This window comes from Odocoileus virginianus, chromosome 8, assembly GCF_023699985.2.
Source record: "Odocoileus virginianus isolate 20LAN1187 ecotype Illinois chromosome 8, Ovbor_1.2, whole genome shotgun sequence".
NCBI classification, from domain to species: domain Eukaryota; kingdom Metazoa; phylum Chordata; class Mammalia; order Artiodactyla; family Cervidae; genus Odocoileus; species Odocoileus virginianus.
Window position 1 is genome coordinate 15,438,564 of NC_069681.1, and position 280,155 is coordinate 15,718,718.

At 41.3% G+C, this 280,155-nt stretch overlaps 2 protein-coding genes across 9 annotated transcripts; one reads left to right on the forward strand and one right to left on the reverse strand.

The window, feature by feature from the left end:
* The first annotated feature begins 10,825 nt into the window (after positions 1-10,825).
* Positions 10,826-223,328, forward strand: LRCH1 (leucine rich repeats and calponin homology domain containing 1). 4 transcript variants are annotated; one of them, XM_070471233.1, is made up of 20 exons: positions 10,826-11,812; positions 117,292-117,436; positions 141,593-141,719; positions 153,141-153,246; positions 158,563-158,699; positions 159,502-159,629; positions 161,144-161,207; positions 164,419-164,521; positions 167,024-167,151; positions 171,443-171,510; positions 173,086-173,172; positions 178,396-178,485; positions 178,585-178,621; positions 182,867-182,920; positions 183,688-183,760; positions 186,602-186,706; positions 195,275-195,384; positions 199,634-199,771; positions 202,552-202,629; positions 213,737-214,811. In XM_070471233.1, exons 1-20 carry the CDS (start codon positions 11,521-11,523, stop codon positions 213,941-213,943), a joined length of 2,277 nt encoding a protein of 758 aa, XP_070327334.1. In that variant the 5' UTR covers positions 10,826-11,520; the 3' UTR covers positions 213,944-214,811. The 4 variants fall into 4 exon arrangements, with proteins under 4 accessions (XP_070327334.1, XP_070327336.1, XP_070327335.1 ...); XM_070471234.1 differs by lacking the exon at positions 213,737-214,811 and adding an exon at positions 222,285-223,328 and having other exon boundaries at positions 10,831-11,812; XM_070471235.1 differs by lacking the exon at positions 186,602-186,706 and having other exon boundaries at positions 10,830-11,812; positions 213,737-214,809.
* An 18,156-nt stretch (positions 223,329-241,484) lies between these two features.
* Positions 241,485-262,155, reverse strand: ESD (esterase D). Of its 5 annotated transcripts, XM_070471241.1 has the most exons (11): positions 261,468-261,581; positions 258,256-258,304; positions 256,309-256,409; positions 256,045-256,119; positions 255,368-255,456; positions 251,791-251,889; positions 250,251-250,375; positions 248,828-248,947; positions 248,029-248,127; positions 245,934-246,101; positions 241,485-241,715 (listed from the first exon to the last, which is right to left on the reverse strand). In XM_070471241.1, exons 4-11 carry the CDS (start codon positions 256,110-256,112, stop codon positions 241,635-241,637), a joined length of 849 nt encoding a protein of 282 aa, XP_070327342.1. In that variant the 5' UTR covers positions 256,113-256,119; positions 256,309-256,409; positions 258,256-258,304; positions 261,468-261,581; the 3' UTR covers positions 241,485-241,634. The 5 variants fall into 5 exon arrangements, with proteins under 5 accessions (XP_070327342.1, XP_070327341.1, XP_070327338.1 ...); XM_070471240.1 differs by lacking the exons at positions 256,309-256,409; positions 261,468-261,581 and adding an exon at positions 262,092-262,155; XM_070471237.1 differs by lacking the exon at positions 256,309-256,409.
* Between the last annotated feature and the right edge of the window lie 18,000 nt (positions 262,156-280,155).

Sequence of the window (280,155 nt, forward strand, 5' to 3'; positions counted from 1 at the left end):
TTCCCCACGGGCTTTCCATTGTCTTCCCAGGTCTTCTCAGATCTTCCTTATCTTAAACATTAAACCAATTTCTCTGTTCTATTTGTCTTTTTGTACATGCATGCGTATTTATTGCACCTCAGTTGTGTCTGACTGTTGTGACCCCATGGATCAAAGCCTACCAGGCTCCTCAGTCCATGGGATTCTCCAGGCAAGAAAACTGGACTAGATTGCCATGCCCTCCCCTAAGGGATCTTCCTGACCCAGGGATTGAACCTGCCTCTCAAGCATTATAGGCAGATTCTTTACCACTGGGGAAGCCTACTTGTCTTTTTAGCCACTTTTCAAACTTTTTCCTTCTCCCAACCCTCAATCCTTCGAGTTAATAGCTGTGTGCCTGAGTGCTCAGTTGCTTCAACTCTTTGCGACTCCATGGACCCGCCAGGCTCCTCTGTCCACTGGCTTCTCCAGGCAAGAATGCTGGAATGAGCTGCCATATCCTCCTCCAGGGGATCTTCCTGACCCAGGAATCAAACCTGCTTCTCTTATGTCTTGTCTTCTGCATTGGCAGATGGGTTCTTTACCATTATCACCACTTGGGAAGCCCAGTAAATAGCTTTTATCTCCTGTTTCTGCTTCCCTTGTCTTCTTCCAGTGTCTGCAGTCTGGATGTTCGTAAGCTGCTCTGTATCTGCTGTCTCCAAGCAGGGCTTTCTACGTCTCCTCTTTGCCTCTGGCATCTGATATAAATGCAGGGTATAGATAGCATGTCCCTCCATCCACGTCCAGTGCCTAGCATCGACCTGACTTAGCAGTGGCTCAGCAAACCTTGGCTGAAAACTGAGGCTCTGTTGCCTCTTTCAGGTAATTCCCATCCTGTGTCTCCTTGCAATCCAAGCCCTTCTCATCTCACCCCCATCATGGCAGCAATATTCTGACTCACTTCTTCACTTTTGATTTATCCCATAGGGCACTCATCCTCAGGACTCACCAACAGTTCCCCAGGGACTGTTGACCCAAGCTCCATCTTCTCAATGGGTATTTTATTTTTATTTATTTATTTTTTTTGAGGTTGTTAGCCATTTAATTATAGATTTGCAGAAATATAATATATACACATGTGTGTATATACATCCCCTGCCAAGATATATGTATATATATATATACACATACTCTGGATATAAGACGTTTGTCAGATATATGTATTTTGAAGATTTCTCCCAATCTTGGCTTACCTATTCATTTTTTTTTTCTTTTTTTTTTTTTTTAATTTGAGGCTAATTACTTTACATCATTACAGTAGTTTTTGTTATACATTGAAATGAATTAGCCATGGATTTACGTGTATTCCCCATCCCAGTCCCCCCTCCCACCTCCCTCTCCACCCGATCCCTCTGGGTCTTCCCAGTGCACCAGGCCCGAGCACTTGTCTCATGTACCCAACCTGAGTTGGTTATCTGTTTCACCCTCAATAATATACATGTTTCAATGCTGTTCTTTTGAAACATCCCACCCTTGCCTTCTCCCAGAGTCCACAAGTCTGTTTTATACATCTGAGTCTCTTTTTCTGTTTTACATATAGGGTTATCGTTATCATCTTTCTAAAGTCCATATATATGTGTTAGTATACTGTAATGGTCTTTATCTTTCTGGCTTACTTCGCTCTGTATAATGGGCTCCAGTTTCATCCATCTCATTAGAACTGATTCAAATGAATTCTTTTTAATGGCTGAGTAATATTCCATGGTGTATATGTACCACAGCTTCCTCATCCATTCGTCTGCTGATGGGCATCTGGGTTACTTCCATCTCCTGGCTATTATAAACAGTGCTGCGATGAACATTGAGGTGCACGTGTCTCTTTCAGATCTGGTTTCCTTGGTGTGTATGCCCAGAAGTGGGATTGCTGGGTCATATGGCAGTTCTATTTCCAGCTTTTTAAGAAATCTCCACACTGTTTTCCATAGTGGCTGTACTAATTTGCATTCCCACCAACAGTGTAAGAGGGTTCCCTTTTCTCCACACCCTCTCCAGCATTTATTGCTTGTAGACTTTTGGATAGCAGCCATCCTGACTGGCGTATAATGGTACCTCATTGTGGTTTTGATTTGCATTTCTCTGATAATGAGTGATGTTGAGCATCTTTTCATGTGTTTGTTAGCCATCTGTATGTCTTCCTTGGAGAAATGTCTGTTGAGTTCTTTGGCCCAATGGGTATTTTAAAAAATGTAACTAATTGCTTGAAAAAAAAAAAGAGTTCTAGAGTGGGTTGCCATTTCCAAGGGATCTTCCCTACCCAAGAATTGAATCCGAGTTTCCTGTGGCTCCTGCATTAGCAGGCACCTTCTTTACTGTCTGAGCCACCACGGAAGCCCATGGATGTACAAGTGAAACATTTAAACTGAACAAAAGGCACCAGAGAAAGATAAAATCCCTCTGTTCTATCCTTCTCCAAGTTTTCCTTTCAGGAGCAATCACTGTTAGCAGTTTCTTATACATCCTTGCCCATCTTTGCAGAGCTATTTCATGGATGCAGTGCTTCCTGATTGGCCTGCAGTTCACCATCGGGCCTGGGGCTCCATCTTCCAACCACTTGGGTTGGGGAGCCCGATTGCCTCCTGGACACTACTCCCAGAGCTGGGCTCTACCAGACACACTCCAGGCAGCTTGCTTCAAGCTGCAGACCTGAAACTGTCCTTGTTCTCCCTCGATTGTCGGGGCTGCCGGTGTCTGGGAGGGACCCTCAGACCACGCGCCCACTGTGGCTCCTGTTAGGGATTCCAGCACTGCTCACCGTCCCTGGGGCAAAGCTCCTTTCTGGTCAGTGGTCCAGTCTGAATCCCCCTAATCCTGGCTTGGCCGGTTTTGCACCAACGAGAAACTGACGAAGGTTCTAAATGGTTTTGCTTCTAAACGCATGGTAGGTCGTGCTCCCTGTTGAACTGGTTGCCGGGAGATGAGCCTGGGATGACACCGTTCCTGTTTTGCATTATCACTTCATCAGGAGGCCTTATTCCCGGGTCCAAGTCTGACCCCTCTTCAAATGATGAACTGGAATGATCCGAGACAGCTCGGAATGTCCTCAGAGTCAGAGTGCATTTCCTACTAAATTGGGGACATTCTCCTCTGTACCAGAGCAGTCACTCTGGGGCCCCCCACCCCCCCACCCCACAGTTCTGCATCTGACAAGGCAGTAATGATAGTCTTGGCTTCGGAAAATAGCCCTGTAATGACATCAAGAGTCTTAAAGCTGTCTCGAGGGAACATACAAATTACTGTTTTAGTTAGATTCGAAGTACCTTAAGTATAAATAGGAAGACTTTTCAGTTATTTTAAAATCCACCTAATGAACAATAGGCCTGGAATAGTATTTACTGGAGGTGCTGCATCAGTGACACTTGGCCTATTTAAAATACTGATTTGGAGGTAAATTCTCATCTGTTATATACATAGTTATGCTATATACATGTATTATTTATTATGTATGCTGCTGCTGCTGCTGTGTGTGTTCTAGTCATGTCTGATTCTTTGTGACCCCATGGACTGTAGCCCCCCAGGTTCCTCTGTCCATGGAATTTTCCAGGCAAGAATAATATTGGAGTGGGTTGCCATTTCCTAATCCAGGAGATCTTCCCAAACCAGGGATCAAACTCATGTCTCTTGCATCTCCTGCATTGGCAGATGGATTCTTTACCACTAGCACCACCTTGGAAGCCTCATTATGTTACACAAAGCATATGTTACACATATGCTAACATATATAACTAAGCACATGTTATACATGTTAATGTTATATATATATTGACATTCATATATTTCCTTTCTAGGGGATCTTCTTGACCCAGGGATCAAACTCCTGCATTGCTGGCACCCCAGAGATGTACACCCTCTCTCCCTCTTGCATATTCACAATGCATGTTAGCATATCAAAGGCTCTGAGAGGTCCTAAAGTAAAATAACTTCTAAACGTTTTGAACTCAAACTTATTTGGCAATGAACCCCTTTATGCACAATTTCTGAGTGTTAGTTGCTCAGTCGTGTCCAAATTGTGTCTGACTCTTTGTGACCCCATGGACTGTAACCAACCAGGCTCCTCTGTCCATGGGATTCTCCAGGCAATAATACTGGAGTGGGTTGCCATGCTCACCTCCAGGGGATCTTCAGAGGTACATATAAAGGATAGTGTTGCTTCAGTTTCTGCATGCAAGTTAAGCAATTTATTTGTAAACAAACAGCTAGTTCCCTTAAATATTTCATATATCCATTACACTAAAAACCAATAACATAATATATATTATGTATACACCAATAAGCTAATATAACGAATAGGTGAATTTTTAGAAAAATAAATCACAGTAAAGCTATTATCTATTTCTACCTATGATCTAACATTTATAGTCACATCTTTAAAAAGTCAGTTACCTAAAATACATTTCTTTATAAATCGAAGTCCAGCTAGCTGGGCCCCTTCTGTCCTTACTGTCCGGTGACTTTTTCCCTAGTAGCCACTTAACAAATTTCCGGCAGGAACCAGAGGGTCAGCTGTTGGTCACTGATATTTTTTTCCTTAAGAAGATATCAACCTCATTAAGCCAAAGAGAGTCTTCTTATTACAATTAGTTTCTCACCTGAGTGGTCCAAACTATATTTTCCTCATAGCTTCTTTCCAAATGCTATATGTCTCATAAGCACTAGGTCAGAATGCTGTCTTTCTGTTACACAATTGGCTATAATATCATATATACATGTACTTTAAAAAATATTATTTAAAAATAATAAAAGTCACGCATAATTGGCATTCTCTCCTAAAACCACTCATTCAAAGATGGCTCCTCTCTGGTCATTCAGAGAGCCTCTTAGAGACTGCTATCTCGATGGCCCCGATTTTGTGGTTTTTCTATTTAATAGAAGTTGCCGTGGAAAGGAGGCCGTAAATAAAGCCTCCCTGGTCAAGGAGGTAGACCTCTACTTTGTCTTGGAGAGAACTGGAAGAAATAGCTGAGCAGCTGGCCACTGCAGTCGCTTCTAAGACTTTCTTGGTGAGAAGTGAAAATAAGCCTCCGTGAGGGGACTGAGGATTTTTATTGGCAGGTTGGAGTAGAAAGGAAGTTTTGGTCTGAACAATAGTCAGCTGCGAAATATTTTTAAAATCCAATGGCAGACAATATTTTCTTTTGAGACTTAATGATAAACCCTGGAATGAGAATGCCTAGAAAATACATTATAGTTGGTGTGAGCAAACTAAGAAAAGCTTAAAAGCAGGTAGCTGGCATCTGGTATGACTAACTCTCTTTTAAGAAAACCAAGAATCTATTTAAAATGGAATACCAGCAAGGTCCTGCTGTATAGCATAAGGAACTCTGCTCAAAGTTATGTGGCAGTCTGGATGGGAGGGGAGTTTGGGGAGAATGGATACATGTATATGGATGGCTGAGTCCTTTGGCTGTTCACCCGAAACTATCACAACACTGTTAACTGGCTATACTCCAATACAAAATTAAAAGTTTATTTAAAAAAAAAAGAAAACCAAGAATCTAAGCAAGTGGTTTATAGATTTTTTGATTTCAAGGATAAGGAAAAAAATTCAATTAAAAAAATTGAATTTGAAAGCTGACTCTAGTAGCCCATTTTTCTATTTTTTTTTCCAAATAAGGATAGACTAATTTGGCAAGAATTTATTATTGTTTTATTTTTTCCACTAGGAAAAAAAATAGGAAAGCATGATGTCATATTTACATACACAGTTCAACATTTATATACAATTCTTAAAACTGAATGCATTTGATTTTAATGAAAGACTATGGACATTGTTCTAATTTTTCTCATGCAAGTTTGCTTTGTTAGATTAGTGTTTTGAAATGCAAAATAGAATAAAATAAAATCTCCTAAACATGCCAAGAAAATATTGATTATCTTCAGAGAAACTCACATTGGTATTACTAGTTGCCTTATAATATAAAAATATCTCAGATGACATTATTTATTGCATTTCCTAGGAAAAAAAGAACTGAGCTCTGCATTTGATGTACTTAAAAGTTAATGAATGTACTTGAAAGTTAATGAATACAACCTACATACCCTGATCATTTACAGATAAATATTTACTGATGAATATTTACAGATACAGTACAAAGAGAAAACTTTAGTACTGAGAGCCTGTGGAGGGAGTAAAAAGGGTGGAATTAATCAGGAAATATTCTTGGTTCCTTTTTAAGAAGGAGGGAGAAAATTGAAGCTGCGAGGTTAAAGAATAATATGAAGCAAGATAAAAGAGCTTCCCTGGTGGCTCAGATGGTAAAGGATCTGCCTGCAGTGCAGGAGACCTGGGTTTGATCCCTGGGTCGGGAAGATCCCCTGGAGGAGGGCATGGCAACCCACTCCAGTATTCTTGCCTGGAGAATCCCCATGGACAGAGGAGACTGGCAAGCTACAGTCCATGGGGTCACAAAGAGTCGGACACGACTAAAGCAACTTAGCACACACAGCACAGTCCTGATGTGCTGCCTTTGGAGTCAAATGCTTTTTGTTATTTGCCTATAGTTTTGGAGTGTTTTTCCTTCGCTTTTCAGGAGAGTTTGCTGGATGCACTTATCTACCTGTGGTTGCAGGGGACAGTCAGGACTATGACAGACACACTTGCCTGGGCATATATCCAGAGAAAATTCTAATTTGAAAAGACACCCACATCTCAAAGTTCATAGCAGAATTATTTATTAATACAATAGCAAGACATGGCAGCAACCTAACTATTCCTTGACAAATGAATGGATGAAGATGATTACATATATATATATATAATGGAATACTACTCAGTCATAAAAAAGAATGAAATATGCTATTTGCAGCAACATGGATAGACATAGAGATAATCATACTAAGTGAAGTAAGTCAGACAGAAAGACAAATATCATATATCACTTATATGTGGAATCTTAAACAAAATGATGTAAATGAACTTATTTACAAAACCAGACCACCTTATCTACCTCCTGAGAAATCTGTATGCAGGTCAAGAGGCAACAGTTAGAACCGGATATGGAACAACAGACTGGTTCCAAATCGGCAAAGGAGTACGTCAAAGCTGTATATTGTCACCCTGCTTATTTAATTTATGTGCAGAGTACATTACATGGAATGTCAGGCTAGATGAGCACACGTTGGAATCAAGAGTGCCAGGAGAAATATCAGTAACCTCAGATACACAGATGACACCACCCTCATGGCAGAAATCGAAGAACTAAAGAGCCTCTTGATGAAAGTGAAAGAGGAGAGTGAAAAAGTTGGCTTAAAACTCAACATTCAGAAAATTAACATCATGGCATCTGGTCCCATCACTTCATGGCAAATAGATGGGGAAACAAGGGAAACAGTGGCAGACTTCATTTTGGGGGGCTCCAAAATCACTGCAGATGGTGACTGCAGCCATGAAATTAAAAGACGCTTGCTTCTTGGAAGAAAAGCTATGATCTACCTAGACAGCATACTAAAAAGCAGAGACATTACTTTGCTGACCAAGGTCCGTCTAGTCAAAGCTATGGTTTTTCCAGTAGTCACGTACATATGTGAGAGTTGGACTATAAAGAAAGTTGAGCGCTGAAGAATTGATGCTTTTGAACTGTGGTGTTGGAGAAGACTCTTGAGAGACTCTTGGACTGCAAGGAGATCAAGCCACTCAATCCTAAAGGAAATCAGTCATGAATATTCATTGGAAAGACTGATGCTGAAGCTGAAACTCCAATACTTTGGCCACCTGATGCGAAGAACTGACTCATTGGAAAAGACCCTGATGCTGGGAAAGATTGAAGGCAGGAGGAGAAGGGGACGACAGAGGATGAGCTGGTTGGATGGCATCACTGACTCAATGGACATGAGTTTGAGCAAGCTCCGGGAGCTGGTGATGGACAGGGAGGCCTGGCGTGCTGCAACCCATGGGGTGGCAAAGAGTCAGACATGACTGAGCAACTGAACTGAACTGATTTACAAAACAGAAACAGACTCACAGACATAAAAAACAAATTTATGGTTACCAATGGGGAAAGTTGGGGGGGGCGTAAATTAGAAGTTTGGGATTAATACATACACACTACTATATATAAAACAGATAACAAAGACCTGTATAGCAGAGGAAACTATATTCAGTATCTTGTAATAATCTATAATGGAAAGGAATCTGAAAAAGAATATATAAATCTCTGTATATCTATATAGCTGAATCATTTTGTTGGATACCTGAAACTAACACAATATTGTAAATCAACTATAATTCAATTAAATAAATAAAAATAAATTAAAGAAATATAGAATACTACACTTTCAAAAAAATAAACACCCCTAGATGGCCATGCTGTTGGCCATTCTCAACAAGCTGGATTTTTACAACTTGTCCGCAACTCCATTTTCAGGGGGGAGTAAAAGAGCTGGGTCTTACACATGGAAGACTCTGTATGCTGTGGTATGTTTACTGAGGAAAAAAATTAAAAAAATAGGTTCTAATTTTTTTTGATTTGTTGATGAAACTGATCAATTTCCTTCTAATAGTCGTATTATTTTAGCAGGGGGGCATTTCTATTTCCCCCATTTTCTTAAGCATTTGAATTCTATGAACTTTGGAAAGTACTAAAGACAAAACATGGTAAAAGGTTAGCTGCCATCATCCAAATAGTTGGTACAAGATTATTTGTGGACCATCCCAAAATGAGGCTATATTAGAAAAAGAGGGGGAATAAAGACTAAGATAAAAGACTAAATACTCAGAACCTTTGGTTGCATTGACAGAAAAACCAAATAAAACTGACATAAACAAACAGCACAATGTATTATCAACACTCCATCGGCTATCTCATAGAAACTAAAGATGTGACTTAGGAGCAGTCAGAATCTAGGGTTTGAACAGTCAGGATCCTCTGATTCTCTGGATGTTCCGTCATTTGGTCAGAAGTCCCCTTCTGGAATAACCAAGATGGTTAACTGGGTTGATGTGATAACACAGCAGTTATCAGAAGACTATGTGCATGGTATGGGGAGAGTAGAACAGGAAGAAAATTCGGTTTTCAGAAGAGATTTGTATCAAATAAATCAGAGATGTCCACCTTATTGAAAAAATAGTGAAGAAGCTAGACAGCAAGAAAAAATGGCTTGTCAAGTTTCTTGACTGTTTATAAATAACCAAGATCAGTTTCAAGGGTAAAGTAACTCCCGCCCATTTAAAGGAAAATTTTCTTCATTTAACGACATCCTTTGAAAGATGTACCAACAAATAGCAACCTGTAAGGCACTTGGCCTACTGTGCAATGCTTAACTACCGATCTTCACTGTGCACTCATCATATGCAAAGAACTTCTCTGGATTCTGAGCTATGGGAAAGAAGTTGCAAACATGACTAGGTACCTCCTTCAAGGAGTTTATATTTTAGAAATCTGGAGAAGGAAACGTTTAAAGCAAGCTATCATAACTAGGTCAACCTAACATAAGGACAGATTGCTATATCCCATATTTTCCTCTAAAATAAAAAAAAAAAGAATTTGTGGTCTTAAAACATTACATGATGCACCACGATTCACAGCCTGAACTACATTTGAAGTCGGTCAGAAGGTGTCCTCAATCATACCCTGCAGACTGATCACACACACTACCACCTGGATTTAGCTGACGATTTTCAAATGAAATCTTTTTCTGTGTCTCCGTTTCTCGCTGGCTTTTTGGAAAAAGACCAGAGAGGAAAGGAAACCGTAGGTTAGTTTTATAAGTATGCTTGCACATTCACCATCATCATTATCATCCACAAGCCTGGCTTTTAAAAGCCTGGGACTTCCCCGCTGGTCCAATGGCTAAGACTCCGAGCTCCCAATGCAGGGGTCCTAGGTTCAATCCCTGGTCAGGGAACTAGATCCCACATGGCCGCAACTAAGACCTGGCACAACCAAATAAATAAACATTAGGAAAAAAAAAAAAAAAAGTCTGGGAGGCAGAAGGGCGAAAAAGGAGCTGGTGAGAGGAGGTTTTGGCGGAGGATACCAGCAGGTGGCGCTTGTCCCCTCCTCCGAGATTAGAACTTTGAACTCACGCTAGAATCCTGTAGGAATCAAGGGCTACTTAGCCAGCACGGTCAGTGCAAGTTACATCGATCATGCGGTACTTTAGATCCATCACCTTTCCGCATCACCACTTAAAACATAATCTCCCCCTCCATCAGGGGTTGAATTACTTTCTTATTTGACCCGCATCCTCTTCCCTTAGCTAAGTCCCTCACAAGGTCGCTGCTCAAGCCTTGGGTATAAAGCCTTAGAGAGTTGGAGCCGAAACTTCAGAAAGGAGGGGGACTTCATTAACCTTCCAACTGTTCTACTCTTATGCTGTCAGGAGTTCTGATGCCCCTGGTGTTGGTTTGGGCAGAAGGTGATTTCAACTGCAGACGGGGACGTCAGCTCCCAGGCCCCACAGGGGCTAGAAGCAGCTCACAAGGTCACCTTGACGAATACCTGTGCGCAGGCTCCAACCGAGACCGAGTTATTTTATAGTTGGGGTCACTGCCTTTCAGAGCCCTCCAGCTCCACCGAATTCCGGGCTCAGCCAGCCACAGCCAGCCCCTCTTCCTCACACGACAATGGGTTCTGTCCACCATAGGAACGACTTGCATCTTGAAAACTCCTTCCTTTCTATGCCTGTAGTTTTCTGCCATTGCTCAGAAAACCCTCTGCTCCACTCCTAAGCTGTTCGCAGCGGCGTCCGGCCCCGGCGCTTACAGAAGGAGCGCAACCCTAGAGTCCGAAGGCTCTCCTTTTAAACCCAGCTCCGCCTCTGACTGGCTGGGTGACCTCAGACGGGTTTCTTCACTTCCTCTGTGGGCTGAGGGAAACAGTTTTTCCGCTCACGGGGTCCCCTGGATTCCTGAGATCACGAATGCCGACTATGGAGACCAGCGTCTGGCCCACTGGAGGTGCCCAAATGCTAGGGGCGGGGGTCGTCTGTTAGCCTGATCCTACCGTGAAACACTGCCTCTGGGGGTTGGGAGGGGACTCGAAGTCCAATAATCCGAATAACTCGCAGAATTGAGATAGGCTCTCGCCTCCCCCGTGATCTCCCTGCGTCCAGCCCCAAGCGAGTACCCGGACAGCCCGGCGCGGGCGCGCGGCAGCAGCCGGGGCCCGCTCCCGGGGCGGCGGAGGCAGGCTCGGGGCTGGACTGACGGCTCCGCGGGAAGGCGGAGCAGAGAGCGGGCTGCGGAGGAGGGGAGAGCCGCCGGGAGGAGGGCGCAGGGGCGGGAGGAGATACATGCGCGCTGCCCGCCGCCGCCGCCGCCGCCGCCGCCGCAGTCCTTAGCTTCCCGGGGACAGGAAACCTTCGAGACCGCGCTGCCACGGCCGCCTCCGCCTCTCGGCTCCCGGTTCCGCGCGCCTGCCACACCCTCCGCCCCTCCTCCGGCATCTCTCGGCGGAGCGCCGCGGGGATTCGGCCCCGGGCTGTTGTCTCCCGTTCCGGGGGGGAAAGGTGTGACCTCCCCCTGCAGGAGCGGCTTGGCGGGGCGGGGGGGCCCGGGAGAAGATGGCGACGCCGGGAAGCGAACCCCAACCTTTCGTGCCTGCCCTGTCGGTGGCTGCGCTGCACCCGCATCATCATCCCCACCACCACCACCACCACGGAGGAACCGGAGCCAGCGGCGGGGCCGCGGGAGGCGGCGGCGGCGGCGGCTTCAACCTGCCCTTGAACCGGGGGCTGGAGCGCGCGCTGGAGGAAGCAGCCAACTCCGGGGGCTTGAACCTCAGTGCCAGGAAACTGAAGGAATTTCCCAGGACCGCGGCCCCCGCGCACGACCTCTCGGACACGGTGCAGGCAGGTGAGAGAGGGCCGAGGGCGGGCGGTGGGTGTGGGTGTCTGGCGAGCTGTCGCGCCTTCCCCGACGCGGTGGGCAGTCTGAGATCTGGCCTGACCGGGGGGTCCAGCGGCCCGTGCTGTCCCGACGCAGGGACCCGCGTGGGCGGTCCGACCGGAGGAGAGCGGGGCTGCTCCGGGCCGCCGAGCCCGCGGGCGCGTGGGTCCCCCCCGCCGCGGCTGCGCCGGGGAAGTGGCCGCGGGGCTGGGACTTGCGGGCGCGCCGCGTGCGCGCAGTGGAAGTGGGAGGTTTCGGGCGGCTGCGGCCGCTTCCTGGGCCCGGCGCAGGGGCTGGGGACCCGGGCGCCGCGTCTGCGCCTCCGACCCGGGCAAAGCCCTCTTCGCGCCGAGGCGCCGCCCGTCCGGTTGGGAAGCCTCTAGACAAAGGTGGCGCGCCCTCCGCCGACCCGAGGGCACCGGCGCGGTGCCGCCAGGCCCCCCTCGGCGACAGCACCGAGCGATCGGGCAACTTGTGTCCGCAGCTTCCTCTTCCTGCGTCTGTGCGAGGGGGGAGCGGCGGCTCTGGTCGCGAAACCGAATCGCAGCCGCTTCGCCGGGCTGTCGACCCGCTGGTTGTTTGCCTTCAGCTCACCACCGCCCACGCGGTTTGGTTCTGCCACCGAGGCTACCTCGTACTCAGTAATCCGATCTTTGCGGGGGCTCTGGAAGAGACGGCAGGGTATATTTAAAAAAAAAAAAAAAGTAATTAAAGTGAGCCGGTTTCCATCCGTGAGCCCGACAAGTTGTAACTCGCGCCAATGAGCATACAGCGTTTTCAAGTTATGTCATGTGTTGACATATTTCTGAGAGGTCGGCTTTCCCTTTGGTAGTTGGAGTTACTGGAGCAGGATCTATAAACAGGAAGGAGGCTGGTGGAATGCCATACGGGCCTTGGGGTCCTGATAGAACTGCCTGGGTTGCCCACCGTCTGGTTTCAGTTCCTTGGAGGAGGGTTTGTATCTTGGCGCGCGCCCAGCACTTCCCAGAGCAGTGGGTACCCCATTTGGGAACCGCCGACCAGACCTCCTGGGTGTCCTTGCTTGACGGGCCCGAGTGTCAGACACCCGGGGGATCCTGGATCGCTTGACTGTCAGCTCCAGATCTCAGTTTCCTCTCCTGCGGGAAGATGGGAGTCGGGAGAGGGGGCAGACAGTGGCCTTTTGGAGCTAGATTCCAGCGCTCCCCTCTTTAATTCAGTGCACATTTATTAAGAGTCCTGATGAATATTTAGACGAGTTCTGAGTTAACTAGAGGCAGAAAGCACTCTTTGGGGCCATTAAACTTTGTAATTTGGATCTAGGGATAGTCAGGAATGGGCAAAAAGGAGGGAATTTCCAGAGTTGAGTTGTCAACAGCTGGGGAGGTTCTTGATCGGACCACTTAGATGCAGTTTCTCAAGTAGAAGTTATTTCAAGAATTGCCTGGATCATTAACTTAGAAAAAAAATCCGTTGTTAAGTTGGACTTCCCTTTTGCCACAGATTGTAAGGTGAGCTATGGCAGGATTGGATACGACTGCCGAAAATGTAGCTGGCAGGATATTCATTTCATTGGATATGAAAATGGAGCTGGCAGGACCAATAAAATTCTGTGTCTGTCTGTTCAGAAGGAGGCACTGAATAGTGTTCCTCTACTTCTGACGTTTGTTTCAAAGTTGGGTGAACTTGATGTGTCTGCCCTACTGGTGTTTTTTTGGAGAAGACCAGTGCTTTTAAAAGCAGAGACCACCTCTTTCAGTTCAGACCTAACCGTGTGAAGCATGGTGGCGTTTAAAACAAGATTTCCGTTTTCCTCTGTTTGCTTGTTTGTGGTGAGCTGTGGTTGTGAGTTCTGCAAGTTTTTAATTCGAAACCTCACTTGCACATGTTCCATGTGCAGAAAATTCTGACTAGTTAAATCTTGGAGGCTTAATCTTAGTGACAGTGAACTGAAAATGTTAGTTCCTCAGTCGTGTCTGACTCTTCGAGACCCCATGGACTGGGCCCACCAGGCTCCTCTGTCCATGGAGTTCTCCAGGCAAGAATACTGGAGTGGATAGCCATTCTCTTGTCCGGGGAATTTTCCCAACCCAGGGATCGAACCTGGGTCTCCTGCATTGCAGCCAATCTTTATCCTCTGAGCCATCACGGTTAACTCCCTGTGGACAAAGGCAATGTTAATTATGGGAGGAGGAATGTCACTGGAGTTTGTAGAAAGTTAGGAAAACTTAGGAGGTAAAGAGTATTCAATATAGACAGCTCGTTTATGTGAAATTTCATTACCCAAATGTGTTAAAGAGTTGCTTTTGCAAAAACGTTTTTGCCTCAGGTCAAAGCTGGGTGTAAACCAATTGTGTTCTGCCCTTTGCTCTGTTTACCCGGAGCACTGTTCCTTATTTGGAAGGGCAAAACGCGAAATAAAGCAAGAGTTAAAATTACCTCCAGCGTGCACAGTGCTGACAGTTCCTGCATATAAAGAGTTCTAGAAGAGTGGAGTGTCTGAGTAGTAACATATACAATGAAGACAGTGGATTCTCTGGGGTTCATACTTAGTTTACAGGGCATCTCTTAAAATCAGAAGGACACACAAAATCCTTAAAGACCTGAGATGTAAAGTGGACTTTTTCATAAATTTTGTAAAACAGGGAGTGACAGAGAAAGCTTTATCTCCCCGTTCAGTTGTATAATTCAGGCCATTTGGTTTATGCCTTGTAAAAGTAACTCTTCTGGCAGCCACCCTAAGCAGAACTGCCCTCTTGGGCAATGTAGCTTATCTGGCCAGGAGTTGAAAACCCAGATGTAAACATAGAAATATAGAAGCCCAGGGCTGCTCAGTAGATGTTTAAGCTCTGTTAATCAAGTGCATACATCCCTTTCATAGGAAAAACAAAAACAAAAAAACAACACTCTCAGGCCTTCCCCCTTTCTTTGAGCCAATCAGTTTACTCATATTTGAGTGCAGATAGTTTGGTTGTCAGGATCTAGACTTCTGGCCGGTGAGCTGGAGAAAGAAGGGCTGTGTGCTGGCATAGGTGACCCTGGCTGAATGGGAGAAGAGCCACGATGAGCTCTTGGACTGGGCTGTGCATCACCCTGCCGGGTCCTTGTGAGATGCCAGTTCAGATCCTCTTGCACAGCTGGGGAGAGTTGAGTTCATACATGCTCAAGGTCATCACTCTACTTAGATGCTAAACCAGGGATGGAACCCTGATGATTTCACTCTAGCGTGTGTGTTCTTGACCGTGGTGCTACTGGTAAAGAGTCTGCCTGCCAGTTCAGGAGACATAAGAGATGTGAGTTCAGTCTCTGGAGGAGGAAACAGCAGCCCACTCCAGTATTCTTGACTGGGAAATCCCATGGACAGAGGAGCCTGGGGAGGGCTACAGTCCATAGGGTTGCAAAGAGTTGCACACGACTGGAGCGACTTGGCACATACACACACAGGGAAGGGGTGGGGAGGAGTAGAATCCAGGAGGGCACCTGGAGATTCATTCTGCAAGTACCCACCAAGCACCGCTCAGCGCCAGGCACTGTTCTAGGCACCAAGGATACAGCAGGGACCAACAGAGACTCCCTTGACCCCTTTGATGGAGTTTTCATTCTCCTTGTGGATGAGGGAGGAGATCATTGAAGAAATAGATTTTGAAGGATGAACTGGGAAGACATACAGGAGATGTACGCTATCTTCGTTTAGAAAGATACATGCTGCCTGTATTAAAGGTGACTTACAGTAGCTTGTGACAATAGCACAAATGGTAGTAATAAATATGAACTGAAGCAGAAAGTCAGGTCTGAGAAAAAAGTACACAAATATGTGCGTTGGGAAAGCAAACTTGTTGTTGTTGTTGTTCTGGTGCTGATTTATTAAATAGTGTCATTTGGGGATAAGGAGGTTCCAGAGGGTGTTTGTATGACTGAAATGAAGTGAACTGAAAAGAGGAGTAAGAAAAGAGTCTGTCTCAGGCTGATTGCTGGAGTCCTGGAAAATGACAAGGAAAATCTTGGATCCGAGGTACAGAACAGTTGTTGAAAGTTGGTCACATTAAGGAGAGAGTGGGGTGTGTTATTGCTGGTGTCTTTTTTAGGGGTGGCTGGAAGCAGGAAAGGTGATAGGGGAAATGCAGGGCTTGCCCAGGGAGGAGTTCAGATGAGAAAAGTACTCAGTGAGGTCCTGTATGTGCCAGTGGTGGTGCTGGAGAAGATGCAAGGAGTAAGACATGACAGGAGCACACGTGAGATGCAAAGTGGTCTTTTTTTTTTTTTTAAATAAAACCCCTGCATCTTCTTTTTTTTTTTTTTAAATATGTAATTTTTAATTTATGTGTTTATTTACTTTGGCTGTGCTGGGTCTTCGCTGCTTCACGGGCTTTTCTCTAGTTGCAGCAAGCGGGGGCTCCTCTCCAGTTGCCGGTCGGGGGCGTCTCGTTGGCGGTGGCCTCTCTCGTGGCAGAGCACAGGCTCGAGGTCAGGCGGGCTCAGTCGTTTCGGTTCCCCGGCTCTAGAGCGCAGGCTCAACAGTTGTGACCCATCGGCTCAGTTGTTCCAAGGCATGTGGGATCGTCCCAGATCAGGGATCGAACCTGTGTCTCCTTCATTGGCAGGTGGATTTTTTTTTTTTTAACCACTGAGCCACCAGGGATGCCCCCTTTATTTTGCATCCTTTAATTTCAAAACAAAATACGAAAAACATGATACGCAGCCTTCAATCCCCTCTGTCAAATGTGGGAAGGAATAGGGCTTGAGGCCCTGGACTCCTGCCTTCGACAGAAGGACGGAAATAAAACCACTGGACTTCAGCAGAGGGGAGCAGGTGGGCCACGCCGCCGGGGCTGCTGCTGGGACAGCCACGGGAACCGGGAAGCCATGGGGACCTCAAGGTGCGACGCTGGTGGGACAGATAGACATTGTCTGCAAAATTCAGAAAAAAGGTCATTTTAGCTAAACTGGCTAGGAGAGACTCTCCTAGCCTGAGATGGGGTTTGCGTCAGGTTTTGTAGGCTGGTTAGGTTTTGGATGGAAGTCCGCGTGCACATTCTGTGGTTGGAAAGATGGTGTGAACGTGGGACGTGAGAACATGACATTCTGAGATCTACTGTGAATACAAGTGAGACGGGTGTTCAGGCCGGGACCTCTGGTCACGTCCTCTCACCCCGCCGTCCCCGTGCAATGGGGTGACGCGGCACAGGGCTCTTAGGACCCTCTAGGACACTGGGGATGGCTGGGGCCTGGGATATGTCAGCCTGTGGGACTAAGGCTGTCTGTCTGCGATACCGCTCTCAAATATCTACAGAGGCAAAGAATCTTCCCTGAGATTTGTGGCTTCTCTGCTGAAGCCTGAATCTCCCTGCCCCACTCCCATTCTGTCTCAACTGAATCCTTGGGATATTAGCTTCCTTTAGTCACTGGGATGCACCTAGGACTTGATGAAATCTATTTGGTCTGAAAAATTATTCCATAATTTTGGCCATAAAGATTTTTCATTATGAATGTAATGAAACTTGAAATCACATGTGCTTTTGTAGAACATTATGTTCTTTTGTAGTTATGCCTTGTTTCAAATTATGTTTCTGCTATTGAATTGAATTGACTAGTCACTGTGCTATAACGATCATTTATAGTGGTAGTCACTGTCATTTAAATGGCTATATTTATCACATTTATTCTGACTATTAATACTTCAAACACAAGGAGTCACAGCCTTTCCTCCCTATTATTATTGTTGTTGATCAGTTTCACTGTTGTTGTTTGATCACTAAGTTGTATCTGACTCTTTGCATCCCCATGGCCTGTAGCCCGTCAGGCTCTTCTGTCCACGGGATTCTCCAGGCAAGAATACTGGAGTGGGTTGCTATTTCCTTCTCCTGGTCCTTCCAGGACCAGGGACTGAACCCGTGTCTCCTGCATTGTCTCTAGCGGATTCTTTACCGCTGAGCCACCAGGGACACCCTGGTTTCACTGTGGTTTAGTTGCTCAATCATGTCCAACTCTTTGTGACCTAATGGACTGTAGATGCCAGGCTTCTCTGTCCGTGGGATTTCCCAGGCAAGAATGCTGGAGTGGGCTGCCATTTAGAGGACTTCTAGTAGTAAAAGCTGTTAGCCCTGCGACATCTCCGTGCATGTGGTGGCTCTGCACCGTATCCACATGTGCTTTTCCACGTTTCTGTGTGTGGCAGAAACAGTCTCCACAAACACACCCGTATTCTCATTGCTTGCATTGTGGGCCGTTCCTTATTGAAAAGGCAGGAACACGATACTCATGTTTCCAGAATAACAGCATACAACCATAGGCCATAAAACCTCTGGGAATTTTTGAGCTGTGCCAGTTTATAAAGGTCAGCCCAGGGTTTGACCTTCATCACTGAAAGTATTCCACCGGCTAATTTGCTAGTCACTGCGACATCTTATTTGTTTTTTGATGAGTGTCAGTTAGCAGGCAAAAATCTGGCACAACCCCACTATTTTAAAATTTTAACTTCAGTTGTTGACTAAGAATTTTTTTTTTTTTTTAGTTCTATTGCAACTTAAATTTTTCATGCTGTGGTTCAGCAGTTCTTTGGTTTTAAGCATTTAAAGGGTGGGTACCTTTTGAAATCCATGTTACTGTTGATTGGTGCAGAGGTTAATTTCCTTTGCTCTTGTGGCCCTGCTGGTGTGAACAAAGGCTTAGAAGTTGCTGCTCAACTTCGTCATTACTTATCAATATTTAAACACAAGCTGCTTCCTTCTTTTGTGTGTACTTTTCTATTTTTCCCCTTTTTCATATGTACCTATCTGTATCTATCGACCTATATCCATAGATACAACTATTTAGCTATACCTATAGGCGTATATGGGCTTCCCTGGTAGCTCAGAGGTTAAAGCGTCTGCCTGCAGTGCAGGAGACCGGGGTTCCATCCCTGAGTCAGGAAGATCCCTTGGAGAAGGAAATAGCAGCCACTCCAATAGTCTTGCCTGGAGAATCCCATGGAGGGAGGAGCCTGGTGGGCTACAGTTCATGGGGTCGCAAAGAGTTGGACACAACTGAGCGGCTTCACTTTCTATAGGCATATTTATATACCTGTATTAATCAGTATATATCTATATACTTGGACTTCCCTGGTGCTCAGACGGTAAAGAATCTGCATGCAGTGTGGAAGACTTGGGTTCGATCCCTGGGTTGAGAAGATCCCCTGGAGAAAGGAATGGCAACCCACTCCAATATTCTTGACTGGGAAATCCCATGGACAGAGGAGGCTAGTGGGCCACAGTCCATGGGGTCGCAAAGAGTCAGACACGACTGAGCAACTCACACACAACACACACACACACACACACACACACACATCTATGTACTTATATCTGTATACGTTTATATGTGTGTGGCTTGCTGAGCCAAAAAAGAAAGCCCAAGTATATTTACATATCCAATGCCTTTATTTATGTACAGTTTATAAGTAGTGTGGGGGCATTTACTATTGCTACAAATTTCTTATTGTATGAAAGTTTTTTTGGCACCAAATTTTTCATTTGCTATATAAATTTCTTTGGCTAGAGATAAAAGGTATAAAGACTTTTTATATTTATGCTCAGCAGCATTTACTTTCTCTTAATATCTTCCCAAAGTCATCTCCTCCTGGCGCTGTGTTGAGTCTGCTTTTCCAGAGACTTGGCGATTTAAATGGCAGAAATGCAATGAACTCTGTTTAAGGTGCTTATGGGGGTTGTCGGTTGGGTCACATGGCTTGAATTTTTGTCTCTGCCTCATAGAATTCTCTTTGTGATGCTCCTTGCTAGATTCGGCTTAGCTTTTTGGAAAATTAGACTTCTGCCTTAGAAAGGCATTGGGGAAAACTGGCCTGGGCTTAGGTCTGGTACTGCTCACCACGATCACCGTTTGTGAGCTCTTTCAGTGATGATGTCACTTGTTGGAATTCAGATGATTTGGAGTTAACTGTGATGTTTATTTCAAATATAAAATTATGTGTATGCTCAGTCATGTCTGACTCTTTGCAGCCCCATGACTGTAGCCCGCCAGGCTCCTCTGTCCATGGGAGGATTTTCCAGGCAAGAATACTGGAGTGGGTTGCCATGTCCTTCTCCAGGGGATCTTCCCGAACTAGGGGTTGAACCTGCATCTCTTGCACTCTGTCAGATTCTTTACCAATAGCACCCCCTGGGAAGTCCCTATCATAAAAGGCTTAAGGATGTAAGACCCAAAACCCAACTATATTTACATAGCTGATGTATAATTTATAGGAAGTCAAGAGGCTTCTGTTTTATTGCTACTATTTTTCATGCATGGTCTGGAAGTTTTTTGCAGCAGAATTTTCAGTCGCTATGATATTTCAGATAAGTTTTTGTGTGTATGTGGTGTGAATTGCTTAACCAAAAAAAGAAAAAAGGCAAGAAAGAAAAGAAAGAAAAAAAAGAATGGTCAGGATTCCATGTAAGCCTTAGGCCTGCCAACAGAGACGCAAGCCTGAAGCACGTCTGTGTTCTCTTCATCTTAATTTCAGAGTTCAGTCGTATTGCTTCCATATACTGTAGTAAGAAGTCGTACATTTGGAAACCATCTGTTCCCACAAAGTAATTCAAAAATCGAGTGAGATTGTTACATGGACAGAAAGTCGAAGAACTGTGAGAATTTGGCTTCTCTTGCAAGCAAGTAGAAGTGAGATGCCTTTCTCAAAGTCAGATTTCTGGGTGTGCTCCTACTTTTTCCTATCTGGGTCCTCCACTGGTCATAAAGGAGGGATACTGGGGCAAAAAAAAAAAAAAAAATTGGAGACAGGCAGTGTTTGGTTTGCATCATAGAAACGTTTTAATTTGGGGTTGCTGAGAAATTATTGCTCCTGTATTCATAGGAGGTTGATACTGAGCCAGGTTAATTTATGGTACCTGGAACCCTTCCAGGCTGTTCCAGGGTCAGGCTTTATAATTTTGGAAATCTTCTTTGATACTTGCTTTCTTCCTTCTGCTGTGCTTCCTCAGTCTCTCTGCTGGAGGGGCCCTAAGACCTTATGACTCGAAGCAGAGTCGGTATCTCTCTGGCCCAGTGAACCTTGAGGTTCCCCTTCACTGTTCTCCCCAGAGGGGCACAGGGAAGCCCCATCTTGCTTTTCTTAATCCTCTGGCTTCTCCTGTGGTCTTGCTTTTGACAGCTGACCTCTGCAGTTCTGCCCGTGGAGTTTTGCTACCCAAGGTATTCCTCTGATGTTCTTTTTTTTTTAAATTCCATGCATTCATTTCATTGGCGCATAACTGCTTTACCGTGCGGTGCCGCTTCCTGCTGTACGCAGTGTGAATCAGGTCTGCGTACACACATGTTCCCTGCCCCTCAAGCCTCCTTCCCACCCCCGTCCCTCCCCTCGAGGTCGCCGCAGAGCCTTGAGCGGAGGCCCCCGTGTGACACAGAGGCTTCCCCCTCGCTGTCCGGTGTGCATGTCAGCGCTGCTGCCCCAGCCGTCCGCGCCCCTCGCCTCCTGTGCCCACACGTCCGTTTTCTACATCCTCTGACGCTCTTCCCTGTTTTTTGATGTTGATGCTGCACAGACTTACAAGTAGCATCAATACATCTGACCTGGTTTCATCAGCCTGGCTCTGATGTGCCGCATTTTCTCTCTGCAGGCAAACGCGATGAGCTCCAAGATAGCACCTCCCCTTGCAGACTGCCTGACTTGGCCTTCCTTTCCATTGCCTACATTTCCCTTTTCCAGGTCATTTCCCTCGCTTCCCCCCGCCTCCTCCCCACCTTCTGCCCTGGAAAAGTGTGAAAGTGAAGTTGCTCAGTCGTGTCCGACTCTTTGCAACTCCACGGACTGTAGCCCACCAGGCTCCTCCGTCCACGGGATCCTCCAGGCAAGAATACTAGTGTGGGTTGCCATTTCCTTCTCCAGGGCATCTTCCCGACCCAGGGATCGAACCCAGGTCTCCCACATTGCAGGCAGACACTTTACTGCATGAGCCGTCAGGGAAGCCCTTCTGCCCTAGATGAGTCTACTTAACCCCGCTCCCATTCTGGCCAGTCCCCAGCCTCCTCAGGACGGGCCTCCCTGGCAGCCCTTCCATGCAGATCTGAGCACAGAATCAAGTGCAGCTTTAAGTCACTTGGCATTATTTCCTTGTGGTGCTTTTTTGTTAATTATTGCCTTCCTCTCTGGTGCTTTCCTCATGCTTAAACTCTTTCCTCCTTTGCCGGCCTGTGAGGTCTGGCTCAGCAGGGATTTTCCCTTGGTTTCGTGTGTGCCCTCCATATGAGGGACAGAAAGTGCTAGATTGATATCAGTGCACTGTTCCTCTCCTCTTTCCTACTCACAGCCGTCTCTTAGTCCCTGCACTTTCAGTCATCTTGGATCTGCCACGATGCATGGTTTGCTGATCTGATGCTGTTTTTTTGGCCTTCTTTTTTTTTTTTCCACACGGCGTCTTTTTGCTTCTCAGCCATCGCCCACTCTACTCATTGGCTCAGGCTGCTGTAACAAAATACCACAGACTGGGTGTCTTAACAGAAATTTATTTCCTCGCTGTTCTAGAGGCTGAAAGTCCAAAGTCGCGGTGTCGGCGGGGCTGCTTTATCCCGAGGCATCGCTCCCTGGCTTGTTGATGGCCGCCCCGCCCCTGTGTTTGTGTGGCCCTGCCTCTGTCCTTGAGCATTCATGCTGTTTCCTTGTGGGTCCGTATTTCCTCCTCTTATGAAGACACTGGTCACACTGAATTAGGGCCCGCCCATAACCCACTCATAAAACCTTATGAGTGGGTATACGACTTGAGAGGCCTGATCTCCAAATAGATCATGTTCTGAGGATTTGGGGCTTCGATGAATGAATCTAGGGGAACACGATTCAGCCCAGCACACACTCCTCCTGGCCTGGATAAAGTGACTGTGCTGTGTAAGCCTGCCTTCCCAGTAGGCCTGGGCCAGGCCAGTCTTATTCCCCACAGTAAATGTTTCTGAGTACCTGATGTGCTGTAAAAGGAAGGGGCCACGTACACACTTAAAAATGGGTGACTCTGACCAAAGTCTGGGTCCCCCTCCTCCCCACCACCTCTCCCAAATTTAGAATCTTCTTTTGGGTGGTTGGTGGGTCCCTAGAGTTATTCTTTCTCAACAGCTAAGATTACTTTCTTCAAAGTTTGCCAAGTGTTTGATAAGCCAGATTACATCCAGAGGTCGAGTTGTCATGACTTCTGAGAGGGACAGGTGGGAGTTTTATTGTATCAAATGTTGCTTGAAGTTAACAATTGAACTGAAAGTAAACAGGTCTTGAGCACCTAGCATGGGTAGCAGCTGTGGATGATTAAAAAAAATAGAGACATAGTTGTTGGTATGGATTTTGCAGAATTGGATGAGGATTAAAGTAACATATTTGAAAGCACTGTTGTTTTGTTGTTGAGTCGTGTCTGATTCTTTTGCGACCCAGTGGACTGCAGCCCACCAGGCTCCTCTGTCCACGGGACTTTCCAGGCAAGAATACTGGAGTGTCTTGGCATTTCTTTCTCCAGCGGGTCTTCCTGGCTCAGGGATCCAGCTCAAGTCTTCTGAATTGCAGGTGGTTTCTTTACCCCTGAGCCATCTGGGAAGCCCCGAAAGTACTGTATTCTCAGTAACTGTCATTTTCTGAAAAAGCCTCTCAGTCCGTAGCCTAAGGGACTGTCTTCGCCTTTGTGTAGCTTAGAGGTTGAAAATCAACTCTCTTGAGCCTCAAGGACCAGGGTCCAAATCTTGGTATTGTCGATTATTAACTGGGTCACTCTGACCAGATAACTTAAACTCCGAGTATCAGTTTCCTGTGAACTGATGTCTTACCTATAAAATGGGAACAATGGGTCCTGAGTCCTGTTGTGAGGACAATGGTTATAACAACAATAGCAACACTATTGAGTGCTTTTCTGTGTCAGGCATAGTTCTATGTGCTTTATATGTAAATATATATATTAAATATATGTAATATATACATTTCCTCATTTAATTCTTGCTGAGCGTTCTGTTTTAACTGCAGTAGGAGCTCAATACCTCCTAACCTTCCCAACTGCCAGCTGGATTTCACCCAACTTCTGATATCCAGTTGAAATCCACCTGCCTCTGAAATGCCTTTCTCGACCACTCTAGACGGAGGAGGGAGTTTCTAGATATCTAGAAATCACCCCTTCACATCTCTCCCTCATTTAATAGCTGAGGACACTGAGGCTCAGAGAGCTTAAGCCACTTGCCCAAGGTCACACAGCAGGGCGGTGGGCACCACTCAGCCATGAAGCTCCCTCCCTCCTTAGACTTCTCAGGTCAGCCCCACCTAGACGAGCCAGGAGGAAGGACCCTAGAAGAAAAAAAAATACTGTGAAACCTTTAATAACACGTGGTCCAAAGCTGGGGAGAGTTAAGATAGGAAACGAAGCGCGGTTACAGATTAACCGTGTTAGTTCAGGATTTTACGGCATGTGGTTTGGAGGACATGCTTGGGCTCCATGTAAATTGGATCCCAAAGTACTGACAGACGCGTGGGGCAGTCCCACCCAGACTCAGGCCTGGAGGTCCACAGCCGCCTGTCAGAGCAAGACTTTTCTCAGCACTGGAATCCATTTTCCTGTGGAAATAAAGTAATAAGTGGTGGTTTGGTTCTCTCGCCAACCCTCCCTTTAACCCTGGCAGACCTGGGCCTTTGTGTTGACCATGTTTCTTTGGAAAAATGCAGACTCCCTTCTGACATGGAATTCTGCATCAGGATGTGAAACTCTGGCCTCTTGGCGATCGCTGTCTTCCCTGAGGCCGTTCTCACCCAATGTCAGGAAGCCCACCTCCCTCCCAGGCCCCTTGGTCAGTGGGCCCAGCAGACTGGGCGTCCCTTCCACCCTGTGTGGGGAGCCAGTTGTTGTGTTGTGCGTGCGTACTCGGTCGTGTCCCACTCTTTGCGACCCCGTGGATCATAGCCCCCCAGCCTCCTCTGTCCATGGAATTTCCCGGGCAACAGTACTGGAGCGGGTTGTCATTTCCTTCTCCAGGGGAATCTTCCTGACCCAGGGATCGAACCCGCATCTCATGGGTCTCCTGCACTGGTAGATGGATTCTTTACCCCTGAGCAACCCGGGAACCTCAGGTGGGCACAAGTCAGGGGTCAGCTCTGGGGGTCAGCTCTGGGGCTCAGCGAGGCGTCCAGACCTGAGAGGAGCTGGTCTGGGAAATTCCTCCTGCAGCAGACGGCAGGGATGGAAATGCTTCTCTGCCTAGTTGGTACATTTTTTACATATTATTCCCCCAAATTGTTTATTTTAGAATTTGAAGCAAATTACTGAGTCTTGCTGAACTTCAGGTGGGTAATTTGTTTTGTTTTGATATTTATTTATTTGGATGTGTAGGGTCTGAGTTGTGCCATGCAGGATCTTTAGTTGTGGCATGTGGGATCTAGTTCCCCAACTGGGAATCGAACCCGGGCCCCCGGCACTGGGAGTGTGGAGTCTTAGCCACTGGACCACCAGGCAAGTCCCCAGGTTTGTAATTTGTTGATGGTGAAAATACTCTTTTCCAGATGCTCAATGTCACTCATTATCAGAGAAATGCAAATCAAAACCACAATGAGGTACCATCTCACGCGGGTCAGAATGGCTGCTATCAAAAAGTCTGCAAACAATAAATGCTGGAGAGGGTGCGGAGAAAAGGGAACTCTCTTACACTGTTGGTGGGAATGCAAACTAGTATAGCCACTATGGAGAAGAGTGTGGAGATTCCTTAAAAACCTGGAAATAGAACTGCCATACGACCCTGCAATCCCACTGCTGGGCATACACACGGAGGAAACCAGATCTGAAAGAGACACGTGTACCCCAGTGTTCATCGCAACACTGTTTACAATAGCCAGGACGTGGAAGCAACCTAGATGTCCATCGACAGATGAATGGATGAGAAAGTTGTGGTACATATACACAATGGAATATTACTCAGCTATTAAAAAGGACACATTTGAATCAGTTCTAATGAGGTGGATGAAACTGGAGCCTATTATACAGAGTGAAGTAAGTCAGAAAGAAAAACACCAATACAGTATATTAACACATATATATGGAATTTAGAAAGATGGTAACGATGACCATACATACGAGGCAGCAAAAGAGACACAGATGTAAAGAACAGACTGTTGGAGTCTGGGAGAAGGCGAGGGTGGGATGATTTGAGATAACAGCATTGAAACATGTATATTATCATATGCGAACTAGATCACCAGTCCAGGTTGGATGCATGAGACAGGGCGCTCAGGGCTGGTGCACTGGGACGACCCAGAGGGGTGGGGTGGGGAGGGAGGTGAGAGGGGGGGTTCAGGATGGGGGTCACATGTACACCCATGGCTGATTCATGTCAGTGTATGGCAGAAACCACCACAATATTGTAAAGTAATTAGCCTCCAGTTAAAATAAATTAATTAATTTAAAAAAATACTCTTTTCCCCTCAGGGCTGTTGTGAGGAGGTGAGATACAGTCCCCAGAGCAGAATTTGGGTTTGGCTTAAGTGAGTGATCAGTAGATGTCACTTGCTTTTCTAGATTCCCAAGGGTTGACGTGTCATGTTTTTTCTTCTGTAAGATAAATAACTGGTTGTCATCAGCCTGTCATTGGCATAGTGGCTAAGAGTACACATGGGTGGCTCTCAGTCCTGGTTTCACAAGAACATGGGTAGTACTTAACTCCCCTGAGCCTCAGTTTCCTTGTCTTGCAATGAGGGATCATAATCATAGGATTATTGTGCAGAGGAAATGAATGAATATATGTGTAAAGTGCTCAGATCGATGCTTGGCACTGACATTCGCCATTATTATTATCATAGTCCGTTATCTTTAGAAAAGAGATTCAGTCTTCTAAAGGCCCAGAAAGACTAAATTCCTCGAAATATTGTGACATTAATAAAATGATTGTGATATCCAGAAAGCTTCAGTATACCTGGTTGCACTGCGTGTAAACATTATTTATATTCTTTTGACAGTCTTTGGGAGATGGTAGAGTAGGTACTGGCTCAGACGGTAAAGTATCTGCCTGCAGTGCAGGAGACCTGGGTTTAATTCTTGGGTTGGGAAGATCCCCTGGGGAAGGGAATGGCTACTCACTCCAGCATTCCTGCCTGGGAAATCCCCTGCAGGGCCACGGCCCATGGGGCCTCAAGAGCGACTTAGCATACAGAGAGTTGGTATTATTTATTCTTCCAGAGCTAAATATTCAGATCTTAGGTGTAAGGAAACCCGGGTAGATGGTGAGATGGTTTTCCTTGGGTTTTGTTACTAATAAGTGGTTGAGCCAAGACTATATCTTCTCAGTTTTTTATCTGCTTTCCATTCATTCCTCAAATACTTCTCCAAGGAGTGAGAACATGTCTGTGAGGATGCAGAGATTAAAGAATAAATATGTAGATTTCAACATGTCATTGCTTTTCTTACTTTCCTGGTGTCCAGCATTTGTTTTGAACTTTAATCAGAAGTCATTACATCGAAGGCCTGCTGATAGGTTCAGTATCACCCTGAAGTTCCTGATAAGGGAACCAAAAGGGGAGATGGCCTGGGTCCAGGGTCCTTCAGGCTATTTCCTCTTTCAGTCCTCCCGACGGCCTTGCAAGGCAGGTAGTCTCCTTGCAGCCCAGAAGGAAACATCAGTTATGCAAATCTGAGTATGTTTGCAGAGCCGGTAGGGCCAAAGCTGAAGTTGGAATCAGAACTCAGGTTGAAGTGCCGGAGTCTCTTGCCATTAATAGGAGCAGAATCTGCCACCCCCAAAATAGGCCACTTTGGCGTATTGAGTATTTTGAACTTTGTTGTTGTTGTTCAGTTGCTAAGTCATGTCCGACTCTTTGTGACCCCATGGACTGGTAGCCCACCAGGCTCCTCGGTCCATGGGGTTCTCCAGGCTAGAATACTGGAGCCATTCCCTTCTCCAAGGGATCTTCCTGATTCAGAGATTGAACCCACGTCTCCTACATTGCAGGCAGATTCTTTACTTTCTGAGCCACCGTTTGCTCAAATTCATGTGCATGGAGTCAGTGACACTATCTGACTGTCTCATCCTCTGCTGCCCACTTATCCATTTGCCTTTTGTCTTTCCCAGCATCAGGATCTTTCCAATGAATTGGCTCTTCGCATCAGGTGGTCAAAGTATTAGAGCTTCAGCTTCAGCATCAGTTCTTCCCATGAATATTTAGAGTTGATTTCCTTTAGGATTGACTGGTTTGATCTCCTTGCAGTCCAAGGAACTCTCAAGAGTTTTCTCCAGCACCACAGTTTTTAACTAAAGTTACTTTAAAAACATTCTGGCCTCCTTTGTCTCCCTGAAAACTGGAACTAAATACCTTGTGTGAAAGAGATACCAAAAGAGACACAGAGATACCCTCCATACCAAAGAAGGAACAGCAGAATTCAGGGTGGAGATGGCTGTGTAAATAAACTTTACTTCTTCACTCGTTCCTACGCCAAGTCCAAACTCATTTGTCTTGTCAATTTTTAACAGGTTTACTTTTTTTTTTTTTTTTTGGTCTAAAATATATATAAAAGCTGTCTGTTTTGGTTACTTCTTTCAGTATCTTATATTTATGAGCTCCTGTATGTAGGAAATTAGTTTTCTTCCCATTGTTGGATAGCAATTTAGTTATTAGGCCAACCAAGAACCTAGAAGGGAAGAAGGAATTAAGTTTCCTTCTCCTGTACTGTGCTTTCTTGTAGTGTCACTGCATATTTAGAGCTGGAAGTATGGATCTGTAGATGAGAGTTTGCAATGAGAATCAAGCCTAGAGCATTTTGATAGGTAGTCCCTGGGGTAACTCAGAGACTGATGAGTCAGATTCCACTCCAGACTCATGTCTCCCGTTAAAAGGAGTGGATACAGAGGATCCAGGGCATGCCTGGGGAGTTCTAGTCCTGATTCTCACTGGTTTCCAGTGGCCAGTTATCAGCTCCATTTCTAAGAACTGCTTTCCAGCAAGCACCAATACTCATTAAAAAAAATCCTCGAACATTTCTATTATTTAAAAATTTAAGTACACCTTCAGGTTTTTGGTTTTGTTATGAAATTTTGTTAAGACTTTATAGTCTGTAACTTAATTGAACAGCCTATTTAAAATTTACTTGATTTTATTCCCTCCAGTGAGAAATGAATGAATAGCCATTGGGTGAGTCATCAAGTAATATACTTTCTAGAGCATTTCCTCTGCAGTAGGAGTACTTACATTCTCAGAGTTGAGTTGATTTCTAAACGTGCATTTTATTTTGTCATGAAGATCCTTCAGTGCATTAATTAGTTGCTTTTATAATCTTATAAATGAAATAACACAGCAGCCCATTTTGACTAAAATGGCAGCACAGCTTATGGCTAAATAACCAAAATTTTTTGTGTTAATGCAAATCCAATTCAAAGAAATCTGAATGTGGAATTGAAGGCAAACAGATCTTTCTTTGTTCAGTTCCCTTAGAGGTGAGGATGATAATCTCTGCATGCAATTTAAGGCAATTATGTGTAGTTTTCAGTCTTTAGAAAGCCTGGATAAATCAAAGTTAATTTTAGTTGTACCAGTCCTTCCAGTGGCTATTGTCTTGTAATAAACTTTCCGCCGTGGTTTGTTCAGATATTTGCAATGAATGCTTTCTTGCGTCTGTGCAGTACTTTGAAGGGCACCATGCTGTAACTTTATGAGTGTTAATGTGCCAAAGTCCGATCTATGTTATGAAATTCACTTGGCAGCTATGAAGACTCGCTGTTGCTCCCCCTTGCCCCCCTAACCCCTAAATCCTTAGAATCAGTATGTTAATGAAGACTGGCTATCTCAACATGAAATCTGCACAGTGGGAGTCCCAAGGTAATGCGCCTTGGCAATGCCCTTAGTGACTGTGTGTTTAGAGAGAGAATGACAGGCAGGCTAGCCCAGCGCAGCGCTCCACCATCGGGCTGCCAGGTCTTTCTAACGGTGGTTCGTGCTTTCAGCGACTCAGAGGCCTCACAGGTTCTCTTTGAACCTTCCTCTTCTCTATCAGCCAGGTCTCCTTGTTTGTGATCTCTTAACACAATCAGGTTGGATAAGCCCCATCACCTTTTTTTTTTTTTAACTGAATGAAGGATTCTTTAAATTCTCTAGTGCTTTACACTTTTCAAGTTTCATACCCATGACTTCATGTGATTCCGTATTAACCCTTTTCTTCCCTACCCTTATATTCCCTCTCCCCAGTGGGACTCTGCTTCTTTTTTGTTTTATTCACTGGTTTGTTGTATTTTTTAGATTGTCCATGTGATATCATGTAGTGTTTGTCTTTCTCTGACTTATTTCACTTAGCATCATGCCCTTCAAGTCTATCCGTGTTGCTGCAAATGGCAAAATTCCATTCTTTTTTATGGTTGAGTAGTCTGTTGCTGACTTGCCTGCTGACTCAGTGGTAAAGAATCCTCCTGCCAATGCTGGAGGCTTGAGTTTGATTCCTGGCTTGGGAAGATCCCCGGAGAAGGAAATGGCAACCCACTCCAGTATTCTTGACTTGGAAATCCCATGGACAGAGGAGCCTGGTGGGCTACAGTCCATGGATCACAGAGTCAGACACGACTTAGCCACTAAACAACAGTATTCTATTGTGTATATATATATATATACACACCACATCTTCTTTATCCTTTCATCTATTGATGGACACTTAGGTTGCTTCCATACTTTGGCAGTTGTAAATAAGGCCACTGTAAACATTGGGAACCCAGTCGCCTTTGGACAGAAGACTTCAGCTTTCAAACATATCACTTTGTATAGTTCTGTGCAACACTCATTTATCAAGAGAGCATTAAGTCACTGTGGACATCACAAGAGATGCTCTTATGGAATGCTCCTAAGTATCCTATAATCCAGGTTTTCTGGGGTCAGTCTGGTTGAGACCATTTGCCCTGGCTTGTTGTATAATTAGCGCTAAGTCGCTTTAGTCATGTCGGACTCTGCAACCCTATGGAGAGCCCGCCAGGCTCCTCTGTCCATGGGTTTCTCCAGGCAAGAATACTGGAGTGGGTTGCCGTACCCTCCTCCGGGGGATCTTCCCGACCCAGGGATTGAAACCCACGTCTCGTACATCTCCTTCATTGGCAGGTGGGCTCTTCACCACTAGCACCACCTGGGAAGCCGATTAATGTATAATACCACCTCCTTCTAATGCATAGTAGCACCTCCTTTTAATGCATCCTGATTTGGATGATAAATTATGTGATCACGTTACTCATGGAACCATAGACACTGTGTTTTAAGATAAACTGAAATGGAGATGAGGTAAGTGACTTGCCCAGGCCCTCTGGTCACTGAGTTCAGATCAGGTTTAAGGTCTGAGTGGTTTATTCTTGTCATCTCCATCACCTTCTCAGACTGCTGCCCTTCGACGGAATGACAGTGCTTGGCTGGTTTCTCCTCTTTTTTTTAAGTTTTTTTTTTTTTTTTTTTGATGTGGGCCATTAAAAAAAAAAAGTCTTTATTGAATTTGTCACATAGTTGCCTTCGCTTTTTATGTTTTTGGTTTTTTGACCATGAGGCAATGAGATCCCAGCTCCCTGAACAGGGATCAAACCCTCACCCTCCTATTGCAATGCCAAGGCCCAACCACTGGACCGCCGGGGAAGTCCTTGGTTTCTCTTTTTAACTTTCACACCGGGAACCCTCACAGGAAGGTCTATGGCATTTGTTGTTAACTTTAGTGGGCAAAATACACCACTCATTTTAAAATCATGAAATATAGCATACGTAGGGAAGAGTCTATACAGAATGTAAGCATGGCTTCACTAATGATAGTCACATTGTCTTAGGGACCGAGCAGGTAGGAACCTGGGACTGGGGTGGGGACGTGATGACCTGGGGAGGTACACGGGCTGATGCAAACAGTTTCTGTCTTGAGTTAGCAGTAAATACACAGGTAAGCATGCATTTGTCAGAACTCATCACACTCTGCACGTAAAAAGGTTGATTTTGTTATATACAAATTGTACCTCAATAAGGTGGACTAAAAATGCTTCTGTGTGCTCTTATCCAACTTGAGAAGCAGAACATCCAGTTCCTCTTTAGCTCTCTGCTTGCTGCACTGTCTCTGAATAACAATCTGTTTTTTTTTTCAACTTTTTAAAAAATGTGGAACATTTTAAAAGTCTTTAATGGGCTTCCCTTGTAGCTCAGCTGGTAAAGAATCCGCCCGCAGTGTGGGAGTCCCGGGTTCGATCCCTGGGTTGGGATGATCCCCTGGAGAAGGGAAGGGCTACCTGCTCCAGTATTCTGGCCTGGAGAATTTCATAGACTGTATAGTCCATGGGGTTGCAAAGAGTCAGACATGATTGATTGACTATCACTCACTCCCTCCCTTTCCTCTCTGCATGTGCCAAACAAAACACAACAGAAAAGAGAACAATCAAAAAATCAGACTCGGGATTTCCAGTCCCTGTCAGTCACCCCACAGTCTTAACACCTGCGTCTTCTGTGTTGTCCCCAGCCACCGCCTCCCTCTCCCTATTCACCCCTGGCTTTTATGTACTTTAGGCTTTTGGTGTAAGTGATTGAATTGATCCTTAATTGTTCTTTAACTTCATGTCCTTTCTATCCAGTTATTGATAACAACAAGAAGAATGATAATAGCTTTTTTTTTTTTGTTTTTTTTGAGTCAGGTATTGTATTAAGTATTTCTCTGATTTAATCCCTTAAGAAATCTTAGGATGTAAGTACGTGTATTCTCCCTGTTTCACAGATTAGAAAATCGAGGCTCAGAAAAAATAGCCGCCTATAGCTACTAAGTGGAGAGAAGTGAAAAAAAGGGTTAGTTGCTCCGTCGTGTCTGACTCCTTGTGACCCCATGGACTGTAGTCCACCAGGCTCCTCTCTCCATGGAATTTCCCAGAATACTAGTGTGGGTAGCCTTTTCCTTCTCCAAGGGGATCTGCCAGAGCCAGGGATAGAACACAGGTCTCCTGAATTACAAGCTGATTCTTTACCATCTGAGCCACTAGGGAATCCCAGAACCTGGGGCAAGTTTGACTTGTGTGGTCCCATCTTACCCTTTAGTAACCCCTCGAAAACTGCTTGACGAGCATAGAAAAGAAGGAAAATGGAGGACTTTTACTGTGCCTCTAGTATGGCATGTCCTAGAGGTGGCTTACTGTATTATTCTCATGCTAAAAATTAGATATCGTGGTCTCCAAAAACTGAGGCTCAGTTTAAATAATTTCCTCAAGGTCAAATGAGGTCTAATGAGTGAGATGTCAAAATTAAAGCAGGTCTTTGGTCCCCTAGAAATACCACCTCTGTGCATGATGAACTCCTCCTGTACGTCCGGTTGTTTATTCTCCGCAGGACCTAGCCTAGTGCTGGATGTTAGTGAAATTTTTTGATTAGATTGATTGACCGAAAGCAGCGTTTCCTTTTATTCTGTTAGAAGGGAGCATGTGAGAGAGAGTCCACTGGGGAAGATAGAACCTGCAAGGAATGTTCGTTTTCGAGAAGGGACAGTGTGATAACAAAGGTGAGGCAGAATAGCTTCTCAAATGGCATGGTGCAGCGGTAGAATTTTGTTTATCCTCGGGAGACTGATTTTAAACCTTCCTGAATTTTACCCTAGCGGAGCAGGGTGATCTGAAATTAAAGGACGGGAGAGAATGATATCATATTTCTCTTCTGATTTTTTTTTCTTTTTTAAAAATAGGTTTATTTGAGATGTAACTCACATTACATACAATTCCACTCATTTAAAGAGTGTAATCAGTGGTATTTGGCATATTCAGAGTTGTGAAGCCATGAGCACAATTTTCGAATAGCTTCATCACCCCCGAAGAAACCCTGTATCCATTCATAGTCACTCCCCATTCCTCCCAAGTCCGTCCCCACCAGCCTGAGGCAACCCACCACGTCTGTGATAGTGAATTTTGCCTCTTCTGGACATTTCATAAAATGAAATCATACAGTACGTGTTGTTTTGGGACTGACTTCTTGCACTGAGCGTCACGTTTTCAAGGTCATCCATGCTGTCGCAGTTAGCAGTACCTCATTCCTTTTTATTGTGGAATAATATTCTGTTATGCGCATACACCACATGGATAACATTCTTCAACTGATGGATACTTCACGTTTCCCACTTCTTTGCTGTTGTGAGTAACACTGCTGTGAAGACTTGTGCACAAGGTTTTGTTCGGAAGATCCTGTGTTGTTCGCTGTCTCTAATTAGCTGACTTCCTCCCCTTCTCAAGTACAGAATTAAACGCTAGTGGCCAACTACCCTGGTTTCTTTCACTGGTAGATTCAGAGACTATTGAAATTCTCACTAGAGCTCACCTTTCAAATTAATTAACAATTAAAAAACTAAACAAGAAAGGGTCCATTTATGTTCTAAAAATATGTTACAATATGTTAGAATTTTGTTGATCAAAACACGCATCCTCTGACTACCCAGTACATCTTGTACATCTTGTGGTTAGTTCTTGTTTGTTTGGGGCTTCCCTGGTGGCTCAGATGGCAAAGAATCTGCCTGCAATGTGGGAGACCTGGGTTCGATCCCTGGGTCGGGAAGATCCCCTGCAGAGGGGAATGGCTAACGCTCTTCAGTTCTTGGTGTTAGTATAACTAACCCAGCGTGCAGAGGACAGGTCTGCAGCAGATGTAGCTCCTGGGGCTTGGAGTTTGTCCTCCACGTTTGTTTTTGTCAGCAGTGTTTCTGCTTTCTGCTGACTGTGCTGCATGCCAAGGGCACAGTTGGTGGTGGTATTTGCAGAGATGTGTGTTAGTGTGAGGGACAGAGGAGACCCAAGTGTGGACTCTTGAGCGATGGGCACCCGATCTGCCCTCCACACATGGCCGTTTGTGCTCTCGGTAACGGAGAAATGCTGGCTGTGTCGCTGGGTTTTCTCCAAGCATGCTAGGGGTGGCATCTCCCAGGGCTGGATGTGAGCTGCTTAGAATTGTATGTGGTGGCACGCTTTTCCGTAATGAACCGCCAAGGGCTCACATAACCATGTCTTTGTCACTGGCTTCCATCTCTTGCTTGCTGTGACCATGCATGAGGTTTAAAACGATTATGGCTGTTTAGGCAAAGATCCAGGTCAAATCCCTGCTCTGTCAGTTACTAGTTGGGTGACTTGGGGCCAGTGCTGAGCTCTGATTTCTCATCTGTCAAGGGAAAATACTAAAACTTATCTCCTGGGGTTGCTGTGATGATTCAAAGAACAAATTCTCAACACATGGTACTTGGCGTGTGTGTGTGTGACATTAGTAGTAGCTGTGTTTTGAGCTGTGTTGGCCCCACCGGAGGAGCTATTTTTAGACAAGAGTGATCTGCTCACTGCCTCCAGCCCCCATCCGAGCTGGGGACCCGCATCTGTCTCTGTCACTAGTCTGGGAACATACCTCTTGGCTGATACAACCTCTCTTCTGCCAGTCCTCTGAGTCCCCTTTGCACCCGCAACCCAGGCAGTGCCTCGGGGCTCCCTGCAGTACGCAGGGTGTCGGGGTACCCCCAGCCTGCTGCTGGCTGCTTGTTGATGGAAGGACTTGGACTGTCTCGCACTTGGCTGCCTGGGCAGCTGCAGCTCCTCTGAGGCTGTGGTCCCCTGACCACATACGTTTATCATCTCATATGAGCCATCTGGGGACTCGGGCAGTACTCCTGTAAGCTCTGTGACTTTAATTTGAGAACCAGCGTGTGATGTGGCCTGGTGTCTTAGCTCTTGGTAAAGATAAAATGGGAGGGAAAGAGAAAGGGAGAGATTGAGTGAGAGAGAGAGAGGGGGTGATGTAAAGGCCAATTCTGCTTAGAAATATGAGCATCTTAGGGTGAAGATGCTTGATCTGCAGGGATATAGTTTGGAAAATATATTTATGAGCATTATTTTCATTACATCGACTGAAGGAAAAGAGTGAAATCTTTCCAACCTTTGGGGCAATGCAGGAGGCCGAAAGAGAAGGCGATGTTCCGGGACACTGAGTGTCCCAGTGAACTGAGGGTGAACCGAGGCAGGAAAACTTCGCAAGGACTTTAAAAGGCTTTTTAAGTTTTTTTTTGGTTTGTTTTGTGTTTTGCCGGGCCAAACAGCGTTATGAGATCTTAGTTCCGGGACCAGGGAATGAACCTGTATCCCCCGCACTGGATGCCTGGAGTCTTAACCTTTGTAAAGTAAGAAATGCTGTGCTCTTTTCTTCATTCATTCATCCAGCAAGTGTTTATTGCCCAGCATATGTGGGCTGGAGAGGGCATGTGGGCTGGAGGGGCTGGCCCCTTCCTCTTGCTTGTGTCCCTGTGTGATGAGAACAGTGTCCCGCACCATGCCTCCACCCTCAGGGCCACGTTGAGGTTCCTGCTCTTCCACCTCCTGGTCTGGTGACCTCGGGCAAGTTCCATAATCCCTCTCTGCCCCAGTTTCCTCATCTGTAACTAGAAATGATAATAACACCTATTTCAGAGGGAGTAGAACATGTAAGTACGTAGACAGTGCCTGGCATGAGGAACAATCACTGTTAGCTATTATTTGATTCTTATTTATTTGTTCTCTTCTTTCTTATCATTCCCTCACAGTCATCAAATGCAGGGAGAGACTGTGTTTTTCTTTTTCTGTTGTAACTAGTGTCGCTAGTTCCCAGGATCCCTGAAGTGAAATGGAAGTGTTAGTCACTCAGTCGTGTCCGACTCTCTGCGACCCCGGGACTGTTGCCCGCCAGCCTCCTCTGTCCATGGGATTCTCAGGCAAGAATACTGGAGTGGGTTGCCATTTCCTTCTCTAGGGGATCTTCCCGACCCAGGGATTAAACCCTGGGTCTCCTGCATTGTGGGCAGATTCTTTTCCAGCTGAGACACCAGGGAAGCCCCATATAACTATATATTGCAACCAATTGGAATTTATTGTGGCTACAGGTCCACGGGATTCCCCAGGCAAAAACACTGGAGTGGGTTGCCCATGGTAGGAGCTTAGGAAATATTCGAGCTCAAGAAATGAGTGAATGGATGAGTGAATGAACACTGGGCTGGGCTGGATGTTCCATCTACACTGGTGAACCACATGTGGTGCTGGCCTTCATGGAGCATGGAGCTGGGGGTTAGTATAGTGAAGGGGAAACTGGAGATGTATAATAACAGATGGCACAGGGGGCATGCAGGCTGAGGCCCAGGTGGACTATTTTGGATTATGTGGTCAGGGAGGAAGTAGCATCTTCAAACTATGTTGCATGTGGCACAGTGGTAAAGAATTCGCCTGCGATGCAGGAGACCCAGGTTCAATCTCTGGGTCTGGAATATCCCCTGGAGGAGGGCATGGCAACCCACTCCAGTATTCTTGTCTGGAAAATCCCATGGACAGAGGATCTGGTGTGCTTCAGTTCATGGGGTCACAAAAAGTCAGACACGGCTTAGGAACTGAGCACGCACGCACGGACGCACGCATGGTTGACTAATAAATGGGACCTCTTTTTCCCTTCATCCATTTGGAGACCTAAAATAATCATTTGTGGGTTCCTTTCCTGACTTTTAAAGCATTTGTACTCAACTATTCCCTCTCTTCAAACAGATAAACTATTATCTGCATGTTCTAAAGTTCTTAAAAGGAAGGCAAACAAACTTTTATGATTTAAAAGATTTTAAAAAGTGAACCCATGTAGCTGAAAACTGATTATGAAACACTCAATCACTTGTTTACTTTTGGATGCTTGGAATTAGTATTTTTTTTTTTTCCCTTCTATTTTGGTATACGGGATATTTGTTGGTTTTCCTTCATCTTTCCCTTATCTGTTTGGATAAATTCAGCTAGCAGAATTCTTTCTGGGTGCAGTAATAGTAAAGATTTTGCTTAGTCTTAGGGTGAAGTTTACATTAGATATTTACAAGTACATTCTTTTTTTTTTAGAATTTAAAAATTTTTATTTATTTTTGGCTGCGTTGGGTCTTCGCCGCTGTTCTACCTTTTTCTCTAGCTGTGGTGTGTGGGGGCCACTCTCTAGTTGCAGTGAGTGGGCTTCTCATTGTGGTGGCTTCTTTTGTTGTGGAGCTCAGGCTTCAGGCTTGCGGGCTTCGGTCATTGCGGTGCATGGATGTAGTTGCCCCGCAGCATGAGGAATCTTCCCAGACCAGGGATCAAACCCACGTGCCCTGCATTGGCAGGCGGATTCTTAGCCACTGGACCACTAGGAAAGCCCACAAGTACATTCTTGAATGTTAGTATTAAAGGTTCTTTTGGCCAGTGGATAGTGAGACAGCTGAAAAACATTAAACCAAAATATGGCTGATGGGCAGGAACCATCTTCTTTTATTAGATGGGAGTCCTCATTAGGGTGGACTCTTCCATTCCTGTCCTGCGTTGGGAATGACTGACTGTGGGCAGCAGAGAATTGGTAGAAGTGCTGGCTCCGTGCTGCGTCTCCATCACCGCCAGCAAGAAGGATGGAATTCTCTGCTGTAGCCAGTACGTTTATAGGTATGGAAACTAGCTTCAGCTCTGCACTCCCAACTTTGGTGAAGACTGACCATTGTATGGCTTAGCTTCTTGCAAGCAGGAGAGGTGCGTGCGGTTAGTTAAAGAAAGAACCATGCTGAGGAGGGCTTTTCATTCATCTGCTCTGCACACAGAAGTTTCTCTCTCCAAGCTGAAGGAGACATTGCTCTGTAGCATAGACCTGCAAAACAGAAAGCTGTGCGTGTGTGTGTTTGGGAGGCGGGTACAGACCTGTCTCAGTCCCGCGTGTAAAAATCATCAGGCAGGGATTTTCAAGTTTTGCCCAGGGCTGGTGGTTTTCACCTTCTTGTGTTGACTATCAGCAAAGTTTCTTGAACCCTGCCCAGTGCCTTGGAAGAGTTGCAGATCAGTTTGTGCTCAGGGAGTTCAGTTAAACTGAATTGAAAGAGTGAATCCATTTAAATGGAAAGATACAGAAACCATTGTCTGGTCTATATTTAGGTAAATTTATATTTAGGTATTTATATTTTCTCTCTATTTACATTTTTCTTGAAATGCCTGCAGGAACCCCTTCTGGCTGAAATTAGAGAATGAAGCTGGCTACTGAGCCCTTGAGCTCATGCCTCTGGTGAGATAGCAGGAAATCTGCTGGGGAGTTCAGAGGGCGTGAGGATAATTAGCAGAAGTTGAGGGAGGAAAACCCCTGTGATACAGAACAGTATGACATCCGAAAGTAACAAATATTTGACTTGGGAATGCACTTTTATTTTTGGCAATGGATTTACCTCCCATGTTCAGCCTGGACAAACACTGGAATTAGTCCACATTCCTGAAGCACATGCCGATTGCGTGCTCAGTCGTTCAGTTGTGTCCAACTGTTTGCAACCCTATGGACAATAGTCTGCCAGGCTCCTCTGTCCATGGGATTCTCCAGGCAAGAATACTAGAGTGGGCTGCCATGCCCTCCTCCAGGGGGTCTTCCCGACCCAGGGATCAAATCCCCCGTCTCCTGCGTCGCAGGCAGATTCTTCACCACTGCCCACATGGAAGCCCACACGCTGATTTTGGCTGAAGTCTGAGGCATGCCAGTGACCAGAGGAAGGCCATCTGGGTTTTAGACATTTACCATGGACCTTGTGTTCATGTAACTTCTCCCTAAGCCGGAGAAATGAGAACTGAAAGGCATTTTCAGCGAGGTTCTCATACACAGCAGCCTGTTTTAATAATAGTGCTTCCTTAGTGTCGGCTTTAAATGAGAACATTGTTTTTCTTCTTCTGTAGGATTCAGGTTGTCAGTGTAAAACTTGTTAGAATTCCCCAGTGATCAGTCAGTTCAGTCCCTCAGTTGTGTCCGACTTTTTGCAATGCTATGAACCATAGCACGCCAGGCCTCCCTGTCCATCACCAACTCCGGAGTCCCCCCAAACCCATGTCCATTGAGTTGGTGATGCCATCCAACCATCTCATCCTCTGTCGCCCCCTTCTCCTCCTGCCCTCAATCTTTCCCAGCATCAGGGTCTTTTAAATGAATCAGCTCTTCACATCAGGTGGCCAGAGTATTGGAGTTTCAGCTTCAACATCAGTCCTTCCAATGAACACCCAGGACTGATCTCCTTTAGGATGGACTGGTTGGATCTCCTTGCATTCCAAGGGACTCTCAAGAGTCTTCTCCAACACCACAGTTCAAAAGCATCAATTCTTCGGTGCTCAGCTTTCTTTATAGTCCAACTCTCACATCCATACATGACCACTGGAAAAACCACAGGCTTGACTAGATGGACATTTGTTGGCAAAGTAATGTCTCTGCTTTTTAATATGCTGTCTAGGTTGGTCATCACTTTCCTTCCAAGGAGTAAGTCTCTTTTAATTTCATGGCTGCAGTCACCATCTGCAGTGATTTTGGAGCCCAGAAAAATAAAGTCAGCCACTGTTTCCACTGTTTCCCCATCTATTTGCCATGAAGTGGTGAGACCGGATGCCATGATCTTGGTATCTGTTTTCTGAATGTTGAGCTCCCCAGTGATAGATTACTTTAAATGCCCTTCTGATAACCTGGAAGTTGTGGTTGGTGTTGAACTCAACAGGAATCATTGCATTCTTTTATGCTTATTCTTTATATTTCGAGACCCAAGAGGGTTTTCACTACAAGGTCACAAGGCTGTGGTCGGTTAGTGCTCTGAGTTTTAAAAGGTTGTCAGGCTTCCCAGGTCACTCAGATGGTAAAGAATCTGCCTGCAATGTAGGAGACCTGGGTTTGATCCCTGGGTCGGGGAGATCCCCTGGGGGAGGGCATGGCAACCCACTCCAGTGTTCTTGCCTGGAGAATGCCATGACAGATGAACCTGGGGACTAACACTTTACTTTCAAGTTTGGAAAAGTTGGGGAGCAGCCTGCTTGTTCTCTACTTTCCCACAGCAGAATGAGAGGCTCCTTCACTGGTCCCATTGAATTCTGTACTTACCCTTGATCATGTGTATAAACATACATACTTCCCTTTGTTCCCCTTCTCTGTTTCTTTGTTCCAACACCCCAGCCGAGTGCCAGGCCCACATGGGCATTTGTGTCGGTTTTCTATTGCTTCATAAGAAGTTGCCACAAAAGTGTAGTGGCTGAAAACAGCATGGCTTTATTATCTCACAGCCTCCCTGAGTCAGGAGCTAGGGCATGCTTTGCGAGGTCCTCTGCTCAGGGTCCGACAAGACTGTAATCAAGGCATTGGCTGAGGCTGCTCTCATCTGAGTCTCCAACTCATCTTCCAGGTTTGTGAGGTTATTGGCAGAATTCCGTTCCTTGAGGTTGCAGAGCTCTGGAACTCATGGTGGCTTTTTTGTTTTTTTTTTTAAAGAGAGGCACTTCTTGGGTGGTCCAGTGACTAATACTCCATGCTCCCAATATTGGGGGTCCCTGTTTGTTCCCTAGTTGCGGAACTAGATTACACATGCTGCAACTAAGAATTTGCATGCCATAACTAAAACAGATCCTGTGTGCAGCAATGAAGATTGAAGATCCTACATGCTGCAACTAGGAACTGGCCCAGCTTAAGAAATAAATACAAATAAATAAATAAATATTAGGGGATGAAAGGGCCTAAGTGTCTGTTTTACAGACATCACCTGATTAGGGCTAAATAGAAATAAATACATAAATAAATATTAGGGGGAAAAAAAGGGTCCAAGTCCTGTTTTAAAGGCATCACCTGTTTAGGAAGAGGCCACTCCGGATTACCTTTCAGTCGATGAATTCAAAGTCGACTGTTGGGATCCTTAATTACTTTTTTGCAAAATCCCTTTGCTCAATAAATTAACATAATCCTGGGAGTGATATCCATCTTTTTCATGGGTCCTACCCACATTTGAAAGGAGAGGCTTATACAGGGTATATACATTCCAGGGCGGGCGGGGCAGATACCTTGGGGGCCACAGGTGGCATTAATGATAAAGAACCTGCCTGCCAGTGCAGGAGACATGAGAGATGCGAGTTCGATTCCTGGGTTGGGAAAATTCCCTGGTGGAGGACATGGCAAGCTGCTCTAGTATTCTTGCCTAGAGAATCTCTTGGACAGAGGAACCTGGCTGGCTACGGTCCATAGGGTTGCAAAGAGTCAGGCACGACTGAACCGACTTAACACGCACACATCTTAAAGTTCTACCTGCCTGAATGCTCAAAAATGTTGAAAGAATAAATGAATAAATTCTGATTGGTAGCAGCACAGCAAAGAGCTTATGATGGAGTGAATGAGAAGGCACTGAATTCCATACTGCAAAATGCAGTGGCAAGAAGTTTCGTTATTACTAGTGTGAGCTGTTTCCTGGGACTATATAAAGTCAGAAGCAGAAGAGAGGAAACAGCCAGAAAGGAAGGAAGGAAAAGGAGAGGAAGAAGGAAGCCACATCTTGGGCTGATTTCAGAGGGCAGTTTCAGGAGCTCTGTCCACCCTCCCGGCTGCTGACAATGGTAGTGAGTCAGAGACCAAGGGCTGTGGGTCTCCCCTCGCTTCTGCTCCACGGTACCATCCCTGTGGACGGAGAAGTGTGAAAGCACACTCAGTAATTTCCAGAGATCAAGTCTCTGCCTTTTGCTGAAATGAAAACCTAGTGTGAGTCTTCCAGGGCTTCCCAGGTGCCAAAGAACCCACCTACAACACTGCGGGAGACAGAAGAGATAGGAGTTTGATCCCTGGGTCAGGAAGATCCTCTGGAGGAGGGCGTGGCAACCCATTCTAGTATTCTTGCCTAGAGAATCTAGGACGTGACTCAAGCGACTTCACGTCCGCATGTGAGCCTTTCTCTGATCCCCTCTAACTTCATGCACATGCTCTTCTTGTTGTTGTTTAGTTGCTAAGTTGTGTCCAACTCTTTTGCAACCCATGGATTGTAGCCTGCCAGGCTCTTCCATTCATGGAATTTTCTAGACAAGAATACTGGAGTGGGTTGCCATTTCCTCCTCCAGGGAATCTTCCCAAGCCAGGGATCCAACCTGCATCTCCTGCATTGACAGGCCGATTCTTTATCATCTGAGCGACGGGGGAAGGCCATGCACATTCTGTATCCCCATGGAATCCCCGGGCTGTGAGATGCATTAGGTGTGGAAAGAAAGCCTTCCCTTCAGATCTCCGGGCTTCATTTCAGATCAGTTGGCTGTAAGAAATCACACTGAACTGTCGTTGTCTGTGTTTAATTTGGAAGAGCACGAAGGATGTGTGTTGTGTGGTGCCCACATGGTGTAAGAGTCTCCATGACCTAATACTGCTCTGCCCAGCCCTAGAAGCTTCCCTGCAGACAATGGCCTTGCTTCCCTGACAGTTCCCAGGCGTGGGTGCCACCTTGTGTAAACACGGCTGCTTTTAGTGTCTGCAGAAGCTAAAGGATGACACATTAATAACAGCTGGAGGATCTTATTCAAATTCAGAGGAAAATATATGAAGGCTAGAGTCTGGTAATGCCCAAACAGTCAGAGAGTCTTAGTCTCATCTGATTAACAATCGGATACATTTTGAGTGCTTTTCTGCATGGTAAGAACCAGCATTTCTGCTGGAAGGACCACATCATTCTTCTTCATGATAACCTACCCCTGTTTCTCAGCTCTTCTTTCCCTTCTAACATTAATATGTCAGTCCTTTGGACTCCCTTGAGAACTGAAGTAGGTTGGTGGCTGGTCCCCACAAACTGGTGCAGAATTAGCAGTCACTCAGTTGGCTTTGGGAACGTCCGGAGTATGCAGTCAGATGCTAACATCCTGGGAGCTGGAAGCAAAGGGCTTGGCTCTCCTGCCAGAAAGGAATCACATCCCGGGGAGCTCCCCAGGGAGAAGGGGTTGGCACTTTCACTTTTATTAGTGATTTTAATGGAGGGAGCCACACCGCACCCTCCCAACTCTGCAGCGACAAAACCCGGCGAAAATGCCCTTGTTCATGAGCATGCTGAGACATTTTCCCTAGGATGAAGGTGGGGGACTTGCCCTGTGCAGAAGAAGGATGCGTTTTCAAGAATTTGTATGTAGAACTTAGAATAAAAAACAAAATACACCAAAGGGCTGTTCTTTTGAAACCCTGGTCCGGTTGGCTCAGATGAGCCGGGATGTCGCTGTATGCTTGCCTGCAGCATCTGATTATGGGCTGGGTTTGCAGCCCGAACGGTCACCTGATGTGAGCTTGCAGAGCACGACGTATCTGCCAGCCCTCATCAGTGTTCATCTCTTTAGCGCGTCAGAGAAGTATTTATCATGATGGAAAGTGACTATACATGTAGCCTCCTAGGACTCCATGGAGCAAGATGTCAGTCTCAGATGGATTGATATGCCCTATGTCTTTTTGCCTATGGTTATTTTCTTCTTTCTTGGTAACAGTTTTTTCACATATGGCAGCTTTTAGGTAGTGGGAAAGAAAATTATTTTCCCTTTCTGGCCAACTTGATTAGAGGGTAGGGTCGGCTCCTTTTCTGGGATTTATCATTATGGATCTGATGATGTGATCAGTAAGGAGGTAATAATACCTCCATTGGCTAACAAAGTAGATAATTTGTATTTTCTTCCCTAAATTACCTTTTCAACACCTTCATATATTTCACAGTTAATTTTTCTGTAGGTTCCTCCAAAGGCAGTTGCCTGCTAGTTTGTCCCTTTCGTACTGAAGCAATGTGAATATTGAAATAATTGTCAGTTAAAGAAGATCCAGTTTCAGAAACAGCTGTCCAGTTGTTCATCATCTGGCAACTTAAAATGCAAAAGTATGAGGTACTTGATCTTAACATGCTTAGCATTAGAGGAGAGAATGTGGAGGAAGGGGAATCCTTTTGTATTATTGGTAATAGTACTATTTTTGTACTATTGGGAATGTAAATTGATACATTCACTGTGGAGAACAGAATGGAAGTTCCTTAAAAAACTAAACATAGCACTACCACATGACCCAGCAAACCCACAGAAAATCGCCATGCCAAAGGACACGTGCAACCCCGTGTTCATTGTAGCACTATTTACAACAGCCAGGATGTGTCAACCTAAATGCCTATCAGTAGAGGCCTGGAGAAAGAAGATGTGGTACGTAGACGCAATGGAGTATTCAGTTCAGTTCAGTTCAGTCGCTCAGTCGTGTCCGACTCTCTGCGACCCCATGAATCACAGCACGCCAGGCCTCCCTGTCCATCACAAACTCCCGGAGTTTACTCAAACTCATGCCCATCGAGTTGGTGATGCCATCCAGCCATCTCATCCTGTCGTCCCCTTCTCCTCCTGCCCCCCCAACCCCAATCCCTCCCAGCATCAGGGTCTTTTCCAACGAGTCAACTCTTCACGTGAGGTGACCAAAGTATTGGAGTTTCAGCTTCAGCATCAGTCCTTCCAATGAACATCCAGGACTGATCTCCTTTAGGATGGACTGCTTGGATCTCCTTGCAGTCCAAGGTCTCAAGAGTCTTCTCCAGCACCACAGTTCAAAAGCATCAATTTTTCAGTGCTCAGCTTTCTTCACAGTCCAACTCTCACATCCATACATGACCACTGGAAAAACCATAGCCTTGACCAGATGGACCTTTGTTGGCAAAGTAATGTCTCTGCTTTTTAATATGCTATCTAGGTTGGTCATCACTTTCCTTCCAAGGAGTAAGTGTCTTTTAATTTCATGGCTGCAGTCACCATCTGCAGTGATTACTGAACCATAAAACAGAGTGAAATTGGGTCATTTGTAGAGATGTGGCTGGACCTAGAGACCATCATATAGAGTGAAGTAAGTCAGAAAGAGGAAAACAAGTTAACAAGTATGTTAATGCATGCATGTGGAATCTGGAAGAATGGTATGGATGATCTTATTTGCAAAGCAGAAATAGAGACACAGACACAGAGCACAAACAAATATGGATACCAGGTGGGAAGGAGGGCAGAGGGATGACCTGGGATGTTGGGACTGACGTGTATACATACATATACACACTACTGATGCTGTGTATAAAACAGATGAGGAATGAGAACCTAGTGTATAGCAAGGGAACTCAGTGCTCTGTGGACCTGGATGGGAAGGAAATCCAAGAAGAGGGGACACACGTGTACATGTAGCTGGTTCACTTTGCTCTACCGCAGAAGCTGACATAACATTGGGAAACGACTGTATGCCAATAAAGCTTAATAATAAAGAGTGTGGTAACATTGTTAATCTTGTGGGGCTTCAGGGTAATTTGAGAAGACTCACAGTCTATACCTGGGCAAGGCAGGTCTAGAAAGAGGCTTCACCAAGGAGTGAAACCTCTCAGGCAGGCGGGGTGGGCCAGCGAAGCTCCCGGAGCATTTTGGCATGGACATCTGTTTGCGTTTCTAACTCAAGGCCTTTTTATAGCATTTGTTCCTCTGCCAGGCCCTCCTCCAACTGCCTCCAATTTAAAAAAAAATCAAGTCCCATCTAACTGCCATTCTTGTTTGATTGTGAATTAGCACTGGAAAAGCGTTATAGAACTATTTTCAACAAAGGAGTTTTAAAACTCATTCTATCACTTGTCATCAAATTATAAGCTGACTCTAGACAGTATCTAAAGTTCTTAAATCATTGAAAGGGCTTCAGTTATTTCACTCTTTCTTATAGGGCTCTTCTCTTCTTACCTCTTTCCCAGAATTGTGTTTTTAGAGTAAAGAGATGAAATTATCCGAAGTGTAATTTGCAGTTTGCATCCTACGCGACAGTTGAAACAACACTAGCTAAACTGCTAAGAAAAAAAGCAACCCATGTCTTCTTGTAACGCCAGTGTTTACTGTTAGCATACCCTGCTTTCTGTTTCAGGGGGTACTAACATTGGAATTGGGGACTTTTTGGCCTGGTGCAAATCTGTAAAATTGGTAAATCACCTGTTACTTCTCATTTTGAAGTGGGGCTTGTTACATGAGCTTGTTTGTGAGACCAGAAAAAAAGTCCCTTCGTGTTTTGCTATTTTTGATTCTATAACGTGAGTTAATCAGTGCTGACATGGTGATAAAAGCTACTGTCGCCTGTCCAGCCTTCCTGATGTGCAGAGCGGATTGAGATGGAAAAGCTTAAATCTGTGGGAATGAGAGCAGAAGTGACATCTTTGGGGACAAAGTTCTTTTTACCAAAAAAGAGCAGAGTGCAAAGAGAGTTGGTAAGAATTTTGTAGTTTTTAGCACTGGGTCAGTTCTGATGAAGCTCTAGGAAAGGGAATTTTTGTACAGGGCTGATTCTAGGCCTCTTTATTATTATTATTAATAGCAGTAGTAATATTTTCATGACACTTGGGGTCCTGAGGTATGTAGCTGGAATCCATCCTCGTGTTAATAGGTGCATTACTGGTAAGCATCTAATAAGCATGGGCTTTGCTTAATGAAGTAAAGGAAAACATAGCACCCGTGGCACTCTTGTACCAGAAAGTGGGTTCATGTGTCAGCTCCCTGCTGACGTTTGGAATCCTGCCGGTGGGGCTGTGTTTGCTTCTTTGGTCTTCTGATTCTCTCATTGTCTCAGTGAACCCCACTGCAGCTCGAGACCTTTTACTTCCTTCCCTGCAGTCCCCATCCCAGCCCCCCAATCTTCTGGGGGCTGAATGGAATACAGTATTTTTTTTTGGGTGTGTGTGTGTGTGTGCGCGCGTGTGTTTTAGCTGTGCCATGCAGCATGCAAGATCTTAGTTCCCCAACCAGGGATCGAACCTGTGCTTCCTGCGGTGGAAGCATGGAGTCTTCACCACTGGACCACCAGGGAAGTCCTTGGAATACAGTGTTAACTGTGCCTCTGAAGCATCTGCAAAGCAGGAGAGGCAGGTTCGATCCCTGGGTCGGGAAGATCCCCTGGAGAAGGAAATGGCAACCCACACTAGTATTCTTGCCTGGAGGATCCCGTGGACAGACGAGCCTGGTGGGCTACAGTCCGTGGGCTCACAAAGAGTCAGACACGACTGAGTGACTAACACTTTTGACCTTAATTATTGACTTGTATTTTTGTTCATGTTCCAACTAAGGTTTCTTGTTGTTTTAGTCACCTAGATTTTAAATTCCATGAAGTTGGGAAACTTGTTTTTCACATAATATGTTTTCCCTTTGTGGAAAAGGAAGACTAATTTCTAGGTATTCTGCAGAGATGATGTGGGTAATGGCTAAGGATGTGACCTGTGAAGTTTCCTTATTTTATGCAGATCTTGGCCTGGCTACTTGCTAGCTTGTGTGGCCTTGGGCAGGTTCCTTAATAGCTCTGGGCCCTATTTTTCTGTTCTGCAAAATGAAGGTAACAAAGGGATGCTGGGAGACTTAAGTGAGATAATCCACCCAAAGTGCCTGACTGTCGACCTTCAACATATTGGAACTCATATTACTGTTTCTATTAGTGTTTTTTTTTTTATTAATATTTTTTTAATAGTAAAACTGACACATGTAGAACAGCACAACGATTTTCTGGATAGAGCAACTGAAATAGTGAAATAAATCAAAACCTTATTATTCAAAGAATAGTTGAAGAAAACATATGTTAAGCCTAGAAAAAAGAAATACAGAAACTATGATAACTGTTTTCCAGTATCTTGGGGGAACACACTCCTTCCATTATAAATTTATTTTAACTATCAGATCGCATAAGGTTGGAAATGCATTACATTTGTTAGTAAAATTTAATCTATTCCTTTTTCTGAAGTATTTATGATTCTGAAATTTTAGGCAATGGAACTTGTACTCAAAGACATGAGAATAATAAAGATGCTTAAATTGTCGTCTGTTCAATTCATCACTGGTGGAGTTCACATTTTAGTTATAGAGTGCCTTTCTTCCAGGGAACCTAAATTTCTTTACACTTGTAGCCTCAGCTCTTCCCATAGTGTCCTGCTATGTTAATCCTGGTTTTTTTTTTTTTTTTTAACATTTAAGATCTTACTCCCCAGTGTATATTCCCTGGACCAGCCCCATTGGCATCACCTGGGAGCTCCCAGAGACATGCAGACTCAGGCCCCACCCCGGACCTCTGGACTCAGAGTCTGTTTTTTGTTTTGTTTTGTCTTGGCCATGTGGCATGTGGAATCTTAGTTCCCCGACTGGGGATCGAACCCGTGCTCCCTGCAGTGGAAGCATGGAGTCCTAACCCCAGGACCACCGGGGAATTCCGAGACTGTGTTTTTAACAAGAGCCCCTTATTATTCGAGTGCTTGTTAAAATCTGAAAAGCATCTCTCAAGACACCAAAGTTAACTGTTTGGAATCACATGGCAAGCAGATTTCCTGCCTAGTCAGGGTTTCGTAGCTTGTGCTGTTGAGAGAGCTGAGATACCCGGTCTTTCTCACAATGCCCTCTGCCACCTTGGGGCTTCTGCGGGTTCCTGTAGCTCATGCTTCTCTTGTTAGGCTTTGTAGCTATGCCCCTGTGTGTTTTTGCCCTTTAATATTTTGTCCCTTTGATTTCTTCATGTGCTTTTGAACTTTTAAGCTTTTTATTTCTTACTTTTAATACAGTATTTCAGCCGGGTGACAATTTTATGGTCAGAGCCCACATGGTACATATTTAATAATGTCTTATAAAGCACCGCTTGTTATGAAAAAAAGCGGATGTTCTTGAGATGAGGCTATAGGTAAAATATGGATGGAATTTGTGCCTCATTTGGGAACTGATGGAGAAGTATATTTTGGTCTGCCATAAAAGCTCCTTCCTCGAACTTCCTCCGTACAACTAAGCCATGAAAAGCACAGAGAATTCGCAATTTGCTTCACTACTGAAAAGTAAAAGGAAATTTATGGGGTAATAGTGACATTGAGAAGAAGTAGTTCTTTAAGAGAACTGCATTTTTCATAGGTAACTGGAAACATTTCCAGCTTTTAAAACGAACAGATGTCTTTTTCTCTCATGATTAGTAAGGTTTTGGAAATGAGTAGGAACAACTTGGTAGCGTTCCTGACATATATTTCAAAACATTTTGGATCTACTTGTTAAGTACGGTGTTTTAAAAGGCGCTGGCACTTGTATTTTTGCTACTCATAAAAATACATTCAGCATTTCTTTTTTTTTTTTCCCAGCATTTCTGTAATTTGCAACAGTTTTGTAGAAATGAGTGTTATCTGAAATGATTGTTCTCGAATATGCTTTACCCACATAAGTAATTTTCGTTCTTTAGATTACATCTCTCTCTTTCTGGTTGTAACTGGATTTACTGGGGATAAGAATGAACATTGTCATTTTTCCCCCTAGGAATGATAAACGTAATTACAGTACTAAAAAAATCCTTTCCAGCTGAAGGAACAAACCATGAAGACGTGGTTTAAGTCTTTGTAATGTATTTTTCCCCCTTTTAAATCTAAACCATACATTTAGACTTGGTTGTGCTGTGCAGGTGTCTGATTTTAGGGTTTCCTTGACTTTGTGTTCTCCCAGTTCTCAGCCATGAATTAGTCCAGTCCTGGGGGGAAAACCGCACTTTCAAATTTATTTTGACTTTTCAGTTTGAGTTTTAAAACCTTAAAAGCATTGTGCATTCTTCTCACCAGGATGACATGTTTATCGCCAGTCTGGCATCTAGAAATAGCTTGACTTAGAGGAGCTAAAAGTCAGTGGTCGCAAAAATAAAGAGATGGGAAGACAGAATGACAGACAGGGGGGAAGATCAGTGGGTATGACCACAGAGATGACACATTTTGCTAAACTCAACGTTGTAATTGTTGCCCAGGAAGGTCTGAGGAAGGGCCACACACAGGGTCCAAGGTCGCCGGTCGCATGTGGTCAGCAGCCAAGGACAGCTCCAGCAAAGGCCGAGGAGAACTCTGTTCATCTGTTTCTTCATTTGGCCAGCTTTGATTGAGTCCCTCCCTGGGCTCAGGAATTACATTACAACTCTAAGAGTAAGTGCTGGGGGTCAGGATAGTTCTTGCCATATTGTATTGTTTTGAGCAGGTTTTCTTAACGTCCAATCTTCCCAAGAAGAAACCTTGGATCTCTCTTGGATGTTGTGTATAATGTGGTTTGTCTCAGCTTCAGCAGAGGGACTGTGGCTCTCACTGGGTCTTAATTTCTTTATCAGGAAGATGAGGAGTTGGCTATTAAACGACGTCAGTAGTGGCTTTCAGCTCAGATCCTTGGGATGTGATGTGGCTTGTTGAGGATAAAACAGCTCATGACAGATCCTGGAAGAGGCTTGCAATTGTAGGCCTTTCTTTACCCATCCAAGTTTCTGAAGTCATAAATTTCTAACAACAGCAACCTGAGGAAGCTGCTTGCTGAAGGTGGAGCTTCAGATCTCCATTTGCCCTGATTGTAGGCAGGAGTGACCAATCCACACGGTGTATTAAAAAGCAGAGACACCACTTTGCCTCATGCTGGGGAGGATTGGGGGCAGGAGGAGCAGTGGGCGACAGAGGATGAGGTGGTTGGATGGCATCACCGACTCAATGGACTTGAGTTTGAGCAAACTCCAGGAGATAGTGAAGGACAGGGAGGCCTGCTGTCCTGCAGTCCATGAGATTGCAAAGAGTTGGACATAACTTATCGACTGAACGATGAGAGAGAAGTAGAAGTTTGGCCTCCAGCACCATCTTAGCCCTTGGCTCTGTGTCCCACACTTCCTTTGGTCAATGGAATGGTAATTCCTTGAAATGAAACACCATCCTCAAGTCTGCCCTGTGCCTTCACAAGAGCCAGATAGGTTGCACTGCCCATAGAATGTGCAGGTTGTAATGCTGATTAAGTGAAAACGTGTTGAGGCTAGCCAGGGATTTCTGGCATTGATGAATTAAAGCAGATTAGACAACCTTTCAGGACACTTTTTATAAATTTACAGTATGTTAAAGACATTTAAGAAGAAGGATTGGAAGAAATTAAGGGAGTTGGAGCACATTATGGGTGCCTGAGAGAAAGTACTTTCACTGAAGCTAAATTTTCGGTTGTCCTCAATTTGTGAATGGACCTCTTAGCATATGCATGCTTTGGTAGTTTTGACTAGTTGGGAATTAGAGACAAGTTTTGGGCTTCCCTGGTGGCTCAGATGGTAAAGAGTCTGCTTGCAATGCTGGAGACCTGGGTTTGATCCCTGGGTCGGGAAGATCCCCTGGAGAAGGGCATGGCAACCTCCTCCAGTATTCTGGCCTGGAGAATCCTCATGGACAGAGGAGCCTGGTGGGCTATAGTCCATGGGGGCGTAAAGAGTTGGACATGACTGAGTGACTCAGCACAGCGCAGAGACGCATTTTAGAGGAGTGCATCGTTACTGTCATTGTTTTATAGCAGTCTTTTGGTGGTAAGTTTCAATAAATTACACTGGTTTTGTTGGTTAAAAGTTCAAACAAATCTGCCTTATTTTTAACGTCTGTGATGATAAAGACTCAAAACTAGAACCTTAGCACAGATCAGAGAGCTGTGAGAAACAGTAAAAAATATATATATATCACTTTCATTATTAGGCATTGTGTGTGAAATTAATAATCTCTCTCCTTCCATATATGGGCTTCCCTGATTGCTCAGTTGGTAAAGAATCTGCCTGCAATGCAGGAGTCCCCGGTTCGATTCCTGGGTTGGGAAAATCTGCTGGAGAAGGGATAGGCTACCCACTCCAGTATTCTTGGGTGTCCCTGGTACCTCAGCTGTTAAAGAATCCGCCTGCAGTGTGGGAGACCTGGGTTTGATCCCTGGGTTGGGAAGATCCCCTGGAGAAGGGAACGGTTACCCACTCTAGTATTCTGGCCTAGAGAATTTCATGGACTGTATAGTCCATGGGGTTGCAAAGAGTCAGATGTGACTGACAACTTTCACTTCACTTCACTCACCTCCTTCCCTATGTCAATTGCTGAAATTAATCTTAGCATTTCTGTTTCATTTGTAGTACCACTGAGTAGTTAAGAAATGGTGGGGCTGTAACTATTAGTGCTATGGGGATATTTAAGTATAATTTGATATGAGGAAATTAAAGGTATGTGCAAACTTGAGGCTGTGTTTTTCTCTTTGGGGTAAATCTAGTCATATATCTCTGTTAGAATTGTAAATGCCGAGTTATTTGATCTTTCCTGGCTGACTTGTCTTGGAATAATTCACATTTACAACATGCTATGTATGAAAGCGTGAAAACCAGAACCATACAGTTTCACTACCATCTGCAGTTATGAAATATTTTTTATGTACATAGTAAATCTGGGATTGATTATAGTAGATGAAAGTGGTAGATACGGAAAGCAGTAGCAACTTTCAGAGATAAATAAGTTACCTATTAGTCTGATTAAATGTTTTTGCTAGTTACATGATAAGTAATATATGTTTCCTTGTTATTTCTTCTGAGTTTCCTCAGAGATAGATTAACTTTCTTTTCACATATTTAAGGTCTTAGCAGCATTTTCCCCACTCCTGCTCCCCTAGATTTTTATTACAAAATATGTCAAACATAGAGAAATAGAAAAAACAGTATGTTGAACATACACTGAACTTGCCTAGGTTCCTTAATTGTTAACCATTATGCTGTATTTGCTTTATCTGTGTGTGTGTGTGTGTGTGTGTGTGTGTGTGTGTGTGTGAATGTATACATACATGCATATTTTTTGCTTAACAATTTGAGGCAAGCGGGTAGGCGAACGTTATGATACTCACCCCCTATGTTCTTAAGTATCTATCTTCTAAAAATAAGGACATTCTCCTACATAACCACGGTAATATATCAAAATCTGAAAATTAACCATAATTGTCTCATGATTCTCGATAGCCAATCCATATTCACACCCCTCTCCCCCAGCTGTTTCCAGAATATCCTCTATGATTGTTTATTTTTTCCCTGAACTAAGATCCAGTCACTGTTCTTGCATTGCAGTGTTATGGCCCTAAGGGCTTATTTTTTCTAGTCTAGAAAAGCTCTCGTATTTTTTTCCTATGACACTGCCTTTTTTTTAAAGAGACCAGGCCACTTGCTGTGGAGAATGTTCCACACGGAGGATGTGTCTGATGGATTGTTTCACTGCAGGCCATTCAGTTTTCTCTCGCTCTCCTATTTCCTGCAAACTGGGAAAAGGTTGAAGGTTATTATTTCTTTTAATCTTTTTTGGGGGTAGGGAAGTGATTAGGGGCTTCCCAGGTGGCACTAGTGGTAAAGAACCCTCCCGCCAATGCAGGAGATGTAAGAGACTTGGGTTCAGTCCCTGGGTCAGGAAGATCCCCTGGAGGAGGGAATGGCAACCCGCTCCAGCTTTCTTGCCTGGAGAATCCCATGGACAGGAGCCTGGCGGGCTACAGTCCATAGTGTCGCTCAGAGTCGGAAACGACTGAAGCGACTTAGCATGCATGCATGGAGGAGATTAAGAAAACGTGAAGGTTGTCTGTTCAGAGGAAGTTTGCTTCACACCCAGGCCTCTGTGCTGTTGAGTAAAATGGAGAGTAATGGCTTCATTGAAAGGTAATATATATGTTTCTAGTTTTCAGCTGCTCGCACGTGAAGTGATAAGTAGATGTGTTCATCAGTGGGTGTCCTCGCTTCCAGGAGTTGATGTGTGTCTTCTCTGAACAGAGTTTTCTGTTGCCTGTGGCATTTTATTTTGTCAGTGCTCTGCCAACTGTAGCTGTGGAAACATGTGGACTTAACTTTCACTTGCCCTGGTCAGATGAAGTTCCTTTCTGCATGGACATTCCGATTGGCTCTATGGCCTTAAAATGTCAAGTAAGCATCCTTTTCTGTGTGCCCTGAAACTCAGCCTAAGCTTTGCTATAAATGGCAAAGCTACTGAGGTGCTGTGGCTACAGGCCAAAGGCTGGAAATAATTTTAGGATTTAAAAACACAGTTTTCATATGAAAATGTTTATTTTACGGGCCGTTGATAAGCATGCATGTGTGCTATTCATTTTCATAATGAATTAGTTCCTTTTTTTTCAGTTGTAAGAATAAACCTTTGTTACTATCTAATTTGTCGAAATGGAAGTGATTCCAGTAGGGTTATGATGATTTCATTGTGACCTCCCTTCTGGAGAGGCATAATGAAATGGATACTTCAATCAAATTCGAAGGAAGATGCATCTGAATGTGCACTTGATCAATAGGAAAAGTGGCTTTCGGTTTTCACTTTTAAATATTGTTCTCCCAGTGAGGGCTCCAGTCTAGGCCCCAGGTTCCAGAAGGCAGTTAAGAAGGGAGTCAGGATATTACTGAGTTCTTAGTCTCCCAAACCTAATTAAATTTGAGTCCTTAGAAGCACACAACCATTTGGATTCATTTGGATGCGTGTTCCTAAGAGGGAATGTACAGAAAATTTAGAATATATTTATCATAAGTGAAATTCAGAATTGAGATTAGTAGTTTCATTCTTTATGCTGATGTGTGTTAATCAATGGACAGCTAAGCAAAACTCATTTTACAAGTTTTTATTTGGAATTTTTGCTTCAATGTCTGTTTCTTAAGTATGAAGTCACAAAGCCATTTCATTTCCTTCTTATAAATTAGCAAGTGTATTTTATATATATGTATATAAAATTGAGTTCTTAGAGCTGAACGGGGTCAGAGAAAACGAGCAGTGCAAGACTTTTTGGGCCAGAGAAAACGAGCAGTGCAAGACCCTTTCTCTTAGGCAAGTAATATATTAATTCCTGTTCCCAGGTAGGAATTTGAAAGCAAATGTTCTTTGAAAAAAATGAAGGAACACATGGGACTGCAGCCTGGGCTGTCTTCTTTTATTGCACTTTTTCTTCTCTTAGAATACTTTTATTTTCCATTCAGTCATAAGGCTAACATCAAGGAAAGTAATATTGACAATTTGAGAGACTAGAGGAGTTCAGTCATCTGTTTGCAGCGTAAGTCTTCGCTGTGGAGTCCTTCTTGAACTTTGGATGGAATTGGGTGAAAAATGTCCCTGGTTTTCAAGGCTTCCCCAGCATCTCGTGGTATCTGAATCAAAAATAGAATCTTGTTTGAAAAACTGTCAGAATAGGCACAGTTCCCACCCATCTGGGCTGTCCACGGCTCAGTCCTTGTTTTGAATGCAGCAGTGCAATGATGAGGCCCCTCAAAACTTTCGCCTGGTGTGTACCCACTGGATGGGCTTTTCTTTTGGTATTTAAAAAATTTTTAAAAAAATTTTTTGTTGGATAAATTTTTAAAAAGTATCATTGATTTCATCAAAGCCTCACATAAATGGAGAATGAAGGTCTCCTGATTTGGGATTGCTAATTTATATTATAAACAGGAGTGTTTCTGTTTCAGAGTGAGCCACAGCTCAGAGGCAGCAGTTTTAGGGAGATTGTATCCTCAGTTAATCACTTGGTGATGGTGGTTTAGTCACTAAGTCATGTCTGACTCTTTGCGACCCCATGGACTGTAGCCCGCCAGGTTCCTCTGTCCATGGGATTTTCCAGGCAAGAATACTTTCCTCTGGGGGATCTTCCTGACCCAGGGATCGAACCTGGGTCTCCTGCATCACGGGCGGATTCTTTAGTGACTGAGCCACCAGTTAATCACTTAGGGAGTAGAAAATGTGATGCCTGCGATGTGTCCCGGTGGTCCATGGCACTGCTTCCTTCTGTCTCTTTCATTCCTAGATTTACCCTTCCAATTCAGAACAGGCAGGACACGGGAGGGAAGAACTCTGTTACTTGCTCTGGACCTAGCGGGACATGAGGGTTCCCTGTGACAGTCATTGCAGGACTCTGGAGTCACTGTGATCTGGATATTTTAATCCTCAAAGTCTCATTTTCTTATCTATAAAATGAGATTAAATGGTTAGAGTACATCAAGCTTTGAGCAAGTATGCTACAAATGGTACTTAACATTACTCCGTATTGACACTTGTCAGTTTTGTTACTCAAAACCACTCATTCGATCGCATCCTTCCTCTTCCCAATCCCTGGTCTTAGAGCTGAAGAACCTTTGGTGATTCCCTCCTGCATGTGGGCTAAAGTCTAAACTCCCACCTAAAGTTCCCTCATCACCCGAGTTCTCATGCCCTCAGCCCCTGCCCCACCATCCTCAGGCTAACTCTAACCCCTGATCCCTTCCCTTAACCCGCCATCCTGTCCCTCTTCAGTTGCCATCTGATCAAATTCCCTAGTCCTTTTTGAGACTTGCGCCCCCAAATAGCCTTTCTTGTTTCCTTCCAAATTGGAAATACTGCCATCCTTCTAACTCTCTATTTATAGTTCTCTTAAAACCCTCGGAAAGTTTATTTAGAATTCAAGTCATTAGAAAAATTAAACAATGTTCTGGACTTCCATTTATGTAATATGAAAGTTTATCAATGTATTTTCAAACACTTTTTTCAATGAGAATTGAAACAGCAATGTTTTTTTTCCTTTAAGGCTTTACTTTACTTTAAGGGTTTGCTTTATTTACTTATTTTTTTCATCCTCTTAAGACCTGAATTTGATGAGACAGGTATAGTTAAGTGGAAGATGCCATTCTTCAAACATTGCTGGGAATCTCAGTACTTGGTAGCTGACTAGGTCATGCTCAAAATAGAAAGGCAGAAATGAAAAATCTACCCAGAGACTTGCTGGATCTTACAGCCAGGAGAAACCAGAGCGACTTTCATGAATCATTATTGTGGTCTGAATCAAGCATAACCTCAGATAGGTGAGGCCGTGTTCTGAAGAAATTGATTCTGCTGGTTGATCCAAATGGCTAGTTTTTCTGGTGCTGCCTTGTGAACCAGTGGGCACACCTCTGCTTTTGCAGGGGGCCCCTGAGTCCTGCTGCCCTGCCAGGAACATGACCCTGGTGGGGACCGTTCTGTAGCTGGTGAGGCCCTGAGGTCAGGCTGGTGCTACCGGTGTATCAAGTCAGGGAGCATGGGATTTCCTTGCTGTGATTAGTTGCTCAGTCATGTCTGACTCTTTGTGACCCCATGGACTGTAGCCTGCCAAGCTCCTCTGTCCATGGGATTCTCCAGGCAAGAATACTGGAGTGGGTTGCCATGCCCTCCTCCAGGGGATCTTCCCAACCCAGGGATCAGACCCAGGTCTCCTGCATTGCAGGCGGATTCTTTACCATCTGAACCACCAGGGAAGCATGGGATTTCCTTGGAAAACCATGTAATTCCCTACCCCTATCAGCTTCTACTCCTGTTCTACTCACCTTGCTCTGATTTTGTACTTGTTTCTTGTTGTAGTTTTGGTTCAGTTGGCTCACCATAATGATTAGGTATTTTTGTCATCTATTATTGCACATACCTCATGTTATTGCTTTTGATTTATTTACAAATTGAAGGTTTATGGCAACTGTGCTTCGAGAAAAATCTATGAGCCCCATTTTTAGCATTTGTTCCTTCGTGTTTTTGTGTCACATTTTGGTAATTCTCACTGTATTTGAAACTTTTCATTATTATGTTTTTTTTTATTTTTTATTTTTTATTTTTTTTTATTTTTTTATTTTTTTTCCATTTATTTTTATTAGTTGGAGGCTAATTACTTTACATCATTACAGTAGTTTTTGTCATACACTGAAATGAATTAGCCATGGATTTACATGTATTCCCCATCCCGGTCCCCCCTCCCACCTCCCTCTCCACCCGATCCCTCTGGGTCTTCCCAGTGCACCAGGCCCGAGCACTTGTCTCATGTACCCAACCTGGGCTGGTGATCTGTTTCACCCTAGATAATATACATGTTTCAATGCTGTTCTCTTGAAACATCCCACCCTCGCCTTCTCCCAGAGTCCACAAGTCTGTTCTATACATCTGAGTCTCTTTTTCTGTTTTGCATATAGGGTTATCATTACCATCTTTCTAAAGTCCATATATATGTGTTAGTATACTGTAATGGTCTTTATCTTTCTGGCTTACTTCACTCTGTATAATGGGCTCCAGTTTTTTTTTTTTTTAAATAAAAAGTTTTATTGGAGAAAAATAGAACCACCACGTACACAGGGAAAAGAGCACAAAAATTCAACTGATACAGAACTGAAAGTCACAACTACCCAATGTTGTTTGCGATTAGTTTTCAATTTCTTAAATGGCTTCCATCAATTTTTTAAATAGCCTCGCCAATTTTCAGCTGAAATAGAATCAAGTTTTCAAAAAATTAAGAGCCTCAGCGAAGGGACCAGCTTTTAAGATAACAAAGGTGACACCAAGAGTCTCCTAATAGGACCAATTCTACTGAAAATTCCTGAAGCACATAACTACCAAGTCTGGTAGAACAGTAGCTCAGAGACCATCAGGGGTTAGTTAGAACACTGACTCAGACGGTCCAGTATGCAGAGAGGGCAAAGAAAAAAGCTGCATTTCCCTGTCAGATGAGTTCACATAAGAAAACCAAGGAGGTGCTAAGAAAATACAGGCAATGGCTGTTCAAAATAATTAAGAAGGCATTCTAAATACCACATATTATTAGACAACAGTGTGTAAAGTGATGCAATTAGAAAACAGGCAACTTAAAAAAAAATATGGTCACAGGTCTTTGAGAACTCAAGAAAATAATCAATAGCAAACACAAGAGCTGAAAGTCTTCTCAGCTGAGGGCTGAAAGTGAAAGTGAAGTCGCTCAGTCATATCCGACTCTTTGCGACCCCGTGGACTGTAGCCCACCAGGCTCCTCCGTCCATGGGATTCTCCAGGCAAGAATACTGGAGTGGGTTGCCATTTCCTTCTCCACATTATTATGTTAGTTATGGTGATCGGTGATCTTTGATGTTACTATTGCAGAAAGATTTTTACTCACTGAAGTCTCAGATAATGGTTATCATTTTTTAGCAGTAAATTATTTTTAATTAAGTTATGCACATTTTTAAGACAATGCTATTTCACACTTAATAGACTACCGGATAGTATAAACATAATTTTTGTGTGCACCAGGAAGACAAAAAACTTGTGACTTTTGTGGTATTTGCTTTATTTTAGTTGTCTGGAATTGAACCCCACATGTTTCCTAGAGATATGCCTGTATAAAGCTAATTTTAATTTGACGTGGTAAAATATAAAGATATTATGAATTAAGTAGTATAACTTCAAATGATACAGAATTTGGAATGCTAAGGTCATCATCATTATCTAACCCGCTTATAGTATTTACTATATGACAGGAACAGTTTTAAATGTTTTACATATTTAGTTTACCAGTTTAATTCTCACACTAATCCCATGAGGTCGTGGCTATTAGTATCTTCACGGAAGCACAGAGAGTTTACTTAACCTGACCAAGATCACGCAGCCAGTAAGTGGCGGCGTTGTCATTTAAACCTAGGCAGTCTGACTCCAGGAAGCAAGTCAAGACATTGATCGTCTTTCCTTTCTTACTGTAGTATAGTCTTACTGTTTGGCACTGGACCCCTCCTTCATTTTAGGGAAAAAAGTGGAAAATCTATATTTAACAGTTAAGCAAAATAAGCACAGGATGTAGTAAATTTCCAAGCTAATAGAAGTATATTTGCGGTTCTTAAGAAAGTTTTTAAGAAAGTCATAGGATGAGAATGGGACCCTTGTTATCTGATGCATGCTACTTACCCAGAGAAAAATTTAGTGAAGGGATCCTTACGGAATAGCAAGTGATTGAAAAAAAATCTCACCAGAGAAGTAAAGACCCTTTGATTTAAAACCACTGTCGTGCTCTCTCCTTGAGGCTGAGAATGCTTAGGGCCATGGGACAGGTAGACGGAGAGCTGACTTCCAGCAGAGTTTACAGGAATATTGAATATTTCAAGTTTCTCAAGTTGACTGAATTAGTCCATAGGACTTCATAAGTGACGCTTCCCTTAGCTTTGATGAATAATAAAGTCGCCAAATCATGCGGCTGCACATTCTAAAAAAGACATTCCTACTTTCAAGTTGGCACCTTTTAGAGATGAAACATATCTCGCCTGAAACGTGAAGAGTGCAATAAGATCAAATAACAAGGGTGTAATTTCGGAAAACCTGTTTGCCTCCAGATTCTGTGGCTACCCAGTCCACAGTGGGCAAGAAAGTCTCATGAACAGATTTTATCTGAGTCCCATTCATACTGTTTCCAGTACTGCTGCATTAACTTCCTCTAGCTTTACAGTTTCTGAGTTTTCTCCCAAGCTTATTCTAAACTTGCAGTCTTCATTTAATTACAGTCTTCCTGATGATTATTTTTAGGTTTGCTCCCCCCATCCACCCCCAGTTCACTGTAGGTTTAACTTTATACCATCTCTGATCATTCCTAGTTGTGTTCACTCATCTCCCCCAGCCTCTGTAAGAACCATATAACCATATTCCCTTGTGGCAGATGGGAGTGAACAGAACAGTGGATTATACGTTTTCTCTCTCTGGGGAGTGAAGAGGATGACTAGGCCTGGTACCAGCTGTTAGGAGGAGCCGTAGTTTTCCCCGTGATTGTGCTGCCTATAAAACTGCCTCCAGTTGTGTAACACGCTCACTCCCTGTCAGAAGACCTGCTTCGTGTCTCCATCCTATTTCTGGATTCTGGTCCAGGTTGTGTCTGTCTGCACGTTGCACACTCGGATTAGGTAGGAAGCAACTGGGATCCGCTTTGAGATTCGAGTCAGCATTTTCACCTAGGACACGGGATGGCTATAAACCAACCCTTGTTGCTCTCTGAGATTTATTACTGACATCCGTCCTGCCTGAACCATCCCCAGCTGGTGCCGAAGCCACATGTGCACTTAAAACGTCCACCTACCTTTTTGCTTTAGATGTAATTTTAGATTTTGTTTGTTTTTAATGGTGAACTCAGGAGAGAAAGCGGGGTTCCTGCTATGACCCAAGGTGAATTCCTATGTCCAAATTCTATATTTCTGGAGTGTGTTCACCTGACAGGAATTGACTCAAGGAAACAAAAAGAACAGGAAAGGCCCTAGTCTCATATTGGTTGACCCAGACATGGAATTTTGCTGGTGACTGGCAAAGTCGGCCATGTGAAAGCTAAACTGTGGCTCAACATTTTTTTCTTTGAATATTTTACGTAGGAAAGGGGATGTTCAAGGTGGGAAAATAACTAAGAATAAGCACGTCTTTAAAATAGTAAGTCATAACTTTAATGCTGAAATGCTTTTTAAAAGTGGATAGCCAACGGGGACCAACTATGCATTACAGGGAACTCTGCTCAGTGTTATGTGGCGGCCTGGATGGGAGGCTTGGGGGAGAATGGAAACGTGTGTGTGTGGCTGAGTCCTTTTGCCGTCCACCTGAAACTGTCAGAACATTGTCTGCTATATTGCTATGCTCCAGTATAAAAGAAAAAGTTTAAAAAGGATTTTCTAGTTGTGATGTGAAAAAGTCTTTAAACAACTTTAGAAAAGACTCTAAAAACCAGCCTAACTTCTCCTGTGAGGTTTGTCAAATTGTTGACTATTAGAAACAGGATGTCATTTTCTCCTTCTAGGCTTTTTGAGAGACTTCATCTTCTCCTGACCAATGATTTATTAGATTCCACACGAATAGAATGAAGGTGAATTTTGTTTGAAGAAAAGACTTAAAGAAGTAACAGGTTTTGAGATTTTTTAAAAAGCAGAAGTTTTGGAGACCCATGCTTCCTTTTTTAGTGTGACTGGCAGGAGGCGGAGCTGAGAACTGAATGGTGGTGATGGGGGTGGGGGTGTTGAAGTGAAAGTGAAAGTTGCTCACTTGTTTCCAACTCTTGGTGACCCATTCTCCAGGCCAGAATACTGGAGTGGGTAGCCTTTCCCTTCTCCAGGGGATCTTCCCAACCCAGGGATCGAACCAGGTCTCCCGCATTGTGGGCGGATTCTTTACCAGATGAGTCACAAAGGAAGCCCAGGAATACTGGAGTGGGTAGCCCATCCCTTCTCCAGGGGGATCTTCCCAACCCAGGAATTGAACCGGGGTCTACCTGTATTGCAGGCAGATTCTTTACCAGCTAAGCCACAAAGGAAGCTCAAGAGTACTGAAGTGGGTAGCCCATCCCTTCTCCAGGGGGATCTTCCCGACCCAGGAGTCGAACCAGGTCTCCCACATTGCAGGGCAGATTCTTTACCAGCTGAGCTCTCAGGGAAGCCCAGGGGTATTGAGACAGAAGCATGGGTTTCTTTCCTGAAGAAAATCTTGAGTTCTGACATTTATTGGGCTGGTGAATTTTATACTTTCCCTGTGGCTTTGAAGAAATACTGTGACCCTCATGAATTCCTAGTGCACCCGGAATGTGTCTTATGCCCCCTGAAAATTTTCAGCCTCAGAGGCAGCACTGTTTGGTGTGGTCTGGTACGACGATGATCAGTTTAGAGTCATTACTTCTTCGGAGAGGTAAAAAATCGTGTTATTTTGCAAGGAGCCTGTATTAGTTCTGTTTGTTGTAGGTTTCCTTTTTTTTTTTTTTTTTTTTTGATGGAAGACATGTGGTGTGGCTGTGAAGAGTAAATAGGAAAAAACTGGGCATCTTTTAATCTTGAGTTTTATCTTAAGCATATGTATGGAAATGAAATATCCCAAACGACAGAGATATCTTTGTTGGACTGTGAAAGAACGCCAGCGAATTCTAACTGGGAGTTATTTTCAGAGGAAACTTTGAAGCATGAATAGACAAAGGGAGTGATTTTGAGGGTGTGCCTGCTGGAGACAGTGGGAAATCCCGTTGTGGGCAGACAGGCGGCTGGTGATTGGATCAGAGTCCCTCAGACGTGGTGGCGGTAAATGCTGGTGGGCAGACTATTAGGTCCAGTGATCGGTGCTTTGCTTGGCCTGCTGAACTTGCGGGAACCAGGGGAGCATTGTCACTGCCTCTGGTAGGCAGTCACGTGTGTGAAGTATATGCAGCTCAGAACACCTGAATTTTCAGATGACTTTCAAATAAATTTATTTATCTACTTGGCTGTGCTGGGTCTTATTTACAGTATGCGGGTTCTCTAGTTTCTGCATGCCAACTCTTAGTCGTGACATGCAGGACCTTGTTCCCAGACCAGGGATTGAATCCCAGGCCCCCTGCATTGGGAGTCCAGAGTCTTGGCCATTGAACCACAAGGGAAGTCCTTCAAATGACTTTTAAAAGGGCCACCGTTAATATGTTGAAAGAGTTTGTATTTATCACTATAAGTCTAGGAACGTTCCTAAGTTGGCTGATACAATTGTTATTGTTGTTTAGTTGCTTAGCCGTGTCTGACTCTTTTTGCAACCCCGTGGACTGTAGCCCGCCAGGCTTCTCTGTCCATGGGATTCTCCAGGCGGGAACACTGAAGTGGGTTGCTGTTTTCTGCTCCAGGGGATCTTCCCGACCCAGGGATCAAATCCTCATCTCCTGTCCTGGCAGGTGGATTCTTTACCGGTGAGCCACCAGGGAAGCCTGGCTAATATAGTGGATGCTCCTTATTCAAGGATTCTGTCTTTGTGAATTCTCCTGCTTGCTGAGATTTATTTATTGTCCCCAAATCTGTACTCCAAAATAGTGCTGTTGGCTGTGAGTTCAGTGGTAAGGAATCAGCATCATATATCAGATAAGATGTTTTTAAACCGAATCACATATAAAACAAGATCAGTTGACTAAAATGGGAGGGCCAAAGATGTGGTATTCAAGGAGCCTAGTCCTTCTAAGTCCTCCAGTAATACCAGTTCCGTGTTTGGTAATTCAGTGTTCAAGGTGGTTTTTCTAGAACAGAACTGCCACACATCCTGAGGGTTAGGTATCTGTAGGAGCTCCTCTCCTTCCCCTGCTGCCCTCTTTCTTCTAAATTTTATATGAATGAAATCAGATCTTAAGCCATATGACCTCATCAACAGCACCCAAAGTTCTGGGAACCTCGAGGAGGTTCTTTTTTTAAGTTTTTTTTTTTTTTTTTTTTTTGATGTGGACCATTTAGCAAAGCTTATATATTTGTTTGGCTTTGTCAGATGTCAGTTGCATCATGCGGGAGCTTTCACTGTCACACACAGAGTCTCTAGTTGAGGTTCTCGGGCTCAGTAGTTGCGGCACAGGGCTTAGTTGCTCTGAGGCCTGTAGGAGTTTAGTTCCCCAACCAGCGAGCTAACCTGTGTCCCTGGCATTGCAAGGTGATTCTTAACCACTGGACCACCAGGGAAGTCCCTCTGCAAGGCTCTTGATACCATTTTATGTTGGTCTGTCACTGTAAGTGTGGATATATGTTGGTGTGCTGGTTCAGAACCACAGGGATGGTAAAGTTACAACAGAATTCCAACTTCACAGTTTTTGAGGCAGTTTCAAAGTCAGTGTCTAGTGCCTTCTTTCCTCCCCAGTTTCCAGAAACACTACTATTTCTTTATGTGTAAAATGGCCTCTTTTGAGCATCTCTGGGGTGGTTTCCTGTGGTCTCGTCATGTAGCCGTGGTTCCCCAGTTCAGTGTATACAATCAGAGTAAAAATAGGCAAAACAGAAACTTCCCTGTCTAGGGGAGGGAGATGGTTGCATATGTTTGGAAGTTTTTGCATCTGAATGGATGATATGCTACCAGCTCTTAAACCGATTTCAGAAAATTCAAGGGAAAAAGTTGTTTGCCTTTTTAGCTTCCCTAGGACTTTTTCTTTCATAGTCTCACACCCCATTCCCATCCCCGAAATAAAAAAAAAGACCCAAAACAACCCTTTTTTGTGTTTTGAGGAAATGGTTTTGTGAGGCTGTTTGGTTAGACAATGAATTAAAGACTCAGAACTTCCTGGATGGGCTTTTGGGAAGGGAAGTGTGTGCAGCTGGGAAGCCTGAGGTTCGGCCTGCCTCAGGACGCTTGAAAAGTTATTCTCTGCACCCAGAATCAAGGATAATACCGTGGTGCACAAAGCCCCCAGAGATTTTATATTTATTTATTTATTTAAACTTTGTAAAATACATTTAAAAATTACCATCTTAACCATTTTAAGTGTACAGCTCAGCAGTGCTAAGTATATTCATGTTGTCATGCCACCAGTCTCCAAAATTCTTTTCATCTTGCAAAACTGAACCTCTGTACCCATTAAATGCTAACTCTCCATTCTCCTTGGCTTCCCAGGTGGCTCAGTGGTAAAGAATCCACCTGCCAATGCAGGAGACACAAGAGACATGGGTTCCATCCCTGGGTCGGGAAGGTTCCCCCGGAGTAGGAAGTGGCAACCCACTTCAGTATTCTTGACTGGAAAATTCCATGGACGGAGAAGCCTGGCAGGCTCTAATCCATGGGGTTGGAAAGAGTCAGACATGACTGAGCACCTAAGCTCATACACACGCTCCCTTCTCCCCACCCCTCTGACCTAAGAAATTACCGTCTACTTTCTGTCTGTGTGAACCTGACTTCTCTACAGATACCTCATGCAAGTGAAATCATATAGTATTTTCTCGTGCCTGGCTTATTTCACATAGCACAATGTCTTCAAGATTCATCCAAGTTGGAGCATGTGTCAGAATCTCCTTCATTTTTAAGACTGGGTAGTATTCTTGCCTGGAGAATCCCATGGATGGAGGTGCCTGGTGGGCTACAGTTCACGGGGTCTCAAAGAGTCGGACACGGACTCAGTCGCATGACTGAGCGACTTTAACTAACTAACTAATATTCCCTTAGCTGGGTGCACTACATTTTGTTTATCTTTCATCTGTTGAAGGATACTTGAGTTGCTTCTACCTTTTGGGTCTTGTGAATCATGCTGCTCTGCATACGAGCGTACAAATATCTGTTTGAATCTCTGCTTTCGGTTCTTTGGATATATCCAGAAATAGAATTGCTGGGTCATAGAACAGTTCTGTTTTTAGCTTTCTGTGGAACTAGCATACTGTTTTCCATAGTGGCTGCACCCACCAGCGGTGCTCAGTTCTTCTAGTTTCTCAGCATCTCTGCCAGCATGGCTTACTTTCTGGGTTTGATCTGCATTTCCCTACTAGTTAGTGATGTTGAGCATGTTTTCATGTGTGTGTTTGGCCACTTCTCTATCTTCTTTGGAGAAATGTCCATTTGCCCATTTCTTAATCGGTTTGTTGTGTTTGTTGTTGAGTTGTAGTTTCTTTTTTTAAATATATTCTGAATATTAACCTTTTACAGATAAATGAATTTGGCATATCTTCTATCATCTCCTGGGTTGCCTTTTCAATCTGTTAATAGTATACTTTGAGGTAAGAAAGTTTTTGGTTTTGATGAAGTACAATTTACCTGTTTTTTTTCTCCTTTGGTTTCCAGTGATTTTGGTGTCATGTTGAAGAAATTATTGCCAAATCCAATGTCATGAGGATTTTCTCCTATGTAGGGTAAAAATGAGCCTGATAGAACCAGGTTACCTTATGTTATCGTAGAACTGTGACTGATACCTAGTAGATGTTCAGTGAACTTCTATAAAACAAATGTCAGTGACCATGAAGTCAGTTGAGCTGTGTTGTCATGGACATACATATTGAAGTTGGAAAAGATTTAGGATACTTTTTTTTTTTTAACTCCTTGGCTATCTCAAAAACAAAAATGTTCACTTTAATTATTCAAAGGCAAACATTTAATAGATTTAAAAGAGAATTTTAGTAAACAGATCCCAGCGTTTCCCAAGGCTTTCCTGTGGCTCAGATGGTAAAGAATCTGCCTGCAATGCAGGAGACCTGGGTTGGATCCCTTGGACATGAAGATCCCCTGGAGAAGGGAATGGCTACCCACTCCAGTGTTCTTGCCTAGAGAATCCCATGGACAGAGGAGCCTGGTGGGCCACATTGCATGGGGTGGCACAGAGTCAGACATGACTGAGCGAATGACACAGTTATAAATGTAACCCAACGTTAAATGTGTTAGTTATGTTAAATATAAATATGTTGGTGCTTTAAAAAATTACTCCATCCTGCTTCCCCACACTAGGACATTGCCCATGTGATGTTTATCTCTGTGGCATTCCCAGGGGGCCACCTTCATGCTTTTCAGCATGCATTGTCTGCTCCACCAGGCTCTTAAATGTAGAAACATAAACTTTTTTTTTTTTCTAGTAATATCTTTATGGTTTGGGAGTGTGGCTTCCTGTCTTTTAAAACTTGATGTGACCCTTTGTGTGTGCTTTCTAAACACCTACATTTGAAATCTTCCAGGTGTTTTGCAGTAGTTTTCTCAGATGGTTGGATTCCATCGAGCTAAGAATAATAGACAGTCCAGACTGTGAACGGTACGGTCAGCCCTTCTAAGGAAGTATTTAATTCATTTTTGTTTGCTATTTCTTGGGTCCCTTTTGCTGCTCTTACCCCAAGTTGAATTTTCCAAGCTGTCATTTTATGTCCTGACCAGTTTCAGACACAAGTGAACGTAAAGTATTTGTTGTAGTACATACAGGTCTTCCTAAGGATATACGTTTTCATTTTCTTTACGTAAAATGCCAGTCACTGAATTGATTTATCTCGTCATACAATTTGACAAACACAGAGCGCTGGCACCGTAGACCTTTGCTCTTCTTATTCTACAGCAGTAGCCAGTCTTTCTGCGGGTGACCGACAGCCTGTCACTGTGGGATGCTGTCAGCCTTTTAAAGCAGCTTGGTTGTCGACATCATGCTGGCTCTGGCTGTACATTCCGTTTTACCTATGCAGGTGCTGCTCCACAGGAGATGGGACTCTCAGAGCAGATTGGGCTTTCCATAGAAACAGCTTTATACTTGGGGGCAAGGGCAGTGTTCCCCGAGGAAGACTCAGCAGGAAGGAGATCACATGTCAGCCCACTCTGGCCCTCCAAAGCATAGTTCCTGGCCACTAGGAATAGCATGCATCACCTGCAGTCATCTGTAATCACCTACGACCATTTACTTCGCGGATGCTCTGAGCAGAGGTGCTGGGTCTGGTTTCTCAGTTATCAACAGTCCTTAGCACGGTGACTTGGGTGGAGAAAATGCATCAGCCTAACAATAGAGTCTCTTCATTCTCCATCTTCTTTTTCTCCAGTGCTTTTTCTTCCTCCCTGCAGAAAACAGAATTATGTACGGGGGGGGGGGGGGGGGCGCGACTTGTTTGGGAGATGGAGACTGCTCGTATGTGAAAGCTTATGTTTGAGGCATACTGGGGCAAAAGACCCTTATAAATTAAGAAAAAGTAAGATTAGAAACATTTTAAAATGCAGTCATGAATACAGTCGGAGAGGCAGTGGCACCCCACTCCAGTACTCTTGCCTGGAAAATCCCATGGATGGAGGAGCCTGGTAGGCTGCAGTCCATGGGGTCGCTAAGAGTCGGACACGACTGAGCGACTTCACTTTCACTTCTCACTTTCACACATTGGAGAAGGAAATGGCAACCCACTCCAGTGTTCTTGCCTGGAGAATCCCAGGGATGGGGGAGCCCGGTGGGCTGCTGTCTGTGGGATCACACAGAGTCGGACACAACTGAAATGACTTAGCAGCAGCAGCAGCAGTGAATACAGGAGAATGGTTAATAGTTATCTCATCGATTGTAGGTAAATAGAGGCTTTTAAAAAGCTAAATGACTTGTCCCTTAAGGTTGATTCAGTGTCCTGTTGCAATCTGAATTTTCTTATACAATCCTTTTAAATCTAGGTGGGGCTTGGCTCCATATGAAGTGTCACAAAACCGTAAATGAATTAAATAAGTCTTAGGTTAATAAGGTTAATTGGATTTCCATAGCAGTGTTCAGGTGGCTCACCATTGGTACCTGTCAAGCCCAGCCCTGTGCTTCACAGGGCTTCCAGTAGGACTGTCCTGCTGTTTGGGGCTGGGCCATGGAGTAGCAGGTTCCCAGCAAGGTCACCAGGGCCTGGGACGTTAGGGCCATGAACTAGGCTTGCATCTTGGTGTCAGCATTGCTCCAACTCTTGAAATCCAGCTATGAGTCGGAGTTTTCATCTCCTCTCTTTTTTACTGGGAGGAAAGAGTCTGTTAGATAAACCTGGGAATTGATAGCTGGTGTGTTGTAGTTGGATTTGTAGGCTGGATGTTTTCTGTTGACCAATTTGCACCATTGTCGTGTAAATTAGAGATGATGGATCCAGCTGTGGTTTAATGGTGACTGCTCCTGAATGTGGATTCAAAAGACCAGAATTTGTGTCTCCTTTCTTTCTGTTCTAGCTGTGTAGCCTCGAGGAAGGGTTAACCTCTTCACTCCTTAAAGGTGTCAGGAAGATGAAATGTGACTAGTACTGCTGAACCTATACTAGTTAATTTGCATCAAATGAATTTGGGGGTCAAATTGAGTAGAGCCTGGATTCTGGATGTGAGAAGTCTTTGAAGATGAAGTAGTTTCATTGTGTAACTGAGAGTCAGAGAAATTTAAGTGTGTTTCCTGTTTACTCTGTCAGTGGTAGTGTCGTGATTACCACCCAGAACACATTTACTCTGGGACGGGGTGTCCACTCAGGATTAAGAGTCTGGGTCTTGGATTGGTCTACCGATGATCTGAATTATTCCCTCAGTTTACTGTGTCTGGAACCTTAGACAAGCTACTTACTTCTTGCACTTAGTCTTCCTGTGAGGTTAAATAGAAGTAAGAATACTTTTTTTTAAAAAGAAAATTCATATGCATGTGATAAAGATTGAATGAGATAAGTTTATGCAAAGCTCTCAGCACTATGACAGCACCCGGAAGGCATTCGGCATCATTATTGTTTCTTTTTTTTTTATTTATTTATTTTTATTAGTTGGAGGCTAATTACTTTACAGTATTGTAGTGGTTTTTGCCATACATTGACATGAATCAGCCATGGATTTACATGTGTTCCCCATCCTGAACCCCCCTCCCACCTCCCTCCCCATCCCATCCCTCTGGGTCATCCCAGTGCACCAGCCCCAAGCACTTGTCTCATGCATCCAACCTGGACTGGCGATCTGTTTCACACTTGATAATATACATGTTTCGATGCTGTTCTCTCAGATCATCCCACCCTTGCCTTCTCCCACAGAGTCCAAAAGTCTGTTCTATACATCTGTGTCTCTTTTTCTGTCTTGCATAAGGGTTATTGTTACCATCTTTCTAAATTCCATATATATGAGTTAGTATACTGTATTGGTGTTTATCTTTCTGGCTTACTTCACTCTGTATAATGGGCTCTAGTTTCATCCATCTTATTAGAACTGATTCAAATTTATTCTTTTTAACAGCTGAGTAATATTCCATTGTGTATATTACCACAGCTTTCTTATCCATTCGTCTGCTGATGGGCATCTAGGTTGCTTCCTTGTCCTGGCTATTATAAACAGTGCTGTGATGAACATTGGGGTGCACGTGTCTCTTTCAGTTCTGGTTTCCTCGGTGTGTATCATTATTGTTTCTTAATTAAAGGACATTACTGTTGATCCCTCAGCGTGCTTCTCTGGATATTAGGCTGAAATTCTGCGTTATGAGAAGAAGGTTGGTTATTGATAGGCATTGCTCAGTACTTTAATAATAAGTAAGTAAATTTAAATAAATTTAAATAGAGTCTTACCTTGATGAATAAATGGCTGTTTTTGTTGTTTTGTTTTTTGACTGTCATTGGGGTGCACAGGCTTTTCTCTAGCTGTGGATAGGCTTAGTTGCCCTGAGGAGTATGGGACCTTATTAATAGTTTCCCAACCAGGGATTGACCCCATGTCCTCTGCGTTGCAAGGTGGATTCTTAACCTCTGGACCACAGGGAAGTCCCTAAATGGCTGTCTTTTTATAACAGAATGTCTGCATTCTGCAGCTGCGTCTTTTAAATGATTTTATACCTCTTGCACTTTCCATGGTCCAGGAGGCAGGAGGCTCTTTCTTTTTCATTATAGGCATCAAACAGAGATGCGGGCAGTCTCCTGATTCCTCCTCTTTTGACGTGGCTTTGTGTTTTGAGCTTGGCTGTGTCTGATCACTCAAGGAGGAACAAAGCCGCGCTGCGGAGATCTGAGGTGTTGGGAACCCATCCAGTTTCCTCCTCCTGACCCTGACTCAGGTCTTCCCTGAAATCTTGTGTCAATCCCATTCTCTATCAGCCGCCCTCCTTACATAACCCATATGGGTTTCTAAGGCCGAGGTCCACAGAGGTGTTTTGTGTCTAGCAGGAGAATTTGGGGTGGAGGTGGGGGCCCATATGTGTCACCAAAGTGAGCAATTGGAGTGGAAAGTGCTGGATGCTAACACTGAGTGGAAGCGTGAACGTGTTAGCTGCTCAGCTGTGTCCAGCTCTCTGCGACCCCATGGACCACAGCCCGCCAGGCTCCTCTATCCTTGGAATTCTCCAGGCAAGAATACTGGAGTGAGCAGCCATTCCCTTCTCCAGGTTATCTTCCTGACCCAGGGATTGAACCCGGGTCTTCCTCACTGCAGGCAGATTCTTCACCATCTGAGACTCCAGGGAAGCCCAACGCTGAGTGCCATCAACAAATCTGAAAATTCAATCTGCTGTAGACAACCTAGTTAATTGCCTTGGAAAACTTTTTAAGTATTGGTGAATTTTAAGCATTTGAAACACTTTCTAATCTATTTTCAGCTTTTTAATCAGATGATTTGATATTCGAAGAGGTTATGTTCTGCAGACCCCAGTGCCTTGTTTGTTTTAAATAATTATTGGAAGCCCTTTAATTTCCATGAGATTGAGATTTTGGAGGCTAGGAGGGTACAGTGATTATGTCTAAAATTGTTTGACCTTGCTACTGTTGAAATTTTATTTATTTACTTATTTTTCTAACCAGCTCATTGGTCTTCCCTCCCCGTTTGTTTCATTGGCAGTAACTAATTTTTATTCTTGTATTGCAGACTACCATGAGAAGTAGTGAAAGGATTGGGGAAGGGGTTGCCAAATTTGGCAAAAAAAAAGAATTCAGGACACCTCATCCCATTTGAATCTCATACAAACAACGAATTTTTCTGGTATAACTATGTCCCATGCCAGAGTTAAATTTGAATTTTAGTGAAACAAGGAAACGTGTTTAGTTTAAGTATGTCCCATGCAATATTTGGGATATACGTAAATACTGAAAAATTTATCGCATCTAAACAAGAAATCGACCCATTTGTTTCTTAGTTAGGAAAGGCAGTTCGATAAGCCTCTGCACCCAGAAATGTCTGGAAGTCGTAATCCCAACCTACCCTTTTCAAGTCTTAAGTCTTCTGAGTCTAAAGCACTTCTTTTTTTTGCTTAGAAAAGTTGGATTGACATAAAAACACACGTGTCTGGAATTATCTCTGAGTCCTTTATAAACAAATGGCCAAGACTTGGAAGGGCACACCTTAGGTTACAAAATGTTTTCCTGGGCTGGGCTCCAAAGCTTCCTGACTCTGGAACAAGAATGGATTCTTCCCATGCTACTTTATGTATTTATTTTATGGCATTCTTCTGCCTTTTATCCCTTCATAGCCACTTGGAAAACATATTTGGGTCCTGCAGGAGCAGACGTACAGAAATTGTGGAGTGTTTTATGTTCAGAGGCTCCATGTGCTGAGGATGAGGGACCCCCTCCCCCCTTCTTCCCCCTCCTCCCTTCTCCCGTCCTCCTTCCTTTCCTGTCTCCCCTTCCTCCCTCCCCTCAGCCTTCTTTCTTTTTCTTTTTTAAAAATAATCATAAGAAAAAAATAATCATAAGGATATTATTCCTCATTATGTGCTTGTAAAATTTTTATTGGAAATTTTTGACTGATTTCTAAACATCCTGATGGGGAAGTAGGGTATTTCTTCATGCGATAAATTCCTTAAGGAGAGATTTGAAGAGTTTTGACCTCTGAGTTTTCTTTTTTCTTTTAGTTTCCTTCCCGTCTAGAAAATCTTAAATTTCTGGTTAGGAGGGAAAAACAAAGCTATCACTGATGATAATGACTAAAACGTGATTGGAATTCACATTTTAAGTTCAGTGAAGTGAGAGTCATTCAGTTGTGTTTGACTCTTTGTGACCTCATGGACTATACAGTTCTTGGAATTCTCCAGGCCAGAATACTGGAGTGGGTAGCCTCTCCCTTCTCCAGGGGATCTTCCCAACCCAGGGATCCAGTTGGGGTCTTCTGCATTGCAAATAGTCAAAGCTATAGTTTTTCCAGTAGTCATGTATGGTTGTGAGTTGGACTCTAAAGAAAGCTGAGTGCTGAAGAATTGATGCTTTTGAACTGTGGTGTTGGAGAAGACTCTTGAGAGTCCCTTGGACTGCAAGGAGATCAAACCAGTCAATCCTAAAGGACATCAGTCCTGAATATTCATTGGAAGGGCTGATGCTGAAGCTGAAACTCCAATATTTTGGCCACCTGATGTGATGAACTGACTCCTTGCAGAAGACCCTAATGCTGGGAGAGATTGAAGGCAGGAGGAGAAGGGTACGACAGAGGATGAGATGGTTAGATGGCATCACCGACTCGATGGACATGAGTTTGAGCAAGCTCCGGGAGTTGGTGATGGACATGGAAGCCTGGCGTGCTGCAGTCCATGGGGTTGCAAAGAGTTGGACACAACTGAGCGACTGAACTGAACTCCTGCATTGCAGGAGGATTCTTTACCAACTGAGCTATCAGGGAAGCCCTATTTTAATAGTGACAATTCATTCATAAAATGTAAGATGTCAGAACTAGGAGGAATCTTACATTTGATCTAGTCTTAACACTTTCCTTATTAGAGGAAATAGAGACTCAGAGATGTGAAGTGACTTTCTGAAAGTCACACAGCAAAGTTAGTGGCAAAGTTTGAGAGCAGGTACCTGGTTGCCTAACACGGCAGAGCTTTCTCCCAGCTGTTGAAGAAAAAGTTCAGCATTAAAATTAAAATACTCAAATGCCCAAACTTTGATTTTAACAGTTTTTTTTAGACATCTTTCTGAAAATACTTTATCTTCTGAAGTTGAAATGGACGGTGTAGCATGCACTTTAATCTTTTCTCAGTTACACTGTTACCAGCATTGTCTTTTGAACATCAGTTATTGTTTGTGTTTAACACCTAGATGCCCTTTGCTTCTGTGAATAAAGTCATTCCCCATAGCTGAGGTTTTCTTTTCATTAGTTTCAGTTACATGCAGTCGACTGGGATCCAAAAATATTAAATGGAAAACTCCATAAATTAATAATTCTATCTTATTATTGTTATTATCATCATTATTGTTTTATTATTAGTTATTGTTATTATTAGTTATTGTCCCTGCCTCGCAAGGTGGATTCTTAACCTCTGGACCACCGGGGAAGCCTTTGCACTTCTAATATGATATTTGCTACTTCGGCTTTTTCCCATGTGCATCTTTTCTCTGTGAGGTGTGGGCCTCTGTTATCTTACGTCTTCCCCTTGGTGTCTGGTGCTGAGTTGTGGTGCTCAGTCTGTGCCCAGAGGTAAGTATTTGTCGAGTGACATCTATAGTGGCTTGTCATTAGCCATTATTACTTACCTGCTGGATGTCAGAGTTGTCTTGATAATTGACGTTGTCTTCTGAGTGACTCCTGGGATGTAAGAAACTATGTGATACCCGTTAATTGGTCTAAATGTATAAAATGTTATCAGGCATTAGATAGGCCTTACTCACCATTTCTGGGTCTAATGGGGGTGCTTCTGCATTTTAGAGGTGGAGTAACTGAGGCAAAGACAGGGAGTTTGAAGTGACCAAGGACGTATAATGAAAAACATTGAATCAAAAAGACATCAACCTAATCTTATCCATGAGTAGGCAGAAATGATATTTTTCTGCAAATGAAAATCCCCAATGCCAAAGCCTTCATGAATAACACTGAAATGTAACTCATTAGTGTGGTAGGTCAAATAATAACATTCTCCTGCCCCCTGCTATCAACCCCCCCATAGATGTGCAGGTCCTGATTCCAAAACTTGTGAATACTTTACCTTACGTGGCAAAAAGGACTTTGCAGATGTGATTAAGTTAAGAAGGTTGAGTTATAGAGATTATGTTGGATTTTCCCAGTGAGCCCAGCATAATTACCAAGGTCTTTATAAAGGGAGGTTGGTGGGGGGTCAGTCAGAGGAGATGAGATGACGGGACAGAGGCAGAGGTTTGGGTAATGCAGGGACATGAGCAACTTCTAGAAGCTGGAAAAGACAAGGAATGAGCCAGGAATCCAGCTCTGCCAGTTCCTTCATTTGCAGGCCAGTAAAACCCATTTCAGATTTCTGACCTCCAGAACTGGGAACCGATACATGTGTGTTGTTTTAAGCTGCTGAGTTTGTGGTAGTTTGTTATAGCAGCAGCCAGAAACGAATACAGTCGGCTTCGGAAGAAATTTATAATTTCCCAATTCCTGTTGGGCTATGAGTGCCCCCAGATGCTTGGACTGAATGAAAAGAAGAGAATCTCACATGGTCCCAAGTTTGAAAACTTTTGATTTCTACATATTCTCAAAAGATCAAAGGAAGAGCTCTCACACAAACTCCCCCACATGCTCCGCAGCAACACACTCTTTCTTTCTTTCTTTCTCTCTGTCTCTCTCACACACACACACATGCATACACGCACTTTAGAGGAAATGACTGAGAGAAGGAACGTATGTTTCAGTTGATGTTAATGGCTGAATGCCTCCATTGTGCAGATGCTGCCCAGATTCTGAAAGATGCTCTGGTAAAGGAGAGACCCAAACCCCAAACCTTTCATGCCCACTGTCAGCATTAGACATTTTCTGTCAGAAGTAACCCAACCCTTCCCTTTTAAAATGTCTGCTCTCCACACAAACATTTAAATGATGTTTGGCATGTTAAACACTTTTATCGTATCATTTAAAGTAGGTTATGAAATGTCCTCAGAGGCCTTAGGAAAATGATTGTTATTTCTTGTCTGCTAATCAGGTGAGCAATTTCTGTGTAAGTCAGGGGTGGGGTGAACAGGCTCAAAGGCCTGGGGTTCCCAGAGAGGTGGGGTTCCCTTTCTAATGAAGAACTTTGGCTGTGGGAGAAGCCTACTGATTATTTGTTTTTTTTTTTTAAATATGCTTATTTATTTTTCAGCTTGTGCAGTCTAGTTCCCTGACCAGGGATTGAACGCGGGCTCCCTGGACCACCAGGGAAGTCCAGCTACTAGTTTTGAAGCAGAGCTGAAGGCAGGGCCTCTTCTGTGCTTCTGGGGCAGTCAAGAGATGAGGTACTAGTTTTATAGTCAAGAGTGGAAGGTGATGAGTTACTTTCTGGGGGTTGCTGGTGGATATACTCTGACCATGTAGGGCACTGAAGAAGTCAGGGATTTGTGAAGAGGGGAGTCAAAGACCACAGATGCTTTTCCAATGTTGCCAGAACGTGGGACCCAGTGGACATTTCATTCTTACTCTGAGTTCAAGTTTGTTTCCTGATCCTTTATTAAATTTGTTACAGTAGTCCATCTGTTTTATGTTTTTTGGGTGTTTTTGGCCCTGAGGTATGTGGGATCTGAGCTCTCCAGATTGAACCCAGGGACTGAACCTGCACTTCCTGCATTGGAAGGGGAAGTCTTAACCACTGGACCTCCAGGGAATTCCCCATATGCAGTGGATTTTTAAGGGCAGATTAGTTTCCCCCGTAATCTATCACAGTTGGTAATTCATGAAGGTATGGTCTAGTGATTTAAGTTCTTCGAGAAGTTACTACACATAGTATGTTGTTCAGCCGCCAAGTCCTATCTGACTCTCTGCGACCCCGAGGACTGCCGCACGCCAGGCTTCTCTGTCCTTCACTCGCTCCTGCAGTTTGCTCAGATTCATGTCCAGGGAGTCAGTGATGCCATCCAACCATCTCCTCCTCTGTCGTCCCCTTCTCCTGCCTTCAGTCTTTCCCAACATCAGAGTCTTTTCCGGTGAGTCAGCTCTTTGCATCAGGTGGCCCAAGTATTGGAGCTTCAGCTTCAGCATCAGTCCTTCCAATGAATATTTAGGGTTGATTTCCTTTAGGATGGACTGGCTTGATCTCCTTGTTGTCTAAGGGACTCTCAAGAGCCTTCTCCAGCACCCCAGTTGGAATGCATGCGTCTTTTGAGCAAGATGGACAGAATGCAGTGTCCTTCTCTCTTTTGAACTTGCTGTCCCTTCACTCACTCACCCCACGAAAAGGAATGGCGTAGCGTGTAATTGTGTGATCCCAGCCACGTAACCCTCAAGTGAACCTGGGAGAAGCAGCCTCTTCCCTCTGGTTTCTTAGTGTCCCCCGAGCCACAGTGACTTCAGGTTAGTTGTTGATGACCTTTACCTTGTCACCATCATTTAAAACAGGTCGATGACTTCTCCTGAGAGGGCGCTGAGCCCCACCTTGTCTGCTGAGGTTGGCCATTTGGTTACATGCCCCACACTTGGGCATGTGCATAATATGTGAAGTCTATGTGCCTTTCCTCATTTTTTTATCTTCTTTTTTAAAAAAGATTTATTGTTTTTAAATTTCTGGCTGTGCTGGGTCTCTGTTGATTCATGCAGGCCTTTTCTGTTGCAATGAGCGGGGGCTATGCGCTAGTTGCAGTGTGAGGGCTTCTCCCTGCGGTGGCATCTCTGGTTGTGGCTCCCAGACTCTAGAGCACAGGCTCAATAGTTGTGACACGTGGGCTTAGTTTCTCTGCGGCATATGGGAACTTCCCGGACCAGGGATCGAACCCGTGTCCTCTGCATTGGCGGGTGGGTTCTTAGCCACTGAGCCACCAAGGAAGCCCTCCCCATATCTTGATGTTGTTCTGGACTGGAGGTCTAGGTCTGTTGCCTTAAACAAGACAACTACACTCTTCATCCTTAGAGAGGGACAGTTTTCCCGACAAGACCTGGACATCACTTTCCCCCAAGTTTTCATACTCCTTGTGTCCCCTTGCTATTCAAAAGTAATCTTTAAGATTAAAAACTGCACCTTGAGAAAGCTGCAACAAGAGTAACAAGGGGAAAAAGTCATGTATTTTTATAAAAACTCAGCTGCTGATCTTTTCTCTTTTATTCGAAGGTGAAAGCATTATGTAAGGAAGGTCTCATAGAGAGTTTTAGAATTTCAGAATGAAAAGAGGTCTTAGATGAACTCACCAAATAGCCAATTAATTCATTCAACCAGAAAGACTTAGTGGACACCCACTGGGTGGATTCTGTGCTGGGAACTGTGCTTATTACATGTTGAACACCGCAGCGGTGGTCTCTGTCTCACGGAGCTCATACTTTAGGGGCTGATGGACAACATTCAAGTAATTGGGGAAGAAAAATCTCTAATCAGAAGCTTAAACAAACTCAGGCAGTCCACTGCAGGAGAGGTTAGGGAACTCTAAGAGTGTATGCGGGGAAGGGACAAGATCCAGTCTGGGGGGAGGGGGCGGTGGAGGTTTGAACAGATTAAGAGGATGATCGGGGATTAATTGGAAGAAGGAGGAGGGAAGTGGGGTCTACCCAAAGGTTTGGCAGCCTGGGAGAGGGATCCTCTTGAAGTCTTAAACCAGAGTCCTTATAGAAGGAAGTCGAGTGAAGAAAGGAGAAGAGGTGATATTTTGTGAGCTGTGGTTGTCAGAATGTCCAGCAGTCAATTTAACAAGATGTCCATTTCTTTTCCCCTCTCGTTTACGGCTGCCAGTTAGACCTTTGTACTGTTCACTGGCTCCACAGTCACATCAAACAAAATAAGAAAGAGGAGGAAGTGACATGCTCACTTCTTAGGCTTTACTTTAAATCCTGGTATGGATTTATTTGGGAGGGAGTTTGAAATGGTAATCCAAAATGATCCCCTCCTTGGGACATCCATAAAATTTAATTATTTAAACATTGTTTTTAACACTTTGCTGTATTCACTTTTTTTCCCCATTGTTTTATGTTCAAAAGCATGCTTTCTAGGGTGTAATTGATTTATTCTGCCTCTTTCAGACTGTATCATTGTGTTATTATTTTTCAGTTTGTGAAAAGATATGGTCACAATATTTATATTTTTCTATAAAATCTTTGACATTTTATTAATCTACCAAATCTCCATCCTGAGAAATAACACAATATCTTTCCTGATATGGGTTTATCTGACATGCTCTACACCGTTCACCACAGGCATTTAGGTATGCAGTGTTCACAGAATTGACTGGAAATGGCTTAGGAAAATGACATGGAATATAATTTACCTCGTAAATCACTGATTCTATTAACATACATGTTCAAGATATGACTCTAAAACGTTATTTGGGAGGCAGTTTCTTAAAAAAAAATTTATTTTGTATGGGCGAATAGCTGGTTAGCAATGTTGTGATAGTTTCAGGTGACCAACGAAGGGACTCAGCCCTAGATATACACTATAGACACCCACTTCCCCCCAAACTCTCCACCCATCCAGGCTTCCATGTAACATGGAGCAGAGTTCCCTGTGCTATACAGTAGGTCCTCGCTGGTTATCCCTTTTAAACAGAGCAGTGTGTACCTGACCATCCCAAACTCCCTAACTATCCCTTCCCTTATCCTTCCCCCCGGGACGCAGTTTTACAGCCAAAGCTAGAACCCGCTCTAGAGATGCTGGGTCCAGGAGCCTTCGTTTTGGTCTCAGTTAACCACCTCATGCTTTAGGAAGTTTTAGGATAAGACTCTGGACGCACGGTCGTCTGCTGGCTTTGCCTCTCAGGGCCAGCTTTACAGCTGTCCCCTAACGAGGCAGACCTCCAGCCTCCGAACGCGCGTGGAGGTCCTCCAAGGGCCTTCCTGTAGAGACCCATTTAGACTAATGTGCTCAGGTGCTCAGTCGCGGGCGACTTTTTGCCACCCCACGGACTGTAGCCTGCTGGGCTCCTCTGTCCATGGAATTTTCCAGGGAAGAATACTAGAGTGGGTTGCCATTTCCGCCTTTCGCAGCCTGCCCACATTGGTTTATCCTATTTGCTTTATCAAGCTACCTAGCTCCCTTCTTCAGCCTCCTTTGGCTGTTAGAGAATGAAATAAAATAAGTCTTTTAAGAAATAGCTTTTATGTTCCCTGCTTTTTAAAGTGAATGCCTTCATTAAAAATGTGTATTTTTCTAGAGCCTATTATGCAGAGTGAAGTAAGTCAGAAAGAGAAAGATAAATATTGTATACTAACACATATATATGGAATCTGGAAAGATGGTACTGAAGAACTTATTTGCAGGGCAGCAGTGGAGAAACGGACATAGAGAACATACTTATGGACATGGGGAGAGGGGAGGAGACGGTGAGATGTGTGGAAAGAGTAACATAGAAACTTACATTATCATATATAAAATAGATAGCCAATGGAATCTGCTGTATGGCTCAGGAAACTCAAACAGGGGCTCTGTATCAACCTGGAGGGGTGGGATGGAGAGGGAGGTGGGGGAGAGGTTCAAGAGGCAGGGACTATACGTATACGTATGGCTGATTCATGTTGAGGTTTGACAGAAAGCAACAACATTCTTTAAAGCAATTATCCTTCAATGAAAAAATAAATTTTAAAAAATGTATGTGTTTATATACATGTTTATAAAGGTATGAGCAAGGCTTCCCTGGTAGTTCAGCTGGTAAAGAGTCTGCCTACAATGCAGGAGACATTGGTTCTATTCCTGGGTGGGGAAGATCCCCTGGAGGAGGCTAGGCTACCCTCTCCAGCATTCTTAGACTTCTCTGGTGGCTCAGCTGGTAAAGAATCCGCCTGCATTGCGGGAGACCTGGGTTCAATCCCTGGGTTGGGAAGATCCCCTAGAGGAGGGCATGGCAACCCACTCCAGTGTTCTTGCCTGGAGAATCCCATGGACAGAGGAGCCTGGTGGGCTACAGTCCGTGAGGTTGCAAAGAGTCGGATACAACTGAGCGACTAAGCACAGCATAAAGGTATGAACACATTAATGCATCAAATAATTATGAACAGTTGTTTCTATCTTGTAGGGTTTTATTTTCACTTCTTAAAATATTTTATTTTTTAATTAAAAATGTCAAGAGAGAGCCTTTTATTTAATAAAGCACAGCTTCATCAGTTTATGACTTGCTCTTCTTTTTAAAAACATTTTATTTCTGTTGAGGTATAATTGACATACAACAACACCGTATTTCTATTCTGGAGCTTTAAGTTGTATAAGAAAGAAGTCACTTGGCACACCATAATGCTTTGGAATTGGATCTGTTACAAAATTGGGCTCTGTGTGTAAGTTCATAAAAAGAGCCCACAGTTTTGTTGAAGCTCTCACCACTTAAGAGAGAGATGGGTCTGTATGTGTTGATTTTGAAGCACCAACTCTGCCAGAGACCAGGAAGATCTCTCCAAGAACCACTCTGTTTTTAACCTTTGAGTTTTTTGGGAGAAAATGAATAGGCTAGCATGTTGGAACTGTTTGTTTTAAGTAGGTTTAGTTTTGTGTTTTCAAAGCAAGATCAGAGAAAAAGGAAAATTTCTTACTCCTTATGCATGGCTTCCTAGATAAGCAGATGATTTCTAAGAAACACTGTAATATTGTTTTGAAGAATAATGCTATTTCCTTATTCATCTTTAAGGCTGTGTATTTTTTGTTTGTTTATTTGGTCAATTAAGAACAGCAATTTAAGGAAGAAAAAAGTTCATTTTTACCTATCATAGATTTCAACGGCTAAGTAATTTGAAGGTGTCTGGTTAAGAGTATATATATGTTGGTGGATCATACAAGTTGGTGAAAACCAGCATTTCCTACTCATTTCCAAGGCAGTGTAATTTGCTACTTATGCACTTGTTCACTTATGAAGAATCATAATATAAGGAAGCCACTTTCATTTTGACCTATTGAAATCATACAATATAATGCTTAAGTAATCTTAAGTTTTTCTGCTTAAGTGTATATACATGTATGTACATTGATGGATAAGGTAATTATTAAAAGTCATTGAAAAGCTGCAGAAACCAGTTATTTGTGCATTATATTTCAGATCGGCATAATACATGTTGTCAGGTTTTCTGTATCCTTGGCGGGGGGGGAAGACACATGAACCTTTACACTTTTTTATTAGTTATGTATTTTCTCTAGTTGTGGAAAGGGGGGCTACTCTTCAGTTGTGTGATGTGTGGGCTTCTCATTGTGGTGGCTTCTTTTATTGGGGCGCACAGGCTCTAGGGTGTGTAGCCTTCGGTGGTTTTGGCACGTGGGCTTACTAGCAATGGCCGTCGGGCTCTAGAATACAGGCTCAGTAGTCGTGGCGCATGGGCTTCATTGCTCCGCGGCATATGGGATCTTCCCGGATCAGGGATCGAACCCATGTCTCCTGCATTGGCAGGTAGATTCTTTACCACTGAGCCACCAGGGAAGCCCCCTAAATTTTTACTTACCACTCTCTGCTCCTTCCCTCTCAGCCGTCTCTTCCCCCACCCCATCATTTCTTCCTTGATAATAAAATGCCAACTTTGTTCAGACCTCTGCCCTCTATGCTCTTTAAGTAGGTGGTGTGATACCTGAGGGCTGAAACATGACTGGCCAGGGCTTTCATTGCTCAACTCCGTTCATTAGAATCACTCTGGGACCTTTAAATACAGATGCCTGGGCTCTGCCCAAGGAGATTCTGATTTGCTGGTCTGGGGTAGGACATGGCTTAAGCCCTTTAAATGGGTTCTTTGTAACTTGTAGCTGAAAGCGTTAGAATTGACAGCATAAGTAAGGTGACCACAGAATTCATCATTCAACTCTGAAATGTTCCTCAGTGTCCTCTGAATTCCTGCCTCCCACTCTTAGGCTTTTGAAGTGGTTTGGGCCTAGCACACTTTTATTCCGGCGTGAAAACATTAGTGGGTTGTTTTGCTTCATCAGCACTTTCTCAGGTAAATCAGGTTGTGTGTGTTTTAAGCTCTCGACACTGACTTCATTAATGACACCTTTGAGGTAACACAGTGTGATGGTTGTCGGTCACTGAATTCTGGGAAGCTGTTTCTGGTTCCAGAGAGATGAAGTTGATAAAGACTAGAGGGCAGAATATGAAAAGAGCTTAAAGATGATCTGTGAACAAATCATAAAACTAAAGTCATAAACACCTGCCAAACAAATCCACATAAGGAAAATGTGTTTTTAAAAAAGCAGTGCTGAATTCATAAAAGGCCAAATAACCAAAATGTTCTTAGAAGGAAAAACATACACAATGAAGAAAACATTTAAAAAAGAAAGTCTTGATAAAATCTGATCTCTGGTGGTAAATGCTATTTCTCAATCACATCTAAAATTTTACTCTGAATTATGTGTTCTGGTTGACAGCTTTGTTCATTTTTTTCCCTTGAAAATGAATAGTCAGTGCATGCTAAGTTGCTTCAGTCATGTCTGCCTCTTTGCAACTCTATGGACTGTAGCCTGCCAGGCTTCTCTGTCCATGGGATTCTCCAGGCAAGAATACTGGAGTGGGTTGCCATGCCCTCCTCCAGGGGATCTTGTGGATTTTCCTTATTTCAACTCCCTTATGTGTTATTGTGTTAACTTTCCCTGCCACACTCAGATGAAAGGTATTATGACATTCAAGATGAGTAATGATGTAAGGAGAACTTCCTCTATTGTTTATCAGTGCAATTTCAAAACATTCTGTCCCAGGAAGAGATGACAGTGACTCAGAAAATCCTGTTGGATTTGAATGATATTGTAAGAAACCATTTGGAAATCACCGTCTGACATTTGGGCACCTGGGGCTCTGACCTCATTCCATTGCCCCACTTCCTTATACATTTAATTTTGAGGGTGCCATTCTTTTTAGGGCTACGACTGGTTTCTTGTCCACACTGATGAATTCATTGCATAGCAATGAACCCGAGTTATCACTACTGATGGTTTGGTTCTTGCTCTTAGAAATGTTTCTTCCTTGGCTAAGTGGGCTCGAATGCACCTCTAGCAATTTTTGCTTTTTTAAAATCCAGCTTTCAATTTTCATCTAGTCCTTCATCCAGACCTTCCTTGTGGGTATGTATGGAGACTGGCTTTTGTCTTACTGTTTTCCAAGAATGAAAGGGGCTTTAGGCACAAGAGTTTTAGGAACGTTTTGGTCCCCAAGGCTGAATACAATTTTCAGTTGTATCTTCTACAAGTATTTCTGATGGGTACAGACATGCCCAACTATGGTAGTCTGTGTGGACTGTCTTAAAAATGAATTGTTATTATTAAGGGTTTGATGGAAAAACTTCCCAGGAAGCCTTCTGCTTTGAATGCTGGTGGGAAGAACCCGTTAGATGAAGCACACCAAACACCGGTCCCTTTCCTGCCTTCCCTCTCTCTTGCACCTCCTGTGAGGAAGCCCTGGTCCTAACGGTTTGTGAACAATTTGAGTAGCTCCCTCATATTTCTCTCCTGGAGTAATTAAACATCATTTCTTGGAAATGTAAACAAGAGACTTAGAATTCAGTTGCGGTAATGCATTTGGCAGAGGAATTGCGTGTTGGGAAAAGAAAAATATCCTGGAGTGAGTTTCAGTTTTGCAGATAAGGAAACTGGCTTTATTTAGCCAACTGGAACAATACTGGACCTTGTACCCTGATGACAGACTTTCTCTTCCCAGAGTCTACCTGGGCTCAAGACCAACTTCCAAATAAAACTTGAAAGTAAATGGCACCAGACAGAAACTGAGCCCTAAAAACTAAGTTTTTATGCTACGGTTCCATAAAAATAATTTATTTGCCTTCAGAATGAGCTTATAACAGAACCATGGCCTGAGAGACAGCTTTGCCTCTGCCCTTAAGATGACAGTATCCTTCCACCTCCTGTCCTTGGTTGTAAGCCTGGCCTGTAAAAAAATAACAGGGAGAACGTGGTGCAGGTGCATGTTGGGAGGGGACTGATGTTTATCTATTATTTAGTGAGCTTCTAAAAATGAAAGTTAAGTGTAACTTCTTAAGTCACTTCCAGGTTCCTCCCAGAGAACTTTAAATGGTACTGTATTGAAAAACAGAAGTGAACTATCATTTTTTAATTTATTTTTTAACTGGAGGAAAATCGCTTTACAATGTTGCGTTGGTTTCTGCTGAACAACAATGTGAAACAACCATAATTATACATATATCTCCTCCCTCTTTAGCCTGCCTCCCTTCCCCCCCCATCCCACCCTTCGGGGTCATCACAGAGCTGGAGCTGAGCTCGCTGTGCTAGAGAGCACCTTCCCACCAGCTATCTGTTTTATCCACAATAATGTATATAAGTCAGTGCTGCTTTCTCCATTCGTCTCAACCATAAAAAGGAACAAATTTGAGTCAGTGGTAGTGAGGTAGATGTACCTGAAGCATATCATACAGGGTCAAATAAGTCAGGAAGAGAAAAAGAAATATCATATGTTAAAGCTTATATGGAATCTAGAAAAATGGTACTGATAAACCTACTTGCAGGGAAGGAATCGAGATGCAGATGTAGAGACTTATGGTCATTTTTTTTTTTTAATACCTCAGAATAAATCTTGTTTTCTGTTGTGAGAGTAAGTGATCTGAAATTTCTTGTTTTATACATGTTTTTCAGAGGTGGTGTCACGAAATGGTCAGACGGTCTGTTTCAGGTGAATAGCTTTCCAGGCGGGCTCCTGGGTGAGGGCAGATGTCTTTGGGGTTGTTTGTATTAATACCTGAATGCTTTGGAAGGGAGGTCGAGGGGTCATCCTCTCAGGCAGAGGACTGCGGAGAATTTAGACACAACTTTGGACCCAGGGCCAGGAGAACTTGGCTCTCATCCCGGGACCAGTGACCTGCTAGCTGCGTGGGCAAGTCGGTGCGTTTGTCCGAGCCTGCCTGCTCCCTTCTGTGAAGCCAGGGTGTCGGCTCCTCTGTGTGGTCGCCTCCAGCACTGTTTTTGTGAGCTGGAGCTCACATCTGAAGCAGGAAGTCGCAGAGGGTCGTCTGAGCTGCCCTCCTGCGCGGCTGGGGAGGCTGAGAGGGGCCGCCGTGTGGCAGGGGCAGGGTCTTCGCAGGCCAGTCTGGACTTCAGGTTCCCCAAAGGCGCCAGTCTTAGATGTGCCTGACCCTCCTCTTTAAAAGGCAGACTTCAAGCCTGCTCTCTGTTGCAGTTAGGTGGTCTTACTGTCTTAGACTTATTTACTTAGATTCTCCTTAGAAATTGATCATTTTAAGAAAGTACCTTAAAGAAGATAAAAGCTCTCCTCCGAGATGGGCCCCAGAGATTTTTTTTTTCCAACCTGACAAATTGTCATTTTCTTCAGGGCAGCAATGGAGAAACAGACATAGAGAACAGATTTACAGACATGGGGAGAGGGGAGGAGAGGGTGAGATGTAGGAAAGAGTGACGTGGAAACTTACGATGCCATATGTAAACTAGGTAGCCAATGGGAATCTGCCTTAGGGCTCTGGGAACCCACACGGGGACTCTGTGACAATCTAGAAGGGTGGGATGGGGCCGGAGATGGGAGGGAGGTTCGGGATGGAGGGGACATGGGTGTACCTGTGGTGATTCTTGTTGATGCGTGACAGAAAACCACAAAATTCTGTAAAGCACTTAACCTTCAACTAAACAAATGAATAAAGTGGCAAAAAGATGTCATTTCCTCATATCATATTGGTCTATTCACTTATTCTTTCATTTTTTAGATAAAAAAATTTGAAGTATAGTCAATTTACAGTGTTATGTTAGCTTCAAATATACAGCAAAGTGATTCAGTTTTGTACGCACACCCACCCAAACACACATTTTTTTTAATATTCTTTTCCATTATACAAGATATTGAATGTAGTTCCCTGTGCCATACAGTAGGATTTTGTTGTTTATCTGTTTTTTATATAGCAGTGTATGTTAATCTCAGGGCTTCACAGGTGGCACTAGTGGTAAAGAACACGCCTGCCAGTAAAGGAGACATAAGAGATGTGGGTTCAATCCCTGGGTGGGGAAGATGCCCTGGAGGAGGGCATGGCAATCTGCTCTGGTATTCTTGTCTGGAGAATCCCATGGACAGAGGGGCCTGGTGAGCTATAGTCCACAGGATTGCAAAGAGTCGGAAAGGACTGAAGCGACTTAGCACGCGCGAATGTTATCTCAAACTCCTAATTTACCTCTTCCCCCTTTGATTACCATAATTTTGTTTTCTGTGAGTCTGTTTCTGTTTTGTAAATAAGTTCATTTGTATCTTATTTTTTAGATTCCACATAGAAGTGATATCATGATATTTTAAAGATATTTACTTAATAATAAATAATTATTATTTAATAATAGATAAATATCTGGCTGTGGTGGGTCTTAGTTGCAGCATGTGGGATCTAGGTCCCTGGCCAGGGATCTAACCTTGGCTCCCTGCACTGGAAGCATGGAGTCTTAGCTACTGGATCCACAGGGAAATCCCCTTTGTTTGATATTCATTAAGTATTTTTGAGAGTCTATGGAGCTAGTTGGGCATGAAGATAAATCAGACATAGCCCCTGTCTTCTGGAAGCTTTATACCCTGCTAGTGACACCTCAGTGTATCCTATAGGCCATGTATATGAGTGTTGCTCTACTAAAATAGTGTGCGTGCCAAGTCACTTCAGTCGTGTCCTACTCTTTGTGACCTCGTGGACTGTAGCCCACCAGACTCCACTCTCATGGGATTCTCCAGGCAGGAATACTGGAGCGGGTTGCCATGCCCTCCTCCAGGGGATCATCCTGACCCAGGGGTCAAATCTGCATCATCTGAGACCCCTGAACTGCAGGTGGATTATTTACCATTGAGCTACGAGGAGGCCCAAATTATAGCTCCTTCGAATTTTAGCAGAGCCTGGTGTGTAGGAAAATTATTCTCTGGTGTTGGCTGCACTGAATTTTGCTTTGCTATTTTTCCCTAAACTTAAAGAATAAAGACAAGCTGCTGCCTGAATCATAAGTATAGCGGTGTCTTCTGCATTTGTGGTGGGGATGATGTTGAGGACATGGGACAGGAGACTACAGCAGCCTTTCAGGAATGTCTCACTGGGCATTTCTTCAAAGCCTACATTTAATAAAAAACAAAACAACGACAACAACAAAACTTAGTGTACCCTGAATACTTTATAGGGTTTTCCCCCTGTAACTCTTCATTTCCTATTTCATCAGTCATGCTTGTTTTTGTTTAATTTTAGTTTTGGCCATGAGGAGGTGCAGAGTTGAATTCTTCTAGTATACATGCAGAAACTCACTGCCTCTGTGGATCTTCCTCTATCATATTTTCCCTGTGTGGGTTTTATTAATTTTATTGCATTGTTACTAGGTGAAATAATAACTGTTATATGTATGGTGTTTCACAGTTTACAGAGATGTTTAGGAAAATCTTAGCGGATTCTTGGGATTTTTAGCTTCATATCCTAAATATCCATTTAAAATATTTTCTTCTGACTGCTTTTAGTTTAAGAAGTTGGGTTTGAAGCAGTGACCAAGTGTTTCCAGAGAATTAATTAAGGAATGAATTATTCAGCCAAACAGGCTTAAAATGAGGGTCCTGGTTTGAAAGACAGAGGCAAGGAGATGGTAACGTTATAGAAAAGATATGTCAGTATGGAAACCATCCTTGGGGTAATTTTTTTTCTTAAGAAAAAGATGACACACAAACAGCTTGGTGTTTGAAGTCAGAAGAAAGGAAAGCGAACATTAGGCTGTTGGATTGGCATGCATTTTACTACTATTTTTCCTTTGGAAGCTGGAGCAAATTGTGTGCCTTGTGGATTTCATGTGTTGAGAATTTTATTTTATTTTATTTTTTTCCATTTATTTTTATTAGTTGGAGGCTAATTACTTTACATCATTGCAGTGGTTTTTGTCATACATTGAAATGAATTAGCCATGGATTTACATGTATTCCCCATCCCGGTCCCCCCTCCCACCTCCCTCTCACCCGATCCCTCTGGGTCTTCCCAGTGCACCAGGCCTGAGCACTTATCTCATGCACCCAACCTGGGCTGGTGATCTGTTTCACCCTGTGTTGAGAATTTTATATAAAATAGATCCTTATGTTGAAACATTTCCTAAATCCTATACCCACATACTCAGGCCTGGTATTACTACTGGAAACACATTTTCCAGAATGCTAGAATTGCATTTTATTTCTTTTACTAGTAAATGAAATATATTTTTAAGAGAAAGAGTATGTTTAGTTTCCTTTTGATTCAATAACAATTTAAATTATGAATGGAGATCATGTAATTTTGGTGTCTCTGTTGGGCTGGTAAATTATTTGGTCTCAGTGATTCATTTTCGCATTTTCAGATTTGACTGATACAAAGAGATATGGAGTGCACACTCCTCACCAGATCTGTCTCCAGCCACTCAGTTCACCTCCTTGCAGGCAACCAGGTTACCACATTCTCGTATATCCTTACTTAGGCACAAACAAATAGGAAAGGTTATTATCATTTTTTTCCTATTTTTACACTAATGATGACATGCTGTGTTCATTCTTTTATGGTGTATGCATTTATGTTCAGTTAACTCCTACAGGAAAAAATGGTAAGTATAGAATACATTGCAAGCCTGTAGTATTCTCCAGTAGGAACAGGTGTGGGACCCCAAGGACAGGGTTGTAATCATTACTGGAGCCTTGCTCAGGTAACTCATCAGGTGTGGAGTGTGTTGCAGGGAAGTGGTCTGTGGATAATCTGCCGGATTTTTCTAGAACAATGATGGGTTGTGCTGCTGCAGGGACTTGTTGCTGTTGGTCAGTCGCTCAGTCGTGCACATCTCTGCGACCGCACGCACCGCACACCTGGCTTCCCTGTCCTTCACCGCCTCCCGCAGTTTGCTCAAACTCACGTCCATCGAGTCTGCGGTGCCTTCCAACCATCTCATCCTCTGCCGTCCCCTTCTCCTCCTGCCTCAGTCGTTCCCAGCATCAGGGTCTTTTCCAGTTAGTCAGCTCTTGCCACCAGGTGGCCCCAGGTTCCTGCATGGCAGGTAGATTCTTTCCACGTGAGCCACCAAGGGAAGGCCACGGAAGCTTACTTTTTGCCTAATTTTTGCCTTTGGAATTGGACATTTCTTTTCTCTTTCACACTGTAAACTTTTTATTTTGTGTTGGGATATGGCCCATTAACAATGTTGTGATAGTTTCAGGTGAACATGGAAGGGACTCAGTCATACGTATACGTGAATCCATTCTCCCCCAAATCCCGCTCCCATCTAGGCTGGCACACAACAGCAAGTAGGGTTTCATGTGCCATACCATAGGTCCTTGTTGGTTATCCATTTTGAATATAGCAGTGTTGGACTTGGACATTTCCATGCCTCCTATTTAACTTTTATTTATGACTTTACGCAATTTGCAGGGATATTGAGTAAATCATTAGCTGGTGATAACTTTTATTTATTTTGACTGCTGGGTCTTCATTGCCGTGCGGGCTTTTCTGTGGTTGTGGCGAGCAGGGGCTGCTCTCTAGTTGGTGTGCGCAGGCTTCTCATCGTGGTGGTTTCTCTTGTTGCACAGCACCGTCTCCAGGGTGCTGGGGCTCAGTAGCTGTGGTTTCTGGGCTCTCGATCACCGGCTTAGTAGTTGTGGTACACCGGCTTAGTTGCTCCCTAGCACGTAGGATCTTTGTGGATCAGGGATTGAGCTTGTGTCTCCTGCATGGGCAGGCACATTCCTTAGCACAGAGCCATCAGAGAAGCCCCTTACTTTATATCACATGCTGAAATGTTGTGGGGAAACTTCCTGTCTTTCCGGGCTTTTGTAAGAAATGTATGATTCATTGGGTTCTGACTGCATTTAAGGGGAACTGGTTCTGGCATCGTGGGCTCTGAGAACAGCTTCCGTGTCCTGATCAGCCATGCCCACACATGCTCCTTCTCCCTGAGACCTTCCTCTTCATGCTCTGCACCTCAGAACCCGAGAGATTTGGGGGGTCGTTAGAGTAGAGCTACTTGTGAGCACATTTTCTTGGACCTAGCAGCCTTTTCACCCCGCTTCCTCAGCCCAGACAGAAGGTCTTCCAGGGTAAGTGCAGTCAATCGGATATTTCTCCACCTGCAAAATGGCCTTTGCCAGCCTGTGGGAGGCGCACCACAGGTGCGGTGTGGCCTTTGCACCCGTCCTTTTCCCACTTAGCCCCGAGTGGCTTCAGGGCCAGAGCTGCGCTCACCCCCAGGTTCCACCATGCACGCTGAGTGAATGGCGGCCAAGCTGACTCTCCAGAGGTCAGCTCTGAGTGCAGGCGGGTGAATGCCATACAGACAAGTTCAGACAAAAATTCTGTCTTCGGTTTGGAAGCCAGAGTAGGAAACCATAAAAGGTTATTGAGCAGGAGAGTGACAGGCTTCCATGTGCCACCTCGTTAATTAATTCTCTTGGCTTTAGATGAGGGGAGAGGTTGGGATGAGACTTTTGACAAAGTCTTGGTGAGCAGTGATAGAGCTCTGCAGTACTTACTTCCCATTGCTCTAACTAAATTTCTCAGGAAACAATAAATCTTATATTAGATGTATACAATAAGCTTGATGTTATAATACCCTTCATAATATGAAGTTATAGAAAGCCTAGTATAGTAAGGGAATATACTAGTAAGGGAGTTAGTTACCACTTTATAATCAAAAAGGATAATATTTTAAAAATTAATTTATTCATTTTAATTGGAGACTAATTACTTGACAATATTGTAGTGGTTTTGCCATTGACATGAATTAGCCATGGGTGTACATGTGTCCCCCATCCTGAACCCCCCTCCTACCTTCCTCCCCATCCCATCCCTCAGGGTCGCAAAAAGGATATTATTTTTTACAGTGTCTTCTGATGGTAAAATAGGAAACTCACTAAGTGGATGGGAGTGTTGCTTTGAGAAGTTTGCATTCATGAATCCTGCAGAACTTCATCTAATCCCTTCTATATACCTGGAGAAGGAAATGGCAGCCCACTGCAGTATTCTTGCCGGGAAAATCCCATGGACAGAGGAGCATGGTGGACAATAGTCCATGGGGTCACCAAAAAGTCGGACACAACTTGAGCAACTTTCATTTCACTTCACATCTTTATGCTCTTAGAAGCTGGAAGGGTTTAGAAGGTGGATAAGATGCAGGCTTATTTTACTTGTGTTCCAAACATTGGACTTGAAACATAAAGCAAATGTTGCATTATTCTTCCCTAGGTAATCGAAATTTCCACGAAGTGTTATGTATTGATCAGTCCTGAGTAAATTGAATTAAATGGAATGTGCTAACAGAAGTTGCTATTTAAAGAAGCCCTGTGATGGGAACTTCCCTGGCGATACAGTGGTTAAGACTGTGTGTGCCTGATGCAGGGGCACGGGTTTGATCCTTGGTTGGGGAACTGAGATCCTGCATGGTGTGCAGCCAAAATAAAAATAAACACTCTACAAAAAAATTAAGTAAAACAAAGAGGTGACACTTTTGTGAAATAAAGAACTTTAAAACACTGAAGTCTAAATAAGCACACTTTCATTTCTATGATTCTTCCCAAGGCAGGGTATCCTGTATCTTCAGTGTTGATTGAATTCTCATTGGCCAACCATTTGCTTGGTTAAGAGAGTGTTTGTGTATTAGTCGCTCAGTTGTGTCCGACTCTTTGTGACTCCATGGACTGTAGCCCACTAGGAGCCTCTGGCCATGGGACTGTACAGGCAAGAATACTGGAGTGGGTTGCCATTGCCTTCCCCAGAAGAGAGTGTATCATTAACCAACTCCGTGACATTGGAACCCTCCAAAGGATGTAAATCTTCCAACGCTTTACAATCTCAACCATTAAATAGATTTACATTCTCTTCAGCTTGGGTGGGTGTGATTTGCATCTTTCTTAACAGACAAGCATCTGCAAGTATTTTGCCTGCAGAAGCTCATTAAAAGTCAGTGCAAATCCTGCCAGTGTCTCTAGCAGCAGGCACCAACTTGCAGAACCCTTGTAAGTGGATCGTGTTCCCAGGATCAGTGAAGATTCCACGCTTGTTTCATGCTGCCATGAAAGTTTCATCCTGGAAGACATCCTGTGAGCACACCACTCAGGCAATGCTGATTTTTCATAAACCCCAGGGGAACTGTCAAAGAACCAGACAGCTTGTCACTTGAAAGGGAAATAAAAATTCTCAGGTTGTTAATTTGTTGAAATTAATTTATGCTACGAATTAAGCTAAGAAAATGTACTTCCGAATTTGAACAACCAGACAGCCTGCAGAAATTTCCAGCCATGTTCAGGAGCGCCATGGTAAAGCTGGCATTTCTGTCAAGGTCCTTTACCACTCTCTTTCATTTTTGTTTAAAAAAAAAAAGTTTGCAATTAGTAATTTCAGTGAAGCTGCTTTCTTGTGTCATATTGCTCATTGAGCCGAAGCCTTTTGGGAAAACAGAATATGGAGAGAGACCCAGGGTGTCATAGCTGATCCCCCTGGCACGTGTCCCAGAGAAAGCAGGGCTGGAAGCTCTCAGTGTAGTTAAAAGATGCTGGTCTGTCATTTGCATCCACTGAAACTGAGCACAAGATTTTAGAGGGGGCTTTATATTCTACTTTCGCCGAGAGCAGCTGGTGAAGGGCTGCGGATTCTGTGTGAGCTGGGGACCTGTCATCTGGTGTGTTTCGTGCAATCCTGCCTCATCTTGGGAGCAATTTCTGGGACCTAATAATGATAGTAATGCATCCTCTTGGGGAAGGGTAATGCTTGCGGTTGTTTAGAATGTCCAGACTAGGTAGGGGCTTTGGCATAAAGGTGGTTAGTGGTGAGAGAAAGCAGATATTTAATAAAAGGATAGTGATGAGGAGAAGGCAGATCTTCTGGATAAGGAAAGCCACAAATACATGATTAAGAGCCTTTCAAAATGTTTATAAAGTGATAGCTTTTCAGTACCAGAAAGGCAAAGTGTCCAATCTCTAGCTTCCTTTATAAAAACCTACTTCATCCTTGGAGGGTGACTCCTTTTGTTGTTCAAAGTCAGCCTTTTTCTCCAGGGATATGTTTAATTAATCCCATCATCTTCCATTAGTGATTGTGCCAATTTGATCATTTTTTTTCTCTTCTGCTGCCCCACCCCCTCTCCTTGACTCCAAGAATAATTAATGCAACCGTGACTCTTTTTACCTTGCAATACATTTTCTGCAGGCTGAGTTTATGTAAGATTATAAAATAATCTGTGTGGGCGAAATAGAGCACACCATTGTAAGAGCTGCTTTCATTCGTTTTCGTTCTCTGATGTTGGGTTTGACTGCTGTGGAGTTTGAGGATGGATATGTTCTACATCTTATTAAAGAAAGCACTTTGAGAAGCCGCCAGGATCCACCAAACTGAGTTTCAGAATGACCTCCCCTTAGCAGTCCCTCAGTTTCTCCCCATTCCTAGCCCATCCCTGCTCCCTAAGACATGGGCTGTTGCAGCTGATACATTTCCATTTTCAATGGAATTTTTCATTTTTTCCTTGGTAAGAGGGCACAACTGCCTCTTAAAATGGTTTGGATATCAGGAGATCCACAGAGTTGAAAAATCTTGCAGGGAATCGGTGGAGCCTGAAGGGATTCTGCTGTAAGTAGTCCCAAACAGGTGCAGGACTGGGAGGGTGGCAGGGGGAATTCCTTGCAAAGTTAGAATTCTGCTGCTTATCTTGGGGCACAATTTGTTTCAGCCAGCATGAAAGAAAAAAGAATGGAAAACACTGCTAACGCCTTTGGAGTGACCTAGGGATATTATTGATGGGAAAAATCTCAATGTTGTGAGCTTAATACAGCCACTCCAAATCTGTGAATTACTTTTTCAAGGAACAGTTTAACCTTTGTTGCAACAGCATTTACTTGTAGAGTGGAATATTATACTAGAAGATTTATTACAATCGGTGGTCTTCCTCCCACTGAAACTCTTCCTGTTACTTTCTTTCTAGATTTATTTTTTTCATTTTGGCTGCTCTGGGTCTTTATTGTGGCACACGGGCTTAGTTGCCCCTTGGCACGTGGGATCTTAGTTTGCCGACCAGGGATTCAACCCATGTCCTCTGCATTGGAAAGTGGATTTTAAACCATGGGACCACTATGGAAGTCCTCCTATTACTTCCTTACCTCAAAGCATTCAGTAGTGGACTTCTCTGGCAGTCTAGTGGTTAAGATTCTACACTTCCTATGCAGGGAACATGGACCAGGGATTGAACCCAAGATCCCACTTGCCTTGTAGCCAGAAAAACAAAAACCAAGAAACCTTCAGTATCTTCAACAGCCTCTAGGTCATCTTGACAGTCTATTCACCCTCACGCTCGCCATTACCCCTGTTTTGCCCGGGTTCTGGTCGTACCTGCCGGCTTTACCTGTCTGGATGCGCAGCCTTCTCCCTGCCCGCATACACTCAGGGATACCGTTGGCACGTGGGGCTTAAGCTTAGGTGTCTCCCCGTCCTTGTCTCCCTCAGTCCCTGTTAGGACTGCCTGCGTTCAAATGCCTCTCACATCTGCTGCTGTCCCTGTGATCCAGCTCTCCACCGCTCTGAACAGATCTCCCTATAACAGCAGCTTAGATCAACAGCCATCATTTACTTTGCCCATCAACCTAGAGTGTTGGCTGGGCACAGCTGGGGGTTAGTGACGAGTCTGACGTGGTCACAGTCAGAGCATGCTGGCTGCTCACCAAAGAGGCTCTTTTGCTTGCAGGGCTGGTGCAGGGGCGGGGAAGGTCCCACCCATGGGGGCTGGAACTTCTGGGGCATCTAGGGCCTCTCTTTCTCAGTATCTTCCTCCACATGGCAGCCTCGGACAGTTAGATTTCTGCAGTTTCCCGGAGTCAGTGTCCCAAGAGAGGCTGGCAGGACCTGGCTGGCCTGAAAGGCTCGCAGAGTGACGTCTGCCACATTGAGTTCATCAAGGGGGTCACACGGGGGGCCGGGGTGCGTAGACCCCATGTCTTAGTGGGAGGAGTATCTTAGAATGAGGGAACATGTGTTTATTTTTAATTGTGAGAAAATATACATAGAATTTACTACCTCAACCATTTTTAAACATACACAGTTCAGTGATGTTCGGCACATTCACCTTGTTGAGCAGCCACATCCACCCACAGGGCTTCTATCTCAAAATATGAAACTCTGTACCCGTTAAACTACCCAGCTACCCACTTTCCGATCCCCCAGACCCTGGAAGCCACCATTCTGCTTTATGTTGCTATGAACTTGATGACTCTGAGTACGTCTCATGAGCAGAATCACATAGTAGTTGTCTTTCTGAGTCAGGCTGTTGTTACTTAGCACAGTGTCCTTAAGGTTCATTCAAGTTGCAACGTGTGTTGGAATTTCCTTTCTAAGGCTGGATGGTATTCCATTGTATGCATATACGGTGTATCGTTTATCCTCTGTTGATGGACACTTGGGCTGCCTCCACCTGTTGGCTCTTGTGAACAATGCTGTTATGAATATGGCTGTGCAATGCAGGACGTGTTTTAAACTCACCAAGCTGTTTTGGTTCATTCTGTCTTTTGAGGTCATTTTCTTTGGACTGGAAATACCTGAGAGCAGGAACAGTGAGTGTCCGTCTTTAAATCCCTAGGGCACAGCATAGGCAACAGAAGTATTTGTTGGATGAGTAATGTATGGGTGGATAAATGAGTGGAAGGATTGGTGATAGCTACTCTAAATGGAAGGTGGAAGGTTTTAATTTCCTAAGCCTGACAAGGGCCATATTGGGTCATACTGAAGATGGGGCCATCCCATAATGTGCCAAGTCCTATTCTGTTGTTTTGATAGACCTACTGGTAGAGTCTGGCACAGAGTCAGCTTTTATTAAATACAGATTGAGTTGAGTTAAATTGCAATTGGGAAATGGGTGATGAACTCAAAAGGCTACGTTTTAATAATTTTTCATCATTATAGTCTTCCACTGTGCTTAATACACGGTCTTGTACTGAGAAATTTCCTGGGTAATTCAAGGAGTTGTAAAGTAGTCGTTTCCTTTGTTTGTTGGTTAGTTTTTACTTAATTTCGTTTTAAGCCTGGCAACCTTGATAATGACTGCCAAACTGTGTGATGTTAGACTTAATTTTTATTAGTTAAGTTTTAGCCCTTTTTAATGTGCTGACATGGATGGAAAAGAGCATATGTATTACATACAAAATCAATAGCGATTCACTTTTCTTTGTTTTCTTTCATTATTCGAATGCCCCTGTAAGTGGGTTTATGCAAAAAAAGAAAAGAAGAAAAGAAATCCCCCAAAACAAAAGTGAAAGTGATGGTAATATCCTGACTGTCTGTTTTATTGTAAATGAGATAACGCAAGGCTTATCGTGATGGAGCGGGGCTCGCGCAGCCCTCAGCATGCAGCCATTGCTATGCATCCTTGTTCGGCCGCTCAGTCGTGTCTGACTCTCTGCGACCCCGTGGCCTGCAGCACGCCAGGTTTCCCTGTCCTTCACCGCCTCCCGGAGTTTTTTCAGATCACCACCAGACACATCCACAGCTGAGTGTCGCTTCCGCTTTGGCTCAGCCGCTTCATTCTTTCTGGAGCTATTAGCAGTTGCCTTCTGCTCTTCCCAAGCAGCATATTGGACACCTTCTGACCTGGACGGCTCATCTTCCTGTGTCGTTTCTTTTTGCCTCATCATACTGTTCATGCGTTCTCACAGCCAGAATACCGGGGGGTTCGCCATTCCCTCCTCCAGTGGACCTCATTGCTCCGCACCATTACGGGGTAGTGGGTCCAGCCGGGACCCACTGGTGGTCCCCGCCCGCTGGTAGCCAGCTGTCAGCGATCCACCGTCAGTGGTCCTGTACCATAGTGGGTCCCGACCGCTAACAACCAGCGGTGGAGAAACCACAGTGAGGGGGGATCAGACTGTAGCCGAGTGGTGGTCGTGAGCTGGAGAGGGAGGTGAGGGCGGACCCTGCGTTCTCCCTGAGGCCCTCCAGCTCACCCGACTTCCCGATGTTTTAGGGCTGTTTGGCCCCACCGTGTGTTGGGTGCAGGGACTTGTGTTTTGGTAGCAGTACTTCCTTTAATTTCTTCATATGTGTTCTTCAGATTAATGTTTGAGGAATTGGTTGGGAGTTTTCATCTACCTCACACGTCTTTTATATGGACATGTGGTAAAAGGAAATAAGCCTTGGATTTGGAGTCAGATGGACTTAGGTTTGGGTTTTGATTCTGTCATTTACTTGTAAATATACTATTTGGAGTGCTTCCCAGGTGCTGCTAGTGGTAAAGAACATGCCTGCCAATTCAGAAGTTGTAAGAGATGCAGGTTCCATCCCTGGGTCAGGAAGATCCTCTGGAGGAGGGAATGGCAACCCATTCCAGTGTTCTTGCCTGGAGAACCCCATGGACAGAGGAGCCGGGGCGGGGGGCGGAGGGTGGGCTGCGGAGGGTGGGCTATGGTCCAAAAGATTACAAAGAATCAGACACGATTGATGTGAGTTTGTACAAATACTATTTGGAAAAAGGGGGAAAGTAGAAATAATAATAGTTTCTCTTGGCCAATTGCAAAGATTCAGTTCAACTCAACTGGCCCGTATCTGAAAGTATATGTGTATATGTGAAATTTGGAAAGTAACGTTTTGGATTTCAGCGTGCTTCTGCCTATACTGGTGTTTGTAAATGTAATGACAGGTCCATCTTTCTGGAAAGTAAGGTAGTGAGAAGGGATGCTTCTATTTCTGACTCTGCTTTTATCATGGAGCTTTAGATAAGGCTGGATTTTTATTTGACAGATGGGGAGATTGAGGCCCAGAGGACTGAATGAACCTTGCAAGTCCTGTAACATGTGAGAGGCAGAGCTGGGGAGCAGAGGAGTGAGAGGCAGAGTTTGTCCAGTGTTCTGTTGTGTAGCTAGATTGCTGCCTGTCATACTGTTTTCCCAGTCTTCCCCTCCCCTTCTTCCTCCTTCTCAACCTGATCCACCTTCCGTTAGTGTAGGCACATGTGTATACACACACAGACACACACAGACACACAGACACACACACACACAGACACACACACACACAGAACACACACACAGACACACACAGAGACATACACAAAGACACACACACTGACACACACACACACACACACACACACACACAAGGCAAAGGTCTAGAAGGATGCAGCGTCCATTCTCCTTTCCAGTGGGAACTGCCAATACCATTCCTGGCTACCCATGGCCTATGGTTGTTGGTCACTTCTGCAGTAGCTCATTTTGAAGGGCTAATTCTATTAATAATTCTTTTTTTCTGGGTTTTCCTTTTCATTTGTAGTTTTGAGACCCATGTGATATCTTTGAAGTACCTGCATTATTTTCTCTTTCTCTCAGTGTCCATGGACCAAATGACCATGCCAGGATCTCAGTAAAAGCTTGATATACACATACCTGAAAACCTCCCATTCCACAAAATCACACATCAGAAAGAATATGGTTTACAGGAAATAGAGGGTCAGGGCACATCTAAGACGTGGGTCTCCACATGCTCAGGCTGTGGGGACATCTGGCATGGTGGGCCATGTGCTGCATGGAGCTTCAGCTTCGTGATACACTGTGTCCAGCAGCTGTCACCTCCAGGTGCAATGCCGTGATGGGGCAGACCTGCATGAACAGCGTGACTCTTGTTTTATGCTACAGCCAGCCCCCTATTGGCTGTCCAGCCCATGTGACCGAAAATGTCGGGTAGTGACAGAAATACCTAGTGTTACTGATGCCACTGAACATCACTGAACATACCCACTGGATTACTCATAGAGTAATGAAGACTCTTGAGAGCCCCTTGCACTATAAGATCAAACCAGTTAATCCTGAAGGAAATCAAGCCTGAATATTCATTGGAAGGACTGATGCTGAAGTTGAGTTCCAACACTTTGGCCACCTGATGCGAAGAGCCGACTCATTGGAAAAGACTCTGATGCTGGAAAGATTAAAGGCAAAAGGAGAAGCAGACGGCAGAGAAAGAGATGGTTAGATAGGATCACTGACTCAATGGACATGAACTCGAGCAACCTGCGCGAGATAGTGGAGGACAGAGGAGCCTGTTGTGCTACAGTCCATGGGGTCACAATGAGTTGGACATGACTTAGCAACTGAACAACAATGTTTACAAAACGCTTTGAATGTTTATTCATTTTGGACATGTCAGTGGCCTCCATTAAATATCCCCGAACACCAGAAAATAAATATATCTCATTGGGTTTTCTTAAGAAATTTAATGCAATGTTCCTGGTAAACTATGGAAACAAAAAAATGGCCAAAGGCTACAGTGGAGAGCTTCCTGTGGCTTTTGAACTTGTGGTAAAATCAATGAGCTGAACTGCAAACTGGGAGACCAGGATAGGATCCTTTATAGGAACAAAAAGACATCTTTCCCCACTTAATGAAACAGTGTGATGACAACTGTCTTCTCAGGACCTGTAGCCCATGTCTGTCTTTTACTTTTCGTAGCTCACTTGCTATTTTTATTAATCCTGTGGACATGTATTTTGTGTTATCTTGCACTCCAGTCATCATAAGATGACCCGTTTGTCTAATACTGCCTCTCTGGAGCCCCACCGTTTGATGAGAGCTCCACCCAGAAGTCTGTTCTATTTTCTCGTTCATTTGTCTGCTTGGCTTCTGTGTACACTGAGGAGTTGGGAGTGGGAAAGGACCACATTGTCAAATGGAAAGTACACTCAGCACCGAGGCTTTGAATGAATGGGGAGAGGAGCGTTTTGACTTTCCTTCCTTTGTCAAGTGCTGTTGAACTGATACTCAGAACAATGATGAGAAAGTTCTAATTAACTCAGTATTTGAAACATGGTAAAATAAACGAGATGGGCAGTTCTTTACAGAAGACTTCTATGAACTTCACTCTGAAACTGCAAGCTTTGGGGAGTTCTGGTTTTCACCGGTTTTCTGTGGCTGGCTTTCAGTTCTGCTCCCTAGGTGTGGGAATCTTTCTGTCCAAAGGCCACTGGGAGACCTCAGCACCGGGATCTGTTCCCTTCCTTCCTCTCTCTGAACTCTATTTTAGATCTGCAGTCAAGTTTTGAGGCTTTTTGCAAGCTTTCAACTCTGAGGTATTTTGGAAAACTGTAATTGTGTTTGTTCTCCGCTGTATGCGTGTGGTTTCTTAAAACAAGAGTGTGATTATTTTCTGCATCCTTTCCATAGCAAACACTTCCCCCTAAACTACAGGTTTCAAAAGTGGGTTCTCCCTTGCAGTGCTCTCACTGAGAAACTGTCTCCATGACCAACAACTTGATACGATTTTGAGGCTTTATAAAAGGTGGCTTCCAACCTTGTGTTGGGGTTTGCTCCTCAACAGGAGATAGACCTGCCCAAAGCATTGATTTTCCAGCAAGCCATGTGGTGCTATTGAGTGATTGTGAAACTTAATTTGATGATGATCAGGGTGGTCTTTAAAATAGCACTTTGGGTAGTTTTTATCTGTAAAATAGCAATTTGTGGAAGACCATTAGCATGGAGCCTGGAATCTGAATCCCAGTTCTGCAACTTTTTTTTTCCCCTAGTACTTTTATTGTTTCTTTTTCTTGCTAAAATTTCAATATACCTGGAGTTTATTTTGGTATGAGGAGTCAAGTTTGGCTATTTATTCTTTTTTAAATAATATTTGGTGTTGGGGGTAAAACATTACATAATACAGAGTTGACCATTTTAACCACTGTTTGATATACCATTCAGTGGCGTGAAGTACATTCACAGCTTTGTAGCCGTGTGTTACAGGTCAAGTTATCTTACTTCTTTTTGCCTCAGTGTCTTTATCTGCTAGTAGGTATCCCTGTCTCTAACCCCTATGTACTGTCCCTACATCCCCATTAAACATTTCCCTTAAATTACATTTTTTGGAGGATACTTGGTTTGCGGTTGTTGTTAGTTTAACGAATCAACCACACGCACACATCCCCTCCCTTTAGATTTCACTCTCATCAGATCACCGCTGTGCGTCAGGTGCGGTTCCCCGCGCTCTGTAATACGTTCTCGTTAGTCATCTGCTGTGTACGTAGCGGCAGCAGTGTGTCTGCAGCCGTCCTCTGCCCCGTGGTATCCACATTTTGGTTCTCTGGGTCTGTGTCTGTTTCTGCTTCGCACATAAGATCATCGACACCATTTTTCTAGATTCCACATGTGTGTGTTGTTGTTCTCTTTCTGTCTTACTTCACTCTGTACGACAGTCTCTAGATCCATCCACATCCCTACAGATGACCCAGTTTTGTCCCTTTTTGTGGCTGAGTGATCTTCCGTTATATATGCACCACATCTTCTTTCCATTCCCCTGTGGATGGACATTTAGGTTGCTTCCATGTCCTGGTTACTGTCAATAGTTCTGGCATGAACACTGAGGTGCATGCATCTTTTTGAATTAGGTTTTTTTCTGTGAGGTTTTTATGAGATGATAAGTTCATAGAAAACACTTGATGTGCCTGGGAGACAGCGAGTGCTGAGTAATGATTAGTGGTCATGGTGAGTTGTGGTACTGGCAGGGTCTGAGTGTGCTGGTCGGAACTAGTGCCATATGTGTGGTGGACTTATACAAATGTTTAAATGAGGCAGTTTTTGCTCACTGACTCAGTGTGAAGACTAGAGCCTTCTCATTGCAAACGCTGGATAATTTTACATCATTGTAGTGTCCACTGTAGCATGGGGCTAACGGATAGTTTGAACTTCAGGAGGTCAAAAAGATTTTCTCAGATCTGGATTTCAAATTGTTTGCAAAGCCATTAATAGTGAAAAGATAAGATCTATTTTGTTGTCAGGTTTAAGGCATAATTCAAGAGAGTTAGAGAGGGTAGACTTCTGAATCTATTCCATGCACACTAGCTCTTTTCAGAACCTTTGATAAAAACTCTTGCTTTAAAAATTAGATGTGCGCAACAATTGTTTGTCATGCCTGAACTCTAGATGAAGTAAGTCATGTGACCAAAATGAGAGGAGAAAGAGAAGTCCCAAGAAAATAAGCGTGTTGTTTACATTAAGTCTTTCAGAAACCATATATTGGAAAATAATATACCAGTTTAACATATTTAACATACTTTCTTAAATAATGTAAACTGTATTTCTATTATAGTTGCTAATAAGTGATCATGTGAATCAGTTTCTGTTTTATTATCAACAATCTTATTACTTTTTAGTTCAGCAAGAAGCTTCCAGCTAGATCTGTAAAAAAGGATACAGAAACCATCTGAAATAAGCTATTTCTAGACTTAAAAACTCCATGTTCTTACAATGGAATATACTATATTCAGACACCGTCACAAAAATGCCTTTCTTACCAGTGCTGCCCTAGCTAAATGTGAACTTTAAAAATTGGAAATCAGGCACTTTGTAGACAGTTCATGCTTTGTTTTATATTTTAGCATTAAGAAAAAAAATTTGCCCAAGGAAGTGTTTCTGGAAGGAGTCAAACTTCTCAATTCCCTTGGTGTGTAGCCTACAGTATTTTTGTTGTTTCAGGAATTGATCGTGACTCTAAGTATAACTGAAAGGATACTCATTTTTAAAGCATGGATCCTGATTACGTCCTAAAAAGTGAGTGATAATATAGCAATTAGATGCTGTCATCATATTACATATGCTTGGTCAAGTTGTCAGTACAAAACCATCATTATCACTGAACTGTGTAATAACACGTAGTGGAAATAACACTGGATTTTGGTTCGGTAAGTCTGAGTTCCAGAATTCATCATGGCCCCTGGGCCATGGGACCAAGCCTTTAGGTTTCAAGAAGCTGTGATGGGAAAGAGCAAGGCATTGGCTTGATGGAGGCAGCTGCTAGAAAGTCCTTTCCTAGCTCATTTTCTTTCCTCAGTTTTCATGTTTTTCCTAGGGTGATGTCATATATGAACACCCCTTATTTACATGCTGATGTCTTCCAATCTACATTTTAACCAAGACCTATATCATGGGCTCCAGACCCAAAATCTCATGGCCAACAGGCCATTCTACTTGCTTGCTCCATAGGTAACATTAAATCAGTGTATTGAAAACTAAACTCACCAATGGCTCTCCTCTCCCACCATTGCCCACAAATCTAGTTTTTCCTCCCTGCATTCCTTTTCAAGTAGCATGCTTCCGGGCATTTCCCCAAGCCAGAGACCTCAAGATGCCCTCAGCTTTTCTCTCTACTTTTTATATTTAACAGGTCACTAAGCTCTGCCAATTCTACCTGTTAAATTCCCCCTGATCTATTCCCTCATGATGATGATGACGATGGTGATGTTCATTCTTCCATTGCAGATGACTTCACCTTACTCCGGGCCCTTGTCATTTCTCACCTGGATTTTTGTGTCCACTCTCTCTAACTGCTGTTTCCATGCATGCCTGCTGAGCATCAACCCCATGTACCAAAGCCGTGATGCCAGTGACAGTTCCTCAGCGAGCTACCCCATCCCTCCTTTCTTCACCTGGGCAGCACCTGTTAGTCTGGCGTGAATTATCCGTTCTGCCCCCAGTGGTCTCCTAGACACCATCCAGAGACTCAGCTTACAGGTCAATGCCTCTCTGAAGCCTTTCTCAGCCTATCAGATAAGTTGGTATTTAACCATACTGATAAATACAGATCTTGTGTGTGTATTGTACATTTTCATTGTACGTTTTTCTTTGATTTCTCTTCTTCCCCTGTTGGACTCTATACTTGAGGTTATGAATTGAGTCCTAAATTCATGTTGCTTTATACACTAGCTGTATAATGTACCCAGCTTATAGAGACCTCCTACGAATGACAGACTGAGTGTGGATGGTCTTTCTTGCAGCGGGAAGGCTTAGGGAAGATGCCATTTAGCCTTGGGACTGCCCCCTACCTCCTCGCCCACCCCTGGCTCACTTGTATTATGGGATCAGAGCTACAAATGATAAGTCAATACTGTTTTTTCGTTTCTAGACGAGTTTTTTGATAGGCAAAGGTACTAAGGTTGGACACGGCCAGAGGGACTCAGGCAGTATGCACCTTCTCTCAGGCATCTGCTCGCACCGTGGCCATCCCAGCCACCCCACTCTCAGCTCATGGCCAGCCTTCAAATCGCCCAGCACTCACTCTGCGTTTGTCTGGTTTGGCCACTTTCCCTCTCTCCTGTTGACTGCTTCATACTTCATCTCTCCTAAAACCTTGAACATCTGCTCCTTCCTTCCCAGCTGGGGTTGGCGGCAGTCGTTACGGGACTTCAGTGGCTGCCCACCACCCCGTCCACTCAGATCTCTGCATCTGTGCCTCAGTCGGCTGCCTTCTCTCCTCTCCTGGAGAGGAGCTGTCCACGTCCCCGTGGAAGGCTGCCGGCTCTGCCTTCTGAAGATCATCACCCTCGTGGGCCCCGCTGGGTTCCCTGCTGGCCCTGCCGTATGCCTCCTTCTCCTGCCTTAGCTCTCTTCTGTTCCTGTCCATCCTGGAAAAGGTGCCTCCCCCAGATGTTCCTTCAGCTGTCCGCTCAGTCACTTTATCTGTGAATTCTTCCTGATCATCCTGTTCAAATTTGCAGTCCCCTGCCTCATACTTCCTTTTTCCTCATTCTACTTTATTGTTCTCTTTAGCACGAACCACCATCTAACGTGCTATATATTATCCCTGTTACTTTTGTTTAGATCACCCCTCTAGAATGTAAGCTCTGGAGGGCAGGAATTTTGCCAGTGTTCACTGCTCTTTGCCCACCATGCAGAACTATTCCTGGCACAGGTGCTCAAAAGTATTTTTTGAGTGGTTCTGTCAAGAAGAAGCTTTCTCAAACAGAAAAGCACAATAAATTGTCTGTTTCCCTCTCTTAAAACTATAGGCTTCATCTGAAACTTCAAGTTTTTATTTTATCCAAAAGATAACAAAGCTGAATTTAAAATTCCCCCAAACACTGTGTCTGTTTTTAAAGAAGGACATGAAAATAGCTTCTCTGAACATTTTTGTACACATAAAATGTCATTAAAATGATTAAAAAAAAAAACAGTATTTCTATTATGTATAAGGAGGTTATATGGATTTTCAAATGGACTGATACATAAGATTGGCTTTCTTATAGAATATTGCATTTAAATATTATAGTAACTTTAGATTATCTGAATCATATCTACTTAAAAACATCACTGGTGATATTTTTAAGGTTTTTTTTTTTTGTCAAAAATAAAGTTTGTGGCAATGATTCCTTCTTTGACCTTGTAAGCAATATGGTGAAACTGGCTCACAACTTGTGGATAGCTTTTAAAATTTTGCTGCATTTGAGATTAATCACCATTGATATAATTGACACCATATGATACAAACTTTGAAATCTGTATGATTTCTGTTTTAAAGTGATGGCTATTACCCACACTCTACTTGATGTTTAACACAAGTATTTGGGGAACTTGAATAATGGATTATCTGGCTAGTGGACCTGTACTTTAGAATTAATAAAAGGAAAAATTCATTTCTTTATCTTAGAACTCTTTAAAAATGTACTAAATGGTGGGTTTTTTTTTTCTTTTTATTGCCATTTAGAAAGTCTCTTGGAAGGTCAATAATTTTATCTTTGATAAAGATCTTACATGGTCTCATGCCTGAGATTATTTATAGCACTGTAAAAAATGATATTTGATTTGCCTCTAAAAGGGTTCCTTTTAATGAGAGACCAAATCAATAATATATGTGAAAGGGCTGGTTAACTATAAAAACATTCCATCCTCTCTACTTTTGGTGGGGGTAATGTTAACTTTCTTAATGTTTTTTGCTATTTTTAAAATTTATAGTAAAATAATCTGGGACTTCCCTGGCAGTCCAGTGGTTAAGACTGTGCGCTTCCAATGCAGGGGGCACAGGTTTGATCCCTGGTCGAGGAACTAAGATCCCAGAAGCTGTGTTGCATGGCCAAGAAAATACTAAATAATAATATCATCATCATCTAATTATTGGTGATTATGGTCATCTGACATTCACGACTGAGCACACACACACACACAGACTGTTTTACAGTATATTTGATTTCTAAAGCTAACAAATGTAAAAATTCTGGAAAATTATGATGAGGTCATTTTTATTATAAAGGGCTTTCTTTCCACCAAGTAACACTTCTTTTACGGTTGAAAGTTTTAATATTTATGTAATCAAGTCACAACAGTGCATTGTTTCGTTGTTGGTAGTGGACCTGGAATGGCTGTGAGTTCCGGCCAGGCTGAGGCCGTGGAGTTCACGGGGGGCTGCTCCGTGTTCCTCCCTGCTCCCTGCTTGTCCTTTCCTTTAACTGCATTATAATCATGTGAGTTTAATCCATGAGGGCCCTTGGGACTCACCTTCTTTGCATTCCCCATATTACTCATCTTGCAGCACTTGTCAGATCCCTTAATCACTAGTAACTAGTTTTCCTGCAGTTACCGTGTGACAGAGACTGACTGGTGAGTGATTGTCATCAGCTGCTCAGCTTTAGTCCAGCAGCAATCATGTCCTTTACCGAAGGGCCCCTTGAGCTCCAGAACCTCCCAGGGAAGGTTTCAGAGATTCTGTTCTCCCTCTTGCCATTCCAGAGAACCCAAGGTCTCCTCACAGCACCTGAGCAACTGCCCTGAGTCTGACCTGCCAGGGGCCTGGCCCACACTATCTCCTGCTCCCCAGAGCCCCTTGCTATGTCTCCCTTGGGCTCCTCTGCACCCTGGGGGACCCCATTCCTGGGAAAGTCTGTGACTGTGTCTCTTCTCCTCATGTCTGCCTAGAGTTTAACCATCAGGCTCTGTGTCTGTCTTCCTTTCTGCTCTGCGAGATTGTTAAAGCCGAAGCCATGCCCTAATTTCTTTCTTTTCTCAGCTGTCATCTGTTGTTGAGGTCCAGGCACTGCAGTTCACTCTTCTTTGCAGCATTTGTGAGGTCCAAGTGTATCCAGCAGTGCAGTGGCTGGCACTGTGATGAGTGAGGGTATCTGTCTATGTAGACCAATGGATAGAGCTAGAGAACACTGCTAGGTAAGGTGACTGCTGAGTTAGCGGTACCTGCTCATCAGTCCCTGGGTTGGGAAGTTCCCCTGGAGGAGGACTTGGCAACCACTCCAGTATTCTTGTCTGGAGTCCCATGGCCAGAGAAGACTAGCAGACTGTCCCTGGGGTCCCAGAGTCGGACACGACTGAGCTCCCACGTGCTAATAGCATTTATAGTGTAGATGTGCTGTCTGTCCCTGTGAGAGGCCCCAGAGCTGTCCCTTTTACTCATGCTCCCACCTGGTAGGGTTAGTAATTTCTGTTATTCTGGGAAATTTCAGGTTTCAGGATAATGTTTGTATTTTGCGATCATTTTTAAAAGCATTCATTTTTTTAAATTGTAATAACAACATGTCACATGAAATTTGCCCTGTTAACTGTGTTTAATTGTCCACTTCAGTGGCAGTAAGTACATCCATGATGGTGTTTACCATCACCATCATCCATCCACAGAGCTCTTTTTACCTTGTGAGACTGAAACTCTCTCCCTATCACACAATTCTGCCTTTCCCCAGCTTTTGGCAACCATCATTCTACTTTCTGTCTGAGTTTGACACCTTTAGGAACCTTGTCTAAATGGAGTCATACAGTGTTTGTCTTTTGGTGACTGGCTTATTTCACTTAGCATAATCTCAAGGATTACCCATGTGGTAGCATGTGGCAAACTTTCCTCCCTTTTAAAAGTTGGATACTGTTCCATTGTATGTATAGCCACACTTTGCTTTTCCATTCATCCCTTGGTGAAGATTTGAATTAATTCTACCTTTTGACTATTGCAATAATGCTACTTAAAGCATTCATGTTTCATAAGAAAATTAGTGTTTTCCCTTTAAATTGGTATTTCTCATTTTAAAGATGAGCTGTTTTTATTATGTCTCAGAGCCAAAATTCTCTTAAAGGAAGTGGGAAATGATTCATTAGCTAAACAGAATCACTGGGGAATGGGTCATTTCACAGAAGCTGTAACCATTTAACATGTTTTGTTTTGAGTAATTTTACATGAAAATATTAAAAAAAATAGACACTGCCCTGCTCTCTTGAACATTTTAAAGTTAGTTTAATTTTCAAGTGTGTTAACTAGTCCCAGATTATTCAACATTGAGAGTATAATTTTGGTGCTAAAACTACATTGTGCTATAATATTTAGAAGGGTTTTGACCATTACATTTGGAACTTTTAAATTTAAAATACTTAAATTTTAAAATGTGTATGTATATTTTACTGTTAATTTTTTTTTGTTGTTAGAAGCACACTTTCTTATGACTGCTTTTCTTTGTAGAATCTATTTGTTGCTTCTAAAATGCAGTGGTGCTAAAGAGGCAATAATATCATTTGTTAGAATTATGTTGAAGAGTAAACAGCCTCTGAGTGAGCCTTTTAGAGATAAAGTAAAATGATTATACTTTGGGACAGGAACCCTTCCCCCCACCAATTCTGTCTATGGTGGTCTTTTACAATTTTATTTCATAATTTTTTTTGGCAATGCTTTGGATAGGAGAAGTACCATAAAGAAATCAATTTTTACTATCAACATTTCAACAATGCATTTGTTCTATAAAAGGCCGTGCATGTGTGCTGAGTCACTTCAATCGTGTCTGACTCTTTGTGACCCCATGGACTGTAGCCCACCAGGCTCCTCTGTCCATGGGGATTCTCCAGGCAAAAATACTGGAGTGGGTTGCCATGCCCTCCTCCAGGGGATCTTCCCCAACCAGGGATCAAACCTGCATCTCTTATGTCTTCTGCATTGGCAGGTGGGTTCTTTACCACTAGCACTGCTTGGGAAACCCTCATACGTAATTACCTCTTCAGTATTCTGTGGGCTTAAATAGGTATCCACTGTTAATAAATTCACCAGACCAAGAGTCTGGATCTGTCATATTTTTTTTGGCATTTACCAAAACTAGCTTCTATTTCTTATTTCCTTCTTCTACTTGGGAAGGGTAATGTTCAAACTAACTTACAAATTTTTCACTCATAATGCACCATTGTTTTTGTCTATTGTTTCATCTCTGATTTATTGTTATGAAGCGTTTGTACATATGGGGTACTTCTTGTGCTTGTCGGCTAGATTTTAAACTCCTTTCCAGCCCAGGCCACTTTTTCTTGCTAGAAATTCTGTATTCGGAACCCAGCATTAGCTAACATAATGACAGAGACTATTCTTAGAGTCCCTCCCTCTGTGTGCACGCTGCTGTCAGGATTTGTGTGTATCATCTCATTTAATCCTTCCAGTAACTCAGCGCAGCCAAAACTAGTACTATCCTCATGTTACAGGCGAAGAAACTGAGGCATAGAGAAATTAAGTAATGATTTCTAAGTGCACACAGTAAGTGGTGGAATCAGGGTTTGAGCTCAAACTGTCTGACCTAAGAATCTCCTTTCCTACTACCTTCATTCATGAATATTTATTAAACTCTTACTGTATACCAGTGAACAATGCAAAGATCCCAGCCTTCATAGAACTTACATTCTGGTTGAGAAAGAGAGAAAGTGAGCAACCAAAATACATGAATAAGTGGTATGCTATGTTAGAAGGCTATCCAAGCGCTAAGACAGAAAGGAAAATGTGGAACCGAGGAAGGGGAGGTAAGACAGACAGGCTGACATTTTAAGTAGATAATCAGGGAAGACTTCATGGTTCATACGGAGGAATTGTTTAACAATTCTCTAGTGTTTTGACAAGATTTTTTTTTTTTTTATTGATCTCTTAGAGATGTAGCCTGAGACCTTGACTGACTCACTCAAAACTCTCATGAATCCGTTCACTAGCTCTGCCTGTTTAACCCTGGAGGTGACATGTGGTCTCACCTCCAGAGTCAAAGATGAGGCAGCCCATGGGCTCTGCTTCACTGCCTGCAGCAGGTCTTACTCCAGGGCACTCCCAAGTGTGCAGGAGTCTGGGGAGTGGGCTGTGGGTGCTGAATTGTGGGGCCGGGTGGGGTGTCTGTGCTGGAGTGGGGAGGGAGGCGTGATTAGACCCCTGGGACACTGTGCACTGGTTCTTTAGAGAAGGCTATAGCTGAGATTCTTCTAGAGAGACCCCTGCCTGCCTAGGGGACAATGGATACAGATTGTCCAGACAGGGCAAGTGGCCCCAGACTATCCTTCCATCCAAGGATTGTCTCTGAACTGTGGACCCAGCGAGGGGCTGAGCAAGAGGGCGAAGATGGCCTAGCCCAGAGGGTCCCTTAAGTATTAGGAAGACAGTGGGTCCCGCATGCTTGTCTGTGGGTCAGGGAGTTAGATTTATGTGTGAAGGACACACATTTCACCCAGTTGTTGAGGCATCATGATAGGTGCTAATATGCCAAAATTAAACTTCCGTTACTGTTCTTTGTGTTCAGTTTGTTAGTCGTGCCCGACTCTTTGCAACCCCCATGGACTGTAACCCTCCAGGCTCCTCTGCCTATGGCATTTTCCAGGCAAGAATTCTGAAGTGGGTTGCCCATTCCCTTCTCCAGGGGATCTTCCCAACCCAGGGATCAAACTCGTGTCTCTTGAGTCTCCTGCATTGGCAGGCAGATTCTTTACCACTAGCGCCACCTGGGAAGCCGTGCTCACATATTTACTCTTCAGCTTAAAAGATGGATCGTTTGGTTTTTCTGGAACTGGGCATGATTGGACTCCAACAGGCCTTTCCTTCAGACCAGAAAGCACAGACGTTGCAAATGAGGTTCCCAGCTGTCCTGGTCTGTCAGCCTTCTGCTCGTGGCTGTGGTGGCTGATAACTCAGGATGTTGTTGTTGGAGGGGTGCGGCCGGTGTGTGTGGGGGGGTCATCCAGCCCCTCCCAAGGCACCACTTTCCTTTTTTTATACAAAAACAACACCGTGCCTCCGAGGGTGCTGACTGCACACCAGATTCCATTGACTGTTTTCCTACGCTCCTCTGCTTATTTTTATTCATTTGGCCACTTTATTTTAGGGTTTCGCAGAGCTTGTTTTGGCCGGGGCGAAACTTATTGTTTTATTTCTGGCTGCCCTGCTCTCATGTGAACGCTTCAATTAAGAAGCGGACGCGGGGAGGACGTGGTTCTGGGGTTCCGGTTTGCTGCCCCGGCTGTTTGCCCAGAGCTGCAGTCGACCCCGCTCCCCAGGGCAAGGCGAGGCCCTTGGGCCGGTTTCCAGCAAGGATTGGCTGAATCCGGCTCGGGATGGGCAACCAGGCCCTAATGACACAGGCTTATCTCACTGGAGAAGATATTAGGACCTGGTCAAAGACCATTTACTGCTAGTCCAGAGCTTTGACATCACTTCATGCCTCCTCACCAGGTATCAGAAATGGATTTTTTTTTTTAAAGAAAAAAATGGATCTGTTTTTATGATTATTTTTAAAATTAGAGATTCCCCACAAGAACAACTGACCTTCCCTAACTGCAGTCCTGCGAGGCTGAAGCAGCGATGTTTGAGAACCCGCCTTTGGTGTCCTGCCTGCTGGTTTAGTTCTTGCCTCTGCTCCTTACTAGCTCTGTGTCCTGAGGCAGATTACAGAACCTCAGTATCCGCACACACTGGGGAGTGATCACGGCACTTGCTTTCCTAGGTTATGGTGAAGATTCAACAAGGGAAGAAACCTAATTTTCTATGATCATAGCCAACTGATGATATGTAAAACTCCATTGCAGATCGGATTTTTGTTGCTCCAATCGTATCCAGAACTAGTTGAGCTGGAATCAAGCTGAATTGGTGCGGTTTTCTTTCCCAAGACTCTTGTCTAAATCAGACTCTTCCAGACCCAACTGCTTGCCCCTAGGAGAGCGCCACCTGTTGGTGGGTCTTGGTTTAGATAGGAAGCTGAGAGGGTGGAGCACCTGCGTTTCCCTCGGGATTGTTGTTCAGTCCTTCAGTTGTGTCTGACTCTTTGTGACCCCATGGACTGCAGCACGCCAGGCTTCCCTGTCCTTCACCATCTCCCGGAGCTTGCTCAAACTCATGTCCATCGAGTCAGTGATGCCATCCAACCATCTCATCCTCTGTCGTCCCGCCTCTGCCTTCAATCTTTCCAAGAAAGTGAAAGTGGAAAATGAAGTCAGTCATGTCGACTCTTTGCAACCCCATGGACTGTAGCCTACCGTGTTCCTCCAGCCACGGGATTTTCCAGGCAAGAGTGCTGGAGTAGGTTGCCATTTCCTTCTCTAGAGGAACCTCCCAACACAGGGATCAAACCTGGGTCTCCCACATTGTAGTCAGATGCTCTCCCATCTGAGCCACCTGGGAAGTCTTTCCCAGAGTCAGGGTCTTTTCTAATGAGTTGGCTGTTTGCATCAGGTCGCCAGAGTATTGGAGCTTCAGCTTCAGCATCAGTCCTTCCAATGAATAGTCAGAGCTGATTTCCTTTAGGATTGACTGATCTCCTTGCAGTCCAAGGGACTCTCAAGAGTCTTCTCCAACTCCACAGTTCAAAAGCATCAGTTCTTTGGTGCTCAGCTTTCTTTATGGTCCAGCTCTCACATCCATACATGACTACTGGAAAAACCATAGCTTTGACTACACGGACCTTTGTTCGAAAAGTAATATCTCTGCTTTTTATTACGCTGTCTAGGTTTTTTATAGCTTGTCTTCCAAGGAGCAAGCGTCTTTTAATTTCATGGCTGCAATCACCATCTACAGTGATTTTGGAACCCAAGAAAATAAAGTCTGAAAATAAAGGGATAGTGGGGATCAACTAGCCATCCAGGATGCCCGAATCACACCCTGATACTTCTGGCCATGGACCCCAGGCTTCAGGATTTTTAAAAGCCTTCTAAGTGATCCCAGTATACTAACGCGGTTGAGAAATACTAGGAAGATACTCTATTTAGGAAAATATTTCATAAGTGGCTTCATTCATAGCTCCATGTATTTATAACAGACTTAGAGCAGCACACAAGAAAAATAAACACAGATTCTTCATCCCTGTTTATCTCGAGTTTAAGAACTGACATGTTTCTATCATTCAGAACTTACTGGACTTCTCACAGCGCCTGATTCATTTGCCCAAGCTGGTTTGGGTTGTATTTCAAAATAAAGATACAAATTGCATTCTTAACACTTGCCTGTTATCTGTGAAGTCTTATTCTTCCCGTCTGTCTGTAATTGTTACTACAACTGCCCGACTCCTGGTTGGTTTCTCTCTGCCTCCGGCAAGGGTCTGCCCTGTAAGAGTCCCAGTTAGAGACACGCACGTCTGTGTGGGCACCCTGAACTGTCTGCCCACGAGTTTAATTACAGCTAAATCCTAGATTTCTTTCTCTTCTTCCTTCTTGTGTGTTTTGTTTTTGTGTGTTTGTTTTTGGTTCTTTGTTTTTAAAGAAGGATCAGACCATGTTTTATTTCTTTGCTTTCAGCTGACAGGAAATTTTCTAACAAATTTGTATGACATTTTCCCCCATTGGTTATAATCGGATTACCCACTCTGGATTATCAAAGTCAAAATGTCTTAATCCAGACTGACTTTCCCAGCCTTTCTGGGCATCTTTCCCATGGTGAGTTAGTGGGTGCCCAAGGGTACAAAATAATGTCTTCAGGAGCCTCAGTAAATCCTAGGAAAGCAAACCTGTTTCTTTTTTGTTGTTCCTCTTTCTTCCAATAAGAAAGTTAGTTGAGAATTAGATGATATTCAGACCCAAGTAGGAAAAAGTGATGTATTTGAAAACTCATTCTAAACTCTTCAGTGAAGAGAGTATTTATGTAAGATTAGGATAAGTGACAATTTAAGCCAGTTTCTACTTACCGAGTTTCCTTTAACTACTTCCGGAATTTAGTCCATCAGGTGACGTTCTTTTCAGTGCTTTCTTTTTTGAACGTAATGTTTCTAACTTTCTTGTCCTCTGGGTTTTTACACAGAACATGTTGACTTGATTTTTAATGTATTTTGGACAAATAAAAATGCAGTGAGGATTTAATAGCCATATCTTCCTAATAATCTAGCTGTGGGATACATGATCTGGCCATTACTCCAAGGAGAAAGGGTGGGCCCTTGTGGGGAACTCGGTCAGCCTTGGAGTTAGACATACTTAGGTGTGAATATGGTTACTGATATGGTTACTGATTCCCATGTCTTTGGGCAAGTCACAGAAGCTTTCTGAGCCTAGTTTCCTTATCTGTAGGTTGGTGGTGCTCTTTGCATTGGTTTAAATGAGTTATTAGATGCAAAGCTCCAGATATGGTGTCTGGCTCAGTGGGAGTGTTCAAGGGGTGATAACAAATACCAGCCTGGATTTTACTTCTTTATATCCTCTTCTTTTTTTTTTTTTTTTTAAGCACAATTAGAACCTTTTACCTTATGGTTGAGGGCTTGCCTCCTTTTATCTATCAAATTAAAAACTTTAAAGAAAGTAGTCCTCTGTGTTTTTCTTTTCTGCAGAAATCATGTACTTAGTAAATGTTGATGAATCCATCAATAATTTATCATCTGGATAGTGAATCTAAACAAATAGGAAAGGAAAACTTGTGGTTTTTCTGTATTTCAGTTTTGTTTTAATTTAAACAAAATTTCTGTAGGGATTGAAAGAGTCTAAGCTCCATGGAGGTTTTGTTATTTCTCCCCTATTAACGCAGAAACTGGAACCCAAACCCAGGATGATAAGGGCATGTTACATAGGTAAATTCTCACTAACTCAGTGGACATGGAGGTCTGTTCATTGTAGGCTGGGCATTCATGTGCCCACTGTCAACACCTTATAACTTTATTTATAATCAGTAATACTCTCAAAAGAAAGAATTGGAAAAATCCAAAATAGCTCAGTTAAAGGATTAGGGTGACCCTGTAGGCCAGATCCTGAACAGCTAATAGTTTTGCATGTGACTTTCCTATTGAAACTCTCAGAGACCTTAAAAGATGTTTATTGTAATGTGAATCATAGGAGAAGGGAAAGAAAGAAGTTAAGAGGAGATATGATCATATACTATTTCATGTTTCACTCTTTATTTGATGACATGCTTAATTTAGAAAATACTTATATTTCTAGAATGAATCCCACTTGATCCTAGTATGTTACTCTTTTTAGGTAAGTGTTTAATTCTGTCGACTCATTTTAAATTTAGATTCACACATGTATTTAGAAAGGAGATTCATATGTGGTTTCCTTGTTGTGTACTTTTTTGTTAGATGATGATATCAATATCATCTGTTACTATTTAAATAAGAATTTGAAAACTTTCCTTCCTATCACATGATTTGAAATGGTTTAAATACGATCAGAGTTGTCCCTTAGAATTTTCCCAGATTTCTTCCTCTGAAGGTATCTAGCCTGCTTTTGTTTATTTATGTTTGTCTACTGGAAGGTCAGTTGGGGAGGTAGATTTTTGATTTGTGTTTCATGAGTACACACAACTGTAGTGTGATTCCTTCAGTAAATCTGAAATATTATTTACTGAACATCTTCGGTGCATACTGATTAAGTCCTGCCTAACTAAGGGCGAGGTGATTTGTTTTTGCTGAGTTACTGTTTTCAAGAGTGGCAGCTCTTTTTTGTATTCCGTGCTCTATGGTGTTTTACAGTCGTGTACACTGCTCCTAGATTTGGACGTTAAGGACGATTCCGTATTTTTATTGTTGAGATGGTGATACTGTCAATTGTATGTTTATATTACTGTGTAGACCATTATTACTCTTTATTTAAAATTTTTATTTATTTATTCATTTATTTATTTGGCTTCATGGAGTCTTAGTTCAGCATGTGAACTCTTAGTTGGGGCATGTGGGATCTCGTTCGCTGACCAGGGCTGGAACCCGGGCCCCCTGCATTGGGAGCGCGGAGTCTCAGCTCGGGGACCAGCAGAGAAGTCCCCGTTGTCACCGTCTTTGGCCAAGGGAGCCAGTTTTACTGCAGATCATGCAGCAGACACAGTATCCATCCTTAACAGACAACTGAGTTATCTTTCTAGTACACTGTAGGTACTCAGTAATTCTAGTGAATGAAATACTTGTTTAGTATCTACTGTGTGTTTGTTTGGAAAAGGTATAAAAGACATGTTCTGAGAGACAATATGTTATGAATGCAAAATTGAATTAAATAGTTTAAATATTAAGGCAAAGGCGTGTATTCAGATATATTAAAGGATTTGATTTACATACTCATCTGGGGGAGAAACCATTTGCAGATGGAGAAAAAAGTAAATATTGATTCAGTTACGCTATACCTGGCCTGAATTTACAAACTGATGTAGAGAGCTAAAACTGTTTCAGTAGTATTTTTGTTTTTCCATATGAATTGGGCTATAATGCTAGGAAATGGGAATCACAACTTTGTAGTAACAATGGTACAAAAAATAATGTTGATTTAAATTTAGATTATAATATTTATTTTAAAATGTGTTAAAGAAAAGGTATTGATAGTTGAAAAGATTGTGTTGGATTATGTTGAAGATTTATTGACAAAATATTCTTTCCTTTTCTCTTAGATTTATCTAAAAACAGACTGGTTGAAGTTCCAATGGAATTGTGCCATTTTGTATCACTGGAAATTCTTAATCTGTATCATAATTGTATCAGAGTCATTCCAGAGGCCATCATTAATCTGCAGATGCTGACTTACTTAAACTTAAGGTAGGTTGATACCTTTAGGTAATCAAATTTAATTAAAAAAAAAGATCGCTTGCATTTCTGTCAGTTTTTTTCTCTGATCTTTTCTGATCACATTTTGAAATAAATCACATGAAGATTATTGAAGAAATCTCTTTTATAATACGTTTGCAGTGCCGTTAATATTGTTTTTGGTGCTCGGCTTCTCAGTGTCAATAGGGCAAGATGTTTTGGCTTCTTAAGATAATTGATGCAGCGTCATCTATACTTTTTGTCTATTTGATACTTGGAAGGTTGTTGGTCTATTTTCTTCAGATATTGACATAGATTTTGGAGGAGGAGGGCTGAAGGAAGTGAGAAAGGATTGATGGTTGAGGCAAGTTAGGGCCTTCCTGGTTTTGGAGGTTATTGGAACCACGGGGATTTGCCACCCATAATTGACTGAACCTGTTCACCGTAGGTCACTGGAGAAAGTTGAGGAGCAACACTGAGCCACTCTAGCAAGATATGACTTTGCTGTCTTTAGCCCATTAAATTAGGTCAGTGTTTGCTGAGTCTGGGTCAGTGGTCTGTATTGACTCTGATTAAGCCCAACACAGTGTAACCTATTAATGTACTGAGTAGCCCTGAAGTTAAGAAAACTAAGAGTTTTAAGGCCTGGCTTTTAGACTTTCGCTGCTGCGACTGTCAGCTTTTCTGGCCTGATTTTGACTCCTTGATACTTAAATCCTGACTCAACATCTGGGATGTCAGGAGAGAGGGGGAGCTGTTTTATCAAATCTGTCTCTACTATTAAAACAAAGTTGCAGAGTTCAAGCCTGAATAGACGTCACTCTTGTCAGTTGCATTATCTTGTTGTGCAAAGGATAGCACCTGACCAGCAGGGTTTGTGTTGTGTAACAAATATGCCAACCTGCAAAGTACAGGATTCCCAGTAAACCAGGTATAGTATTAATTTATGTAGCAAAAAATGTCATTTATATTTTAGGGCTTTTATTTGTTTGTTTGGTTTGGTTTACCACTGATAGTTAGAAGTCTTCTGCAGCTTTCTTTGTTGTCAAAAATGGGTTTCCTTTGCATTTCATTAGGACTGTATATCTTTTCCCTTGGGAGTAAAAAATAAATCTTAGTCATGTTTTTAAGTGGCCTTTATTTCATTTTTGGTAAATAAGACGTAGGCTATTATTATTATTACTACTAGAGGCTGAACAGAGACAACTTTCATTTTTTCCAGGTTTCTAGTTCATTTGAGTTTTCTTGTGTAACAACCATTCATGCCGTTTCTGCTGCAGCAGAATATTAATTACCTGGAATTGCCTGATGGAGCCAGCATAGTGATGTCTATAGATATGGCTTATCTCCCTAAAACATCTGTCTTCTAGTCCCAGCCCACATAGGGGATATAACCCAAGAGCTTATGTAGTTGGTTTGTTTATGTTACTTACCTACTCCTGATACTTTCACCTCCAGCAACCTGCTTGCAACAAGTAAATAGATTTAACTTTGCACTGTTGTACAGTATTAAATATATATACACTGAGAAACCTTGGGGTATAGATGATGTATTTCTTCTGGCATGATCTAAACTATAAAATTCTGTAAATACTAGGGAATCTAATCTCGGTGTTTATATTTTGCTCTAAAAGCAGTAATAAAATTATTTTTGATAGGATGGTTTTTATGTTGAGGCTAGTTGAAGGTAGAATAATGTTACTGTTCTCAGATGGTAGAAAGACTATGTTGGAATATGAATCTCAGGAGTCTTTCAATTAAGAACAGAGAGAATTTATTGGAACTGTTAATGGTTGAAGTTGTGTTTGGCATATTGTAAACAGAGTTTTGTGATGTATTTCTAGGTAAAAGAAAGGAATGAAATAAAGGGGTCTTTAAGCACCCAACTTTTTAAACTTTGTTTTCTTCTTGTAATGGTTTCATTTCTCATTTGATTTAATTTCTCTATTTGTGGTCCCATTTATATGGTGGTGGTTTAGTCACTAAGTCATGTCCGACTCTTGCAACCCCATAGACTGCAGCCTGCCAGGCTCCTCTGTCCATGGGATTCTCCAGGTGAGAATACTGAAGTGGGTTGCCATTTCCTTCTCCAGGATATCTTTCCAACCCAGGAATCATTTATATAGGTCATTTTTATTTTGTTTTGGTTTTCTTTGCTCACATTTCCTACTTTAATATTACCATCTTTTAAGACATATTCTCTAGTGTTGAATCATAACTCTTCAAAGGAATTGATAAATAAATGGAGGAAATTAAGAAAAAAGATATCTCTTACTTTTCAGAGATAACTCTTAATATGTCAAGGTATATGAAAAATGTATGTGTTTCCTCTAAAATCTTTGAAAGTCTGGTGCTATATATACATATGTGATTATCTTTAGTGACTTCTGTCACATTTACTTTAAGAATGTAACCTAAAATAGCAACCTAGGGCAACTTTTAATGTGAGCAGGAGATGGTCATCTTTTCTATTTATTTATAAGGCCTTTAACTCTTGTTTGATTATTAGATTTTTGAAATGCAAATTCTAGGAATAAGACCCTTGGAGCTGAGTTTTTTCTTTGTGGGAGTGATTTGAGGTAGAATGTTAAATTTGCCTGAATGGTTTATTTGTAGCTTGTGAAATCATGGGTGGCTGTCACATCTGTTTATCTATAAATGTGTAATACAGTAATATTTAGAAAATGCCAATGGCATCTAGTAAATTGTAAGTCTTCTAAGAGATGTTGAGTAATAACATCCCATGATAGTAGTGTTGTCTGTGTGAGCTCTTCCTGTCTTCAAGCTACCATCTCCACTCCCAGCCCCCACCACCCTGACTCTGAAGGCAGCTGGTAACCAGAAGGAATTTAGAATGTTGTGCTTGTCTGTGATCATGACAGATGTCCCCTTCACAACAACCAGGGTTGGGCACTGTGGCCTTTTCGTGTCTTTCTCATGAAAACTTAAGTCAACAAAATAAAATGGATGGGTGTGGTGAAGAGGCAAGGTAGAATTCTATTGACTCCTGGCCTTCAGAGAGAAGCTGCCAATCCACTTACTAGGAAAAGAGGCAAGGTGCTCAGGACGCTGCAAAAAGTACTGCTTTGTAGGAGAGCTGCTAATTCCCTTTGAATCCAGGTTTTTGTGTGTGTGTGTGATAATTACAAATTGAATATTATGCCAGTGAAAAAAGCTCTTTTTTAATAGTCCATCAAATTGAGTGATTATTTTTTAGTTGAAGTATAGTTGATGTACAGTATTAGATGTTACATGTGTACAACATAGTGAGACACAATTTTTAAAGGTTATGCTCCATTTATAGTTATAAAATATTGGCTATATTTCCTGTGTGGTACAATATATCCTCATAGCTTTTTTATTTTATTTTTAAAAATTTATTTATTTGGCTGTGCTGGGTCTTAGTTGCAGCTACGGGATCTTTGTTGCCATGGGGTTCTTAGGCATGTGAGGTATAGTTTCTTGATTAGGGATTGAACCCACGCCCCCTGCATTGGGAGCTTGGAGTCTCAACCACTGGACCACTAGGGAATTCATGCTTATTTATTTTATACATAATATTGGGTTGGCCAAGAAGTTCGTTTGGATTTCCCCGTAAGATGGTGCAGAAGAGCCTGAATGAACTTTTTGGCCAACCCAATAGTTGGTACCTCTGAATCTTCTATTCCTGTATTCCCCTCCCCATTCCCTCTCCCACTGGTAACCACTCGTTTGTTTTCCATATCTGTCAATCTGTTTCTTCTTCATTAGTTCACTACTTTTAGATTCCACATATAAGTGGTATCATACAGCATCTGAAAAGATATATTCTGGATGGAAGCATTTAATCAAATCAAGCATTTACTCTAAACTGTAACTAATTTAGATGTGTTGGGGAAGTCAGTATACATTTCAGAAAATTAAGAAAATACTGTAAATTACTTTTGAGTGCATAATGTATACTGGGTCAGATATAGCATGGTCTGAAATAGCTTTAACGGATAGGCAAGTTCAGCAGACTATATCGATAAATAACCCCAGACACTTTCTTTTCCATAGTACACTTAGGATTTTTCCTCTTATTTTTATTAACTAGAAAGAAAGAGCTGCTCCAGAAAATAGTGCAGAGAAGCTGCTTTTCAAATTCCACAGATTTCATGTTTCTATGATTAACATTAAATATGGTCTCACTGTATTTTTAATTGTTTTCTTTTTTAAAATAAATCACATGGAAAAATTGCTGATTTTGTGTGTTCCAAAACAAGAGACATGTCCTGTGAAGCCACTTTGAATGTATGGGAACCATTCAAAATTGATGACACCCTCTGGGATGCATTGCATATTCCAGCCGAGTAAACAGTCATAAATATTTGATGGCATTGGTGATGATGACAATAGAGGTGATGGTGATGGTGTGCCAGTGCGTCTGTAGCTTCTTGGCTGGTAGGGTCTCTCAGTGACATTATCTTTAAATGTCAAATGGCTGTTTGGTGCCGGCAACCCAATTCCCGTCTTAGACTAGAGATGGGTTTAATTAGTACATGGAAAGAAAACCTGTATTGTAAAACACAGTTAAAAACACTTCAGTGTTTCCTATTTTTGCTCTCGCCATAGAAATGTCCTGTTTGTGGGAAACATTAATTTATTGCTGTTTATGTAGTGTGTATTTGAAGAAACTGGGCTTTTAATCTTTCCTTCTTGGTGTTTACAGCAAAAGGTTATGTTGATTTAATATATGTGCCGCTGTGTCTTTTCCTGTTAAAAAGTGTCTTAATCCAATAAATGTGGCCAAGAACAATATAAGTGATTAAGCAAGACTTGTTCCTATATCAGAACAAACACTTTGAACCTGGGTTTCATGGGAAGACCTCACAAAGTGTAAAATCTATTTTAAGCAGTTGAAGAGTTTGTTGTTGATGAGACTCATGAAGAAAATGTACCTTAGAAATTTTTTAGAAAAACACAGAGCAGAGAGGCTTTTGGCAAGTGTCTGGGTGTTGTGAATGAAACTAGGAAGAGGGAGCTTAGCCTCAAAGTTTCATCTCAGAGATTTGGGGGAACAGAAGCTGCCCCCAAAGGCACGTTCTTCACAGCATTTGATCATAGTGTTTCTAGAGCTCTTGGTGAGTGGTTTTACTTTTCTGGGGTGAAACACACAGAGCCAAGAGCTGGTTTATTCATTAGAAGCCCCTTTCTCTGCCAGCATCTTAGGCATTGCCTGTAAAGAAGGGGGCCGTCTCTTGAGCAGAATGTTATCACACCATACAAGGAATCTTTTTTGGCTGCTTTTTCTGAAGCCTGGCATCCTTTTTGGCTGCTAAACAATGTGCAAAAAGAGCCAACTTCCTGATGGCTGTATATAACCTGTATCCCCACATTCCTTTGGGGGCTCATTTGGAGAATAATCTTTAATCCTCAGACTGTAGCTCTCTATTTGAAGGACTTGGGGGAAGCAGCCTGCATGCTAGGTTTGCCTTAGAAAGCATAGATTTTATAATTTTTGTTATGAACAAAAACTAATTTCATTGTTTCTAAGAATCTTAATTTTATCCCTGAGAAATAACAGCTTCTCCTTGCATTGACTTTCCTGAAGAAACTCTCAATTATAGGATAGTATTTTTGTTTTTCTAGAAACAGAGAAAATGGGTGATGTCTTCTTAAACTGGAAAAAGGAGAGGAGTTTTGCTCATTCAAGCTTGTATCACTCTTTCTTTTATGAAGATCATAGGAGTTTTTCTCATTCAGACTTTTTCTTTTATGAAAATCATATCTGGTTCAAAGGGGAAAGGAGAATATTTAGTGTGTGTGTGTGTGTATTTGGAACTGGCCTTTGGTAACTAGGTTGTGCTTTGTGAAATGACTGATCAGCAGGACAACACCAAAATAAAATGAACCATGTTGGAATTTGGAAGTATCATCTTAAAATTTGAAAATATTTTCCATAGACTGCAGGAGTAGAAATTGGTCATCAGAGTCACCCATTGCAGGAACAGCAACTTGGGGTTTAAGCCTTGCCTTTTCTAATGTGCTTACTGGGCATTTGTTTTTAAGGTGGAACCTTTAGGCAACAGCCCTTAAAAATTTTAGTTCATATTTATAAATTATTGTGCCAGGAAAGTTATTAGCATTGGTAGTTAAAGGGCTTTGTTAAATGTGAATATGTTCATAATAGGTATTTCTTATCAGACTCCATTCCTTTTAGTATAGCCTAAGCTTGGCAAGACTTCCAAAAGGGATTTTTCCGTTCTTCATATCACCTGATCACAGACGTGGTTTTAGATCAGTGTTTATATTAAAAAAAAAAAAGAACAGAGGAACACAAAGGGGGCATTATGGCTTATGATAGCTAGACTGCTGTCAGAATTTGTTGGGTTTGTTTTCAGTACTGCTTCTGATCTTAATAAAATCTTTAAGATCTTTGTGCTGCAGATTTGCTTTCTGAAAATAGGATGAACACTCACTCCCAACGCACTGTATAAATTTTCTTGTTTATGTTCATTCTCAACGTTTTTTTTCTGCAAGCCCCAAATGAACATGCTGCAAATTACATTTCTATTTCTCATCAGATGGACGAAAGCTCTTTGAAACATTGCCATTTCATCAACAAGCTTATAGTTCCTCCAAGAACATTACAGTTTACCAAGTCTTATAACAAGTGTCATAGATGAAGAGAGGAAAAGGAAGAAAAACAGAACGTAAACACGTGAAAGGAGGTGTGGAAGTCTGGAAAAACTTTCAGCATTGTCATCATCATCACTTCCACCCCATCACTTCTTAATAGCTAAATATGATTGAGCTGTTACACTGTCATATTTGAGCCCTTCAACAACTCTTTACTTGAGATAGAAAATAGGAAAGTGATGTATCCCTAAAACACATTATTTCGTAAATAAGAATAGCGGGAATTGGGGAAGCTTATTTCCAAAGTTAAATAGTGGCCTTTACTATTTGCTCAGCACTTGCCCCGCTGTCATCTTGTTTGACACTGTGCTCCGCTGCATTCCATGCCCTTTGGACCATTTCAGAATCGTAAACATAGTTTATAAATTAAAACATAGTTAGAGAATTTTCCAGTAGGCCAACCTAAATATTTAAATAAGGGAATTAAAAATATTCATGCTACTATATCCATGCTTTAAAAAATTTTAATGTCTATAAATGTGTGCCTTTCTTTTTCCCTTTTTTTTTTTTTCAGAAGTTTCTTTTTTGTGTATGTTTTAAGATTTCAGTGACCAACTCTATTGATATTTTCTTTTCCATGAATTTCTGATACTGTCATATTTTCTTTGGTATACTTTCTAATAGCCTTAGTCTTTTTTTAATTTATGGAGTTTCTAGTTATTGTTCTTTTCTCCTAGGAGCATTTAAGGCCATGGGTTTCTCTGTTTTTAGTGTTTTAGCATTAAAGTTTAGGTGATTCCTAGAAGTTTTGACATATAGTATTTTAAAAAATCACTCCTGAATCATTTCTGATTTCCCGTGTTTCATTTTTGACCCATGAGTTTTCTATAGAATAGATTTTAATAGCTGTCTTTTAAAATTGATTTTTAATTGTATTACATTTGGAGGATTTTTTTTTGACATTGTTTCTTTAGGTTGGTTGATATTTGCTCTGTAGCCCATGCATAGCCCATTTAATTTTGTAAATATTTCTCATGAACTTGGAAAGAATGTATGCTAAGTGTTGTGGACTGGATTCTAGTAAATCCACTAAGTGTAACTTACTGCTGCTTTTGCATCTCACTTATTTTAGGGGTTTACTCTTTTATAACATGCATTCTTCAGTAGTGCGTTCAATGAGAGTAAGTGCAGTGTTTCTTGAAGTGACTTTCTTTATTCATTTTTAAGATTCAACTATTTGTATAAAATTTTCATTTGTACTAATATAAAGTTATAAGTTGACAGCTCTTTTCTGTTTCGAAGATATTAGATTTTCTGGCCTCTGTTTGACTATGTTTTAAGTTTGTAGAAAATCTTCTATATTTTTGCATTTGATTTCTTCTCATATCTTTGTCTTTGGTGTTTCTGCACTTTATGCTATGATATGTACAGGGATATATTATTTTGATTTATCTGACTGCACACTCAATTTTGCTTCCTAAGTCTAAAGATTCATGTCTTCCATCAATTCTAAAAAAAAAAGAAAAAAGTTATTACCTTTTTTAATACTGCACCTTCCTCTATTTCTTCTATCTTTTTAATGTACTCCCTATCATTTATATGTTAGACCCCTCATTCTCTCTTTCACACTTTTAGTCTACTTTATTAGTTCTCATTTCTTTATATTTGGGTAATATTTTTAAAGCATGAATATGCCTTTAACATTGAGAGCGGAAGTGCAGTAACACTGTGAAAGCAGGGAAAATGGTAGTACCATGAGATTCCTTAGTGGGAAAGAGCCTTAGTGATGAGATGCATGGCATAAGAGCTGTGCATTTGACTCATTAGCGAACTCTTATTGTATTGGTTGCCTAAAAGCAAATTGATAGAGTAAGTTCCCTACATGCAAAACTTCAAGTTACGAACTTTCCGGTATACAGACTTGTGTTCACATGCTCAGCCACAGAAGTCGGATTGTGTGTCTGGTGTCCACTGTCCTGTGTGCGCATCCTCTGCGGATGGCTGTGGTTTGTGCATAGTACTCCACCGTCTCCCCCCTCCCCCCTCCTCTAGCCCTAACTCTTCTCTCCTGTTTACTCGATGCCGGCCCCTGTATGCCAGCTACTGTACTCTACTACTGTACTTTTCAAGGTACTGTACTGTAAGGTGAAAAATGTTTTCTTTTGTGCGTTTGTTTCTTATGTATTATTTATGTGAAAGGTATTGCAAGCCTATTACAATGCAGTACCACATAGCCAATTGTATTAGTTGGGTACCCAGGCTAACTTTATTGGTCTTATGAACAAATTGGACTTAGGAGCGCACTTTTGGAATGCAACTCGTTCATTTGTGGAGGACTCTGTGGTACTGGATTTCTTTGAGGTTTTTTTTTTTTATTATAAAACTTGATGAGAACTAGTTTTATTCCTTTTGGCTTTAAATTGAAGTTTGTGACCGTTTGACTTCCTAATCTTCAATCTTGTCTTTGTTGAACTCTGCCCCCTCTCCCTGCACCCCCCTTTTTTTTATCTTGTCAGCATCCTGCACACCTTCTTCCCTGAAATTAGGGCTTTAAGGAAGTAGGTCTTGACTGCAGTCTGGAGGTCTAGTGGCCAACCCAGGGTTTCACTTCGGTTCTCTTTGCGTTCTTACTTGCTTGTAGTAACAATTACAGTAACTGGACAAATAAAGTTTTTGTAAGAGTTGTTTTTGAGAAAAAGAGACACAGTATTGGTTTCCTCGGCTTCTCAATCCAGATCTAAATTCATCATTTTTTGTTCAAAAGTAATAAAACGTATGCTATAGTGGCTAGAACATTGCAGAATACGATGTTAAAAATATTACCCTATTTCTGAAAGGAATGCTTGTGCTCTGAGAACTTAGGAAGAAGAAATGTTGAGAAAATAACGTAGCCAAGAGTTTCAGTGTATGTAATAGTCTCAAATGACATTTTTTTCAGAGATGAGAAATAAAGTCAAGAATAAATATGTATTCTGTAGTTCTTTATCTAGAAAGAGTTGAGGGATTGGGTGCTTAGGGTTCAGGAGGACTCATTATGAAGAGAGCAGTTTATTCTGTAAGGCTTTGTATTTCGTCTTCTGTCATTTCTTGGAATACCTTTATGCTCTGGAGCAGGTGGATTGTCAGAACAGATGCTATGAGATGATCTCTCTGAATGGTGAGATCCAAATAGCTAGAAGATTTGGGTCATTTTGAGAGTTGGATCATGTGGAATTGTGTTATCTTTTAATCTCAGCTTATCTACCTTATCCTCCTGAAATCAGGCAGTGTTTTTCTGAAACTCCATTTGGCAACTGGCAAACCTTCACAGAAAGGGATGGGAAAATGATATAAGAAAATCGATCCATTCTACTGAGTAGTCCTTCTGTTCATAAAAAGAGAATAAGAGAACCAGAGAAAATCTGCCTGCCAGATTCCCTAGGAGAAAAGAAGTTACTTATTTCCAACCACACTGAATGCCATTAGCTCCATGAGGGTATAAGTAGAAGGTTGTTGTTGTTGTTTAGTTCCTGAGTCCTGTCAGGCTCGTTGCGACCCGGTGGACTGAAGTTGGCCACTCTTTTCTCTCCATGGGAGTTTCTAGGCAAGAAAACTGGAGTGGGCTGCAATTTCCTACTCCAGGAGATCTTTCAGACCCAGGGATTGAATCCGCGTCTCTTGCATTGGCAGGTAGATTCGTTAGCGCTGAGCCGCCACCATTTCCTAAAAGTGTATTCTATGGAAAAGCTTCTGTTGGATGATAATAGGTACGCCTACTTAAAAAAAGTCCGTGTATTGTGCTGTCAGAACTCTTCTCCCTTCTTTGGTGAAAATGAAAGTGTTAGTCACTCAGTTGTGCCCGACTCTTTGCAGCCCCATGGACTGCAGCCCACCAGGCTCCTCTGTCCATGGGATTTCCCAGGCAAGGATACTGGAGTGGTTTGCCATTTCCTTCTTCAAGGGGTCGAACCCAGGTCTCCTGCACTGCAGGCAGATTCTTTACCAACTGAGCTAGAGGGAAGCCCCCTTCTTTGGAGAGGTTTGTGTATGAGCATCTCCTAGAAAGTGCTTTTCAGAACATCTGTTTCTAAACACTGATTTAGCAGAATGCTGTGTCACCTAGAGAACCCTTTAGGAACTGACCTCATGCCTAAAAAAGGATGAGGTTAGAAAGCGTGTGCCTTCATGATGTCTTGTTCAGAGGCCAAGAAATCTGTATGGACTGGATGTGTTGAAAGGTAAGATGAAATGTGAGCAGAGAAGAGAAAGGCCCTGGGAAACACTGAAGCATACAGTGTGTTCACAGAGGTGCCACCCAGGCCGGTTTATTCTTCATTTTGCACATTTTAAATATGTATGTATTTATTATTAATGATTAATTAAAATCGGCAATTCATTTTGAGAAACAAATACTTAAAAGTGCGCCACTCACTAGTAGTCAGGTTTAAGATTGCTTCCTTCTCAGCTCCTTACTAAGACTGAAGTTTATCTGGAGTGGGGTGGGGGGATATTTCAGTTTCTGAGAGCTCTGTATTACATAATGAGGAAAAGAATCACCTTGACCAAAAGTCTGTAGCAGCTGTGTCTTTAAATTGAATTGTCTGTACTGAGATTTTATTAGTGAAACACCACCAGAGTTCCTCTCGTTAAAACTAATCACCTGTTAAAGATAATTCTTTTTAAAAAGATAAAATCATAACTCTCATACAAATGTAAAATGTACATCTGTGAAAGATTCTGTTTAACCCAGTAATTGATGGAGAACTGATCGAATGTTATATTTTGTTTGAAAGAAAATTCAGTGCTCTCTCTCTCTCTCTCTCTCTCTCTCTCTCTCTCTCTCTCTCTCTCTCGTGGACTTGCTGAAATGAATTGACAAATAGTTGCAAAGCTGGTCAGTATCCAGAGGGCAGAAGTCAGTTGCAGCTCCTCTGCACTCGTCATGATTCATCTATATTTCTATGAACAGAAATGATTTGCACTATGATCATTTCTACAAACACAGAGTTGTAAAATAACTTGAAGACAGTGAAAGAGAGAGATCATCTGGAAGGATGTGCTAGACAAGACCCCCCACGTAGTTTATGTCTGTATCAAAATCACTTGCAGTTTTTTCTGACATGCCAAGTAATTTATATTACCACGTGCAAGAACTGTGTCACCCTGAACTATTTGAACAGGACTGTAGGTAGAAGAAGGGCGTTCCTGGCGGCTCAGCGGTAAAGAATCTGCCTGCCATGCAGGAGACACAGGAGATGCCGGTTCAATCCCTGGATCAGGAAGATCACCTGGAGGAGGAAATAACAACCCACTCCAGTATTCTTTTTTATTTATTAATTTATTTATTTTAATTGGAGGCTAATTACTTTACAATATTGTGGTGGTTTTTGAAAGATGGTAATGACGACCCTATATGCAAGACAGCAAAAGAGACACAGATGTAAAGAACAGACTTTTGGACTCTGTAGGAGAAGGTGAGGGTGGGATGATTTGGGAGAATAGCATTGAAACATGTATTACCACTCCGGTATTCTTGCCTGGAGAATCCCATGGACAAAGGAGCCTGGCGGGCTATGCAGTCCAGAAGGTTGCAAAGAGTAGGACACAACTGAAGCGAATGAGCACGCATGCACTCATAGGTAGAAGAAAAAAATAAAGAGGTGTTCAGTAGGGATTGGGAAACGTCTTTCACATCCTGTATTCTAGACTGTGAGAGGCCATTTGCATGTAGTAGGTGGGGAAGACGGAAGAGATTGTGAGAATGTTTTGAAGGCAGCACATTGCTTTCACTTTTGTTTGGTCAGTCATGTAAATGGGTGATCTGCAGGGAGTTTGAGAAAACTGCTACCTCTGGTGCATTAGTCTCAGTAAGAGACCCCGTGACCTCAGTATCAGGAGAGAACAGCCTAGGGGCCTTGGCAGAGGCAGCCTTTGAGCATCTGACAGCGGTGCCCAAATCTGCAGACATTTGTTTCAAGAGTTATTGCCACCAGTCTGGAATCCTTCCTTCCACCTCGCAGGATAAGATCCATACATGATGTCTCGCTTTCTTTATTCCTTGTGCTCGTTGCTCAGTCACTTCAGTCATGTCCAGCTCTTTGCAACCCCATGACCGTAACCCACCAGGCTCCTCTGGCCATGGGGATTCTCCAGGCCAGAATACTGGAGTGGGTTGCCATATCCTCCTCCAGGGGATCTTCCCAACTCAGGGATCAAACCCAGGTCTCCCCCATTGCAGGCGGATTCTTTACTGTCTGAGCTGCAAGAGTCACTAATTTTTTTTTTTATTAGTGCACACATGGAGGCCTGGCGTGCTGCGATTTTTGGGGTCGCAAAGGGTCGGGCATGACTCAATGACTGAACTGGACTGAACTGAACTGATGTGTGGAATCAAGAAAACTGGTGTAGATAATCTCATTTACAAAGCAGAGAGACAAGAGACATAGAGAACAAATGTATGGATGGCAAGGGGGGAAGAGGAGTGGTAGGAGGAATTGGGAAATTGGGATGACACATTAGACACTCTGAGCACGACAGTTCCTAGGTGGGTTGATAAGAAGTCTGGGATCCCGAGGAGGGGGAAAGGGTCTGCGGTTCTCAAGGAAGAGGAAAGGACGAACTTTTTTTCTCTACATTCCTTAGTGTTAGTCCCATAAAACGATTTTTTTCTTCAAGTCTGAAACTGATGATTACACAACAAACAACTCAGTTTAAACTCTGTGCTAGGGATTATACAACAGCAATGTATCCTTCTAGAGGACAGTTTCTGCTTTCCGAAAACCTGCTGGCTAATCCTGATGTTTTAGAATGCATATTATAGGAGTGGGTCTAGTAGGATCTTTCTGTTGCTAAGTTCTAATCCTGTTATCCTAAAATGTAAATTGTGGGAGTGGGTCTGATAAAATTTCACAAACTTGAGACATTCTTTTGATTTATTGTAAATAACTCCCTTGCTGACACTAGCGAGGGGGCAATTCTCCGTCCCCCTTCTGATGTCTATATCAGAAGCTTTCTGTGTTCCTTTTTCAGTTTAATAAAACTCTGCTACACAAAAGCTCTTGAGTGATCAAGCCTGGTGCCTGGTCCCGAAGCTCAATCTTCTTCGGGAGATCACAAATCCCACATCATTCACCGTGAGCTGTCTCTGTTGATACTATGTATAAAAGAGATAACTAATGAGAACGTGTGTGAAACCCAGGGAGCTAGTCAATGCTCTGTGGTAACCTAAATAGGGAGGAAATCCAACAAGAAGGGATGCATGTCTGTGCTGTGCTGTCCTCAGTCACTTGTTGTGACCCCATGGACTGTAGCCCGCCAGGCTCATCTGTCTGTGGGATTCTCCAGGCAAGAACACTGGAGTGGGTTGCCATGCCCTCCTCCAGGGGGCCTTCCTGACCCAGGGATTGAACCCATGTCCTCTGCACTGTCGGGCGGATTCTTTACCCACGGAGCCCCCTGGGAAGCCTGGATATATGTATACATATCGCTGACTCACTTTGCTCTAGGCGGGAACTGACGCAACATTGTAAAGCAGTAAAATTTTTGTTAAGAGTCACTAAATTTTTACCTTAAATTTTTTTTTTTTTTAAACACAAACTCAAGATAAATTTAATGGAAGAAAACGTTACAGAAATTAACAATGTTTACCAGTCTTTAAACACCATACACATTATTAATATATATTGTATATTTCCAATCAACTCCATTCTTAGGCTCAATTTAAGAAACACAATTGTAACAGGTTTTATACAAAAAATACTTCACTTCTAAGAAAGTAGACAAACTGCACAAAAACAGTACATGTATAATGTGCATAGCAAGATAGCTTGAAGCATCTATGTATGGCTTTCTTTAAAATAAAACTATTGGGGGAAAAGGTCCATTTGGGACCTAATTTTACAGTTGACGTATGTAAACTGTTTCACATCTTTTAGGCACTTGCTAACGATAGTGTTCAATCCCTGAAAACTGAATTTATATAAAAAAAATTATACATCTGAAATAAAACCCCCCAAAATAACATGGGTAAAGTCTTATATACTCCTTTTAAATTAAACAATGAGTTTTATTAGTGCATGCACAGAAATAAATTGAAAGAAAATAAACTTTTTACTCAGTGACAATGCATAAAACTTCAGGACAGATACTGAAGGACATGCCCAACAGGTAGAATTTTAAAAAGGAATGTTTTCATGACAACAGAATCATTGATTTAAACTTCTCACTTTGTAAGTTGGGGTCAATTTTTGTTGGATCATTGGATAATGGGGTTCTTGTATTAAAAAATTATATAATTTTTGTTACATTGTTACTACAAGTGTTATGATGTTTTTCATTGACTGAATGATAACTTCAGGGCTTCTCTTCTGTATATAACAGAGAATTTAAACCTGTACATATTTTTGTACCTTTCAGTTATGTAAATTTTGCACAGAAAGTTTTTGAGATAAAAATTTTTACCTTAAATTTGAGAAACCCAGTAAGAGATATTTGTCGCTCCAACACTTAAAATAACCTGATCCACGTTGAAGTCGGAGGTAGGGGATTGCAGCTCAGAAGGATGTGCCCTGTCTTGGTAGAAGTTAAGCTTTAGGATTCATGTGCATTTCCGGTTTTATCGGTGCACTCTGGCAGCACAGCACACAGTAGGTGTGCTGGATTCCTTTCAACATTTGACACCATGGCTGCTTCTTTCCTTGGTTTGGTCACGTGCTTTCCTGGCCGCCCTTCTCCTTTCTGTCTCTCCTCTATTCCTGTGTCTGGATCTTCTTTCTCCTCCTGCACCTTAATGCTAGTGTTCCCCAAAACTCCACTTTTGGTCCCTAAATCTTGTCTCTCAGACCTCATGCCTTATGTGCGTGTCCAGTACATTCTCTGTCACTCTGACTTATTTTAACACTAGTGCTCATTTTCCCAGTTGACTAAAATCCAGTTTTTCTTAGATGCCTTTCGACTCCTCAGAATTCAACATGTGCTAAACTGAGCCTGTTCTTTTCTTCCCCAAATCGGTGTATTTGGATCGTTGTTCCTGGCCATGCCCCTACAGCTTTTCTCCAGCCCCCACCCCCAGCTTGGAATCTCAGAGGTGATCGTTGACCCTTTGCTCCATTGCTTTTTATATAAACCAGTTATTGACTCCCCAGCCTAGCACCTCACTCCATCTGGCTTGGAATTCAGAGGGCTTCTCCTACTGCTTTCTTGGTTTGCCTTTATTATTTTTTTAATTAATTTTAATTGGAGACTAATTACTTTACAGTATTGTAGTGGTTTTGCCATACATTGACATGAATCAGCCACGGGTGTACATGTGACCCCCATCCTGAGCCTCCCTCCCACCTCCCTCCCCACCCCATCTCTCTGGGTCGTCCCAGTGCACCAGCCCTGAGCACCCTGTCTCAGGCATCCAACCTGGACTGGCGATCTGTTTCACATATGGTAATATACATGTTTCAATGCTATTCTCTCAAATCATCCCACCCTCGCCTTCTCCCACAGAGGCCAAAAGTCTGTTCTTTACATCTGTGTCTCTTTGCTGTGGTTTGCCTTTATTTTTTATTCCAAAGTAAAATGAGCAGAGGCTATATTGTGTTGAGGGAAGACCACAGACTTTGACCTGCAGCCCAACCCGCCTGATTTTATATCTTAGCACAGAGTGACTCATTAGACAACTTGAAGCAAGTGATTTAAATCCTCTGAATAACCCCAGTTTTGTGTCTGAAAAGTGTGTGCGTGTGTGCTCAGTTGCCCAATCGTGTGTGGCTCTTTGCGACCCCATACGCTGTAGTCTGCCAGGCTCTGTCTGTTGGATTCTCCATGCAAGAATACTGGAGTGGGTTGCGATTTTCTCTTTCAGGGGATTTTCCTGACACAGGGATCAGACCCGTGTCTCCTGTATCTCCTGCATTGGCAGGCGGATTCTTTACCACTGAGCCACAGGGGAAGCCCCCTGTCTGAAGAGTAAGGGGATTTTATACTTTTATTATAGGATTATTGTGAATATAGATAAGATGATAGTTGTCCTGCCTAGCACAGTGCCTTATCCATAAGAACCACCCAAGAAAAGTCCATTGAATTGTTGAATGAAGTTTGTAGCATGCTTGTCTAATGGGTTCAAATGTGGGTTACGAAAAATAGTAGTAAGAGGTCTGGTATTTGAGTAAAGTAAGTGGATTTTATAGTATTTTTAGTAATGAGGCTATGCTGCTGATTTATTGAGTATTAGAGCAGTTAAGTGGAACTGTATTATTATTGGCTGTCATGAGGGAAGCTTTCTGAAGGCTCAGTTCCTTGGAAGGATACATGGGAAGAAAAGGGTGTACAGAGACTTATATTCCTACATGTCTGCCTGTATCACACACTCAGAAATGCCTGAAAATAGATAGAGAGGCACACGTCTTCAAATGATAAACAGAGATGTTCAAGCACTTAAAATTTTATTACGAATATGTTTTATTAACTCGGTGTCCCTGGGTAAAAGTTGATCTGAGCAGCCAGTTCTCATTTGAATCAGTGTCAATAGCCTTTTCTTTTTTAATAGGGAAAAATGTTAAAGTAAAAAATATGTATTTCCTTGGTTTTGGTGTGGAGAGGCACAGAGGAGAAGGCAGGTAAATGAGGCACACCTTCTTGGGAACAGAAAGGAAGGTGGTGTCCATTCTGCATGGGAGATGGTTCTCAAAAGTGGGAGAATTTTCTTCAGTGCCGATACATCTTTCCCAGCCACTTAGGGATCATTTTCCTGTTTGCCAGCGACAGTGTTTTACAGAAGGCTATGGCCTTTACAGTCTTAATAGTTAAAACATCGAATCTACACTGTTGCCTCTGGAGGTGTTTGGCCAATTAATATTCTTGCTAGTGTTAGGTTGTGGAATTCTCTTTGAAATTCAGAGCTTCCTTGGCTTTGAACATTTAGCTTCATTTCAGAATGAAGGACGGACATGATCAATATTATAGAGGAAACTTTGAGGAATGGTTTTAAGCTTTGTCATTTTAGAATTGAAGAACTTTTAGAAAAAAAGGAGAGGAAATAACGAGAAAGGGACAAGTTATCAATAACTGTACTCTGAAATCTAAATTACAGACATTGGTCTGGTAGTGGTTGCTAACCATTAGGGGTGTCAGAAACCAGAATATTTTAAGCAAGCGTTTATTTATATTCAAGAGGAGACTGATAGGCTGTTGTTGTGGGAAGCCAGTTCAGTTGCAGAAGCCAAATATGGTTCAGGTATGCACAGCAAAAATGCACAGCGAAATGCTTGGTGCAGCAATTTGCCTGAATTTTGGTCTGTGTTAGTTGCTCGTTTTTTGTTTCTTCCTTTTCTTAGTTTTCTAAAGTTCACTTTTACCTTCTCAAAGCATGGCCCTTATTGTGGAGGGTATGAAATGGATTGGTGTAGTGTTCAAGAGCTGGTTTAAGATGCACTTGAAATGATGACTCTGTTTCTCGTTTTGCAGCATTTTAAGTTTTCAGATGATTGTCATCCTCACGTAGTAGTGGAACTCCTTTCAAAGTTAGATGTAAATACAGACTCCCAGATTTTATGCACATACAGAGTTTCACATTTCTATCTAAAAATACCATATAAAATACTATTAAAATTAAATTGTATTGGTAGAATTTATATTTTTAAAATTCAAATTGACCAAGATATCTCCAGGCAACTTAAAGCCAGGATCTGGTTGTTGTTGGTCATTGTCTGAGGCATATGAGGATGGTGGGAATGAAGGGGGCGGGCTGGCCAAGAGGGGAAGTGTTAAGTCACTTGGGGAAGTGAGGGTGAGAAATTTTGCTGTGGTGGGTTTTCAGAATGAACCAAGCAGGAAAAAGGAAATCGTTCTCTATGGGTATTGTTCACTGTTGTGTGGACAAGAAGACAATTAGCAGTCAAGTGTCATATGCACAACAGAAAAAAAAGTTACTCTGCCTTTCATGAAAGGGGAACAGGGTATGCAGAAAGAACAAAAAATTAAGAGAGGTATTCTGTGCAAGAGGAAGCTTACTTGGCTTAAGTGAAATAGCTGCTCTTTACTGCAGTTCAGGCACAGACAATGCATTCAGGAAAGCAGTTATACAGTGATTCCTGCGTCCTTGTTTATTCCTTTCCTTCACTGAGACTCAGGTAGGGTGAGCCTGGGGCATTATCACCATGAAACCGACCCTGCTTTCTTTGTGCCCTTTAGATGCAGACTGTGACATTTTCTTCATAGGTTTGTGATGGTTGGTGATTTCACATCATCATTTCTGTTCCTTTTTGGAATGTGCGTGTGTTCAGGCTCAGTGGTGCCCGACTCTTTGTGACCCCATGGATTGCAGCCCGCCAAGCTCCTCTGTCCGTGGAATTTTTTAGGCAAGAACACTGGAGTGGGTTGCCATTTCCTTCTCCAGGGGATCTTCCCGACCCAGGAATCGAAAGCATGGCTCTTGCGTCTCCTGCATTAGCAGGTGGATTCTTTACCACTAGTTCTTCCTGGGAAGCCCTGGAAACCAAGTGGTAATTAGATATGATGATTCCTGGGTATTCATGTTTTTTCCAGAGAAATGACAGGATCTTAGAGAAGATGGGAGAGAAAAGGTCAGTTGTGTGATGACATGTTCTAGTCCTGGTTCTCCAGACTGAAACAAGTTAACTTGGGTTTTTTTGGCATGAAATTATATAGCTCAGCCTGGTTCTCCACAGCATGCCTTTGAATGGTCATCTTTAATTGGCTTACATTTTTAAAAAATAGAACAAGAAGCCATATTTTACCAGTGGCTGAGATTTTAGCAATCAAGGAATAAAATACATGGCTAAAACCTAATTAAGTTCTTTTTGGTCCCTCCCATTGCTTTATCACATTAGTGGTGCTGGGTATCGTTTAACCTTTATGTACAGATTTAGTGTTGGGCCAAGCACTTTTATATCCATAAACTAATACCTCATTATTAGGTAAGTATTATTATCTATGTTTTATGGATTACAAAGCCAGAGAGGTTAAAGTTACAGAGACGATTATAGTAGAGATGAGACTTGAACCCAGGTTTTCTCCACAGTTAGTGACCTCTTTACCAGTTGAATAGGTGAATCTGTTATACAAATCTTTCTATAAATTATTTTCTGTTAAGTGAAAATTCCATGTTTCATTTTTAAGTGAACCCGTCAACTTACAAAAAAAATATATTCCAGTAGAATAAAAAATGTATATGCTGCCTGATAATAAAATCACATGTGTATAGCCATGTTTTTTCATCACATACATTAAGGAAAATAACTGATAAACCAATAACAAATAATGTCAAATACCAAAATTAAATCTGAACGTATTGATATTAATAAGGAAGGCCATAGTCAAAATGTGATTAAAATAAGACTCTATAAGAAACCATACAGAAGTGACTTGGTTTGTGAATTCTTTAATTTAGGAATTAAATGAAGGGAGTGATGCTTGAAGCGAAATTTAGCCTGCAGACTTAGGCTATCAAAAATATGCAGATTATGGTGAGCTGCCTTTTTTCATCCTGAAACGGGGAAACAGATCATTAAGTCTGGGAAGAAGTCATCGGCTGAGGAAGATGAAGATGAAGCCCGAGTCACTGACTCGCAGGGCCCACCGCCTTCCTGCTCCCCTCCGTCCCTCCTCAAGCCATCGCCCGCCTTCATGGTCTCCATCTCGGACCCCAGGTCCACCGGCCCGGACAGGGAGGGAGAGAGGAGGCGCTGGGCGGCCCTGGCTGTGCAGTGGCAGCAAGGCCCAGGCCACCAGGGCCGGGTCTGTAATTTCTGCTTCTGAATGAGCGGCCCTCTTTCCCCCCCACTAATTTACTCTTTTGTAATGAGTGAGTTTAAAAAAATCTTTTTTTTTTTTTTTTTAATATTGCTTTCAGATGTGTCTCCAGGCTGGGTTTGAAAATAAATGTTGGCCATTACCTTATCAGATGCTGTTATGGCCTTATTTTTAAACCTCCTTTCCTCCGAGGGCCTGTTCAGAGTGCAGAGGGCTGCCGCAGACAAGTGGGGGCCGGGAGGGTGGGTTGTTGGCCTGAGGCACCTATTTGCTTGAGAAAAATTGCTGCCAGATGAGTGGTTTTTAGAAAGCTCCGGCTGCTGATGTGGTCTTTAGTAGGGAGGGGATTAAAGGGAGTGCAGTCTTTATAAATATTTGCTGGAGAGCTAATGGGTTTTTGTGTGCCTGTGTTTCCTTTTTCTATTGGGGAAATTACCAGTAATACAGGAACATCCTGTGATAAAATATACGCAGTACAGGCTGAGAGAATGGATGGATGAAATAGAGGATGCAATAGAGGAAATGTGCCCCAGGCCTGCGGCATGCCCTAGTAGGACTAGTCCTGGCATCTTGACTTGCTTACAGGTGATTAACGACAGTATAAATAGAGGAATGTGTAGGGCATAAATAAATAGGCTCTTCCATCAGCTGCTTTTAGCAGAAAAAGCATTCATCCCCATCAAAGAAACCACAAATGCTCTCCCAAGCCTCAATTTTATTTTCAATTAGTTACCCACCCTGGAAGAATGCCAGTGGGAATAATCCCATGTAACTCCAAATGCTCCCGTGTCTGAAGGAATAGAGCCTTCATCACACTGCTTAAATGGTATATAGATGCTCTCCCAGAGTAATACGTGCTAATCTGATTAGACGCCTGCATTGAGGCAGTGAGACGGGGAATACTGTAAATCTGAGTTTCCAGGCAGACAAACACAGGAAAGATTTCCAATTGTAATTGCTGATTCTGTGGAAAATAGAAGTGTAGAAACTTCTAAAAATACTTACCTTTGTTCTCCTTATCCTGTCTTCAAAGGAGAGTTCAAATATGGCTCCAAAATGCAAGGATTAGCTTACTGTGTTTTAGTTTATCAGTCCTCACTATGTGAAATTATTTATTAATAAATATTTTAAACCACAAATTGCATTCCAAAATATTTACTTGTTGCCTTTTAAGAAGGGACTTCCGGATGGCTTGGTGGTACAAGATTCTGCCTGCAATGCAGTAGATGCAGGAGATGTAGGTTCGATCCTTGAGTCAGGAAGATCCCTGGAGAAGGAAATGGCAACCCACCCCAGGATTCTTGCCCAGGAAAATGCCATGGACGGGAGCCTGGCAGGCTACAATCCGTAGGATCACAAAGAGCCGGACACGACTAAGCAACTGCGTCTGTGGACGTATGCCTTGTAATAAACGGGAGTTCTTTCCAGAAGGAGTGTGAAGAAAGCTTGAAGAAAGCTCTCACAGCAGGGCACGTGGAAGGCCCCCTCCTCCATCCAAAGGAGCCCTGCTGGGTTCCTGCAGGTGTGTGAGGGCAGTAGGAGGGCTCTGAGGGCAAGAATCACAGGCTGGCAGCCCTGGTCTCTTTGTCAGCTGCCCCCAGACAGCAGGAGAGAGTGTCGTGGCGAGCCCACCGACCCTCGTCCAGCCTGTTATCCTAGCTGGGGGAGCTAAGAGCTCTCTGGTCCTTCTGGTGCCAGGATACAAGCCCGCAGGCTCTCACTCTCCTCCCCTCTTTGCTGGACCCTCCTAGAGAAAGCCATGCCCCTCTCTGGAAACAGCTTTCTTTGCAGACCTGGGCAGTGGAGAGAAGATAGAGCTGTATGTTTTCTTGCTAAACCCTGGTTACCTGGCATCGGGCACCTGGTCAGGGTGGTCGCTGGCGGGCACCCAGATTGGAGAGGTTATTTTGACAGCACAACTTTGGCTTTTTCTGAGCGCATAGGTTAGAGACACCCTTTGACTAACCAGCTACCCACCCCCTCATACGGTAGGGTGAGGCAGTAAAAGATTCAGTTGAAATATGACGTATGGAAAACTGCACAAATTGTAAGTGTACATCTTAATGAATTTTCATAAGTGGAAACACCCATGTAACCAGTATCCTAGTGAAGTTTCCTTTTATAATGATTTCTTCCTTAATTATATGAAACAATTTGTAGGAATTTTTGAAAAATACAGCAAAGTATAATAAAGAAAATACAACCCATGCATTGTACCTACTCCCCCTAAAATGATCACTGATTAACATTTTGGTGTGTTTCCAGCCTGTCTTTTCCTCTCTTACACACACAAAGATATATATTCTTGTCCATAAACACACACATGGTCCTGCAACCTCTGAAGCTTCATACACATCTGTGTGAATAAATACAGAAGCTCCAAATAATTGCAATAACATGCATAACCTCTGAAGCTTCGTACATGTGTGTGGGAATACACACAGAAGTTCCAAATAATTGCAATAACATGACCTACAGATTTGTAGACACTTAACTATCTGGTGCTTGGCTTCCTCAGCAGAGTAGCCAGGATATAAGGGAAACAAAAAACCATCTGTCTCCTTACTCGATAGCAGGAGAAGAGCTGCTTATGAAGGAGGGGGTAAATAGATGGCTGACATATACTTATGGGTGATTCATAGGTTTCATTTATTCAGTATTTTCCTTCTCTCTCCTAGCATTGACGATAGGAAGTGTAAAGCCTTCTTAATGCAGAGCATTGAGTAAGAGACCTTTTCATGCAGAGCAGGGGTGAGACCTGGACACACATTTTTCCGGCTCCTCCGTGAAACTGAAGCCCTTTTGGCTCCAGCTTCACTTTTACCAAAAGGCCAACTTTCCTTTTTCTTTTTTTAATTAGCTTTCTCACAGATAGCCAAGCAGAATTTAACCACAGAGCTCTTGCTTTAACAAAAGGAAGCGGAATCAAAATGTTGGAAATGGGCCCGGTGGTTTTGTGAGTTGCAGCAAAATGATCTTCCCCATCATGACTAAGATGGATGCAATGGTGCTTCACTGCACTGGGCTGGGGGCTTTGGTGATCTCTGAGTCTCCCGCTAATGCTGTCGGGAAGGGAACTGTTGGCACCAGCTTCCCATTGCTGTTGGTGGCACAGCCTGTACTGTCCATCTGCTTTTGGGCTGGCCAAGTCTGCAGGGGACTTGATAGGGTCCCTTGTGCTGAGAAAAGCTGCTTCCATCAGAACTGCCTGCCCTTCTCTTTTTTACATATTTATTTAAAAATTTTTTGTTTTATTTTTGTTTTGGCTGCAATATGCAGAACGTGAGATCTTAGTTCACCAACCAGGGATCTAACCTGTGCCCCCTGTATTGGGAATGCAGAGTCTTAACCCCTGGACCACCAAGGAAGTTCCTGCCTATCGTCTTTTAATATCTTTTATATCCTTATGCACTGGGGATTTGAATTTTTACACATATAGAAAGTTTATTGGATTTTTTATATTTGCAAAATGTTTTCTTAGATCACAGCTTTCTCCTTGCTTGTTAAAAAGCATGTTCACAGGGGCATCCATGGTGGTCCAGTGGTTAACATTTCACCCTCTAGTGAGGGAGTGTGGGTTCGATCCCTAGTTGGGGAGCTTAGATCCCACAGGCTCCCCCCAAAAAAACAAAAAACAAAAGCAAAAAACCCCCATAAAATAGAAGCAATCAATAGTGTAACAAATTCAGTAAAAGCTGAATAGTCCATATCAAGGGAAAAAAAATCTTAAAAAAGACAGTACGAGTTGAAAGACGTTAAAAACAAATATATTCACAAACAGTATGAAGTAGCCTGCATGTTTACCAAAGTTCTTATGTTTCTTTGCAGTCGGAATCAGCTGTCTGCCCTGCCGGCCTGCCTGTGTGGTCTCCCTCTCAAAGTCTTAATCGCAAGTAACAACAAACTTGGATCGCTGCCTGAAGAGATAGGTCAGCTCAAACAGTTAATGGAGTTGGTATGTTACTGATTTTTCAGATGCCCTTCTTGTTTGTTTGCTAATCATAGCCCATCAAGGTAATCAGAAAGACTTTTTCCTACAGTGGGTCAAGGAGAAGATCATGTTGTTGGAGGTATATGATAAAGACATTAAGTGGGGAAGGGAATAATCATGGCTTTGCTGTGACAAGGAGTCCCTGAAATTTACAGGTTTCCTGTAGTTTATACTGCCTGAAGTTTGCAGGATTTACAGTTCCTCAGGTTCACAAATTATCCTATGGTAGTTAGATCACTTTTTTTTTTTTCAGATTGGATAAGTAAGTTTGTAATAAAATATGGATACACTGGCAAAATAATCTGCAAATAAATTAGTAGGCCACACTTTGTGAAGGTACATAATTAAATCAGTAAGAACAGAGTGCTCTGATTCTGTAAGAATTTTAGTAACCACTGCCCCAAATTGATGTAACTTTAGAATGTGACCATAACCCCAGGGATAAGAAAGAAGAGCAAATTATAAATAGGCAGGGATGGGTTGTAAGTATGTACCTGAGGCCAAGAGTTCAGCTCTTTCACCACTAATTGAGTTACTGACCTTGTTTCTCAAAGGGGAAAAGAGTGAGTTCTTCCTGGACTTCCACTGAGCTAAGGTATCTTGGGTTAATGAAGAGGCAAGAATAAGCAACTGGGCTCAACCATAATCATCACAATTTATCCTCCAGCAAGCATCCTTGCATGCTGTCCCTGTTGTTGCTTAGTCACTCAGTCATGTCTGACTCTGTCTCTGTTAAGCACAAAGCAGGATGTTCTGATTACAACCATGAGTAGGACACAGTACCTTCCTTGAAGTAGACTCCAATCTAGGACACTGATGGCCAATAACTTTTCTCTTACATGCCAGTTCCAGTTAATGTCTTTAAGGCCACCTGGCACATTGGGATGATGGCGCATGGGGCCCAGATAGAGCATGCTGGGACTCCACGGTCAGGTGTGCGTCTGGGATTGGCTCAGAAAGGGACAGCACCCATGTCACATATGTATCCACTTTGATTTTAGGAAAGAAGTGAGTAATTGCGATATAAAGGCAACAGAGCTGTACAAAGAGTGCCTTTTTCTGTGACAGCAGTATCTGATGCTCATGCCCACAAGCTCACATCAAGAGCTGGGATGAGTCGTAAGGATACAGGGGTCGTCACATCACCAGTACCATGACATCTGGTCAGGGATTATGAGTGACCAGCATAAGACACTGAAAGGTGTTGACAAGCATAGCAGCCATTGGTTTTCTTACTCAGCTTTCTATACTTCTCTGTGTGGTGGAGAGGTTGCCTTTCCCACAGATCCCAAGGTTGAATGTCCTTCAGCTAAAGCATTTAGCAGGACCTGCTAGCATGTTTCAGCCCTGGTTTCTGAGTGAGAGAGATGAGATCTGGGTCCGGTGTCCTCTCCTGACTGGGTCAGCGATGCCCAGGGCCTTCGGCCACACTGCTTGGACGTGGCTGCTTGACTGCCACCTAGAGGGATGATTCCCAAAGAAGACAGATATTAATTTAGGTGGATACACTCCTCCTACAAAGTTGCTATTACAAGAAGTAAGTGCTTGGCCTAGGCCTGATTGATTCAGTCCTGGGTTGAGAATGGTTTAGACGGGAAGAGACCTTTGAGAGTCTGCTTACATAAGTCCATGTAAGGGACAGACTTGTGAGCATTTTTGAGCACATCACTCTTTCTGCAAGGACTGTTTCTTCCTTCTCTTCTTCACTTGGTCAATTTTTAAGCCAAATTAGATTTCACTTCCTCCAAAAATCCTTCCCAGATTCTTCAAGCCAGAGTAGGATCCTCCTAAGGCCAGCACTCTCTACATGGCACTGAATTTTCGTGGAACCGCATTTGTCTTCTCACTTGGCATTCTCTAGGTCAGTACTCACTAAACCCGGAAAGCTGCTTCAGCACCGGAACAGCGTGTTACTTGTTCTGTCTCAGTGCTTGACACGAGATGTTGTGTTTAGTTGCCAGGTTGTGTCCGACTCTCTGACCCCATGGATTGTAGCCTTCCGGCTCCTCTTCATGCAATTTTCCGGGTGAAAATACTGGAGCGGGTTGCCATTTTCTTCTCCAGGGGATCTTCCTGACCCAGGGATCAAAGCAACATCTCCCGCGTTGGCAGGATTCTTTACCACTGAGCCACGGGGAAGCCCCTGACACAAGATTGACATCCCCAAAACATGATTGCTAAGGGTTACTATTAGGTCGGGGAGAGTGGGCCACGAAGGTGGCTTGGGATAGATTGGGAAGACTCCCACATGTCGTGCCAGTGAGGGGTGACTCTGTCTTTCAGTCCAATTTAATTCAGAAGTGTCCATATTAACTGATTCCAGAAAACAAAAAGTATACCAAATAACACTTTGGATGGAACGGAGAGTTATATGCCTTAAAAAAAAAAATGCTTCTTTTAGGAGTCTGAAACACCCAAATCTAAGTTTACTAGAATTTGGATTAGGTCTTGCCGATCCAGTCTGAATAAGGAGTTGGGTTTTTTGCACTGCTCAGGCTCCCATGGATGGATGGGTGGCACGTCGATGAGGTCAGTCTTTGGCAGCCAGCCTGTGTTTCGGTCCCACTGCTCCCGGGCTTAGGCCGACAGCGTGCCCGCCCTCAGCTGTGCGCTACCGGCCTGCTCATCCACTAAGAGGGGCCGCACGTGTTGAGCCCTGGAGCCAGCCCCACACGGAGCAGGGCTTTCCTTGGATGCTGGTCAGCTGCCGGGCTGGCCTGCGGCAGAGGTGGAAGGGCACTGCCTGCAGCCTCAGGGCACGTGAGCTGCTGGCTGGCTGTAAGGGGTGCTCTGGGCTTGTCTTTGCTCCCTGACCGGAGCCCAGCTCCAGAGAAGGCCACTCTGCTTCCTGGATCCAGCACTGTCATCAGCCCCCTCCTTGTGTCTTTTCTCCACTAGCAATAAACTGTTGAGCCCCTGAGCCCTGGAATGGTAGAGCCATCGGGGTTTTTTAAAAGACATCTAGTCCAAACTTTCAGCGTCTTGCAAAAGAAGAAATCCAAGGCAGAGAGATGGTGAGCGACGCCTGGAAGCTCACCCTGGCGAACTGACTTACAACCCAAGCAGAAATGCCCTCACCCAGCGCGGTCCCGTGAAAAGACTATGCAGGGAGCAAATGTCATTTTATTTTTTGTTTTTGCCTTTTAAAAAAAATGTATTGGGATATAGTTGATTTACTACTTCTTGCTGTATGGCAGAGTGAATCAGCTATACCTATATCCACTCTTTTTAAGGTTCTTTTCCTATATAGGTCGTTACAGAGTACTGAGTGGAGTTTCCTGTGCCCTACAGTAGGTCCTTATTAGTTACCTATTTTTGTATATAGTAATGTGTACCTATTAGTCCCAGTCCCAGTCTTCCAGTTTATCCATCCTCCCCTTTCCCCCTTGGTAATCATAAGACTGTTCTTTACATGTGTGACTCTATTTCTGTTTTTATAAATAAGTTCACTTGTACCATTTTTTTTTAAAGATTCCACATATAAGTGATATCACACGATATTTGTTCTTCTGCAAATGTCATTTTAAATGTACTAGTAGCCACATTAAAAGAACAGAAGCAAGTGAAAGTCATCTTTACAACATATTTTAGTTAACCCTCGATAGCCAAAATATTGTTTCAACATCTCTACAATATAAAATGGATGAGATATTTTACAGTCTTTCTTTCATCCTAAGTTTTTAAGGTCAACTGTGTATTTTCCACCAGCATATCATAGGCTGGACTGGTCACACTTCTCTTGCCCAGTAGCCACACGTGGCTCATAGTCACCCTTCATGGGCAACCCTGTATTCTGTGTTCTTTCTGCTCTATGAGCAAGCATAATCTTTGCAAAAAGCATTTATTTGCAAAGTTGATGAATATTTAATAAGTTGCCATTATTTAACCACAAAGGGTGACTGGCCTTGCTTAAGGTCACAGACTAAAAATGACTGGTTTCCGTCTGTTCTTATTTATCTTTCATATCTTTTTGCTTAAAATAGTTCTGATACTACAGGTAACGACGTCAGAGGATTTTTAGCTATCAGTTGGAAAAAAAATTCCCTGGGGAGCCTGAAATAACTCTGGAATTGTATAGGAGTCTCCTGTTTTGGAGTTACATAATAATGAACTTAAAGAAAAAAAATTGGGGAGCTCCCCAAGCATTCAGGCTGCATGAAGCCACCTAAGTGCTGATAAAATCTCACAGTTTATTATCAGGCTCTAAACATTGTTTAACTATTTTGGAAGAAATATTTTGAAAATGTTCATGTTAGACTCAAAGAGTATGCTAAACTGAGTTGTAAACTCTTCTCTTCAAAAGTCATCATTGGCTTAAAAGACAGAAATGATAGCCATCTGTAAGAAAGCAGGTGCCCTCTCTGATATTTGAGGAGTTGGAGTTGGAAAACAGTATCTTACTTTCCTGAATATATCAGTTACCTAAGAATCTTAAAACATAAAGCATTGACATTTAGTGATTGTACAGAGATATGGATAAGCAATTTTTCCTCCTTCCCTGAAGACTTTCATTAAGAAGTACGTCTGAGATTTTTTTTTTTTCCCCCTTAAATCCACAGGAGAGGCCAGGATGGATTAACGCATCGTTTCAGGTGCTGGAAAACTTAGGGATCCTGAGCCTAAACTCTATTGAGTTTGTGCCTCAAAGCATCATTTCTGATGGGAATGATGTAGGACGTTTTGACCTCCTTGGACACTGCATTACGTCTGTACTTCTTGTCTCCTTAGAGCTGTAGCTGTCTGTGTTCCTCTGTCAAGTCTTTATATCTGCATGTTCTTTCTATCAGGGACAGAGATACACAGCACTGGCATTTACTGAGCACTTACATCACATGCCACACACTTCGCTGGGTATATGACATGTGTTCCATCATTCGATCTTGACAGTCGCCCAGCAAGGTGGATGTCCTGTCTGCCTTTCACAGACAAGTTTGGGTTTCAGAATTACTTACCCAAAGGCATGGGGCTGCGATGTGGTGAAGCTGGAGTGAAAACTGAAACCTTTCCACGGCACAGCGGTGGCTGAGCTCACCAGGCCTTCATCTGGATTGCAAACCTCTCATGGAGAGAAGCTGTGGTTTCTTTCTGTGGAGCTTCCCTGTTTCAACTTGCAGTGGTTTTCCCATTAAAGTTGTGGCAGGCCATGAACAGCAGGGAGAATGTTACAAAAACAGGGTGTGGTGCAAATGGACAGTGTCTGTGAGTTTCCTCCTTGAAGAACCACAAGCCAGGCCCAAGGGTCAGTAGACTTCTCTTGAGTTGACTAAACATCATGTTATTCTTAAAGATCCTGCAAACTTGTCTTTTGTTGTGTTTTTGTTTTTTTTGTTTTACTTGTCAAATCGTGCCTGAAGGATAAGGTGTGTTAAATATTTGGTGAGAAATCCTGTATGAAGCCATGTTATTAACAGATGGCTCGGGAAGACAGCACACTAAGAACACAGTCGTTTGAGAACCTTTTATGGGGCATTTGTCAAAGGTCACCATCTCCCTTGGGGGCTCAGACGGTAAAGCATCTGCCTACAGTGTGGGAGACCCGGGTTCAATCCCTGGGTCGGGAAGATCTCCTGGAGAAGGAAATGGCAACCCACTCCAGTACCCTTGCTTGGAAAATCCCATGGACGGAGGAGCCTGGTAAGCTACAGTCCATGAGGTCTCAAAGATTTGGACACGACTGAGTGACTTCACTTTGACTTTCACTTTAGGTTTCACTGGTTCTCTGATTGTGCTGACTCACTGGGGTCCACAGACGGTCCATCTCTCATTTGGTTTTTCTCAATCCTGTCTCCTCTCAACTCATGCTATGGGTGAAAATTGTGTCTTCCAGTGCTTAGCTTCACATAAGAGAACATAATATCACTGTTTTAGAAGCCTGCTTTTTCAACTCAAAAACTCACAGGGTCTGACTCAGGTAATAACTGACTAGAAGATGCATTTTCTGGCCTTGAGCAGACACACTATTGTTTTTTTTTCCCTCCTCTTTTTTTTGTGTGAAATATCTGGCTGTGTGGAGAGTTGGAATTCAAGGATAGAGTAGACACAGGATGTATTGAGCAGCTTATAAGGAAAATCTCTTCTTCATTATTTTTAAGTGTAGCATTCTGGTCTCTGAGGTAGATGTAATGGAGGCAGGAATTCATGTCTACTCAAATCATAGGTCCTTTCATAGTCTCTGCAGATGCCTCCTGACCCCTCTGGTTTCTGTGAGAGAGTTGGAGAACCAAGGCCTGTTCAGGGTCCCTTCTGTTCCTTCTACCTCTGCATTTCTTGTGAAGAGCCAGGGGGTGAGGTATGTGTTTGTGGGTATCTGGAAGGGTGTGAACTAGAGTTTTATACTAGAAAGAGACTCTCAGTAAGTGTTGAGAGATAATAATTTATCATACCAGAGGTTGCTTGAAAAATGTTTGAATTTAAATGAACTTACCAATTTGTTTTGAAAAGTTCTTACTACAGGCTTTTAGATTTTTGATTGCTGAAAAATCAAAATTAACATTACTCCTAAGTCAGTTAAGTATCTGTCTTTCAACAAATTTCTTCATTATTTCTAATGTGGTAGGAGGATTTTCCTGACGTTGTAAGGAAATTAAAGCGATCTATAATCTCATCTCTTCTTTTTACATAGGAACAGAGAGGTTAAGATATTGACCTCAAGTTGCACAGTGGAAGTCACACAAAGACATTTCCACGAAAGGATATGGTCACATGATGGGAGGCCACTAGTATTAATAGCTTGTATTTCCTGTTAGAATGTTCCCATTTTCTTCTGTTAAATAAAGAGCTAGATTTTAAAATATGACTTAAGCCATAGTATAACAGCACTAAGATTTTGAAAACCCAAGAGTCAGGGGAAGATAGCTCATGAGAATACCACATGCAGTTCTGCAGCGTAGCCTGGTCTCCCTGGAAACCTTCTCTAACCAAAAATCATCTTGACACACTTTATTATGTTGGCTTTCATTAGAAGTTACAACTTGAAAAAACAGGTCTAGTCTTTCTAAAAATGTTATATTCTGAAAATGAACCTTTCCTGCTTTAATAATCTTGAACCTACGCTAATGTTTTAAATCCTTGTCATTTTTGCATTCTGAAGGTAAGTTTGCGACTAGCAGTCAGTCAGCTAAAATGTATTAATCTGGAACATGCATTTAACCTTTCTAGAGACTTTTTTGGTAATTGCCCAGAAGGGTTGTGATGAATGAGAATCTTAACTTCTAAAGTCTTTCTTTGGGTTGTTTCAGAGCATTTTGATTAAACCAGCCAAAAATACGTGTATTTTAAGTCATTGCTGAAGTTCTTTGTTTTTTTAATCTAAATGAGAAAATTGGCTGGCCCATAAAACGTAAGTTTGAGTGTTTATGTGATTATGTAATGCATAATGATTAGATTCATTTCTGTTCCAAAACGAATAGAATTAGTAAATATTTATGATACACTTAAGATTTTTGCTTTTGGGCCTTTCTATAATTTACAATATTATAGTGCTAAATGTATGGTAATTTGGTTTCACTCTAGCTTGCAATAATTATTCTGCAGGATATAGCTTAGGGCTAATAGACAATTCAGAAGGGATTCATTTGATTATCTGAAGAAGCTACTGGTTCTAGAACTTATAACTTGATAAATTATCACTATTGCAGCCATATGGGGCATTAATGTTGTTTATTTTATAAATTTATTTATTAAATCATATCTTTTAAAAATGAACTCTCCCCGCTAAAAAAACAAAAACAAAAAACATACTTTCTTTTAGACCAAATGGGGAAAGACATGTTCTAAAGAACCAAGCTATTCTAGGAATGTTGCTTTTTTTTCTAACCTGAAGTATCCTATCTAAAAACATCTAGACTATTTTCCTCTTTGTCCTCCTCCTCATTCCCCAACTAATTAAGACATAATTACCTATGTGGTTTTATTTTTGTGGCAAAATTCATAACCTCTTTAAAACTTGGCAGGGTTTAGTAGCTGAGAAAGAAGAGGTTAGCACAGTTTTTGCAGTATTGGTCATACAAGAGTGAAAAGTCTTTATCTCGCTTTCCCCTCATTATTTTGGCAGAACAGGAAGTAACTGATGGCAGTGCAGAGTATTATTAAAATAATTTGACCTTCATCATATACCCTTCAAAATGTGAATGGACAATTGGACTTTGTGTTTCTAATGGTCTACAGATGTTCTGTCTCGTAAGTTAGAAGGAAAAGCTTGTTGTTAACATTATGTGAAGTTCTTTAAAAAAATAAATTAAGAAAGCATTTTCCCTCCTGGTAAGTAAGTATTTAAATATAGCTGACGGGAGTCTACTTTCTTTGATAAAGCCACTTAGAAATATATGTTGGAAAAATTATCTATATTTAGGGAAACTTAGGGAAATAGCAGACTCTAATTTCATGACTTAACCAGCAGTAATCAACAGCGTGCAAAGTGAATATAGTGTACAGGAAAAAAATAGAATAAAAATGCATTTTATCTCAGAGTATTTCATAATGCTGCCTAAATATATCTGTTTTCTCTTGGCTTGCCCCTCCCAACTCTCTTGTTTTAAGAGAAAGATTTAAAAAAAAATTATGTGTTTGAAACTTCTCAAAATCATCAGTTTCACATTGAAAAATCTGCAGTTCCCTTCTTCTGCAAAAGTGTCTTTCTCATGCTATCACTCATAGACTTATAAAAAAATTTCAGATGTCAACATAAATTCTCCTTAGAGGTAGGAAAATAATCTCACTGATTCTTCCTTCATGACCATCAACAATCTGTGCCTGATCCTGAGTCCAATAAAATAATTTAATTTCATATATTTCTAGGACTCACCTGTGTACCATTTGTGTGAGGGCTGTTAGATTTTAAAATGGTACTTTGTGCGAATTTGTAACTTGGTTGAAGCAAAGAAGGATAAAACTTCCACTGCATGGGTCTGGTTATTGACTTCTATGGCTGATGAGATGCTGTTGTAATTGGGAGAAGATGGCATTTCACTTTTCACTTCTCACACATGGACGTATATTCAGAAAGGCAGAATAATTTACTGACTCAGTGAGGGTGTAAGAGTGACTGAGCCAATCTCTGGACCTCCTAATTATGTAATTACTTCCTTAGACTTTTATGTCTCTGCAGATGTGCTTGTGGGTTTTTTGTTTTTTTAACATTAGGGAAGCCTTTCATAAAATTTGGTGTGACTTTTCTGGGCCAGAAGCAATGCAGCAACAGCTCGCTCGGGGGTGATGCCATCGAACATCTAATGTTCTTAACCTGTCACGTGCCAGCCCCCCACCTCAACCCCAAGTCAGAACGCGGAGTGCAGGACAGCGTGGCGGGCTGATTCCAGCGTGTGTGCCCAGACTTCATAGATCACAGCTTAAATGCCTTCAGTACGAGTGATGTTATTCCTTTTCATCAAGTAATATCCATGTAACACCTTCATGACCATGACAGATTGGCAGGTCACCTGAGGATATTGAGAAGAGATGGGACCAGAGGACAGTGATCCACTGTGTTCTCTGCAGCCCTGCTCTTACACAGAGCCTGGAGCTTTCAGGGAATTGGTCAATGAGTTCCTCTCATATAAATGATTATGAAATGAGGCTTTGTTCCTTCTAAAAGGAGGAGCAAAAGGGGATTATTTTTGTAGATTCAGCAGTGGTGTGGGATGTTTATGGACTTGATCTCGTTGGGATCATTTGTAGTCCAAATATACCTATGGTTCTGTGACATCAAGTAGGACCTGCAAGAAATTTGGTGTGTATATTGGGGCCTCCTGGGCTCCCAGCCAGAGACAGAATAAACTGCAGCATCATGGAGCATCAACATAAAGCAGCTTAAGACATTTTATCCAATATTTATTGATCTTGTACTTTCTACCTGGCATTCTGCTTGGCACCAGGAGATCAAAGTGGCTAAGAAATAGTCTCTTCCATCTAGGAGCTTGCGGGCTTACAGGAGGAGGCAAACAATTGAGTGGTTTTGAGTTTGGTACTTTATCCTAGAGTTTCTAAGGAGCTGCTGCAGATGTTTGAGCTGGTGGATGACACAGTGAAGCTCACACTCTAAATCTTCACTGTGTGAAAGATGAATCCAAGGAGGAGCTTGATGCTTGCAGACAACCAGGAGACCATTGTAGTGTCTGGCTGAGAGATACTGCTGGTCTGGACTAAGGGGGTAGCTGGGGTGAGGGAGGTGGAAAGCAGGGCAGAGCTACCAGGAACAAGAGGAAGAGTGGGATTAGGGATAATACGATAGAAGATTAAAGATGTCATGGCCACCATTTTGCATGTGTCGAGGTTATTCTCATCAATGATTCAATTTAGTTTAGTTGCTCAGTTGTATCTGACTCTTTGCCACCCCGTGGACTGCAGCACACCAGGCTTCCCTGTCCATCACCAACTCCTGGAGCTTACTCAAACTCATGTCCATCACGATGGTGATGCCATCCAACCATCTCATCCTATGTCCCCTTCTCCTCCCGCCTTCAATCTTTCCCAGCGTCAGGGTCTTTTCCAGTGAGTCAGTTCTTCGCATCAGGTGGCCAAAGAATTGGAGTTTCAGCTTAAGCACCAATGCTTCTAATGAATATTCACGACTGATTTCCTTTAGGATTGACTGGTTGGATCTCCTTGCAGTCCAAGGGACTCTCAAGAGTCTTCTCCAACACCACAGTTCAAAAGCGTCAATTCTTCTGCACTCAGCTTTCTTAATAGTCCAATTCTCACATCCATACACGACTATTGGAAAAACCATAGCTTTGACTAGGTGGACCTTTGTTGATTACCAGTGGAGTATTATTTTTTCCAAGGCAGAGAAGACTCAGTCTCCATCCTCCACAGTCTTGCTTGTAAATGTTTATAAACATGTTCCAGTCCAAAGTTTTCAACCTTCTGATAAGAATTAAATTTAAAATAAATAATGTATCTAAACAATGCATTAATATACATAGTTATATGCTGTAAATTGTGAGTGTCTGGTGAGGTAGGGTAGTGGCTGAACAGTGGGTTGGGAATTGGTTCTGAGTGTTTACTCTGCAAGTCTTGGACAATTGACAGAACTTTCCTGGGCCTCATTTTTCTCATCTGTGCATATTAGGCCAGTAATACTGTCCCGTGGATTTGTTGTGAGAATTAAGTAAGACTGAAGCACGTGAATGCAGCAGCCTGAGAGTAGCTACAAAAGGCTACTAACGCCTCTTTTTACCTTTTCTTTCCCCAGAGGATGTATTTAAAACATTGTACTTTCTTCTTTTTCTCTGTGCTTAGCCTCACTTGGCCTCAGACCTGGAGACCAATATAAAAATGTACCTGTATAGTTATCCTAATATTTAAATTCCTTAACGAGATTTCCCCTGAAATGCTTGATTTCCCAGCGAAAGGCCTTTATTGTTTCTCTTTTTGTTTGCGATGCAGGACGTCAGCTGCAACGAGATCACAGCTCTGCCTCAGCAGATAGGGCAATTGAAATCCCTACGAGAACTGAATGTCAGAAGAAATTACCTTAAGGTTTTACCACAAGGTAAAAAAAAAAATAGAGGGAAAAATGAATCCAACAGAAGACTTTTATTATTTTTTAATAATCTTTGTGAAGGTAAATCCAGTCATGTTTGTGTGTACCTATTAATATTAATTATGATTTGAATTTCATGTGTAGATAACAGAGAAGTTATATTCATGTTGTAATTTTAGTCAAGGGTTTCAGTGACAAAATCATTCCCCTGTATAAAGCTATATGTGTGTGTGTGTGTGTGTGTGTGTCTGTGGTGTTTGCCATAACAAAGTACCAAAGACGTAGTGACTTAAACAATGGAGATATATCTTCCTGCAGTTTGGAAGCTGTAAGTTTGAGATCATAGTGTTGGTCAGTTTTTTTTCTTTAGAGGCCTCTCTCCTCGACTCCCTGCATTTTCATGCCGACTTCCCACTGTGTGTGTCCTAACCTCCTCTTCTTGTGAGGACACCCATCATATTGGGTTAGGACCCTCCTTCCCTAATAACCCCATCAACTCACCTACCCTTTAAAGGCCCTGCCTGCCTCCAAATACAGTTACATTCTGAGGAACTGGGCGGCAGGGGGAGGGTCACGGTTCCGACATAGGAGTTTGGGGGTCACACAGTCCAGCTCCTATCAGGAGGCAACATGAGTTGCTGTTGGTGTGGACCTGTGATGTCCTCAACTGTCCGGCCAACACTTAGTTGCGGTGCTAGGTCCTGCAGATCCAGGGAGCACCTTGTGTCTCAGATCCACACTGCAGGAGAGGGTGTGCCCCCACTGAAGTGAAATTTGGACCCCTAGCTCTGGTTGTTTTGATGAATTTCTTGAAGCCTGGAGCAAGGATGGAGACTCAGGTCCCCAGAGACACAGCACGAACTCGGAGCCCTGCAGATAGCTAGACTCAGGCAAACGTTTCTCTGCATCTCTGGGCTTCCATATTGTGCCCTCTGATATGATGTTGTGTTGAAGTTCAAGTGAAAAGATACCCAGTAGGAAAAAAAATTGTCAGTCAACTGTACTTCAATAAATAAAAATAAATAAAAAATTAAAGAGATATATTTATTCAGAAGTGTTAGGCCATTAAGAACTTTAATAAGCAGCCTTGTAGGTGGTGCTGGATCTGAATTTCACATTTTGGGATCCTCATTTGGCCGTAAATCAGGGGTGAGTTGATGAACAATGTAACATTGAATGCTTTCTCCAGAACATATTCTGGTTTCCAAGATGACACTGGTTTCTGTCATTTTCATTTGAGCACACGAGGCATGCCCAATTTCAAATTTACGTTTGCAAATATACCTCAAAGCTAAAGTGTATATTTGGAAACAGTCAGCATTTGGTTAATCTGACCCTCACACAGCTATTTTAGAACTGCCTGATTTTTATTATTCTGTTCCTGCTTCATGATCTTTGGCTTGAAATGCTTCGTTATTCAAAGCAAGAAAATGGAGCTCATGAAATGGAAAGAACTTTATAAAATGTCATCTGCTTGAAGTGTATCTTCCATCTTCACCTTTCTCATCATGACTAGTATTTTAAAGAAAGAAAATTAGAAACTTAGCATAAAGATTTATCACTTTATTACTTGAGATGACTTGGCATAAAAACAGTGATTTTTCATCTTGTCATTATGCAGTTCTGCTTTTCAGTGGATGAAATTGTTTTCTTGTTTTGAGCAAGTACGAAGGAAAAACTCTTTATTATATAGACAGTAAATCTGTAAGCATATAACCTTTCATAGCATTAAGGAAAACTTTCATTTAAACTTAAGTTGTTATGTTAATTATTGAGAAATCATTACAAATTATTGAACTTTTTAAAAAAAATTTAATCATTTAACAGTTTTCTGTAATAGAAACATGAGGGAAGAAAGTGCATCTGTAAAATCAAGAGATTTGTTTCTGAAACTGTTCCTTGTGCTCTTAACTTAAAAGCATTCCTTCTAAAAAGATCGGTTACAAATTCCTATGCTTTCCATATTTCTGTTTTCTCAGATTCCATATTTTAATAAACACTAAGAGCTAAAACTTTAGTTTACTGGAAAATCTTTAAAAAAAAAATAATTTCCTGAATATCAAGTTTCTTTTTGCTTCACTCCGGAGAACTCTCTGTTAACAAAAGAGCATTGATAATGCTCTGAGGCAGTGAATTTAAAGACTTTTAGTATTTACTCATTTACTTTTCCTCTTTAGTATACTTCCTCGTATACTTTCAATCTGAGGAGGAGGGGAAAGGTTTGTGGCCTTATTGCCCAGGTCCGTTTTATGGTGTTTTTCCTCATGCAACCGGGAGACTCTTTCTTCGTACTTTCTGGGACCAGAACAGAGTATTAAGGCAGTCATTCATTGCTCCTCTTTGCAATGGAGAGAGGAGTGGGATTCACTGTTGTTCTTTGTTACCCCCCCTCACCTTTCCTATTCTTTTGACCTTTTCTGAGCAGAGTTACTATTTTCTCTTCCATTTCCTTGTTGTGAAACTATCGGGTTCTAGCGTTCCTAAACTAAGATGGTAATTGTGTCCCCAACGGGCACTAAAAGGAATAGTCATTATAAAAACCATCTTTTCTTAAGTCACCTTCTTTCCCCTTCTGCTATGTCTTCATAGTGTGTCTTCATAGTATCTCATAATACTATGAGATTAGCTCTCTAGTCTTGCTTTAAAGTCTTCATTTTAAGTGGCAGTTTGTTGAAGAGCAGAGTCCGGTTAAACTATCCTGATTTGCCAGGCTAACTTGGCGAGAGTCGAGTCAATCATTGGAGAGATGGATTCATGCTACTGGAAGTTACAGCAAAGAGATATTCTATTTATACGTAGTCCCCCTAATTGTCAGCTCTGATTTTAGAAACAAACTGTGAGGTGGATAGAGCTCTTCCTTTAAGTTTCTTGATTCCATGCTGTCCCAGAGCTCACCTCCTGTCTGCCTCCCACTGCTGTCCAAGCACTTCATCAAGGCAACCGGGACAAGTGAGGCCTGAGGAAAATCACTTATTCTGCTATTGGTTGGAGAGATGGGTCTGAGCAGAGAATTCCTTGGGGGCAATTTAAAAAAATACACATCCAGCTTGAATTAGAATTCAAAAATTCTGATTAGCAAAAATGCATGCACCCTAATGTGCATAGCAGCTGCTGCTAAATTACTTCAGTCGTGTCCCACTCTGTGCGGCCTCATAGACGGCAGCCGCCCAGGCTCCCCCGTCCCCGGGATTCTCCAGGCAAGAGCACTGGAGTGGGTGCACACAGCAGCACTATTTACTATAGCCAAGACATGGAAGCAATCTAACTGTCCATCAACAGAGGGATGAATAAAGAAGATGTGGTGCATTTATACAATGGAATATTACTCAGCCGTGAATAAGAATGAAATAATGTCATTTGCAGTACCATGGTTGAACCTAGAGATTAGTGAAGTCAGACAGGGAAATACAAATATCTTATGATATCACTTATATGTGGAATCTAAAAAAAGATACAAATGAATTTATTTACAGAACAGAAATAAACTCACAGACATGAAAAAGAAACTTAGGGTTACCAGAGGGGACGGGGGAGGGATTAATTAGGAGTTTGGGACTAGCAGATACACACTATTATATCTGTGTGTGTATGCCCCGCTATATAGCACTAGGAACTATATTCAATATCTTGTAATAAACTATAAGGGAAAAGAGTCTGAAAAAATATATACACATAGTAGTTGTTGAGTCACTAAGTCGTGTCTGACTCTTGGCGACCCCGTGGACTGCAGCACGTCAGGCTCCTCTGCCCTCCACCATCTCCCAGAGTTTGCTCAAGTTCATGTCCGTCGTGTCAGCGATGCTATCTAGCCAGTCTCATCTTCTGCTGCCCCCTTCTCCTTTTGCCTCCAATCTTTCCCAGCATCAGGGTCTTATACATACATACATATGTATGTATAACCGAATCACTTTGCTGTACCCCTGAAACTAATACAAGCATTGTAAATCAACTGTATTCCAATAAAAAAAAACACACATCCTGGGTTTCTCTTACACAACTGCCTGCCTGTCATGGATCTGAGTTTGGGAGCTGCTGAGTAACGATCTTGTTCCACTGTCCTTGCATTTCAGTCTCATGACTCTACTTTAATACAGAGCAATTCACTAAGGTATGCAAGAGGGAATGTCCCAGAGTAAGTTGACCACACCCAGAGTATGTTGACCTTAGAAAAGGGATTGGTTGCTAAGTGAGCCTTTGTTGGTGGAACTTGAAGAAGTCTAGCTGAGTAATGTGAAAACCCTCCGGCACTACAGGGGGAGTGGAGGGATAGTGTTATTAGGAATGCTTTCTCAAGGTCTCTGCCTTTGGTTCCTCTTCTTCCTATAGTCCCTGGCCTTCATCTGCTTGAGTATTTGAAAGCACCGCGTATCACCCCTTACCAGATTTCATAACAAACGTGGTGAGGCCCGTTCTGAAATGAACCCTCTGTCGCCTCTCATACAGAGATCTTAGTGATTTGCCCTGTGTCACCCTACATGTCTGGCATTGCTCAGCCTCTTTGCTCTATGGAATACATTTGAGTTCGTTTCTTGCAGCTGCCAATGTCGGTTGGAATGCTTGAAATTACTGAGTGTTTGCTATGCCGCTGGGTGGGGATTTTATGCTAAATATAATGTTGCGTCTTGTTTGTGGAGCTACAGAAGACTTCTTTTAAAGCAGTAGAATAAAGCCTGATCAAATCAGAATTACAGGGTCTGTTGCAAAATTCCAAATTTGATAGCATTTATTTTTTAGAGTGGTGTTAAACAATCATGAACATATTTCTAGTAACTCGTTCTGAGATTCTGCCAACCCACATACACAGAATACATAAGGATATGTTGTAATTAGCATGTTATTCATAAGCTAGCAAGCTGTTTGAAAACAGTTGGAAGTTAAAACATAAGCAAATCTTGGTGTGGTGTGGCTTATGTGATTGTTTTGCTGGGAAAAAAGCCTTTTTAAACAATAGATGTACATGTATAGCATTTGCAGCTCTTATCAGAACTAACAATAGATTAAAACTTTTGGGCCCCCAGTGAAAGCCTTCCTCTCTTCTTTCGTAAAATGTTATATTGAGCTGGCCAAAAAGTTTGTTTGATTACTGAGTGTGTTGTTCAATAAAGTTCTTGATGAAAATGAAAATCATGTCTTTTAGTTTTGCTTAAACCGAAACGGATTTTTTGGTCAATGCAATATAAACATAATGTATATTCTTCATGCACAACTTGATTTTAATTATGCTAAATGATATATCTCCTGATAAGCAGAAAAGTTTTGAATGTTTAGCCACTTAATCTGTTGCTTTCTGAGTTTTTTTTTTTCTTTTTTTTCCTGTTCTTTTAGAACTAGTAGATCTTCCCTTGGTAAAGTTTGACTTTTCCTGCAATAAAGTGCTCGTGATTCCCATTTGTTTTAGAGAGATGAAACAGCTGCAAGTATTACTGCTTGAGAATAACCCTCTGCAGTCTCCTCCAGCACAGGTGAGGGGTCTCACAGCAAAGTTGCTGCTGGGGGTCGGGGGGTATGCTATCAATAGCACCTAAGCAACTCTCAGCAGAACATTTTTTTTTTTTTTTAATATTCTGCAGAGTTAATGTATGAGACATGATCATAAACAGTCACAGTTTTTTAAAAACTGAAGCCTCGGGTACATCTGACTACAATGTGTCATCTTCTGTGACATCAGGCTGTTTACCAGCATTTGCCTCGCTGTTCTGGTCACTGCAACTCCAGAATTATGATATTTGATTATCTCACTTAACTCAGTTGCATTGATGATTTGTGCGTGCATTTGAAACTTTTTCTGGAGTGTATGGTTTACAAAAGGAGTAATAGAATCTTTTAAAGTTAGCTGAAAAATGGAGTTTGACCATTTTAAAATATGATTGTCAGTCATTTAGAAACAAGATTCAAGCTCAAATATTAAACTATGTGAGAACAAAATTAAATGTATATGCTTTCAGAATTGGAACATTTCTAGGTCAGTCATATGGCATACATACTTTTTACACTCTTTGTACATACATATATTTCTGTTAAGATTTTGCAGTTTAGTGCAAAGAAACTAGAAATTTCTTGAGCAGTCTCCTATTCAGGTAGAATTTGGAGGCGGTGGTTGCCTGTAAATCTTACCTGTTTTGGAGACATCAATTTTGGTGATTGTTGTTGACATATTACTTAAAGTGAAAATGCAAAAGCTAAGACATACGGAATGAGATGTCTGATGTTTGCATTTTGTTTTGTCTTTAAAAAAGGAGCTACTTATTATTATTTTCCCCTTAGATTTGCACCAAGGGCAAAGTGCACATATTCAAGTATCTGAGCATCCAAGCATGCCAGATTAAGACAACAGACTCCCTTTATCTCCACACCATGGAAAGGCCACATTTACACCAGCATGTGGAAGACGGGTGAGTATGATCACCCTCGACTGGAAGCCCTGTTTATAATTTGCTTAGCCCAACACACTCCCAGTAAATAACCCCCCAAATCCTTTTGTTTCACTCAGCCGGTACAGTTTTATACATCAGAGTCTCAGCCACTTTTGGAATAAGAAAGGGAAAATTGATAATGTTGATAAATTTTGTCATCTTTCAATCTCATCTACCCTCTCCTAATCAATAATCAGTCCTTCTTGAGTGCTGCCTGTGTGTGTGCGCACATGTATATACACATCTGTTTATGTATAGCCTTATAAATAAGATCTATAATATAAATGTATATATATTTTACTTATCAGTTCAAACAGATGTATCAAACTGAGACATGGTTTTCTAAGTTAATTTTTACTGTGCTTCTGGAACATTGTTAAGAAATAGTGCAGGCTTTATGTTTTTAATTGTCTTTTAAAAATGCACTGTGCATAGTTTTTGCCATTTTCTATTTAGAATGGAAACTTTAGAATCATTTCGTGTGTCCTTGACCATTTTGTGGCATAAATTGGGCCTTGAATTTTCAGAGAACAGAATTCTCACACTGAACACACTTGTAGACATGCAGGTTGTTTTTGAGATGTATTCATGGCAGGAATATTTCCTGAACTATTTACTAAAAAGTAAATACAGTGACTTAAGATCTCAGCCTACCTTAATGGTACCTTTATATAATGCTTAAAAGAAGTATAAACATACTATCAAATTTATTTAGTCACTGGATAAAAGTTTACAGAATTATTGAAAGTTAGGACATTTCATAACATGAGATGTAAGAGCAACTGACAGATTTTGCTTTTTTATACTCTAGAATTAATAAAATAAGAAAATTGTTACCTGATTTAAAAAACGGGCCACTCAGGTAGAATGTAAATCCAGACACAAGGAATTTTATTTTACATTAGATTTAGACAGGGGGCTTCCCTTGTGGCCCAGTGGTAAGGCTCTGCTCTTCCAATGCAGGAGTTGCTGGTTCAATCCCCATTCAGGGAACTAAGATCTCATGTGTTGGTGGTGAGGCCAAAAATAAATTAACTAATTAATTAAATTAAAAAATTGTCCAACAGACCATTCAAGTATCTGATTTTCATTAGGGCCTTGTCTTGGTGGTGGTGGTTTAGTCACTAAGTCGTGTCTGACTCTTGCAACCCCATGGACTGCAGCCTGCCAGGCTCCTCTGTCCATGAGATTTTCCAGGCAAGAATACTGGAGTGGGTTGCCGTTTCCTTCTCCAGGGGATCTTCCCGACCCAGGCATCGAACCCAGCTCTCCTGCATTGCAGGCAGATTCTTCACCAACTGAGCTATGAGGGAAGCCCAAGTTGGGCCTTGTCTTAATATCCTATAATATTCAACTGGTTTGTTGCTTTTGGATAATAATAAAAATTTATATAGCAAAGTCATTATTTTGATATAAGTTGATGTATGTTGTTCTGAACTTTGTCATCTTGATTCTTTTCTAAATGAATTCAATATCGATGGCATATAACCCAGCAAGAAGGATTCTGATTCGGGCGTTGGGAGTGATAACGGAGACAAACGATTATCTGCCACAGAGGTAAAGTTCGGGATCAGATTCTTTTCCTTCTGTGCTTCTAGGTATATCTGCCTGCATTCACTGGACTCTTGGATAAAGGGAATTGCCTGAGAACGTGTGATAATGTTTGTGAAAGTTATTTGAAATTTTCTAAGTGTTCTATAAATATTAACTGTTTTTAGCTCTTTCTGCATCTTTAATATTTTGTAAATGTCTCAAGAATAGAGTTCCTGTCTCCTTTCCCTCCTCCCACCGCGCCTCACATTGTCTAGAATATTCTCGCATGCTTAATAAATATTATAAAATGACTAAGTGGTGTGCAAGTACCCAGGAAGTATTTTTATAAATATCAGTGTTTGCTTTTAAATGACAGAGTAACTTAGGAAAAGGCTGTTAATACGCCTGCATAAATGTTAAGCAATCAGATGTACATTGCATTCTACCCACAGGAAATGCATTTTTAAGTAGCCATAATTTTTACAGCAGTATTTGTTTTTCGGAAATTCTTAGATTGTGTTCTTTTCAGATAATACTGGATAAAAGTTTGGTGATTTGTGAGCTAAGGGGCCTCCCACACTAGAGCTTTGTAAAGTGGTTATAAATAACTCATTTAGAACATTTGTTATATATAGTTTGTTAGGTTCCCAAACTCTTTCACTAATAAATCATCACATGAGGTTTCTTGACCAGCAGAGCTAAGAGGGACAGCTGGCGTAGGGGTGGCGGTATCACGATGCCTTCGCACACACACACATACACATACACACGATGCCTTCCCTTTTTGAGGGAACTCACTGAGCTGGACTGAGCCACACACACATATGCGCTCACACACTGAGTTTGTGTGGTTTTTGAATTCTGAAACATTGCAATACTCTTTTAAGGGCTCTCCTGGTGGCTCAGTGATGAAGAATTGCCTGCCAAGGCAGGAGATTCGGGTTTGATTCCTGGGTGGGGAAGATCCCCTGGAGAAGGAAATGGCAACCCACTCTAGTATTCTTGCCTGGAGAATTCCATGGACAGAGGAGCCTGGTGGGCTAGAGTCCATGAGGTCGCAAAAGAATCAAACACGACTTAGCGACTGATAGTACTCTTTTAAGATGTGATTAGTAGCTCAATTACTCTAAGAAATCTGAATTTTTACTCTTTGTATATATAAATCCAGGAAAATTGCCTTTTCCCTGTTCTCTTTAGGCATTTGAGATTTAATACATAGCTAAGATATTTAAATTTATTTCCCACAAAATATTTCATAAGGCAGTATATTAAAAATTTTTATACCTTAATATTTTTCTAATATAGAATATTTCAAAAGGAAGAAGAGTTTATAGGCAGAAAAAGAAAGCCAATATCAATAAAATGAAATTACCCTCATGAACCTACATGAGTAGGTTACTGTGATTCCCTGGGGGAAAAAATACTCAACACATTGCTTTATAAGTTTTATTTAATTCAGCTCCCTTAGCTGTATTAAAACTCATAAGTCCCCTGAAATAGTCCATTGTTTCAGAAATTACTCACCCGAGCTTATTTTCTATTAAATTAAAACAGACTCTGCTTTATCCTTTATCTGTCTTCTAAGGATAATTAAGTTCATTAATAAAACATTAAACAAAGAACTTCATTATCCTTTTGTTCCCACTTAGTATAAGTAGGATGCTAATATTCTAAAAGGAGGCCAAGGGTTTATTTTCTCCTTTTTAACTAGATGCAGATCTTGGAATTTTGCTAAGTTTTTAAAGATGGGAGGAGGGTAGAAGGAAGGACTGCAGAAAGGATTATGTTCAATAGAATAAAGTGTGCACATTTTCCCTTTGTCTTTTTGTCTTCCTATTTATTGCACATTATAGTCTCATTACCTGAGAACACCTCCAAGAAAGGTGTGTTTTACACAGATAAAGGTTCTGAATTATTCTATGTAACTTTTTATTTTCACTTTATTTGGCAAATATTTTATCATCTGCGATCAGTCAATCTTGTTCCCTGCTTAATATCTCCTTGTGGGGTTCAGAATTCACACCTCATTCCCCTCTTTCGCTGTTGCCATTGTCTGATTGATTTCACATTTGTCACTCAGATTGATTTAGCATTTATCACTCAGATAAGCAAACAGAAAACAAATGTGAAGCCCAGTAAAGAGCTGGGTAATGAATGAAATGCACGTTTGTTTTCTGCCAGTTTCTGGACAGTCTGTGCATGTGTCCAAAAGTAAGACGAACACTATATGGTACAAGTCACAGCCTCGGGAGTTTAGGAGCAAGCCACAGTCACCTGAAACCTGCTCTGTGGGGTTCCTGATCCCTGTGATTGGGAAAGATTTTCTTGAAATAGTGAAGCTAAAGTGGAGACATAGGAAAATACATGAGGCTTCATATTTCACATGTGACAGAATCATAGATTATCTGAATAAGCTTCATCAGTTAGTGTGGGAAACAAGACCCCAAGGGAGAACTAAGTCTGATTACTAAATAGAAGCATTATTCTGAAAATTGCACAGAACCCATGTTCCTTTTAAATACTATATTTAAAGCAGCTTCTTATATATTTAAAACAGCTTCCTCTGCCTAAACAGGGAAATAAACTGAAGCTTGATGTTGTGTGTGAGATGTACTGTAAATAAACGAGATGTTTCAAAGGCTGACTGCCTAATCTCTGTATTTGGCCCCATGGAACCTTAATGTACTTTTGGTAAATCAGTATTGTTGTCAGATCTCAGTGCACCATTACTATGATAGCAATCGATTAGACTTAGGACTAGCTTGGTAGTGGATTTCCAGTTATTTCTTTGTTCTATTAGGTGTTATCCAGTCCTTCTCAGTGTCCTGACTCTTAGATTAGAAAATATCATTGGGAACCTGAAAAAATTTTCAGATCAAAATGTACGTACAGAGAAGCATGTGTGTGTTAGCTTGATGAATTTTGAACAAGTGAGCACACTCATACAAACAGTTCCTAGTTAGAGAAAGAGAGCTGTACCAGCCACCTAGGAAGACCCCCTCATGCACCCACCCCCCAACCCAAGAGCAGCCACTATCCAGACTTCAAACACCATAGGTTAATTTTGCCCGTCTTTGAATTTATATATTAGTGGCATTATCCTTTGGTCTCTTTTACTCAGTACTGTGTTTGTGAGAATCACAGTACTTTTTTTTTTTTTGATCACAAAACATTCTCTTAATCTGCCTTGATAACACTTCTCCCTTGAATGAGACAGTGCCTCGTTTCTTTTCAGCCTTCTGATGAAGACACCGTTAGCCTCAATGTGCCAATGTCAAACATCATGGAAGAAGAACAAATCAAGGAGGACTCCTGCCATCGCATTAGCCCAGTTCAAGGTCTGAGAATGAAGGATGGGAAGAAAGTGCTTGTTTTGTTTTCGATATTTGTTCATTTATTTGGCTATACTTGTCTTAGTTGCGACCCTGGGGATCTCCCATCTTTGTTGTGGCAAGTAGGATTTCGTTGTGGCATATAAACTCTTAGCTGTGGCATCAGGATCCATTTCCCCACCAGGGATCGAATCCTGGACTGCTGTACTGGGGACGTGGAGTCTCAGCCACTGACCACTGGGGAAGTCTGGCGAAAGTGCTTGTTTATAAGTTCCAAATGCTATGTTTAAAATGTGTAGAAATACAGCAACAGTAATACAGTAGTTACTGTTTATTGAGCATTTCATCTGCACCAGGCACTGGCTAATCTGTGAAGGTGATCGCATTTAAAATTTAAAACTCTGAGATGGATACTCTAAGCACTGTATTCTGTAGCTGAGGAAGTTCAGTTCAGTTCAGTCGCTCAGTCGTGTCCAACTCTTTGCAAGCCCATGGACTGCAGCACCCCAGGCTTCCCTGTCCTTCGCCATCTCCTGGAGTTTACTCAAACTCATGTCCATCAAGTCAGTGATGCCATCCAACCATCCCATCCTCTGTCGTCCCCTTCTCCTCCTGCCTTCAATCTTTCCCAGCATCAGGATCTTTTCCAGTGAGTCGGTTCTTTGTGTCAGGTGGCCAGAGGGTTGGAGCTTCAGCTTCAGCATCAGTCCTTCCAATGAATATTTAGGAGTGATTTCCTTTAGGATTGACTGGTTAGCTCTCCTTGCAGTCCAAGGGACTCTCAAGAGTCTTCTCCAACACCACAGTTAAAAAGCATCAATTCTTTGGCACTCAGCTTTTTTTATGGTCCAACTCTCACGTCCATTCATGACTACTGGAAAAAACATAACTGACTAGATGGACACTTGTCGGCAAAGTAACGTCTCTGCTTTTTAATATGCTGTCTAGGTTGGTCATAGCTTTTCTTCCAAGGAGCAAGCGTCTTTTGATTTCATGTCTGCAGTCACCATCTGCAGTGATTTTGGAGCCCAAGGAAAGAAAGTCTGTCACTGTTTCCATTGTTTCCCCATCTATTTGCCATGAAGTGATGGGACTGGATGCCATGATCTTAGTTTTCTGAATGTTGAGTTTTAAGCCAGTGTTTTCACTCTCCTCTTTCACTTTCATCAAGAGGCTTTTTAGTTCCTCTTCACTTTATGCCATAAGGGTGGTGTCATCTGCTTATCTGAGGTTATTAATGTTTCTCCCGGCAATCTTGATTCCAGCTTATGCTTCATCCAGCCCAGCGTTTTGCATGATGTACTCTGCACATAAATTAAATAAGCAGGGAGACAATATACAGACTTGACGTACTCCTTTCCCAATTTGGAACCAGTCTGTTTTTCCATGTCCAGTTCTAACTGCTCTCTCTGTTCTAGAAGTGGCTGTTTTTTGCTGGCTATAAGTCTTTGAGGTCTTCCTAGGTGGCACTAGTGGTAAAGAACTCACCTGCCATTGCAAGAGACATAAGACATGGGTTCAGTCTCAGTGGGTAAGATCTCCTGGAGGAAGGCATGGTGACCCACTCCAGTATTTTTGCCTGGAGAATCCCATGGACAGAGCAGCTTGGTGGGCTAGGACTCCATGGGGTCGCAAAGAGTCAAGAATGACTGAAGCAACTTAGCAGGCAGGCAGAAATCCTTGAAGGTGACATGGTCCTACTTGGTTCTTTGCAGCATCCAGGGCAGCTAGAAGAGATCCACCTTTGCTCCTTCGTCCTGTCCTGAAGCATCTAGAGTGCAGTGTGGTTGGATGGGCTCTGACAGACAGCGCTTTCCCCTCTATATCACCCTCATCATAGTCACTTTCTGTGTTATGATTTTTGGTCCTTATTTTTGTCCTTTCCCACACTTTCTTACCATGTTCACTAGTTTTTCAAATTCCTAGAATGTTTAGCATTATACCTATTTAATAGTTGCTCAGTAACTATTCACTGAATTTTGAATTTGAAATACTTATTGTCACATGTTGCGGGGAGCGCAAAAAGCCCGCGTTTATATTTTTCTCTTCTCTGTTCCTTAAAATTACAGGAGATTTCATTTGTTTCATAAGAAATTAAGCCATAAAGGGGCCGTGACTTTTAAAAATTTTATTATTTGGAGGATAATTGTTTTACAGTGCTGGGTTGGTTCCTGCTGCACAAGGAAGTGAATTAGCTATACGTGTACATATATCCTCTCCCTCTTGGACCTTCCTCCCACCCCACCCCATCCCACTGCTTCAGATCAAGAGGCCTTGACCATTAGATTTGGGGTTTTCTATTTCTTTTACTTTTATTCCCCTTCTTTCTCTTTTTTTCACCTGGTCCTCACATCCTATAGGGAAGGTAAAACTTGGGTCATCATATACCTCCAGACGAGATGGCAGAGAAGATTGGGAAGCTAGATGGTGTATTTTAGAGTCATCTGTGTTTTTGTTCATCTGTTTATTAAATCGTGCTTTGTAGCTCTCTTTTTATTTTCCTAATAGGGGAATTTCGTCAGGAATTTCAGCCGGCGCCTTCATTTGTGAGTGACAATAACAACTCAGGAGAAGAACGAGACCAGTGTTCCCATGGAACAGACGTGCTCCATTCGGAGTTTATAAACTACATTAAGGCAAGTTGAGGATCAACTGTTAGTAATTTTTTAACTTACTGAGTTCTGTTTGGCGCCTTAGAGTTTACGCTCAAGGTTTCCAATCCATCACCTTCAATCTCGGCTTCCTGCCACCTTCCTCAGGCCTATGTACCATCTTCTCAGTGCCTCGCATGTCTGTCTGCTGACATGAGGACCTGGTCCCTGCCATCCATACCTATTTATGTCTGTGTTTATGTATGATTTTCTTTTGCATTCGGAAATTACTAAGCTTTCCAGTAGTCAGTGCATCATGTAAGTCAGGAAATTTATCAGAATTTCTGTGACCATCCCGTAAAAGCTAAAACAAAGTTTCATGTGCTTTTCAATGTATTTTGCTGCTGCTGCTGCTAAGTCGCTTCAGTCGTGTCCGACTCTGTGTGACCCCGTAGACGGCAGCCTACCAGGCTCCTCTGTCCCTGGGATTCTCCAGGCAAGAACACTGGAGTGGGTTGCCAGTTCCTTCTCCAATGCATGAAAGTGAAAAGTGAAAGTGAAGTCGCTCAGTCGTGTCCAACTCTTCTCCAACCCATGGACTATAGCCCACCAGACTCCTCCATCCTTGGGATTTTCCAGGCAAGAGTACTGGAGTGGGTTGCCATTACCTTTCCACTTTCAATGTATCCTAGGAAAATGCTTTTCTTGGGAGTGTATTTATAGTAAAAGGAGAAAAAATGAAGACTTTTAAATTCTGGAAATGAATACGTTCCCTTTTTAGGAAGGTTACTTTGCGGTCACTTATTCCTAAGCAGGTTTAGTGGCACTGAGATGTTGAAAGGTTGGATGAAGTCTCTAAATTGTCAGACGAACTTTCATCAGAGGAACGGCAACAATGAGGGGAAAACCAGCCCTTTACAAAGTTGGTGGTTAAGGTTCCACTTTGTGACAGGACTACGTGCCTTGGTTTGTTCTTGTCCGTCCTTTGGCCTTGGTCGTGGCACCAGGGATCACAAGGATAACCCTTTTGCTTTAATTCAGATACCTTGTGGGTTGTGAGAAACTGTGGTCTCTGAGTTGCTGTGTTAAAGTCAGGCCTGGGGTCTTTAGGTGCTGGTCCTTATTTCCTGAGGATGGTGTTAGGATGGCTGGGCTTTATCCAAACGAATGTCTCCAAGCATCACCTTCAAGGGAACTGGGAGAAAAACAGCTGAATGGTACACTCTAGGAGGCTCTGGTTTGCTCAAAACAGACACAGTGATTCTGGCATATGACGTACATTTGTAGAAAACCTATTCGTTATTTTGTATATTTAATTCATCAGCTCTTATTTCAAATTATTTCACACGCACTGCCTCCTTCTGTCCTCCACCTCCTCTGATGTGGCTTCAGTGGAGCCTCATCATTGCTTGTTCTGATGACAGCAGGAGTCCCCCAACCCCTCGCTGAGCATCCAGCATCCCACCCCGCCAGGCATGCTCCTAAAGTGAAAGTCTCAGACTGACTCTGCAGCCGGTGGCCCTCACAGGACGCTCCCACTTTGGATGCCTGTCTGTCAACCCTGAGACCAGCCTGTCACCAAAACGTGGAAAACTGGGCTTTGGTCTTTCTTTTATGATCAGTTCAAGTTGAGGGTCTAATGGTGGAAGCCCTGAAAGAAAACAATTAAAGTGATAGTGGGAAAAAAAGCACATTGTTTCAGAAAATCAAGTTTCCTAGATTTAGAGATTTCGGGTCCATGGAAATGGCTGCTGTACCGAATGGGTCTGTGGGTGGAGTCTAGGGGAACAAAGGTGAGTGTAGAAATCTACCGCAAATATTTCCCGAGTAAACACCCCTGCAGGAGGCTTCTCTTGGAAGGTGGGGAGCTCTAGGAGTAAAGTAAAACGTAAATCTACAATGGAAAGTTGTGCACTGAAATTCAGGCCCATTTTAGCCTCGACTTGCCTCTCTTTTAAAGTGTGAGTGTGTTTGACTGCTATCCAGTGTACTGAATTACTCAGCCCTCGACCATCAAGAGCTCTGTGTTTTATATAATCGTGTCTCCTCTCCTTCACTGAAGTAGCATCTTGTGCTTTTGTAACTACAGTTGATCCCCATTCACATAGTTCTCTTATATAGAGTCTCCTCAAACACTGAATTGTCTAATCCCGAACTGTTGCTCCCATGGGAGATACAGGGTTTTTTTAGGTTCCTGTGAACCTCTGGTCACACATTTTTGTTAACTGGTTGGTACATAACCTGGTTTTATGTTTGTTCCTGCCTCAAGACACTTGATTTAATGTGGATTGTTTTGTTAACATTGAACTTGCAGCCAAGAAAGACCCTGTAACTCATGCAGAAAGGAAGCTTACCTAACACAGGTATTTTCTCCTTAAGGTACATCACAGCCTTCTCATGCTTAGGGTGATAAGACAGCACTCTGGTACTACACTAGGGGGCATTTGTGATACTAAGTAGACTCTGAAAAGGACACTTTTGTTTCAGCCTGAAAGCTGAAACAAAAAAGCATGGATGACCTCACCTTGTTCAGCCTCAACTGCGGAAGTGTATGTTGGGGTTGGGGACTTCAGTTTTTCACCAGGCTTTGTGTGTGTCTGCACATCACCACAAGTATTGATTTTGGGGTGATAAATAGATTTCAGAGAGTAGACAAATTCATAAATACCAAGTCAGTGAATAATGTTTATTGACTGTATAGCCATCTAACTTAGCAAAAGTAACCCAGAATGCCACCAGTTTGTGTACTAAAATAGTCGTTTTATACTTTTTTTGTTTTATATTGTTTTATATTGGCTACTTTTTCTTGTGAAACTGAAACTTAGAAGGAAATGCCCATGGCTCCTATAGTTCCAACCCAATAGGAAGAGATAAGAACATGTTTTCTTGGTTATTTCTGGTTGTATATTTTCACCCATAAATTTCACTGTCACTTGGATAAAGGTATAGTAATTTATTTATTGATTTTTCCTATACACAAGATGTGTAATCAATATAGAAAAAGTCTAAGTGCTTCTTTCTTTTTTTTTTTTTAAAAAGAGTGTTTTTCAAGCCAGAGGTTGACATCAAGCAGCTAGATCCCTCCTTAGAGGAAGACTTGTTCTCCATGACACATCTGGAGAGTTGGCTGGGCCTGAGTTAGTTAATAATGTGTCAGAACTTTGACACAGAAAACAATCCTTCTGTCTGTTGTACCTTGCTTGCTAGGGGAATGTTCGCACTTTCAGGGATGGCTTCCGTTTTAGCTGTCAGCTGAGTTAAAGCAGCATTTCTCTGTGGTGGAGATCAAAGTGGAGAACAGCGCATGCAGTTCCAACAGTGGAACGGCCTTTTAAATACTCCCACCAGAGTGCTTCTTTGGGATCACGGGAGAGGGGTGCGTTTCAGCGAAATCTGGATGTTTTACACATGAAAACCATCAGATGCAATTTGAGGCATTTTCTGTCTTAAGTCTTTTATGCTTCCCTTTTTCCTAATAGCACACGCAAGTGCTCATGTGCACACACACACACACACAGTCCTCTCAGAAACAATAGAATGCACATTTCCATGTAACTGACAAGCTTAGTGGAGCAATCTGTCAGCATCAGGAGGTGCTAAGAGGCAATGAGGAATCGAGTTGAGCTTTGCATTTCTGACTCTTAAGTTGTGATCCAGAGCCAGGTTCTCTTTTTTCTTTTTAAAAATTTTAACGTTTTATTGTTGTTATTGTTGAGTTGCTAAGTCGTGTCTGACTCTGCGACCCCATGAACTGCAGCACACCAGGTTTCCATGTCTTTTATTTTTTAATTGTGGTAAAATGCTTATGACCTAAAACTTACCGTCTCAACCATTTTTTTTAAGTGTACAATTCAGTGGTAAGTATATTCACCTTGTTGTGTAACCATCTCCACCATCTATCTCCAAAATTCTTTTCATCTTGTAAAACGGAAGCTCTTTACCCATTAAACAGTAACTTCCCAATCTCTCTCCCCTCTCCTCTCCCAACTACCATTCTACCTTCTGTCTTTATGAATTGGACTATTCTAGGGACCTCATGTATGTGAAATTGTACAGCGTTTTTCTTTTAGTGATTGGTTTATTTCACTTAGCATGATGTCCTTAGGGACATCTACGTTGTAACATGTATCACAATTTCCTACCTTTTGAAGGCTGGATGATATTCTACTGTGTGTCTAGACCACATTTTCTCCATTTATCCATCCACGGCCACTTGGGTCATTTCCACTTTTTGGCTGTTGTGAGTAGTGCTGCTATGAACATAGACGGAGGCAGGTTTAGACTGTTGACTGTCACAGCCAGTGGCTCTCAGAAGACCCATGTGTTCTGTCCATAGGAAAGGACTGAGGCCTGTGAAGAACTGTTACGGATAGAAGAGGATGCTCACTGGCCATCCGAGGGGACGTGAGTACCCAGGGCTGGGGATGAGCCTCCATCCTGTAAAGTGCATGTTTCATGTGAAATAGCAGCTCTGTCATGATAGAATCGTGGTCCACTTTTCTTTGGGCAAGCTGATAGCCCTGTCCAATGATGTTGATCAGAAGGTGAAGGTTTATCCGCTGGTACTTACTGTCATATTGGGACCACACAGTACTAGGTCATACCTCTTCCTTGGCCGTGAGTTTTATCAGATTTGAGGCTATGGGTAGAATGTGATTCAAGAAATGAGATAGAATTGCTGGACAGAAGATTTCAGCTTACTTTCCTTTGTCTGAACCAACCAACAGCTGGACCTAAAATGTTATATGGTCCTGTTCCCACTTCTTTCCCCGGAATCCTTAAGGCCTGAGAAAACCATATACTTCTGAGGTCTTGGTCTTAAGTCTAATAGTTGCACTAGCTAATGTTTATTAAATACCACATCAGGCACTGTCCTAAGTCCTTCACAGGTAGCAACTCATTTCCTCTTTACAACAACTCTATGGGATAAATTCTGTTTTTATCCCTCATTTTGCCGATGACAAAACCGAGGCATAGGAAGACTGATCATCTTGCCCCAGGGTTACAGAGGGCTAGGATTGAACCCAAGGAATCTTGCACCAGATGGACATTCCTTCCAGTCTATTGCATATAAAGATTTACTTGGCCAGCTTTATGCAGGAGGGCATGAGTAATCTGTCAAGACAGTGAACCTTTTCCAGGGGGGTTGAGTTTGGACCATATGGCATAGGGTAGATTTTTGGTTCCCAGGATTCTGTTTTCCATGATCCAGCATATAGGCCTGGACCTTCCATCAGACTTCATGCGGGTTTTCCCCTTAGTGAGAATGTACTCACTACAAAGTTTCTTCACTTATAGAAAGACATTGACTTATGTTCTGTAGTAGAAAGCAGTAACCGTGATCAAATCTCTCTTGCCTTTTAAAAATATTGCAGAGTTCCTTTCAAATTACTGTCTAATACAGCCAGCTATTCATTGGATATGCTGAGGAGTAGGAGGAGGACTAGCTTGATTATAGAATCATAGAATTATAGGGAAATGGATTTTATAGAGAAAGAGTTTTTAAACTATGTAAATCTTTGGAAACCCCATATTCAATCTTATATATATTATTCCTAACTCTGCCTGTAAATCAGTATCATCTGTAGACCTTAATAAAATGTTCAAGCCCTAGACAACCTGCTTGGGAGTATCAGCCCTGGCATTTTTTTAAAGCACCTTAGATGATTTTACTGCTTAAAGAGCCTGGACTGAGAACCACTCAGCTTGTCCATTACCCTCACGCTACAGTTGGGCAGGTGGGGGCCCAGGGTCATTGAGACTTTGAATGATGTGTTTTACAGCCAAGCTGGCTCCCCTGCCCCAGTAACTCTGGAAGCTCACCCCACAGAGTTCTGACACATCTTCATTAAAATGCTGGGTTTGTCAAAATGGTTTTTGTAATGTTAGGTGGATTTTTGTAAGTTTGCTCTTAAGAACCCAGGTGCTATTCATGTTCTGGTGGTCATTTTCGGTCTCATGCTTGGTTTCATGCTGCAGAATAAGTGCATCCAAAGACCAGGACATTGATATAGCAATGATTGAACAGCTGAGAGAAGCGGTGGATTTGCTGCAAGATCCCAACAGGTATGTGTGTCTTTCCTTGGCCCAGGTTTTATGGGTCCATAATGTACACTAATTTATTGAGTGCATTATCTCAATTTTTTAAGTATCTATACACACAGTTTGGGCTCACCACTAACCACTGGAAAAAAAAGTTAGTTTTAACTGTGTTTTCCCAAGATGCATAAATAAAAGAGTCAAACTTCTGGAGGGATTGAGATCAGTTACCTTCTGTTCATCGTCTCTTGAAATTCATTCATCCTTCATGCAGTTCATTGGGTGATTTTTGTATAATGTTTAGACAACAGAAATAGTCAAAGTGCATATTTTATATTAATGAAGTTTAAACCCCTGGAATATAGAAATATAAGAGATTTTCTAAAAAAGAAAAATATTAATTTATCAAGTGTTACCATATTTATTTATTTTTAAAAATTTTTATTGATGTTTAATTGATTTACAATGTTGTATTTAACTTCTGCTATATAGCACTGTGACTCAGTCATCCATACATATGGTGCCAAGTATATGTTAACTAAATTATATATTTCCAAAGATTTGGGTGGTAATTTTTTCATTGAATTAGTCATTATCAATAATAGGCACTATATGCAGTCAGTATGGTTTTTGATTTTTTAGCTGAAGATAATAGAATGCCCATGGACAAAATATTTTTCAGGACGGCAGTATACCTGGTATTGGGTGATAACTACCGTATTGATGGAGAAGTAGATCCAAAGGTTATCCCTGGTAAACCATTCAGGGTTTGTGGGGATTTAAATGTGAAGATGACGTGGTCTTGTAATATGGTGGGTGTGGAAATCACACCAGGTTCTGGGAGTTTATGGAAAGAGGTATTAGTGAGTCCCAGAGTGCCAGGGAGAGCACACCACCACTGTTGCCTGGCTCTGAAGGAGTGCTCACAGGTCGGGCGAGCATGGCTGGAAATCTTCAGCAGTTCATTTGAAAAGCATTTCGATTCTGCCGATGTTAGTTGAGTGCTTAGAGTGTAGAAAGATGTGCAGTGTGCACCTTGGGGGACATAAGGATGAACAAGACACAGCTCTTCCCCCTAAGAACTTAAACCATCACTACACATGTTGCCTTGAGTAGTGATTTATAAGTGTAATGGATTTAAGGGCTTGAAGTGAAGGAAGCAAGTGATAGAGTGAATGCCTGACTCCGGGTGGAAAAGGGGAGGTGGCTCAGCCAGCCTTCTGAAGTCTAGAGTGTTTTACCTGGGCCTTTGACAGCTAGCACTTGCAAGGAGAAAGTGAATTCTGGACTGAATTAAAAGCTCATGCAAAGGCATGGAGGTCAAGAAGAGTGGAACAAACTTGGAAAATCTCAAGGAGAAAAGGTGATCTCCTACGCTGGCTGTGCTTCAGGAACATTTGTAGAAGTTTCAAAACACAGACACTGCCTGACACTGCTGTGGTGCGGGGGGTCTGGCCATTTTCTTTTCTTTTTTTTTTTAAAGTTTTGCTGGTGCTTCTGATACGCAGCCAGGAGTGGGACTTCCCAGAGGAGCTGTTCGGAGTGATGCAGGTGTGACTTCAAATTCGGGGTTGAGGAGCTGAGACCTCATTTTATATGTAGAAGGAATCAACGATGGCTTTAAAATGTGATTATTTTGTTCATTCTCCCTCATGTTTGACTCAGAGTCTGGCTTATTTGTAAGCACCTAACTGACGTGGGTTCCTTAAAAAGCTGAGTTTCACATTCTAAATCAGAGCAGTCAGTGAGAAAGTAGGAAACAGGGAGAAGAGAGCTTCTGTGTGTGTGTGTGTGTGTGTGTGTGTGTGTGTGTGTGTGTGTGTAAGAGAGAGTTTGAGATAGAGAGAGAGACAGAGAGAGTAATTATATGGAGTGGGGAAATAGTATGGCTGGAGGAGAACTACCTTAGTCAACCAGACACTGGTTGCAATCCCAGTTCTAACCCCAGTTAATCTGGGTGAGTTACATAAGTTCTCTGTACCCCAGTTTTCTCATCTATAAGATGGGCTGTAAGTACTTGTCTTTTACTGTTGTGAGGATTTGAAATAATAAATAAACTGCTGGTGGAAGGGTCCACTGGCAGAACCGTTCTCCAGAAGGCAACCTTGTAGTTTGTAGCCATAGCCTAAAAATAGATATAAAGCTTTTGAACTAATTCCAGAATTGTATCCTAAGGGACAAAGAGACATGAACAGCAGTTGTGAGGGGAGAGAGGTGTTTTTCATAGCAAATATTTGGAAAAAAGGCAATGATCTAACAATTTAGAGATACTTAAATCATGGTCCTTAATAAGATGAAATATGCAACCAATACCTTTTTTTTTAACTTTTCAATGTATTTTAGGTTGCTCACTATATAATGTTAACTTTAAAAAGTGTAAAAGTACATAAAGTTTGATCCCAATGATATAAATAGAATTAATGGATAGTGAAAGTTGCTCAGTCGTGTCTGCCTCTTTGTGACCCCATGAACTATACAGTCCATGGAATTCTCCAGGCTGGAATACTGGAGTGGGGTAGCTCTTGCCTTCTCCAGGGTATCTTCCCAACCCAGGGGATTGAATCCAGGTCTCCCGCATTACAGGAGGATTCTTTATTAACTAAGCCACCAGGGAAGCCCAGGAATACTGAAATGGGTAGCCTATCCCTTCTCCAGCGGATCTTCCTGACCCAGGAATTAAACCAGGGTCTCTTGCATTGCAAGCGGTTTCTTTACCAGCTGAGCTACCAGGGAAGCCCCAGGTCCCATTAACAGTTAAAACTAGAAACAAATATATCAAGATCGAAGTTTTCTCTGAGTGTTTCTAAATTACGGTTTTTATTTATACTTTAAACACTGGAGATACTCAGTAGCAGATACTGTGGTAGTTCTTTGGTGATTGTTTGAAGTGGGGGTGAGGATGGAGGGAAACAGTCCAAGGTGTTTTAGACCTGACCCCTCCTGTCTCCATCTGAGATGGGAATCATGGGAACAGCCAGTTTGAGAAGGAGGGTATTGGACTCAGTTTAGGACCTGCTGCATAGAATCCAAGGTGACAGTGTGATACTGTCCATTCAGCCGCTAGATGTTTAGGTCTGGGGCTCCAAGACTTAGACTTAAAAGTTACTTTCAGGGACTTCCTTGGTGGTTCAATGGTTAAGACTCCAAGCTCTTAAGGCAGGGGGCCAGGGTTGGATCCCTGGTCAGAGAACTGGATCCCACATGCTGCAACTAAGGCCCCAGTGCAGCCAGATAAATTTGAAAAATAAAGTACAATAAAAGTTACTTTCATAAGGTATGTTGTAATGGAAGCAGTATTATAAATGGATGGAGTTCCCAAGGGTGAGCCCGTCAATGGGAAAGGAATTTGAGTCCAAGATAGAGCCTTGAAGACGTGATGTGACAGAGAGGAGACTCCCACTTGGGCTCAAACTTGATATTGTTTTAATATTTCTGCCTTCTTACACTTCGTATCACTTTTCCAGTAAACTTTGCTTACAAATTCGAGATGAATATGTGAGCCCCAAAGTGAAAAAGAATGGCTTCGTTTGGTGGACATAGCAGTGGCCAGGGAATGTGGGACTGGAGCCCAGAGTAAGATCGGGGTGACCTGGCGGGTGTGGCTCCCCATTCTGGGCCTCCGTGGCGTCATCCTTCATGAGAAGTGGGGTGAGCTGAGGATCTGGAGATACTGCCCCAGCCTTGAAGGTCTGAGGCAATAAGTTGCCAAGGATGTCGAGCCAGTCGGCATTGCTGGTGGGTGTGGAGAAGCACAGCCTTGAGTAACCTTCCCAGGGATAGTTGATTTGCATCTTTGTGGATTGTTGCGTTAAAATATATTATGTTGTAAAACTTTTATGCATTTGACCTCCTCCCTAAAGTAATCGACTGCTTTGGTTGCTATAGATCTTTGTTGTGCGTCCTGAAATAGATATTCTACTATTACAGTTCTAACTAAATGTGTCTGTGAGCTGGTATAATAGGGATAAAGAAAGAGCCCTGTTTTTGCTTCTGATAAAGAGAGGGCACTTCAAGAGGTCAGTTATTTCTAGTTGCTTGAATAATAGTCATAAAAAGTTTATATACACATTAAGATTTCCCTTTATCTCGTTTCCTAGATCCAGATTGCTTTGTTTGTTTTAATCAAGTCACTGATCATAGGATTAAATTTTAGAGCTTTACCTTTCATGCAACCCTAACATCAAAAAATTTAGTTGAATATTGCTTTCCTGTTTTGCCTTTGTTGATTTCTTCTCTCAAGGATTTCTGATTGTTGGTTAGATACCATCTTCATTAGATTGTATACTATGAATGCATACCCACCTTTTAAAATAGCTTTGTAACTTTTATATGACTTTTAGAAATTCCTGGTTTTATAGATCTTAAAAAAAATTCAACTCTTAAAATTACAGAAATTCAGAAACTGTAAGACAATTTCAGATATAAAATGCATATCTTAAATTGCTTTTGAAATTTTTTATTTTAATATTCTTATTAAATAAATGCCCTTGGTACATATACTGTAGTATAGTGTATGTACAGTATAATAGACACTTTACTTGTTGCAACAAACTGATTAAGTTTTTAATAAAATTTAGTGTGTGCCATATATATATATGGAATTTAAAAAGATGGTAATGATAACCCTATATGCAAAACAGAAAAAGAGACACAGATGTACAGAACAGACTTTTAGACTGTGGGAGAAGGCGAGGGTGGGATGTTCAGAGAGAACAGCATTGAAACAAGTATACTATCAAGGGTGAAACAGATCACCAGCCCAGGTTGGATGCATGAGAAGTGCTCAGGGCTGGTGCGCTGGGAAGACCCAGAGGGATGGGGCAGGGAGGGAGGTGGGAGGGGGGATCGGGATGGAGAACACGTGTAAATCCATGGCTGATTCATGTCAATGTATGGCAAAAACCACTACAATATTGTAAAGTAATTAGCCTCCAACTAATAAAAATAAATGAAAAAGAAAAAGGAAAAAAAAAATTTAGTGTGTGCTACCTATGACTCTTCTGACCTTATCAGAAATTATTATTCTATTTCAAATAAGTTGGATTTTGATACCAAAGTAGATTGAGAATTATATTAAAAATATATATATATATAGTCACAGTGAGGAAACTATATAGTTTGAAGTTTCTACCATAAACCTTTTATTACTCAATTCTAATGATAAACACAACTTTTAAGTATAACTAAAAGCAGTAGGATTTATTAAAGTTTAGTAATTTGGTAACACTTTTTTTCTCCCCTACTGTTTAGATTAAGCACAGATATTACAGAGAGAAGTGTTGTAAACTTTTACCCTGTGGACCCGGCAGATGACTTGGAATTGCAAGACTCTGCACTAAAGTATGTTGACCTTTCTGTAACAGTATATTTTCTCTTTTTACATTGAAATATTTTTGCTTTAAATTATATTTATATCTTTTTATTCTGTAATTCCTACAGTGGTCAAATACAGCTGGAGGCGTCTCCAGAATGTGAGGTAAGGCTGCTCTTGGATGAACCAGAGTTCTGGTGCAGTGTTCTGCCACAGAAGAGTGGCTACCATATTCTATCAAGATGTATCATGGGTTAGAACATTCATTATAATACTTGGGCCACCTGATCCAAAGAGCCGACTCATTGGAAAAGACCCTGATGCTCGGAAAGATTAAGGGCAGGGGGAGAAGGGGGCAACAGAGGATGAGATGGTTGGATGGTATCACTGACTCAATGGATATGAGTTTGAGCGAACTCCAGGAGACGGTGAAGGACAGAGAAGCCTGGTGTCCTGCAGTTCATGGGGTCACAAAGAGTCAGACACAACTGAGCGACTGAACAAGAACTTTCATTAGTGAGATCAGTATTCAAATTTGTTCAAGATCTGTTTTTCAAATTTTTTATACTTTTAGCTTCTTTAGTTTTCCTGCTTATCTATTATATTTCACCTCCCATTGAAGATGAGAGTTGACTCTTTCCATTGAATTCTCTAAATCTTTATGTCAGACCATGGCAAATAAGACCCACAGAGAAACCTGGCTCTGTCAGAAACTGGAGGTAGGACCAGCCAGGGTAAGCAGCCTATGAACTGACCGACCAGCTGAACGTAAACTAGGAAAGACTTGAAAGATAAAGAGTAAGTGGTTTGAGAAATGTCTAGGAGGATTAAGAGACTAGCAAAGATAAACTGATGGGGGAGTTTGGGGACAGGGTAAGGGTAGGTTAGGTAGCTATGTAGGGTAAAATTCAGGTGGCTGCAGAGAAAGCAGTTTTGACATAAAAATAGACATAAGCTTAGAAGGTCCCCCCAAAAAAGAGGGGGAGAGAGAGAGGTCTGAGACGGTAACATGGGAGTAAAACATTGGTTACAGCCTGTTTCATCCCTTCTTACTGAATGGATTTAGGATGGCTAATTTCAGTACAGCCAACTTATGTTCCTTGAGGTATCTGAACAGGTACCGTATTACAGCAGTCTCACACTCTTAACTAGCTAAGTCTCTATGTTAAATAAGAAGGAAAAGAGCTATAGTTTAAAAACCCATGTTCCTAGAGAGTATGGTTTCATGGTTGAGTGTAGTAATTTGGAATTACATTGAGTTTTCTTTGCATCTCAAAGGCTTGCCAACTATGGACTCACGTGGGCTGCCTCTCTAACTTCTTGATTTTCTGTAAGTTAGGATCCACCTTCTAACTTTAGCTGTGACTGTTCGTCCGCTCTGTGCTTGGAGTCACTGCGCTCCCTCCTCCCCAAGAGGAGGGTCACTGAATGACCCAGTGGTGGGACATCAGGACGCCTCTGTGTGAAGGCTCTCCTGTGTCTGTTTTATGAGGCTCTCCTTTTGGGACATGCTCCTTTTGATTCTGTGCAGACTCACTTTTATATTTAGATTTTTACTTGGAAATAATTACAAAAGGTTAAAAAATGACAGAACTCTGCAAAAAGTTACAAAAAAATTATAACCTTTTACCCACATTTTCTGTGATTAACATTTTACCACTTTTGTGGTATCTCTGTCTCTCTCTTCTTCCCCAGAGTTCTTTTTCTGAAAATCAAAGGATAAGTTTTGTACGTCAGAGTCCTTTTCCCTAAGCATCTCAATGTACCTTTCCTAAGAATAGGGATTTTATCCTATATAACTCGACTTCAGTTATCAACTTCATAAATTTACACTCATAAAATAGTTTCATCTAATCTGCTCTCCATATGCCAAATATTTAGATTGATCTAATGATGTTTTTCACAGCACTTTTTCCCTTTTAGTAGGATCCAGGTTAGAGGCGATATTTGTCAGGTACCTATGGTTTCCTTTATTCTGCCATAACCTGTCTTTGATTTTTTAATGACCTTAAAATTTTAAAGAATATAGTGCTCCTCTCTTTTAAAGAATGAACTGCCTCTTATTTTGTGGGGCAGAAATCCTTCATATTTCCTCACGGTGAGATTGAGTCTCCGTGCCTTGTCTGGGATGCTGCCCAGGTGACGTGGCATCCTTCTCAGGGTATCACCTTCAGAGGCACATTGTATATGTCTGTGCTTCACTGGTGATGGTAATTTGATCACCCAGTTGACGTGGAACTTGATTTCTCCACCATTTAAGTATTGTTCTATTTCCCCTTGCAGCTAGTAGTCAGTGAAGAGATACTTTGAGACCATGTTAGAATCCTGCTGCAGACCCACTTTTTAAATCTTTTTTGGGGGTCTGTGCTGCATAGCACACAGAGATTCCCACTAAGATGTGGGATCTAGTTCCCTGTCGAGGGGTTGAACCCATGCCCCCTGCATTGGAAGCGCAGAGTCTTAACCGCTGGGCCACCAGGGAAGACCCTGCAGAACCACATTTGATTCCAGCAAAATAGATGCCCTCCTGTGTACATGATTTCAGGAGTATCAGGAAGACATCAAGCCTCTAGGAAAAAAAGATCTCCATTCCATCTCTGATTTATAGTATTAATTTGTTTTTGTTTCTTTTTTCCTTTTTGGTGGAACGAGGAGTTATGTTCGGTGTAAGGAATTCTTATTCCTTATCTTCCTTCTTTGGGCAATTCTCTGTCCATGACAGATATGTCTTCATGATTTTTAAAAGGGAGGGAGTATTTCTGGCTCTGGTGGAAAAAAAAAAAGAGTCACAAGAAGGAGGAATGGAAGAGAAAGTGGTGGATGAGCAAGGCCAGTGCTGATGATATGTGGAACTTAAATGGGCCCCTCCTTTATGGTCTGGTTATTTCTATATTATTTCTTCCACCCGGTTCAGGAAGAAATCAATTTCATAAGCAGAGTCTTGAATCAGTTAGCCAGTCTGTGTTGAGTCCTTGTGCTGGATGCAGCCTTGTTTTTAGTACCCAAGACTGGAATAGGAAAGAGATGAAGTTGCCCTCACTTTTAAGGCATTTTAAAAATTGTGGAGGAAAGAAGCCATGGATATTGAGAAAGCAGAGAAGACTATGAAATGGCCCATAATCCTGGGTGTTTTAGGTACTCTGGGATAGCAGGAGACGGGATAAGAGTTTAAGGAAAGAGAAATTAATCTAGATTTCAAGGGTAATTTGCATTTGGATGGGTCCCAGAAAGCTGTGCTGAGCAAGACAGCCTGGCCATGATGGAATCAGCATAGAGCATAAACCAGACAGAGACACCATGAGAGAGACTGGTGCCCAGTTACATTGGTGAGACCGATTGTGAAATGGCTTGTAATTAGCACACCACATTCTCTGCCTTTTAACACACTTTAGATGACTGTCCCCATTAAGTTTGGATAGCACTGGCATCCATCCAGGAAGAACTGAAAAGTATACTCTCATACATAAATAATGTCCAGTGGGGAAGGATATTGGAGGAACACAGGGAAAATTAGAGAACAGAGTTTCTGATAGAGAATCAAAACTGCAAGTTACTTGTTAGCAGTTAAGACATTTAATTGGGTAGGGAAATCAATGACATTTTATGCTAAAAATATGTTATCCCCTTGAATTTGTCACAGTTGGGAATGTTTTTTAATAGCAGTCCTCAACAATAGGAATAGCCATGTTAAATTTATACTAGTTTGGTGATATGTGTGAACATGTTTATATTAGTTATCACCAAAATTTTATAGTGTGGATCAATGGGATTTTGTTGTCGCTGGCCATGTCACAAGGCTTATGGTATCTTAGTTCCCTGACCAGGAATCAAACCTGGGCCTTCGACTGGAAGTGTGGAGTCCTAACAACTGCAGAGACGGGGAATTCCCTGGGGTTCTTGATTACCTTATAAAAAAGGCAGATCTGGGTAAAATAAACTATCAAGTTTTCTCGTTGGTGTCAAAACAAACTGATGTTGAATTGGTAGCGTAAGACTTTGCTAGGTCCAGGCATGTTCTTTTATTAAAAAGCTCCCAGTGAGATTTTGTGTATTTGGGAGCTACTGCCTTGGACAATTTCTGAAAACCCTTCTGCTCCCAGCGGGTGGGAGCCTGCAGGTTACTTGGTAACCTGGCAAGCTGATGTTCACAGGTACTTTAAGCTGAGCTCTTTGCTCTGGGAAATACCTTTTCTTAGTTTGTATGATATTTTAGATGTATTTTTCTGTGAATATAGCTGCATGTTTTTAGAAAGTGTACAGTAAAAATGGCCTACTTAACTACAAATTAATTCCACGTATTATGCATTGTGTCCCTGTGTGCCACGTTTACGATAGAAGTCAGACTCAGTTCTTGCCTCAAAAATTTTATAATCTGATGGAACATACCATGCATTTTTTCTCTTCCTTTAGGTGCAAAATGACCTAACATTACAGAGTAATGGGAGCGAGTATTCTCCCAATGAGGTAAGTTTCCTGATGGTTAGTGAAAGCTGAGGTGTTTTGTGAAACCTGAATTGGAATATCTTTTAGAAAAATCTGTAATCTGAGACTTGTGATTCGTGAGTTAATTGTATTGCAGAATCTCGGAGGGAATCTCTCATTAGCTCTCATAGCCTGATCCAGCCCTATCCATAATTAAAAACTCATTTTATAAGATATATTTTGAAAATTAAATATAGTAGCATTTTTATGGAAAGCAGAGTGAAAATAGCTCAAATAGGCAACATTTAGAATGTCTTGTTAACCATAAATGATTCAGCATGGGGTTTCCATATAGCTGAGACATCTGCTCAGCATCCTCTATTTCCTCATCTCATTGTGTTATGAGATTCTTTATCAGATGTGCCCTGTGTGAGGTGGATGTATGTGTGTGTGTGTGTGTGTGTGTGTGTGTGTGTGTGTGTGTGTGTGCACGTGCGTGTGCGTGCCTGCATGTGAATGTACACATCTATTCTGGAGCAGAAAAGGATTACCAGTATCACACGATCATGAACTCTTTTATAATGAGCATATAAACATTGAACAAATCTCCCCCCAAATAACATTCTGTCGATTCTACCACAAGAATTTGCAATGTGGAGATGCATCCATTATCATATTTTTTAGTCTGGGCTTCCTCACAGCAGCCAGTGCCAGGAGGTCGTGGTTTTGTTACAGTCCTTGGTCCTGGAGAAGCATGCCTAGTTCTGCTCCAGGTCTTTAAGAAGTGTCCTTTCCTTCTAACGCCACAGATGAGAGAGAGCTCCCCCGCCATCTCTCCGAGCAGCACCAGCACAGCTCTGTTTGGCCTGAAACCTCGATCAGGTAAATGGAAACCTCAGCGTTCTTGCCCATGTGAGACAACTCCGGAGTTTCTCTTTAGCCTTTTGCGTGCCTATGTTATAGTGGGAGCAGCCTTGTCAGCGCTGGTGAGTTTGAATCCTGGCATCAGAACCTCGCTACAGCTTGGGCAGGGAGATTTCCAGGCTCCGTGTCAGTGTATCTCCTCTTAAGGCTGTGTTGTCAGTAACAGATCATCTTACCTTTTTGTGAATCAGAGCACAGAGAGAAAAATGTTGGGGTGTGTAAGTGGTAAAGAAATGCTTTGTGGATAAACTGGCCACCCCTTGGCCTCGGTAGTTGCTGGTACCTTGCTGAGTTAACGATGGTGACTCTCTTTGTGAGACACCCCTCATTTGCTTTCTGGACCTTGGTAAGGTCTGTATGTTTACTCCTGTGACAGGCAGTCATTCCAAGACTCACATGAGTGGTCAGGAGAGATTTAAAAGACCTTTTCTGTTTGTATTACCTACTTTATTTTAACTTATTATTAGTACATTCACAAATGTAAATTATAGCAGTGGGCAAAATAACTACTGATTTTAAAAAGGAGTATGTATAGAAAAATTTGGTTCTTCTGATGTCTCCTCCTATTTAAAGTTCTTGCACTGTCTACCTTCTTTTAGGTGCTTCTTTGTTTTAGTATTTTTTATTCTTAGGTCTTTTGCATATATTCTGTACCAATGCTTTTCAGTTAACTGCTAAGAACGCACTCAGATGCTTTCAGCAAAAGGTAGTAAAGAACTTAAATATTCTTGGGTTTATTAGTAAAGCATTTTGGCAGCAGTTGCAGATATACATATTTATAATTTTTTACCCGTAGGAAAAAAAAGATAATTCTTTTATAAAGGAATGTTTTTTCATTTTTTGAGGAAGTTGGTTGATGGGTAACATGTGGCCAGGTATAATGGTTTTCTGGCATTTTGAATGGCCCATAAGACGAGGCTATTTGAGAACATGCTTGGGTTTGTGGTGGGGCTTAGGAGGTGTTTTATGGAGAGCCGAACTGTACTTGAAATTGGACTCAAATGACTGGCCCCACCATTTATAGACCTGAGAGTATGCAGCCAGATACAGGCTGGGCTTCAATTTGCAAGGTCTCAGGTTGTGCTGGGAGGAATACGGGCACCCATGCCTTGAGTGGTGATCTGCCAGGACTGTTCTCTGCACACCGAGGACCTCATATTTGGCTAGGCTTTCTCCTGTCCCTTATAGGCAGTTTTAGACAGTTTTAAAAGAGCAAATCAAAAGTTGAACGAATCTCCACAGAATAATATTCTTTTGAATGTGTATCTTTGTAGCTTAGATGTAAAATTGTCTCCATGACTTTTCCAGTTCTTTTTCTGGGGTCCAAATTCAGCTTATCAACTTTGTGCCTATACTGTTGAACCATTTCTGATTCTTTGTAGTGGTGAAAACTAAGTGAAATATTCATTTTGAATAGCAGGAAACAAAGATAATTTCCTTTCCTAGCTTCCAACCTCTCTATAATGCTGACTAACCAGTGTGGAAATTGTGCTGGCTGTTGAAAGCTTTGTGGAGTTTGTTGTAAATAATACTGATTTTTCTTCAGGAACATCAGATGGCATGTTGGAACTTTATGAAACTAGCATCATCTATTGGGAATGTTTAAATTTTTATTTATTAAGTTTAAAATATTTCAGGATGTATTTTTCACATTTTCTGGGAAAAAAATATATATTGTAATCCTAATTGAAGATCATATGACTAAAAAAGAGAAATTCTTTTTGATTAAGTAGCTTTAGATCTTTAAAAAATGATTTTTATGTTAAAATTCAGTATATGAATTCATGTGATTTCTGTGTTATAAATAAAAACAGACTGCTCAAATCAGCAAGTTGGAATAGAAACTTAGATTCTTTAAGTTGGCTGGTAGTTTTTTTCAAAAGAAATTTTTTTCTATGTTTTCCTCCAAGGAAAGACAAATGTATATATACCCAGTAGTTATTCCTACAACCATGTCCATGTATTTTACCAGCCATGCCTTAAGATTGAATAAAAATTGTGTAGGTATTTCCTAAATATCAAAAACTACTATATGAATAGTTAGTGCCCCCAAAAGTGATGTTATTTCATAAATGACCAACTTAAAAGTGCTTTGAACTGGTTGATATCTATTGGCTAATTAGGTTTGTTGTTAAAGAGACTCAACTAGTGTCCAAAATTGGTTTTATACTGATCAATATCTAAGAAAATATTGAGAGATATATCTATGATTCAAGGGTTGAGCAGAGTTGACTAGATTCAGATATCATTATAGATGTCTTTAAAGAGAAATTTTACATTGCCTTGGGAAAAAAAAAATTCACCAATTGTAAATGCTGATTCTATAATAGCTTTATTTGTAAATGATAGACATATTTACACATATTAAACTTTGCATAGCCAGCTTTTATGGTGAGTCATATTTGCTAAAATTGTTATTTAGAAGGTCTTTGGAAAAGGTATCTGGTAAGGCTTTTGCTTTTTATCTGCATAATCTATGGGGACCCCTTCTTTCCGTGGACCTGATTCATTAGTGCTCTTAAGTCTGTGGGCTTGAGAACTGTTAACGATGAATGATATTAACTGCATGCAAAGTATGTGATTGATAAGTACTAACACTCAGTTTTTTATCATTCTTTTTATTCCATGCGCCATCTTTCATTCTTCTGCTATATTGTACCTTTGAAATTAAATCCCATGATATGAAATTCGCTTCATTTCCATACACTCCTTATGCCATTTGTGAAATGCTGCCGCCCTTTTGGTTTTTCCTGGTCCTTGTGCAACCGTACGCGGACTGGCGCTCTCGCTCTCCTGCAGACCCAGCCCTCATTCTTCCTCCTATCTCCCTCAACAAACTTACGCAGGCACAAACATGGGACGACTCTAGCTACTGTGTTCCCTCTGCAGGAGACAGTGACGATGGTAGGTGGCTTTGTACCTGTTCTTCAATGTGCTCGTTAATAAGCCAGTGAATGAATACTGAACATTCATTTCTGTGCAGCTGAAGATAGAATGTGTTCTCCTGCATGCCTGACTTAAGAGAGAATAGGAAACCTGGAAAGTCCAGAAAAATGCATGTGCATTGATCTCTGGCAGTTTGTTACACTATGTTTAATTATCTTGAACATTCTGAATTTTGGAAGGACTGTACAATAATTTCTTCTCTATTCTTTCTGCTTGGGTTTTTTTTTTTTTTTTGGTGTGTTTGCTTGTTTATAAAAATTTGCGTTTTTGTACATTTGGATAATTTCTTCTGAACTAATGCTTTTGGAGTTTCATCTTTTATTATCAAGGCATTTGATAATGAGATTTTTAAAGTAATTAAGATATACTGTGACTGATCTGAAAGAAAGTGCACTGAGAATGGTTAGAAGTAAGGAATTTCTAAAAATGAAGAGAAATCACTTGCTTTTTTTTTTTCTTTGCAAATTCTTTGCACATTTTGACTTTTGATAACTTCAGCCCTTTCATCTATATAATAGTCAAGAGGGCTCCCCTGGTGCCTCAGTCATAAAGAATCCACCTGCCAATGCAGGAGATCTGGGGTCTATCCCTGGGCCCGGAAGATCTCCTGAAAAAGGAATTGACAGTGCACTCCAGTATTCTTGCCTGGGAAATCCCATGGACAGAGGACCCTGGCATGTTGCAGTCCATGGGGTTGCAAAAGAGTTGGACATGACTTAGCGACTCAACAACAACAAATATTCAAGAATGGTAACTTGGCTTGAGAATCAAATATGCAAAAAAAATTGAGGACCCCTAGCTAGGATTAATGTGGATATTGTTTGATCTCATGCTACTATATATCTAAAGTAGTCTAAAAGATGAAAATAAAATACATATAGTTATTTAGAGATACTTACTACAGATATCTCAATCTCCATATTGGTGTGTTAGTTCAGATCTTAGGCATTTTACTCCAAGATACAAAGTAATTAAAAGTAATGTTAAATGAAATAGTATGATTTATAGAGAAGAAAAGTGACATGTGGGGTAAAACCACAGTGCAAACACAAGAAGATATATTTTCTGATAAGTTATTTTTTTAATCTAAGTATCAATATGTTATATGTAATGACTAGAAACCATATATGTAAAACATTTGTTGTGATTTCTGGTCAAAATTCAACCAAAAAATGCTTTTTCAGACTTCATTACATAGAAGGATAATGTATATTTTGTCAGGTTAGTTACAAAAGGAATTTTATTTCATAGATTTCTAAAATTTCAAACCAAAAGCAAGTGTGATTAAGCAACAACAACAAGGAAACCAAAGTTCCTTCTTATATCACCCCACTTTAAATTCTGGAAATTGAGGAAGGCTAAATGGAAACTTTCTTGATAAACTATTCCTTTACTTAAAGGGGAGAGAATCATTTTCATTTCTCAGAAAGCATGGCTATTTATGGATCTGATGATGTTTAAAGGAAATAAAGCCTAGAATGAAAGATTTATGTGTGATTTGGTATTTCCTTAGGAATGATATCTGAAAAAGACTTTCTAAAGCTGGGTAAGATTTAGACATAGCAGTAAAATTTCTGTCTTTATAAATGAACCAACTAAAACGAGAAAGGTGAGGTGACCTGCCTGGCTCACACTGCTAGATAGAGGGGGAGCTGGGGCCATGCCCAAGGCTCCAGTCTCCTCTCCACCAACCTACCTTCACATTTACAGCTGTTTATTGAGGATTCTTTTTACAAGATACTAAGCCAGATAAAGTCTTAAGATTTCCATAGAAAATAATCATGGTGAAAATCTTCCTGAAAATAAAATAACCATGCAATACGTCTCTGATATTTTTTCTATGAGTGAAAATTCTAGGGATTCACATGTGGCTATTATCGTGTACTGCACACACACATAGACACACACACGCGCACGCACACAAAATAACAAAGGGATTGTTTTCAGTATTAATCTACCTGGATTAGGCATTGGGGAGTTATTATTTTCCCCTTTTTGCAATTTGTCTACAGTATGCCCTAGGGAAGGGATAATTTTCTGTTAATTATCTGATAATTTTCTGGCAGCAGAAGTCTTTTCAAATATTTGTGTAGGTTCCCAAATCTGACCTTTCAAATAAAATCTTCGTTATCTTTGAGCTAAATGTTGCCTTCTGATTTGAATACATTTTCCAATACATTTTAAATTTTTTTCAAACTTTAAACTTTTTATCTTGTATTGGCATATAGCCGATTAACAATGTTATGGTAGTTTCGGGTGAACAGCGGGGCTCAGCCATACATATACACGTATGCACTCTCCCCTAAACCCTGCTGCCATCCAGGTGCCGCCCAACATTGACTGGAGTTCCATGCGCTATACAGTAGGTCCTTGTTGGTTACCCATTTTGAATATAACAGTGTGTACATGACCTTCCCAGACTCCCTAACTATTCCTTCCCCTTCGCCAGCAACCATCAGTTCATTTTCTGAGTCTGTGAGTCTCTTTCTCTCTTTTTTTAAAATTTTAATTGGAGGCTAATTTCTTTATAATATTGTGGCAGTTTTTTCCATACATTCACATTCTCTTTCTGTTTTGTAAGTGTTTTTTTAATTAATGAAGAAACACTGTATGTATCCCCAAGTATGTGAGCTAAAGTTGGAAGAGGGAAATAGCCTACTTTTATGTTGTTCTTCCTGGTTACCCTGAAACAGTAGATCCCATTCAGTGGCCCCTTGTGGCATCTCAAAGCTGATTACCCCATCAGTTTTGTTTCCTCATATTTGCTCCATAGCCCAATATCTGTGGTTATCTCAACCTGTGAAAATAAATGGCATCATATTCCCACTCTACCCAGCATAATGCAACTTGCCTTTCATTTATGATTTTTATTAATTACTTTTGGTAAAGTTGGCATGTGTATGCCTTGTTCACTGTCATGCTTTGTATTATAATTCCCACTTTTTAAAATAACAATATTTAAATAAAGTTATTTAAAGAAACACAGTTGAAACAATAAATTGTTTCAAATATATGTCATTTCAAATTCCCATATCTTCCCTAAACTCATTCTTCAAAGAAATAAAAATGACAAAGTGGCTAGGAAGTCCTCGGGAGTTTGAACTTCTACAATCCTCAAAGTCCTGCCTCCTAAAGTGGATGGAGAAGGATGTGGACGTGTGTCTCTGTGTCTGTCCGGCCCCTGGGGCTGGAGGGGGCAGCTCCACTTCAAGTTGTTCTTAACGTGAAAACTTCACTTCTGCTCCTTCTCTTGGGCCCTCTTACTACTCTACCGCTATCTTTCCTTCCCCCTTCATTTTGAAATTAAAATTGTTCCTACCTTCCTTTGAAGTATTTTCTCTTTTTCATTTTCAACAAATTGGTGGGTGCTAATTTATACTTAAAATTGATCTTTAAACTATCACTGGAAAGTGAATGAATGGATGGAAATACCTGTCTTGGGCCAGTTTTCAGACATTTTCTGGAATTGTTTTTACCATAATCTTACACTTAGGTATTATTTTCCCCGTTACAAAAATGAGGAAACTGAAGTTGGGAGGGGTGGCTTCAGTGGTTCTCAATCCTGGCTTTATATTAGAATCACCTGGGCATTTTTCAGATATTGGCTGCCTGAGCCCTACACTCAGAGACGCTAATTTATTTGGTGTACCATGGAGTCTTCGCACTGATAATTTTGCTGATTTTTTGTTCTGTTTAAGCAGGTAAAAACCCCTGGGTTAAAGAAACTACCCAAGACAATAGAGAGGAAATTTGAGCCTTCTGAGGGCAGAGAATTTATCTAATACATTTTTAGGCACCAGAGGGAATAAATGAATGTATTAATCAGATTTCTGATTCACATTAACTGGATCTATAGCTCATGATACTTTTTCAAAGCCGTCCTATTGCTGCCCTTGAATTGGTATGTCTTTAACATCACACCCTGTCCAGGTTTTTTAGTTTCCAAAGGGAAGTGGAGAGCTGAATTCCAAACCTCATGTGTCCACAGAGAAGAAATCTGGAGTTAAATTTAGATAATAAAGGTTAATAATATCCACTAATAATTTCTATGTAAAATGCTTTTCTTGTAATAAATAGCATTTCAGGGAATTTTTAGAGGAGTGGGCTTTCTTTGCTTAACTGAAAGATACTTTTATAACATTAAAAAAAATAGTTTCTTGTGCACATCCTTAAATATCTGTTGAAAGTTGCTCAGTCGTGTCCAACTCTTTGCGACCCCATGGACTATAGCTTGCCAGGCTCCTCTGCCCATGGAATTCTCCAGGCAAGAATGCTGGAGTGGGTAGCCGATCCCTTCTTCAGGGCATCTTCCCAGCCCAGATATCGAACCCAGGTCTCCCACATTGCAGGGGGATTCTTTACTGCCTGGGCCACCAGGGAAGCCCAAGAATACTGGAGTGGGTAGCCTGTCCCTTCTCCAGGGTCTCTTCCTGACCCAGGTATCGAACCAGGGTCTCCTGCATTGCAGGTGAGTTACCAGCTGAGTTACCAGGGAAGTTCCAATATCTATTGAGTGCCTACTGTTTGTTAGGCATGATGCACTTTACTGTGGACACAGCTCTGAAAAAGACAGACTAAATCTCTGCCTTTGTGGAACTCTTTATTTTGCAGTCTAAGGCTTTCAAACCTGGAAACTAAGCTTTAGGAGATTTTTCAGGTGACTGCTTATATCAGGGTAGGGTAATCTCTGCCAAGGTACTCTCCAGATAGACTGATCTCTGTTTTCTTGCTTGTTTGTTTTTTAAGATGTTTTGATGTGGACCATTTTTTAAAGTCTTTTTTGAATTTGCTACAATACTGGTTGTGTTGTTTATGTTTCTTTTTTTTTGACCGTGAGGCATGTGGGATCCTAGCTCCTCAACCAGGGATCGAACCCTTTCCCCTTGCATAGGAAGGGGAAGTCTCAGTCGCTGGACCACCAGGGAAGTCCCAGATTGTCTGATCTTTGACTGAGGGAGTATTTGAAACACTTTTTTTTTTGTTTGTTTATTCATGGAACAAGCTGCTTTCTTGGACGGAGTAGAGGTTTAAATTGGAAACAGACATAAACTCTGTATTAGAGAGCCCTATGGAGAAAAGCAGATCTATACTGTGAGACAAAAAGTGATGGGTGCCATGAGGCACAGATAATGAATGTTGTGCATTCATAACTGACAGACCATTCCCAGGTCAGGGATGAGGATGATGAAGAGAGTGAAGGAGAAAGTAGAGATAAGGGGAAAATAGTAGAATTTGACCTGTACCTGTAGAATGAATTTGATATTCTGCATAAGCATATTCATCATTCCCTGCAGAATTTTTGCTTAGTAATTTGTCTCTGTAGGTATGAGTATGAGCAAAACTGCAAGTATGAGCAAACCATGCTTTTCATTCTTTGAATGTTGTTTGATACATAGTAACTAAACAGCAAAGCAGGACTCATTTTTTCCCTGCATCTTAAATCTCCTATTTCCTTGCCTTTTCCTGCCCCTTAGGCATATATACATGTGTGTACACACGGGCTTGCCGGGTGGTTCAGTGGTCAAGAATCTGCCTGCCAATACAGGAGCCCTAGGAGACATGGTTCTATCCCTGGTCAGGGGGGATCCCCTGGAGGAGGAAATGGCAAGTCACTCCAGGATTCTTGCCTGGAGAATCCCATGGACAGAGGAGCCTGGTGGGCTACAGTCCATGGGGTCGCAAAGAGTCGAATATAGCTGAGCACACACACACACAAACACACTCACTCACTCATATACACCCTCCCTCTGCTCTCTTGTCCCAGCTTTTTTTCCTTCTTATTTACATTAATCAGTGTGGCATTTGCTTTGAAAAATATTTCCTATAACAAGGCGTTAACTGTTATTCAAGTTAACTTTTATTCCCCTGAATTAAGTAGGGGAGTTCTTAAATGTAGTGATAGAAAATTAAGGAGAGCTAAAATAATTCCTCCATAGACCAATTTCCTGAAGCTTTGACCAAACTTGTCACTGTATTTATTATTTAAATATGACTTGAAAAGAAAAAAAAAATTGTAGATAGTATAGTACATGTGCTGCCAAAGCGAGCACTTGTAGATAGTATAATCAGAGCTACCATAATGATCCTATTAAAGTTATTCTGTCACAACAAACTTATGTGCTCTGTAGATTTATTATCAGTCTAAGTAATTCATTTTAAATTCTCATATATTCTACAATAATTAATCTATTTAGAAAACTAGTAGTAATCCAGTTTCCAATAATTTTATATACATTTGAAGTGTTCATTTAAAAAATAACAGTTCACATATGTTTTAACATTTTTTGACTGCTTATATTCATAAAGCAAATACCCAAGCATGCATTTTGTATTTTTTGAGATGTATGGGCATTTAAGATGAAAAGCAATACCAGGTATTTAAAACCCAGACCCCATTGCGTTATTATCTCACATAGGGCTCTAACAGGGCATAGATATTGAAGAGTGTGCTGTTAACCAAAAGCTCACAGTTAATTTAACTTCCTGATAACTTCGTATTCAGAATGAAGTCTGCCAGTAAAAACATATTGGAAATATTAAACATGCAGTATGAGATAAGATTGCCCCCAGAAAAAAAAAGCCGAAGGAAAATAAAATCTCCAAAGAAAACATCGGATTTGTTTAAACGGAGCTGCGGCTCCCCCTTGCGGACCAGTTTGTGTATTACTCAACTTAGTCCATATTCCTTGACTTTTTTTGGTAAATTTGGTTGATTTCTTTTCTTTGAGGGTGTGGATTTTTTCTGGACTTTCCATTGTAATGTATCTCTCTTCTGATCACTATGTTTAAGTGGGTGTATTTTTTGGCTGGGCTTCCTATGATGCAAAGGCAACTTTATCTCATCTCTCCCTGCTGGTTGGTCTACCCTGCTTCCTCGGCCTGCCTTGCCTTTATTTTTGAAACAATTGGTCTCACTTCATGTGGGGTTTGGTTTTTGTGGGTCTTGGTAACAAGACTTTGGCTCTTTCCACCTGTGACTTCCTTAGGGGGCTTGAGACAAAAGCCCAGGCCTCAGGCTGACTTCTCTCTGAAGTTCCAGAAGGTGTTTTATGTACAGTAGTCATCCTGTTGCTCCATTAACTTCCGTAAGTCAAGGATTTCTTAAGATGTGTCAACTTTCTGGTCCTCTGTAGAGCACCAGAATGCTGATTCAAATATCCTAGAACTGATTTAGAAAGAAAATACCTAAATGTGAAAAGTATAGTGCAAGACATTCATTAAGGTATTTTGATTCAAAGATACAAATTAGGATTAAAATGACATAGTTGTATGAATGTAGGATAATTGATTATATGGTGGACCCCAGTTTTTAATTCAAAGTATATTTGTAAACCATATTTAACAATAAATAAATTGAATTAGCTTTTAAAGTGGCTCATAGAAAATGTTAGAATAGAATAAACATTGCATAATCTTCTTATTCTATATTATTGAAGATATGGTGATTGAAGCAACTGGAATTACAGTATGTTGGTGCAGCCTTCTTTGTGTATTGATTTTTAAAACTGGAGTTCTCTGCCCCAGATTTTCTGAAGCCCTGCCACCCATCCTCCCATCTCCACCTCTCCCAATCTGAAAATCTATGGGACACGGAGAACCAATGACAGCTCTTAACCACACTTTGCTCCCTCTAGGGTGCATGGAAAGTTGATAGTCTTAGTAAGAATCTAAAGGAAGAGAAAGATTCAAGTTTAAATCTGCCCTGTGCTTTGTATCCTAATATAGATTGCTAGAATCACTGCCCATATGTAGAATATTGCTTGCTTTCTTGATAGTCTTTAAGAGATGTTATCCTTCAAAGTTTGAGAGCATTCATTTTGTCTGCAGTCAGAGACTTAACTCCTTTCAGAGTTGCCACTGTGAGTTCCTATTCCTGGAAGGTTGTAATTTTAAGGACCTGCAGGCAAAGATGATCTCTTAAAACCACCTCCCATCTTGACAGCTTTTCTAAAAGGAATCTACAGTCATCTCTGAAGAGCTGACTTACGGATGCACTTTCAGTGACATGATAGAAGCCAGAATTTCCCCTCCACACTCAGATAGATAACGTTTGGGAGTGGATAGTGTGTATCATCACTTAGTTCTTAATCCAGGCTGATGCAAAAAACCTCAGCCAGCAAAATTATTAACCTATGCTTGTTTATAACATGTAAAGCAATTCTGTCTTATTACTTGAAGCAGAGTATTCAAGTTTAATGAAAGGATTGTGAAACCTGGAGTGTAGATGAAAGCTTGGAATGGAAGCAGTGGAAAAATTAGAGGAGGGGTCTGGAATAATACCAAGGATGACCAAGCCCTTTCCTGGATTCAGCTGATTGTTCGTCCACACAATGCAGAATAATTGAAAACATAATCTTCTCTAGAATATTTGAATCAAGCTTTTCATGTGAAGTCAGAATTTCCTGTTTTTGTGAGTGGTGAATGAATTATTTGGGATAAATAAACTATTTGATTCAAACATGAGCAGCCCAATATGGCAGTCTGTACTAGACACTCCATAAAGGCTTTTCCCCCTTTCTCTTCTAGTGTTTCTAAGACCGCAGAGAAATTTGGAATCTATAGACCCACAGTTTACGATTCGGAGGAAAATGGAACAGATGAGAGAAGAAAAAGAACTGGTGGAACAGCTCCGAGAGGTACCGGGAAACACTGTATTACTGAATAATAATTTCCAGCATTAAAGTAGCATTCTCTATTTTTAAAAAGTAGATTTTGAAACACTTCAAACAGACCTCGTTTCAAATCTAGGCAGCTCGCCTACTGACTGTCTGCTACTGGGCAAGTCACTTAACATCTCTAAATTTGAGTTTTTTCATATATTAAAGCAGTAGCTCGCATCTACCTTCGTGGGATTTTGTGAGGAATCTATGAGATAATACAAGTAGAAATACTTAATACCTATGTATAAAAGTTAAAACTTTAAAAAATGCACTGTTATTAATTTATTTAATAAGCTTACATGAATTTAAAGATGTTTATAGTTATCCCTACTAGCCAGAATTATCGAATGTCATTTAGTAGGCAAACCATTTGAGTTCCTACCAAGAGTGAAGTCTTCTCCTGGGTGCCAGGGGAGATTTTAAGCTTGGTGATGGCAGGAACCATGGCTATCTTATCCCATGTTGTATTTCTACTCCCAGCACAGCTCCTAGTGGCAACTGTGTATATGTACATATTTGGCTACCCTCATGGTCTTTGTGTCTAGTTAGGAGGGTCTCACATAAGTATGTGGAAGGTCAAACTGCAGGACAAGGATCAGTTACCAAAGAACTCACTGGTATTAGTTATTAAAGGCAGCATATCATGAATTACCACACAAGTTCTTTTATATTCAAAGAGAAGTACCATAGCCATTAGCTAGAAGAATATAGGAAGCTTCTTGAAGAGGTGGATTTTATACTATATCTTCTTTCACTAGCAAATGGTCATTGACTGCTGCTCTGTGCCAGGTCATAAAGTCTAGGTGATGGAGAAAGAAAAGAACAAAAAGGTCTCTGCTTTCATGAAGCCTATAGTCTATTGAGAAGAGAGAATAAGAAGGAAACAAATATACACCTTCAAATAACAGTGAATTTTACACATGAGCAGTGAATTCTATTAGTAAAATTAAAGCTGAATTTAAGGTAGGTCAGAATCATTTTTTGTTGTAGATGATACTTTATATACGGTTATATAAAGTGTATTTATAGCAGGTAGCTGGGAGGAAAGAGATAAAAACCCAGAAACTCCTCACCACCTCTTTAAGCCACTGTGGTTGACTCAACAGTCACGTTGGGCAAGTCAGACCTCTGTCATTTGCCTCGAGTATTTAGATGTGCTGTAAACTTGGATGTTTGCTGTGAAATGAGGCGAACTTTCAGAGATATGTAAAAATAAGATGAGAAGTTGAGACAAGCCTCTCAAAGAGTGATATAATTTCATCTTAAAGCCTGGGGCATATTGATAGCTTATGTTTTAATTTAATTAGAGACTGAAATCAAGCTTAGAAAAAAATGAGGTGTCTAGACACAGGACAGTTCTGAAAGAGAATTATGCAACACTATTACATGCACTGATTTTCAAGTGCTTCACTTATTGCAAATCTCCAAATTAAGTCATCTTTTCTCACAGTGTTACCCAATTATGAGGAGCTTTGCTGTAAATCAGAAATTTGTATTTGAAGTTTAAAAAATTGATTTTCCTGCTTTTGAGGAGATGGAATAGATGTCTTTTCCCCATTCCTTTCACTAAATACAACTAAAACCCTTGGCCATTCTATATAAAATAAGCATAAGAGCACTCAGAAAGGTGGAGAGAATAATTCAGACCAGCTGGGCTCCTTGGGACTAGGAATGACTTGGTGGTGAGTCCAGTGGGTTTTCATTTTTGCTTCATCTTCCTCAGACTTGGAGCTGAAGTAGCTGGAAACTGGAAATGCTCATGGTAACAGTTTTTTTTTTTTTTAAAGTCCCAACAAAAGCTTGCTTACTTTACTCAGAGGACCAGAAGGAGGACAGCCTAGGGAGACAGGAAACTTTTAGACAATAAATGCTCTACTCCGGCTACAGAAAACCTGTGGCCCAGTGCTGCCCATGTCTGCAAAGATGGAATAGGCAGCTGACTTTCACCTCTGCTGGGATGGTACCAGAGAAGGCCAAGTTGGGAGCCAGGAATGTCATCCCTACCAACTAAAAACAATCCCCTCCCCTCCCACAGCGTCAGTGGAAGCTATACATGGGGAGCCTGGATTTCTATCCCAGTCCCAGTCAACTGACCCCAAGTGGCAATCTGCATTTACACAGCAGTAGGAGAAGGCAATGGCACCCCACTCCAGTACTCTTGCCTGGAGAATCCCATGGACGGAGGAGCCTGGTAGGCTGCAGTCCGTGGGGTTGCTAGGAGTCGGACACGACTGAGTGGCTTCACTTTCCCTTTTCACTTTCATGCATTGGAGAAGGACATGGCAACCCACTCCAGTGTTCTTTCCTGGAGAATCCCAGGGATGGGGGAGCCTGGTGGGCTGCTGTCTATGGGGTCACACAGAGTCGGACACGACTGAAGTGACTTAGCAGCAGCAGTAGCCAGGTAGTGCCTTCCCATTCCCTGCCAGAGCAGTGTCCAAAATAGCTAGCCCAAAGAGAAAGTTTAAATAGGATCCAAAGTCTCATAACGTGATACCAGAAATGTCCAGTTTTCAACCAGAAAAAAAAAAAAATCACTCATTGTCCCAAGATGTTGGGGTCCTTTAATGGACCAGAACCTGGTGGTACGGAGTCGACGATAAGAAAGTAAAAGAGAGAAAGAGAGAGAGAGAGACAAAGAAAGACCCGGGGACCTAAGCTCTAATGAAACAAAGGTGCTTTAATGATTTTTCTATGAGTATATATAGGCTGTGGTACAAGAAACTTCTTTCGGGAATGATAGAGATCAGAAAACCAAACGTACAGCAACCGTTACCAAGGGAACAAGGGGTAATGTTAGTCACAAGGTCAGGAGACAGTCCATATCTCAAGAAAGGGGAAGGGGACTAAGCAGTTTTGTCTTAAAGAGAATGTTTACTACAGGAGACCCAAGCCTGCCTCACACAGTGACCTCAGTCCCTGGGAGCAGCGTGCTGTTCCGCTTGAAGAGGGACACAGGACTCATGAGAGACAGCACGTAGGCATCCTCCTGTCGAACATTCTCTGACACCAAGAACCAAAATGAATGTGGAAAGGTGATCAACAGCTGACAGCACTGTGACGGCAGGGATGTTAGAATTATCCGACAAAGACTGTACGGAGCTCACCGTGAAGGTTCTTCCACAAGTAGTGATGAACATGGTTGGAACAAAGGGAAAAAATTGAATGCCTCTGCAGAGGAATAGATAATGTTCCCAAAGAAACAGAAGATATGAAGAAGGACCAATGGAAATTTAGAACTGGGAAATACATTATCTGAAATGAGAAGCCCAGGGGATGGGCTCAACAGCATCACAAAGAATCGGGGAACTGTCGGAAAGAACAAGAGAATTACCTGACTGGGCAGCGGAGAGAGAAAAAACAGACTGAAACTAAATGAGCAGAGAGCCTCAGGGACCTACATTCTGGTCCTGGGAGTCCTGAGAGCAGGGACAAAGAGGTGCTTGGCGGTGGGAGGAAGTGGGTGTGGCTGCAAAAGCGCAGCGGGAGGGCCCCTTGTAGTGAGGTGCATGTTCTATCCGTGTCAGTGTCCCAGTTGTGTACGTTTGCAGGTTGCTCCCTTAGAAGCAAACTGGGTACCTGAGACCTCTCTGTATTACTTCTTATAACTGCATATGAATTTATAATGACCTCAAAATAAAACTTTGAATTTTTTTTAAGAAGGGAGAAAAATGGCTTTTTGAATGAAAGCATAGTCCGAGAAAAACACCCCTAATCTCTCTTCTGCCCACTGCAGGCTGTCTGAGATACATTATCTGAAATAATAAGTTTGGGTTGGATTTGCGTTTTTCATTTGATTTTTGTTTATATTTACTTATTTTATTTACTTTTGTTAAAATATAGTTGACTTACAATATCATTTTAGTTTCATGTGGACAGCATATTGATTCACTATTTTTTTTTACATTGCAAAACAGTCACCACCGATTTAGCTTTTATTTGTCAACTCATTCTGGTTTTCTATTTTAATTGCTAAGCCTGAGGCAATTTCGAACTCAAGAAGTGATTCCATTATTTTAAAAATTCAACTGATTAAAAATTTTTTACATAACTGAATTAATTTTCTACAGAGGGAATTTTATTTAATATCTTTTGAAAGGTTTAAATCATGTCAGTGTTTTCTAGGTGTTATAGTGAAACTTAAACCCCAGTTCATAAATAGTCATAACTGTATTTTACCCTCAGTTGCCTGAGAGCAATTGATTTCCTTTTGATCTCTTTTCAGAGCATCGAGATGAGACTCAAGGTCAGCCTGCACGAAGACCTGGGGGCTGCCCTCATGGATGGCGTTGTCCTCTGCCATTTGGTCAACCACATCCGCCCGCGATCTGTCGCAAGCATCCATGTCCCTTCACCAGCAGTCGTAAGTAACACCATTTAAGGAAAACTAACTCTTACATAAAACAAACTCCTTTGGGACAGTATTGCTGGTTAAAGACACTGATGGGGATCACTAGGATCTTGTTCAAATCCTCTCTGTTGGGCCCCAGATGACTCAAAAGAGCAGAAAAGGAATAGCGTGTCTATTCTTTGTTTTGGTTTTTTTTGTCCGTGCCGCAGGGCATGCAGGATTTTTAGTTCCCTGACCAGGGATCGAACCTGTGTCCCCTGCAGTGGAAGTGTGGAGCCCTAACTACTGGACTGCCAGAGAATTCCAGGGATAGCATTTCTGAATGAAGCAACATTTTTACTATAAAAAGGGAAAATATTTCACGTAAATATGTAAATGAGAGAAAATGAACTACTTTCAAATATAAAGTAAATCATGTTAAAGAAACGACTGCTCTGCTCGCTGGCTTTAAGACTGTAGAGACAGAGGTTCATTCCTCACAAGCAGTTATTTAAGCAGTGAGAAGTCCTTTTGGAAAACTTTTTTTGGTTGGTGGGTTCTCTTCTAATGAAATCTATTATTTTATAATTAGTGAGGATTTTAGGATCACTCTGAAAAGATATAGGTGCTGCATAAAATATCATTAGTAACCTGTCAGGCCAGAGGTTGGTTAGCTGGTCATTAATTCAGTAATTCCTTGACTGCTAGCTGTGCTCAAGGGTCAGTTGGAGATAGATAGCAAGGAAACGGAAAAGATCAGAAGGAGTGAGTGAAAAACATCCTTGTCTCGCTGTTGAGGAGATAAAGCCAGCACTGGGATTTTTCCCCTGTACTTCATGGGGCATGTTACCATCAAGAAGAGAGGAGTCAAAGATAAGCTTGTCTTTGAAGCCCACGCAGGGTTCACTGGACAAGTAGAGAAGAACTTCTATCCACACTACTGCTATTAGATGAAGCAGAAGAGTTTAGGGGCTAAGAATGTAGTGTTGGGATTCCAATTCCACATCTGTATGAGCCACATGACTTTGGGAAAGTTAAGTGTTCATAAAAGGTCACACAAAGAGTGTGTAGAATGAAAGCCTCATGTGAAGCTGCCCACTCTCGGCCCCTCAAGGGAAGCGTCTCAGTGGCACTATTTGTCTTTCTTTTCTCTTGGCAGCAGGAAAAATTAGGTGATGATCCCATTTCAGCTCTCAGTTTTCTTTCTATACAGTTAAACATAATTTTTGCTTCCCAAAGACTGACCACATTTTGGCTTCAGAAAACACAGGGGGAAAAACAGACCAATTTGTCTTCTGACTTAAATCTGCTTTATCTGCCTTAGTTTGGGCAGTAAATTCTCTCCTGTAATCCAATATACAAAAGTTTTCAAGTCCAGACAGCTATAAAGTTTGAACTGTGTACCAAATTCTCATTCAGTAATTTTCCTCAAATTATAAGAAAGAAACTATCATTCTTCAGCTTCCAATTTAAATATACAGTTATTGTTTTATAAGGCATAAGAGACACTATGAATTATGTATCTATACACATTTGTATATTTCATCAATTCTTCAGGGAAAAAATGCTATATTCCTTGGTGGCCACTTTTTATCTTTTTCAAATAAAAAATTTTTAATTGAAAATGTTATGTGAAATACTGCCTGATTAGAGAAAAAGAGATAATGGAGAAATGCTGGAGGAAGATAAATAATGTCTTATCCCACTCCCTAAAGACAACCACTATTTACATCTTGGCTTTTATGCTCCTAGCATTCCTCCAACATAGAAGTTGTTTTTGAATTGTGAGCTTCACATATATACTGTTTAGTAGTTTTTAAAATTTATGAAAACCTAAGTATTTCCCTGAGTCATTAAAACTCCTCGTAACCATGTGTTTTAACAACTGTAAAATATTTTGTGCTTAGTCGCTCAGTGGTGTCCGACTCTTTGCGACCCCATGGACTGCAGCCCGCCAGGCTCCTCTGTCCATGGGGATTCTCCAGGCAGGAACACTGGAGTGGGTTGCCATGCCCTCCTCCAGGGATCTTCCCAACCCAGGGATCAAACCCAGGTCTCCCGCATTGCAGGCGGATTCTTTAGTTTCCTTTTTAGAAATGTTTCTAAATTTAGTCCACTTCTTAGAAATTCTTCCCTGAGCATCTGGAGCCCCCACTGACCAGCCAGCTGCACTGTAGCCGTAGAGGCCACTTCTGCCTCTCTTCTCTGCCTTCACTGTCCACTCCCGAGTTTGCACAAGCTGCTCATTCTAACCTGGAAGGCTGCTCCCCACCCTGCCTCTGAATTTCTTCACCTTGAGGCATCAGCAATTCTCTAATAAAACCTGTTGCTTTGGTGAGAAAGAGAGTCATTGGCCTGGTGAATCAACCCTTCATATAGAAATATATTTGCTCATGGGAAAAGGTGATGTTTAGGGTGTGCTTTTAAATAAACTAAAGCAGGTTACACAACAGTATGATCTCATAAAAATAGTGTGTGTGTATCCACACGTATACATTCACATACATGTGCAGAAATTTTGCACATGTATGTATGCAAATGTGCAGAAATCCGACATATAAACACATATCTGTGTACACACCTTTTATACACACACATGTACATACACAGTGTCTAGAAAAATAGAATCCAAATATTAACAGCTGTTCAGGTGGATGTTCCTGGATAATTTTTTTATTGTCTTCTACTTGTTTATGTATTATTCCTCTCCAATAAACATGTATTACTTGTGCCATTTAGAAAGCTTAAAATTTAACCTGTTATTTCAATTATGCCTCTTAATAACTAATTACTTCTGAATGTTGCATTTATAGCCTAAACTTAGCATGGCCAAATGCAGAAGAAACGTGGAAAACTTTTTGGAAGCATGCCGAAAATTAGGAGTACCAGAGGTAACATCAAACTTAGTTCCAATAACTATGTTTTAGTAATGATTTTATTTAATGTGTGTTTTTGAACCCACTGAATAGGTATATTCCTTTGTCCATCCCTTTTTGTGTCAGTCTTTCTTGAGGAATGAAACTGAATAAGTTATAAAATTTTAGTTTAAATTACTCTATTGCAGTGAAATAAAAACGGCTTAAAATGGTATGGTCAATTCTGAGGAAAAGGGGAACATTAAGGTTTTGAAATAAATGAGAAATTCCAAACTTTAAAAATGATTAGTTAGCATGATTCTCCACTCAGAGAGCAGCAATTGCTGAGGCTTCTGTGAGCCTTCTGTGGGGTTACATAGGGTAGAATTTTGGAGATGATGTTTTTCCTTATCCAGAGTTCTTAAGCAGAGCAGACCTGGAGTTGACTTTCCACACCCTGTGGTTTTGGGGTATGTGGATCAAAATAATCAGCATTAATTGAAAATATTATAATTATTGTTCTTATTATCATTAATCATTACCATTAATAATAGAAGTGTTTGTATATTATTTTATAGTTTGTTAACTGTTGCACTTATGTTTTCCCCTTTAGTCCACTAAAGTAACATATGATTTCTTAGGGAGATAAAAGCCAGTCCACTCAATTTGTGTGTAATTTGACAGATTTTTCATCATTGTGATAAACAGAAATGGACAGAAATTACGTTTCTTAAATGTTTCTTCCATTTTTTCTAATGTTCCAGGATAAAGTAAATACAAATGCTAACATGAGATAATGTTTTTGAGCATGTGAAGGAATTATATTTTCATGTAATTCTACTCAGAGATAACAGTTATTGGAATTAAGCCTTTTCCCCGCTTCCTTCTTTCCTTCCTATTTGGTGAGGTTTGAAGATGAGGGTTAGCAGTGGGCTCCTAATCTTATTTGAGGAAAAAGGGATAAATTTTAAAGCAGCTTTAAATCAAAACTGTATCAGTTAAAAGAAGCTTGCAAATTCATTTTTTAAAAGAGTGTAATGTTTATATAATGTACTAAATGCATTTATGATCTATCCAGATGTCTTTCAGCAACGTTAATCTGTGTGTCTATATTGTATGTGTATATTTTACTATTGCACATACATTCCTGGCTACAAATGTTTGTGAAATTCTCATACATGTACCTCTTTTAATAATTTGATTCCATCATGGGTTAATAAGATTTCCCATGTGTGAATCAAAATTATCATACCAAGTTTCAGACTGTAAATTATTTGTGTCTGTACTCAAAAGCACTGATGAGTTATCACCTAATTCCCTGTGATATTTTAAAACTCATCAGTGTTTCCTTGGCTTACAGTGATACAAAATGAATGGGAATGCCCTTAATTATTTATTGTGGGTAAAGGTTGGTAATTATGGTTTCCTTTTAAAGTGAGGAAAAGGAAATTAAATTAGCATCAAAATGCAGAGAAAATTTTATCATAATTTCTGAATTATGCCACTGGCACCAACAGGCTGAGATGATTGAACTGCAAGGAGTAAATCATCTTTTTTGCCAGTATTTCACTTAACTATGCTTAGTAAGAAATGCATCATTAAGGCTATTTTTGAAATTATTTTTTTAAGATTTGAGATGATTTTCAAGTTCACATGGTATTTGTGTGTGTATGTGATTGTGTATACATCTATCTATATCCATCCTAATGGATAATCCAGCAGCATTTTACTGGTAACTGGAATTATAATACATTAAGTTCATTGCTACTAGAAAATGTCTATTGGCTGGCTAGCAGTTGTACTTCTTTAATAAGATATGTTAAAGGGAGGGAGGAATATTCTGATGGAAAACCAGAAATTGCCAATTGGAGAGCAATTGGCAAATCTTCTGTATACATAAAGGAACATGTTTTCATCTCTTGGAATGAATGAGGAATAAATTATTGGAAATAAGGAAATGTTTTCATCTAGTAATATGATACAAAGTTGGGGGAGGGTTGGAATGACTCCTTCCCACTTAGATAAGGGTCCTTCTTCCACTACTTAAGATTGTTGATAAATTGCAGTGTGTATGTGGTACACTGCAGTTCATGATTTATAGTGAAAAGGTAGTTATATCCCAAATCTAGTTGCACAAATTTCCCCTTGCAATCAGGTATTTTAAAAGGCTGGTATTTAAGAGCAGAGGAGCTTTAACATTACGTTTTCTTTTTGGTTTCAAACTTAATACTTGGGTAAGAAAATATTCACTGATTTCCCAGTAGCTTAATGAATTCCTCCTAATGTGCAGGCTTGTCCTCTCTTCTCCATTCATAACTTATCTACATAAACATACCCAGAAGTCACAGAGATTGGGAATTCTGTATTTTTTAAGCTAAATATCTAATTGACAATGATAAACCATCCTGTAGAGACTGAAAAGCCACAGCTGTGCTCTAGCCCGAGTTTGTTGCCCTTTGTAATAGAATTATGGTTTGAAACTACAAACCGGAGTCAGGGTCAGCAGCTTATTCACTTTTATTAGGTTCATCTGGGTGGAATGTGGTTGCTGAGAAGTTAAAACTATTGCACATAAAGCAATACAGTGGGAAGAAAGCAATTTTAAAGTCGTTCCCATTGTTATAGTTTATTATGTTTTCTTTAGAAGTCTCCAGGGACACAGTCCCAGGTATCTGCCTTGGGGTTAGTTAGGTTCATGAAGCATTTTATTGTGTGTTCAGTGGAGTGGTTTACCTATAAATGTGGCTTCTTCAAATTGGCTGCATTCAGAATTGCAGACAGTATAAGCAGCCCAGTATCTCTGCAGAAGGTTAGAGTATGTAGTAGATGTGTATGGTGACTCTGCTGCTGCTGCTGAGTCACTTCAGTCGTGTCCGACTCTGTGCGACCCCATAGACGGCAGCCCACCAGGCTCCCCCATCCCTGAGATTCTCCAGGCAAGAACACTGGAGTGGGTTGCCATGTCTGTCTCCAATGCATGAAGGTAAAAAGTGAAAGTGAAGTCGCTCAGTCGTGTCCGACTCTTAGCGACCCCATGGACTGCAGCCTACCAGGCTCCTCCGTCCCTGGGATTTTTCAGGCAAGAGTACTGGAGTGGGCTGCCGTTGCCTTTTCCGGTATGGTGACTCTAGACCTCTGTTATTTGTGATGTTTGGATAAGGCTGGATCTAGACGTTTCCTAGTCTAGGGCACAGTTAGGATTTGCTGATGCCACTGATAGGAGTTGACATCACAGAAAGTAGTTGGTGTTGGAGTTCTGGAGAAATTCTGTTAGGGCTACACCTGGCATTTTTGCCATCTCTGAGGGATTCTGGGATAAGGTAGAGGTTTGCTAGTGAGAATGCCAAGGAAAGATCCTTAAAAACAAATTGGAAATGGCCCTCCCTGGCAAGTTTCTTTCCTGGTGGCGGAGCTAATATTTCTTCAGGTAGTTACTTCAGCCTGGTCACTTCTCTTCCTGCTGCCCTGTGCCTTAGGCTTTGTTTTCTTCTGTTTGGGGCCAATTCCCCAACTAAAGAGACAGCACCTGGAAGGCGAGGCGTGACAGTGAGTTCAGAGGATCTGCTAGCGGAGTGAGGGACACGTGGGGTTTGGGATAGAGGAGCCGCACCTGTGTCATTAACTGGTTATGTGCCTGTTGCAGCCTAGAACCATGAAAGCCATTCGCTGAGAACTTCTTACACCTGCCTCATCTTCTCGAATGCTCACTGTTGAGGATTAGAAGTGTTTTATTACCATGCAATGAAGAAAATGAGGTCCACAGAGGTTACACAATTTCCTAACCTCACATTTGCCGCTGGGAGGCAGCAGAGCTGGCTTTTGAACCTAGGTCTGTTGGGTTCAAAAGCATCAAGAGCCTGCCTTCTTTCTGGCATACATGGAGGCTCTCTTTGATGGAGTTCCCTGCTCTGCAAACTGCAGGTGCTGGACTTAAGCAATAGATTAAGCCACATTCTCCAGAGCCCTGGATTCTTTCCAAGGCCCCACCCAGGAGGCAAGGGAAAGCCACACGGGGAGGTTACAGATCATAACTGCCGCCTTGCTTCAGCTTCAGCAGTTTCTGCTTGGCCTGTGGCATATCCTGACTTTCCAGTTAGGAGTTCCTTGGGGGACAAATGTTCTGTTGCTAATTATAGTTTGAAAATCACTGAACCCTTAAGGTTTCTTTTAGCTAATAATCCATGGATGCTCTGCAGCCCCATGATTTCAAAATTGTTCCAGTTGCTTTCTGCCATCAGCTGCTCAGCTGTGGGAAAATTATCTCATGGAAATCTGGGAATTGGGAGATTTTGCTGGCTTCGTCCCAAAGACACCTGTAGTGTTGATGCCAGTCAGACCGTGTGCTGTCTCTGACCTCTGGTGCAAGCGTTAACTTGATCTTGAACACAGGCTTACCCTTGGTGGGCTTCCAAGTTCTTCAGAATATATTCTCAATCACGAAAAATCTGACTTCAATTAAACCTCCTGGTAGTGAGGTATTTTGTGAACATATTGAGGCTTTCTTTGCCTTTTCTGAGTCATCTTGGTCATTCCTGGTCTCTGACCTTGATGTGGAGAATTCACAGTTGGCTACTGGAGGGTTCCCAAGTTTATTCAAACTTAGGGCTATTTTAGGACTCCTGCTGGTCTCAGGTCAAGAGAAATCTCTCATTTGTGAAGCATCAAAAGTACTAGAAAATATATTTTTTTCTTACCAGGTAATATTTCACCTTGATTTGGGCTGGGAGGGGAGGGTGGGTAGAGAGGGAGACAGTGAAATCTTTGTTTGAAGAGAGATCCTGTGGTTTCTTTGTCTGAGGGAAACAGCCTTGTCTTTTTCTGAGAGATATTGCCCTAGTCTCTCAGCCTGCTGGGAAGCACCCGTGTCTGTGTCTGAAGAGAGAAACGGTGGTCTTTCTTTGAGAAAGGTCACTTATGTCTCTGAATGAGGGGAGACGCCCTGGTCTTTCCTGGGAGAAGTCTGAGGGGGAGACACCCTGGCCTTTCTCTGGGAAAAGCTACCCAGGTCTCTGAGGGGAGACAGCCTGGTCTTTCTTGGGAGAAGTCGCTCAGGTCTCTCTCACTGAAGGAGGACTCCCAGTCCTTTCACTGAGAGAAATCATTCAGGTCTCTGAGAGGAGACGCCAGGTCTTTCTCTGGGAGAAGTCGCTCAGGTATTTGAGGGGAGACGCCCTGGTCTTTCCTAAAGAAGTTGCTCAGGTCTCTGTCTGAGGGGAGACGCCCTAGATTTTCTTTGGGAGAAATTGCCCCAGGTCTCCCTATGAGGAGAGATGTCCTGGTATTTCTCTGAGAGAAGTCACTTAGGTCTCTGTCTGAGGGGAGACACCCTGGTCTTTCTCTGGGAGAAGTCGCCCAACTCATTGTCTGAGGGGAGTCACACTGGTTTTTCTCTGAGAGAAGTCACTTAGGTCTCTGTCTGAGGGGAGAAGCGTCCTGGTCTTTCTCTGGTAGAAATCACTTGGGTCTCTCTCTGAGGGAGACACCCTGGTCTTTCTCTGGGAAAAGTCGCCCGGCTCTCTGTCTGAGGGGAGATGCCCTGGTTTTTTCTCTGAAAGGAGTCACTTAGGTCTCTGATTAAACAGAGAAGCTCTGGTCTTTCCCGGGAGGTCACTCAAGTCTCTGAGGGGAGAAGCCTTGGTCTTTCTCTGGGAAAAGTCGCTCAGGTCTCTGAGGGGAGAAGCCCTGGTCTTTCTCTGGGAGAAGTTGCTCAGGAGTCTCTGAATGGAGTCACCCTGGCTTTTTTTTATGGAAGGAGTGCTTGGGTTTCTGAGGGGACCTGCCCTGGTCTTTTCTCTGGGAGAAATTCCTTAGGGCTCTGAATTAGGGGAGAAGCCCTGGTCATTCCTGGGAGAAGTCACCCAGGCGTCTCTCTGAGTGGAGACACCCTGGTTTTTCTCTGGGAGAAGTTGCTTAGGTCTCTGAGGGGAGGCTCCCTGGTCATTCCTGGAAGTCACCCAACTCTCTGCCCAGGTGATATGCCCTGGTTTTTCCCTGAGAGATGTCACCCAGGTCTCTACATGAGGGGAAATGTCCTGCTTTTTTTTTCTGGAAAGAGTCCCTCAGGTCTCTGAGGGGAGACAGCCTGGTCTTTCCCTGGGAGAAGTCCCTCTGGTCTCTGAGGGGAGATGCCCTAGATTTTCTCTGGGAGAAGTGGCTCAGGTCTCTGACTGAGGGGAGACAGCCTGGCCTTTCTTAGGAGAAGTTGCTGAGGCCTCTGACTGAGGGGAGACAGCCTGGTCTTTCCCTGGGAGAAGTCCCTCAGGTCTCTAACTGAGGGGAGACACCCTGGTTTTTCTCTGGGAGATGTGGCTCAGGTCTCTGACTGAGGGGAGACAACCTGGTCTTTCTTAGGAGAAGTTGCTGAGGCCTCTGACTGAGGGGAGACACCCTGGTCTTTCTCTGGGAGAAACTGCTTGTGTCTCTGACAAGCGGAAAAACCCTGGTCATTCCTGGGAGAGGTCGCCCAACTCACTGTCTGAGGGGAGATGCCCTGGTCTTTCTCTGAGAGAAGTCTCTCATGTCTCTGACTGAGGGGAGATGGCCTGGTTTTTCTCTGGGAGATGTGGCTCAGGTCTCTGACTGAGGGGAGACACCCTGGTTTTTCTCTGGGAGAAGTTGCTCGGGTCTCTGACAAGGGGAAAAGCCCTGGCCATTCCTAGAAGTCGCCCAACTCGCTGTCTGAGGGGAGATGCCCTGGTCTTTCTCTGAGAGAAGTTTCTCAGATGTCTCTGAGTGGAGACGTCCTGTTTTGTTTTGTTTTGTTTTTAATTGAAGGAGTGCTCGGGTCTCTGACTGAGTGGAGACATCCTGGTCTTTCTCTGGGAGAAGTTGCTCAGGTCTCTGTTTGAGGGGAGAAGCCCTGGTCTTTTTCTGAGAGAAGTCACTCACATTTCTTCTGAGCAGAGAAGCCTTACTCTTTCTCTGGGTCAGGACACTCAGATCTCTGACTGAAAGGCGATGCCCTATTCTTTTTCCGAGAGATCTCTACTGGGGAGGGAACAGGTCTCTGTCAGGTGTCTTTCCAAGGTGAGACTCCCTGATCTTTCTTGAGAGAAGTCACCACGTTTTCTGAGGGGATTGCCCTGGTCTTTTTCTGAGAGGAGTTGCCCAGGTTTCTGTCTGAGGAGGGAACCCTGGGTCCTGTTGAGAACGGACACCTTGTTCTCTGTCTCTCCAATTTAAATGAGAAACCTCGGCCTCCAACCTCTTTGTGGACCAGGGTCCTTCGTTTAACAGACGTGCTCTCTTTAGAGGAAGAAGGAACTTGGAATTAAATACACCTCATTTTCTAGCTGCCTAGCCCTTCCTATTCATTACTAGCTCCAGGGAGGAAATAGGGAAGAGGATTAGGGCAGCAACTCCATGAACTGTACAGGGCCTCTGCCTGCCTGGGCAGCGCAGAGGCCAGGGGTCCTTGCTGGACTGTGGGAGGTGGAATGTTTTCATTCCGTGTTCATAAGGCAAGACACTTGGTGTCCGTCCTCTGCATCAGCCAGATGAGTTAAAAATAAAATCCTAAAATACACTGAGAGGCTAATGATGACTGTGTTGATACGAATGGAATTATGATTGAATCTTCTTGTCAGTACCTTTCATATTTGTATTTTTTTACTTTTATATGAGGTATTACTTTTGAAAATAATTGTAAAACCTTTCCTACTTTACACCTGTTTTGAGGGTTTAGGACACTATACATATAAAACTGATCTGAAACTTTTAATTGAAACACATTTTATATATAGAAGCTACCTTTTTAGTTTGTTTTAATCTTAAAATAGGAGATAAGAGTTCCTTTGCCTCTTTGAGCCCGATGCCTCTTTTCTTCCCCAAATCAATGACTTTAGTGTCAATTTAAATCCCAACTAATAAACACTTTTGAGGGGTGGTGAGATTGTTATTACAAGATTTATGTTTCTATTTGCATTGATTATCTCTGAGGTTGGATAACCAGAGGTGCAGGTCCCTGATTATACACTTGATTATATTAAAACCAGTTTTTAAAATTCATAATTTATTAAATAAAGCTAATCTCTAGCTTGGAAAACCAGTCATCCCTTAATAGTTAGTGGGTGTTTATCACCATTCATGTAAGAATCTTCTCCCACTGGGTGTATCCTGGTGGCAGAACAAAGTCTGGTCAGTGGTCTGACAGCCTTTCATATGTACATGGTTGAAAGTAAATATTTTATTCAAATGCTTAAAATTACATTTCTAGATAAATTATCATACCAATAAAAGAGTTACTCTGTAAGTGCATAAAATTGGTGATTAGTTCTCATATCTGGAGAAAACTCTGGAAACCTTTTCCTACTTCACTTTCTGGCAAATTATACCTTGTCAATTAAGACTTTAAATTTTCAGAATAACCATCAACGTTCCTGTGCTCTGATATTTTAGATTCAAAATACTTTGTGTTGATAATTATACTGCCTTTAAAATTAAATGTAAATAAACAGTATTAGAATTATTAAATTCTAAATTCTTAGAATTTAGTCTGTTACACTCAGAATGCCTGTAAATTAAACCTTTTGCCAGATCCATCTACATATCTGTTTATATCTGTAGTATTTGGGGGAACCTGAGTTAATCTCTCATAGTAGTTTTAGCCACATGTTACCTTGTATCAGAATCAGTTAACCTCTAGTAATGGTGATTTCTGTTCACTATAATGGAAATTAGTATTTGCACTTGCCTCTGGGGACTCTTGAGTATATTAACTATGTTTTTCAAACACCTTGCAATAATTACTAGTGCTGTAAATATATGGTGAAATTTGACCTCTTTAAATTTCCTTCTCTTTTAGTGTTTTTTGATTTTAATTATAAGAAAAAATAAAGCATGATCTGTAAGTCCCTCTTATTAAGACTGAAATTGGGGAAGCACAAGGGTCAGAAAACTCCCAGGTTCTCCTGGCAATTTCAGCCCTGGTTCCCGTCATAGCATCCTTGAGGGACTGATTTGATGGCTGTGAGCTGTGTGACTTGGGTGGAAGCAGAGGCGCCCGTACTCCACCCATTATGATTTTTGCCTGTCAGCCAATCTTAGACCCATGTCTTTTTCTTCAGAGATTGTGATTTAATTTAAACCACCCGCCACGGACTGGCTAAAAACAGCTCTACCCACCATAATCTAAATAAAACCCAAAATCTGTGGTGTCATGAAAATTATTTCCAGAATGAGAAGAATGATCTGTGTTGCCTATCCATGTGAGACATGTACTGCTGAATGGAAACCATAGATGATCTGAGTTCTTTGATGGAGTTGCAGGGAAGCAGACCAGACATTTTCCATAAGGTTCTGGGAAATGTATTGAAATACATTCTGGAGATACATACTGCTTTTACCCATGGAAATACCACTTTTGTGTCAATCACATTTTAGTGTGTATATGCCTTCTGCCTTATGTTCGTTTTGTTCAGAGTTCACTGATTAAGCACAATGTTGCAATAGAAAATTATTATTGCAATAGGAAGCTACTTCTCCTAGATGTTTCCCCATCTGTTAATTCTTGACTCCATCACTGTCCTAGTGAAATACATTCTATTAGTAGCCTGGTGGTTCAGACAGTAAAGAATGTCTGCAATGCGGGAGACCTGGGTTCAATCCCTGGGTCAGGAAGATCCCCTGGAGTAGGGAATGGCAACCCACTCCAGTGTTCTTGCCTGGAGAATCCCATGGACAAAGGAGCCTGGCGAGCTACAGTCCATGGGGTGGCAAAGAGTCAGACATGACTGAGCAAGTAACACACACACAGTAGCTGTTTTAATCCTTGAGAAAATAGCAGCGCTCACTCGATTCCTCCTGATGCACTGAGAAAAGATGCATGATCTGAATAGATATAACATGATTTGTTAATTTCCTTAAATGTCTTCTGTTAAGAGTATCTCTACCTTCATAAATTAAGATTGGGAGGTTTATAATCTTATTCAACCCATTTACACTGAGTTTGCCTCCTTACCAGGGGGCATCAAGCTAACTTCAAAATATATGAGAAAGACATAGTCTTTTAGAATCATCTTTCACTTGCTCTGTGATTTGCCTCTGCTTAGCAGTGATGCTAGAACAGAGGGCAATGTTGTTGCAAAGTATATCATAAAATATATATTATATATATATTTAAATGCTTTGCCAAATTTGGACATAAAGCTGCATTTATGAAATATATCACAAATATTTTCAAATATCTTCTTTTTTAATTTGGAAACAAAACCAGAACTTGGGTTTCATACCAACATATCAATTATAATTTTTAAGTTGAAACTGGTCAGGAATGCAGGGTATAAGAAAACCATTTTTTTCTTGAGAGCAGTAGGCATCCAGAGGTCAACTCAAGACTCAGCACCTAATTTTTGTGTTTAGTTGAGAAAGAAAGAGTTCCGCCTCCTTGCATGGTGACTGCCATGTAGACAAAACCTGAAGGTCCGTGCCCCAACCATACCTGTTTAGTGGTGAAGAAATTTACATAATAATGCTATGCAGGAATGTACTACTATTTAACTGCAGATCTAAGAAGTTCTGCTAGACTTTTGGTTTCTGTCGGTAGCAAAAATGTGAAATTTAATGTACTTTTGGGGCACATGTAGGGATATTATTAGAACTAGCAATGCCCAGAGTTTATCAATAATTCTAAAAGAAAAACAAATTAGGTGCATGCATTACCTTTCAGAGAGAATATATATTCAGTCTTCATACACCAGGATAAAAAATGCATTAAGAGAATGGTGAAGAAAGGGATTAAGTTTTAAAGTTTATATTTTTTCCTTTAGTAAGGTGAAGCCCTAAATGTGTCTCAGGTGAAAAACTCTTATTTTAATGTCATTGTTGACATATGAGAACACTTGACTATTAAAACTCTTTGAATACCAGAATGACATAAATTACAGAACATTCTGTTTCTCACTAGCAAGACTGGAGGTAAAGAATTTCTTTGTCCTGTTTGCATAGAAGTCCTTGGGTATGCTGCTTTTCTTTTGTAATTAATTAAAAAAAACTTTGGTGAAACGGTTTTTACCTACTTGAAATAAAGGGTTACTCTTGCCATTTGCTAGTGAGTAAAAATGTGTGCTTCTTTCCAGCCGTTGTTGTGTGTATTTTTAATTGTATGCACTGTCTCTCTCTGTTCTGATGGCTGCCCTCGGAATAGGCTGACCTCTGCTCTCCGGGTGACATCCTGCAGTTGGATTTTCGTCACATTCGAAAGACTGTTGACACTCTGCTGGCACTTGGGGAGAAACCCCCACAACCAACTTCTGCCCTCCGCTCCAGGGACCTTCTAAGCTTCTGTCTTGTCCATATTCTCTTTATAGTGCTGATCTATATCACTTACCGCTGGAATGCTCTGTCCCCGTAACGCCTGCATGCGCATCCTTATGCTCTGGTCTGTCCCCTGCTCTGTGACAGGGTCCTTCCTCCCTCCGAGCCTTTGCCTTGCCAACTTCCATCCCTGTCATCTCTTCAGTAATCTCTCAAGTTTTGAAGCTGAACGTTTATCCATCAGATTTTCCAGAAGCGCAAACTTGATAGAACGCGGCTCGCATTAAATAGTTTCACTTGCTGAGAAGCAGTGAGGACTAGGTGTGCCCACGCCTCGTGTTTCCTCGTCCACGTAGTGCCTGCAGCAGTGCTGTGCGGTGCCTCTTCTCACTCCCAGTCAGCTTTGCTGCCCTGGGTAGAGCCGAAGAAGTTTCTAGAACAGGAGCAAAGGGGATTTAGCGTATGAAAATCTTTCCACTGGGTCAGTATTGAAGTTGAATCCTAATGCAGGATTGGGCAGTTGAGCTGTAGAGGGGCTGCCTTGCCAAGAAGACAGAAAGCAAGCATTTGGGGTCCAATTTGGTCCATAAAAATCTTTAATAATAACCACTGTTGACCAAGTTGAAAATTACCATCTGGAAAATGATTGCTTTGCTGGCTGTCCATTTGGCTTCCTCCCTGCTTCCTGAAGCGGGAGCTGTGAAGGGCATCAGGGAGGGTGACCCTCCACTTCCACCCTGAGAGAGCCCCTCTGCCCTGCTGCAGGAGAGCTGTGCTGAAGGGTCGGTGGGAAGGGGCTCACACTGTCAGAGCGCCCCCTGGAGGATCCACTGCACACCACTCTCTCTGTATATTTTTACTTCTTATTCCTTGTTTGGTCTACTCGGAGGCTCTTAGAAAGGATTTTCCAGAAGGGATTTCTATTTTTAAATAATATAATGGGTCATTTTGCTTTTTTTTTTTTTTTTTTGCTACATCACATCATAACTTCAAGTCTAGAATGTGATGGATTTGACAGTATTTATTTCCAAATAAAGCCATGAGTCATGGAACATTCTTGGTCCTGGGGCTTGGGTTACTATGGTAGGAGCCAATGAGATTGCTTTTATTTTAGAAGAATGTAGTTTCTCCAGTGACTTGAAATTTCCATTTAACCTTTGATTTCCAGTGACATTAGCAAGCTACTTTTATATTTAATAAACTTAAAGGATTATATGTTAATTATTATATCTGCTTTCAGAAGAATGTTAATCAGTTTGTAATTAAAGAAAAGGACGTTGTGGTCTTATCTAGACCAACATATTCCTGATTTGGGGATGTCATTTTATAATACAAGAAGGCTCTGCCCAAGGTGAAGACAGACTCCCCAGTGTTTCAATTTACATCTGGCTGCCAAATATCTTTTCTTAGGTTGGGTGGAGGGGGAGAATGGAGTTCACTTCCTCAAGATAAATTTCTAATTTACTTAGATAGAAGCAGTCTGCTAAGAAGATAATTTTATTTTTCTGAACATTTCCATGAAGCTAGGGGACTTGAGAATGTGGAAAACTCACCTAGTTAGAAGAATATATTTTATAAAGGTGCTTTGTTGGTAAATCAGATCAGATTTTCTAACAGGAGACAGTCTTTACTTGGTAATATCTTGAGTTAACTGAGCCTTTCCCTCCTGATTTTGTGTTGATTGGTGAAATACAGGGTGTGTGGAAGTTATCTAATTCACGTCAGTTGTGTAATAAGTAACCTGCAGATGTACTGAATTGCCTTTGGTGCTGTCTTGTACTCATTAACCTGTAACACAATAAAATCCCTTTGTGTAATGTCTAACGAGCACCATGAGCCATAAGTTGTTAATAAACACATTTTGGGGGGTAAATCCGAGTTTTTATCGGCCCATCAGTACATTCATTTGTGCACCCCCAGAGTTACACTCAGCACTTAGGTCCATCTCTGCCACTGCACTGAGACTTCCCTTCCATAGTCATAGCTGTTGGTTTTTTTCTTCTTAATTAGGGTGGGGATACAGAGGAAGAAGAGAGATGACTTACTGGGTGGCCACCTGAGAGAAAATTCTGTCAATAAAAACTAACTAGCACAATCCCATGAGAGCAGATTTAATTTTCAACGCTGACTTGACATCATTCTTTGGCCGCGTTCCTATCTCACTTCTGGCCTCCGAAGTAGTTCTTTGGATGCACTTTCATTTCTTGTGTCGTTAATGCATCTGTACCCTAATGTGCTACTCCTCTGGGGATCTGTTGGATGGTATTTTTTTCATCAAAGTCTGGTAACAAGCAGAACACAATTAATTTAGCCCTTTAGGCAAAACTTGGAATGAACTCTTTTCCCATTACTGTTCATTTCTATTCAGAGTATTATTAAACCTCCCTGTGGTTCTTCCCCCAGGTGCTCACTTACCAGCTCACATGCTAGCATGGTGCCTGCCACTGCCATCTAACTAGGGATACTTGGTCAACCCACTTGTTATAAGAGAGGTGGTTGGGGATTTAGTTGTGATTTATATATGCATACTAAATCTTCCTTTCACAGGAAAGACTTTTTTTTTTTAGTATTTCCCTCTAATACCTGATAAAAATGATCAAGTATTTATTTACACATTCTTTTTGAAATAGAAAGATCTATTTGAAATAGAAACTTCTCTTTCTCCAGTTCTTCCAGTTGGTGGCAACTTGCCACTTAGTGTCAGGATTTCCAAAATCTGTGACACTAAGTAAGTTCTATTAGTTCCTTCTACTTATGGATTTGTCCTTCCTAGGTAGCTCACTGTCTTGGGGAGAAACACTTAAAAACAGTGCTGGCGAAAAGGGCCCCACAGAACTCAAAAACAAGACCACTGAGCAGGATTTTCATCACTGAGTAGATAAGTAAAGGCACTCACAAATAAAGGCCAATTATTTGTGAGTAAGAAATTAAATTTAGTGTATGGTGGCTAGGGTTATGTCTCTAAATTCCATGCTGGTCTCTATCATAAGGAGAAAGGATGTTTTACCTACAGGGTAAATGTAATGGACAGTAAATTAAAATTTTATGATTTTGAAAGTGGTTCTGGATTAGGTGAAAAATATTTTAATGGGATTTTATCTCAGGAGATTAAGCTTTTTAAAACATGTATTGAATTTGTGCAATACTATTTCTGTTTTATGTTTGGGTTTTTGGGCCACATGGCATGTGGGATCTTAGGTCCCTCACCAGGGATCAAACTCACACTCCCTGTATTGGAAAGTGAAATATTAACCCCTGGATGGACTACCAGGGAAGTCCCAGGAGGTTGGGCTTTTAAAATTTGGCTTCACATTTTGAAATTAGTTCTCAATAAATAATCAGGTATATAGAATGTTTGCTTTTTTCCTTAAGACTATCAGGATCCAGTTCTGTGGCTTTTCTCTGGATTTTGTTTATGATTGTGTTCATTCATTCATTCTTCAAATATTGAATGAAGATTGTTTGTGCAGCACCCCACCTTGGCAGTAAAAAGGGTGATCATGACACGTGACCTTGTCTTAAAAAAAAAACTTACATTCTAGACTAGGAGTTGGCAAACTTTCTATAAAATGCCAGTAAATATTTTAGGCTCTGTGGGCTAAACCCTCTCTTTAGGACTCCCCAGCTCAGCTGCTATAGTGTGAAAGCTGCCACAGATGACTCATAAATATGTCTCAATAAAACTTTATTTACAAAAACAGACCACAGGCTGGACTGGCTTACAGGTTTTTGGACCCTATATAGCGGACCTAGTGGACAGTTAAAGAGGAATTCAGTGGGTAAGTTTCTGTGATAGGTCAGGTACAAGATTCTGTATGTGAAACATGGACAAGGGGGACTGACCCTGATGAGAGTGTGTGGTCTTTGAAGCCTTTCTAGAGCCATGATGTTTACACTGAAGCCTTAAAGATGTGTAGGAATAGCCAGGTGAAGGGGGTATGATTCAGAAGGGTGAGAGAACGGGTAGGTATATATAGAGAACAAATATTCTAGACAGTAGCTGGGCCGGAAAGCAGAGAACCAAATGAAGATTTGACAAGAAATTCTCTTGGTCTAGAAGAGGTTGACATGATCTGTATTTCACGTCGGAGGAAGCAGCCCCTCAGAGTTCTCACGTGGCAGAGCAGGAACTGAAGTTCTCTTAACCCATGCAGACAGTTTCAAGGTTCAGTCAGTTTAGTGCCAGGACTTTACATTTTAGAAAGACTGAACCACATGAAATGTGCTGCCTGGGTAACTTCATTTTGTCTAGCGGGTGGCCTGGCAGGAGGCAGCATGCTTCTTGGGGAACATAAGAAACTTGAGAAAGAGGAGAGCCGGGCAGGGACAGCGATCCGCCTGCTCCCACGAGGCGTTTTCTGCGAGAGCAAGACATCTGTCCCTCACTACAGAGGAAACTAAGTGAGCTAACCAGCAGAGCTAACACCTTTCCTGTGTTGAGGGCTCTCTCATGCCCACCTGATGCTGAAGTTGGTGGGACCTGCCTAGAGAGAACTCCAAGGGGGCCAGGGGCCGTTTCCTGTCTCCTGGACACAGACGGAACATACTCGTTTCTCAGTCAAGGACCTTGTGGGAAGCAACATGATGTCGTGGAAAGGGCTGCTGCCATAAGATGAGACACAAGTTCAAATCCTGCTTTACCTACTGCCTGTGTGTCTGTAGCGGAGTCAAGCTCTCTACATCTCCCTTTTCTCCTCTGTAAAACAGAATATTGTTTTTATTGGGTTGGCCAAAAAGTTTGTTCAGGTTTTTCCATACAGTGTTACAGAAAAACTCAATACCTCGCAGAGTTGTCAAAAAGAAGAAAGTAAAAAAGCGCTGTGAATCTATAGCACTGGGGCCAGACCTGTAGGAGGTACCCCAGAAGTCTTGCAGAGTTGGAGTTGAATCTTTATGGCTCACCTGCCTTTTTCAACCCTACTTGTTGTGACTCAGAAGAGGGATGGCTGAAAGGATAAGAGTGAATAATTGTTTCATGATTGGAGAAACAATGCAAAGGATTTGACGAGTTTTTCAGAGGGGGTCAGAGTGTATATGTGCAGAATACTACTTTATGACTCTGCTCTGTGCTTTAAAAAGCATCGGCAAAGGAGCTCATGGCTATCCTAGAACAGTCTGCTACTACATTCTCAATGGAAGCCACTCATCTCCTCTAACATGGAAATTTTAATGCATTTAAACCCAGTGTAAATGTTCACCTCTCTCTCTTTTAAGTGCATTACACAAGGTAAGGTGAAATCATTTCCCATCCAGCTGTAAACTCACAGCAGTTCCTTCCCATCCCAACTTCTATAGGGATTCCCTCCCTGTGGGATATGCGATGACAGGACTAGTGTGACAGAAATGGCCTTCTGGCCACCCTTGAAGCTCCTCGGTGTTTCTCGCAGGCTCATCCTGTCAACCAGAACCTCAGGTTGTAATTCCCGTCAGAGCTGTCCTCCCACTTGTGGTGGTTTTTATAAGATGATCTGTGATCTGATGCTTGACTTCTTAGGTACCTCCAACCCCATAATGTAATCTGAGGGCACCTCAGGGATTCTTAGGGAGTCTAAATGAAAAGAGAAAGCCAGACAGGGTGCAAGGGGTACCTTTTATATCTTCTGTTTACTCCTTGTCACCTGCTGCAAGGGTGGAAGGGAGAATCTTGAACTCTGTGGGAGGACTTCGAGCTCACTTGGTATGTGACAACTCATGTCCTGTTAGCAGGCGGCCAAGGCCTCATATCTTCCCATCCTGTTTCTCTGGAGCCCCAGCCCTTCCCAGGCATGACTTCTAGCTTGGAAACTCAACTCTGCAGACCACTGGAGCTGTCACTCATCAGTGGGACTGGGGCAGTCACTGATGGAGACGTAACAGCTCAAGCAGGACTCAGGACAGCCCCGTCGAAGCCAAGTTGCACACAGAGGTTAGGCTTTGAGCAACTGTTAGTGGTAGAACTCAAGAATGTTTGCTGCTAAACACAGGTGAACACTGAGGTCAAGACAAATAGGCAAAATATCTTGTTCAAAATGCTTTGGGCAAATCCCTCGTTTTTAAACTTCTATTCATGTTCCTTCCTCAGTGCTCTATTGATTTCTTAGTGTTTTTTGCAATGATTTGTGGAGCTTATGTGTCAATATAATCCCTTTGTAATTTGATACAGCTGATTTTTTTTTAGTTTGTTGTTTATCTTTTAATTGAGTGCTTGTTTTTTGATACACAGGAGCTTTACACTTTCAGGTGATCAATTGTTTTTATCTTTTGTGATTTTATATCACATTTTCATCCCCATCTGTTTTTCAGAGAAAATGTTAAATACATATCTATATTTGATTGGAAGGAGTGTTTGGGGATTTTTTTTTTAACTCTTCAACTCATCTCAAATTGATCTTGGCATCTGGTATAAAGTGAAGATTTATTTTTTCCCCAAGGAATTCCTTGCACCAGGAGCTTAACCATAATTAGTAGGCATTTATAACTCCCTACTTGGATTCTGTGGAAACCATAAGAATGAGGAAAATATATTCCTGTTCCTGTGGTCCTAGTCTTAGCAATGAAATGAGATTCACAAGCCATGGCAAACAGGTGTTGGGAGAGGGTACACCCTGACCTCTGGCTGCGGCACCACGAGGAATCCATTGTGGCCTAGTGCCCAGTGCATAACTCGGACAGAACCTCCTATTCTTTCTCAAGTTGACATTTGGCTACTAAGTTGGCGAGCAGCATAAGCTTGCCTCTCCATCGAACACACCACTGATGACAAGATAATCCTATTTGATACACACCAGCCACTGAAATACTGTTCAAATTGTATTTTAAAGAATCAGCTGTTTTATATTGACAAATGGCCATTACTTAAGGCTCGGAGTCAGAGTTTGAGATACTCTGGAGTTTACTGTAAGTTAGGGAAGTGGGAGAGGATAGGGGATGCTAAGACTGCGAGATGAGAATCTACAGACTTCTCGAGGTTGTGGAACAGGTTCTTGCATGTGTCTTTTAAAGATCTTTTTAAAAGCAGAATATCTGTCCTTGGGATACCTTAACGGAGATTCCTGCATTGAGGCAACAGGAAGATCTGGTTTCTCCAGCAAGAGGCACGTGAAAGGAAGCAGTTCAGACTGGTGACCTCAGTTGGCTTCCAGTTAAACACTGTGTCCACCACCTGGGGCTTAATGCAGCTTTCAACTCTCCTTAAAAACGGTGGCCACTGAGAAAGGAAAAAAACGATAATACGCATATATTAATGCATGTATATGAAATACAGAGAAGTGTTGCCCTGTTAATTGCAGGGCAGGAATAGAGACGTAGACACAGAGAAGGGACGTGTAGACACTATGTGAAAGGGAAGGGTGGGATGAATTGGGAGATTAGGATTGACATAAACACTACCATGTGTAAAACGGCCAGTGAGAGTCTGCCGTATAGCATGAGGAGCTCAGCTCAGCGCCCTGTGATGATCTAGAAGGTGGGAGGGAGGGGATATATACAGACATACAGCTGATTCTCTGTCGTACAGCAGAAACTAACAAAACACTGTAATGCAATTATACTCCAGTTTGAAAAAAAAAAGTGGTTACTGGACTGTGGAGAACACAGCATCTTCGGGCACATGAGAGGGAGTGTTTGCTGTGGGGTCATTTCCCCGTCAAGGAGACAGTCTCTGGGAGATTCCCTTGTATGGTATTAGCCCAGGGTCAAACGACAGACGTGTAAAGTTATTTTGTCTTTGCTCTTTTGTAAACCATCAGTTTAGCATGCAGGGTGCCACACACAGGGAGTGAGTTGCCTTGAGTAGTATGTGCTGGACATTTCCCAAGAGCAAAAATACAGCGCCAGAAAGTAGCAGGACATTTGTGTCTTTGACAGTTTTATAAAAGAGTCTTAAAAGGGAGGCTATTAAAGGCTGTGGTTAAAATTACTTATTTATAAGGCTGTTTGCATACTGTGAGAAAAGATGCCTCCATTCCAGAGATCATGGGAAATAAAATGAACTAACTCAGGGTTAATGGCCAGTTTAAAAAAAGATTTGTAAAGGTTTCAGTAGAACCTTGTGTGGTCTGTATAAATGAGTATTCAGGTTCCCTTAAAATGTGTGAGAGGCTGTCTGCAACTTTGCTTTATAAGAATATAAGCTAATATGTTCCTGGTGGGTGGTTTCCAACTGTATGTAGCTCAGTTATTTAGTGTCAAGGATTTTTTAAAATGTTTAGATCTTTTGCACATTTCAGGACGACTGGAAGTCTTTCTAGAACAACCCTCACTTGTAGAAAATCATTGTTTTCTTTGCCAACACAGAAAAGGTCTTTGCAATGGGTTGAAAGCTAGGGAGAGAGCACAGTCTGAGGTGATCAAATAGGCAGACAACAGAACTTGACTTAACTCCTATCAGTGGTGTCTCGAGGTTTTATCATTAGATTCCAGTCATCTAAAAATCAATGCTTTGTTCTTCTTCCTTTTAGGAAAAGCTGTGTCTACCCCATCACATCCTTGAAGAGAAAGGCCTGGTCAAAGTGGGCATTACCGTTCAAGCCTTGCTAGATATAACTGTAACGAAGGCTCTTTTCACATGAGACCAACTCCTCTCCTTTGGGTCGGCTCAGACGCTTTTCTGGTCAGAGACCCTGGACTCTGCTCTCAGCACCTGTCCCCTCCACCTTCCCACTCCCTGCTCCTCTTGACGGAAGGACATGAGAGAAGATTTCCCACCTTTCGTGACTGACTCCGACATTAAGGTGAGACAGGTAATTACCTAAAACCCATGAGGCTGCTGGTTGTGAAGAACGGAGCAGCACATCAATGCCTTCTACAGCCTCCTTCATCTCTTCCACGCTCACCCACTGCCATTACCAAAACACCAAGCACAGCCCTTCTGCAGCAAGATGCATTTGTTTTTATTAAAACCAAACACATTGTGTATTTTGTGGGGGAGGGGGGTGGAGGGAGTGGAACTCAATCAGGTTTTTCACCACCAAATTTTTCAAGAAGTTTCTTGAGACCATTGCCTTTAAAAAAAAAAACAAAACTATTTTCGACATACAAAATATTTATATAAATATTATTTATTAGTGAGTTGTTATTCATCCTTTGGATGCAAATTGTAAACTAGGAAACTATTTTATTACTGCTTTTTTGTGGTTAAACACTTTATTTTAATATTATAAATATTGAGTTATTTTCTATCCTCTTTGGTGTGCAAGTAATTCTAGGTCTCCATAGTCATGTTTTCTGATGTATATGACTCGAAAAAAAAATTTAAGCAAAAAAAAAAACAGGTGCTTCTGTGACAAGAACTGTTTTCTGGGGAGGCATTATTTACACTTTGGTTTATGGAACATTGGTCTTATTTATATTTCTGCATTCCATCCAGCTTCCTACATTCCAGCAGCCCTGTTGTCCCCTGATATAATGAACTGACTGAAATCAAGAGAGCACCCCAAAGTTATTTGTAAATAGCTGTGATGGAAAAAAAGACATATTAAACTTGAATATAAAAATGTGAACAATTCTTTTTTTGGGTTCATACTTATTTTGCTATGCACAAAACATTCACGTTTTAACGCAAAGAAGTAATGAGTGTTGGCCTCATGTGTCTTGTCGTGTAATTTTGCACTGGAACCTGGGTAAAAGTCTAGCACCAAAGGTAGGTAATAAGGAAGTGGTGTAGGAGAGTGGAGAGGAGAAAAAGATGATTCTGTAACCAGAAAGTTTTTTAAGGGCAGCTTTGTTGAAGAGTGATCAAGAAGTAACTTAAGATACAGAGGACTTGGTCAGGAAACCAGCGCTTTCTACAGCTGCCCATTTTAAAAGAGGCAACAGTTCTGAGATGCAGACGTGCTTGTTTTATTGCAGCTTTAGCTGGTGGCTTTCAAAGTAGCTCATAAAACACTGTAAGACTCCAAGGTCTGGCGTGAAACCGCAGAAGTGAGTCAGTGAATTGGTGGGGCAGGTGGATGCAGCACCAAGGTGGGTGCAGGAAAAGGTGAAGTAAGTAGTATTTGTGAGCCGAAGGGCCCAGGAGGGAGCAAGTTCACAGAAAACAATGAGTTGAGAAAGCCCAGCAGAGGAGAGGGATCCGTGTTGGTCTGAGGGAGACACGTTAAGACTTCACAGACACACAACCTATTTTAGGCAGTTACATGCATGTGCACTCACCCTGCAGGTACAGATTTCCCAGGAATGCGTCTTTCAAAGTCTTGTGAATGCTGACTGCACCTTTGCCTCTATGAAAAGCCATTGTTGAGTTTTTAGAGCAGCAGCAGTCACAAGTTGTAAGAAAAGACAGATGTGAACACAAAAGAAAGAGACCAGGAGGACAGTATGCGTTGAACACAGACACATCAGCCGATGCCAGGGCTGCCCTCCCGTCTGGGCAAGGGGGAGGGGGCGCTGAAAACAGTCTTTTGGATTGGCAGCTAGCAGTTACTTCCTATCAAATGTACTGTGCACTTTAACCTAATTTAAAATATATTTTAATGTTTTCCTGTACTGCACAAATACCTGTTTTGTCAAATAGCATAACAATGTAAAAAAAAAAGAGAAAACACTTTGAACAAAGAGCGTATTCAATGTAAGCCACAGTCAAAGGTTGATGATAGAAATAGGAATTCAGATGACTTCACCTTGATGGGCATTGAAAATGCAGGGTCCTGAAGTATTTTTTTTACATGTATATATGGCAATATGAAACTCTGTAATCCTTGTTTTGAAAGATTTTTTTTCAGAATTAAAATATTTCTTTTGATACTAATTTTCAGTATTTTCTTGCAGTTGGCTGTATAATATGAATGGCTTCAATATTTTGTAAAATGGTTTTTTTTTTCCTCTTCAAAATGGAATCCTTTGTGTGGCTAAGATGTCTTCAAGATCTTTGTCCATTGCTTATATGTGCAATAAGATGTGCATGGCCGGCTGACAGTGCCCTAAGTGGACAGAATATGCACAGTGCAAATATCCTTCCTTTTATGATTTAACAGCCATTAAAACTTTGAATTTGTACAAAGCATCTTCTGATTGACTTACCCATCAGATGCAGAAAAGAAATCCAGAGTGTCACTGATGAAACAGATTGTAGCAATCATCTAGTGTATATATATGTTTTTGTGTTATGTATTGTGAAATATAAATATAATATGCATATACAGGATAGGACAGTTTTTATCCAAACTAAGGTCTCCCCTGGAACCCACAGAACATACAGCACTTGAGCAGAGTTGCTGTGATTGTGGGGGGGCAGGTGAGGGAGGGCAGCTGGGGTCCATGCGTATATCAGACCTCTCCACTTGCCCCTTGGGTAGTGGCCCCAGAAGTGTCCTTGAGGAAGTCTGAAGGTTCTGTGATGCTTGCTGTGAAACTCTGGGGTCTGGTCCTGCCTCCCAACTGTCTACTGAGGAATCCGACCCTCAGGGAGTGCAGTGGCTTCCTGATTACACTTCCCATGAATCCAGGTCGGTGTTACCATTTTCCCCACACGTCCAGCCTACCTCTGGGAGAAGAGCAGCTGTTTTGAGGAATTCAAGGGAAAACAGGGACAGATCATTTCTGCTTTCTTGCCCCACCCCAACCCACACACAAGGGCTGAGACCCACAACCTGAGCAGGGACGGCTGGGACCAGTCAGGGCCTCGACACTTACGAACCATATCTACTGAGTCAGAAGAGCTATACCTGGCCTGTGAGGCTCTTGACTGGAAGTGCTGCTACTTACCCGAAGCTTAGCCATCATGGTCTCTTGCACATTACAGGAGTCCAGTGCTCTGCAGATGCTTTGCGTTTTAAGTTGACCGGAACGACCGTGAAGGACAAGGGGGAGGATGGAAGCGGGAGCGCTGGGGGGAGCCTGGCAGGGCATGTTTGCATCAGGGTCACCCTTGCAGTTCAGCCACACAACACTGACCACAGCTGGGGACTGTCCCAGAGACTGAATTCCGGTCACCAGCTGTATCTGAGTACTTCCCGGTTTCTCCTGGGGTGAGATTAGGGCAGCAGTGATGCCAGTGGGACTGGTTATCTATCTTCCACTGGAGGTCAGCTAGCAGAGATCAGGTCCCATTGGCTGTGGGTAAGGCAGGATTCCCCTCTAAAGAGCTCTCTGTACTCCCCACACTCACGTGCTAACGGGCTACCTAAATAGCCAGAATTTATGGAGTGGTTCCTGTGAGTCCAGTGTTTTTTCTGAACTTTCAGTTCAGTCGCTCAGTCATGTGCAACTCTTTGCGACCCCATGGTCAGCAAAGGCCTCCCTGTCCACCACCAACTCCCAGAGCTTGCTCAAAAACGCATGTCCATTGAGTTGGTGATGCCATCCAACCATCTCATCTTCTGTCGTCCCCTTCTCCTCTCGCCTTCAATCTTTCCCAGCATCAGGGTCTTTTCCAATGAGTTGATTCTTCACATCAGGTGGCCAAAGTATTGGAGTTTTAGCTTCAGCATCAGTCCTTCCAGTGAATATTCAGGATTGATTTCCTTCAGGATTGATTGGTTGGATCTCCTTGCAATCCAAGAGACTCTCAAGAGCTTTCTCTAACACCACAGTTCAAAAGCATCAAGTCTTCAGCGCTCAGCTTTCTTTATAGTCCAACTCTAACATCCATACATGCTACTGGAAAAACCATAGTTTGACTAGACAGACCTTTTTTGGTAAAGATCCTGAACTATAAAGGTTCTGAACTATCAGTTCAGATCAGTTCAGTTCAGTCACTCAGTTGTGTCCGACTCTTTGCGACCCCATGAATCGCAGCATGCCAGGCCTCCCTGTCCATCACCAACTCCCGGAGTTTACTCAAACTCATGCCCATTGAGTCGGTGATGCCATCCAGCCATTTCATCCTCTGTCGCCCCCTCTCCTCCTGCCCCCAATCCCTCCCAGCATCAGGGTCTTTTCCAATGAGTCAGCTCTTCACATGAGGTGGCCAAAGTACTGGAGTTTCAGCTTCAGCCATCCTTCAGCCATCCTGTTCATCCTTCCAATGAACACCCAGGACTGATCTCCTTTAGGATGGACTGGTTGGATCTCCTTGCAGTCCAAGGGACTCTGTAAAGAGTCTTCTCCAACACCACAGTTCAAAAGCATCAATTTTTCGGCACTCAGCTTTCTTCACAGTCCAACTCTCACATCCATACATGACCACTGGAAAAACCATAGCCTTGACCAGACGGACCTTTGTTGGCAAAGTAATGTCTCTGCTTTTTAATATGCTATCTAGGTTGGTCATCACTTTCCTTCCAAGGAGTGAGTGTCTTTTAATTTCATGGCTGCAGTCACCATCCATAGTGATTTTGGAGCCCAAAAAAATGAAGTCTGACACTGTTTCCACTGTCTCCCCATCTATTTCCCATGAGGTGATGGGACCAGATGCCATGATCTTAGTTTTCTGAATGTTAAGCTTTAAGCCAACTTTTTCACGCTCCTCTTTCACTTTAATCAAGAGCCTTTTTAGTTCCTCTTCACTTTCTGCCATAAGGGTGGTGTCATCTGCATATCTGAGGTTATTAATATTTTTCCCGGCAATCTTGATTCCAGCTTGTGCTTCTTCCAGCCCAGCATTTCTCATGATGTACTCTGCATAGAAGTTAAATAAGCAGGCTGACAATATACAGCCTTCACGTACTCCTTTTCCTATTTGGAACCAGTCTGTTGTTCCATGTCCAGTTCTAACTGTTGCTTCCTCACCTGCATACAGGTTTCTCAAGAGGCAGGTCAGGTGGTCTGGTATTCCCATCTCTCAGAATTTTCCATAGTTTATTGTGATCCACATAGTCGAAGGCTTTCACATAGTCAATAAAACAGAAATAGATGTTTTTCTGGAACTCTCTTGCTTTTTCGATGATCCAGCAGATATTGGCAATTTGATCTCTGGTTCCTCTGCCTTTTCTAAAACCAGCTTGAACATCTGGAAGTTCTCGGTTCAAGTATTGCTGAAGCCTGGCTTGGAGAATTTTGAGCATTACTTTACTAGTGTGTGAGATGAGTGCAGTTGTGCGGTAGTTTGAGCATTCTTTGGCATTGCCTTTCTTAGGGATTGGAATGAAAACTGACGTTTTCCAGTCCTGTGGCCACTGCTAACCATTAAAACACGGCTGCTTGTCTATTTGGCTCTCAGCTGCTTCTCCATTGCCCAGTACAGTGCTAATCATGCAGTAGACATTGGAGAGATGTCAGTTAGAAGAATCAATGAACTTTACATACATTATCTCAAAGTCTTTTACCAAAATGCGATAAGGAAGGGACTTGCAGTAGACACCCATGGTGAAGTGAGTCGCTCAGTCTTTCCGACTCTGTGTGACCCCATAGGCTATACAGTCCATGGAATTCTCCAGGCCAGTATACTGGAGTGGGTAGCCTTTTCCTTCTCCAGGGGATCTTCCCAACCCAGGGATTGAACCCAGGTCTCCCTCATTGCAGGTGGATTCTTTACCAGCTGAGCCACAAGGGAAGCCCAGGAAGACTGGAGTGGTTAGGCTATCCCTTCCCCAGCAGATCTTTACAAGCCAGGAATTGAACCAGGGTCTCCTGCATTGCAGATGGATTCTTTACCAACTGAGCTATGAGGGAAGCCCAGACGCCCATGGGGTTGTCCCCTAATAGCACATGCTTCTAGGAGCTAACCTTGCCTTGTATACCATGAGGTTTTTTGTGTTTCTTTCTTTTTTTTTTTTTTTTGGCTGCGCCCAAGTGACATGCAGGATCTTAGTTCCCAACCAGGATCAACGCATACCCCCTGCAACGGGAGTGCAGAGCCCTAACCACTCTACTGCCTAGCCATTCCCTTGGGGGTTCCTACCTGACGCTGCCCACCTGGCTCAGGGGCAGCCCCGTTGGTCACAGTTGACTAATAAGTCTCCTCCAGGACTCAGATTCTTTCCTGGTGACTGAAGACAGAAGACACACAACCTGGGAAACAGCTAGAGTATGCAACTGACCTGCAGGGAGAAGTGACCAAAAAAGCCCTGCTGTTTGCATTCTTGATCCAGTGGTAAAGAGTTCGGTATTTCTGAAGCTTGAGTTGGCAAACCCCCCATGAATGTTTTCAAGAGGCAGTGACTTTGCATGGAATCATTTGAGTGCAAATTAACTAGCGGAAGCTGAGACTCATAGTATTCAAATAACTCATTCAAGGTCTCAGGAGGGGAGAGAGCAGGGCAAAGTCAAATTCAGCCATCTCAGGCCAATGTCCTTTTCTCCGTACAGAAGAACTTCCCAGCAGAGCTAACCCTGGTGACGTTTCTAGAGTTAAAAGAAAAAAGAAGTTCTCGACAATACCTAAGATGTTTGGAGATACAAAAGAAAGTATATTTATAAAATAAAACCTGGTAAGCTGAGCCTGTTGGGACGAGTGCAAAAACTAGCTAAGACAGATTAAGGTCAGAACAAGAACAGGAAAAAAAGATTTATAAAATAAGCACAGTGAGAGGACACCTCACTTTGACATGAGGTCTGGGAACAAATCTCCATTTTCCTTGCCATTTTTCTCTACCAATTTAATAAAACATTGCTATGACTTTTTAAAATTTGGCGATTCTTTCTCTGTTTATCAAAGTTATACATGTTCATCATAGAAACTTTGGAAAGTATAGGGGGGTTGGGGAAGCCCAGTAATCCCAGCTTAAGGGAACTGTTAAACTTTCAAAATATTTTCTTTGAGATATTCCTATGCATTTTTACAGAGTACCACCTTAAATACTGTTTCCCCAGCCCCCCTCCCCTGCACCTTGTTAATGGTAGAGCATATGCGTTTTCCAGGATAGAATTGTTTCCTGAAAGAAACTATGGTCTCTTAACAGGCGTAACAGGATATTTTAGAGGCTTCCTCTAGAAGCACCTAGAAGCATGTGGTATTAGGCAGGCAATACCTAAAAGAAGCAGAAAGTGAAAGTTGCTCAGTTGTGTCTGACTCTTTGCGACCCCATGGTCTGTCCATGGAATTCTCCAGGCAAGAATACTGAAGTGGGTTGCCATTCTCTTCTACAGGGGATCTTCCTGACCCAGGGATCGATCCTGGGTCTCCTTCATTGCAGGCAGATTCTTTACCAGCTGAGCTACCAGGGAGTCCCCAAAGAAGTAGATGTACTTGGGAATAAGGGTAAGGGCACTTAGGTCTTTGGTGAAAGGGAGCCTGCAGGAAAAACGGGGAAGTGCAGGGGGGGTGGGGAGGGGAGGGAGTGCAAGAGGGAAGGGATATGTGTATACTAATAACTGATTCGCGTTGCTCTGCGGCAACAACCAACACAACATTGTAAGGGAATTATCCGCCAAGTAAAAATAAACTTAAAGAGAAAGAGGTGATCACTAGGGATGCCTTCTGGAAAGTGGCCACTTCGGGGTGCGTCCTTAAACAGCTCCACTATGAGCTCCTGAACTCGGCTCAATCCTGGAGGAAGCTTTGAGAAATGCTGTGGAACACCTCCGGCCATCCCTGGGGGCGCTAGTGGTAAAGAAGGTGAAGGTGAAGGTGAATTCGCTCAGTCGTGTCCGACTCTTTGCGACCCCATGGACTGTCGCCTACCAGGCTCTTCCATCCATGGGGTTTTCCAGGCAAGAGTACTGGAGTGGGTTGCCATTTACCTGCAGATGCAGGAGATGTAAGTGACTCGGGTTCAATCCCTGAGAAGATCCCCTGGAGGAGGACATGGCAACATAGTCTAATACTCCTGTCTGGAGAATCCTACGGACAGAGGAGACTGGCAGGTACAGTACACGGGATGGCAAAGAGTCGGACACAACTGAAGCGACTAAGGACAGACAGACAATAGAACACCTCAATCTTCAGAATTATCCCAGTCAAGCTCCCTGGAGGGAGCTGAAGTATTCATAGCCCAGAAAAACCTCCTCCAACGACATGCCTAGAAATGCTTCAAAAATAAATAATACACATTTAACTGCTGTGATTATTATAAGAAAATAAGGAAATCCATAGAGAGAGCTGGAGCTCAGAGTGATAAGACAAAGGTGAAGCCACAGCTGTACTGGGATCTTTTGTCCATCTTGATGATGACCAGGAAAAGATATTATTAATAGGTCTTCTGTGATGGAAATAAGTACATGGGCCCATTCAGGGGTAACTCCTGAGTCGGATGTGAAATCTCTGCACAAAGCTAGGATCTGTATAAAGCTGCCTCTTCATTGAAAGGATGGGGGGAAGAAAATCAGTCCGTCTGTAAAGGGAGAGAACAAGGAAACTCGTCATTACTGACAGAGAGTAGGTGGGAAATATTATCTCCTGTGACTTTGTCATCACAGCTCTCACCTTCCATAGGTTTAAGATTTGAATTTTTACCACAGATACAGTCTGGGAAACCCCAAGATGAAGCATGTGTACTTAAAGTTTCTCAGATTTGTCACCTCCAGGACACCAGGGAGATAAAAAAGCAGTTCCTTACTGAAGGAAGGTTTCCACCACCAAGACCCTAATTCCTAGGATTATACCCAACCACGCATGGGTTTACAATCCAGAGTGACAAAGTTAGCTCTGAAACTTGAAGCTTGAAAGCTTTTTCTGCAACTTATTTGCTGGAAAGTCTTGATCTGAACTGTCAGGAGACTATTTGATTTTTTTTTTTTTTTTTTACCACTTATCCTCTTAGTATTCAGAAGAGAATAAATTTACGAGAGGCAATATATAAAGAGATGGTGATTGAGAACTTTCCAGAGTTGATAATGCATTCGAGTGCTCAGATGGAGAAAACATAGTGCATTTTAGGCAGGATAAGTAAAGACAAAGACAATCCTAAAAGTGAAGACAGCTTACCTACAAAAAAGAAGAAAAATCCAATTGGTTTGACAATATAGACTTCCTGATAGTACAATCAGAAGCCAACAGACAGTGAGTAACCTCTTTAAAGTGCTAAGAGAAAATAAATATTCATAACTTGAGACAAAAAATGAATTACCAACAACTCACTTTCATCGAATTAAGTATTTCAGGGAGAAGAAAGTTCTAAAATTCAAAAAAGTATGGTTGACAAATAAATATAAAACTACGTAAGCATATTTGAATAAGCACTGGCCATAGGACAATGACCACTGGTGTCTAATTTGGAGTAGGAGGTTGCTAAATAAAGGACAGTGGAAAGAGTGCTAGTTGGTTATCACAAAAGACAGGGAGGCATTAGGGAAGTTCAAATACTCTAATTCCTTGTACTTCTTTGATGGAGGGAAGAGATGTTGATTTAATTGTGTTAAATGTAAATGTGGACATATTAATGTAAGAAAAGAGTCTATTGCTTTTAAATCAGTAAAGAAGAAGCTATGAAGTTAAAAAATCCCTTCCAAACGTCACAGGAAGGAAGTGGACTGGGAAGAAGACGCAAAAGGAGCAGAACAAGCAGAGTGGCCCCAAATAGCAGAGTAGAAACAACCCGAATATGTCAGCAATTACGGTAAATGCTAAAGGACTAGACAGCTAAAAGGCAGGTTAAAAATCCAACTATCTGATGTTTACAGACACCATGAAATATAAGGACACAAACTGAAAATAAAAGGACCACACATTGATTTGTATGTGTCGCACACATATAAATAAAAGGAAAGTCAGTAAAGTTATATTAGTATCACTCGGTAAAGGCAGTTGAGGAGAGTCATCTGAATAGCTAAGCAGAACCTTCCAGCAAGTGGTACTTGAAATCTGTGTCACTATATATCCAGGACAGCTGTGTTCAACCAAAAAGTCTTTGTGTTAAGAGGTACACATATTAATGGATGGAGGATACTGTCCTGTAGGCAGGTCTGGAGCTGAGGATCACTGCATTGAGCACAAGGTCGTTCAGAAGACAGGACAAATATTCTCAGATGAGGGTAAAGAGGCTTTTTCTGACTCAGAGAGGTGATGAGACCGAAGGAACAGGAGGCAATTGCCTGTAGAAAATCCATCTTATGACTCTCCTCTGCTTTTCAAATGCTGGACTTGAAGGTACAGCAACACTAAGGAAAAAATAAACTGCTGAGGGTTTAGAGAGGACCGCTGACTCGGTATTTCTGTAGGATCAAGTGGGGTAAGGTGGGTGTGGGACTGGGGAGAAAGTGTAGGTAGGGGTAAGCTGCCTGTTCTCTGCGATTAGACCTAAGTAAATAAAATTGGGCACTTGGCTGATGGATGCTCCCCAACAACTTTCGCTTTCCTGTGAGAGATAAAAGAAGGTATCCGATCTCTTGGAATTTGAGTCCCACATAAGTATCTGCTGCAGTCACAGGAGCTGGGGGCTGGGAACAGAGAAGGAAGACATATCTTCTGTCTGAGGAAGACACCGCGGAGCCTCTGGTGAGGATGAATGTGTAGATGTGAGTAGCGGACACGCCACCACACACACATTTATTGCTTAGCTGGATACAACTCTGCTTGGAAAATAGTGTTGACGCTGTGTCCTTTGGCTGTCTTCCTACTTCCTGCTTCCGTTCTTCAAACTGCGGTCTCAAATCTCCTTTGGTCTGCTCTCGGCTTGTCTCTTCATTTACAGGGAAAATGAAGACCATCAGATGTGAACTGTTGAATCATGTCCTGTCTTGGAGGTGAAAATGACTGTCCACGCTTCCAAGGTTAAACGTCTGCTCCACGGCTGCGGGGGACTTTGTGTGATTGGTCTCTGTCTCTGCGTGTCTCTCTCTCTTACTTCATCCCTCCTGCATCTTCTCCAATCTCTCCTCTCTATCTATCGTGATTCAGCCACAAACTCCAGCCTCACCAGCCTGTGGGAAACAATTCCCTTGATTTCACCTTTCCGCTCAAAAAAACTCTCCAGTCTCTTGTCCTCCCAGACCCTTCGAGAATGTTCTTTGAAGGGTATTCTGTGAACAGTGCTGGCACGCAAGCTCCATGAATACAGGAGTCTTTGTTTACTGCTGGACGAAGCCAGGACAGTCTAAAATATAATAGGCACTTGATAAGTGTTTGTTGAATAAATGAACCAGTGCCCTCACTTTCCATTAATTTTCCCTCTTATCCTCACCACTCCATTGAAAACACTCATAATAATGTCATGGATCCCACCCCAGCCGTTGATCCAATGGCCTCTTTTCATTCCTTGCTCTAGTTGATTCCCTTGTAGCATTTGGGGTGTTGAGCCCTAGCTACTTGAAACCCAAGAGTTCTGTCCTGGTGCTATTTTTCTGTCTCAGAGTGTTCATTTTCCATTTTCTTCATAGTCTCCACCTTCTTTCTCTCTTTTTTTTTAAGGAGGAGTGTTGACACTCTTCGATTCCTGTGAAAGATATCTATCTGGTGGTTCCAACAGCAGCAGCGATGTATAAGTCTACATATCTTCACAATTCTAGGACCTGCTTCCCCTCTGAGATCCAGAATAATGTAGCTCTGAGTATCTTCACTTGAATGTCCTTGTGGAAGTCACCCACTTGGAGGTTCTCCAACCTTAATGTATTTGAAATTGAACCCCTACTATTAATACCTCCCCAAACCCCTTCTTCTTCTCATGCATCTCCCGATTCAGTGGTCTCATCACCTGCCCAGTCTCCCAGGCTAGACATGTAGGGCCATCACTGATGTGTCCCTGGCCCTTTCAGTTGGTCACTAAACAATGTAGATTCTTCCTCAGAAACATCTCTCAGCCCAAGCATTGCCTCTTCACCCCTACCACCTTAGTGCCAGCCTCATCAGCTCTTCCTGAGATGAGTAGTCAGTGGTTCATTCGGTCTCCCTGTCTACCTTATCTTTACAACCTTCTCCTGTGACCATAATATGAAAAGAAGCACAAGCCTTAGCATGTCTCTTCCCTCCTAGAAATGCCTTCACTGCCTCACGGTTACTTGTTCGCAGGTTTCAATGCCATGCACGCCTTTCTGGCCTGTTGGCAATTTATCACTTGGTGCAGCCCCGCCAGTCTCCTGTTACCACCAGGTTCTCTGATGTTTTCGTTTCCTGGGCTATGCATGCTGCTTAAGATGTCCTCTCACCTCTTCTTGACTTTGCAGAGTGCTACCCAGGCTCGATGACTGATGGTCAATGCCTCTCATTTCGGTGAACTTTCCCTTCCCCCTCCAGATGATGTCTTCCTCCTTGGTACTCCTGAAAAAAGAACCCATTCTGCTGTAGTTGAAGGTTTGCTTCCCAATAAACCTCTTTTATCAAGCTCATATTAGACAAATAATAATTTCAGCGGAGAAAGGGACATAATAAGACTCATAATAATTTATTTGTTCTCATAGAAATCTTAATAACCAGAGTAGTCACAGATCCAAGTGATGAAGAAAATTAAATACAATAGCTGGAGTTCATTGAGTACTTGGGGCTCCCCAGGTGGCGCTAGTGGTAAAGAACCTGCCTGCCCGTGCAAGAGACATAAGAGACACAGGTTCGGTCCCCGGCTTGGGAAGATCCCCTGGAGGAGGGCATGGCAACCCACTCCAGCATTCTTGCCTGGAGAATCCCATGGACAGCGGAGCCTGGCAGGCTGCAGTCAATGGATCGCAAAGAGTCAGACACGACTGAAGCAACTTAGCATGCACCCCAAATTGGGTAGTTACGACCTGACCAGCCCTGTTAAAGGTTTGTATTGTAAATCTCACAGCAACCCTGTGAGAAGCACCTACATAATCCCTCTGCCTTGACTTTGTGCAATGAGCCAGATCAGACTAACTGAATAAGGCTGGGCTGTTAGCAGAATTACCTTAGAATCTATATTTAAAAATCTTTCCAACAGCTGGGACAGCCTCTGCACTATGCAGAAAGAAATGGGCTACATTATTCTACAATGAATACAGGAAATTTCTATACTCCATCAGGTTTTCTTTGAATATAACTAAGAAAAGGAGTTACTTGCTGTTTATTCTGGGAAACTATTTGTAGTGTATTGTCTATTGTGCTTCTCCTAATCAAAACACTAGGTGGCAGTGTTTTTACTGAAATGATTTGAGAAGCAAACAGAAAGGACTAGGTTTTAGTCTTCTGAGAATAAAAATTGTGCTTATGCAGCAATGACCAAAGAGGCAATGCATCTTTAATCCACCACTGGAGCAGCCTGTGCTCAATATTATAACTCTGCATGCAGGGCTAAAACACACCTGTCTAGATTTCAGGAAGATTTCTGAAATACGATCTTGGAAAAAAAAAAAGGGAAGAAAGTCCTCTCACTCAGTTCGCTCCTCCAGAGCACATTTTCTGTTCATATTTGAATTTGTCCAGCAAACCCAATAAGATAAAAATGTTCACTGATTTAACTGGTTGAGGACATACTGCTATCGTCCCAAAGTGGAAGGGCTAGGCTTCTCATCGTCACCTACTGTCACTCATCAGGTATCACCCGTGGCGGAAGACGGACACCTGCTGCCAGAGAGGAGAAGGCATCAGTGCTCCTGGATTGGAGCCCTGGAATCAGAACAAATAGAACACAATAGGATTCCTTTTATTATCTCTTTAAGACCAAAAGGACATTTTCTCCTGGACTGGCCAGGGCTACTAAAGGATGTGAAGAAGTATACAAACTATGTTTTCCTGGAGGGAGGTATTTTATTTTTAGAAAAACAAATTAATAGCACAGCAGATATTCTGTGCTGGTCCTCACAAATTCTTTTTTCACAAAAGGTTGCAGTTGGGGACTTCTGAGGGTCTCATACTTGCATAGGCATCCTCAGCATATGAACTATTATTTACAATTGCATATATTAATTTACCAATGCATTATGTATATTATAAGGCATATAGAAAAATATAAATATACATTTTAATAGGAGGGAATGAAATGAAAATAAACAAAGGCAGAAGCTCTATTACATTCCTATGGGTGATCTCTAAGGAAAGGTCACCTCACTCGGGAGTCCTCTGACACTAGTGCATTGGTTCCTAATATCTGGGTGGGATGAGAATGATTTCATATGGGTATCTTATCTTGCTATGCTCCACGGTTCTGTGAGTTAGAGGGTGAAGGGGCTCTTGTCTACACGTTTTCAGATGAGGAATCAGACTTATAAGGATGAAATGAGCTGCCCAAGTTACATTATGGAAGCAGGAGACATATCAGGTTAACTTCTTCTGAAAGTATCATTATAATAATTCTATCTTTAAAGTGTTTTTGAATCAGAACTTAAATTCTCAGGCCTGTTAAGAAAGTGAGAAGTGCATGGGACTTCCCTGGTGGTCCAGTGGTTAAGAATCCACCTTCCAATGTAGGGGACGTGGATTTGATCCCTGGTAGGGGAACTAAGATCCCAGATGCCACAGGGCAACCAAGCCCGTTCTCTGCAACAAGAGAAGACTGTGTGCTGCAACTCGAGAAACGTGCTCACCACAAGGAGAAGCCTTTTTGCTGCAATGAAGACCCAGCATAGTCAAAAACACACACATATAAAGATGTTGACATGGATGGTGTAAGCACTGTTTTTTTCCCTGGCTTTCAACATTTATTAAACATTAATGTTTAAAATTCATGTTTTCCAACTTAAAATATGCTATATGCATAAATAACTTGTTAGTAAAGTTGACCTCACCCGTCAAAACTAAAGCCACTTTGTCTCTCACCCAGGGTGTATGTTCATTGTGGCCAAATACAAGAACAGCATTTTTTCTGATGAGAATTTGTAAAAAAAGCCTTTTGGATAATTTGAAATGTTTATGGACTCTTCAAAACAAAAACTCATGTCTAACTTGTCACAGTTTATTACACATATTAAAAATATTTTTTAAATGTCAGTTTGGAATTTTTCCACTCTAAGATTTCAATAAATAATTTTTATCTGGACTCTACTTGCATCTTCAAAATTCAGAGAGCTCACAAGCCATCACACATCACCATCACTTCTAAGTGGTTTCTAAGGGAGATAACATTATTTGACTCCATAAATGATGTGGCCACTGAAAACTGTATTCTCCCAAATAAACATCTTTGTATAACATCAAGAATTTCTTTTCTTTTTCACGCAATAGTATATTTATGATCTCCACAACATGACTACATAAGAGATTTTAACACAATCTTCACTAAAGTATAACACATATGAAAATGTGTATAAATCTTAAGTGTATGGCCTGATGAATTTGCCAAGTGAACATGCTCATACACTAAGCACCCAAATGAAGCAAGCATCACTAGGGGACCTTGCATGCTACCCTCTAATCACCTCTGCCTAGGGCCCTTACTCCTTCTGCTATAAGTAATTCCATCCTGACTTCTAACACCATAGATGAGATCTGCCTGGCTTGGACTCTTACATGCAATGGTACATAATGACATATACAGTTTATAATTTTGTACTTGGATTCTTCCACTCAAGATTGTGTTTGAGGGATTTCCCTGGTGGTCCAGTGGTTAAGACTCTTCATTTCCACTTCCAGGGGCACTGGTTCCAGCCTTGGTTGGGGAACTAAGATCCTGTATATCATGTGGTATGGCAAAAAAAAAAAAAAGATTGTGTTTAATGTTTGAGACTCTGCTGCTGCATCTAATTTTAGTGTGTTTATCTCATTGTAGAATATTCCACTGTACAAATAGACAGGTTTTATGCATACTATTGAAGATGGGCATGTGGGTTGTTTCACAACTTGGGCTATTATGAGCAGTGAACATTCTCATATGAACATTCTCATATAGGTTTTACATACATGTTTCTGATGGGTACACCTCTGGTGGGCTTGTTGGGAAGGGCCGTTATGTTGACTTAAAACTCAACTTTCAAAAAACTAAGATCACAGCATGTGGTCCCATCACTTCATGGCAAAGAGATGGGAAAAAAATGGAAACAGTGATAGACTTTACTTTCTTGCACTCCAAAATCACTGTGGACAGTGACTGCAACCACAAAATTAAAAGGTTCTTGCTCCTTGGAAGAAAGCTCTGACAAACCTAGACAGCACGTTAAGAAGCAGAGACATCACTTTGCTGACAAAGGTCCATATAGTCAAAGCTATGGTTTTTCCAGTAGGCATGTATAGATGTGAGAGTTGGACCATAAAGAAGGCTGAGTGCTGAAGAACTGATGCTTCTGAATTGTAGTGCTGGAGAAAGTGAAAGTGAAGTTTGCTCAGTCATGTCCGACTCTGCGACCCCATGGACTGTAGCCTGCCAGGCTCCTCTGTCAATGGAATTCTCCAGGTCAGAGTACTGGAGTGGGTTGCCTATCCCTTCTCCAGGGAATCTTCCTGATCCAGGATTTGAACCAGGGTCTACTGCATTGCAGGCAGATACTTTACCACCTGAGCTACCAGGGAAGCCCCTGGGAGAAGACCCTTTGAATCCTTTGGACAGCAAGGAGGTCAAACCAATCAATCCTAAAGGAAATCAACTCTGAATAGTAATTGGAAGTACTGAGGCTGAAGCTGAAGCTCCAGTACTTTGGCCACCTGATGCGAACAGCTGACTCACTGGAAAAGACCCTGATGCTGGGAAAGATTGAGGGCAGGAGGAAAAGGGGGCGAGAGTGGATGAGATGGTGGGATGGCATCATCGACTCAATGGACATGAGTTTGAGCAAACTCTGGGAGTTAGTGAAGGAAAGGGAAGACTGGCGTGCACAGTCCATGGGGTCACGAACAGTTGGATATGACTGAGTGACTGGACATTACGCTGCATCTCAGCAGACTCTGCCAGTTATACTCCCATTAGCAGGTCACCATACCGCCAGGCCACGCTTGCAATTTCTCCTAACTTTAGCCATTCAGGGAGGAGTATAGTAGCACTTCATTGTCTGCATTTCCCTGGTCTTACAAACACGTTTTCATGTATTTATTAACCATACTTACATCCCATGTTGGTAAGTACCCAATGGAATCTTTTCCCCACTTTTCTGTTGGTTTATCTTTTAAATAATTAATTTATGGAGTTCTCTATATATTCTTCAAGTTCTGTCGGATACCCATTTTGCAAGCACCTTCACCCATTTCATGGCTTGCCTCTACTAGTAATGGTGGCTTCACTGTATTGTTTTGTTTTGTAAAGGGAGATTCAAGAGGGATTTTACATTTATAGTGATCCAGGAGATGAGTCAATTCCTTTGCCTCCTTCTGCAGGTGACTCAGAAGCACACAAGACTAGTATTAGGAGTTCATTTTTAGGTTATTTGTTATTATAAAGTCATTGAAATGGTTCCTTATTATATGAGAGACTGGGCATTTTTTCTGGTAGGGGAAACATTATTCAGGTATATAAGAATTTAGGTATATATATATACATATAAGCATTCATTCCTCCCCCAGGCCAGTATTTGTGGCACATAAAAGCAAGTTCAAATTTACTGGCTCCCTATACATCCTTAATTGTCAATTCTGTATTGTAATTGAAGGGCTTTTGTCTTTATTAGTTGCCATTGGCTATACATTAGCAATTATTTACTGAGTATTTGAATGTTTTGCATTTACCCTGCAAAACAAAGCGATTATTTTCTTCTAATGTTGTGCCAATTTGTAAGATAATAGTCCCTAGTAATTCGTAATTCACTGAAACGCTAATCTAGCTATTGCTATGAAGGCATTTTTGCAGATATGATCAAATTCCCTAATTAACTGACTTTGAATGAGGAAGATTATCCTGGATTATCTGGTGGGCCTCACTCAGAAGGTATATAAAAGCAGGATTAAGGACTGAAGCTGAGAGAGAAGAAAGTCCAGCTGTGGACAAAAGCCTCAGTCCTGCCCATGGAGTCCCCGCTCCTGAAATTCCCTTCCTGATGGCACTTCATTGTTTGCATTTCCCTCCCCTCCCTTCCCTTCCAAGTCTCATGGATTTCAGACTGGGTTAGCCAACTCCCACAATGACACAGCAAATTCTTTGTAAAATGTTTCTTAATGTACATGTCTACCAGTAGTTCTGCTTCTCTGGTTAAATCCTCAACAAATACAAAGATCATAGGATCACACAGTTGTTTTTCTTTATAAAGGAATTACCTACATGAAAAAATTTGTGAATTAAAAAATTTTCCTCATTAGGGGACACAAGTTTGTTCAGACTTAGAACCATCTGGGTGCAGTTCATTGCAGGTTCAGTCTTGCATACTGATATTTAAATAGTAATAATTTTTAAAAAGTTTAGTCTAATTCACATTTACATAGTCCTTATTTTATAACTTTAAAAACCTGATGTCTTCCTCTATTACCATGTAATATGCATTCTTCTTGAATGTTTAAAATGTATAACTTTTGTGCTCTTTAACAGAAAAGTATATTTCTTTTAAAACAACCAGAATTCACCTATCATGTTTCAAAAGTGTGTCCATTAAGTTCTCAAACGAACATACTCTGGTACTCACAAAGAGAATAATTACTTTTCTTGGCTGAGTTTATCAAGCTACATTTCTGCATGTAATTAAAGGAAAGTATCTTTCACAGTAACATATGAAACAAGCTTCCTTATCTAATTTCAGATCTAATCTAGTATTTAATTCTTGTCTCTTGAGAGAGGTCCAAAAAACAATGTCCACAAATCCATTTGACTCAACAGATAAGAAATATCATTGACTGGGTTCTGGAAATCTGACTTCTAATCTTAGCTCTCCCACAAATAACTGTGTAATGATGGGAAATTCATTTAATCTTTCTGAGTCTATTTCTGTATTCACCAACTAACAAATAATTCAATTCAGTGACCATCAGAAGCCAAGCAGTTGTTAGATACTAGATACGAAACAATAGGAAAAAAGACAGTCCATGCCTCTGAATCATTTCCAAATGATCTTGAAAAATCAAATATTTCCCAAGTGAACACTGGTAAAGTAACTTTTAAAATCAGAAGCAGGTTTGATATATTTATTCAGATGGTGATTCAACTACAGAATGAAGCATTTTTAGCATTATGAAATCCAAAGTTTTAAAATCTTATTTCCTTGCAATTCTGTTTATTACAATTTTATAATCCTGAAGAGGTTCTCTTATCTGAAGTTTTTCATGCATTCAGGTATTTTGCATGATGTCTGATGTGATCAGCAATAAAGGTTGCAATAAAGTAGTAGCTATGATCATAACCCTAGAAGACAAAATAGAGAGGTGATGTTTATCTAGCATTCAGAAAAGTGAATAAAGGGACATTAAATATATCTTGCATGTCACTTAATTTGCTTGTAAATAATTACTATCACCATATGTGAACAGTTTCTAATCAAAGTAAAGCTTATTACACTTTTACTTCAATATTTTCACTGAAAAAAGAATAGTAAAAATGTAAGAAGAAAAAAAAAAAGAAACATTCTGCATAGCCTAGTTTTTAGATACTGCCATTAATATATGCAAAGGAAAAAGAAATAACACATTAATTAAATGCACAGAGTAAACATGTGGTCATGTCAACACGGACAAAATAGACTCAGAATTTAGAGAGCTTAGGAACACAGGCAAGACGTTTCAAATCCCAAAGGAAACACACTACCACTGATAATAAAATGTTAAGATACAAAATAAGCACACATAAACAATACAGAGAAAGAACATGTGAACAGCCAAATGCCCTATCCTGGGAAGTTAAACAGGGCCATCATAAATCACATTAAGAATGTGACCTCTTGTGCAGTAAAAGCATACTATAGCTGAGGAAAAAGGAATAATTAATTAAATGCTGACATCTCTCAGCAATAAACCAAATTGGGTAAAAAGTCAGTAAACTTTTAAAAACTACCATGCAGCAGAGAGAAAATGTAATTGAGTTGAAACAGGTTTCTATCTGGTCATATAAAATCAGTGACAGGTGATCAATGGCAGATGGAGAAGCAACCCTTCCTGACGGTGTCCTCAGAGTACAAAGTAAGTACCTTTCAAGGGAGAAAGAAATTAAAAGTAGGATGGGAAGAACTTAAGGATGTTTAAAACCCAGGTAACTTTTAGGACAGCCCTTACCCTGCCAGAGGCAATTAAAATATAAAATAGAATAAACCGGGAAAGATAAGAGTCTAAGAAAGTTTAACCTGATCAAGCGAATGGTCTGACTGGAAGAAAAAGGAATTTTTCTAAGCACGGAAGAAATAAAACTGGACCTAATAAAAAATATCACCTGCATTTCAGGGAACAAGGCAAAATCCCTAAGGTTTTGATGAATCAGTAAACGTTCTCAATCTCTAACTTCCAGCAGTATGCAAAGTGTATCTTGGGTACACCAGTTAATAAAGACTTCTACTTTAAAATCATCAAAGAAACTTAAAAAGCAACCTGTTTTCTATTTTCAGTGGCCAAACTGTAGAAGTGAATCTGACAGGCATGCTGTCAAAATTAAGGCTGAGCCTTGGAATTACTTGGTTTCACATCACTCAGTGATTAGACCAGTCCCAGTTAAGTAGTTAAATTTAGAGCTGACGGACAGTTTCTTCTATAAAAATAGTAGGAGACAAGCATTCGGCACCCATGTAATTCTTAACTTGTTAAGAGGTCAAATGTGCCCATGATTTTTAGGCCACAAAACCTGTGAAGCATAGTACCAAGTAGTACCTGCCAGTTTTCAGATAAAAAAATGGACCTGACTGAAAATAGGTATGCGTGTATGCTCATTCGTGTCCGACTCTTTGCGACCCCACAGACTGAGCCCCCCGAGCGCCTCTGTCAATGAGGCTTTCCAGGCAAGAATACTGGAGCGGGTCGCCGCTAACCCTAACGATAAAGCAGACAGTAAGTCCCTCAGACCTGAGGTAGTCTGAAGTTGACCGAAGTTGGCTTGAAAATCTGAAAAGTTGCCTCTCTGGAGCCACTGCCGAGGTATGTCCATTGTGCTGCGCATTCAACTAAAACAAACCTAAACCTAATCTGCTTCAGACTGGGCAGTTCACTCAAACTGCCCATGCTGGAAGGAAGGTGAACAGAAAACTGGGCCTGAGCTAAAAATTGTGACTGATGATTTCAATACTTTCTCATCTTTAAATAAAAAAGGAAAAGGAATGCTCTGTCTTGACTCTTCATTAAGCATAGACAACTATGTTTTTCAGTTGCCTGGGATATAGGCATTTTAGAAATAAATAAATTGACTTATTTTTGCCCCTCAAGAATTTCATCAGTGTTCTAACCCTGCTGCTTTTATAACAAACTCTAGAAATTTTTCAGTCTTTGTAGGAAGGCTGAAACTTTGCTGTTAGTGGTAACAACAAAATTTCCTGGCATAAACTCAAGGGATGCAGAAAAGGCAACCAACACCACTATTGCCAAGAAGTTAAAGTCATTTGGAAAAAAACACATTTTGTTGTATCACTTATAGCTAGAGTTAATAAAATTAAACACACTGTTATCTTTATAACCAAATTTCTCAAGGTTGATCATTGATCTGAAACATGTAATTCTGATGATAAATGTTCAAATTAATCTATTAATAAAAAATTCTATTTTTAAATGATGGCTAGTCACAAGAAAGAAAAAAGGAATGCTGGGGAGCATGTGGAGAAATCAGAACCCTTGTGCACTGCTGATGGGAACGTAAAGTAGTATAGCTGCTATGGAATATAGTATGAAGATTCCTCAAAAAATTAAAAACAGAATTACCACATGATCCAACAATTCCACTTCTGGGTATAATAACCAAAATAACTAAAAGCAGAATCTTCAGGAAACATTTACACATCCATGTTTATAGCAACATTATTCACAATAGCTAAGACTTGGAAGCAACCAACGTGGTTCATTGACAGATGACCGAATAAGCAAAATCTGGTATATGCATAGGATGAAATATTATTCAGCGTTAAAAAGCAAGAAAATTCTGGCACATGATACAACATGGGTGAACCTTAAGAGGACTATGCTAAGTGAAATCAGCTAGTCACAAAAAGACAAATACTATATGAGCCCACTTATGGGTAATCCTCAGAGCAGTCAGAGAGACAGGAAGTAAAACGGTGGCTGCTAAGGGATGGGGCAGGGAGAAATGGGGAGTTGGTGTTTAATGGGAACAGAGTTTCAGTGTCACAGGATGAAAAGAATTGTGGAGAGGAATGACGGTGAAAGCTGCACAGCATTCTGAATGTATTTAACATCACTGAAATGGACACTTAAAAATAGTTAAGGTAGTAAATTTTATGTGGTATTGTGGTATTTTACCACAATAAAAAAAAAGCTGAAAAAAATTAAAAAAACAAAAACAAAAAACCCCAAACAGGTGGACAGGATAGGAATGGTCTCTCATCTGGTCATATAAGGATAAAATGAGTTAATGCTGTGAAAACAGTTTTGGAAGCTTACACATTGTGGCTCAGACAGTAAAGCATCTGCCTGCAATGCTGGAGACCCGGGTTTGATCCCTGGGTCGGGAAGATCCCCTGGAGAAGGAAATGGCAACCCACTCTAGTACTCTTGCCTGGAAAATCCCATGGACAGAGGAGCCTGGTAGACTACAGGCCGTGGGGTCGCAAAGAGTCGGACACAACTGAGCGACTTGACTGACTTGACACATTGATCTTGATAACACTTATCATCATAAGTTTTAGATCAATGTGTCTGGAATATTACCCATAAATATATTACCCATATGGCATATTACCCACAAACATGAATAAAAATATTTTTAAAAAGCCTGGCCATGTATAATTTTCAGGTTCATTTTTCATCTTGAAAGAAAAATTTTGTTTATATTATGTTCTGAAGTGTATGATTATGTAATTAAAAAAAAATAAAGGCAGAATTTAATTACAACTATATTAGCATAGAGTTAGGTGAGTAGTGTATAGTCAAAAGTATTTTAGCCAAGGAAAAAGGAAAATCTGCAAACCAACTGAAATTCAGTAATCGTTCTTAAACAATGAGCAAGCAGCACAACAGATTGGTTAGTATCTAACTCAATATATAGTGCATATGCGTGTGTCAGACAAATAATACACAGCTTCCGAGGCGAAGATGTGTACTTAAAGTGAAGAGTAATTAAGGTGTAAGCTTGTCTTCTTATTTGACTGCAATAATAGCTACATGTGTAAAGAAAGATACCCGATAACACTGATGATTAAGTACCATCTAAGCACCAAACTTTGAGCTATTTACTGATTTTACAGTAGGACAGAAAATTGTAAATACTTTTCACTGCCAAAAGCTTTCCTATTTTTTTGTAATATGGTCTTAGATATCATTAATTTAATAGGGAGGTTTTCACTTTGTCTTATTATAATTAGAAAATATCTTAACTAGAGGTACCTTTTCAAATTCTAAAATAAAACTAAGAAAGGACTATGGAATCTTATTTTTTTAAGAGTGAGTTTAGAACAAGGTAAGGTTTCCTGGTACTTGCCTCTTGTAATCTGAAAACAACAGGGATTTTCTTTTCTGTACAGGCAGCTATGAAGTTATCAGGAAGTAACTGTCCATCGGAGAGGAACTCGTCCTCTTTCCCCTGATCAATTAGTATATCCAGCTGAGAACCTGGATAGGACTTCACAAGACAGGAAGCATCATAAGCCTATAAAAAGAGGAGAAATAATGAAAAATAAATTCACAAGTGCCAGAAAGATATTCTTCAGAATATCCTATACTAGAACCAAATAGAAATTTAAAGTCATTCAAGCTCTAAGGCTTGTCTGGTTTTTATTTATTAGGTCTTCAGAATTCTATTCTCATTACAGCTTCGTCCTTACTTTCAAGCAGTCCTAGACCAACAGCAAGGATTTTATATCTCAAGTATTCTTCATTGTGTAACCTTTTTTCTTCTAAATCATCAAGGTTATTAATCACCTCTCAACTCCAAAAACCCTGATTCTTTTTCTTTGTAAATCCTTTCACAAATTGACTATTTCTTCTATTTCAAATAAGCAGTCTATTTTTGTTTCTGCTTTTTAACTAATTCCAGACATAAATCTTTCTTTCACTATCTGTTGTAAACCACCAAATATCTACTACCTCCAGAAACTTTCAGGAAGACATGAATAATCTGAATCATGTTAACAACTCAAATTTAGTATCTGAGGAGCTGCTGCTAGTTACAATTTTCTATTTTACCATCCATCTTTAAATGTTGATCACTCATGTATATTCATTAACCACAACTTTTTATGCATTAATCAAGACAAACAAAAGTTTTTCCCTTCTAAAGTATCATGCATTTTCAGACTTGCTTTCTTTAGTCTTAAAAGGAGAGTGAAAGGAGACATATAAAGTCCAATTGGTTTAAAGTTCTATGATTTCATAATTCTGCATAGTATCCTTATTCCAAGAGTAAATTAAACGCTGGCCTAAACACTAATTAAGACAGTAAAATCTCCTGCCACTTGGAGAAAAAGGATACACATTCCTTTACAGGCAACCTCTCCCCTATTTCCCTCTGGCAGTTGGTCTTTCACTCAAATCGTCTATTAGACCATAAGGCCCCTGTGGACAGGAAAGGATCATCACCTTCTTGACAGAAGATTTCAAAACTCCACACAAACTCTGCATATGGTGAAAACTCAAAATACTGATGCACAAGCATTGTCAATGCATTGTTCTCCAAGTAACTAATAGTAACAATTTTGGGCATTCTTCCAATATAATCAAAACCTAGGCCTAAGACAAGCAAAACTTTAATGTAGTGACTAAGAGATTAGCTTTCCAATTCTGTTAGAATTTCAAAGACCAAACTTAAGTAAAATAGGGGTCCATGTGTAAATGATTTTGAATAAACAGCAATGAAACAAAGTTTTTTTCCCCCACTCAAGTATCTGCTACTTGCTAACAATCACATGGTGATCAGCTCATTTGCAAAATATTCAAATTCTTGGTAGGAATTTTCAAATAGCCCATTTCTGCATAGTCTTGGAAAAAAGGGCCTGTTTTATTTTCATCTAGAAGCATCTGTTCCTATGCTTGAAAAAGCAATCTCGCTGTTGGAAATAGACTCATAAATGTACATTACATACACAGTATCTATGTTTAAAGGCTGTTAAGCCTAGAATTAAAAATCTAAACCCGAGAGACACTAGATTTTGAAACAGATACACAAAATAAAAACCCAGGCCTCCTGGTTCTTACCATACAATCGAGCACATAGTTAATAAGAGATAAGTCTAAATTTAGTAATAGGGGATATTTTTCGTAATGTTAATTTAGAAAATAAACATAAATGAATCATTAGCAGAGAAAAGATGTAGCCTCAGAATATCTGCCATAATTCAACACAATTTAAAAAAGATCCTTCATGGGTGTTGTTATTGTTATATGTATCACTTTTGTTAATTATTTTTAGCTCTGGATGTTTGGGCTTCCCTGGTGGCTCAGATGGTAAAGAATCTGCTTGCAATGCAGGAGACCCTGGATCCTTACTTGAATAAGTTAGGAATATAATGTCTGGAGTGCAGATTTCAACAAATTTGAAAACTTATGAATGAGTATTAAGACAGCCATCCAGTACCTACCTCCCATTTACTTTGATCTGTTCCCAAATATCCGGTAAAGGCTTTTTTGCCCCAACGACAGAGCACTGGGTTGCAAAGCGGCGCAAATGCTGACACAGACTTACGGAACAAAAATAAAATAAAATTCACAAACAAGTTATATTTTTGTAAGTTCACTATGCACAGATATTTGCAACTTGCTTAAAAACTGACTTGCCATGAAAATCCCTGTGAATGATTTTTCTTCTGCTATATTATGAGCTTAGGTTATATGCCTCTCCAAGATCCATCATCCTTTGTATGTTCTATTCAAAGAGCTAATAAAATATAATTGCTAAAGCAACAAAGCAGTACATTACATTTTCATTAAATAAGGCACAAATGAAAGTTTATGATGAATTTCTACTCAGTTTTTCCAGTTAAAACAATGGAAAACCAAAGTAAAATTTATGTGAGAATATTCTTGGTAAAAATATAAGTAAATGATAACATATTGCCACAATAACACTAGTCAAGACTAACTTTTAGGAAAAAAGAGCCTAGAAAACTATAGTTTGAATAGAAGCAATGAAAATTTCTTGATAATACCTCTAGTAGACCAATGAGAAAACACTGGGATACAAGGCCTATTCTTTTGAGTCTGTAGCATATATTGTATGGTCAATTTAATAGTCTTCCCCCACAATCTCTTGAAATTTCCAACACTAGAAAAGTTTAGTCCCAATACTAAAACAATAGTATCTAATTTCAATCTCTGTAAGTTCCTAATACTATATTATTCAAGAGAAATATCTGTCACTAGAAGCTTAGGTAATCTTACTTTGTATTTCCCAGGATTCTTCAAAGCACAAATCAGAGCTCCATGGCCTCCCATAGAGTGGCCAAAAACAGACATCCTTTGGGGGTCCACTGGAAAATTGTCATTTATGAGTTGGGGAAGCTAGAGAGAATTTAATGGTGGGACAGAAGATATGAGAGAAGTAAGTTTAGACTCTTTCAAAGTTGTATTAAAAAAATCAATACTTCCAAGTCACAGTCTTACAATGGTTTACACCATAAAGATTTTTTTAAAATGCAGGATAGACAATGATTATTAATATATCACTGGAGAATATATGATACATCACCCTTAGAAAGCAAATTTAAGACGATAAGGCAGAAGAAACTTCAAAATGTTCTAAACTTTGATCCAATAATTTCACTTCCTGGAATTTTTTCTAAGGGAAAAGTTCTTATGGGTAAAAAAATTATACACAAAGATAATCAATGCACTAATACATATGATGGTAAAAAACATATGTAAACATATAAATAGCTCCATTAGAAAAAAGTAAATCACTGCATATGATGGAATACTATCCAATTGCTAAAATTAGATCTAAATTGTTAAATTTAGATCAGAATATTCTAAAATATTTGTTTTATGTAACTAAAAAAGAACAAAATAAAAATGTTTCACAATTATATGAAAACTAGTCATAAAACAAAGTCTGGAATATACCAAAATATAGTTGTCAGGGGTGACAGAATTATGCATGATTAAAATTTTATACTATTATTTCTGAATTTTTATGATGTGGACATTAACAGTTAAAATCATATAAAATTTAGAAAAGTGCATAAACTGTACACAAATATTAACAGAAGCAATGCTTTACCACTGATCCTTTCTGATTATGGTTAATCCTTATGAAATATGCCTGAATGAACCAATGGCCAGAGAAATGCAAAGTGTTTTCATATACTATTTGCTTTGTATAACCTGGTCAGTGTAAATGGGTATCAACATAATTATTAAATTCTTTAAAATTGCACTTAGTGAATTTAAATTGTAGAAAATAGGAGTATAGTACTAGTAAACTTTGGAATCTTTACAAAGATAATTAGTAAATATATACTAAATAGGCTTCCCAGGTGGCACTAGTGGCCAGTGCAGGTGATGCAAGAGATGTGGGTTCAATCCCTAGGTTGGGAAGATCCCCTGGAGTAGGAAATGGCAACCTACTCCCGTATTCTGGCCTGGAAAATTCCACAGACTAAGAAGCCTGGTGGGCCACAGTCCACGGGCTGCAGAGAGTCGGGTATGACTGAGTGACTGACCAGATCACATCACATATACCAAATAGATTCAACAATACCATACCTTAGTTTAAAAGACTAGAAGGACCTTGTGTCCAAAATCAAACTTTCACAGTCATCGATTAATAATTACAATGTAATTACAATAATTACAATGTAATTACCTCCTTCGTTACGTAAGAGTACATTCTATAGTTAGTTTTCCAAGGATCTTCAGTGGCATCGACATAAAAGCCAGCACCAGTGCCAAAGTCCCAGCTGTCCTCTTCTCCTTTAATATTGCAGCCACCTAATTAAAGAAAAGTCTCATGGTTCCATCTACTCTGCTGGTAATGGCCCACGTTTAATAATACACTTTAAAATGAGCCTGAATATTCATTTGTATCAGAGCTGTTCGCTGGACACTGTGAGCTCTCTGGCCTTTTGGGGCACATACTTCCTTGCCCTCAAGTGCGGTCCTGTGACTAGTTCTAGACAAGGAGGTAGGAAAGGGAGGACGTGGTCCTCCAGGCTGGGTATTCACTGGCTTTCTCTGTTGGTGTCAAAAGCTCCTAAGTGTCCTAAACATATCCTCACTCTGTCAAAGGGTTTCGACCTTCTTTTTATCTTTTGTAAATGTGTTGAGAGTTCTTCTCTGATGACCCTCCTCACTACCAACATTTCTTTGCTTCTCTGTACTACTATGATCTCAGAAGGGAATGGGGACAAATGCTTGTGCTCAATTTGCTATCTTGAACTGACAGCGAAAATGTCTTCTTATATACTCTGGCATCATTCCATCCTGTTTCCCCTATTTATTCATCCCCCCAGTGGAACTTTCTTACATTCTTTAATTAATTAGGTTTTATTTGATATACTTGCATGCAGTTTAAAGTCAACCACTAGGATTTCAAATAAAATCATAGTGATATGTAATTGGATGGAAATGACCTCTTTGTAAGAGTTGGTCTGCTCATCCAGGAACATGGCACTTTTCCACTAATGATCACTAAGAATTTTTTATGGTTTTTAATTAAAAATAAACCTTATTTTAAAAGTTTATTCTGGAGACATTTTATATTTTTGATGCTCTTCTGCATTAAACATTTTATTACATTTCCTGGGAGACATGTCTTATTTTTTGTATCATAGGGACTGTGAAAGGAAATGCACTGCTTCCCAAGGCCGGTCATTCAACTTCCAGATAGCTTTAGCTTCCATTTAAATTCCATTTCCTGACCCTTACAGGGTCACAAAACAAGTTTCAACTGTCTGATGGATTGAATTCTCAAATACCTGATATTCTCATTTTTCTAATGTATAATCACTTGTATTAAAACTAATATTTGTTTAACTGCATGACTGTTTCATGACTAACAGAAATGAGAAAAGATAATTACTACATGCAAGACAGGCTACCCAAGGAACAAAAAAATTATTTCCTATGCATTGTAAGTTATTTTGGTACTAGTGCCAACATGAAAAAGATTAACTGAGATGCTCAGTCTCTGTTTAAAACTGTCAACCTATAAAATGGGAACAGCAAAACTGTTAGTAAAATTCAGTGAGGAAAATATATAGTATAGTATTTTAGAGTCATGATGTTGCCTGAAAGATTAGTAAATAGCAAAAATACAAAATAAATTGCGTATATGCTACTCTGCTTGTAACTTAGTCTTAAAGATTTATACTTTTACAAAGAATCTCTGGAATAAGAACACTTACGAGGGCTGGTATCTGGAGCAACAACGACAAGGCCATGTTCTGAAGCAGCTTGATGATAACCAGATTTTGATATAAAATTTTGTTCTGTGCAAGTTAAACCTAAAGATTGAAAATATGGTTATCTCATGCTATACCGTGAATGGCTTATAAACTTTAATTTTTTTACAACACAAGAAAATAAGCTCACTTACTATTAAAAAGGTTTGTTTTTTTTTTTAAAGAAATCATGCGGAAAAAGACACTAAAGTTTCTCTTCTCATAAAATTTGTAACAGTATCAATCTAAGAATTGTCTTAGGTTAAATGATGCCCTAGCTGTCTTTTCAAAGTCACCCACTAAAATTTCAATTACAGAAATCCTTTGGATTAGATGTGTTTGGGAATTAAGAATTTTTCAAACTGTAGAATGGCAATATGGTGCATAAACCAAATGTTATAACAACCCCAATGGCATGTTATCAAGTATGCTAATACTATTCCTGCATCAAAACATAAATGTTCACAGTGAGATAATATTATGGTCATCATAATACTAAGAATATTTTTATATACAAGTAGTTCTCAGCAATAAAATTTAGACTAATCACCTTTGCATTTCTCAGTGTACTAAGACGAGAACAATGGTCACCAAATATCTTCCTTAATTGAGTTTTAGTTTGAGTTTTTACAACTCTTCCTGCCATTTTTTCTAGCTCTGTGTTTTTTTAGTCATGTGATAGAAGAGATGACAATTCTCTCATTGCTGCTGCTGCTGCTAAGTCGCTTCAGTCGTGTCCGACTCTGTGCGACCCCATAGACAGAAGCCCACCAGGCTCCTCCGTCCCTGGGATTCTCCAGGCAAGAACACTGGAGTGGGATTCTCTTATTACGGGAGCCTAATACTATTGATATAATGATGTGAGAATGGCCAAGAATGAACTGGCAACAGAAGCTTGAAGTTAAACACCATTTAACCCAATAGCCCTTTTCTAGTAGCCAATGCTAAATGTCCAAATATGCCTGATAATTAGCAACACTAAAACTTACTGATTTGCACGAAGCAGAATAAATTAACTATACAACATAGTCTATAGTTTCTATTTAACCCCCAACACCCAGCACAGAGAGTTATGAAATGGCTGCCCAATAAAGATGTGTTAAATTAATAATTATAAGATAGAAAGTTACAAGTATCATTGGATAAATGTTACTAGAGTTTATGGTTAAATAAACCGTTAGGACATATATATTTTCACTAGCCATGGAAAGGGAACAAGGTCCTCGTTCCATCTTCTCAGAATACCTGTCATAAACACTGGAGCCAGATCATGGTGGAGAACTGCCTCAAATACTGATAAAAGGTCAGCAATTTTAATTAAATGTAAATTGAATAAAAATGCAAATTAAATGTAACCTTAATGTAAATGTGTTCAAAGGAGACAGGGTGATAGTGCAGATTGCATGAGTTTCAGATTTCAAACAGTATCTGGTTCTAAATGTCATTCAGCTCCTTCTTAACTAAGTTAATTCACTTAACTATGCAAGCAACCAATATTCTGAGCCTCAGTTCTTCCATTTGAAAAATAACGGGGATGATATTGCCTATTTTTACCTCATAAGGTGGCTATGAGGATTAAATGTGATAATAATGTGTAAAGGGTCTTAAACTGTGTCTGAGACACAGTCCAGAGTCTTGCATTTGGGAAATGGAAATGTATTTAGAGATCAGAGAAAAAAAATTTTTTTTTTCGTTGTTAGTTAGAACACAAATTTCCTGATTAAGATAGTAGGGTGTGAACAGGAGACTCAGGGAAATGAAGATACTTCTACTAGTAGACTTAAGTTCAAGCATATGAAGATGGTTACTATTAATAATAGCTATTTGGTCAACTATACTTATTTTATGTGAAGAGCTGGTTTTTTTCTTTTTTTTTGGTAACAACTTCATTGAGGTATAACTCAGATGCCATACAATTCACTCCCTTAAAGTATACAGTTCAGAATAAAAATAGTTTGATTTCAGTTAATTTGTAACAATTGATGCTCTCTTTCTGTCACTGTTTTCCTTCATTTAACTAGGATGTAAACCTTCCAGTATTCTTCTGTCATTTTTTCTCAAGCCCGCTGGTCAAACTTATCTTTTTTCAGAAAATCAAGCCTTAATTTCCAAGGTTTATCTCTTCTTTAGCCTCTCACTACAGAAAATGCCCTGTCATTTGATGTAAACAAATAAACTATTTTCTATATTCATAAAGCTCAGAATATACATCTTGATAGATTTCAATTTCAGTTAAGAATTTAGGACCTTATTATTACAGTGCCTATTATACAATACCCTGGTACATTTGGCCTGGGTTATTATTCTTTTAACAAGAGATATGAGTGAAATAGCTCTCACAAGAAACAAAATTTCAAAAGAATAGGAGAAAAGAATGAATACAGCTCTGGCCCATGAATCAGAAAACATGTTCACTCCTGTATGTGATTTTGAGTAATATATAATTTCCTGGTCATGCTTACGTGATTTCTAAAGCATCTTGAGCTATACAATATTATGTTTCTAAAACAAATATGGGATTTATTATTGCTTTTGGCAATACCCAGTGCTCTTCCAGCAAAACTGGTTTGCTTTCTCCAAAGAAATGAGATGCTGAGTTAAAATTACGTAAGTACTTAATTTTTACCTTTTAAAATTAAATATATTTCTCATTTTTAAAGACATAATTCGGACTTATCCTTGAGAAAACATACATAAGGGAGGATTTATTAAATCAAAGTTATAAGAGGCAATTTTAAAGAAACAACAATAGAACTCTATGACATAATTTGGTTTTCTATGGGTCTCTTAAAATGTTTGCTTCTAAAGATGAAGTGCCGGTATCTTGTGAAGAGCTCTCACAATCCACTGGACAGTCTTTGATATTCACCAGTGATTACGATGTCTTCTGTGATGTTCCAGATTGTTGCCAGAGAAGATCCAGGTCCAATTAAAACATTCTAGAGAACACTGTAAGAAGTTACTTGTCTGTGGTTTCTAAGTAGCATATCACAAGTGTCCTAATTTTACCTAACATTGTTCTATTTTGAGTGGTAAAGTCTCTAAGAAACATTTGGTTAGGCACAAACTAAATAACTTTTCTAAGGTTTTGTCAATGAGTCTAGAACTTTATATTTTCTGCTAACTTATGTGGTCTAACTGAAAAAGAAGTAGACTTCCCTGGCTCAATGGTAAAGAATCAACCTGCCAATGCAGGAGACGCAGGTTTGATCCCTAGGTCGAGAAGATCCTCTGGAGAAGGAAATGGCAATCCACTCCAGATTCTTGCCCAGAGATCTCATGGACAGAGGAGCCTGGCGGGCTACAGTCCATGGGGTCACAAAAGAGTCCAACACGATTTAGCAATTATACAATAACAACACATACATGAAAAAGAAGTAATAAAACAAACGTAATTCAGTAGGCTTGAAATTATTCTCAGGATAAAGTAAGAGCAGACTATAGGCTCCTAAAGTCTTTTATAAATGACATCAAAAAGTCAGGATGGAAGAGTAAGATAAGCCAGGAAAAAAAGAAAACCTCCTTTTTGCATAACACTTACCAGACAGCCAATATAGCACAGGGCATTTTCCAGTTTCTGCCTTTGGTGGTAAATAGACAGCAAATTTCATTTTGCACTTCAGTTCAACACTACAATTTTAACAGACATCAAAAAATAAAATAAAATAAAACACAATTGCCCCTCATTGGTCAGAAAGAAACGTAAAACAAGTGATTTAATGTCCAGAATAAGTGATCTTGTCAACATTTTAGGGTATGGCCCCTAGCCCTTAAAGAAAGAACAGGGCCAATTCAGCATATTAATCAACCCGAGCTTATGCTGTGCATAGTACACAGTCTTTTGGAGAAGAATGAATTAAAAGAATAAATGTAATACCCTCGATACAGCACGAAAATTTTTAAAAGAAAAATTGTTTCTAAAGAAATGTATGAAATAACAAATCTAGAGATCTTAAACTACATGTTTGCTCACAGACACTGAAATGGACCACATCCTTAATTCTCTTTTCATATAAATATGAAATTTATATGTAACTTTCAAGTAAATATCTTATTACTATCACCAATGTCAAAACTAGGTAAGATAAATTTGATAAAAACCACAGGTTTTCCATGTAGACAGTTATTCATGCAACCGTGATCTTTCATGGGCTTATTTAAAGAATCAAAGAGGTGGAAGCAGAGAGAGATCTAAAATTGTATCCTCTTTGTAGTTACCTGTCATGTTCAAAAACTTTCTGCAGTCCGCCAAAGCACTTGCTGCTGGAAACCTGTTTCAATGCCATTCTTCTCCTATTAGTGAAGAGGGATCTCATTAATTTCTCATTAACAAGAGAATTAGCTCTTAAAAAACTTGCAACAGAACTGTTTTCAGATAAAGTATCTAAACATACGACTGTCTGCCACCTTGAATTTTTTTCAAATACTAATTCTCTGATAAATAGTATTATGAAAGTGACTAAGTTTATTATGTACACTTACACTTGTTATATTCACTTTAGAAAACGTAAGTACGCTGGTATGTCATTACTAATTTATTAACAAGCTTCGTGGTGTGTATGTCTGTGGACTGCCCCAAATTCCTTTTAGAAAGCAAGAGAATAGAAATAAGTTATTAACTGATTACTTTAGCTTAGAAGGTTGAACATTGTTAATAGTTTGCTGTGAACTGTAACAAAAGAATCAATGGTATGACTGATTAAGGGCTGGTAAGAAAACAGGAGGAAAATGATGTAACAGGAATAGTTTTGATAATAATAAGAAAGAACATATATTCAACACTTACAGCATAGGCACTTTCCTATATGTTAAACCAGATCAAATTACTCATCCTAGTGGAGCATTTCAGAGAAAGTGCTCTACAACCTTCACATCAACATTTCTCCTTTTAAAACAAACCAGCTAGTAAAACACGTGGCTGTCCTAAGTGAATTAAAAGTAGTTTGCCAGGAAAAAATTCTGAAGTTTGGTTAATTCTTTTCTCTCCAAAACATCTTAAAAGTTTTCATGAATGATTTTAAACTTAAATGTTAAAATACCACACATTATTAATTTTTAATAATAATACCAGAAGAACCCCCACAAAAAACTGGAACACCATCTTTTATGTATGGTTAAGCACCCGTTGAGCAAAGAAAAACCAGACTGATTCTGATCTGTATTTCTCAAGGAAGGATTCCCTTTCTCTCCTTATTATAAATAGGTAAATCACACACATTAAATTAAAAAATCCTGGGATCCCAGGAACAGGTATTACCACCCGGTGGTCCGCTGGGTGAAATACTCTACTGTATGCTAACCCAGCTGCAGTGCTACAGTTACTCTAAAAAGACATGTCAAAATAATCTTGGAGAGCTTACTTGGGAAATGTCTTCACAAAAGATTAGTTTCAACCTTACCTTTAGGTAATCTCCTCGATAAATCCAAATACTGAGCTTCACCTCTTGAAATGTGGGATGTGACGCACAGAATCTGACCTCAGAGCCCTTCTTCTGCTCTGCTTTCCTGCCTCACCAGAGGGTTCTTAAATACTCTTTAAAAAAACTTTTTTTTTTCCAGAAAAGATTGACTAATTTCATAGCACTAGGGTATTACAATTATACACAGAGGAATTACCTTCTATTCAAAGGTTTATGCTTTTAATCTTCAAAAGGCCAATTTTTAGACAAAATGATGTTATTAGTTACTGAATATTAACTTCAGCCATTCTTGTCCATGACTCTATCTTAAATAATGAATTAAAAGAGACAGAAGTACACTTTGAAAATATATGCACGAGACCAAAGAATAAAATTTACCTGGTGGAATTATTCTGCAAGGAATTCCTATTTTTTAGACCTAGTAGGGACTATATCTGCTTTCCCAAAAACATGGTACACCAAGAATATATCTAGTACATGAAAGATATCTAAAAATTATTTGTTGAATTAATGAATACATTTTTAAACTTCTAGCTACCAATTATGTGAAAGTTTTACAAATCAACTTAATCTTTACCTCTATTGTTTTTATACTTTACTATTCACCATTTTACTAACTCATCACTGGTCTATTTCTCCTACTCTTCGAATGTTCTTTTTAATTAAAATTCAAAATCAAGTACTTTGCATTTGGGCAAAGAAGAAAAGTGAAAATACTGTTTTTTAAATTGGTAGAATGAATTTTTTTTTAAAGCTTTTAAAGTTCTTTTCCCCCCCAACCACTCATTTTAGAAACTGTCTTCAATTATGAATTAAGAAAAAAGGCTCAATAAAAAATCAAGACATAAGCTAATAACTAGATATGATATACTTTGATATATGATATACTAGGCGATTACATTTTTCACTAAAATTTTCCTATGCTAAACACAGCATATTTTAAGCCAAGTTACTAGATTTTTTATATTCAAGTTCAAAAGTAATATATCAAAAATAAAATGTAATGTACCTGTCCAATTACTACTTGCTTTTTGGTCTGTACCAAAGTGTAGATGAGCCTGAAAAAAAGACCAAATGATGTATAAATGGGACATACTTTTTACAACAAAGGTTACAGTCCACTACACATTCCCAAAAGAGGTATCTTCCTTTCCTAAGGCAGATGACCGTCCACCCTGGGTGTGGCAGAATGGGAAGGCCAGCTGATGGAACAGCATCATCACTTTACCTAGGCCCAGAGTCTAAGTAACCTTAATACCTACTTTGCCACAAGGCCTTCTGTTTGGTTAAAAGCTTTTTCTGGAATAAGATTCCAATGAAGAAAGTTTTCTTTTTTTTCTTTTTAAATAAACAGGAGAAAGTTTTAAACTGTCATCTGGAAGTATGAGATATGATCAACTGCTGAGAGTGATGAAAATAGGAGTGGAGACTAAAAAGCAGAGGAAGATAAGAGGAAGCCTAAACCCCCCTGAGCTGCAGGTCAAACTTGTCATGCAGGTTGGATAAAGACGTGAAGAGATTCAAACTTAAGGACCCTGGGCTGACTCCTAGAAAACACGAGCTGGTGAGAAAACCGACTGGGCTTATGAATGATGGTGGAGTGAGTGCCACACAGAACAAACAGAAATGTGCGCAGCAATGCACACTAAGGGTCATTTGTCTGACAGATGTTTCATTTCAGTTCTAGGAAGAGATCTTGGGGGGGAAATGAAATTAGAGTGCGACAGAATAATAAAAACACCCTTCTCTGAAACCCCAAAACAAACAAAAAAACCCAAAAAAACCCCACAGTGCCAATTTTCCTAGAAAGTCAATGAAATGTACCTCAATAATCTTCAGAGAACAAAGGTTCTCTCACTGCGTGGTATCAACACGTGGAACGCCAATTAAGTAAAAACTACTAAAGAGAAAGTTGTCTTTATTCACAAAGCATCCACTACTCCTCCAAAAGGCCAAACTGTCAGATCTTACTTTTGTTCCCTTTACTCATTGAGGCTAAATGTTATCTATCGCCAGAAATCTGTATTCCTTGTATTTTACCCATTCTTTCCTTCTTCTCATGAGCCTCAAAAGTTTTCTACACATCTCTACCTGGATTTCGGTTCCCATTCTCTCATGGACTTTGATCCATTTCTCTGGCTGCAATGTGTCCCCACCCCACTGGCTCTTAATGACCTGCACAGGTCTCCCCAACATCACCCAATTATGGCACTGCTCACCAGCACTTCGTAAAAATCCCTTTCCTCAATGAAACTATAGGATCTGAATTCTCTTCCATTTTTTCTTCTCCCATCTCCCTTTCCTTTTTTGTTTATACTCTTTCCTTAACTCCCATCCCCTAAGTTTCAACTACATTTTTTGTGTGAAAGAATATAAATCTGCCTCTCTCCACTAATTCATCCTCCAACACTGGAGTCAGAATTTAAATTTCCTGTTGAATCCTTCTCACCCGATGTGCCTCTGGCTAGCAAAACTCAACACATCTAAAGTTAAGTTCAATCTCCTACCTTCAAACCACGTTTTTCTATTCCTCTTTCTGCTCTCTTTTCATTTACGCCCATCTTGTCCAACAGTCTGTAATGTCTTAAAGTTATCCCCTCTTTGAATTCCCATTACCACCACCCTAATTATACACAAGAAATTAAAATTTAGCTTCCTACTTTGTTTTCTTCTTGTATGTCTCACTAAAACCAATCCTGCATAGAGGCCTAGGGCTTTAATCCATTTACCTTACGGCTCAATGGAGCCCTACACAAGTCACAGTCAGGTCTAACATGGTCTACTTGGAATTACTGATCATTTAAATTATTTTTAATTTTATTTTAAAAATTGTGATAAAACATAAAGTTTTCTTTCTTAACCATTTTTAAGTGCATAGTTCAATAGTGTTAAGTTGTATAGTGTTAAGTATAGTCTGTCCATTTGAAAACATGGTTAGCTTGCTCACATTAACTAGCAGATGACAAATGCTGGCCCACAGTCAGGATCCTGCTACAGGTGTAGAGAGTTAATCCCACCCAACTATCAGGCCAGTAGTTGAAAATCAGTTAAGTCACTGAAATGGAAGACACTGGCATTAATTATACGATTTTTTTTCAAGTCTGATTCCATTAAAAGTTCACAAAATTCAAACTATGAACTGACAAAAAGATCAGGATGAATAAAACGCCATTATCTACTTTGGTCATATTATTAACTGTGTACTAATCATATTCTCTTTTTCTTCATAAAAAATCACATGGCTTGCCCACGGATGAACTTTTAATGCACCCTGGGGAAAAAAGAGCATTCATGAACTCCAGACACCTTAAATTATCTTCAACAGTCCCACAGTATTTTTCTGGGCTTGTTTCTTTATTTTAATTTAGTTAAACTCAATCATTTTAGAATAGTCTGGATGTTTCTACTGGGGGCCATGGAACAGTGACTTGAGAGTAGGTTGTGGAGCCAGACGCTCCAGGTTCAGATTCTGGCTTCACTAGGTACTACTTCCTGGTAGTACTCCGGTAGTGGTAGTGACGGGGGCACACTTTCTATGCCTCATTTCCCCATCTATAAAATGGGGATGTTAATAGGACCAATCCGATAGGGTTGTTAATTCATGCACTTACAACGCTGCTGGCTATGATTACGCACACTATTATTTCTGCAACCTCCCATGCCCTCCAAGGTCCGTGCAAATGTCGTCCCCCTGACCAGCCCATCAGAGATGACCGCCACGCCCCGAGACAACTCTGACAGCGCATTTACCACACGATAGAACCTCCCAAGGGCTTGAACTGTGTGCAGAGAAGGAGGTTCCCCCTCCCGTGGGGACTGCGAACGTCTGGGGTCTGCTTCCTCCATGAGTGGGGTGCACATCAATTTCACGCAGAAACAGCTACGGAAACGCAGTGGGCACTTGAGAAACAAGCAGCCGCTCAAAGAAAGAGACCGCAGGCCCGAGCGCCCGGAGTTACAATTCTTGGAGGCTCAGTGGGGAACAGGGGTTTGGGACGAGGGGCCGAGCCTGAGGACAAGGTCCTCCGGCCAGCGCCCCTCCCTCGGCCTCCAGCTCCGGCTGTCTGCGGCCGAGCCCAGGGGCCGCGTTCTCCGCGATCGCACCCACGCGACCCGCCGCAAGGGCCCAGGAGAGTCCGCCCCTACCGGAACCCCCACTGTCACCCGTGCAACACGAGATCCTGGCGGCCCGAGGACGACCAGGCCTCTGCCCAGACTCACCTCCGGCGGCGGCGGGAAGAGCAGCTGCACCAGAAGGGACGGGCCAGGCCTAAATATGGCCGCGGGCGCCACCGCCTCGGCCCAGCCCCCTCCGCGCCCCCCCAACCCTGGGGTCCTGTTTCCAGAGTCTCTTCTCGGCCCCGCCCTCCCTTGGTCACGCCCCAAAGCCCCGCCCCCTCTGTCCCCGCCCCTTCCCTCAGACTTCCCCGCCTCCCACAGCGCTTATGGGCCGCTTCTCGCTTTAGAGGACTTGTCTGGTGGGCGCTAGTGATAAAGAACCCGCCTGCCAATGGCAATGGCACCCCACTCCAGTACTCTTGCCTGGAAAATCCCATGGACGGAGGAGCCTCGTAGGCTGCAGTCCATGGGGTCGCGAAGAGTCAGACATGACTGAGCGACTTCACTTTCACTTTTCACTTTTACGGATTGGAGAAGGAAATGGCAACCCACTCCAGTGTTCTTGCCTGGACAATCCCAGGGATGGGGTCGCACAGAGTCGGATACGATTAAAGTGACTTAGCAGTAGCAGTAGCCAATGCAGGAGATGTAAGAGACGCGCGTTCGATCCCTGGGTCAGGAAGAGCCCGTGGAGAAAGGCATGGCAACCCGCTCCAGTATGCTTGCCTGGAGAATCCCATGGACAGAGGAGCCTGGCGGGCTGCATACAGTTCATGGGGTCTTGGAGAATCAGACAGGACTGAAGCAACCTAGCTGGCAGCCCCGTATCCTAAGACGTCTCCCACGTCAAGGGTCGAGGACAGACCTTTCCCCCGACCCCCGCCCTCCCCCACTCCCTCCCTCAGACTGCTCCCTGAGGACGCAGGGCAATGACCAGGCTTGAGTGAACCTGAACTCTGGCCCCACCTAACTCGGGTAAACTGTTTTCCAGTAGTCTTTTGAGGTTTTTTAGAAACCAGGAGATAACTTCAGGTCCCTTGCCGCCTACCATCCCAATCTTTTCAGTTCACCTGCTTGGTTGCTGGAGGGAAATAGGAGCCATTTAAAAATCTATGCTGGAAACAGAGCAGGCGCTTCGCCAGTGTCCTGTTTTCTCCCTTCTCTCAATGTTAGATGAACTGAGCAATAATAGTTGCTGCTTGCTAACTTACAGCAAATACTTGCCTCACCTTTTGCTTCTGTTGCTTGTTTTTAACCAAACTGATTGTTAGTGTACTTTCCCCATTGAGGAAATTAAATATGATTACATAAAAAGCTTAAAAAAATTTTTTTTAATCCAATAGTTAGACTGACAAATTTTAATGACATCTAGAAGACAAGGCTGCCTCTTTGGGCATGCAACATGCCCAGTGGAACAGGACATCAAAAGGAGCCTGCGCTTAGTTTAATTGATTGCTATGCCACATTGTTAATGAGTTTTGAAAGCGCCCCTGTATTTCTGTTTTACACTAGCCACTGAGTGCAAATGATGTCTGAGAAGAGTGGTAGGTGAACTGTTGCTCACAAAAGAGTGCTAGTTGAAACTGTTGTTATAAGTATAGGTGCCACACAGGAGATTACCCATCAGCATTTTTCCAGTGGCTCAGGCCTCTTTGGCCATAGCGAGCTGTGGATTGAACTAATCTGAGGAGCTGTGGATCCAGTGGAATTCGGGCTGAAGATAGTGTTTATTTAATCAAAATGATGTTTTCATTCTGAGAAAGCATTGAAATGAAAATATCAGTTTACTTTCTACTATTTTTAAATTTAAATTACTGAAAAGGGAATTTTCTTCAAACTGAGTTTCACAACTAAAACAGAATACCCAAACTTGCAAGTTATTTAGAATTGATAGGAAATATTTGGAAAAAGTTAAAGGGTATTTATTTGATAAATTGATTGCTGTGGGGTGCAGACTAACCTAAGAACTGTGACATGAAATCTTCTACTGAAATTTCTTGTGTTGATACAGTGTGATGATAACCACATGTGAAATTTAAAATATATTTTACTCAACATGAATACAGTTATAATTTATAGCTTCAATAAGTTTCTCTTTCTTCTTTAATATTATATATATAATTTTATAATGTATAATTTGAAGAGATATATATATGCACCCACCACATTCACTGAAGCATTATTTAGAATAGCCAAGACATGGAAGCATCCTAAGCGTACATTGGTGGATGAATGGATGAAAAAGATGTGAGATTTTTATGTATACATGCACAATGGAATGTTATTCAGTCTTAAAAAAGAAGAAAATATCAATTGGTACAAGGTCAATGAACCCGAGGGCATTATGCTAAATGAATATATCAGACAGAGAAAGACAAATAGTGAATGATTTCATTTATATGTCGAATCTTAAAAAAAAACCAAAACAAACTGAGAGCTCCTGGATATTAAAAACAGATTTATGGTTGCCGGAGGTGGTGGAGGGGAGCGGGGAGGGCGCGGGTTCGGGGATGGAGGGGTGGGTATGAGCAAAATCACCCAGATTTCTAGACTTTCCAGACTTCCAGTTATGGAAAATGAGTCCTGGAAGGCAGTTCAAATGACAAGAGTAGAAAATAACCTCAACTCACCTCCTCCGAGGGACACACCTAGTCTACAGCTACTGAGGTTACAGTTCACTCTGAAAATGACCTGAAAATTATCCAAGCAACTCTTTCACATCAGCAGACACGTTCAGGCAGGTAGGAAAGGCTGAGACAGAATCTCGCCCTAAACCCCACTCTTGAATGGCAGCCCACAATCTGGAGCGACCTTGCAGAACCTGACCTTGCAGAATCTGAGTTTCTGCCTGGGAGAAAGTGTTCATCTCCTGCTTCAGGCACCCCAACCTTTAAGACCTGCATCTAAGAAATGAGCTCCTAACCCGTCTGGCTTTGAAAACCACCAGACCCAAAAGGCTGTGGAGCTGAGAAGCAGCCTCCTAAGGGCTGGCATGTTTGGGCTAACCCGCTCCAGGGCTCAGGGCAGAAGCAGCCCAGTGGTTGATAAGTTCTCAGGCTTTATGTGAAAGAGATTAATTTGCTAATCTTAAAAATATCACAGGTTGGCTTGGGGTGGGGGTGGGGGCAGGGCTTGTCAAGTACTCTCCTGGGCGGGGGTGCTGGCAGGGGCCATTTTCACGCTGTCCCTCTGTCTTGCTAAAGTTGGTGGGTGCCATTTTTATTTTTATTTTTAACTTTGGATTTCTTTTGCTTTCTGGGGGGTGTGGAGGGCACTGTCTCCCAGCTCTTCCTGACACACTCCACAGTGGCAGTATCTCCTGGAAGGGAGCTTCTACACGCATCTAGAGCCCTGGGTTTTGCGGCTGCAGCCCAGGATGTGCCCACTGACCACTTGTCTCCGGAGGTCAGAGCAGCAGACCACCACCCCAGGGCACTGCTCACATAGACTGAAACACAACCCCAGTCTTTCTGAGGAAGAGGCCACTTTGCATGTCCTGGAGCTTGCCTTAACGGCCAGGCCACATCTCTGTCTTCCTCTCTTCCTAACTATCTCAACATCCCCGAATTGACACCACTTTCATTTTATTTGTCTTTCTCTGATTTCAAAGGTTTCATAAAGTAAAAATTACCTATTTCTGCTTCCATGATTTCATTTCTTTTCATCCCAATGTTTAATAAATTTTAATTACATCAATATGTACAGTATTAATTATATTGATAATATAAGAATATACTTGAAAAGAGCACTTACGGATATAAAAGTTAATAAAAATAAAATCACCAATAATCCTACTGTTTAAGAGAGAATTTCATTCAATTTTTCTGCTAGGTCACTGGTCATTTAAAGTTTGAAAACACTTGCCTGCAAAACTTCTGTGCCTGATGACTTTTTGGAAGCAGTAGTGAAACCTTTTTCACTTTCTAACATGATTGTTTAGATTTTAAAATTCCTTTCAGGTAAATTTTGATAATTTATGTTTTCCAAAAAGTTAATCTTTTTTATCCAGATTTTATATTTTTTGTAGTATTTTCTTTTTAGAAATAAAAATCTCCACAGCTGTGTTTATCATACTTTCCTCCTTGTTAGTACTGTTTATGTTCATTCTCATTTAGCTTTGTTTTTTCATTCAGAGATGAATCTTTTTAGGTGGTCTTTCCAAAGAACAATACTTATATTTGTGTATGAATTTTTTTTTTCCTTAACATTCCCTTTTTCTTTCTTTCTTTCTTTTTTTTTCCATTTATTTTTATTAGTTGGAGGCTAATTACTTTACAATATTGTAGTGGTTTTTGCCACACATTGACATGAATTAGCCATGGATTTACATGTGTTCCCCATCCTGATCCCCCCTCCTGCCTCCCTCCCCATCCCATCCCTCTGGGTCTTCCCAGTGCACCAGCCCTGAGCACTTGTCTCATGCATCCAACCTGGGCTGGCGATCTGTTTCACCCTTGATAGTATACTTGTTTCAATGCTATTCTCTTAGATCATCCCACCCTCGCCTTCTCCCAGAGTCTAAAAGTCTGCTCTGTACATCTGTGTCTCTTTTTCTGTTTTGCATATAGGGTTATCATTACCATCTTCTTAAATTCCATATATATGCATTAGTATACTGTATTGGTCTTTATCTTTCTGGCTTACTTCACTCTGTATAATGGGCTCCAGTTTCATCCATCTCACTAGAACTGATTCAGATGAATTCTTTTTAATGGCTGAGTAATATTCCATGCTGTATATGTACCACAGCTTCCTTATCCATTTGTCTGCTGATGGGCATCTAGGTTGCTTCCATGTCCTGGCTATTATAAACAGTGCTGCGATGAACATTGGGGTGCACGTGTCTCTTTCAGATCTGGTTTCCTTGGTGTGTATGCCCAGAAGTGGGAATGCTGGGTCATATGGCAGTTCTATTTTCAGCTTTTTAAGGAATCTCCATACTGTTCTCCATAGTGACTGTGCTAGTTTGCATTCCCACCAACAGTGTAAGAGGGTTCCCTTTTCTCCACACCCTCTCCAACATTTACTGCTTGTAGACTTTTGGATAGCAGCCATCCTGACTGGCGTGTAATGGTACCTCATTGAGGTTTTGATTTGCATTTCTCTGATAATGAGTGATGTTGAGCATCTTTTCATGTGTTTGTTAGCCATCTGTATGTCTTCTTTGGAGAAATGTCTGTTTAGGTTTTTGGCCCATTTTTTGCTTGGGTCATTTATTTTTCTGGAATTGAGTTGCAGGAGTTGCTTGTATATTTTTGAGATCAATCCTTTGTCTTTATCCATTTGCTATTATTTTCTCCCATTCTGAAGGCTGTCTTTTCACCTTATAGTTTCCTTTGTTGTGCAAAAGCTTTTAAGTGTCATTAGGTCCCATTTGTTTATTTTCGCTTTTATTTCCAATATTCTGGGATGTGGGTCATAGAGGATCCTGCTGTGATTTATGTCGGAGAGTGTTTGCGTATGTTCTCCTCTAGGAGTTTTATAGTTTCTGGTCTTACATTTAGATATTTAGTCCATTTTTAGTTTATTTTTGTGTATGGTGTTAGAAAGTGTTCTAGTTTTATTCTTTTACAAGTGGTTGACCAATTTTCCCAGCACCACTTGTTAAAGAGGTTGTCTTTTTTCCATTGTATATTCTTGCCTCCTTTATCGAAGATAAGGTGTCCGTAGGTACGTGGATTTATCTCTGGGCTTTCTATTTTGTTCCATTGATCTATATTTCTGTCTTTGTGCCAGTACCATGTGTATGAATTTTTAAATGGAAATTTAATATATATTCCTACAAGATGGATTATTGGGTCAAATGTTTTAAGATTTTTAGTATTCTTGAGATACACTACAAAATTTGTTTCTAGAAAGCTCATAAGACTCATGTGCAGTCTTTTTTATTTCTCCCTTTCACAAATTGGTCATAGTGACCAATTATACCTCAATAAAATTGGAAAAAAATAAAAATAAATAAAAAACAGACTAGGGTCATATCATATGATTGTTCTAAAATTACTTCATCTCTTCTTTTTAACAGGAGTGTAGTGCTTCATGGGAGAAGGAAATGGCAACCCACTCCAGTGTTCTTGCCTGGAGAATCCCGTGGACATAGGAGCCTGGTGGGCTGCTGTCCATTGGGTCGCACAGAGTTGGACACGACTGAAGTGACTTAGCAGCAGCATAATGCTTCATTCTGTGGATATACCATATTTTATTCAACCAATGCGTTATTGCTCTGGTTATCAATACTGCATAAAAATGACTCCAAAACTTAGTCATGTGAAATACCATTTTGCTGCACTCACTCTGTGGGTTAGGAATTCAGACAGAGCACAGTGGCTTGTCTCTGACACATGATGTCTGGGGCCTCAGCTGGGGAGAACTAAGAGCTGAGGTGACTCAGTAACTGGGGAGTGAAATCATCAGTAGACATTTTTACTTACATGCCTGTTGGCTGATGCTGGCTCTTTACAAAGCACCTACCTCTGCATGTGGTCTAACTTCCTTGCAGTATGACAGTGAGGGTGCAGTTGGACTCTTTACATGGTATCTGAGCGCTCTGACGCTGAGAGTCCCAAGAGAATCAGGCAGAAGCTGCACAGCCTTTTCTGATGAATAGTAGTCAAAAGCCTTCCTTGATTTCGGGAGAGGGGAATCTAGACCCACCTCTTGATGGGAGAAGAGTCAAAGAATTTGTGGGTATGTTTTAAAACCACCACACCTGTTACAAACATGTAGACTGTCTATGGCTTTGTTCATTACAACAACATAACAATGAAGATGTACATATGTATATCTGTGTGCACACAGCAAGGATTCCTGCAGAGTGTTTCCCACAAATAGGGCATGCACATTTAGAATTTTGATGAATGTACTTCATAACACTCCTATAAGAGATTACCAAATTTATGCAGCCTTCAGCACATGAAAGAGACTATTTCCTTATCCCTTTTATAACACTAACTTATACTTGAACATATTTCCAAGAAAAAAATATTTTTCTATGAAGGAGTTTTTAATGGATGACTAATTTTCCATATAATGGTATTTTACCACTCTCATTGCATGTTTAGATTGTTCTTGATTTTTCAGAACTTGATGATGTATATTTTGTAAGTAATTTGCCCACTTTTAAAAAATGAAATTTCTTTATTTGGCAATGCTGGGTCTTAGTTGTGGCATGTGGAATCTAGTTCTCTCAAACCCGGGTCCCCTGAATTGGGAGCAGAGTTTTAGCCACTGGAGCACCAGGGGAGTACCTGTGACTTTCTTGTTTCCTAAGGACAGAATCTTAGAAATGGAATCTCTAAGTCAAAATTTATTCTCCTTTGTAAGCCTCCTGATGTGAAGTGAAAGTGAGAGTGTTAGTTGCTCAGTCGTGTCTGACCCTTTGCAACCCCAAGGACTGTAGCCTGCCAGGCTGCTCCGTCCATGGGGATTCTCCAGGCAATATACTGTGGTGCGTTACCATTCCCTACTCCAGGGGATCTTGACATCCGAGGATCAAACCCGGGTCTCCCACATTGCAGGCAGATTCTTTACCATCTGAGACACCAGGGAAGCCCTAAGCCTCCTAATATGTATCGCCAAAATATCAAACATTTATGCCATTTTACACTCTCATCATGCTCTTTTTGTTAGGCAATGTTCCTCAACAGAGGGGCACTTTGCATTTTATAGTGTGTAACCTGAAGCACATTTCACTACAAATTCCCAATGTGAATTCAGAAATCACATAGAATAACTGTCTAGTTGTAATTCTGTATGAATGAGATGTTTTGATGAATGCAGTATCTCTTTGATGAGTACCATGTGTTTAAAAAAATTAGAAAACTCAATACCTAGACTACACTACTATAGTTACATTTCAGAATGATGTTTTGACATTATTTTCTTAGGTAGATAGCTGAAATGAAAACATGTAACATTTGAGATGGCTTTATATAATATTTATAAAGCAGTTTAACACCCTCTTACACAGTCTCCTAAAAGTGTTTCTCTTAGCACTAGGGGTCTGAACAAAAATTTTTTGTAAAACTACTGGAAACTACTTTCTTACTTTTTTGTAAGCTTACTTTCCCAGTAAACTACTCTACTTCTGTCCATCAGTAAGTGCTATGTATTATATTTCCTTCTTTGTCCTGTTTTTTAGGATGTTCATAACTAAGTTTTATCCAACTACTATCACATTCTTTTTTCTTTTTTTAAATCACATTCTTTAATCAATATTTTTATAAATACAAATTTTATTTTCTTCTACTTTATTTTTATTTCTGTCTCTTTTTTGGAATGTTTGGCTCTTGCTACAACTAATATACCCTCAATAACTTTGAGAAGATGGAAAGGGAAGTTCTAGTTTTAAATCAGTTGATAAAAATTACATCTTTAATCATATAGGTGATTTGGAGGTTGGGCTAGTTATGTATTAATTTTTGTATTAGTATGACCTCAGAGCAATTTAAAAATTAGAGTGTGAGTTATTTTGCTCTTCGCCTTTCTGTGCCTAGCAAAAGAATATAGAAATTTAGAAATAATCAAAGTCTTTATTTTAGGCTTAATCTAATTTTGATTTCATAAACTGTATTTAATAAAACATCTAATGGATTCTTTTACAACTCAGAACTAGTGTAGAAGGGTTTTTAAAACAATTTTATTGGAATATAATTGCTTTACAATGTTGTGTTAGTTTCTGCTTTACAATATAGTGGATCAACCATACGCATACATATATCCCCTCCCTCTTGGGTCTCCCTCCCACCCTACCCCCATCCCCCGCCCCAGGTCATCACAGAGCACAGAGCTTCCTGAACTATGCAGAAGGTTACCACTAGCTATCTCTTCTATACATGGTAGTGTATATATGTCGATTACAACTACACATTTTAATATCTTGCATTTATCATGGTGATAGATCTAGCATCCTTAGATTGACATTCTGAAATAATCTGTCTCCAATTCTGTAGTTTTGAAGCATTATTGTGTTTAGAATTTTATCTTTCTAGTACATGTGTTAGCTTGAAGCAGACCAGGGTCTGCAAGAAAGGCAACATCAGTCCCACAGAATGAAACCCAAAGTGTTTGTAAATGACTGTTGCTTTCAGCCCAGACTAGTTCAGCTGGATTTAAGAAGACATAACCAGTATCTCTTGATTCTTTTAAATTCTGATTTTTTTCCAGTGTTCCTCCAACTAAATTAACCTAGAACATGGAAGTCAGAAATGTTATGCAAACACTATAAAAACTTTATTTTGTGAGTAGGAAACAGGGGTAATGTGCCAGTCCTAAAAATGTTTTTGTTGGAATCAACAAGTGATGAAGAGCAGAGTTTTAAAACTGTGAGAAAAGGAGTGAGTGGAGAATAAGAATAATAAGAGAATAAGATATGTGAATAGGAGAGATTTTTATAGAGTGAAACTTGATTCAAAATTAAAGAACTGAAAAAAAGCCAGGACCATTTTGAACTTAATAGAAATGGTCAGGAAAACAGTGATAATTTTTTTATTATATTTGGATAACCTGGTATACAAAAGACTATTCTTGCAAAGCTGACAAATTTTTGGAATTTTCATAAGCTAGTTATATAAAATCATAGGCTAGGGTGTTTCAGGAATATACTTAGGTGAAGTCAGAGATTACATAACAATTTTTATCTCACTTTAAATTTTATCATCACTTGACAAAGATTGACTTTCTTTATAAATCTGGTTCCACATTTCTCCAAATGACATTGAGAAATTCTAACTCCTTAGAATTTTATTTAGATTCATGTTTCTAGGATTAAATATGAGAATGCTAGGCTAAATGAAGGACTTCACTGACTCTTTAAAGTACTAGTGTGAATTATGAAACTCCCACTTGGTGATACAGTACTGTTTTTGTCTTAGAGCATTCTGATAGATTTGTGTTGTCTGGAACACAGTTTGGGAAATAGCAATCTAGTTTACTATTGGTCATGTTCCTATTGAATTAGACCCCATTATCATCTTTCCATAGTTGTAATTCTCCTTTCCATCTTCTCTCAGTATTGTCATTGATTTCCGATTTAATTCCCTTGTAGTCAGAGACCATACTGTGAAAGACTTCAGCCTTTTGAAATTTACTGAGACACTTTTATGACCCAGCATAGTGTCTATCTTCATTAATATCCCATCTGCACTTGAAACTGATATGTATCATGTGGTTGTCGATTATATGGTTTCTAAATATTCATGCAGTCAAGTTAGTGGATAATGTTGCTCAGCTATTACACATCTTTACTAATTTTTGTCTAGTCTTAAATGTGTCCTATTAATTATTCAGAAAAAAATGTTAAAATATATATCTATGTTTGTGGAATAGTCTATTTTTTCCTCTAGTCTGTCAGTTTTTGCTTCATGTATTTTGAAACCCTAGTATTAAGCATGGAAACCTTTCTTATTATTATACATTTTTGGTATTATTATTATTATACTCTCTTTATCATTATATAGTGTCTTTGTCTTTTAACTGGGATGTTTAGTCTATTTATATTTAATATAAGTATTGATATGATTGGATTTTGGTCTTTAGCTATTTATTTTCCATTTGTCCTATCTGTTTTTTAATTTCTCTAATTCACCTTTGTAGATTTTTTAAAATCTTTGTTAAATATTTTTCAGTATTCCATTTTCAGTATTTAGTCAGTGTTTCTCTATTAGCTCTTCAGTTTTACCCTTTTATAGTTTTTAAGTGGCTTCTCTAGGAATCACAATATATATTCTCAATTTATCACAATCTACTTTGATTTAATATTATGGCACTTCATGAAAAAAAAGTGAGAATTTTGTAACCAGTATTATTCCATCTTCCCACTCCTCTTCCTTTTAACTCATTATTATTAATATTTTATCTACAGTACATACACTATAAGCCCCATGATATGACTACAAATGTATGAAATAGTATTCATCCAAGGTTATTAATTGCAGCATTGTTTACAACACAAAAACAAAAGAAACAACCTAAATTTCTATCAGTTAAGGACTGGTTTAGTATTCTTTGGTACATCACAAAATGGGATACTATGCAGCCTGATATAAGAATGACAAGGTTCTTTTTGTACAAATGTCAAATGACCTCTAGTTCAAAGAAAAAACAAGCATAGATCAATGAATGTAATATGCTAGCTTTTGTATAAAAGTGAAAAATTACAAATAGGCATTTGTATGTGTATAAAGAAATACTTGGAGAATGCACAAATCTACTAAAGTGTACTAACTGTAAATAATTATAGAGAATAGATATGAGGAAACAGGAAGCAGTGAGATTCCTAATTATATTCATTTGATTTTTGAAATACCTGAATATATTTACTATCAAATTAATTTTAAAGCAAAATGAAAACATTTGGATTGTGTTTAGCTATAAAGCAAATACATCATTTATTTAAATATTCTGTTCATTCATAGTTGAATCAAGGACTGTGACTAAAGATGACCTTGTGCTGCTTAAAGTATGTGCCATGTAGCTTTCCACTTGCTTTTCTATTTTAGATGAAAATGAGCATGTTCTCACACGCCCTCTCTTCCATCTTTGCTTTTAAATAACCCATCTTTGTATCCCAGCTTTTTATTCTCGCTTATTCTCTCTCAAAAGAAAATAAATGGTTGATTCAGGAAATGAATACACCCAATTATTGAAGGACATAGATTTACTTGGGGTTATAAAATTTTGTCAATTGCCAGGTCTTTTACTCCTCCGACTCTTTAACATTTTTTGAATAAATTGTTCTTTTGTATATTAGGTTAGCAAAAGAGTAAATAAGTACTGAGAAACATGTCTTTTCTTATGACTAACTTAAATGGATTACTGAGAAGAATGCTAGTTTGTGTGTAAAGTCTTTCCCTTTGATTTCAGCCCTGCACCTGGCACTGTGAGCTCAGGTTATAATGGAGTCTTGCATCAGAGAAACATACAAGATGAGCAAAGTCTGGGTAAAAGGAAAAAAAAAAAAGATTAAAGGTTTGGGCCATCAAATGGTGGTGAAACATAAGATGGTGGTGGTTGGGGGAAAGACATTCACATCACCATTAAAATACCTAAGAATATGTTTAACCATAAACTGGCAAATTTCCACTTCTATGCAAGTGGAAAATACAAAATACTAAACACAAAACATTACTGAGAATATTTTTCTGAGAAGAAAACCAGATAATTTTCAAATTTATTGACAAGTTTTGTGTAATGCCTATCAAAATTTGAAAAATATTCTTGTGGAACTTGGCAAATGATTCAAGATTCAATGGAAGAATAAATCTATCACATTTAAAAAAATTCCCAAAACACAAGATGGATTAATAGGAATGATTAATACAAGAATGATTAGATAGGGATAAAACAAACATACTGACATGTAAATGATAGAATCCACATGATGCATATAGGGTGTTTAGCATATAGTTCTTTGAACTGGTTTTGAAGTTTGAAAATTTTCCAAATAAAATGAGAAAAAATCTGGCACAGCTCCCTATTCTGATCACATCAAATCCAAATACCTGTGTCTGGCTTTTAAACTCAGAATTAAGAAGTTGTATGAATACCTGTCCAACTTCCTTTTCTACTGCTTTGTATTAAGCCCTGTTCTGTAGCCAAACTGACTTCTTCACTATCCCTCAGTTCTGCTGCAATCATTTTCTTTTTCACACTTCTGTTTCTCCTGCCTACGATGTCCTAGTATCCCCTCTTCACCCACCCCAATCTTGCCAGACCTCCACCCAGGTCCTGCTGAATTCAGCCTACCACTGGCCCACAGACCCTTATCTCCTGTTATCCTTATGATTCAATGCAAACTCTTCAATGCCTCACATTGTTTGCTCATTAAGTTCTGGTCTATTATTCTGGTCTATTAGCACTACTAAAGTGTGCTAACTATGAACAAATTATAGGGTGTGGATATGTGCTTAGCTGTGAAACAGATATATCATTTAAAAGTTCTGTTCATTCATAGTTGAATCAAGGACTATGACTAAAGGGAAAGATGGCCTTGTACTGCTGAAAATATGTGCCACATAACTCTCTACTTGTTTTTCTATTTTAGATGAAAATGAACATTTTCTCACATTCCCTCATCTCAAACTCATCTTGATGTTTCTTTGTGTTGCTTAGCATCTAGCATAGTACTGAGATGACTGATCAAGAATTGCTAGCTGACTGATGAGTAGTCAAGCATCACGGCCATGAATTCAATCATTAATGAATCAGTTTCCTTTGTACCTTTGTACTGTTTCCTCCTTTTCCTTGTCTTTGTACCTTTCCTTTTATTAAATATATAATAAAAGGAAAACTATATATGAAAAACAACTGAATTCTGCCTTTGAACTACTTGAGCATAGGAAAGGGTGTGGAGTGTGAAATGACTTACCAAACTTAATATTATCAATGGTGAGAAGTAGGAGAGCCTCAGCATTTGTAAAGGAACCTTCCCATTTGGCTGTGTGTGTGGCTATGAATTTAAATGTTTTACAACAACAATATAGCCTTACGTAACTTGCTTAAGTGTTTTAAAGGTTATGGGTAAGACTGACAACTTTTACTAAGGATATGTTTCTTTTCATTTAAGGCAAGATGGCTTCCCAGGTGGTTCAGCGGTAAAGAATCCACCTGCTAGCGCAGGTTTGATCCCTGGGTCAGAAAGATCCCCTGGAGAAAGAAATACCCACTCCAGTATTGTTGCCTGGAGAATTTCACGGACAAAGGGGCCTGGCAATCTACAGTCCAAATGGGGTTGCAAAGCGTCAGACAGTATTTAGTGACTAAAAAACAACCAACAATGTCATTTTAACATGAGCTTTGCAGAGATGCACGTTAATCAAGAGGAATAGTTGGCGTCTACAGTTAGCAAGGGCACTGCATAGTGCCATGGAAACATCTGATAAATAAAGCATTAGAAAGGACAATGTAATCAAGAATGGAACAGTTAAATTTGTTATTGCTTCAAGAGATTGATTGGGTTTCCCCGATGACTCAGACAGTAAAGAATCTGCCTGCAATGCAAGAGACCCAGGTTCAATCCCCTGGAGAAGGGAATGGCTACCCACTCCAGTATTCTTGCCTGAAGAATTCCATGGACAGAGGAGCCTGGTATGCTACAGTCCAGGGGGACTGCAAAGTCATACACAACTGAGCAACTAACACTTTTCGCTTTCACTCAGGAGACTGAAATGTAAGTACAATTGGGGGTAACAGATGTATGATTATAGATTGTGGTGCATTATTTTTAGAAGGGAGAAAAGTTTATTGATTGAAAAGAAAATAGTGGTCAAAGCATACTGTTAGAATGCTTGAAGGGAGAGAGGTATAGGCTGCCCCTCACCTTCTGTCAACAGCAGTCCTATTGTGCTGTATCCTTTGATAAATTTGGTATAGATTTCCACATTTTTCACATTGATATGGAAGTACAACTAATTAGAATGCATGTGGCTCTGTGGACTCTTTTCCCTAGAATATTAAGTTTTTTCTGCACAGAGGCTTTTCTGGTATTGAATATATTTTTTGAAGCATAACATATGTAAAAATAAACTGAAAGATTTTTTTTTGAAATTAAGATTTAGCTATATGTGAGCACATACATACAAAAATGCATTGTGGTTCAGAGGATTCAGTGCAATAATTATAGGAAATTGCTTGATAAGCTCTAAAGCACTACAGTGATTTGAAGGCATGGCGTTTGTTTTCACTTAACTGCTTTAGAAGAGGTTTTAGATATTCCAGACACATAGATTTCTAGATATGTATAATGGTGCCTTTAAACATTGTTATAATAAATGAATAATTTGAATTGGAAAAGTCTTAAACTCCTATAGAATATTCCTTAATTTTGGGGGCTCCTTCTTTTTCATTCTGGATAGTGATAATCTTTATTGTCCTAAACCCAAACTAGAAATGAGTTGTTGTTGTTTTTTCTCTCTCCACTATATTCATAGATATGTCTTTGGGTGTCTTCTCTCTGCTGCTAGTATTTATGAATTTAGACTGTTTTTGTTTTGGAAAGGTGATCTGAACCCAATACATTCCATAACTTTCATCTCCAACAGGTTCTAGACCAGCTCTCAAGGAATCACATACTTTAAATTTCTCCAGTGAAACATATGAATAGTCACACCAAGCAGATAACTAAAAATTATGCTACCTCATTTCAGCTCAGGGTAGATTTTGCCATAGAAGACTTTAGATCAGGTCAGGTATTGCTACCAAATCTGTTATTAAGGAACATTTTTTAATGCCCAGAACTTTAGGGCTTTAGAATTGAGGATAAAGAATTTTGGAATTCAGGTTAAAAGGTGGTGAGCCTGTTGTATAATGGTTTCCTGAAGGCTTGGAGCTACAGTTCTCCCATCTCCATGTCACCCCTTTTGTTAGCAAACAATTTCCACATTTTGTGCTTCTTCACCTCTGCTAACACTGCTCTTGGTAAAGCCCTGGGCTGTATAGTTGCAACCATCAGAGCCTCCACCTCCAACACTACTGGGTGTCCCACTGGCACCTGAGTGATCAGAGCTGCAAATTTGATTACATTTTATCTCACTAATTCAGTGGCTCCCCACTGCCCACAGGAGAGATTCTCAACATGAAAGTTTCCAGTTTAGGGCATCCCTGATAGCTCAGTTGGTAAAGAATCCACCTGCAATGCAGGAGACCCTGGTTTGATTCCTGGGTTGGGAAGATCCCCTGGAGAAGGGGATAGGCTTCCCACTCCAGTATTCTTGGGCTTCCCTTGTGGCTCAGCTGGTAAAGAATCCACCTGCAATGTGGGAGACCTGGGTTTGATCCCTGGGTTGGGAAGATCCCCTGGAGAAGGGAAAGGCTACCCACTCCAGTATTCTGGCCTGGAGAATTTCATAGACTGTATAGTCCATGGGTCACAAAGAGTCAGACACGACTGAGTGACTTCACTTCACTTCACTTCACTTCACTTCACTTAGGTGTCTTTGGCCCAACCCCCATCTATACAGTTCCACTCATCTGTTAACTTCTCTCGCCCCTTCACTCTCAGGGTAAGACTTACAGTTCACTGGACTTCCTTACTTTCCCACCTTTGGGCTCATCTAATATTTAAGTGCCCTTCCTTGAGGTCAGCTTGGTGAATTCGTCCGTAGTGTTTATGATGCAGATGAAACATGTCATCAGTGAAAGTTTCTCAGCCCTGTTGAATTAGAGCCTATCACCCGTTTCTTCACGTCACCAGTGTGGCTGGTGTTATGTTAGATTGATGCTGGCATAGCTCTGATGAAACTCTTGAGGATTTTATTGACCTGTCTGTGTTTCCAACTAGGCTCTGGTCTTCCTGAGGGCAGGGACCATGCCTCTATCATCTCTGTATTCTCAGCATCCAACTCAGTACGTCAGTGTGTTTTTAACAGTTAATTGAACAAATGGATAACTGATGTGCAGTCATACTTTCAGGTCAGTATTTTCTGAAAAGTATCTCAAGGACTAATTGTTGAATAAACAAGTTCTTATACAAACTTTAAATTCCTGGGTCCAATCCTGCATGCATGCTAAATCGCTTCAGTCGTGTCCGACTCTGCGATCCAATGATCTATAGCCCGCCAGGCTCCTCTGTCCATGGGATTCTCCAGGCAAGAGTACTGGAGTGGGTTGCCATGCCCTCCTCCAGGGGATCCTCCCGACTCGTGAATGGAACCTATGTCTCTTAGGTCTCCTGCACGGGCAGGCAGGTTCTTTACCACTAGTGTCACCTGGGAAGCCCTATACAATGATACTTGAGGAAAAAAAAATCACCTATTCTTCTGAATAAAAAGAAATCTGTGCCTGATTTCCCCTGTCAGAGGCTGATGAAAGCCCAGTTTTGTCACTGATGCTGGGGGACAAGAATCCTCTTCCTTTCGGAGAATCCAAAGTTCACAACTCAGAAACCGCAAGATGTTCGTGTCTGCGCTGTGCAGTGGGGGTCGGCTGGGAGGTTGTCTCCCTCCGTGTCAGCATCAGGCCTGCGGTTCTTTCATCAAGGCGCCTGGTTTTCTGTTCTCTGCCCTTCAGCAGCAGCCTGACAGAGGCCTTACTTCTTCTCGCTTGTACAAGTGCTCATCCCTTTAGTTCCCCGAGTCTCAGGGAAACCTTGGCATAGGCCGTCACCTTCAACTGCAGTTTGAAGTGTTGGTCCCCAGCCTCTCTGCATCTGATGAGACATGCCTCAGTGGATTAAACAGCCCTGTGGGCCAGCCCCCTCTGGAAAGGAGCCTCAGACCTTTAGAGACAGATGCAGGTAAGAAAAGGAGATGTCCTCTTTTTAAGTCCACATTGTTAAAAGAACCCCAAATTACAGTAGGTTGGTTTTCTTTTCCTTGATAACTCACCCTATTATATGAACACCAAGGGAAAACTAACAAGAGGATAGGTTAGTTTCACAGGCTGTCAGACTCGTCTGTAAATTTTGCCTATGGTTTTTAAACATATTTTTATTTGGCTGCATTGGATCTTAGTTGCAGCATGTAGGATCCAAATCCCTGACCAGGGAATCAAACCTGGCCCCCTGCACTGGGAGCGTGGAGTCTTAGCCCCTGGATCACCAGGGAAGTCCCATAATTTGTTCACTCTAAAGGTACCTTCAGCTTCATTTCTGTCCCTCTTTCTGTGGGATATAGTCAGGTAGGTCCTCCTAACAAGCAGTGACCTCTTTGTTCTTTAGCTAGTAATGTTCATGTCATCACATGTTCTGCAATAGGCAAAATCCCATTCAAGGCTCTACCTCTAATTCTCACAACGCCACAAGACATTATCATCTCCATTTAACAGATGAGGCTTTCAGAGGTTGAGTAATTTCATTTTTTTCCTTCATTTTTCCAGTGTATTCACTGCAGAGGCAGACTTGGAAGCAATATCTATGTAACTCTTAAGCCTATGAAATTTCAAGCATTTTCCTAAATCTTTTAGCATGTGATTTAAAATACAACCTTCCCTTAGTAGCCTTGCCATGCACTTTAAATCATTGCAGAATTCACTAACACAAGGTTCCCAAGCTCTGTTATGTAAATTCTTATTTTTGTGAACCTAAGGAATTCTTTTTTTTTTTCTTTTCCATTTATTTTTATTAGTTGGAGGCTAATTACTTTACAGCATTGCAGTGGTTTTTGTCATACATTGAAATGAATTAGCCATGGATTTACATGTATTCCCCATCCCGGTCCCCCCTCCCACCTCCCTAGGAATTCTTAATTCTCAACCTCAAACAATTCTTGCTGCATGGCAGGGGGAAATATTTTGTTAGCTTATTTTTCAGTTCAGTTCAGTTCAGTTGCTCAGTCGTGTCCGACTCTTTGCGACCCCATGGACTGCAGCATGCCAGGACTCCCTGTCCATCACCAACTCCCAGAGCTGCTCAAACTCATGTCCATTGAGTCAGTGAGCTTAATTTTTACTAATGTCTTATAGTTAATTCTCTCATTTTTTCTCAGAGTTTTGGTTTATAGATAATCACATCCATGCTCTTCTCTACTCACAGGTATAAATTTGGCATCTGGCTGAGGGCGGCAGCTCCATGCATCATTTTGTGACTTTTTTCTCTTAGGTAATTCTTCAAAACATCAGGGGACAGATGGTTGGAGGACTATGTCAGCCCAATGACATGAATGTTTCTAATTCAGATACTAAATGACTTTCTCCTTTCTGAGGCTTGGCAGATTTTTCCTCCTGAATTGGTGTAATTTTCTTTAGATTGTAACATGGCTATTTTAATCACAATGCACTATGATTGCTTGTTGAGTTCATCAAATCATGATTCCCAGGGCAAGTGTTGGAGAAGCATCATTGAGCTTAGTTTATCTCC

What these genes read in the sequence shown, in the direction of transcription:
- LRCH1 (XM_070471233.1), top strand. Translation starts at nt 11,521, where the DNA reads ATGGCGACGCCGGGAAGCGAACCCCAACCTTTCGTGCCTGCCCTGTCG. An exon ending in CTCGGACACGGTGCAGGCAG is followed by an intron (nt 11,813 to 117,291) that starts GTGAGAGAGGGC and finishes CTTTTCTCTTAG; the next exon opens with ATTTATCTAAAAACAGACTG. An exon ending in TCAAACAGTTAATGGAGTTG is followed by an intron (nt 141,720 to 153,140) that starts GTATGTTACTGA and finishes TTTGCGATGCAG; the next exon opens with GACGTCAGCTGCAACGAGAT.
- ESD (XM_070471240.1), bottom strand. Translation starts at nt 256,112, where the DNA reads ATGGCATTGAAACAGGTTTCCAGCAGCAAGTGCTTTGGCGGACTGCAG. An exon ending in TGTGCTATATTGGCTGTCTG is followed by an intron (nt 251,890 to 255,367) that starts GTAAGTGTTATG and finishes TTCAATCTTTAG; the next exon opens with GTTTAACTTGCACAGAACAA. An exon ending in ACTCTTACGTAACGAAGGAG is followed by an intron (nt 248,948 to 250,250) that starts GTAATTACATTG and finishes AATTCTCTCTAG; the next exon opens with CTTCCCCAACTCATAAATGA.